Genomic DNA, 229,283 nt, shown 5'->3' with positions numbered 1-229,283 from the left:
ATATATAATATATATTCTAGTAGTCATGTTTTTATAGCTTATGTAGTAAAATGAAATGACAGTTGAAGCCTCTGCCTCCACATGCATGAGGTCAAAAAGACCAAGAGCAATAAAAACTAACTTTATACTTTTAAAATCGTGTCGGTGAATGAAATCGTTGGACATACAGCAGTTCATTTTATTATCAGCACCATACAAAAGATTTACAGCCACTTAATCTGCATCATGTCAACAAAACAAAGTCATCAACAGTCACTGAGTGAATGAAGCAGCAGAGTTTCATGTTTGGTGCTTCAGGTGTGAACAGCGACATCTACTGGCCGAAGACAAAACTGCTACAAGTACGTTAAAACTAAATCTCAAATGTCAAAATCATTTCTTGTCTATTTTTAAATCAACAACGAATCTATTGATTAGTCAATAAACTGTCAGAATATTTTAAGATGCTCATTGCAGTTTGTCACAGCTGACAGTGACTCTTGAAATGACTTGTTCGACCAACATAAAAAAAGAAATCAATTTACAATACAAAAAGAGAAAAGCTGCAAATCCTCACATTTTAGAAGCTGAAACAGCCGATGTTTGACACTGCTGCTTGATAAACAAACTTAAACAGATAAATCAATAATTAATATAATAATTAACTGGTGCCAGTTATCTAGCGGTCAACTGTGTCAGCTCTAATTTCTCGTGTACCTTTGAGATTAATGACACCACAACCAACACTTTTAATTTCACAACAAATAAAATTTATTCAATTATATATTACAAATATGTACAAGTCATGTAACAAGTAAATATTAAAATAGACATTTTTAGAACCATCGTTCAAAAAGGCATTATGTTGAAAAAATAGGTTTTGTTGTGATCTCACATTGAAACTGTAAAAGTATGTTTTTTTTTTCCTTGGAAGCCACAACAGACTTTAATGTGCGCGAGACACAATGGACAACACATGAGGAGTGAGGCCGCAAAAAGGACAGAACACAATGGCGCAAAAAAAGCTGGAACACTTCAGTAAACCTCACAATTAAGTCCACAGTACAGCTCTTTAGGAAAAAAGTACAAACAACGCAACGCATGCACAGCATTTAATTGCCAAAGTCAAAAAACACCAGCTGTGGCGTGGAACTCCAGATGAGGAAGGAAGAAAACGGTAAAAACAAAAAAACAAAAAAACAAAAAAAACACAACAAAAGCCAACACATGCTTAAGATTTTAAGCCAACAACAAGAACATCACGGACGAAGAGGACACTCGATATAAAAACCAACTTTGGTCCATTAAAACATGAGACAGAACAAGTTTACAATCAAAATATCTATCATTTTTTGTTTTTACAAGTTTAAAACAATAATTACATGACTATTTACAAATGCACAATTGTTTATGTATAAAATAAGTTAAAAAATTAAGAGCACAGTCTATACACAATGTATGAACACTCACTTTGAAAACAATTGAGATCTTTCTGTTGTGTGACCCTGCTTGATGAGGAGCAGTAGCAGGTGGTCGTCGTCCACACTTTGCTCCTTGCTGCAGCTCCTTGCTCCGCCCAGTCCAGCTTTTGATCACTGCTCCCTGGGCTTCATCTGCGGCCTGGGCCCCCTCAGACAGTCGGGGGGGGGGGGGGGGACAGTCGGTCCTCGTTCCCCATCCTCACGGTGGGCGCGCCAATTTGGACTCCAAGAGCTCAGGAGTAAAATCGTCTCTTTTCTAAGTGCTCTTTTGTGCTGCCGCCACATTCTAAGTGCTTCACATTTTTCTTCCCTCCTCCTCGAACGTGCCGGCTGCCTTTCGTGTCCGTGAACATGGCCGCCGCCGCCGCGGAGCACGTCCTGTCCTACGGCTCATATGGGGGTGAGGTCGAAGTCGTCGTTGACCTCCACGAGCGGGATGTAGAACTCGGGGATCTCAAAGATACTGGTGGACTTGTAGGTGGCCGGGTCCAGCTCCTGCAGTTTGAGCTGCCACTCCAGACGCTGCACAGCATTCAGGGCCGCCGCCTCGTGCTGCTGCCTCATCAGAAGACACGTCTGTGGAGGGAAAAAGGGAAGTTGGTTGGATCATAATGAATGATAAAATACACTAGACGTTCTTATTCACATCAAGTATGTCTTTATGAAAAGAGCACACAAATAAAACTGTGCAAAAGCAACAAAATCAAAAAAACCTAATTTTTCTCCCTGCTGAACAAGTCTAAAGATGCAGAAGTATAAAATTCCCTCTTTGTGTTTCCTTGCTGAGCTCCGGAGCGTCAGAGAAGTGGTGAGGTGGTCAGTTTTACAGTGAAAGTAGAAGGTAGGTTACAGTTTTCAGTGAGTTAAGACACAAAGCTGAACTCCTCCATTGTTCCTCTGTGTGTTTAAGATGAAGTCACAGCAGCTTCACACATGATGATCGGCGAAGACTCCCACCGACACGGAGTGGGTACTAGTAGAGTGGAGTCGTACAAGGAAGTGGAATCATGCTCTTTGTTGTCCCATTTCTTTTATACAATTATCCAAGCTATTACAATTAAGTGACAAAAAAGGGGTTGATTAAAAAAATTAAAAAAAGACATCATTTGCTGGCAAAAGTTCTAATGTTTCTGACTGCAGGAGAGATTAAAGGAGAAACCACAACAGACTCATCCACTGCTCTTTGTTTAACGTCTGAGATCATGGAAATGTCGACATTTCTGATCCTGCTAAAAGAAGCTACTAACTCCGGGAGGCAACCGTGACGTGATGAAAAAAAAAAAAAAAAACATTAAACATTAAAAAAAACACATAAGAGGACAACCCAATAATCTGTGGTATTTGAGCAGTGGTATGCAGTGTTTACATTTCATCCCTCTGCCTCTGACAGAAGTTCAGTTCACAGCCACAGAAAACAACGTCCACAGCACCGTTTGTTGTTGTTCAGGACATCTTGTTTTCAGTTTATATAGTTGTCAAAATAAGCCGGTTAGAATGACTGTGACAGACCCGGTTAAGATGTCCGCCTGTCCCCTTTACTTAATGAGCTGCTGCGGCATATAAACATGTGCTTTTGGTTGTTTCTGTCCGTAGTCCAAACCTTCCTCTGCCACCAGTCCTCACTTCAGACTTTTTAACCATAATTGTCGGGTGTTTGCTGCTGCCGAGTTCATTTACAAAGTCGACAAGAGCCTGGCGCCGCAGCCATCTCTGATCCCTTTTAGTAAGACACATCAAAATAACTCAAATCAGAGATATCAAGATGATCACTGCTGGAAATATTTATTTTCTGAGAATTCAAAAGTAACCCATTTTTACTCAGAAACCCCATGGCAGCAGTGAATGTCTCGTTACCAGAATTAAAAAAAGGATCAAATAACGGTTTGTTTTTTTGAGATCTCAGCTGGAGTGTATGTATTTTGTCACAGATCAACATCAAATGTTCAAAATACAGTCATCATATAGTCACACTTCTTCTTTACACTTTTAGATTAAATGCAGCCACTGGGACGCAGCCTTAGGAAAATGAAACAGGGAGATTTGAGGGTGCAAAAGGGAAAATAAATTGCTTCACCAGCTCATATGAAGTTGGCAGTCCTTCAAGGAAAAAATACAAAAATAACAACTCTTGATCTAGAAACATGTCTGGTATTCACTGGTAAACATTAACGGTCAATCCCTGCTTTACTTTACTACAAATGTACCGTTATATTAAATGGAGATGGGCGGTGAAAACAGTCAGACCAAACTAAACGATCACAGCGATCTCACCTTCAGTTTATCAAACTTGTCATCAACATCTTGTAACCAGGACATAAACTGCCTGGTGTTGAATCTGTCTCTCACTGAGGTTTTGCCATCTTCACTCTGTGAACCAAACACACAACAACATATCAAACTTGTGGCGTTTCTACACATTATCATTACAAGAAAACTCTGGTATTTCTAAACCTGAGCTCTATTTTTACATAGTTTGGGTTTGAAATGACTGGTAGATACAAAAAGATTTTGAATTGTTCCAGTAGATCGCTACGGCCCGAGACGTGAACAAGCTGTGAACTGACTTTAGGGAAATCCTCAAAGAGCATCAATTTAAAGTGAATAACAATCTGAATCTGTTCATGATCATGAAGTTCATGAAGTGTCTGACAGCAATACAGAAAGGATTCCTACAGAAATAGACCTGTAAGATCCCTTTTGTTTAACCAGAAACAGATGTTCTGTCACTCAGTTCAAATCCACCAGACTCCATTGACAAAATTTTTACCTCACAGAACAAAGTGGTTGCTGGTCTATTGCTGCCTTGATCGGTTAGTTTGTTTGTATTATTGTGTGACTTTGGTGTTTTAGAGTTACTTCAGGCCCAACACAATATTTATGTAGCACACAATAACACGAACAAAGTGACGAACCAAGGCATTGGTGTACCAGCAACTCCTGTGCTTTGCGAGGTAAAATCATTGTTTTTGTCTATGGAGCCTGGTGACTTTGAACTGAGCAAAGCACCGACTGTTCCTGGTTTAACAAAAAGGATCTTACATGTCTATCTCTGTAAGGATCCTTTCCATAATGTTGTCAGTCACTGCAGCACCCAGAGTTAAAAATATCAGTTATCCTTTAAGAAGCGATTGAAAACAAAACAAGACGTTTACAGGTGAACAGATTTTTCTCTATGCTGCTTACCTGGACATCTTGAGGCATGTTATACACTTCTGCATCCAACAAAACAGTGCAGGCACTGAAAGGCAGAGTCTGATTGGCCAGTGTTCTGGCTGCCCGGTAATGGACTCGTAAGACTTCCTGTTCATTCGAAACAATCAGCTTTTCCTGAGGGGAAAGAAGGAAATAAGTCCGATTAATACTGTAAATCCAACAATATACACTACTCACTAAAAGTTAGGGATATTCGGGTTTCAGGTGAAATCTCAGGATGACCCTAAAATGCATTCTAACCTTTCCAGGTGAACTTAATGTGACCTTCTCTAAACTTTTGAATGCACATGTCCAACTGTTCAGTGTTTCAGTACTTTCTGCACCAGCTGCTGTTCTCTAACAAGAAGCTTAACAGCAACATTCACAACAGGTTTGATCCATGAATCCACCAATACATTTCCTGCTTCAGGTAGAATTGGTATTTAAACAGTCCTCCTCATCCTGCTGTTCACATTCTGACATCATGAGACCAAGACGACACCTAACAGTTGATCAGCAGCACCTCAACACTGGAGGCTTCAAACAGGAAGTCCTCAGACGGAGGTGTTCACTGAGCTTAGAGGGTCACAGAGTGTCATCAGGAGGTTGGAACAGTGATACAGAGACTGGAAGAGTCACAGAAAGGAGAGGAGTGGACGTCCTTTGGCCACGTCCCAATTTATTGAGACACTGAACATGTTTTGTTGTGGTTTACCTACCACTGTTGGTAGATTTTCTTTCACTAAATTGTTTAAAATGAAGAAATGACCATTGCATGCTTCTACTTAAATGCCCTACTTTCATGATATAATATCACTGTAGCATTAACTTTTTACATTTTCCATAAATTTCACCTGAAAGTCGAATATCCCTAACTTTTTGTGAGTACTGTATGTGGTATCAAAATGGCTTTAGCACTGATATCCTGTTGAAGTCTTCAAGAGGGTAGAACAACAAACCACACAGCTTCAAAATGTTGAGAGGCTTTCCAAAAAAGGTACTTTTTACAAAATTGTTCCATTTCAGCTGCTACAAGCAGCACTAAACATGTCTAGAGGTACTCAACCCAACCAAAACAAAAAAGGTAACACGCACCCTTTCAATGCTGTGTTGTAGTCGTAGTTTCATACGGACGACCTCCTGTTGTTTGAACATCTCTTTCAGCTGCTCAGGTAACGATGGAGGAGGAGTTATCTGTTTAAAGAGAGAGGTTCAAAACACTTAACAGTCAGAGGAATATAATATAATACACATTACATTTGTGGTAAAGACAGCTCATCTACTATGACAAAACCCTTTGGTTGGTCTGCTTTGACAACTTTCACATCAGCCTGTACAAACTGAATCAAATGGGCAGCCACACCAGATACTGACTGAATTGCACCCAACAGGTGAGGCATGATGTGCAGGCAGAGAACCACAGCTGGTCAATATGTGTTCAAAAGTATGTCACAGGTACTATGCAAGGCTACCTTTGACAAAAATAGGACATTCATTGAAGTTGAAAATAGGAAAATTAACAGCACAGGGCCAAACAACAACAGTGTGTGCAAAATGAAGTTTAAAAAAGTGGTTTCCTAACATTAGAATAGGCACATTTTTACCATATTGTGAAAAGAAATGCAGAACTCACTGTTGGTATGCAGAGTTTGCTTAGTGGGTTCCCATCTAAGAGGTAGGATCCGTTGAAGGTCACATATTCATCATAATACTGTGGTGGCTGAGGGGTGACGCTGCACAACACTTTGCGCTTCTCCTCGATCTTCTTCCGGATGTGCAGGAACTCGTAGTAAGGGTTGGCCCTCTCCGTCTGGTAGGGTTCGATCTCCTCCAGCTTTACTGAGTCCACAATAGCAGCCAATGACTGCTGGCCTCTCTCCTTCTCCTGCTGAGTCGTGGAGCACGGCTGGGAGGTCGACACTTTGGGCATCTTTCTCTTGCGCGGATGGGGCACATGGATGTCCACGTCTTCCTCTGCAGAGCGAACCTTGACTTTAGCCCCTGAAGAATCAGAATCCCGGTCTCCAGATTGTGGAGAGGAGCTCCCCGAGGTGCTACTGCTGAAGTCGGTCTGAACTACCGATTGGATGCTGCACTGACTCTGTTCTTCTCCAGATGAAGACGACTCTGGTTTCTCATCGGTGGGGCTCACCTCCATCGGCTCTGAGCTGGCCTCAGCTTTAGATTCAGAGCCCTCTGTAGCCAGGCTGCCCTCCACAGACGAACTCTCCACTGCAACGGAGAAAGCAGCTCCGCTGTTGCTGTCGGAGCTCTGTGGGACGTCAATCGTCTCCTCAGCCTTGTGTTCAGGGCTCGCACTACAGGACGATGGCGGAGGCATGCTGTCCTTTTTCTCCACCTGAGCATCGAGACACGAGTCTGCAGGGTCACTGGAAGGTCTTGATTTCTTGCAGTCTTGATTATTTGCATCCATATCCTCTTGGAAATATTCAGACTCAGAGGCTGCTTTGCTAAAGCCTGGCAGGGACTCCCCTGGTGTGGAGCAGGGATTGTGCGAACTGGTGGACGGTACAGGACTTCCTATGCTCTCTGTTCTGAAGCTTTCTGAAACAGTTTCCAGACTCTCTTGTTCTGCTTTATCAACAGTCTCCAGAGGTTTGTCTTTATGGTCAGAAACCTGTGTGGTACCCGATTCTATCTGCTGCAAGCTCTCCATCCCTGACACAGTGAGTGGTTCCCTCTGCTGGAGGGTTGCTGTGTTTGTGAGCGCTGGCGGCTCGGCAGACAGACAAGCTGCAGGTATCGCTGATTGATCAGCATCCTTGTTACTACACTCTGCCTGTGAACTCTCCGTCAGACACTGGGCGTCCTTCGCTACAGGGGGATCAGAGGAGGAAAGAGTTTTCTGCTCTGTTGACCCTGTTTGAGAGCCATCACACTCTGGTACTGTCAGGTTTTGACTCTCAGGGTCTTTTAGTGGTAGTAGTCCAGCAGGAGTGCTCTCTTCTCTCTCTATGACTGAATCAGCAGCTGAATCTGTATATTGTTGACTACCGAGACTCTCCTCTGGTTCAGCTGAGGTCTCCCTTGTTCTCAACTCTTCAGTAGGTTGGCCGGGTTTTGGCAGATTTTCAACAGCTTTTCCGTCAGTCGATGAGTTGGCATCCTCATCCAGAATAGCCCTGAGGTATGGAGATTCATGTCTGCCGGACTGGAGCATCCGATTACTTTGTGGCACATCTGGAAGACTGTTGCAATCTTTGTCGTGAATAGATGGTGATCTGGTGGCGTGAATGACAAGGGAAGACTGGAGGAATGCAGGTTGAGAGTCAGAGGCTTCCAGGTTCATGTCAGAGTCATACTCAACATGTCTGGGTGTTAACGTTGTCGCCTGACAAGAATCCTCTGAGCTAGCGACAGAGACCAAGGACACAGACCTGGACATGAGGCCGCAGCGTTCACTCTCTGGTCTGGGTGATCTAGTCAGACAGTTTTCCACAACGGACATGACCTTTGCGCTGATAGACGGCAGACTCTTTCCATCAAGCGACATTGTTCTGGGGCTGGTGCCGTCCTTGAGGGATTTCTCTCGGCTGTGGACGTCAGAGGCTTCAGAGCTTTTTGAGCGTATCAGCTCTTTATTCAAGCATGGTTCACTCTTCGTTCTGTCCTTGGGCTTGGACTTCCCTGGATCCGCCAGAGGCCGCTGTTTAAGCCGTTCCCGCTCTTTTTGTTTGATTTTCTCCAGGTGTTTGCGATGCCACTGCTCAATCTCTTGGTCCTTCAGGCTGAGCATGCGCTCAAAGCTGGTCTGCATCAAGTCGTCATTCACAAGCCTTTTCTCTTTGGGCTTGGTTTCTCGTGTTCCCGGCGAGGCTTTTGATTTGGCCTTGTCTGCATCTGTTTCATTGGGTTTGGCCTTGCTCATTTTGGCCTGCTGGGAGCGGTCTTTGTGTCGGTCCTTATCTTTGTCCTTGTGTTTATCTGAGTCTCTGTCACGGTCTCTCCGGTCGCGATCCTTCTCTGGTGTCCTCACAACTTCCTCCTTTGATTTTGTAGATAAGGACTTGCTGCTCTCGGACAGATGACTCTTCTTCTCTTCCAAAAGTAACTTCAGGTTTGAGCTTGACGAAGTCCCATCTTTTATTTTATCTCTCTTTTTCCTATCACAATCCTTTTCTTTCGAACGATCAGTTTTACTATGATCTGCGGTCTTCTCCAGAGGTTTTCCTTTCTTATCAGAGTTTGTGCGTTCCTTTTCTCTGTGATCCCCAACAGCATATTCTCTGTCCTGCCTCTCCCTATCAGACCGTTTGTCGAACTTCTCTTTATTTTTTCTGCTGTCCTCATGCTTTTTGGTTGTGGATAAAGATTTCTGTTTCTCATTCTCTTTGTAGTTTTTGTCTCCAGGCGAATGGGAGGAAACGGCTCCTGTTCTTTCTTTTTCCTTCCAACGATCCACAGAATTCTGTGGTTCAGCTTTGTCAGAGTGCTCAGTTTTAACCTTTTTTTCCTTGTCAGGATGCCTTTTCTCCATTTTTTCAGAATCTTTCTCCTTTCCTGGGAGCCTCTTGTCAGTTTTCTCGCGTGAGCCTTTTTCAGAGGACTCCAGCTGTTCCTGATCAGCTGCGATCCCACTTACGGGTTTCTCCTCGGTCTCCTCTTTCATGCTGTTGCTCTGCAGCGTCTCCTCTGGAATCCGCCCTGATCCGTGGCAGTCCACTCTCTCGTCACGCTCACTCAGCTTTGAATCCTTTACCTTCTCCTCTTTACCAGCAGCCTCCTTCCGTTCTTTTTTCACGGCCTTGTCTTTTTCTCGCTCCTCTCTCGGCCTCTTTTCCTTGCTGCTGGAGTGTTTCTCCTTTGCGTTTCTTTCATCTTTGACAGGAGAGGAATCAGATGTCTTCTGAAGTGAGCTATTGTCTTCACCTTCCTTTTTCACTGGTGGAGCTTCATCTGTCTCATCACTTTTGAAAAAATTCTCTTTCCAGAACTCTCTGTCAAACTCTAAATTCCTGTGGCTGTCTTTCCTGGCCTCTTTCTGCCTGTGGCGGCTCCGCTCTGCCTCATATTCCCTCCTGTGTTTGTCTTTCTCCTTGTGTTTAAGTTTATGCTTCTTTACTACTTTGCCCTCTAAGTCGGTCTTCCGTAAGGCACCTTCAGTGCTGTCTATGCTGTTTCCTATGCTGCCGTCTTTGTAAGGACTCGAATGACCGTCTTCCCCCTCTACACTGGGGTCTTTCTGCTGGTGTTTGCTCTTTTCCTTGTGCTTACACCCTTTGGTGCTGGATCCTTCAGTGCAGTAGTCTGCGTCTGTGTAGTGGTTGTATTTGACACCATCCACCGGACATGAGCTGTCACTGATGGAAATGCACATCTTAGTATTTTCCTGTTTGAGTGGTGTTTGTTTGTCAGTCAGGCTGTGGTTCAGTTTTGGAGACTTTATGGATGACAAATGGAAGAGGTGGACGGATGAGTCATCCTTAGGACTGAAAGACATCTTGAAGGAATCTTCCTCCCGACCCTTTTCTGTGCTCTCGGAGACGGTTGCGAGAGACAGGACCAAAGTTTTGCTGTTCTCTTTCCCATCCTCTTGGTTTTCCTTATTTTTATTCTGGCTTTTGCTCTTCTTCTTGACTTTGCCCTTGTCCTTGTCCTTTTGCTCAACAGTCTCCTTTTTAGACCTTGTGTCCACCTTGAGGCTCTCTGAGCTCTGAGAGCAGGTGGGGGAGTTCCTTTTCTCTGAGAGGCTCTCCATTTCGTCACTGGAGGTGTCAGAGTTGCAGTGGACATGAGCGGTCTTCTGCTTTTTGGACTTGGAGGAGGAATCCCCTTTGCCACTCTGCTTCCCGGTCACATGATTCCTATCTTTGTCCTCCTTCTCCCGCTGCCGTAGTTCCCTCCGGAGGATATGCCTGTCGTTCAGGGCTTTACTGAGATCCTCCTCCTCTTCCTCGTCCTTGAACTCGTACTCATCCAGCCCCGGAACAGACGATGAAGCTTTTGTGGCCAGTTTGCCATCCGAGTCCTTTTCAGTATCTGAGTCTTCCATGTTGTCATCCACACTGGATGGATTGACAGACGGTGGGTCTTCAGACTCTGCAGAGAAGAGAAGATCAATTCTAAAATGATGCAATGAAGGTCAATAAAGAACTTTCTAATGTCTGACAAACAAAAACAGTTATTGAAGATTATATATTATAACCATCAAAGTAACTAATTTCTCTGTGGTGAGTTCTATTATACTATTGCATTTCCCTTGAAAAAAAGACTACATAAAGTTCAAGCCCTTCATACATTAATGGCATTCAATGATTAATATATAATGAAAACATTTATACATCATGCTGTGATGTGTCCAGTAATGTTACAGTTGGTATGTTAATGTGGCTAGAGCACTCTCTGCATACCTGATGAGCTGTCATCTTGGTCCGATAGTGGCACCTCTCCCTTTAATAGCTGTTCCAGCTCCTGAGAGTCTGCCACGTCCACGGGGCGCTCCCCGCGCTTGTTGGCCTGGAAGGCATTACCACCGTGGCGTAGCAGCAGTTTCACAATCTGTATAAAACATAACGAGAAGTGAGAATTAGGATCTCAAAACATCAAGGTTCCAAACAACCACACAGAACAGTAAAGACAACAAAATGCCTGAAATCTAATCAATAATGATAATATAATAAGATTTAAAATTGTGACAAATGCTGTCCTCAATTCAATTCAAACAAATGCTTTTAATAATGTGATCATCAACATTGTTTCTAACCACTACTGGAGATCACCAATTGGCTGCAGCAAGTTTTGTAATGTACTTTACAAGTAAGGTAGGAGATCGTCTGCTATAGTGGGAAATGCTTTGTACAGTGCTCACTGATGACCACACCACTGCAGTAAATGTCTACATATATATCTTTTTTCACATTTTTTTCTGTAAAGAGTCTTAAAGTGCGGCTCTTACATCTTTGTGCCCGCTGCTTGAGGCATCGTGGAGCGGCGTGTCATCATCCAGACCCTGAGTGTTCACCTCTGCTCCTGCTGCTATTAAGACCTTGGCCACATCGTAGTAACCTAGATTACAAGCTTCATGAAGAGGAGTCCAACCTATGAGGAAAGGAAACGGCAACACCCGAGAGTTTTAAAAGAATTCACAGGACTTTTGATTTATTTGACAGTTGCAATTAACTTCTAACTTTATCAGCCATTTTCTCAATTTTACACGAAAGGAATTTTTTTCATAGATCTCTGAGATCAGGCAGGTGGAGAGAATAAATGAAACAATAAAGAGTAAAAATCAAACAATAGAGAAAATGTGCACAGAAGGTAGTAACGAGCACACTGATCCGTTTTTGTTATCTCATAATGACAGGTCACCTTTGAACAAGCACCTGTTAGTCAGCTTCATGTTATTAATAACTGCACGATAACGGTTAGATGATCGACGCCCGGGGCATCGTACCTGCAAAGTCTTTGACATTGACATCGGCTCCCAGGCTAATGAGCTCTTTAACTTGCTTGGCATCTCCCCGGATGGCTGCCATGTGAAGAGGGGTCTCCCCTCGCTCGTTCCTCTTGTTGACCTTGTCCTTCTGTCGTGACGAGGCGCTGCTGGGGACTTTCTTCTGCACAGGGGTTGTTTGTGAAGGGTGACTGGGAGTAGAGTCTGGACGCAGGTGGAGAGAAAAGTACTTACTCAATGCTTGAAGCAAAAGTCTGACACAGGTTGAGATAATTACCTGCAGGCAAGGCAAGGCGCTGGACTGAGGAACCACTGAAACTGGTTTTACTGGAACGTGAAAGACTGTATTTATGTGTCTGTATGATTCTTTAGGTATGAATAGCTTAACATTTTTGGAAATTCGTCAGATGAGAAGACCAATCCCACATCTGTGTGGAAAACAAATAATAGCATAGCCCTGCCCAAATGCACTGTAACAGTCCCACAAATAATCCTCCATAAAACCAAACATTTATATTTTTACACTTCAGTTTTCTTATGGATTAAACATAAAAGATATAATGTTTTAATTGAGTGAGCTTTAGACAGGCCGGTCGGTGAATTGAACTGGCATACGTGCATAAATGCATGAGCTTTTCCCCAAAATGTCAAACTGAGAATTCAAGTGAGCAACCACAGCAACACTGGTTTTTCTGGAAACCTGAGAACCTGTCCTTACTTGTCTGTGTGTGCATTTTGTGCAAAATGTGCATACTAACTGACTTTGTCTTCCAACTACTCACAACCATTATTTACACGTAGGACCTCACTCAACTTTTGATAACATGTTTGATGACAACAGCACAATATCAAATATACAGAACAGCTTTCTTTCTAGTTGAGCAGCTACATTAAATATTGGTCATTGGCCTTTTCTTAAACAACCTTGAAATATCAGAGCATGTGTGTCAAAATGCATGACTCATCCTAGAGTAAATATACATCGAGCCATCTTGAGGATGTGGTTAAGGTGAGAGGGCAGGCACACAAACCTGGACTGTTGGCAGTCATCTGCATTAGAAGAGCCATCTGTTTGCGCTCTGACAGAGGATACCCAAACAAAAGGTTGGCCTGGGACTTCTTGCCCCCAGCCTCCTTTTTCACCTTCTTCTTGTCTGGTCCATCTTTATCTGCAACAAAACCAAAGAAAGATTTTAGAGAACAGTCCAAAAACAAAAAAGTCCCCTTTCATTTCAAGCAGCATTTTCATTGTCACAGTGACACCGTTTTCCTCCTTCCCTTGTATCTGTTGGACACGCAGAGAAACAGATGACAAGCTTGAGGTTAGAAAAAAGGGACAAAAAAAGACAGCATTCTCTTAAGCCAGCCAAGTGCAGACGCCACTCCTCGGACCCCCCGCTTCCATCGGTCGGCTGTTACTAAACACAGACATGCGTGAGCTGTAACAGGGGCAGATGCAGGGCGAAAACACACACACATGCATGTGTGTGTGTGTGTTTACAGCAGCATAGTGGCGCAAAGTGGGTGACGTGACTTGTAGAGGACACGGGGGCTGAGGATCGGGCTGCAGCGATTACCTGCGTATATCCTGCAGGGAGGCACTAATCTCTCTCCCCAGGTCTCACTCGACTGGCCTGGGTCTGAGTCATCTACAGTGCAAAGCAGAGAGGATGGGGAGGGGAGAGGGAGGGGAGAGCAAGGGGGAAGGGTGGGGGAGTGGAGGGGTGGAAAGCACTGCATTAACGCTCACTCTCTCTCTCACCCTCCTCCTCTCACATGTACTCAAATACAGACAGGCACAAAGGCAGACTCGCACTCCACGCACAGATTATGAGTCATGGCAACACAGGAGACAGGAGAGAAGATCCAATCCGAGGCGGTCAGCAGAGTCATTATTTCTCTTAGTCCTGCAGCTGCTCAACACAGGAGCTGAGAGGCAGTAGGGAAAGGCTGCTGGAGGGTACAGCCGCCCACCATGCTAGTTTAGCTTTATAACCTGTGTAACATAAATTATACTCAGTGAATTCAAAATTGATGGTTCTCATCTGTTAAAAGGACGAAGGACCACACAATGAAAATCATCACGTTGAGTTCGCTCTACAGAGGAGATGAAGGCAAATCTACCGCACCGTGAGCAGTCTGTGAAGCGCATTACTGTACTTTATTTACAGTAATTATGGCTTTGAGATACACTGAGCTGTTTTTAGTTCTCAACAATCTAAACACACTAGCTAAAACTAGCTAAATGAGAGAAGAAGAATAGAGAGACTTGACGTTCACAAAGTAAAGCACTTTATCTTTTGGTGCTGACAGTTAAACTCATATAGAACTGTTTTTATCACACATCTTCTTACAACTACATGAATAAGCTCTTAAAGGAGAAGTCTTCCATTGTATAGTTTTGATCGTATGTTTTATATTCATGTCAATAAATTCTATTAAAACACAAAAACAATGTGTTTGAACAATCTAATTATGTTACCGAAGGGTACAACATTTTATTTTCATAAGAAAGTTATCATTCAAACTTTCCATTTAGAATGATTTCACTCCATATTTGTGCTCCTATTTGTTTTTTTTTCCTCAGATCTTATAGTATGACTTCCTTTCTGTTTCCTTATTCAACACAACAGGCCACAGCTTCATCAGCATGGTCAGATCTGGATCCTGATGCCAAACAGGTCGAAACCCTTTGAACCACAGTCAGTCCCAAAGGAAATATTGAACAACAGGCCACCAGGGGGCAGTGTGAGGGCATGGCAGCCAGCCAGCAGCATGGCCGTTGAAAGAGGAGCAGGGAGGCGCAGCGACAGCTCTTACCAGTGTCTGAGTCTCGCTCCTCTGTCCGTGGTGGACTGGTAGTGAAGGAGAGCTTGCGCTTCATAGAAGACTTGGCCTTTCCTTCCTTCCCCAGCAGTTCACTCCGGTCCAGCTTCGGAGTTTTGGTGAAAGGGGACAATTTGTCTTTGCTCTGTTGGAGGTGAGAAATGGACATAAAAAATAAAACTCAGGTATGTCAAAATACAGCAGAGGTGTGCCCACATTTCTGACTAAAGTGTTGGTGTTTGTATGCACATCAACAGTAAATAAACTCAGGTCATCCCATTTATAAGGCTCTGTCAACTAGTTCGACAACAAAAGAGTTGAGCTTAGTGTGCAGGTAGTATTTCAGATGAGACTAAAGCTTGCTAAAACATGACACTAACCTAACAAAGTGCAGGTGGTTATATTACAGGCCATGTTGTGTCTCTGTAACACATTGTTTGGGTCATGCAGGCAGCAGGTTTGCCTGCATGACTCACTAAAATCTTATTCCCAAGGCAGGGTGTATGCCAAGTGAAGAGAAAAAGATCAGGAGTGGCTCATTTTTTTCTGTGTTTACACACAAATAAAAATACAGAAAAGAAAGAAGTCTATTCTAATGGTTGCAGTGTGAGAATTTTCACACTAGCGCTATTTGAACTCTCAGAATAGTGTCAAATACTAATAGACTTATTAGATTAATGGCTTCCCTTAAATCAGAATGACTGAAAACTAATACATGGACAAGCTGCCATTTCCGCTCCCCTTTTAATATTCCATGATGACACAAACGTTTCAAACATACCTTAAAATGTTATAATAAAAACTAGAAAATAAAACTAGTGACTTCTTGAGGAAATGAAAATTAAGTGTAAGAGAGACTTCACAGGTTTAACAATGTAATGTCAAGACTAATAGGTCTATAGGTCTAATTTTATGAAATACAGGACTCACAATAAGATAAACACAACCTTGTCTATACACAGAAGCACACTTAATGATAAACACAAGTACTGCCACACTGGGATTAGTTATATCTTCTTTGGTGAACAAAGTCTGGGTCATAACAAGCTAAAAACAACTCCCACTTCACAAGACAAAAAATGTTAAATTTGATCCCTCCCACTTGCAGCTGCTATTTGTTTTTATGGATAAAACTTTGCTTTTCACTGCATCAGTTGAACATTGCTTTGCATATGCATGGAGAAGTCGATTCTTCAGAAAATACTAACATTATGGAAGAAAATGAAGAAAAACGCTATAGTGCAGCATCACGTGCAACCAGTGATAGCACCCACTGAACCAGGCCTAAACGTTACACCACTAATATCTGCATTATTATCACAATAAGGCAACAATTACACTTATGGGGTTCTTGCACTCTGATCTGCAGACAAAGCTTTTTCAGTACCAGTACTTTAGTGAGCTGCACTTTGGTGCAGTAAAATACATTTCTGGCAGGAGGAAAAATGTCTGCAGTGTGGTGCTTCTTTGATCTCAGCTAAGCAATGTGCCAGCTGTGCAAAGCTGAAGTGTCTGGCAGCGTTAAAAGCAGAAGAGAGTACAAGCACTTTTGCCTTAAAAATAAAAGCAAACATTAAATCTCTCTCTCATTTATGGAGAAAATGATAAGTAAGTTATGTTAATATCACAATATGGGGGAATACGGTTTCTTACTCACTTACATGCTACATATTCCAATAGGTACCTTAAAACACACGTGCATCATGTGTTTTATGATAAGTGGTTCTGGTTCCACTGTGGCATTAGTGCACCTGGGGTCCACTCACATCCAAATTTACATTGTTAGTTCTGCTAATATTTTGATTTGGTTCAGATATGATTCAAATTAATTTCTGTCAACACGTACATGTATGGCTGTCGGAGTACACTGAACTTTACAGCGCAGACAGGTAGTAGAGACTAGTGCAGTTAGGAGGTCAGATGTCTCTGCTGGCACCTAGATGTGTGCATCTAAAACTCACATCTACAAGTAATGAGTGTGTTTAGTACATGTTGCAGAGACAATTATGCAAATGTCTTTTAACTCAAAAATCAATATGACAAAGCAAGAGGTGACCAGGTGCAAAAATGTGCCAAGATATAAAAATGTAGTCCTGCATGATAACAGTGATGAAGGCAAACTACTACAATTACAATCACTGCCTCAGGAAAGGTTATTATTAACTTAAACTAAAAACTAAATGTAGGTGTGAAAAAAACATCTTAAGTAACGGGAATAAAAAAAAAAAACTAGACAAAAAGAAATCTAACCAGAACTATATTATATATTTACAAAACTAACTTGAATAAAAATATACAGGAAATGTCTTTAGTTTTAGGCTTTTGGCGAATATGGTCAAATTTGTTGACACAACCAGCAAGAGGAAACATTGGTGCATATGCTGAGGTTGGAATTTGGGACTGAGATTGAGACTGAGATGTCTACATGACATGAGCCACTTGCCTTCACCAAGTGTTTGTCGTGTTTGTACGGTTATACAAATTCTGACCTTCATAAATCTGACCCCTGGCAAAAAATCCCCACATTATAATAAAAAAACTAAAACTGAAAATAATAAAAACTAAACATTTTTAAACAATAAAATCTAAACCGAAATGAGTAAACCCACTCTGGAAACTGAAATTAAACTTATTTTAAAATGAAAATTTTAAATGAAATAAAATTAAAAACGAAATAAGAATAAAAACTCTGGTCTCAGGTAAATAATAGAGGATGTACTTATTGGCATTGCTGATAAATCACAACTCTAGAACTGATATACTAAGTGGACCCTGAGGTAAGATTGCTTTGTCAACGTCCAGAATGAACTTTGAACCTCGATTCCACTGCCAACATGGACAAAAAGTCAATTAAGTGCTCAGAAAAATTTTAAATGAACATCTACAATTACATTACAAGTGGGCCAACAGCATCTGCTTTTGAAGATAATATTATACGAACTCTTCTAAATGGACTGTGAGGCAAGATTACTTTGGAAAACAGCTGGTTTCAAGATGAAGAATGAATTTTGAGCCTCAATTTGGAAACTAACATTGTGCTACCTATCTGTGTGATTAGGTCAGACTAGGACAGACAGGTCCAGGACAATAAGCAAAGACTTCATGGGACTCGACACAGTAAACATTCCTTATGCTTACTGTATACTTTAACACAGGGGGAGTGCAAAGTGAAAACAGAAATAAATTTCAGTGGTTGCAGTTCTGCGTCTGTGCTCACATACCTTCTTCCCCGCCTGCTTATCCACCATGGCTCCATCTCTGTCGCTCCCAGGTTTGGCCATGGTGCGGCACCTGACTAGCTGTGACAGCTATAGCACAGCAGGTTCATCATGCACCTGGAGACGGAAAACAACAGCGATGAGGAGGATTTCAACATCGTCACATTACAGTCTGAGTGCATGACGAGCTTGGTGGTTCTTTAGATTTGGTATAAACAGGAGGCGTTTGGCACCAGACAATGGCAAGAACAAGAGACGCGTCTAAACACAGGTACAATTAAATGACATTTCTTTACAGAGACTGTTTACAGGCTAGGCTTTCAGCAAACGTCTGCATCATCACAGAGGAAACAAGAGCTAAGTAAAGAAAGGTCACTTAACCCCAGAGAGGAGTGGAGTGGCAGCGTACAAAACAGCACTGCTACAAAGCCTAATTCAGCTGTGTTTCAGGACGTGGGTTGAGTGGATCAGCAATCTGGGATTTTTATTGAAATTTCCATTCTACGTCTTGCGACTGATCTTATAAACCAGGCAGGAAACAACTGCACTAAAGGCAGCATGAATCACAGCTTTAGGGACTATTAAGCTTCTGAGAGGAAACGTCCCCCCTGCATGTTGTCACTGTGGCCTACTCATCAGTACAGCCATGCTCGTCTCTGATGTGGTTTGTCTCAGTGTAGTAACACAGGCAGCGTAGTCAATGAGGGACACTGTGGGCGCCTACAGCGACCAGAGAAAGTGTGGCACTCAGCTGAGCATGCACATGAAGCCGAGGTGGCATGTGTCAGTTATCTTGTCACATGCTGCTTTTCGGTCACAAGACCTTCTTGTGGGCTTTTAACCAACTTTCACTGCTTCTTTTTTTAAAGTTCTCATCCGCATCTAATTTTGCATAAATAGCATCTTTTGACAAATCGTAAACTCTATATGAGGAAATGTGAGCGCAGCTGATAAGTTGTAGAGCAGCTTCCAAATCTAAAGGGACAGCCCCATCACTCAACAGCCATCCATACAACTTAAAGTTACAGAGTAAATATGCATTTACGAAGAAAAGAACTAGAATAATTGAATTAAATACAAATCTTTCCAACATTTCTGAGATTTTCTGCCTACCCGACACTAGTCCTCTCTATCAGGGCTGTTATGATCAAATAAATAAAGTAATAGATTGATCCTTTGTCACTTTTTCTATAATGTGAATTTTTGCCATTTTGCTGTCTTTCATGACAGTAATTTGTATATCTTTGGGTTCAGACCTGTGGGTTGTACAAAACAAGCACTTTGATGATGTCAGCTTGGACTGACTTTGTCAATTACTAAAAAAAGTGGTCGTCACTTTTTCCCAGAGATCAGGAAGCCGTGATGGGAAAACACACTAACTTTTTCAACAATTTCAACAACAGCAGAAAAGGCTCAAAGGACAGATGTTATGTTGGAAGAAGTCACTGGACTATAAACAGCATACACCACCATGGCTGTACAATTAATCCATGCCTGAGTATAAAATCAAAAACATGTAACCACTGTAGCAAACCAGATCACAACAGACTGTAGCCCCTCAATCATGAGATGCCATCATGATAACAAGCACGTCCTGGCATTTCATACACATCATCTTCACATGGGACAGCGTATCTTGGATTTATGTGAAAGCCCCAAGTCTTACAAGGTTAAGCAGCTAACACACTCCAACACAGAGGCATTAACAAAGCAACCGTCCTGCCACATACATACAGCCAGTATTTTCAGAATATAGAAGTGATGTTTGTCATATACAGGTTTTGGATATAGTGCATTTTTAGAGCTGAAATTATTTGTCCATTAATTGATTAGTCAAATCGACAGAAAATATTTAAAATATATATATATATTAAATGCCAAAAACAATATACTTTCAGTGTCTGAATTGTTAGTACTTGCTTTTCTCTGCGTTTTATAAGTCTAAACTAAATAGTTTGGGGTTTTTGGACCATTAGTTGGGTTAAGACGTCACCTTGGAGTACTGAATACTGATGGCCTTTTTTCCCCATTTTCTGATAATTTATTGACCAAACAATTAATCATGAAAAAAGCTAATTAAACTAGAATTAAAATAAGTTAGTGGAGCCCTTGTGTTTTTCATGTAATTTTATTATCACTAATCAAACTTTTCGGATTAAATATATAAACACTGCAACACCATTAAAATGTTTTTTTTTTTGGCTAGAAGGTCACATTTGAGTTACACAAGCCATTTCCAGACAGCATCCAGTTGTACCTATTTTTAGCACTAAATTATCATTAATAAGGAGGAATCCATCATTTTGTTTCTTCAGATACCTTTTAAAACCCTTGCTGATCCTGAGCAATAGCACAGTATTGACAGGTATTGTTTTTACAAAACGCAGCCCTGCTGCTCAGCCGAGGCCAGTGAGAGGTCCATCATTAGTCAGCAGATAGCCAGTATGCAGCAGCACAGTCATTCAGGCAGCTGAAAGGGAGAATTGAGCAGCCCACTGTGAACACGGTGGCGTAAAGAGGCTAATGTATCGGGGGTATTAAAGCGGTATGGACAGCCCGGGACCAGACCAGAAAACAAACGCTGACAGGACTCCAATCTGGCCCAGAGACGAGGCGAGGAGGGTGTGACTATAATTACAGAGGTATTTGGGCCCTCGCCAGTTTGGCATTCGCATTCACTGCGTTTCATGAGCAGCTCAGGGCTGCATAAGCCCCTGCAAGCTCTGCCATTAACCTTGGGCCGTTTCAAGTCTAGATCAAACCCTGCCTTGATGACTACTACAGCTAACAGAGACTAAAGCTGAGATTAATTTGACATTGGATCCCGTGCAGTGAAAACAGTGATAGCAACAATTACCTAACCCGCTTAATTCCAATGACACAGCCTATCAAGCTGCAGAATCACGACTGTAAAAGGATGAGAGATGTGACAGTGGAGATGCTCGGGATGGCCGCCTCCCTCAGCCTTAATTTTTGCTTTAAAAAAATCACTGAAATAATGAATCTATTATCATTAAGTTGTTTTGTTGGTTTCTGTGAAATGAAAAATCAATTAATAGTGGACTTACTTAATAGTAGAACAATCAGTCAATTAATAGATTTGTAGATCCATGGAAAATTAACTGCTGAACTATGATATTTGATTAAGTCATTTTTAATCAAAAATGCATAAAATTTCTTACTTCCAATTGTGAGGAATTCCTGCTCTTGTTTTTCTTATGTGGGGATGTCATGGTGAGAAAAGTTTTCCACCTGTTAATAAACTTGTGAATACACTGGTGTTACAGATTGGATACGGACATTTTAAGAGAAAAAGATATTCATCAACGACGTACTTGGCGCTAAATCTGAAAAATTGCCAAACAGTGGGGCGGTGCAATAGGAATTCTAGCAATTCTCATATCCCGATATAGGTCATGTCAAACCCAGGGATCAATACATGTAATTTACATTTTATGTAAATTCAAATATACAATATTTACAGAGTGGACGATGAAGTTGTTTGAGAGTAAAACTACAAATGATGGACTTTTTTGGCTCATTGACTGGGGTTGGCAAGCTAATGGCTCATGTCATCACTCTTAGGATGGACTGTGCCTCTTCCAGTCTCCAGTCAAGACATTTAATAAAGTCACACTGGGCTTATAGTTAAAGCAACTGGTAATATTTACTATTTTCTACACATTTATACTTTTTTTGTTTTGGAGACAAAATAATTTACAGAGTTATTGGGAAAATGATGGCCAATCCTTAGTTGTAGTACTAATTAATATCCTTCTGTCCACGTCACCGAAATCATGTGCTTGGCTCCGTTTAAGAGGATGACCCACACCTGGTGGCCATCAGTGCTAAAGGTCAATCTACCTTTCAGAATATGTTGATTAAAAATATAACTCTCTCTTTAAGTCTTTGTTACATTCTGAATATTCAGCAGCACTGACTGAACTAAAGCAGTGAAATCCTGAGTTAAGTGTGCTGGCAGCACTGCTGGTTCTTCTGAGAAGCAGATGTCTCTGTATTTATTTATAACCTGGTGTTCCTGCACTTTAACTCCACATGTTCCTGGCTAACAACAATAACAACCATTTCCCTGTAGTGCTGGAGCATGTTGGCCCTGACAGCAGAGCGGCTGCTTCAGTGCGTGTCCTTGCGTGAGTTTAGCAGTTTGGGGGTTTGAAGAGTGTGTGTTCTGGGAGGTGGAGAGGAGTGTGGTGGTGGTGGTGTGGCTGGGATAGATGGAGAGCACGCAGTAACCTGATCCACAGACTGCAGGATGGGACAGGGAGGGAAGAGGGCTAAGAATAGCTCTGAGCCTGACACACAGAGTGCAGGGTACGCCGCCGCCACCAGCAGCAGCAGCAATATTACTCCAATACAGCTTCCAGAGTACTGCCTGCTGTGAGCTCTCACACACACACACCATGTAGAAAATGCATGTGATTTTTCCCTGGTCTCCCATGTGGCTGCACACACAAAGGAACCTACTGGAAAACAAGCTCTGCATGTACCACTGTGCTCAAAATGTAATACATCGGTAGAAACAAAACCTTAGTACGAATATTTGAAATCTACATTAAAGCTAGACTCAGTTTTCGCCTACAATAGGAGGCAGGCAAATCCTATAACTCGCTCAAGGAGACGCACTACGCTTGCTGCGACAGTAAACAGCCGGTCACGTGGTCGTGGTCGTGGTCGTGTATGCCGTCAGGCTAAATGATGGGGGAGGTCTCTCACAGCTGAGCATCCACTCCCAGCCTTCGTCTCCTCCTCCTCCTCCTCCTCCTCCTCCCTAATGAGTAGCAGGACAAAGCCAGGCGCAAAGGCCCGATTAGACTACAGGAGAGGGGCATAAGAGGCAACAATACCCAGCAAAGAGCCAGCCATCTTCAACATGATCACACACATACAGACTAACAGCAAGCAAGCTTACATTACTGAATTATGTGCCTGCAATATGTAAATACCTCAGACTATGTACAGCAAAGTGGGTATGTGCCCTAGAAATGTCCAATCCAATTATTTTCCTGTTGACAAAACAAAAAGAAAATCCTATTCATCAACATGTCAGTAATCCGAATTATTGATAAAATTATGAAAATTTTAATGAATTCATCCTAAAAATGAAATTGATTAAATAGGTTGTCTCCAGTTTTTAATGATCAATTATATTTATTTATTATGCGAAAATATGAAATAGGCCATCTGCTATCAGCTAGGTGAGTTTATTCTTAATGTCTTTGTAAACTGAACATTGGTCTGACCATCAGTCACATTAAGTAAGCATTATTAAAACATGGAATTAAAAATCTGATAGTTTGTGTTTTTATTGATGTGGGCCATATTAATTTTTAATAGAGCAAAAGGTTTACTTGATAAAGAATACTGAATTAATACTAAATATATACGAAAATAATAGTTCCAGCAATAACCCTGTCGTAATATGTAAACCAGACCACATTTAGCCACATTCGTGCAATCCCTCTGCCATAACTATCTGCCAAATTCTAAAGCATTACATTTCATGCACAAAGTAAGTGCAGCTCTCCTCCTCCAGTCACTGAGTGTCCTGAACTGAAGGCACATTTCGACATGGACAAACAAATAGCGAGTGACACTGGATGCCTCAAGGCGTCTGTTCACCTCTCACTACCCTAATCCCAGACAGACGAAACACGCCTCCTACAACAACCAGAGTGTCTGGCCTTCGTTCCAGTAGTTGTTTGGTTGCATAAATGAGCCTGTCACGTTCCTGGGAAGGTTGAGAGCTTTGGTTCAAGCTCTCCAAAATGGGAAAAGCATGGCCCTCCTTTGCTAAAGGTGGTGAGTAAATATATGAGCAAACACCAGTCAGCTGCTGCCAAAACATCACAGAAGCTGGGGAATTTTATCAAGGTGCCAGCCACACTTACAGATTAAGATGGTGTCATTTGGTGGTGAAAATTAAACTGTCTGGTACAACAGTCAAATAGTCATTTTGGGGGGGATTCTGTTGGCTCACATGTGGACCAAATGGTTAATTTTCTACTCAAACTACAGTACATCAAGCATACACGTCCATTTAACTAAGGACAAATCATGTTAGTTTAGCAAAAATACTTTCAGGGCAACAAATTTTCTGGCTTAATTCATAATAATCCTAGCATTAAGCTGTTGTAAGGCCCAGACATAATGTACTTTATGTGTCCTAAATGTGTATTCTTATGTAAGACTGAGTGCTGAACTGTTTCACAGCCTTATCCATCACTTAAAAGCTTCCATAAAAACAGGAATAGCCCTAAATTTACAAGGGAGAGGCTCAGGGCATGGCTCGCACACAAATCAAAAGCCTCATAAAATAGCCTAATGTTTGTACATGAGGAGTAAATAGGGTTAACTTTACTGGCAGGAGAATATAGCTCAGCACACTGAAACACGCCCGTTAAATTGGTCCGAGGAAGTCTGAGAGCCTTAAGAAGCCTACCGCCACTGCTCTGAATGTAGGTTAATGATCAGATACCCAAGAAACGGACTAGAACAATGAAGCCTTCAGTGCCCATAATGGGTTAAAGGGGGGAGGGGGGAGGGATTAGAGCAAAGGTTAGGACCTAGGCGTGGGTCTTGTGCTCATTTCCACCACAGCATCAAGCTCACATGACTGAACCAAACACTGGGGAACTGTTGCTGTTAAACTTCAATGCCAACAGCTAAAATTCAACAGTAAAAATCTAATTTAAAATATATCAATGTCCATTTTTTAAATTGTATTTGCAGGGGGAAAGCATCTGTGTTAAACAATAAGCTTAATATTCTAAAAGACTGGTCACTTTAACACATGGGCTGTCACACAGGATGGATTAACTCAAACAGAGCACAGGCTGTGAGCACTGTTTAAAGCCCTGAGAGGCACAGAGGCCACCTATGTGACTATTAAACAAGACGCGTTGCTAACAAAGTGTCACAACCACAAGGAATCTCCATCTACTGGGTTCTGTACTACCCATCTAGCAGGCCTCAGTCTGAAAAACAGACCACGAGCAAAATGCTGTGTCAGTTTTCATTACGCCACTCAAGACATGACTCTATCTACACCTGCCACATCCTATTAGGCCCGATGAGATGTCGATCTGATCACAGGCCTGACGCCACATGGCTGCCCGAGCTGTGCCAAAACCACAGCTTTGTAGTGCCAGAGTGAGCATCGGCAAGGCCAGCGTGTAAAGGTTGACACAGCATCTCCATCTTCACACTGGGAGGAATATACAGACTAATGAGCAAACAAAGTCTTTGATCAACAGTCATGCAGCATGAAGATTAGTAGCAGTTTCATTTCAGCATATTCACTATTGGGCATTTAAGATGGTGCAGATAAACAGTCATAGCATTTGCAGAACACACCCAGCAGGTTCATAACTGCTTTATTATAAACTACAAGAATAAATTAAAATGTCAACGGTAGGTTGAACTTCTCTGTGTTCACGTTGTGGTACACTGACAAAAATGATTTGACAATTTAAGTGCAGTAGGGAAGAAAACAAAAGGAAAGTAACTCCATTTTAAGCTGATAAATACAGAATACCAAAAACCTCGAGTATAAAATCATATGAGCTTAGTTTGTCGCTGCTCTTATTTTGCCCAAGGTCTAATGTGTAAAATGCAGGTACTGTGAAATGGTGAAAGGAAGTTAAAGGTTTAAACTCATGATTCAGCACATATTCACAGCAGTTAGGTGTTCAATTGGCCTCTTTGACACACCAGTTCTTTGACATTAATATAGAGAGGTGCACAATGAGATCTGGTCATGTGAGAGACGTCAACCTTCCACCTTCCTGCAGGGAACAAAGGACAGTTGGGAACCCAGGGATACACGGAGGGCTGCCAGGGTGAGGCGTGGTGGCACCAGACACGACCACGGCACCCCTCCAGCTAGCAAACCCACACATAAAGTCTGCCAGGCCCTTGGAGCAGGCCACGGGGTGCTTACAACAAGCGGAGGGAGTAATAATGGGCAAAGGTGTCCAGTTGGGACAAGGCCCAGACTAAGAGCGGGTTAAGACTTGCAGGTTAACGGCAACCATTGACCTGCCAGCCTTGCCAACAGGAAGCCCAAGTAAAAATGGACACCAGGCATCGGGAAACCCGTCTGGAGAAGCAAGAGACAGCGAGAGCAAGGCAGAGGCTGACTGGGGCCAACAGACCAGATCACATGCTGCAACATGCCCTGAAGGCAACCCCAGCATGAAACCCTGAGCTAGTTCATTAAGAGCAAGACCAATGTAGCTGCTTTGGGGTCAATTCTTAATGTAACCATTAATATATTTAATAAGGTACACAGTTAGATGGCTCCTTGTTAAATATACGCGTTTCATATCCAAGCAAAATTGGTTTTGTGACTTAAGTATCCCAAATCAAAACGAACAAATCAAATGTGGACCTTGTGAAATGGTATCAAAATTATACAGGGAACCAGTGGTGATACCCAGCTCTACTGGTATGACACCTACCTTACATTTTAACATTTAAGTGCACTCAGTGTATGGACACACAATAAACACCGTCCCAGGTACTAAAGTAATTGTGATTTCAGATTATGTGTGCGTCTTTGTGTTGCTGAGGTGGCAAAAACCAATCTATCCCCAACCCTGGTCTAAATATATGGCCAAAAAACTACTTCTAATGGTTATTAGTCAGCAAATAAATACATGACGTATTAACCATTGCCAGCACTGGAGGGCTTGTATATGAGGCAGCTGCAGCAATGAGACATACATCAAATTGTTTAGTGAACAAAACAAACAATGCTGCTTTGGGCCAGCTCCGTTCTAGCTTAAGGTTGCTCTGATTCTACATTTTGATATTTTTCAATAGGCCATAAACAGAGGTATGGTGAGGTCAGTTAGGAAATTACTGCTACTAAATTATGCAACAGCTAGATTGGTCAATGCACAAAAACATACTATTAGCGTGGTGGTGAACATTTAGTATCCCTGAGTATTATCACACAAACACCACAGAAAGTGTTTTCATTGCGGTGCAAAAGAGACAACATTAACTACTTTTTAAAAGTATTTTAAACCTAGCTGAGATCTGTCAACATTATCCAAAAGACAGTCATTTCAACTCTTTTCTCTCAGATTTTTTTGTTAGGAAACTGTATTTTCAGTGTCGATGAGATCTGCTTTCATTATATTCAACATTAGTCATCATGTTGTGCACATCTGAAGCCAACACGAATAGTCTAATTGTAAACATATTTGCAGGGCCCTCCTTTGAATACTCTGTAAACAAGCACCCTCAACACATTGTGGTTTCATTTATTCAATATTTTAATGTTTGTTTTCAGTTCATAGTCTGTAAAGCAATTTGGCACTGCCTTGTGTATGAATTGTGAATTGTGTTATACAAGTAAATGTTCCTTGATTTACTGCATATGGGTTTTAATATCACACCAAACAAAAATAGAAAGTGATGGTAAGTCCACCTATTTTAAATCTATCAATTTCTCTTAAATTTCATAAAAGCAGTGATATTGTTACACTGTGTGTCACTTTTCTATGCAACTGATCTGAAAATGAACTATTCATGGATGTGGCCGTGCTGCTTCAAGCTTAGGTTTAAATCTATGCAAACCAAAACAGGCACAAATGTGTTGAAGCAGCATAAATACTAAATCATACTGCTGTCAATGATTGACCACATTTCTTATATTCATCAAATCCAATCTGTTAGACATACATGTAACTCACGTGAATGCAATTCTCATTAACCTATTTTGAAGCAGCAGGATCTTTGGCCCCCAGAAAGCATGGCCACTGTTTGAGCCAGAGGAAACAGGATATGACTTCTTTCTCAGGCATCAGTAAAGTGAAAACTGTCCTGCAATGAGGAATGCAAACCACACACACACATTGTCAAATTGTCTTTTTTCCCCCCCTTAAAACTGTCAACAGACGCTTGTATCCATCTCACTGCTCATTCATGAAAGGCAACTTTTAGGGCTCATGAATGATTAAAAACCTAGAACGTTGTAATATTACAACCCAGCTTTCCCTTCCTCCTCCTTTTGCACTGTCACGCTGTATTCTCCTGCAGGAAGGTCACAGGCTCTTGAATTGTTGGCCTTTCAAAGCACATGGTGGATTTATCGAGGCAGCATCTGCCGTTACACACTGAGATACTGCACTCAACGTACCAAACAAAAACAACGCTCTGCACATATTCAGCTGCTGGCAAAGGCTAGCACATGTTGTGTAATCAGAAGGCTCCACCCTCTCTCTCTCTAACACACACATGCACAGGGCCTCTCGAAGATGCAGATACTCAGGCTGACGAGCCAACTGCAGATAGGCTTGGGCCTGGCTACAGGCACTTCATATCATAAACAGCACCAGCGCTTTCACAGTCTTGTTTGAACTGCAACACAATAAATGTGGTCTACAGCTCGAAGCGAAAGCGATACAGAGCAGATCTTTAAGCTGTCTTGGATAGAGGAAACAGATGATTGCTGCCTTTAGCTCTCAGTTTCTGGGAGATTTTCATTTATTCTAATCTTTCCAAATGCTGCTCTACCTTCAGTATGAACAAGTTAGAGGGATTCCTCATCGAACTCCCGAATTATGAGCTACGTGGGCCACAGTAATCACTGACAGTAATTTGTTAACACAAAGGAAGAGTAAAACAAAAACTGTGACAGTTGTAGGGGGTTTTCCCTGAGCATGCAGCCCTGGTGTGATCACTCAAAACAAAAGAGAGGAACTGCATTCATGGGATTACATAAAAGGTCAATACTTTCATAGTTTTATTATAGCCAGAATTCATAATAATCTGTGCTGCTACAGAAACCCTGCAAGATGGCATGTGGATTAGACATGTCTAAACATTTCATACCTATCTAGGCTAAGACCCTCGTGAGAGAGGTTTTAAGCAGTCATGCTGACTCCTCTTATGGTTCACATGAAAAAACAGCCTGATCATTTAGTGACTTGATGCTCACACTGAAGGATATTTGTTTGTCCACCATCACAGACCAAAACTTGTGCCATTTCAATAGCATTTCTCACTTTTCAGTAAGAAAGATGATTGCTAAAAGGGATTGCTATTTTTCATTGCATTGATCTGCACTTATACCAACCCACCTCTACCTCACAGTGGAGGTCATTGTCCTTCACTGCCACCTCTTTAATTTTTTTTCTTAAATTATGTGCACAAAAATGCACAAACCCTCTGACATGGACGTATCAGTCTGTTATGGTACATAACAAATTATAAAGCTGGTGTCATGTTGGACACAAAAGGACATCATTAAAAATTAAAAATAAGCCAAGCATGTTGCATTAGTCCATCCATTCTAAAAAAAAAAAAAAAAAGAAATGTATTGCAATGAAAAATAAATCCATCCTGATGAAAAAGACACCTCCTCCTCTTAAAGCAGCACACTAGGGAATACTGTATGTCCTTACATAATTGTTCCTGCTGTACAGCACCTTGGTCAATACCCTATTCTCCAACTAAGAGGCTTAAAGTCTGTCTGGAGAGGCTGTAGTAGCCACGGTATGGTCTCCCAGTTACACATACAGTAGGTTCTTTCTGTGCCAGTGTGGAAAGCAAGATCTTGAAAAGGTTCAGAAATTAATTAGCAAATTTCTCATGTCAGTGTGACTGGATATCAGGTTGTAAAGTCTGAATCAATGGTACAATTGAACAACAATCAACATACTAAAATCAAGCATTCCATTACTCGACTCTCGTGGATCCGTTTCTTGACATGCATCTGCTTCGCTTTTTCACACTCTCTCCCTCTCTCTCCCCTTGTATGAACATTTGCCTGGTCGCCTGAGTGTAAAACTGACATGACTGCAGACCCTCCCTCTCATCTGATTTTCATGCTCTGAAAGAAATTAAGAAAAAAATCTGATTTTTGTGCAACCAATCCATCCTGTCACTCAATGCATGCAAGTGAGAGAAAACGATAAATGTTGGCTTTGAATGATGTCAAGACAGACAAAGTAATGTTTCAAACTGACTACATCTACTCCCACACTGTTGGTTAGTGCAACAGGGCTGCAACTAAAACGCACATTATTCAGTATTCACATTATGATTAAATATATCACATTTATTGTTGATATTATTACATGCATAACTGATTAGGTTAATGACTTTACTACTATACGATACACTATAAATGTTGAATACTCTCAAAATTACTTAGCCAAGCTAGCAACCACAGGACAATTGTGAATTGTGAATTTGTGAAGCTGTAACCTGCACACCTTAGTTTTTACTTTATTTTGTCAATCAACTAAAATATGAATTAAATATTGATATCCACACTGCACCACAGATTACACAACAGACCCAGTGGCTAACTAGAATTTGGAGGAGAATGCGCAATTGTGTAGCTACTTAAATTTCTATATGTAAGCTCCACCATGCTTATATGCAATCTCAGTCGTGCATGAAAATGTTAGTAGGAAGATCCTTCCAACAAATCAAATCGATCTCCAGGTTTCACCGACAAATGATAAGACTGTGGTAAGGCACTGGGTGGAAGCAATAAAAACAATCCAGCGTCTGAGAGAAAGATGGATGGATAATAGTGAAAGAAAAAGCTTTGGAGGAGCAACAACAACCAGATCGAAATGAATCTGTCTAGGAAACCCTGCTAAAAATGGAGAGGAGGAGGAAATTAAAATATCCAATACCGGTTCTGACAAAAAATACCTCTCGCAGTACAACAGGTCATATTCTGTTGTGAGAATCCGTTGGATGTCAAAGACAATATTTGGCAAGGGGCTTGTTAACAATCATTAGTCAAGGTCAACCAATATTTGGCTACTCGCTGTTCACCCAATTTGCCCTACACATAAGGTGTGCATGAAGATTTAATGATGGCATTTATCAGCTGGACGTGACAGTCAAAGGCACATACTTATAAAGCAATGTTTTGCACTTTAAAATACAACATGATTAAGTTATTAAGGCCGTTTTAACTGTCAGAGAAATCCATGCCGCTAACAGGGTCCTACCTGTTGGAGACCAGGGGCGAGAAAAAGCTGTCTGTGACGACAGACAGTGGCAGCCTCCCAAATTAACTGGACAGGGCTTCAATGTTTTGGGCACAGCCTCCATCTGGCTCTAGGTGAGCTGTGTATTATGTATAACTATGCAAAATGTTAAACCACACGTAGGGTTGTGACGGTATGGATTTTTCCTTACCACAATGAACAAGCAACGTATTCCAGCAGTTTGGCGGTTGCCCATCTACCCTCTCTAAAAATTGGTTGGACAATCACTGGTGTTACTTTCATAAGGAGAAATGCCTTCTGAATCCATTATTTCCATGCATTTATCATTCCGCGATACTGTAATTCAGCACTCATCAAGGACTGGCATGGGATTAAAGGGAGTGACTGGTACGAGACAGTGCTAGAAGAACCAGGAGTAGAACGTGTGTGTGTTGACAGTGCCGTGAATTAATTAGCGTAGCGATGAAATAATCGTGCGTCCGTCCGTCGGCGGGTTCCAGGCCTATTTTAGGCTAACCAAGGGACTATTTGATCTACTCCTCCAGAAGGTTGGCACTACCATCTCAAGAGAACAGACAACATTCAGGGAGACAATCAGCAACGCAAAGTATCCGCATCTTTCTACAGTACATGAAAAGAGGCTACAGTAACGACACTAGCGCTTTTCTATAAAGTGCAGAGAATTTCAATTAGAGCACCTCTGAGCAGTTGGAAAAGTCGGAGCGTTTTTTCTCTAAGCAGCCGCATATGATCTCACCTCAATGAGTACAATTTGGGGAGGGGGGAAGATGCTGCCTATCAGTATGAAATACTATATAGACACAGAACCTTGTGCTAATAAACACATGAACAAATAACACAGGGCTGTGAACAAAGCAATTCAACAAATGTGATTTAAAATTACAGCTATAATTATTCAATTTCAGCCTGATTTGGCTTTTTCAGTGAAATATAAAAAGGGAACATGTATAGATATATTGCAATGACAGTAATGAGCTCAACCATACAGTATACATCAAGTGACCTCGGTATTGTGGTTAACATGACAGCCCTAAACACACATACAGTACAACAACGTAATGCAATCCAGTACACTGGTCCTGTAATAAATACTGCCTCTGTCACAGAGGTATTAGTTAAACCATTAAGTAGAGCACACATACCACATTTTTGATGTTCATAGAAAACAGTGGATGGGCCATTCAGACAGAGGTACTAAAAGCACGGTAACCAGAATGTGCCGATCCACTGGGCAAATGTAATACATTTGCTCGTCGTCTGGAGCACCAAAAGGAAAGAGGACCGTGATGTATCCCGACGTGTTGGCATGCCACGCGTCTATGACTATACGCGTAACTGACAGTTTCGCACTGACAAAAGCTGGACGTTTTAATGTAGTCATTGTTGCAACGCTTTTGTATTTCACTAGAACACCTTCATTGAGGTATTAACCATAAAAGGAAATTAATATATGAAAAATAAATAACAAACCGCATTTCTACATAAAATACTTAATAGTTGTCAGTGCTGTTAAAGAGTGACCATGTAGCTGTGGTTCATTGTCTTTAGGTTCATCAATGACGCAGGATAAAAGCTGTCTATTTGGAAAGTGATAAAAACAAGATGCAGTAACCTTTAAGTTGTGTAAAGTCAATTAGATCACACATACAACACAATATTACGGAGTGTAAAATCTACCCTTTTAAAATGCAGAAGGCAGAGATATTTTTTACTACTCTCTCAAGAGCTTTTTGCTCCAGAGGGGTTTGTTTAGAGATTTAGAGATGCAGCCTTTTCTATACTCAAGGCAACATAAACACAGGTGCTGTCATTTCAGTGTCAGACACCCATAACCCTGCATATTGAACTGTCACAAAGCACAACATTTCAAGGATTCATGGCCTCGACGACACAACAAAAACGTACCGCAGTACCAATGCCAGAGTACGCATAACACATTACAAGAAAAGGTATGGTGATAGATTGCAATATCTGCCATTTGTCTTAACCCTATTCTCACTGAATAACCTTTAGCACTGTGGGACTTCTCTTAGTTCTCAGCCAAATCACCATCTGATGCATCCTCAGTTGGCAAGTATAATGCCAATATCTCTATCCATTCTCATGTCGTCTGAAGGTCTGGCCTTACGGTTGAGTATTGAGATATTAGCACTAACTCATCGTGGACACTAAAAGAACTCCAACAAAAAACATGTTTGGCAAAGTGGGTGAATCTGATTATACCAGCACATTAACGAAAAGCCTTGCTAATCCCACCACATACAATTAACTACAAACTGGCTGTACAGACCATCAACCCAGGCAGCAGACACCAGGCTTACACCTGATTCACCATTATGCTAATAGGAGAGGAAAAAATACGGTATATATTCATAAAACACAGGCTAGCCTTTGTGCTGCCAGGGATATGATTACCAACATTTTTGCTTATTGTAGAAACTACATAAAAATGTATTAAAACTGTCAAATGTTGTACCATATAAATTCAAGTCTGACAACTTATTATAAGAATGAAAACACAAATTGAAGCTTTGCTCTCAAATACCATAACTGCTGCTCATTTTGATAATCAATAAATGAATAGTAAATTAACACTATTTCTAAAGCACTGTGCATTCTCATCAAGGACTAAATCCACCAGGTTGTATGCCATGTGCTTTGTTAGTGATGGTAAAATATGATTTGTCATGTAGGACTGAAAGTCCCTTACCACAGGCAGCTTTAGCGATTTGTTCCTCCACTCTGGCTTAAGGTGTGACAATGAGTGAAATGAATAAGTGTGGGTTTCTAGTTTTAGCCAAAATGAAAAACATCTTCCATGGTACTTTGTTTGACAATCCTACCTCAAAAATAAGTTCAGGTAAAATCATGTGGGGATATGTGGTGACTAGACAAAAAAAGCACAGACCATCGCTACATGCATAAGGTGAATTTAACAATTGTAAATAGTCAAATTGGGTGGTTGACTCTCATAACTGTCAAACTCTTGAAGGGCTCTAGATGATCTGTTGTATTCAAACACCCACTGTGGCTGATAATGCCTTAAATGACTGGTCATATGTTATTTTCTTTATGTTAAATGTTTTTCTAGCATATGTAGTCTTTTTAATTTTTGCTTTTTTGTGGTTAGAAGAGAAATATTTTTGATGTCAATATAACTTTGTTCTTTTGAGATCAAGTTAATCATTCAGCAATCATTCTCCTATGTAGTGCTGACACGAGCCCTTTCTTTTTCTGCATAATTGTTTGTGATCTCAAGTAGCGCTGCGCAACAGAGAGCCCAACTGTTCTTTTGTGTTCACAAAAAAGAAAACAACCTTGTAATGTTGAGAACACAACATAAATGTTTTGTAAATAGAAGAAAACACTACAAACAGTTAAATCTGCCGTGGAGTTGTTACTATATGAGCGGGGTCTAACATTTTAGGTTCTCTTTGCCTTACACGAGACAAATATATGTATATACAAATATATTCAATATTTGATAGATTTAGAATTTAAGTCTTTATATTGATTTAAATAATATTCATTTCAATAAATATCATGTTCTTGTGTTCATATTAATGTTAGATGTATTAAAACACAAAATATTCACCTCCCTTAATAGTACACGAATATATTGTACATGTTTAAGACAAATACTGGCAATTTTAACCATGATTTGGCATCGCTTGTGTATGGGAGATTTTTAAAAGCTTCATTTAAGTGTCTGTAAATGCCGTCTCTACAAAGCAGCTCTTTAACTTAAGGTATTTTAAATTTAAGGTTGGCGTTTTGTTGGTTCACAGCGGTCGTTGAACAGCCAGCCATGTAAAAACAGGCAGCTTTTGTATCAGAGGCAACACACCCCCAAGATGTCACAGTCATTGGCTGGGAGGCGCAAGCTCCTGCTTATTCAAGCTATGCTAGTTCCTCGTATGAATTAGCAAATCTTAACTATATTTTACACTAGATCTCACAGCTAGCGTCCCTACAACTGTGCTGGGTGTAAATAAACGGTGGCGTTGGCTGGATCAGTGCAGACACCACCACCCACCTCACGGTAATGTCGCTCGTACTTGCCTTCAATGCACAGCCAGCAATATGTTGTTGAGCGCTAAAAAATGTTCAACTTGGCCATGGTTAGTAAACATAACGAGCTATCATTAACGCTACGCCCAGAAATGTGCTCCAGGAGTACATGCGTTTTGTAACGTCACTCTGTGTGCCAACATAAATATTCACGCTCATGTTTCACGTCTTTTAATGACAATATTCAACACGAGAGCAGAGCACAGCCTGAGACAAAAGCCCACTGCAGCCCCCTTCACTGCCCTCACAGTGTGCCCCCCTCCTCCTCCTCCTCCCCAGCGCTTAATCTAGCTAGCTAGCAAGCTCGTCTCCAGCCCTGCACAGGCTCGCTGACTGGCTGGCTGGCTGGCTGGCTAAACCCAGCTCGCTCCGTTTCGCCCCGACATTTTCCTATCGCCTTTCTGTAACCCTCGCTTCAAATAATAAAAAAAAAAAAACCCAACGTGTTGGTACCAAAACCAGTCACGGGTGAGACATTATCAGCTAGCGTGGGGGGGAAAAGTACTCAATGTGTGTAAGTTAACGCACGTGGCACACAACTATACCAAGCCCACGCAGACACATAACACTCAATTTTCGCACGCAGTATACTTCACGTTAGCATTACGTTAGCTTCTTCGCTGTAGAAGTTAGCCAGACGGCTAACGTTTACTACGATTTTTACCCCTCATGATCCGACGCAGCGAAACAACAAACCCTTGTTTTGCGCTTACCTTCACACTGGGTTACGCGCTCCCACCGACTCATTCAGGTTTAACTATAAAGTGAATATTGCGCAATATAAACAGTTATTACCTAAATATTGGACGTTAACCGTAGCCTACGGCTGTGTGACGTTCATCGCTGCTTTTGAAAACATCCCAGCCGTTCGTCGCCCGTCCTCGCGGAGAAAAGCCCAGCAAAACATGCAAGCGTCGTTCTCATTGGTCGAGAGGAGTCACGTGTCTCCCTGAGCCCCACCGAGCTTATAAGGTCTCCGTCTGCTGGATAGACAGAGGGTATGTGTCAAACGATTTAAATCTTACTCAGTCGAGGCTGTGAGTAAATCCGCACCTTTAATGTTAAGAGTGTCCGTCGTGCTTTTATATTTTGTTGGCTAGTGGCGTGTATAACGTCTGTTGAAGGCTTTTAGCAGTGATTTCAGAGCTGAAAGGAGAACAGTAACTGGCGCTTGACGTCATCTTTTCCGTTGCTGTGTTGCGGTCAGTGGGAAATTTCTCGAAGGGATCACGGCTGAGGTTAATGGCGGCTCCTCTCTTTTCCTGCGAGCTGCCTTTGCCAAAATTTTCATTGATAAACTCATCGCGTCAATTCGCCCCCTTTTCCAGCCCGCCAACTTCATTGTATCGGCCCGCTTTGAATTGGTGGCGCAGTGACATTTGCATCAATGGCGTATGTTCCGCGCATGCGCCGTGCTGCATAACATTGTGTGTTGCAGAGCAGGCTTGAACGTCGCAAGAGGAAACCGGGAGTGGGGGAGGGGCACCGGCTAGACATGAAAACGCCACCGGGGCGTGATGAAAATGACAGGAGCAGTTGTAGAAAAGGGGGCTGTGTGCTGAAGGCAAGAGGGGATTTATCATATATTCGCTTGACTGGATTAACTGGAATTCATCTTGTAGTCAAAATCTTAATTTAAGATGGCTACAGTTACATTTTGACACGTCAAAATGCTCATTTAAGATGCCTCTGATCACCAAGACTTAAGTTACACTTTGGATTAAGTGGTAGCTTCTAATTAATGATATCCATATTTTGGTTTTGAGTATATCTCCATTTAAATCAAGGTTAGATGTTAGTCTCCAATTTAGCTATTAGTAGCAATAATTTTTTTTTTTCATTTTTACAATTGCATATTTAATTTCTTTTGGAATATTTGAAACTAGGATGAAAATGTCAAAATGGCATTGGATATTGTGTTATAAATTCAGTTAAACTAAAAATCAAATAAATTTTTTTGACTCCAATACATTTCAAGTATGACAAGAAATATGGGGAACAGACCACTATGCAAACATGTTATGTGTCACAATTACACCTCAGCTTCAAAATTAAATATATATGTGTATATACTGTATGCTTGACAGTCATGTGCCTTTATAAGCTTGTCAGATAAGGCTGTCACTTAAGTAGCTTTGACAATGGAAACTGACATAAGCTTCTTTTGTTTTACAGCACAGCATCATGTGGTAAAGCTAGGTGATACTTAAAATGAAATAGTATTTTTAGTCACTATATATTCTACTATACTATATATTATATATCACTACATGTTGCAAAGCCTTAATGCAATAAACTGCAATCAGTCTTTAAGACCCAGAAAAGATACAGCAGACTAGTGATGAATGATTGCAGAAAACATTTACAAAGGTACCCAGTTTCATGCCTGTGTAATAATATTTTAAGCCCTATTGTCAAGTGTGCCTAAGATGGTGCAGTTGTCGTCGCTTAGGCTAAATTATAAACGTATAAACTGTACCTTTAGATCTGTTACCGTTCCTTTGTTAGAATCCTGTAAGTGATGCACTGACGCCTAGAGCGTGTAGGTACATGAACAATTTATTTACACAATATGTTTCAGTTAAACATAATATCATCTTCAGGGACAGGTTGCTTTTCAAAGACAACATCTACAGGTCCGCTCTTACGCCAAAGCCTGGTCCTGTAGGAGGCTCTGTCAGAGAAGTCAGTCCGCCAGCAGGCTCACAGGAGAAACGGCCATTCCTGCAGAAAAAGATTAAGACAATTTAGTTTAAAGTTTATATCAGATTGATCACATAGAGGCTGAGAACTGAGAACCAGAAAAATGTAATGATGGTATTTTGTATGTACCTGGGCCCAGGTGGCGGGACTCTGCCTGCTTTAAGCTCATCAATAATGTCCTCGATGTCTTTAGGTGCGAGGTCCTCCTGCAAACAAGATGAAAGGAGCACACATGAGAAGAGAGCAGAGTAGAGCACTGCTTTTTATTGTGAGTGGTCTCATGCTGGCTTCTCACTCCTATTAAATTCAATCATAAAAGGAGAGAGTGGGGAAGGTTAGGAGGCAATACTTGAAATACGACTTTTGGAGTATTACAAGGAGTTTATGATGATTATAGATAATTCTACTAAAAGCAATGAATTATCAGAGAGCGGGTTTTACACTGCCAGTCAAAATAATCAGACTTTCTATATAATAACCCATAATAAATTTAGAATAACTGTCTTGTCAGGGACAAAATGCTTTGCACAATAATTCTGCCCTGTGATGCTTTTTGCTCCCAAAACTGAATCACACAGATCAGAATAATCGGTTTGTTGCCCCTTTTTTTTTGTTGTGCCTGGAAAAGCGTATTATCCAGTATTAGTGGGCTAAATGTCAATGTGTTAAAAAAGATAATGAAACTCTCAGCTCAAATCCACTTCATTAAACAACATTATGGTTTCTCTTAAGTCGGTGCTAAACGGGTTAAAACTGTACCAAATAACTTAATGGCTTTTAATTTGTTAGTTACTAGATTATTTTGTATTTCATAATCAACTGTGTTAATGTGCAGAGTGAATCAGACATTTAAATTGCAAAACAAACTGGCAGGTTGTTAAACAGGCATATCTGTACTCTGCACTCATGTTGCCTCAGTGTTGCTCCTACAGCTTTGTTTATACTCGTGTGAGACACTGGCGTGCGAGCAACGAGCGCACACAGAGGCGTCCATCCTTAACGTGTTGTTCCATGCAGTCTTGTTTGCAACGTCAGAAGAAGAATAACAAAAAAACATTCTGTGGGGCAGGAAGAAGTCAGTTAGTGTTTACTAGAAGGCTGCAAACTGTGAGGGTCTTGTGTCCTGGCAGGACAGTCATTAGGTGCTGAACTAATGATGTTCCAGGATCTAAATTTGTTTATTGAACACAGCTGTATAGTGTTTGAAAAAGAGTGTGCAAATGTTCATTGTCTGTATGTGCAGAGATGAGCAACAGGGACAAACTTAATTACAACTTTAAGGACCCATATTCTTCAAGGTCCCATACTCTGCCCATTTTAAAGTTCATACTAGGAGTTCGAGGTCCCACTAGAACAGGTTTACATGGTTTCATGTTCGGAAAACATTATATTTCTCATACCAAGCATGGCTGCTGCAGCTGTTCTCAGCCTCAGTCTGAACGCTCTGTTTTAGAGGAAACAAACAACCTGCTGCTTCGATCTCGCCTCGACATCATTGTGTTAGTGAATAAAAAACAATGGCGGACAGCGAGGTGGGATTGAGGAGGTTTTCTATGACCGGGACAGTTGGCCTGCTGAAGGGCTGGAGGAGGTCACATGTTCAACAGATCCCATGATGATGTTGCGAGGGGAGCCAAATCTAAAAGGCGCTTTCACACATTTACTGAAAGGTGAAACATAATTTGGCGCACTCATGGTTTGGCGGTCTGTACACACATTGGGGACACATTTATGTTGAAGAGACTTTAAAAAGTGCAATTTGCATAATATGGGACCCTTTAATATTGGTGACGTTTTAAGTCATCAAAAAAAATACTATGTACAAAAGAGCAGCTGTCTCTGTGGTCTCTCTGTGAAGGGGCATATGAACAGGTCTGTAGAGGTGAACCTGTTCAGTCAGTCTACTTCAAAGACTTCCATCTTGAAATGAAAACGCTAGTGCGCGCCTAATTGCAAAAATGAGCCTTCCTGTAAGAGACGTGATGGCAGTGTGCGTGCCCTTGCGCCGGGGACACTGTGTGGTTAAGCTTCTGCCTTCTGGATATGGAAGCCCTAAACAACCTGACACACATGCTGGTTTATAAACTGCATCATCCTGAATACAACTTAATGTGTGTAATAGATGACTGAATTCATCCAATAGCCAAAGAGTGCATGGATTTTCTGCGTGCTAATTATTCACATAAAAATGCTAGACTCAGTACTATCTCACTCTTGATGTTAACAAGCCGTATCTTCTCTGCCTCTAATGATCACACCTCAGCAATTTGAGTTGTTGCAGAAAATTCCTCCTTTCTCAGTCGTATTTACTTTAATTGGGTCATTCACTTGTGCTCAGCTTGCCATAACTAAATCTCCCGTGGCAATTAAGTGCAGAATGAGTTTCAGATAACGTTAAAGCATAAATCCAAAAAGCAAGCTTTTCATAAAACATGTGTCTCATAAAGTTTCTCTGCCTCCAAACTGAGGTCACGGACAGGACGACGTCGTTATTTGAGCCATATCATTATCAATTTAAGATGGATTTTTTTTCTGTCAAGATTTCCATTTCCCCACTGTTCAAAGTGCAGAGTGTACTTGACCTGCATTGGTTTCCACAGAAAAAAAACGGTAGCCCTAAAATAGGGCTCAAAGATGTATTCTCTTCAGACATTCTTTGCAAAACTCATTCCAGGTTTTTAACCTAATTTGGTAAATTTAGTTATAATGTTCAGTAAGGAAGCCATCTGCACAGAGAAGTCGAGCACTCACATAATAGTTGTCATTGATCTGGACCATTGGAGCATTCACACAGGCACCCAGGCATTCCACCTCTATTAGCGTGAACATCTTGTCTGGTGTAGTCTCTCCAACTTTGATACCTGTGGAAAAACAAATGAAGACGTGCTTTCTATTCTGCCAATCTGCTCTGACAACCTGAAGATTATGTTACTGAAACAAGTATTTTTAAGTCACACAGTACTACCTGACATTACACAGCTGTAACACAATATGTTGAGTTGTAACAAAAAGTAGCGTCTCACTGTTTGATTACTTGAGACACTTTGACAGCTTTCAACCGGCTTTGTATCATTCCAGTGTAGGTGTTATACGCAATTGAACAATGTTTCCTTTATGTTGGCCCCCAGAGCACCCTGCTCTTGATGTCAGCTGCTGTACAAATGAATTTAACAGTCAAATAACACTAATAATTTTGTTGTTAAGTCAGTAAAACAACCACAGCCCTAGAGTCAGTGAATGCCCGCCAGGTGACGATAAATGTGTCATGTGGGAGACACGGAGAGCAGCCGACACAGAGGAAAGTTTAACATCGTTAATTTGCATATACTTACCAACACTGTAATGATACAAAGCCAGTTAAACCTGCAAAATATCCGTCTGAAGAACAAACCCATATGAGAGTCCTCTATTAAATGCCACACAGACTGAAGTAGGTTAGCAGTCATCTGGCTTGATTTCAGTCTTGTCTGTTTTGTTGTTTGCTGCTGCAGCTCACTGTTGTTTGAGTTGCAGAGACAAATGTATATTTACATGTTTGTCCCCAATCTCTGTTTACCTCAAATATACACACTAAAGAAAAAGATTGCTTCCATCTGCATTTTCATGTCTTCATTGGTGTCCCGCTCTGAAATGGCTCTCTCACCCAGTTTGTTTTGGATGGCCTCCAGGATGCTGTCTGAGTTGCAGAGCATGCAGGGTGTTGTTGTGCAGATCTGAATGAAGTATTTTCCCACGGGCTGACGCAGGAACATCGTGTAGAATGTCGCCACTTCATACACTCTCATTGGAGCGATTTCCAGCACCTCTGCGACCTGAATGAAAACAATTCCAAACATTTAATGAGCCTTTCTTACATGCTGTCGTGTGGTCTAAAAAAATGTTGTCCCACTCAAAATCCAGCTGGAAAATAAATTTCAGAAGAATCACTGTGCCTTGTTCATGGCGGAGATAGGAAGCCATCCGTGTTGCCTCTGGGCGATATCCAATACTGGTATGGTGGCTGCTTGCTTGTGTCCTATGGGGTACATTGAAATGACTGCCTCAATCCTCTACAGGAAAAAAAAAAAAAAAAAAAAAGAGATGATGAATCACTGCATCCCTCTTTTGTACTTCAACAGTTTGACCAACTATAAATGATGCTCACAAAAGCATTACCTGTACAGACATTTACTAGAGATGCACTAATACTCGATGTATGGTCTAGCTTTAAAAAGTATTAATAAGTTGAATATAGCAAAAAGAAAATCCTTGTTTTATCTTGGTGATGATGATCAGGTGCTCATATTTTACTGTTTTACTTTATAGTGGTAGATGCCAATTTAACAAGACAGACCTGCATTAGGTCTGTTTAAGCTTATTAGATAAAAAAACACAGATTAATATTTAAAATAGATCCTCTAAATTCTTGTATCAAAGGCTACAAAATGCATATCAGATGTCAGCCTTACCTTTTTGTTCTCCTCTGTGAACTCAAAAGGAGTATCGGGGTTGTTGTCTGGAGTATCTCTGTGCTGAAACACAAAGACCACAGTGTTAAAAGCACAATTAACATTGCTTACATCAAAAAGTAGCATTATCCTTTGCATATTAAAATAACATCTATCAGCCAATTACTATTAAATCCTATTTAGAAGCTATCAAAACTGTGATGTAGCCATTATGGACGAGTCTTTAACAGACAACTACCACTGTAATGCGAGTAAAAGGCTCACAAGCCGTTTCTAATAGTATCTGATAAAATATGAATAAGCTATCATGTAAGCCCAAAGGGGAAAACAGGTGCTGATATCAGACCACAGTTAAGACTCAACACAGATAACAATTATTTCTGCCTCTGCACACACTGCCCCCTTGTGAGCAGCAAATATCCTTTGCACAATTAAGAAAAAGGACAACTTTGATTGAAATGTCAAAAACAACATTCCTGAATGAAGAGGAGTGAGTGAACAACAATTTGTCCAAACAGCCTTTTCTCTGAACGCAGACCAAAAACATCTTTATTATCAAGGGACGATGAAACCATGGCCCGTTTCCATTACATGAGAATATCACCTGTGATGTTTTGCTGCACAGCCTGGCTCTAATAGGCTCTAAAGGCAGCTCCCAGGATAAATTAAGAGCTTTTGGAAAACCAAAGCCTTTGAGATTACTTCAGCAAAAGAGGCACAAACATATTGCTGAGTGATGCACTGATCACCTCTACAGATCTAGTTTTATTGGCTTATTAATTTTGAAACACGTTAACAATATGACCACCTCTAAATGACAGATAAATACAGTTATTAAAACTCAAATGACATAAGTCTGTGGTTGTGAAAGGTTTAAATTGGTAATGTGTGCAAACACTAGTAAAATAGGCCTATTTTCATAAATAGTAATAAAATCAGATGGAGACAGAATGAAGGAAAGAAAGACGATTTTGATTTACTCCTACTTCATGAGTTCCCAGCCACACATCTGTCTGCCTTACCCATTAAAAATGCATTAACCTGTAAATGATTTATTTTCAAAATAAGATAAAAGTACTGCAGCAAAGTAAATGAATATACCCCACACTATAAGGTCACAAAAATAATGCTTTAACATTATCATGTACGTAGCCTCTATTACAGCTGGGCTGACTGAAAGCAAAAAGAGGTCAGTTACAAGGACAATTATAGGACAGTGACACCAATATTGCATGTACATGTTTTGAGCATTACAAGGATAAATTTGACTATTTCAGAGGTCCCTCGGTGTTGATTTCTCTTCTAACTGGTATATTCCCATGTAAGGGCTAGCATGAAAATTGCCTCACTGAATAGAAAACCACTACCATTGTGGCACTATTTAGCAAATTATAGGACCATTTATCTCGCTGATTCCCACTGCAGCACACATAAATTCTTAGAATAATTCACATTTATCTCATTTTGCCAATTCACTATGCCCAGTTCAATGCTGAAAGTAAACTGTGAGATGGTCAAGAGACATAAAACAATCAAAAGTGACCGTAGAACTGGTGACTATCCAACTTCTTCTGCACATGTCTTGGCTTTGGCACCAACTTACCACGAAGATGCCTCCAGCTCCAGCACGTGCAGCAGACTGATGTAGACTCCTGACCTGCCTGGCCTGCAAGTACAAACAGACAGAAGATGGATAAAATACCTGCTAGTCTGAATTTACACTTAAACCTGCAGACAGAGAGAGAGAGACATTTGATGAGTATGTCTTGCTTCTTTAATTTAAGAGTCTGGTCTTCACTTGCTCTATATGAAAAGTTTCTTGTGATAAGTTTGTTATGAATTGGCGCAACATGAATAAAGATTGATGGATTGATCAGAGGAGAAACAATCCAAGACTATCTGATAAATAGAGAGGTCACATCACAGAAACAGTGTGTGAAGTGTGTAATTTCAGATCATTTATAGAGCTACATGGAGTTGACAGGATAATCAACATCCTCTAAATTTTGATGACAAATCATAACACTGATTATGTAAAAATCAGTTATTTATTATTTTTATTGTAGCTAATTGTAAGTACTGGAGTACTAACATGTATTGACGTCGAAGATGTCTAAATTAATTATTCAGACAATCAAACAAATATGCCAATTTTCATTATCATTTCCACATTTCAGGCGTAGAAATCCAGGTCATTGATCAGTAGTAGTTAAGCAGTGATTGCTTGTGATTAAATAGTGCTTTGACATGTTGTATACTGACATAATCAACTCTCTCTCTCTCTCTCTCTCTCTCTCTCTCTCTCTCTCACACACACACACACACACAGACAGACACGCGCGCGCACACACACACGCACGCACACACACACACGCACACACACACACACACGCACGCACACACACACACGCACGCACACACACACACACACACACACACACACACGGCTAACTACAACATCAAGTGAGTTAGCTACATGTTTTAAACGAACTCACACTTTTGGATCAAAAACCATAATGATAGTCAAGGACATATAAACGAGCATATTACACTTAATATACAATTGCTCGTGTCCTGAACTTTCCTTCCTTTTCTGTGTTGCTAATTTTGCCCAAACATCACCTTGTAAACGTTTGACAGCAGAAAGCTAACTCAACTAGCATGCTAACGTTACCCAACGTTGGTTAGCTAAGCGGCCTCCACTGCTTGCCCTTGTGAGGAGTCATAGCATCTTCTCTCCAAATAATCGCAGGGGGCATTCAAATTTGTACCCAGAACCATAAGGAACATAACAATCTTACCGTCTGCGTCACTGCAGAGCGAACAGCTGCAGCCAAAAACATCTTGGGGCTTTAAGTTTGGTCCCGGTGCGTTAGCAAATGGACGGGACAGCAGCGGCAGACATCAACACAAGCGTTTCCACGCTCGATTGAGAGGGTCTGACGTGAGACACTACGTCGCTACGTCGCAACGTCTCTACGTCGCAACGCATCTGAATCGATCCCAGATCGAGCTCGAAAACATGATGCCATTTGGACATTTTCCTCTGAGCTGTTATGTAACCTGGATGGTGGCGCACGTTGCATGTTCACCAGCGTTTACTGGGGGATAAAATATAAAGAGAACAAGTATTTTAATGACACAGCAATTACACACTAATGTAATAATAACTATAATATTTTCACAATGCTACAAAGTTCCTCTCCCTTAGGCAAGGATAAATCCAAATAGTAAAAGATAAAAATGAGAAGCTGATAAATATGAGCACAATATGCTCTCAGTTAGGAGTATATAGATAAATATTCATGTTCAGTTTATCATTTATTAAATTTCATGAAAATAAAACATTTTTGAAAGATTTAGGTATATATGTTGTAATCAGTCAAATGAGAAAAAAGTTTTAAATGGCACAACATGATAATAACTCAAAGGTTAAGCAAGGGTTATTATTTGATATGACATTAGTGAATTCTTACTAAACTACATTTTTAACATGCCATTCATCATGAAAGTTGAATAAATATGAATCTATGAAATACTTTAGCTACCATTCATAAGCATTTGGTGGCAATGCCTTGAGGAACAGGGATTTTGTTCACTGGCTGTCAGGGATGTCAAATCCAAACTTCCCTGTGCCTGCATGAATCCCAGGCATTCATCCTGCTGCACACCTCCTCCTCCTGCTCCTCCTCTTTCTCCTAGCTTGGAAAAATAATACCACCGACAGGCCAGGGAGGGCTCGTCCAATGAAAAAGTGGGAGTGCCGCACCCCGTGAGTCTATTGGCTGCCCTGGCCCTAAGCAGACTTGGAGAGAGCCTGCAGCTCAGGGATTAGAGGTGGGTCTTATACATGCTGAATTGTGTTGCTTCCGTACAGGAGGCCTTGTAGTGCTCTTAACCTTACACAGGAGGAGCGAGACAGATCAGCAGCGACTCCAGATTAACCCAATTTCTGACTCAACCTCAGATGATATAGGCCAGCCTGCATCTGTCCTTCCACAATGGTTGTTCCTGAAACTCAGGACAAAATGTACTACCCTCCTGATGACATGAAGAGGGATGCTCATGTGCCTGATTTGAACTCCTATCTGGCACTGTACAGGAAGTCTCTTGAGAATCCAGAAGGTAGGTCAAACACGTCTGTATTTTTAGTGCAGGATTTGCAGTGTTTCCCTGCATGTTATGCCCCTCTGAACCTGTCTACCTACAGTATCTCTCTGTGTTTATCTGCCCCGTTTGCAGCCTGTAACATTTACATTAAATATGACTGTGTTTCAGCTTTCTGGAAAGAGATCGCTGATGGGTTCTTTTGGAAGAAACCAGCAACAGGACCAATGATGCAGTACAACTTTGATGTGACAAAAGGCAACATTTATGTCAAATGCATGGAAGGGGCCAAAACCAACATTTGCTATAATGTCCTGGACAGGCTTGTGAGGGAGAGGAATCTTGGTGAAAAGATTGCCTATTACTGGTAAGACACAGCTTCTGTGGGATGAATGATGGCTTTAATGGGAAATACTGCCTGGAGTTATGTCAGGTGCACCCCAGTGCACCAAAGCAAACATCAGCTAATACAACAGTGTCAGTGTTTCAATGTTTCATTTCAACCCTGCGAATCAACAGAGAGAACATTTTACAATCTAGTATGACAGTATAGGTTCTAAGAGTCCTGTAACACTCAAAAAATACTTTTTTGTGTGTGTTTTATTACAAAAGCCGAGTTCTACTTCAGTCTTGTTTAATATTGCCAGAATTTTCTAATTCTTCTAATAGATGAATATTGTCAGAATTTCATTTGATATATTTTGAATATAAACTTATAAAATCTCTCCCTGAACTCTTTTAATCTTCTGACTTACACTAAATCCTTAAATTACTTTTCTCGCACCCTTGACAAGTCACCAAAAAGGTTCGATTTTGTTGTAGTTTGTTTATATTATGGCACATATTAGCTCTGTCAACTGAAGTGGCTCAGCAAACAGAAATAGTGGTGCAAGCTCAGCAGTGATAGGGGTTCAAAGGAACTGGGGACAGTGGAAACCAGGCATCACCCACACAAGTGTCTTAACACTGTTTGCACTACATCAAAGCACTTATGTAATATATCTGGTCGTGTGTTCAACACACCGGATTCAGTGCACGACATGAGGAGGATATAGTCAGCTGTGTTATTACTGTGTTTATATTCAAGGAGTGACCAGATGGTTTGTGTAAACACTCACATGACCACTCAAATGGTAGGACAATGCAAAAAATAATTAAAAGTATTTAAAAGTCAAATGTGGGTCCTTTCATTTGACTTTACTCATTACTGCATTGATTATTTGCAACTACTAGAGTCTACTACTGTAGATAACAGGCTGACACCACTGGTTTACATTTCAAAGAAGATGTCAACCATGAATAGAAATGTGGGGACTCACACTGAAGATAATCAATTGTTTCTCACAGATTTATCAGATCAAACCAACAATTAAAAGTCATCAGCATGAAAGTAATCCCACCCACAGTGTTTGTCTACACATGTTTGACTTGGTGGTTTTGCTTTTGAGAAGAGGGTCATTGCTCTATGATGGCAGGTGTCCCGTGGCTGAAGTGTCACCTTTTGGACAAACACTGATTATTTAACAAATATCGATTCCCATTCTCGATAAATTTCGTAACCCTTTCAAGCGCTTGTAAGAAATAGCTTTCAACTTCAAAAAAATCTCACCATCATATTCTGTGTCTCAGTGGGCAAGTGATGGCAGTAAAAAGAAAAACAATATTAAAGACAAATTAGAGCCTTAGAGGTAATACATCAGCTGTCTCAAAATGCCCTGTTGAATTGCTAAAGACAGTAGTAATAGTTGAGTTATGCATTAGCTGCTGCTGCTGTAAGTTGCAACTGTAAGTTGCAGACAAAACAAGAATTCTCTGTATCAGATGTATCTCAGTGTCATTTTCTTTTTTCCCTTTAAGACATGAAAACCTAGGCTACTTGATTTGTTTCAATGAATGTTTCAGTGTAGTACATAAGACACTGGCTAGAATAAATGATATAAAATGAATCAGACCGAGACAAAAACAGACAAAGATCAGAAAAAGCTCAAGGAAATATATAGGATATATATGATGCATGTACAAAACCAGTGCAAAGTCTAAAGGTTGTGATAAACACATAGTATTTCCCCAGCTTTGATTCAGAAGGATTAAATGTGTTCAAGATATCTGCAGTCCAGCTGCTACAAGCAGCTTCACCGTGTTTGGATTTTGTGGCAGACCACCTCAGAGGATTGGTGGGTTGATGCTGTGGCAGAAGTATTTTGCTCAGAAATCATTAGGTGATTTACAAATGAGTAGTGTTTGTTAAAATCATTTGACAGACAGTGCAGAGATTTGAGGACTGGAGTAATGTGCTCAGCTTTCATGGCCTTTATTAAATCTTAAGCATTCTGCAGTGTTCTGAATGAGCAGCAGCTGTCAAAGGGCATTTTTAGAAAGACCTGAGAAAATCCTATTACAGCAATCCGGACTACTAGAGATGAAGGCACGGATTAGGTTTCCTAAATCTTGTTTGTATATGAACTCTCTAAGTCATGCTATATTTTAAGGTGGTAATGGGCTGCTTTGTTATGACATGGCCATAGAAAGTTAGGTCTGATTCCCTGACTACAACAAGATGTCTCAAATGTGTTTAAATTTTTGAAGGAAAGGACGCTGAACATGTTGAACATCACGACCTGGCTTAAAGCAAGGACAAACAAAATGTTGAGACCACACCCGACTCAATAAAGGAAAGAATAAGTCTGCAGTCAGTTCAGCAGTAATGTATGTAGTGTATGAATGTGTGTACATATACAGATATAAGAAAACCAAAAAGTGAACCTATCAAAATCCAAAACAAAACCAAATTACCCAGGGAAAGAGGGTGATTGACTGCTCAGGGACCTACATATATATGTGAGCAGTCACACCAAGTCAGGTGTCACCCATCACTCCTGATGAGCCACTCACCAAATCCCAGCAACCACATAAACAGGAAATTGGTCTTGAGGCCAATGAAAAAAATAAAATTCATTTTTTGCCTTATTTAGATGGAGGGTTTTTTTGACACATCCAATCCTTGCTTAGATTAATGCACAAAAGCTAGTGGAAGCATTTAAAAGTTGAATTACAGAGTTCCCAGTATTGATCCATGCGGAACGCCACCTTTGATTTGTTTTGCTCTGATACATATTTGCTAATTGACACAAAGAAGGAGCTAAACATCTTTAATGACAATCAACCAAGCAGGCTCTTTCACATGCTGAGAAGGTCCAAAGTCATCCAGAAGAGAACAGAGTTCTTTGGCACTACTGTCACATTTATTTCACCATCGTCTGCATGGCACAAGTTTGCAGTGTCCTGGCTTATGTCCCTCATCAGAGGCCTGCCACCATGCTGTCTGTTGGCCTATGAAACATGTTGCCAAATAGTTTTACAAATACTGTCCTGACCAACATCCAAACCCAATATAGACCCAGAAGTTACAGGAAAAGGTTATCTCACCTGTGTCACAGTCACAGAGCTCACAGAAATGGTATTTCTGGAGGGTTTCGACGTATCAAAAAAACCTGACCTCATTTAGCCTTACATTATGACACATACAGATATAGCGTCATACACTTGGATCACAGTAACACATGTGTGTCTTTCCTCTTGTATGTCATCTTCTCAGGGAGGGGAACTCACCTGATCACCACATGACTATCACCTACCGCCAGCTGCTGAGCCAGGTCTGCCGCTGTGCTAATGTCCTCAAGCAAATGGGTGAGAAAATAAAGTCTTACATCAAAACAGTATTATCTAATTATTAATTGCCTTGTGGCTAAAAATACAGATGACTTTTTCTTTAGAAATTACCTGTAGCAGTGGAAAAAATATGAACACATCTTTAAAGTCACTGCTTAATTACAACATGAATTAGGGAAAAAAGACAAACTACCTCTCAACAATGAAGATAATCTCTTTTGCCAACATTAACATAGGAGTCTTACTTTTATGTGAGCAGAAGTCTATATATTGAGGATACATATAGAAGTATTTGGAATACACACTTTATGTTACATATCACACATGCAGTACAATATGTGGCCCATATCCTGCATGCTGAAAGTCACCCAAAAGCTACATTACCTCTATTGGTTTGAGTTGTGAAGTAGCTCCAATCGGGCCCAAATCAGGTCTAGATGTAATTTGTCTTATCCAAAACCTCAAGCCTGCTTGTTTCCTTGTTAAAGGTGTAAAAAAGGGAGACAGAGTGTCTATCTACCTTCCCATGATCCCAGAGTTGGTCTACACTATGTTGGCCTGTGCAAGGATAGGTGCTGTTCACTCCATTGTGGTGAGTATAATGATGAAACAGTATTTATGTAAATCGTGTTTAGTCTGGTGTCTCACCCATTTCGGGGAATCTGGGTTAATGTCAGCATTTTAACAAAGTATGTAAGATTTTATTTTTTAACTATTTGTCTCATGTTGTCACCTGTGAAACCTTCGCTTATGCTCCAAGCAGAAGTCAGTCAGCATTGAGGTGTGGTACTATTTAACCCATATCTGACCTGCAACCAATCTACGTGAATGAAATTCAAAAGTCATTTTGGCAGGTAGTCAACATGTAGGTTAGCAGTGCTTGCTGCTTCGACCCCATTTCCATGAGAAAACATCACTCCATCCGGAGCTCTTGCTTCTGTTAGTCCAAACAGGCCTGCTCCTGTAGCTATCAGCTGTTCTGGTGTGAACACAGCAGCGGCAGCACCTGCACTCAATATGTGGGTCAGACATTTACTGGCTGTATCCAGCTTGGGAAGGCATCAGACTCAGTGCAATTTTGCAAGTAAGCCAACACTATTTTAGCTTTTCAACCTTCCCCATCCACGCAAAGGTTAGTAGCCCTGTTAAAAATATCTCCAGGCTGCGGTAAGGTGGGCTTGTTTTATGACTTGCAAGGGCCTGTTTTTGGCAGATTGGAGTGTAAGTGACCTTGTCTGTGCTTGGTCATTGTTGTCAGTTTTCCAACTTTTCATATCACTTGGTAACATGAGGATCTTTTGGACAGCGCCAGCCTCTTGGATCCTCATTTGACTGTTAATGTTAATCATAGATTAACTTGGCGAGGAATCAGATCATAGATGGAGCCATGCAGGACAGCCAGTGCCATTCATGCAGTGACATTTTGCTGAGTCCAGAGTCATGAGTGACCTGATTTATAAAGCTGTCATCAACACTGAAACTTTACACTCTGTGAACTGCTAACCTTGGCTGAAGCACAAACGTCTGGCAGGGGATGCAGCGAATGACAATCATGTAAAGGATTAATTATAAAAGTCTTGTTCATTATATAAGATTGGACAAGGTGACTCCTCTATACATGGTAACAAGAGGGATCAGCATGCGTCAGAGTGTTTGCACTTTAAAGCGAGACAAAGTTACTTTTGCTGAAATTCAGCCATTGTAGCCACAGGCAACAATTAAGGAATGAAGCTGAAAGCTAAAATATTGTGTAACAATAACACAAGTAGAGAAGAGTCATAAAGTCAGACAGTGAACTGACTTTGTAATGTCAGTTACACAACAATATCTACCTGAAGTTTGCTATTATTTGCTAACATAAGCCACCACATGCATCTGGTCATACCAGACCAAACAGCATCAATTCTTTACTGTTTATGAATGAAACTTTCACTTCGCAAAACAAAGACTGTGTTATTTCTTCTCCCAGAATTTATATCTTTGCTTTAAATGGAAGTCAAATGTCATGCTTGAGACACCGAAGCTTGATATTTGACTTTTGAGGAATGGTGCACACTCTTACTCTGTACTGATGTTTGAAAAGTTCAGACTACATTTATGGGGTTGACACATTTCATTATCACAATTCCTGTTAATTACAACTTAGGTTTTTCTTCTTTTTCCTTTTTGTTATAATACAGCAATGTACTGACAGAGTTCATTGCAGAGATCCAACGCAGGAAAATTGCTAAAATGTCTCTGACAAGAAACATGAGAAGGTGGAGGGAGGGTTTTTTTTGGAAGCCAAATGTATTTAAGCCAGCAAATATATCAAAGTGTATCTACCATGGCTTTATGCCCTCATGTTTCCTGTGTTTTATATCAGTTTTGGTTAAACCTCCAAATGTGATGATCATGTTTTCTCCCTGTTGTTGCGTCGCCCATGTTGCCATGTTTCCAGATACTTTGATGAGTACAATGTTATCATAGCCAATAGGAATGATGGCCAAAACTATGACCTTAAGATCCAAGTTGTAATAAACCAGAATTGCCCTTTTAAAGGCTGAAAATGCTACAATAGCTCCAACTTTGATATTTTCTTTGTCTTTTTTGTCTTGTCTCCTTCGTGTGCAGTTTGCAGGTTTCTCCTCTGACTCTCTCTGTGAGAGGATTATGGACGCCCAGAGCAGCATCCTGGTGACAGCAGGTAGGTCCGGCAGCCTAGCCCGTCGGACCAGACTGATGGGAGACTTGTGTGCCAACAGCAGCAGCAGGATGTGATGTGTTAAGGTGTTCAGGGGGCTGTAAAGATGATTTACAAGTTGTAAAGTGACTCAATGTTTAAATCCCCTTTCCCTGCTGGTTCATGCACCTCATCATCTGTCTCACCATCTCTCCGTCCCTCACTCTCGCTCTCCCTCTGTCCCTTTGTAACATACAGATGGTGTTTACAGAGGAGAGAAGCTGATCAACCTTAAACAGATTGCGGACCAGGCTCTGGAGAAGTGCAGGGAAAAGTATGTTCTGCTTACAAGGCCAACAGTGTCTCTGTTCTCTGCAGCCGCCCTTATTTACACTAGCTGCTGGCAATGGGACTCAACCTCTGGCATATGAGTCACTGGACACACACACACTCACACACACACACACAGGCAAAACCCTATCAGCTGTTATCAGGGATGTTGAGAGACAAACTGCCCGGTTTTCACATTACGTCGTTGCCGGGCAACATGGGGCAGGGGGAGACGAGGGTAGCAGACGCATTTAGGGGTATTGTTTCAAAATAAAGTGTGGTGATATTGTCTATTAAACCAAAGCCTGAATTGAAAATTTGGAGTCAGAATCTCACATTTTATGTTCAACTCTAACCCTTGTCGTATTTACTATTAACTCAGTATTTTATTATGTACTTTTTAACTTAATGTACTGTCTCGAATGGTGAATGGTGCAGTTAAAAAATAAGCAAAAAAAGATGAGTTGAATGGAAAGAAACTGTCCTAAATTGAAATCTTTTACTGCTTCTCACAGTTTTTTTTTTTCATTTTTTGATTTTCACACAGAGCATCATCTAGTGTCACCAAATGCCTCGTCATCAAGCACCACGCGCTGAGGACAAAAAGTGGAGCTTCATGCAACAAACTACAAGTAAATGTGTAGTGTTTAAATGTGTTTAAAAATGAAAACCCAGTGTTTTAGTTTATAGCTGTATTCTTCAAGCTAAGCTCTGACATATAATATTGAGATAAAGATGTGAAAATTCAAAAGCCTACAGTAGCAACCAAAATCATGTCCCTATGTCCCTAAATCTCCAAAATGTTGTGATTTTGACTTGAAGAGAGTTGTCTTTGGCCTGCGCCAATTTGAAGATAAATGTTTTTCCATGATTGCAACAGAAATGTAAAATATATATGTACAATAAGGTGTGACATATAAAACCAATTTAATCTATTTATGTTAAATGCATCACTCTATCATGTCTGTATAAATCGATGTGTTTAAGAACAACAGCTGCTGTAATACCAGGGATTATAAATTGGATTTGGCATTTTATAGGGAGGCTCCTCTATATTCATTCATATCATTATTATCACAACATTATCTCTTACTTTTCTTTAACCAAGAGAAAATGCCATAATTTCTACGAGGGCCCCAGCATGGGGATCACCCTCAGTAAGTCTGGAATTAAACAACTGTTTTTATCTTAAATTTGACATCATTAGCATTATAACTGAACATCTGTGTTGGCTGCTTAAATGTTTGTCAGAGTATTCCTTGTATACAAAGCGATATTAGAGCTTCTCAGGGTCCCAAGCTGAAAGGTGCACATGGTTAAGTCCACTCCTGCAGTAAGACTGACAAAAATAGTCAAAAGTTCAAATGTTATACCGACGCTGATGCTGAAAACTGCAGGTGTACTTTGAAGCAATCATGTCATTAAGAAATCTGTAAGATTAAAGCTACCAGAGAACAGAGAGAAGAAGGAAAGCAACCAGAGGAGAAGCAGCTGAAGACAAAACCCTAGCAGTTTTTGGCAACCCAGTTAATATTACAATAGTTACTGTAGCTTGCTGACAATTGACAACAGCAGACAATGAACGTAAAACACCTACAATGTTCTAAAACTTCACAGTGAAAGATTTATAAAATAATTACAGTATGTGGAGAAAAGAACACTCAAACGTGCTGAGAATTCAGCATATTTCTTACTTACTGCTTGCATGTGTTATTTTTATTTGGTAAGGTGAGACAGTGGGTGAAACAGAAGGAAGCCCAGATTTTTATCCACACCCCACACAGGATCATGCCATCTTTAACTCCAGGCTAAAACAACTACAACAAAATATCACCAGTAAACATGTTCTCTTCCAATTTAGGATTGAGAACGTGCCTCCAGGGGGCACAGTAAATTACAGTCAGTTCGAAATTGATCTGGTAAGTCTCTGCCTGTGCTTTTGGCGCGCTATGTGAGTGGATGTAATGACTGGTTTTATGTGTTGCATTTGTTCCCTGTTGTTCCGGTGCGATCAGACCCCCTGGGACTCAGAGTGTGATGTGTGGTGGGATGAAGCGATGAGAGACTCTTCTGAGGAGTGTGAGCCCGAGTGGCTGGACGCCGAGGACCCACTGTTTATCCTCTACACCAGCGGCTCCACCGGCAAACCCAAGGTACAGTAGGACGCGGGTGGATGTAGGAGCTAGTTTAATAGTAGAAACACACAAGTAGCTGACACGCACTGCTTATTTTCTCAGTGAAACCACATCTTTTAAACTAATCACAGCATCTATTCTCAACTCTGATAAGTCTGTAATGGTGTTAACGCTGCTGGTTGCTGGCTTTTAATGTAATCTGCTGCCTCCACTGTGAAATTGTGAGAATTAGTGGTTTTCTAATGCTGAGAGGCATAAATGCAACCCTAGAAAGTTCCCACTGTTACATTTATGTTTCCTATTTTCTGTGTATTGTATGTTTTTATCACACAAAACATGGGGCTTGGAGCATCACATAGTATGAAATCATCTCTGCCTTTGTCTCACACACACACACACACACACACACACACACACACACACACACACACACACACACACACACACACCTGCAGATATGTCTCTTCCGCCAGCATCAACAGCCCCCTTATTTTTGCTGTCTTTGTGTCGGCCGATTACCTCCTCATTGGTGTTTCTGTCCCCGTACATGGTACAGGGTGTTCTCCACACCGTTGCCGGGTATCTGCTCTACACGTCACTTACCTTCAAGTACGTCTTTGACCATCACCATGACGACGTGTACTGGTGCACCGCCGACATCGGCTGGATCACCGGCCACTCCTACATCACCTATGGCCCCCTTGCGAACGGTGCCACAAGTGTTCTTGTGAGTCTGAAAGAGGTTTTATTTGATCAGAAAAATCACCAGAGTGCTAATAGAAGACACATTTTAGCAAACAGGCCCTGAAAAGGAGCTGAAAACCAGATTATAGCAGTGGTTGAAATCTTCTTTGAGATGCATGTCTGTGTGTTTTTTCTCCAGTTTGAAGGTATTCCAGTTCACCCTCATGTCGGCCGGTTCTGGGAAATTATTGAGAAGTACAAAGTGACCAAGTTCTACACAGCTCCTACAGCCATCCGCCTGCTGATGAAGTACGGACGGGAACCGCTGCAGAAGTAAGATACCTGCATCCTCTGACTGTCACAGCAGCTCACAACAATGTATTTTGTACATGTAAGAAGTATTTTCTAGAAGATACAGCAAGAGTTTGATTTTCAAGACACAACAGTTTTTTTTTTCTTTTTCGAACAGAGGTTCCCAGCTTTCATATGAAAATTTCCACCTTTAATTTTGAAAGAGCTCCTTCTCTGTTCTCACTTCTTATGTAACAGCCTCCTCGGCAGTGAGGCGAGGAAACCAAACTTTAAGAATAATGATGTGAGTGATGCTGTGTGAACGTGCCTTTCAATATTAAATTCACAAGAATCCTTAAACTCAATATAACAGCAGAAATAGTCTGTCAAAAAAGACAGGAACCTCAGCTTCTTTGTGTGTCAACAAAAGAAAAAGAAGAGGAGAAGCCACAGCTTCACACTGTAAGAAGGAGACTTTAACGCACCCTGAAAACATAAGCGCTTTATCCATCTTTTCTGAGCCTGTTAATTTGCTAACTGCTAATTCTGGTTTATTTATTATTGATAACTTAAATGAATAGTTTGGCATTTTAGGAAATATGCTCACTCTCTTTCTTGCTGGGCACATTTAGACCACACAAATGTCTACATATGAACCTGGAGCCAGTAGCCCAGGTGGTAGAGGTGCTGGTGGGCAGATTGTTCTTTACCTCAGGACAGAGCTAACATAACCAAAAGCTAAAGAAGGAAAATAGTTAAAAATAGTTAAAATAATTCCTAAAATATGATAAAATGTCAACACTTAACATGTAAAACATTGCAGGTGAAGAAGTGATGATAAACATCAGTTGTCAGAAACAGAAAGTCTCATGTGTACTCTGATTTGGATGACAGTAGATGTGGCAAAAGTGGAATTTATGGAATAAATTGAGCATCACAGATTAATATTTAATGTTATTCAGTCAGTGCGTCTCATTGAGATCGAGATCGAGATCTATTTTTCACCAGAGACCCCAGACTAAGAAACTGTAAGACAGCCTACACAAAATACAGATGAGTGATCACAGTGATCAGCACCACATAATGATGGAATATATCAGTTGTTCTCTCACTCACCTCTGTCAGATATGACCTCTCCAGCCTGAGAGTTCTGGGCACCGTTGGTGAGCCGATCAACCCAGAGGCATGGCACTGGTACCATGAAGCCGTTGGCCAAGGCAGGTGTCCCGTGGTCGACACTTTCTGGCAGACGGAGACCGTAAGTGCCGGCCACACAAACAATAACACACACACACAGCACACACACAGCTGGTATAAGTTATATTTCATCCTGCGTCCTGAGGATCAAAATAAAGCTATTTACTTGAGTCAGTGTAATGTTCCAGAGAACAGGAGTTAGAATCACTTACAGATTATCAGTAACCCAAATATTAACGCACAAACCCACTCAACAACCCCAAAAAGACAAAACAAGCCCTCCAACAGCTGCAACAGTAAAACACATATATACTGTGTACTACACAGTATGTACACCCTGCATCTAAACCAGCACATAAAGATTAGAACATTTAGCTGAAAAAACAACATATAAGTAATTTCCAGCAGTTTGTGACATTTCTAAGAGTTGGTTGCAAGATAAGATACACAAGCAATGCCACTTGCTACAATGCTACAAATGCACAATCCTAAGTTTTCTGCCGCTTTATTTCTCCTCAGGGAGGTCATGTTTTAACTCCTCTGCCCGCTGCCACGCCGCTGAAACCAGGCTCTGCTGTAAGTGACAACACCCCCTCCATCACCACTTCCCTCATGCTCTGATATTTTTATGTAAATCTGAAACACGCCCGTATCTCCGCCGATGAGTTTCATCAACACAAATCCTGCTGGTGAGGAAGGGTTGACCTTTTTCATGTGAGAGTAGATCCATCAGTGTTTCTAACTAAACCAAGTGGTCACCCTCTGTAGAGAGGATCAGGGGCAACAGCTGGAGCTGGAGGACTTCTGCTAAATGAATAAATAACTGAACCAGTGCAGGAGATGGATCACGTGTAGATCGTGATCCAGGTTGTGAGAGGAAATGTTTAATGAAAGAATACAGTTATCTCACGCTGAATCCATGTGTCATATTTCAGACCTTTCCTTTCTTCGGGGTAGAGCCCACAATCCTCAACGAGCACGGGGAGGAACTGGAGGGCGAGGCTGAGGGTTATCTGGTGAGTTTCAATGCAATTCTATTCTCTACAACTTCATCTATCTCTGGTAGGGCATTTGTATGCAGCAACATGCAGCACCTGTGTCCACAGATACACACACGGTGGATAGAAAAGACTTTTATATAAGCTTAAAAAACTGTGTGCTATGTGTGGAAATGATAACAAAAGCATTAAATGAATATAAAGGATAACTTCACCTTAATACCTCAGATTTAATTATCATTGGCTGGTCAACTAGTATTTTTGTTGCCAGATCATCTTTTCTATTTTATTCTTGTTTCTCCTTTATTTTTTTTTGTAATTTTTATCAGTCAATCTCCCCTTGGAAGCACTTTAAAAACAATGAAAATACATATTATTATACATATTACATTACGTTTAGTGTAATACTGATTATATATGTGATTGTACTAACACCAGTAGTAACTCTTATATGTTTTATTTGCTGATTTAACTCTTTTTTTTATGTTATTTTATTATGCTGTATTTTATTTAATTTCATTGACTGTATTTTGATTTGCCTGATTTGATCTAATTGTAGTTCTGAGTGGTTTTAAGCACCTTGTAACTTTGTCCTGAAAGCTGCTGTATAAACAAAATGTATTATTATCATTAATACCAATTGTAACAGTGACACCTCTGTTATTTTTTTATATCTGTGTTTTGGTATTCAGGTGTTCAGGAGGCCCTGGCCTGGAATAATGCGCACCGTGTACAGAAACCAAGAACGCTTCGAAAATACCTACTTCAAGAAATTCCCGGGCTTCTATGTAACTGGTGATGGTAAGCAACAGCAAAAAAAAAAAAGATATTACATCTGCTGTCTGGATACTCAAGTTCACCCTGATCAAGCAAGAGTCGAAATACCAAACGTGAACATCTTGTTTTCTCACTAAAATTCCAAAGAGCCTCTTGAGGGAGAGGAAGTGATGCTGTAGAAACCCATAGTGGGGTTATGCAACCTGTTTTCTCCTCTGTCAGGCTGCAGGCGGGATAAAGACGGCTATTACTGGATCACAGGAAGAATAGACGACATGCTCAATGTGTCAGGTACTGCGCTGCTACTGTCTGAATACACAGCTGCTACTCAAAACCTTCAAATAGGTTATTACAGTGGAGTTATTTATGGTCTGTCATGTAATAAAACAACAGTGACTTCAAATGGTCCGAGATAGAACATCTTACATACACTTCATTTTCCTTTTTCCAGATGGAAATGTGTGTATATTCATCTCTTATATGTTAATGTTGTGTCCTCCTGCATCTTTCAGGCCACCTGATGAGCACAGCGGAGGTGGAGGCGGCTCTGACGGGACACCCGGGCGTGGCGGAGGCTGCGGTGGTGAGCCGGCCTCACAAGGTGAAGGGCGAGTGTCTCTACTGCTTCGTCACGCTCAAAGACAGCAGGGAGTTCAACCACTCTCTGGTGGAGGAGCTCAAGAGACTGGGTGAGGCTCTGACACAGGGGGGTTTACTGGAGGGACAAAGGAAAAATCCACTCAAAATGAAATCAATTTTGGTTCGAAATATTTTTATTGTAAAGTTAAATGGTTAAAAACAAGCAGCTGCTGATGTAACTTTAATTACAGGGTTCCAATTATGCTAATTTAACACAGAAATGTAGATAATTAGGCGTTTATTGCTAAAACATTAGTGGATTAATCATTTAGTCGAAGTGGTTCGTGGCCTGGGGTCGGGACCACTGAGGGTGCTGCTTTTCTCTATTTTACATAATGGTAAATTATTGCTTGGACAAAACAAGCAATGTGATGAGATTGAGTTCTGAGACAATTTGGTTGGAAATCTTTATTATTTTCATACAATTTGTTGACTAAATCATTTCGATTTAACAGATAAATCAATAATGAAACACTCTCAATGTGGACAACAGGGCAGCTAAAACTGAAAACTAAGTCTTTCTGAGTAGAACAAGAGAAGATAAGATAAGATCATCAAAATCAACAAACCAGTTTATCGCATCCACAACCTACAATTTACAGTATAATGTCCAGAGCAAGTGTGAAACTTCACGCAACAATACACATTTAGTGTTAGTGTTTGATTAGGAAAAATGACATAAAGGCTTTTAAAAAAAGAGAAGCTTTATTAGACCAGCTTTATTATATCACTGCACTGACCGCTGCTCTGTATTCTTTTTTCAGTGAGAGAGAAAATCGGACCAATTGCCACACCAGACTTCATTCAAAATGCTCCAGCGCTCCCGAAGACTCGCTCAGGTAACAGCTCAGCACCTCCTTTAAACACCACCATCCTCCTCCTCCGCTGTCCTCCTCCTCCTCATCTGTCTCCTCTTCTTCTGAATCCACTTAGGGAAGATTATGAGGCGAATCCTCCGGCAGATCGCCCGCAACGAGAAGGACCTGGGCGACCTTTCGACCCTGGCCGACCCGAAGGTGGTGGAGGTGCTGTTTAGCCAGAGGTGTGAAGCTGCAGCATGAACAGACACAACGGTACAGATGAAGACAATCTCAAACTGCTGGTTCTGGGTCAGAGGGACTCTCTTTGGGACTGAATAAAGGGGCTGGGATCAGAAAATGACACCATTGATAATGACATGTTTTAAATTGTTGTTTTATTCTGGGGAAAAGAAAATAGAAAACAATTGAAAAAGTCAAATCAAACATCTGATGTAGGCGCACTGCTATGGGGCTGTTGATGCTTTGCATTTGGGCCAAGATGTCAAACAAACTATGCACAGAATTACCATCTTTTTTATTTTCTTACTGTTTTAGTTCCATGTCTCATATCATTGGAGGACTGTTGAATCGCAAAATAGAAAAGTCAGCTTTGCACAGCTTGTGTTTGACTGACGACTGATGTATATTTTCAATCTGTAATACATTTCTATGACCTGAGAGTAAAGTGTTAAATCTGTTTATTGCCTTTGTCCTTTTACCTTGGAGTGCAGCAGCTGATTGACGCCCTCATGTGGCAGAAATGGCCCCCTGCAGCCCCTACCTGAAGGTTTACTGTAAAAGCCTCTTCGCTCTCCTTTTCTTGTAATGATGCACAGAGCACACACGCAGCTTTGATGATATGAACTGCAGAAGGGAGCAGCAGTTATGTGGGCGAATGCAGAGGGCTGTTTTATCTTAGGTGCACTGGATCCTTTTGACATTACTAGCACCAGTGGTCTTAAAAACAGGGAAAAAAGGGACCAAAAATCTGTTATCTATTGTACAAGGTTAGATTGCAGCAGGTTGCTATGAAAGTAGCTCAGAGGGAGTGCTCCCTCATCTTACTGCTGTTGTCTCTGTCGTGCTCGCTGCACACAACTGCATGTCGCAAGCGCTGCGTGTGTGTAGGTGGGGAGGACGAGGAGAAAAGAGCCCAGAAACACAGCGATGGGCGATGTTACATCATCACCCCCAGCAGCAGAGGAGTGGTTACCATGACAACCTACTCATCCCCGAACCCCCCACCCCCCCACCCCCACCACTCCGTCAACTCCCCCGACTCTCCTCCTCCTCCTCCAGACAGTGGTCTGCAGATGTTTTGTAACCTGACGACTCTTGGTCTTGGTCACACACACACACACACACACACACACACACACACACACACACACACACACACACACACACACACACACACACACACACACACACACACACACACAATATAAAGCAAGGTTTCAACATTTTCTGCATCTCTTGACCTTCTTAATGTCATCGAAGCCAACAACAGCACAAATATTTTTTTGAAAAGGAGTCATGCAAACTTGTTTTTATGGTCACTTGGGACGCTGTATTTTATGATACTGATGATTTGATATCTCATTTATTCATTGACAAGTTAGAGTTCATCCTTAATGTATCAGAATCCTTAAAGAATTCAAATAATAACAATAAGAAAACATATCAAAATAACAAAAATGTACACACAAGGCTGCACCTTTCAACTCTGAAACACTAATATGCCTCCATACATCTAACAAAACTCTCAGCAATCGACAATTACACACGAAGAGTAAAACTAACAATAAGAATAAAAGAAACAAACTACTCTACTACTCTTTTACAAAATCTGGTCCACAGTGCAGCATTCCTTCCTGAGCTGGACATCCTCACTGCAAAATATCATTTTCTAAATATAAGTCAACTCTAAAACTCTAAATCTCAGTAAATCTCTACTGAGATTCTAATACTTTTAGATTAATGGATGAACTGATGGATGAATGGATGGATGGTCAGACACAGACAGATAGATAGATATTTACGATGCAGGAGCAGTTTATTAATAATTCACTTTGGGCCATAATGTCATTATCCTCTGTTGTGTCTGATGTGCTGCTGCTGGTCGATATCCAGCTGACTGTCACTTTGTCAGGACTGTTCTGTCACCAGTGCTTTAAAATCAGACTTCAATCTCCTTAATTCAGTGGCAGACACAAAAACCGCTGTGTGTGTTAGACTGATACCTGAGGCCGATATTTGATTGTAACAAAACCGAACAATGGGCATTGAATATCTGTTTCCACCTTGGATATGATAGATGTGATGTTTACCAACTAGTCCACCCCTTATTCTCATCTGGAGGCATCACTTTCGCTTTATGTGACACGTTTACATGTTTTTTGAAGATGCTATAGGATACTGACAAATGAAGTCCAACCCCAACTCTCCCAAAAAATGAGACTACTCTTCCCTCAGTTAAAAAAAATACACAACCCTCCACCTTTTCTGAACCATCCTCACCCCTCATAACTTTCAAACTGTCCCTAAAGTTTGGGGACAAAACAATGAACCTTACGTGCTTGGATGGAAATTGGAACACTCAAATCACAGTGTACTTGTATAGCAAACATTATGGGGACTTAAGTCTGAGTACATGTTGTGGGCACTCACCTCTCATTTGGTGACAAAAAGCTGAGCCCCACACAAGGTTAATCACTAAATTCAAATTGTAGGATTAAAGCACATGCTGTCCCACAGTCCCACACTACATACTAACTCCATACAGTATGTACAGTATACTAATGTTAATATTCCACTCTGCTTTTTTTGCAGGTGAAGAAAAGAACATAATTGACTTATTTATACCTTATATATATACTTATTTTTGGATTGATGTGCTGTCTGGCATCAATCCATTTTCAACTTCATGCTGCAGCTATTTATCTTTTAAAGATGTTTTTGTTCCAACATTTTATAACTCATAACTTTTTTGTTTTCCAGTTTGTTTTGGAGCTGTTTTACCACCATCCACAATGTCTCTGGTTCCTTCAAGATGGGAAAAGTCTCATGGTTTTTGGGTTTGGGTTTAAGGCTTATGCTTATGGCCATTGTTAGGTTTAGGGGTAGGCTATAGTTGGGGGAGGGTTACACTATGATAAACAACGTGCACAATGAGGAACACAACGCATACAAACTCCACAAGAGTCACAAATCTATAACCAAATCTATTTATTAACCATTGATTAAAACATTTGCAAGAAACGCTTTTTTAGTTTGCATACCAGCTGTGTAGGGTCATCACATACAAAGTCTACTCTACTAGACATTAAGATTTTTTTTTGAAATTACCATTTTAGCATAAAAGTGTTGCTACACATTCTGTACAATACATATGAAAAGGGAGAATTACTTCAGATGTGTTTTAACATTTCAAATTTACATGCAGAGCATTATTGTGTGTGAAGCATTGTAACTCCTCTCCAACCTTGAACCGAGAGCCACCGGAGGATTACGGTCCAAAATCCTCCATCATTGTGTTTTTGATGTGGTGTCACACCGGCCCAGAGGCTCAGACTCAGATGCTGTGGGACCCGGAGGTTTCACCACTATACGTGCCCGGGCTGTGCAGAGGCAGAGCCCCACTGTGAGTGGTACAAAGATGTGAGCTCTGTGTGTGTGTGTGTGTGTGTGTGCGTGTTTGTGAGAGACTAAGCACGTCCAAAGCAAATTACACAGACAAAAGAGGAATCAAGGAGGCACCAAATGAATGGCGTCTTTTTGTTTTTGCTCTTCAAAAGACAGACAGATGGTCTAACTGAACTTGAAGCCCGCTGCACATGTGTTAGTTTGAAATGGTACTGTATGTTCAAGGGGAGCCTTTCAGATAACCGAGAGCAGGTCAGTCACAGGTCGAAGATCAGCCAAAAAATTAAGCTTGTCCTGGTTGAAGTGGGCAACTTTTAATACTGAACAGAGTGAAACACTTCTCGTGTATGTTTTTGACCATTTACATTTATGAATACTTAATTTTATAACGGAAATACTGTACTTTTTATATTCATTTGGCAGCTATAGTTATGAGTTACTGTACAGATTTACACAAACATTTGTGTTTCTAAAATAGAATGCATTGTTGCCACAATCTCTTACAAATAAGTAATGCCAGGTTCCTATGAGGTGTTTGCACTTTCACCAAAGAGACATTTTTGCTTTAATGGGTACCTCCACCGATTTTAATCAAATCAAACCTAACTTTATTTATATAAGGTCTACTGTGAAAAAACACACACAACACAAGGTGCTTGCAATACCATAAAATATAACAATACAACAAAAATATAACAATACAGGGGCATATCAAAGTGTGTTAACAGGTCAAAGGGAGTGTACTACAGCATGTGTTTAAAAAGTTGCATTATGTTTTTATGACACACATACAGTAAATCAAATTTCACTTGTAATAGAGCATCTTTAGATTGTTGCATTTGGGATACAGCATTTCCTCCACCACTGATTTCCACAACTCACTTAGTTGATAATAAGTTTACTCTGCCATATTTCTCATCTCTTGGTCAGCTGGTATTACGATCGGAAAAAATGTTTTCCTTGCTGGACATATTGTTTGTGATTGGACGCCAGCCTGAGCGACAGTCCTGTTGGTTTGGTTCATGGTTCAAACGGTCATCACACTCTCCGGCACAATGGGGCCGTCTGTTTACTTGTACAATAGTGCATTTCTTGTGGACCTAAAATCCCCCAAAAACCTTGACACCCAGCCTCTGCCACGCTGTTCTCCCAGCTTGAACACAGTGGTAGCTGCCACGACTCTGGTCTGTGAGCATCGACAGGAGCTTTAGGAAGAGGTCCGGCCTTTTTTTTTTTTTTTCCCCTCACATGAATAATGATGTAACAGAAAGTGAGGAGAAGTGAAGGGCCTCCAGGCAAAGCTCTCACTCAATATGAATTCTCCTCGCAGCCAAACCTTTTGCCTGAGCGTGAGCCTTTTTGTATCGTTGGCATGGCAACCTCTCAGTTAATGGCAGGCCAGGCCCATTGTGTTGCTCATTGTCTGTTTGAGGCCTTTGCACACAGCTGCAGGCATGTGCAATTTGGGGTCCAATTTTTGACAGATTGCACGCTGAACGAGGCAGCGTGGAGCCTCAGAAGGGTTAATTCAGTCAGCGGGGCACATGGAGAATGAAAGTAGTTTGGTAAAATTGATTTAAATGCATCTTTATCCATGTCGGATTGTTCATGCTGTTATTTAATTGCCTGAACAACAGGTCACTTTATATTTTGATACATTCAAACACAAAACAAAGGCACAGTTTCATTTGCCAGTCAGATGATATTGCTGTATTCTTGATGCATTTTCTAATGAGATATATCTTTAATAGGGGAATACAAGTTGTTACCACGTGTTTATAAATGGTTAATCAATATATATCCATGTTTATAGCTCAACAATAAGCCATTAACTACGTTACCTTTGGGTTGCTAAGTAAGTAAGATATAATGAAAGAAAGTGTTCACAACCTGGCGACATCAAACTCCTACACACAGATATTGCTATCTAGTAAGATAATAATAGATAATCTACTAACATTAATAAAGATGTCATAACTCATAAGCCTACTTAAACATTTTACATGTACAGCTAGTTTTTGTTCTCAGAATTTAACCAAACTAATTGAAAGGGTGCAGTTTTATTTAAGAAGGTTTGAATTGTTAATGTCCACCAAGGCATTTTGTTTGGCTTTCCAATAAAGTTGCAGGTGGACAGCTGAACAATGACCTGAATCTCTCTATCTGCAACTTTATTGCGTTGGTGCACTCTCGCTGGTGTCACAGCATCATTTTCAGCCTCAGGTTGTTTTCACTGAAAAGGCTGAAACTCACTGTGGACTTCCTGCTCAGCACCAAGCAGCACAGAGACACACTTAGTGACTAGCTGGTGAACTTAATGGAGCATTTAGAATCAGATATTTTCACGTCATAATATTTTAGTGGTGACAAAATTTCAATTTGCAGTTCTGCATAAACAAATCTGCTCTCTTTTACCTCTAAACAAACAAATCTACCTGCAAAAGGAAACACGTGGCTATCTTTACAGTGACCACAGATTCACACTTCAGCCCTGCACGTTGATCCCCGGTGTTCAGATTTAACTGTCAGTTGAGTCCCCAGACAGCAGCTGCAAACTTCTCCAAACTAGGCAAAAGAGAAACTGAGAGGCTCGTCTCATCTGTTTAGTCAAACACAGAAAGATTTTGGAACACGAGGGGAAACTGCTCTAAACAATCTGACAGAGAAGCCCAGACAGTCACTGCTGCATTATTCATCACAGCCGGAGAGGAAAACATCGCTCTTTTTATCTTTTTCAATCACAGTCAAATGTCAGCGCAAATATTCAAAAGGAGCTTCATTTGTGAAGGTGGTTTAATAGTGATGGAAGTCAGGCACTCAGAATACTTCAAAAGCTCATCTGAACTGTTTGTCACCTCTGTTTGCCAGGAAAAAAACTGTTTGATATTGATCACCTATGAAAATGTATTTTGTTTGAAACAAGCATCCTGCAGGTTTGATTTATTTGATCAAAGCAGTAACGACAATATGCAGTGACCCGTCAGAAAGTTTTTCACAGGTCAGAAGCTTTTCTATGAGGCTATTTGACTTTCCTTGTTTAGATGGGTGGTGTGTCCTGTCAAACACACACTACTCACTTTGGATCAGCAGATATTTGTCATTAAATGTCCTGACAAACGCGACGCAGCCCTTCCGATGCATAATTTATTTTCTAATCATTTAATTGGATCAGTTTTAAGTGACTTTGTAAAGCAGTGTGCCTTTTCAGACATGGAAGTAACTGTGAGGTGATCACAAATATAATCCTATTTTATGGCACTTTGCAACATTGAGGGCAATCTGATGCATTTTCATGTTAGGAACATAATATATAATGAAAAGGAAGTCAGGGCGTTAAACTTAAAATCGTCTTATCACTTCAACAAAGACGGCGTCACGTTGTCAGAACTTCATTTTCCACTCAACCAGTTTATTGTTAGATATAAGCTTATATACACTGAACAGATATAAACACAACACTTGTTTTTGCTCCCATTTTTCATGAGCTGAAGTCAAAGATCTAAAACATTTTCTATATACAAAAAAAACCCCATTTCTCTCAAATCTGTTTAAACCTGTGTTAGTGAGCACTTCTCCTTTGCCGAGATAATCCATCCCACCTCACAGGTGTGGCATATCAAGGTGCTGATTAGACAGCGTGGTTATTGCACAGGTGTGCCTTAGGCTGGCCACAAGAAAAGGCCACTCTAAAATGTTCAGTTTTATCCCACAGCACAATGCCACAGATGTCGCAAGTTTTGAGGGAGCGTGCAACTGGCATGCTGACTGCAGGAATGTCCACCAGAGCTGTTGCCCGTGAATTGAATGTTCATTTCTCTACCATAAGCCGTCTCCAAAGGCGTTTCAGACAATTTGGCACTACATCCAACTGGCCTCACAACCGCAGACCACATGTAACCACACCAGCCCAGGACCTTCACATCCAGCATGTTCACCTCCAAGATGGTCTGAGTTTGTGGGTCTTTCTGCCTTAAGTTGTCTTGAGCAAGTGAAATGCATGCTCGATTGGGTTGAGATCTGGTGATTGACTCGGCCATTGCAGAATATTCCACTTCTTTGCTTTAAAAAACTCCTGGGTTGCTTTTGCAGTAGGTTTTGGATCATTGTCCATCTGTACTGTGAAGCGCCGTCCAATCAACTTTGCTGCATTTGGCTGAATCTGAGCAGAAAGCATATCCCTATACACTTCAGAATTCATCTGGCTGCTTCTGTCTTTTGTCACATCATCAATAAACACAAGTGACCCAGTGCCATTGGAAGCCATGCATGCCCATGCCATCACACTGCCTCCACATGTTTTACAGAAGATGTGGTGTGCTTTGGATCATGAGCTGTTCCAATTCTTCTCCAAACTTTCTTCTTCCCATCATTCTGGTACAGGTTGATCTTAGTCTCATCTGTCCAAAGAATGCTGTTCCAGAACTGGGCTGGCTTCTTCAGGTGGTTTTTGGCAAAGTCAATTCTGGCCTTTCTATTTTTGAGGCTGATTAATGGTTTGCACCTTGTGGTGAATCCTTTGTATTTACTCAGTCTTCTCTTTATGGTAGACTTACATACTGATACACCTACTTCCTGGAGAGTGTTCTTCACTTGAGTGGATGTTGTGAAGGGGTTTTTCTTCACCATGGAAAGGATTCTGCGATCATCCACCACTGTTGTCTTCCGTGGACGTCCAGGCCTTTTTGAGCTCCCAAGCTCACCAGTGCACTCTTTTTTTCTCAGAATGTACCAAACTGTTGATTTGGCCACTCCTAACATTTCTGCTATCTCTCTGATGGATTTCTTCTTTTTGTTCAGCCTCAGGATGGTCTGTTTCACCTCCATTGAGAGCTCCTTTGACCGCATGTTGTGTGTTCACAGCAACAGCTTCCAAATGCAAACGCCACACCTGGAATCAACTCCAGACCTTTTAACTGCTTAATTGATGACAGGTTAACGAGGGAAGAGCCCATGGAGCCTTGTTTTTTTTTTTGCAGCCTTCTGAGTCAATTGTCCAATTACTTTTGGTCCCTTGAAAAAGAGGCGGCTACGTATTAAAGAGCTGTAATTCCTAAACCCTTGCTCCAATTTAGATGTAAATTCTACTCTCAAATTACAGCTGAGAGTCTGCACTTTAAGCCTATATTGATTATATAATTGTATCCTGAATATGTTTTCGTAAACAGCTACAATAACAAAACTTGTGTCACTGTCCAAATATTTCTGGGCCTAACTGTACATCCCCAACACCTTGAAGTAATTTCTCCAAATTTGTCAAACATCCACTTGGATTCAAGGATAAACTGATTACATTTTGATGGTCAAAGTTCAAAGTTACTATGACCTCATACAACATGTTTGTGGCCATAACTCAAGACTTCATTTGCTAGCAACAATATTTCACACAAATATTTGATAGGATAAAATAATGAAGCGATTTCACTTTGTGTCCAAATGTTCAAAGGTCAGCTTCACTATGACGTCACAGTCTTCTTCAAAACCTGAGCGGTTAGCGGAGGCATACAACCAGGAGGTGGTAATTCTAGTTTAAAAAGGAAGTGAGCCAAAAAACAAAAAAAGACAAGCAAATGAAGGAAACATCTTCACCAATATGACACCACACACACATCACAAATTTCTTCAAATGATTTCACACCAGTATTTGCAGAAAGCACAACTAAATACTGGCATGCTGCTACTTGCTGCTGAAACAGAGTTAAGACACAGTAGGACCTTCCAGGAGACACTTAAAACTGGTGAGCATGTATTTTGATGGTGTTTGCATTGTTTGAGCTTTCTCAGGCCTCTATATTCACACATTTCACATTATTTCCGTGGGTGTCTGATAAATCTTTTCCAGGACAAAACTCCTGCTACATGAGTTACATGAAACAACCAGCCAACTAAAGTCAGGGGAGCATAACGAGGCAGAGCATCAGCTGGGACATCACAATAGGCAGGCTGGCTGAAGGAGTGGCGTTTATATGGGGAGCTGACGAGAGTATTGGGAGCAGCTGTGCAGGTGTGTGTGTGGAGATGGTAATGAGGAATGGGGGGAACACACTGAGGACCACTACTGGACAGGGAGGGGATGGCAGAATGTGAACTGACAGGAGGGGTAGTGACAATCACTGACAACAGAGCAGAAGATGCCAAAAATGTTGCCGTCATGACCTGTTAGTGCTGTTGGGTAGTTTAAAGATTAGAAAAGCAGAAACATGGGTCACAACTCCAGCAACATTTGTGGCATGAAGGACTTTAATGTGAGACTAAAGCATTCAAATGGTTGAAACACACTCAGTAAAACAACACAACACTAAAGCACACAAAAAGATAAAACACACAAAAATGTAAGCAGGCAAGTCTTCAGTCTAAATCAAGTCCTGAAGTTTGTGTTTCAAGGTCATTATGTAAGCGATAATGTACAGCGAGCCAGCCATTACTGCAAAACAAACTCTGACAGGATGATGCAGGATCCCAACGTCCTACTTCCATCTAAAGAAATCAATATATAGACTTAAAATATAGATTTAAAATGATTTTATTGAGTTAAAAATTATTTATTGCTTCAGATATCAGAACTGTGTCCAAACAAATGGTCTGTTATACAGAAATAACCGTAGACTGCTGTAATTGACCACTCAGAAAAGATTATTCAACAAAGTCTAGTGATAATAAATCAGGCCTCCCAGAAAGGATGGATAGCTAATAGAAAATGTTGATTGTTTATAAGAAATGCTGCTTATAAAACAAGTCGACTCTGAAGTGATTACATTTGAATGACCTGAGTCCACATCTCCGCACATGAAATTAACATTTGATGATCTAAAATGATCTGATAAAATACAAACAATGAAGACAACCAAGGGATACGTCTGGAGATGTTCTGTATTTTTCCGATTGTGAACAAATCTAATAAAAAACCAACAATAAATCAATCCAGCTTTTTGTCTGTGCAGCCATACATCCTGATCCTCTGTGCCATAGAGCTCCATTTAATTTCTCACATTAATGAGCCACACTGCTACTGATTCTTCATTCATTACAATGGAAATGGGCACTGTAGTTTAGTTGGAGCCAATCCCTCATACGCTATCCTGCTGCTAGATATATTCACTAGAGCACCAAATTCCTCAAGTGCCCAGCTGTTGTACAGATGTACACCTTCAGTAGGAATGAACCTGGAGCTGAGTGCTACAAACAAAGAAGTCTTTGGTCTTTTCATAGGATTTGTTAACAGACATCGAATAATTCCTTGTTTTTGAAACAAAGGAAAACCAACAAAAGAAATTTAATCTGAAAAACTACAGAAACTTTACTTTCTGAAAATGTCACACACCAATTTTAAAGTGGTCCTTGGACTTGTTCTTCATGTTTGCTTCAGGTCATTTACTGGACTCGGGAGTGACTTGTGTTTCACAGAGGTCACACCCTTCAGCAGCTGACATCAGACATTAAAGCAGAGTCCAGTGTTTGGAGAGAAGCACTGTGTTGTGTATGTATGTGTGTGTGTGTGTGTGTGTGTGTGTGTGTGTGTGTGTGTGTGTGTGTGGAGTTCAGAGCTGGTGTAAATTATTCAGAAGTGGTGGGTTTCTCTCAGGGCGGATGGAAGTAAAAGCAAAGTGTCTTCTTCTTCCTCCCTCTGCTGACCCGCTCGTTGCCGTCAGCAGCTCTCAGCGTGCAGCTGGGCCACATTAATTATTCATCCTTATAACTCTGTGAAAGGTATACGGAGGCCTTCAGCTCTCTGTCTTCCCCTCTTTATCACTCTCTCTTTCGCTCTCTCCTGCAATCAGCTTCTCTCCCACAGAGCCAATAAAAGCTTAGAGGTCTCCAGTAAAAGACAACAGCTTTACATTTACAGATTTAATTCTTGTGCTGTATTTTCTGCTCAGGTGCTGAAACTAAAGCAAGATATTTGCGATGTTTGTCTCTATTAGCCGGCAGTGACATCACACTTTTTTAAATAGTTAGTCTGCCTAAATTACAAGAAGACACATCTTTTTTCATTTAGCTCTCATGTTATTAAACCATGTTGTATTTGTCCAGCTGTTGAGGTATCTATTCTTTTGGCCTGAGCAACAGACTCTGTTCAAACAAATCAAAAACTACCCAAAAATAAACATGTCATGTTAACACACTGGGTGTATGCACAGTGATGACAGATGCATGAATGAAAATGACGTTTAGTTATGTTTTCCTCATGTTTTAATGTAGAACAACATGGGCAAAAGGGCAAAGATAAGATTAAAGGGTCAGTTCTCTCCACTTTATAATAGCATCTTACTTACGTCCAGTAATATATAGCCATGAAAATAATATTGGTGTTATTTACCCATTTTTTAGACATCTTTATCTGAGTGAATGGAGGAAAATACAATTTTGTTGGTGAGCCTCGCGTCTGAAAAGCTCGATAGCATCTTATCTTTCTCGTCCATGAGGTCTAATTTAACCTACAGCGATGCATCATGGTCTATAAAATCATCATGTTTGTAGCTTTGCTGTCCTGTGAGATCCACACATCTCTAAGAAGGTGAAGTTTCATAAGAGAAACAGCCTGTTTCCAGCTTTGTCACAATTCATTTTCCAGCTAATCCAGCAAGGTTTTTAAATTTGTTTAATTTGTAGAAGAAGTTGGAGAATTTTCTCAATCCATAAAGGAACACTTCATCCTTTAATTGATCAGAAAACGTGGTTTTCGCTGGAAAAGAACCGTATGAGAGATTGTAATCTGAAAACTAAGTAGACTAATGCAGTGCAGTGAAAAGAACAATATTTCTCTCTGAGATATGATGGATTAAAAGTATTAAAGTGGAAACACTCAAGTATAAGTACCTTGAATTTGTACCTACTTACAATCCACCACTGACATGATCTTTTCCCAACCTTAACCAAGTAGTTTCACCTGCCTAAACATAACCAAACCTTAACCCTCGGGGTGGCAGATTGGAAAACATCCATATAGGTTATTTTGGAATATAATAAAGCAAGAACTGATTTGTTTTTTAACTATTTTTATAGTACTGGACTTTATCTTGCGTGACAAGCTGAGTAACATGAGTAAGGTGACACATGTATGACCGTGATGCAAGAGGATTGGGCTTCTGAGAGGACGCAATCTTCTTATTCACATTTCCTCTGTGTGTATGTGTGTGTTTGTCTGTCCCCCCTGACCCACTGTAATCCTGTGGTCTGCAACTGTAATCCCCCCCCCCCCCCACACACACACACACACATATACACACATGCACACACTTACACACAGTTCAGGATCAGTCTGTACCAACAGCACAACCTCAGGTCTAATGAAAGAGCGTATAATCTATGGTGAACTGTATTTAACTTTTATCAGATGAAGTGATGAATATAAAACATGACAAACAGGGGAGGAGGTTTTGTAAATACACATTCATGTTTATTACCATTTACTATTTACATAAGACTATAGATCGTTAGACTTTTTGACATAGACTTTTCATTTAAAACATTCATATTTTTTTCCACAATACCCTTTTCCTGTCAAAAGAAAAGGGTAATTCATATCCAATAGTAACAACTGTACAAAGACAGCCTGGTAGGTACAATAATTTAGTTAAAAATTCTTCTTATTTTAGTCAATGCAAATCATGTGACAACAAAAACAACAGCTCAAGAGTTCCCATCACAACAATATGTTTCTTTTTCCCCACAGCGGAGCCGCGTGATCACAAATGACTAGAGCTCGTATGTACATGCACTAAAGTGCTAGTGTTCAAAAGGCATGCAAATATTTGACTGATATTTGTACAACTGCCTTCCAAATATGCATAAGGTTATTCAGTTTGTCGTCACCCTTCTTCTACATGTTTACAGAGCCAGAACATTCATCCCAACGTAAAAATAAATTACATCAGCATCAGAAATGACATCATGTGTCTCTGCTTCAGACCCGATGAAGCAGACGTTGGTTTTTTTTGTTTGTTTGTTTGTTTGCTTGTGTCGTCTTTTCTCTCCTTGAAACTGAAAAGAAAAGTCAAGCTTTAAAGGCTGGCAAAAAAAAAAAAAATAGTTTGAACTGGTGAAGGACAACGTAAAAATAAAAAAACATTTTATGTAAAAAAAAAAAGTGTAAACTGATGAGACAAAAATGGCATAAACTTCATACAAATGCAACAGCTGACCTACAGTTTTCACCTGAAAAAAGGTTTGGAATTGTGACTAAAATATACATATATGTATTAAATACATATATACACACATGTGGGGTGATGAGTAACTCAAGTGTGTGCAGGCACCTCTTATGGAAATGTAGTTTTTATGTCTTTTTTGATGATATTACAGTACATTCCAGGTTCTCCTAAGAAGAAGTTCTGGTTCCTCGATGGTCAGCTGGTGCTACTGGGTGGATCACGTCCCCCCCTTTCAGGCTCCGTCTCTTGGGAGTCTCTAGATTTGGGGGGTTTCTGAGGTACTGGGTCTTTTAGGCTGAGGTGGAGGAGGGTGAGAGGAGGTAGAGGACGGCCTCACGCTGGCTCCTCGCCCTCCAGGATGGTCTTCCGGTGTCCCGGCGGCGGGAAGGTGAACCTCCTCTTCGAGCCCTCGCTCCACTTGGGGGAGGAGGAGGGGGAGCGGGCGGCCCAGCGTGAGGGGGGTCGGCGATTGGCCGGGCGGGCCGGTCGCAGGAAGCAGGAGTCCAGCGGCGGGGCCACCGGAGAGCGAGGCAGGTCCTGCCAATGACAAGGAGCTGTCAGAGAGTGGGGGAGAGCAGCGAGGCAGCTGAGGCGCCAAACAGAAACAGGAAGTGAACAGATTCAAACAGAGAAACATAAATGAAAGACAGTGAGAAAAGAAGGGGGCAGATGGATAAATGATGTTTACAAAAGTGAATATTGTCCACTTTAAACAACAAAAAAGAACTGAGATGTGTCAAAAAGAATAATGCTGTCAAAGAGGAACTCTTATTCATTCAAATCTAATTTAGTAGATTATCCGTTTAGTTGGTCCACCTGTATAATCTAAGTGGATCATATGGCTGAAAGCTCCATGATAAAACAAGTAAGTGGACAATGAGTTGAAAATGTTTGTCAACTGCTGCTTCAAAAGGTCAAAAACGAAGTGACAGAATGAAATACAGTAATTTTGGTTGATAAATTAATGATTTTCAGACATCCAGATTACATGTATAACTACTGATTTAATAGAATTCCAGTGACTTTATATGTAAATATGGAACAAAAGATCAGATCAAACATATATAGTACTGATATATGTAGTGCTGATAGCTCAAACTGTATGAAGGGATGATGAGCAATGCAACAACTGAAAGAACCAGAACAAACCTAAGAGAATTCAACAAAACCAACTTAAAGCTGAAGTAAAATGAACCAGTGACACCTGCAGCCTCACAGCATCATTTCAACTTCCCAGCCTCATCTAACTGGAACTTACAGCACCAGCTGCTCTGGTACGCGTTGGGTCAGATAAACAGGTGCAGGCGCAGGTGCGATTACACACAAACAAAAGAGTCCTTTGGGACCACCTGGTCGCTGCTGACACTGACATTTACCTCTGGACTGGTTAGAGGAGCTGCTGATGCAGATGACTGGAAAATCATCGTAAAAATCCCACAACTCAAAGTCAAGAGGTATGACCCCATTTAACAGATCACAACCTAGTGTTTAACACAAATAAATCTTCAACAAGCTTGTGCTCTGTTATTTGTGTAATTTAACTGATAAATGAACTGATTAACTGGCAAAACACTGGAGTAAAAATAAATGACAGAGCACAATAATGATGGTGGGGAACATACTGGGTTCATTTCATACAGTTCATCTTACTTTATTAAAGTAATTACAGGCTGACTGGTGATCCCACTTGACGTTTAATAATGCAAAAGTGCCCGGAAACTAAACAAACATGGACACCTCAAGTCAGCCAAAGTCCCTCATTAAAAATAATAAAAGCCAAATTTAATGGATAGGATGTTATATTGTCAGCGCACAGTGTTTCTCACCCTCACACCAACTACAGCATCTAAAATCATTATACAGCTGAATCAACACCTGTCTGTCAGCACACACACGCTGCTTTAGTGCTGCTGAAGGATGCTGCTAGAATCAGGTGAAGGACAAAACTGTCCTGGTTTATGTCCAAACATGGATGTAGTGCGTTCATCTCCGTTTAAGTATAAATCTACACACGTAGGCATAACGCTGCCATGAGAATAATGAGCAGAATAATGCTAACACACAGGTTTATAAATCTGGTTCAAGACTGTGTGTGCATATTTCTGCTGTTGTACATGCACAGATTAATGGTGTTGGAATTACAGAGACTCTTATGCATCCGTCCCCTGGATGAAAAAGAGGAAGTGAGGAAAAAGAGGGCGATAGGAAGACAGAAAAGCGGCTGAATGATGTCAGAGTGTGATTGGGTGAATGATCACACCAGGACATCACACCACCGGCCTGATTTATAAATAGATCATCTCCAGGCATTAGGTTTCAGCTGAAGGATGGCGGGACATTGAGCCCACAAAGCAACAATCTAGTTCTGCTAAAAATACATGGCGGCGAGGCTGCGGTGGCGTGACAGGATGAACTGAAGGAAAAAATAAGTCAAACGGATGAGAAAAAAGATAGATCCACCAGAGAGTGATGCGTTACACAACCTGCAGGAAGTCACAGAGACGGATGGGCGGCGCCTGCGCCAAACGTTCGTCTCCATCAATTAATAATTTGCTAACGAGTACAACTGATGGATCATGTACACACCGGAAAACACAGACAAGTCGAGGTTTAATGGGCGGTTGTGGGTTAATACAACATTTCCTATGTGACGCTAATACATCAGATCATGCACCAGTAATGTGTACAAGAAGTCAGTGTACAGGAGTGGCTGCTGAGGACAGCAATCAATCAATCAACGCTTCAACCTTAAAGGATAAATCCACCTTAAATCACTTGGACACTGTTTAAAACAAATAAAGTGATTGTATTTTTCATATTTCATATTCAGCTAAATATGCTGACTTTTGTCCTGTTACACTATTTTCTTCTGTTGATCAATGAGCATAAGCCCTGATGCATAAATTAATACAACAAAATAAAATTCATGAAAATCTCCGTTGAATATCAGGTTTGGTGAGTCCAAAATAAAGAGCAAGAGTTTCCCTCTGGACTGACCAACTTGCATCATCAGGCAGAACAGGTCATATCTAAACTAGCAGCAATAATATTTTTGCTTTTATCTACAAATTTGAATCTGAGCTGCTTGTGTTTCCTCAGAAATTATCGCTACGCCTCCGCTCGAGGCCAATTAAGCACATAAAAGGTTGAAGGAGTATGTCACGTAAAGGCAGCAGCAGACCCGTCATGTTCACTTATACTAAGATCTTCTGGTATCTTCTGTCAACAGGGAACTGCTCAACTATATATAGGTTGATGGATATACCGTCTCTCCATGTGCACACAAATTACACACGGAAATAGGTGAACAGCGCCACCCGCCTCACGTGTGCCACCTATTAAAAGCAAGCGAGAGCATGTTTGTCTTCCAAGTTTGACTTCCTGACAGCTTTAACTAATCTACACGATGCTCTTTAGCAGCCGTCTCTCAAATCTCACAGCTTCTTCCAAGCGCTTGAACTCCTCATCGTGGAGAGTCATCAAAGCAGTCCAGGAAAACTATTTGCCCAAGCCACCCACCACTTCTAAATACCAAAAGTTCAGACGTTTCTTTTGCATATTTTGTTTTCAAAGATATTTGGTGTGATGCAAGAAATTGCTGACTGAATTACAAGGTTGAGAAAAAACTGGAAAACTAGCACAGCCTGAGAGGCCGATAGCTTACTGTACAACAGTGTAAGAGTATCTAATGGTGGATTTTTCCTTTATACATGCAAAGTGAACCAGAGTTACCAGTTAATAACCAAGAGGCATAACACACAAACCCGACAGGTGCTCGAGTATAGAAAGTGATGAGTGTTAGCAGCTGTCTTCTTCGGTTAGTCTTTAGAGTACTTTGTTAGTGTGAGAGGAAATGGCTAAGGGGGAAGAAGAAAGAAAACACTGTATGGACAAAAGGGTGAAAAAAGTAAAACATCACTAGAAAAACATCACAGTCCATCCAGTCGCACACATGGTGACACAAAGGGGAGGACCTGGTAAAAACACAGCGTTAGAGTGATCCCAATAAAGCCGTACAGGGTCCCAAAAGACAGTAAACAACCTGCGCTGAGGAATGTGTGAAGCATCCACAAGAGTCTTTTCGAGTGTACTGGTCCACACTTTGGTGCAAAATGTACCAAAGTTTGACAAGATCAGTAATCAAAACACAATCTGAAGACTCTCTGAGTCACATGAACTGAGGCTGTGAGTTTGCTTTAAAGGACCATACCAGTGGTTTTGCAGGATTTATCCCATTAATGTCAAATCACATATTTCACCTTACCGGCAAACTGGTTTGGTTTCTTATCTGTCTGGTATGAAAATCAACTTGCTGAAACTTCTTTTACATGCACTGACCCCATTACAGTTTACTTCTCTTTTGTCAAAGTACTTGATGAAAAAAATGTCCTATTTTATTATTACATATTAGTATTATTACGGAATTTCCCCTCTGGGATTAATAAAGTATTTTGATTGATTGATTTTATAATTGTTACATTATTATTACATATTATGTTTTTTTTTTTCTTTTTTGGACCCAATTGGTCGATGTTAGTTAGTGCTTAACATTTCCACGCCATGTCAGGTTGATTCTCGGTGGTTCATGTCAACAATAGTTATGTTTCTTTGAACCCACATTAATTTAGTTACCTGGAGCATTGTCTTACCTGACGTGACCAAGCATATGAGCAGCATTCGACAATAATTGGAGCAAGTGCTAATGCTATCTCACATTTTAATATTATTTAACATTATCTAATATCCTTATTTAATATTCTCTTAGAAATTCTTTTAAAAATGAGAAATGTCAGTGTCTGGGCTACCTTAACATCAGCTCACTAGAACTGAACTGGAATTCTTATTACAAACAGATAATAGCCGTATCTGAAATATAGCCAACTATAGCCTGTTCGATATTCTGTAGTGTGGATTAATGAAAAAAAAGAGGCGCACAGTCAAATGAAGGCACTTTGAAGACAAAAACTCATATCAGTGTCCACAATTAATGTTTGCTCATTATTGTCTTCCAAGCTAGTCTCTAAGGACTAGCCTTGGCTAATGTCAAAGTTAGCTACATTTTGCTAACTCGACTATGAAAAGTAAACGAGCTGGTGATGATTTCAGACACACCTAATATCCTCAACAACTTGTTGACATAGCTAATGAAGCTGCAAGAACATTTATAAAATACAGCTTATTAAATGTTCTCTGCAATAGATTATATATCTCATGTAAGTCTTCTAAAGTTGATTTTCATACCGTGCTGGCAGAAAATTTTTATTGAAATCTATCCATAAATGTATGGTATGGTATTGGAAAAACAGTACATGTGGTTCATGGTTAATGGACTAAAACATGCAAAAACACTGTTATGGTCCTTTAAAAAAACAAGATGATCTATATCAAAGAAACTGAGCGTGCATTAACACGAAGAAACAGATGGATGGCCGTCGCACAACTTTTGACACCACTCCGATGGCTTCACACACTGTCACTCTGCTGTCCTGTGAAGCATGCATTAATGAAGAGGGTGAGGAGGGGGGGGGAGGTCTGCAGGGCGTGAGGTGAGAGGTTTCCATGTGGCCGGTGAGCCCACCGCCAAAGGTTGTAGAGGAAGAGGAGGAGGAAGAGGAACTTACATCACGGAGACTAGCAGAGTTAGAGTCCCCAAGGAGTTGTTAGTATGACAGTGTGGTTCTGGATCAGAGCACAGCGGACAGGGAGGAGGAGGGAGAGATAAAACCCAGAGGGGAGGAGACAGGGGGGGAGAGGAGGAGGGAAGATAGAGCGGGAAATGTTAATCGGTATATTCGTGCAAAAAGGAAGAGGAGATACATGATAAGTCTGGCAGAGAGGTTAAACAGGAGAAATAAGGAGGCTGATTGCAGCCTGCAGACCACACAGACAGCACACACCCATTCACTGTAGACCTGCAATAAACACAAGGGGAACTGGGACGCTGAGTAGAGACACACAGGCCAGTCTGACTGGAGCTGTTTCTCCACCAGGAGAGATTTGCCAAAACTATTTCTACTGATGTCGCTAACGCTGTGCTAATATTGGTCCACTGCTTCATGCATGACGACAATGTTGGATTCAAGGATTTTTGTCCCTGAACGTGATGAAGTACTTTGATTTGACAGGCATCTCATTCACTGGATTGCTAAAATGTTTTGTCAATTTAACAACTGTCTGAAAATTAATCAACAACAACGACATTATTTGTCTTTTATCAAGCAATTGATGTTTTCTCACACAGCTTCTCACATTGTGAGAATACATTGTCTTTTATGCTGTATCATTGTGTATTGTTTAAATTTTAGTTTTGTCCTATTGGTCGAACACAGCAAATAATTTTGAGATATCACCTTCTGCCTCAGAGATGTTTTGATGAGCTGTTTTTGCTTTTTTTTTTTTTTTTAGACGATTAATTGAATAATGTAAAATAAGTGTTCAAATTCAACCGTGGTTGTTTCACTTCATAACGATCACCCCGATTGAATTTCTTGAAAATCTGCTGTATCACAAAACATATTCAGTAGAAATCTGAAATGGTCTGAACTTCCTTTACTGAATTTCAGCTAAAACTGATTAGCTGATTAACAATAAAATTGGTCGGCAAACAATTTTGATGATAAATGTGATTCCCGGATTGTCTCATTTTTCTATCACTGAAAACCCTCCACTTTTTGAATGTTTGTCTGATTAGACAGAACAATGTTGAGATCTATTGTGGCATTTCTGACATTTTCTGGTCTAAAATATTGAAAATTAGTTCTTAGTTGTAAACCTACTTTTCTATTTCATGATGTCTGCAGAAATCACGGCATCATTTAGCGAATGACAGCAGGAAACGCACCCAACTATCATCCATAAAATCACAAATCAGACTCTAATCTTAATCTATCTGTTCTGCAGATCAGTGAACAGCAGCTGGTGAAACCTTGATGTTAGTGGACATATTAATCAGCATATGTGGGATTATGTTGCTTACTGTTCGTGTAATGTTCTCAAATATACAGTATGTCTTTAATACATTGTTTTAATGTACAGCTGTAAAAACTTCTCTGAAGTTTTAATCTGTCTGTGGAGAGCCAAAGGAGAGGTGTGTAAACTGAGTGCATTTTACTTTCAGTGTCATCATTTAAACATGACCAGAAAGATGGTTTTCTTGTCTGTCATTTATTTTGCCCACAGGTCAGCTGAATGGGTGGTGAAAAGGGCCCGACCGACCTTTCAGAGCGCTGATTTCATTGAGTAAAATTAGCGCTTTTCCTAGTTTAGTTTGGCATAGGGGAGATTTAATCGCTTAAAAACTGGAATCACTTAAGATTCTGGTTGAGCATTTAATTTGAGAGTGCTGATAATGATGAATTATGTACTTTCACAATCAGGATCCCACCTAGATCGTCTCTGTGAGATCATTATTTCACTTAATTTCACAGACACATAAATCAGGCTTCGGTCGGGCCTAAATGATAGTTAAAGCACAGAAATAAAAGCACAAGAAAGTGACTACAGTGAAGAAGAAAAGTACAGAAGAAGAAGAAACCTTAAAGAGTGTCTACATACAGCAATGAAGGCAAGCTCAGTATCATTGAAGAGGGTCAAATATTTAGACATTACCATTGCATCAGTCAGTGCTTTCGATCTGGGAAAGAAGCAACATTTTAGTGATATCATAAATGTAGGTGATTAGCTTTTTCTCTAATTAACCACCTTAAAATTTGTCTTCAACCATTACAAGGAAAATCCAAGCCAAAGTCATAAATATCATTGCGTCATAAAACATGGGCCCCAGATCAAATTAATGATGAAGCGATGAATCCAGTGCGTCTGTATATTTACCTCCATACACCCAGACTGTCCTCTGTCTGAGTCGGCCTGCCGGCTGCTGTCTTTGCTGTGGCTGCTTTGTCCTCCAGCCTGCAGCCTTCTCTCCTCCCTAAAGCTCTGTTCCTGCAGCTTCTTATTAAGGATGCGGGCTGCGTTTTCAGCCAGTGTGTAGCCCGGCGGGGCCGACAGGTCCTGCCGTATGCTCACCACCTCTGGGTTTTTGTCCCCCTGCGTCTCCACTATCAGCTGCACGGGGCTGGGTGAGCGCCCACGAGCAGCCCGCAAGCACTCCTGCACGCTCCTGGGGTCCGTGCCAAGAGCCCCTTGACTAACACTGGGTTCAGTGTTGGAGGGTGGGGTGGGCCGAGAGCGACTGGGGGACTTGTTGAATTTCTGTATGCAGTCGTAGGCCACTGGGGTGTGGTCGATGATGTTGAAGAGGCTGGAGAGGCCGTCGTTGATAGTGGTATGGACGGGGCTGTCTCGAGTGGTGGTGGAGCGGGCCCACGCCGACTCGCTGTTGCCCTTCTGCGGGGTGGTGGGGGTGGGAGCGCGGCTGGTATTGGGTAGATCAGCCTTGTTGGATGTGGACAGTTTGCGCTGAAGCTTGGGTGAGCCGTACTTTGGTGAGCAGCAGGGTCGCTCAAACTTGCTCTGGATGACAGGAGAGTACTGCACCTTCCTCGTGCTGCGTGATGGGGAAGAGATAGGAGTGCTGCCACCTTTTGGGGTGAGGCAGCGGTGGGGGCTGCTGGTCAGGTTCCTCAGCAGGTCCGTTTGTAGACCCACGCTGATGGTCTGGGTGGTCTGAGTGCCTCGCGTGGTGAATCCGTTGGTCTGGCAGGCAGTGTCCCGTACGACAGGCCCTGGAGGAGAGCGGATGGCCTTCCGCACTGAGATGGCCACCTCCTTCATGTCGTCACTCATGTTTCTGGAGAGCTGAAGCTCCAGAGAGGAGGTGTAGCCCACTGTGGGGCAGATAGGAGACTGATTAGGAGAAGTCCTCAACCCCCCACCCTCCAGAAGCCCACATGGCCACCTCCCACTGCTGAACACCTCATCTGGCCCACTGGCCCCCACCCCAGCCTCTCCTCCGCCCCTGGCTTTGGTCCCTTTGGCGTACAGGAAATCTGGGTCTTGGGCAGTAGGACGCTCAGCTGCCCCAGGTCTGGTGGGGCTGTGGATGTGAACCCCACAGTGCTCCACTCCCACGCCTGCCGCCCCTGCTCCGTTGCCCCTCAGCGGGGACTTGTGGCAGTGCTCGGGGCTGCTAAGGGTGCTGGTGGTCAGGGTGGCGCTGGTGGTGAGGAACCAGGAGGCTGGCTGGAATGGATCATGAACGGGCTCCCCTCCTCGGGCCTCGGGCGGTTTGTCTGTCCACACTTCCCGGGCAGGACCCGGGCCAGAGGTGGATGACGGGAAGTCCCAGCCCTTATTGTTGAACTCCTCAATGTACTTGAGGTCGTCCGGGGACAGAGGCGGGGTGACGTCGTCTTGGCCTTGATCACCGTGGCGCGTCTTGTCGGGGAGGAACGGCGAGCTGTCCATTAACCGCTGGAAGTCGCTCATGGAGCACACTGACTTGGCTCTGGACAGGACACACACACACACACACACACACACACACACACACGTTATTAACACTGACCTCAGCTGGGACACTGACACCAAACACAATAAACATCCCTACCCTGTCATGATCTCATGTCCATTACTGCATATTCCCGCTGAAGAAATAAAATCCTAAACATGTGTACATGTTGTTTGAAAAGCAACTTTAAAAGCAACGTTTTAAAACTGCCTGAATTATTTAACAACACAGTGAGCTGGATCACTTCCTCGCCGTAAGAGAAACTTCACAGAAAAATCACCAGGGGGAAACTCGCTGTCACTTCAAGTAACAGTTAATGGAATCAACTGCATTTACATCTCCAGAGGGATCGATGTGTATGTATGAGCAACAAAAAGTGCAGCAGTCAGACCAGCTCTTGTTGATGTATTTCCTGTTGACATCTATGAAAATGCATCAGCTTTTAAAGAATAATTTGACTGCTAAAATACTCTTTCAACTTTGACTCCCAGCTTTCCCTTGAGGTTACCTGAGCAGACTCCCACCGCTCATCTCGTCATCTGGGTACTCAGGAGCATCTTCTCTCTCCGAAATCTCATTCAGAGCCTGAAACACAACAGATAAAACAATAGTAATAATCATGTGGAAAAAGGGTTTAGGGTGAGATGATTCGCAGACAGTAGCTAGTAGAGAAAAAGTGGCGGTAGTATATCTTAAAATGACATTCAAGAATAAGGAAATCTGCTGCTGTTCAAAGCTCTGCCTGATTTTTCCTGTTGTGCATTTATAAATCACCTTGATACAAACTAGTTCCATGTTAAAGCATCACATTAGTAAAGTCTTGACTTCTCTTGACGTGACTGATGTATGTGTTACCTCCTTCATGCAGGGGAACCTCTTTTCAGTCTCCAGTCTGCAGGGCGGTGGGACCTCCAGGCCGCTGAGGGGGTCCAGAGACAGCGCGTCCAGGAACAGGTTCTCCGTTGGGCCTTTCAGCCTCATCGCAGCCCCTTGCTGCTCCAGCATGGCCTCAGAGTCAGAGTGGGAGCGTGTGGGGGAGGCAGGGACGGGGGTGGACGTACAGGGGGAGCGTAGGGAGCGAGGTGACCGGGGGGCGTTGCAGGGACTCTCTTGAGGGGAGAACACACCTCTGTGGCCCGTGCTGCCATCTTTGACGTCAATGCCTTCTCCTCGCCGGGCGCTCAGCTCTCTCTGTAACTACACGTAGAATGACATACAAGTATGATGTGATCAGTCTGATGGTGCTTAAAGACTAATGTGTAGGTTTGTTATACTTAGAGGCAAAGAAAAACTATGATTTCTAAATTTATCAGTTATTGATATTGAAAGGTTGGATTTTTAAATAATTGCTGTCGATATTTTTTCACTTATTCCTCAGATGATGATAATTCAGATTTAGAATTTAAAAAAGCTATGCTAATCAGCTGCGGCTTTAGCTTCATATTTAGGGAAACAGTGGTATCAAGTGTACATCTAAAAATGGCAAACTGTACCTTTAAATCCAGAGTACCAGCATAAAATCTGTCGAATTACCCTGCAAGTTTGCATGACAAGTGTTTTTTAAGAACCGGATGGGAGTTTTGCAAGTTTTGGGGCATTAAATGCAAATAGTTCACATATATAAAAGTCAATAAATTGAAAAAAAGTTTTGTTTGATTATGATGTTCAAGACTTAAAAAAATCTGATAACACATAACATAAAGAAACATTTTTGAAAAGGATCCCTTTCATTTATTTCTGTTTCTAAAAGATAATTTTGGACATTTCTGCACAGTGAGCCAGTACAGATTTACCTGTAATAAAGAAATATCACTCAGTATATCATATTGGTCCTGGTGATTTTTAGGCACCTGCTCCTACGGTCCTCCACATTCACAGTATGTTTTAATTATACAGGACAGAGTCTGGTCACATTGCTTTCCTTTTATATTGCTAGTTCCTCTATGACTGTGAGCCACTGAGTGATTCCACCTGCAGCATTCGTGGGTTAAGTGCCTTGATTCAGGCTCAGGGTTAAAGGAGAACAGCCACATCAGTCATCCTCTTTCACGCTGCCAATCTGAGCAGTTCAGTCGGTGACCTGTGCTTCATTGTTTGCTGCAACATCGCTGAATAATGCATCTCAACTTCCTGTTCTGTGTCTCCATTTAGCGGTGCATCAGCAGTTTTGAGCTGAATAAAGCGAGCCGTATTCAGAGTGTGTTCCTGTTGTTATTATACCACTCCCTCCTTTGTATGTTAATACTATTACACTCACATTACATTAACTAGTTCACTTTCCCTCCTCCTGCACTGAACATCACAAACAAGCGAGGTGAGACGCTGCAGTTCGTCTAATTAAATCTCACAAAGGACATCAATTATGCAGTAATTTCCAGTATTTTTTATATCTAGCCTTGACTCTTCTTAAGCACCAAACAACAGAGAAGATTCCCTCTGGAGCTTTGTCACTGTTTCTTTCTCATATCTCCAAACACACACATACATCACTTAACAAGCAAAGGCTGTTGATTATTTTTAGATGAATAACTTCAATAAAAATAAAAATGTGAAAATAGTGAAAAATAATTAATAAGCCCCTTAACATGTCCTAGAACTTGAGTGGATGTCTTTAACTGTTTAATTGTTAAGATACACATTTAATTTGATAGTCAATTAATCATTGACTTTGAGTGTCATCAAACAAAAAAGCCAAAATTAGCCGGTTTCAGCTTCTTGAATATGAATATTTGATGTTTTTCTCTGATGTAAACAACTGTAAAATGAATATTTTTGGTCTTCAGGCTGCTAATCAGACATGAGCTCTGAGCAAGTGTAATGATATAATGTTTTTATTATCCTCTGACATTTTCATAGACTAAACAATTAATCTACGCTGGTTTAAAGGTGGAAATTTAAAGTTCAATGTTAACCTTGAAAACAGAAGTGTGATACGATCGAAAACTGCAGAACAGTTACTTTTGTAAACTACTGTATTCAATGTGAAAAATTACATTTTAATCTCACCTTTTGAGCTAACGTGGACGGAAAGTTCTTAAAGATGCTCTGAAAACTGGAAATCTGAACCTTTACAACTCCACCTGTCGAGGAAGATCGTGTGATACTGTCGAAAGCTCAAGAACAGCTAGTAAATGGACGCTCTGGTCGGACTGTGTTGTAAAAACTCTTCCTCTGCCTCTTTATCTTCTCCCCTCCACTTAACCCTGCCCTTCTATCTCTCTTTCTTCTTCTACAGCTCTTCTTTCCCCTGCCTCTTTCTCTCTCCCCCCCCGTCTCTCACCCTCTCCATCTTGCGGTGGAGCTCCCTCATGTTGCCGTCCCACTCCTGCCGCTCCTGGTCGAAGTGCTCCAGCAGTTCGGTCCTCTCGCGGCCCCACCTCTTCTCCCCATGCTGCAGCTTCCAGCGGAGGTCCAGGGAGGTGCTGTGGCTCTCGGCCAGCAGACGCAGGTGCTCCTCCCGCTCCTGCTTCAGGGTCCACTCGGGGTCTCGGGCCGGTTCCCCTTCACCTCCCTGAGCTTCGCCTCTCACTTTGCCCTGCGTCCCCTCCAACTGGTCAAAGAGCAAAGACACGGTGATGGTGACTTGATTAGTAATTACTTAATCATTATTATGCTTTATATCATACACACAAAACATACTGAAGACAGAGACCAAGAAAAAGCTGGTTATGTGTGCAAAAAGATTCTACTTAAAGGGTTTATTCACTGCTTCCAACCAAAGAAATAGTCCCTGTGAGAACTTTTTGCAGTAAGGTTTGTTGATTATAATCCGTAATTAGGACACTGTTTCTGCTGTTGAATAGTTTAGATGCAACTTTTTGATTTTCACACCCACTATTAGTATGCAGGTATTATTCTGAAGACCTAAGCAAATGAAACCAAAAGTATCTACATAATGCTGGAGGTATGTGAGAAAATATGTTTTCTGGATGAAAGCTGACAATTTGAGGGCAGAAAAATGTTCCTTGGCAGACGTTACAAAGAGCCTCTACCAAACATGTTTTCATCTGTTTTTAATCCCCCACCCAGTGGATCAATACATTTTTACAGTGGTGAGATGAATCACTTTTCATGGTTTTGTAAAACAGTAGTGTCTGAGATATTTTACACGGCATCGCACCAACAATGTTTTGATCTTTGCTTTTTCATTGTTTAATCTGGGTTGTTTTTTTTTTTTTGGTCTTTGAGAATTAAATAATGATAAAAGACTGAAAACAGAAGTGAGGTCAAGTGCTCTCACAACTTCAGAATAATAAACGAGTGTCAAAGCAGATTAAAGCAATGACCGAAAATGTGTAGCCATTTATGTGTCACCTTCTCATGATGCCAAAGTAACACAAATAATGAACAAGATAATGATGAAACGGTTCCCTGGGATGGTTTATTTGGACAAAGCCTGAATAACCATAAAGAGAACAGATGGAAATGTTACCCTGTGTGAAAAAACACAGCCCCTTTTAGAGCATCGCCATGAACGTAAAGCTCTGCCTTGTTTTAACACAGGGCTGTTTTCAGTCTAAATTTTTCCAGTTCAAAAAAAAAAGAAAAAAGAAGAGGGTTATGAGAAGGTATCACAAAGCACCAATATTTGCTTTGAGGCCGACGGGGAACACAGTTCAAATTTGAGCCCTCCCAAAATTTATATTTCAAACCACTCCCCGGTGGGGGGACATGAACCGAGGATGCAGATGTACTGCGGAAACCTTCAAAGCTGCAGAACGGCAGAGCAAAGCCAATGTGAAAGTTTCTCTTTTCTGAGCAGAACAGGGCTTTTGTAATCTTCAGACGGGCTTTGATCCCTCAGCATAATGGTACACGCCAGAGTCGGCAGCACTGCAGCTGTGTGAGGAGCCCGTCAAGGCTGCCTTCAAACGTCAGCTTACATAACTCCCATTCACAAATGTTTGTCTTGTATACTTTCATACAAGGTTTTCAAACTGTCTGATTACATACTGAAGGGGATAACATGTACAGTAATGGGCTGCTGACTGAATGCTAAGAGCCAAGATGTAAGACATTATAAAAATAGACGGTTATTTAAGAGGCCTCGCAATGTTTCCGGTGACCAAACCAGAGTATGAAACATTACCCAGCCTGAGCAACGATATTAATACTTTATATCCACATATAAATACACAGGTGAGCATAATTTTTCTATTCTGCTCTGCTCTGCTGGGCTGTGTAATAATTATGAATAAAAAAACAGCAGTTTAGGGGCATATTTCTGAAGTCTTTATCAGAGTGAAGCACTACACAGCTAGAAAAGAACTCAACATGAAGTTATCAGAAAAAAAACTCCGTAAATTAGTTTCTGTTCTGCTCTGTGGAAGGATATGAACCATGTTAAAGCTGTGCAGATTAAGAGAATGAGAGTTAAATAGATAATCTTCCTCCTATAACTCAACTTAATTGGCTCTTAATGCCGCAGTTTTCTTCTCATCAGATAAAGATATTGCACTGACACTGTGAGTTTCGGTTTTTATTTTCTGACACGGTGGTCAAGAAACGACAGTGTTCAATGTCTGCAAATTGATTGTGAGCTTTGTCTTCGCCACATTGCCGGCTGCCCGTCCTGATCGTGCTCTGCCCCTCAGAGGGAGGAAGAATCTTGAGTTTAGATCAGACACAGCAGACAATGAGGCTCCGACCGCGATGCCCATCTGTACCGCAAAAACACACTCAGGATTCAGCATCCCTCTGTGCCACACTGCTGTAACGCTCCTACAAATGCAGGTCCTCTCACTGCAAACTGATCTTTTCAGCTATCACGACATTCAAATGCAACCCAAACAGCATATGTTAGGTAGAATCAGGGTGTCAGGAGTTTAACAGCAGATATTGTCCGCTGCCAATAAATAAGGTTGGCCCTGACCACAACTACAAAAGTCTATACCTGCAGTGACATTTTAACCTAAAGCCACAATGTGTAGAATTTGAAAAATGCCCTCTGTGTTGGCCCCAAGAGTTCAGCTGGGTACCCAGTTTCAGAACTGTTATGGCACTGACCAAATTGCTTCAATACTGGAAAAATGCCTTGACACCAGTTGCCAATACCTACAGAGTCAATCTCATCTGCGTCAGTGGGTGAATAAGCATGCAGGATGCTTCCACCAAGATCTTATAATGCTGGTGACTGACTGTCTATTGTTACACATCAAAGCATGTGGGAAAAGCACAGGTTAATCATGATGCCACCGCTCTGCACTACGCATTACCCGGGCTGGCGAGCACTGGCCAGCGATGCCACTCATTTGGCGGCTACTGCTGGTTGTTCCTCTATGGTTGCCCTGGTCAGTACCCCCATTAGCTCTGTTAGCACTGTTAGCACTGTTAGCTCTGTGGCAAAATGTGGTTCTATTAATTAGTTTGCACAATGACAGAATATATCCATTACATGGTGCCAAGCAAGTGATCCATCATTTTTCGTCTTACTGGAAGCTGTCCCTCATCTTTTAATTTAATTGTTGAGGGGTGATTAGAAATTGGATTTTGTCCATCTGTTTGTCACTTGTGATATGGATTAAGATATAAGTTCATCCCACTGATTGACCCAAGGGATGTGGCTAAAATGTTTTTGACTTGTTACTGCGTTGCCCTAAGTGGGATATCATCCGTGGAAAAGGCAACATGTTTACTGTCGCCTTGCTGCTTATTGAATGCACCAACAGCTTGTGTCCTGTCCCTTTAAGGTTGGGTGCTGAGACGCCATCTGTACCTGGGCGACCTGGCACTTCATCTCAGCCCACTTGACCTCCCAGGCGGCTTTGTCATTGGCGTAGGACTGCAGCAGTTGGCATCGCTGCGCCTCCTCCTCCTGCAGCTCCTCTCGAAACTCCTCCAGCAGCGTCCGCAGGGCTTGCAGCACTTGCCGGTTCTCCCCAAACTGCACAGACAATATTCAGACAAAAAACCCACAAATTTAGGAAAGGACACTCAGACACACATGAACATGAAAAGCTAAGCAAAGTGAGAGAAGTGTCTGCTCAGAGAGGTGCGTGGGGGGGCTGTTTGCCTCTAGTGGTCGTGCCGTGCAGGGTCTTCAGGACCTGGCAGGAGGCAGTGAAGCACAAAGGAGTCTGTGAGTAAAACATCACCTCCAGGTATCCAGACAGCACCGCTGGCTCTGCCAGCCACCGCTGACAGCACGATATGGGCTAAAAGGCTAGTGTGCTTTAATACAGTGTGAGTATAACCAGGAAAAAAGGGGCACTCACATGAATCGGGATCAAATCGGGATTCGAACCTGAAACGTTCTTGCTGTGAGGCAACAGTGCTGACCACCGCACCACCATGCTGCCAGATACAAGCACAGTATTTTCATAAATAAAGAAATTATTATTCTTATTGTGATAAAAATTTATTTGAAGAAAAGAACTAAGAAATTCCCAAAGTTAGACGCACGTAACTTTTAAAAGGAATATAACTAAAAGTCCTGTCAGCCACCGGCTTGTTACCAGTAGTTTAGTTAAAGGTACTCTGTGGATATTTATTGTAAATAATTAGTTTACATTCTACATTTCTCACCAATATGCACTTGAGTGGATCAGCAACACTTTTCAAAATCTCTGAAAATCTGCTCTGCAAATCATTTATGAGGAAGGAAACACATTCAACATGCTTGTGAACAGTTTACGTCTATGTTTGCTAGCCAGCAGTAGAAGGGCATTTATCATTTATTTGACTGTGGACAACAGAGAGGTGACTGAAAATGAGGAGAGAGAGTGCTCTCTTAACACCCATCTAAAAAACATCCTGCCCAATCCTGGACTAAAAGCAAAACATAGACTGCACTAATTTTCATCATATTTTCCGACAAACAAAAACTAATACTATCAGAAGCAGCAATAATCACAAATCAACTATACACTCATAGGCTTTAAGCTATTATTTAGTCTTTCTTCATGGGGAAATTTATCCCCTGCAGCTATTTAGGAACAGTGGTCAGTAGCCAGGAGCTTTAGTAAAACACGGTGACATGAGTATTTTTAATCTGTCCGCTCATTTGGAGGGAAACCAGATCACAAGAAGGACACACACCATGTGTTAGCTTTGACACAGAAAGAGCCTGTTAGGTTCACACTCAGGTCCTGCAGGGAGGTGAGAGTGCTAACCAGCACGACACCAAGCTAAAATAAACCTCTGATCATTAAAAACATTGTTCCAGATAGTTAAAGCTGACTTGAGAACTGTCATCCGTCATCGTGAACATGTGGAGTAACACTAGTTTTACATATATTCTAATACTCTGAGTATATCTCCTACTCTACATGTGGGGAAACATGTGTTTACAGCATTTATATAGACTTAAGCACTTCAACAGTATCACGCATTAGCAGTGTCCGGGGGAAAGATGATGACTGATTTTTCCGTTGCCAAACTGCCAAACTGCCTACATTTTGTCCAAGTCCTCACTGAAAACTTTCAATGACCTCTTTACAGCTTTACTTACTATTATTTCACTCCGGCTGCAGGAATCATCATCTATGCTTGCTCTGCTGTAGTAGCCATGTGTGCAAATGCTTACTAAAGCAAGTCTGCATTTCTGCTCTCATGCATAAAGCTTAATATAGTCTACTGGGCACGCTTGTTAAAACTGCTCACAGAGTAAAGCAACAATATCAGATCACGGCACAAACCATTTTTATGATGTTGTGGAAGAAAATCAAAACAGAGGACAAAGTAGAGCACTTAGGGCTGCTTAATAATGCATCCAATCCAAAATGCTTACGGGCTTTCTTTACTTTTACAGAGGGACAAAGTGTCGACAGACAGAGCGGATCTCAGCACAGGCTTATACGTCTGGGTGAAATTTCCTCCTGTGAAACGTTCGGCAGCCCGAAGAACACAGCTCCTTTTGTCCCCTTTGCATGTAACCGAGAGACCATGTTTTTGTCTGAGCAGTGAGCCTAAAACTGGGTGTACTCAAAATAATTACTGCCTCTAACTTGTTATCTAGGCCAAAATTCTCATCTGCATACCATGCCAAACAGCTCTAGTGAACTGCTGCCAAACGTTCATTAGAACACAATGAAAGTGAATGAGAATACCCCAAAGAGAAGAGAAAATATGAATTCCTACTAGTTTATTTCTTTGCACTAGAACTTTACAGTCACATTGTTCATTATGTGTGTGTATAAATATAGCATAGTATTCTTCCTTGTTACCACTACTGAGGTGTTTCTATTGCATTTTGCTTATTTGTTTGTATTTTGCGTGTGGCATGGAGGCTCTACAACTGCATTAAACTGTGTAATCCTGTAATGTGAACTAGACACTGAACCGTGAATATCGTTAGCTACCATAACATTGCTGTTAGAGAGAAATACTTTAAGTCTGATTAGATTGATTAGATGTTAAACATTGTGATCTTGGGACGACTGAGACTCTGCTGCTCCTCATTCAGATTTTAAAAAAAAATCAATTTCTACATTCTCCAACTTCAACCAGACAGTCAATGGAGTTTTAGAATCCAGTCAAGTCTGGGAATCTTCCCTCCAGGGACACAAGCGTAAACTGTGGTGTAAAAGTATTCTGGCTTAGACTGATGCACATGCCTATCCAGGGGCACTGGATTATTTAAATCTAAAGATTTTTTAAATAAAGTGTTGCGGGGGAATGCCTCCCTGCAGTTGTGCCACAATTTAGGGATCAATTCTTATACAATTCTTATGTAAGCAAAGCAATGAGGCGATTTCAAGATGCTGGAATGCTGTGTGCCAGTTTATCGAAGTTATATAGAGCCTCACATCTCTTATTTTTCACAACAGGTTCAGGTTAATATGTGTTGGCGATGTTAATATGTGTTCATTGTGGCAGATTAACATTCAATTTAACTGAATAATGTTAAAATATGTTTTAAAAAGTAGACGGTAGAGTCACTGGAGCAGGATTTTTTCCTAATTCTTTCATAATCAAATAGCTAAAAACCACTTGAGTTGTAAATATGTGAGTACCTGTCTTTGATGCTGCAGGTGTCGCTCCGGTGACGGCAGAGGGATGATGGGCACGGTGTCGGGGACGTCCCCCGGAATTCGTGGTAAACACAGTCTGTCGTCTCGATCCGGCTCCCCCTCCGCCTGCTCCATTATCATTCCCAACTCTGGGATGCCCTCCAACTTCTCAAACTGGAACAGATGACGTAGCCACAAAAACGGCCTGTGTTTTTATTCATGCACTCATTTTTCCGTACCAACACCTTCTGCTTCATGCTCACATTCTCTAAACCTTTCCCTGCATGCAATGCGGTAGGAGGCAGAGAAACAAGCTGAGTGATGAGTCTCTGGTCTTTTACTAAGTCATCACAGGGCTAAAACATGCAAACAACCTGACACACTCACATTGGTGGACATTTACAGTCACATGTGTATTTAGTTTTGGTTTCTTTGGAATTAATGAATCCCCTGTTAAGTCTTAGCACAAAAAATTGTTTATGTTCTACTAACTGGTCGCTCTGCTGCCGGTAAACCTCATTTGTCTTTGGAGAGATACTGGTAAGCCACAATTATTTGACAAGGTAAAGATCTACAGAGTAGGGAATTATGGGAAAAGTCTGTCAGAGGAGTAGAGCGAAATCACTGCTCTTCCTAAACTCAAAGCGCTGAACCGTAACATTCAGTTATTACTGAAACTGTTTTAGGTAGATGTTGATTCAACTGCACAGTCCTTTAGGAGGATTTAGGTTGTGTTATACTGGCAGTGGTTTCTGTTATTTTGTCCACCACATTTATATCAATGAGGGTTGGCTGAATAGCAGAAACACCTCTCTGTGTAATGCAGTACAGTCCAAATGACCATACAGTTCAATCTACAACAGTATCAACAAAAACTGAACATCGCAGCCTTCATGAAGGGAGGGTTTACTGCAGAGCTGCTGTAGCTTGGTGTACCTAATTAAGTGTCTGGAGTGTACTTAAGGCGATGGCTTTCGGACTCATCGCTGTGATGTGTAAGTTGGGAGAGTTAGAGGAGATCTGCACTCCCTTGTATAGATTTGTTCTCACTGATTTACCAGCTCAAAGGAGTGTCTCATTCTGGAGTTTCAGAAAACAAAGCTCCCTGGAAAGCCTTTTAAATGTTTGTCTTCGCTCTAATAGAATAAACTGCAGCAGGACTTGAAGTTGGACCACCACCAATTTTTTTGGCTGATTTTATTTATTTAATGCTAATTTGAAGCTCTTTCTTTTTATACATTTTTATCCGTGCCTTTTATTTGCAGCTGTGTGAGTCCCAATGGCATCTCATATTTGGATTTTTTCTTTAATCTTCCAGTGTACACAGAGCTCCATACAAAAAAGAGTGAACTGCTCTCATTAGAGCACGTTTCATAAATAAAGGTTGAGTGAATGAGCGTAACTTTGTTTTTGGCAGCTTTCCCCTTCTTTGCATGTGTTTTCATGATTATGGATTTCCTATGCCATCCTTTAATATCAGACTATTATGGTAATTCCTCTAAGAAAGTCAGCATAATTGCAGACTTAACCGCAAGTGTGCAGAAAGGTTTCAAAAAGTCAGCAAGAGCGTCCATTAGACGGTGAGACGGCCCTGAACCTGAAGACTGTGAGTTCATGAGGGAGGACACTGGAACTGAGCTGATCTCTCTGGTTTTCACCTAGTTTATAACATTGAGTATCGTTTTATGTCAGTGTTTCTAAATATGAGCACTGTGAAACTACAACTGTGATTAAGGGCTTTAAAAATAAACTTGACTTGAGAAAATGTTCCCTTGGGATTCAATGTCAAGTCACGGACGTGTGGTGAACATTCAGCAGGGTTCACGTGGGCTCCTCACTGCTTCACCATCTGCAGGCGCAAATTAGGTCTCACGACAAGGTACTGTGTGGAGACACTGACGAGTCGAGAGAAATCACATCATTTAAAACTACTAATATATGAAGTAATATACAATTCTGTGTTTTATGTTCATGACAACAGCAAAAGTAATTTGTTTCATATACACAGAAGAAACTGGGTGGACGGTGTGAGCCGTAAAGTATAAAATCATTAATTACAGGAACTCAATTTCCTGGACCTCTGGGGAGCAGCAGTGCAGAGCCACCAATACTAATCACCTGGAAATTTAATAAAAAAAACAAAAAAAACCCCAAGACAAAACCAGCAAAACATGACTTTCACAAATCATGAATTAATTCAACCAAGAGCTGGAGAGGATAACAAGAAGAAGTGAAACATCGACCGCTGCACCAACAGGCTGAGCAACAAATGGAATCGCTCGATCAGCCGGGCAACCAATTAACCAGACTGTCAATCAGTTCTGCAGAAGCGGCCCAAGTATCCTGGTGGGAAGCACACAGCTCAAAATGGTGCAGAGCTCAAAGTGATTCAGCATGAGTCACCTGCCTGTCGCCTTTTTTTGCAGTCTCATTCCTAATGATCGACTCAACCCACAACCTGATGCGCTCTGTGGATTCAGAGCTGTGCTTTACCCAATCCAACCTATCAAACCTCAGGCTCACCTCCAGGTGCACCGTCTCCTCTCCGGGGGTGTCCTTGCGGCTGAGCCTCCAGTGCGTGAGGATCCACCTGAGTTTCATGTAGAAGATGATGGTGTTGCGTCTGAAGAGGCGGATCTCTTGCTGCAGCATGGCTCGCTCCTGAGTCCAGGGCACCTCGTGACTCTGGAGTCCCTGCAGCTCCAGACCTCCACGCTGGGCCTCCAGACGCAAACGCTCGTCCTCCTGCTGAACACGGGATCAGGGAACAGATTCACATAGTCAACAGGGGGTTTAATTCAAAACTGTCATATTGAAATAATTAGTTAAGCGAGGTCACTTAATAAAGTGATAATTTAGTAAGTGAGGTCAGTAATGTATCCAGTCACCTCTCTTCATTATTTGAGATATGCTGCCTCATACAATATACATATCTTTATAATAATAATAATTTTTGGTCCAAAAATTTCAGGAAATAGTGGAAATATGCCCTTCACAATTTCCCAAAGCTCAAGATGAGATATTCAAATAGCTTTTTTTGTTCAAGCAACTGTAACCGTACAACCCTAAAGGTATTAAGACAGCTAGGAGAACCAGAAAAATGTTGGCATTTGGCTGCATTATTGTACCTGCGGCAGAGAAACGACAGCCTCCCGTTCCTCCGTCACTGCTCTCAGCCTTCGTTCATGATCCAGACGAAACTGGATGTCAGAAGCAGGCGTGTCCCGGAGCTGAACCCACAACAAACGCACAGTTACTTTACCAACACTTTGGATGAATGACATACTGATATCTCACTATTACTCTCTTTGTCTCCCCGTAAAGCTGTATTTGATTGTCAAACAAAATCGCAAAGGATTTGTGTATGAGATGATTATATTTGTTCTCTTCAATTTCCACTGCAAAACAAGAATTCACTGAGCAGAGCTGAAAACCCCTCAAATAAGATCTGACTTTCACTCACATACAAGCCAGTCATCTGGCTTCTTCTCTGACTTCTTCTGCAACGTCTCGGGTAATGATTACTATTTAATGCTGCACATGTTGAGCTTGACTACGTGTTTCTTCATCTAGCAACATCAAAGCTTTTAGATTAAACTTCAAACGAAAGCATATAAATATTAAAGGAATAGTCAGACATTGTGGGAAATACTGCTCATTCATTTTCTTGCTGAGTTAGATGTTTCAGATTGATTGCAGATTGATCATGTCAGTCTGTTGAATATGAAAATGGAGCCATAAGCCAGTTAGCTTCCCTCTGTTTCTGGACTTTATTAAACTAAGCTAAGCTATGTGGCTGCTGGCTGTAGTTTCATGTTTACCATAGAGACATGACTGGTGTCAGTCTTCTCACCTACAGTGGGGCAAAAAAGTATTTAGTCAGCCACCAATTGTGCAAGTTCTCCCACTTAAAAAGATGAGAGAGGCCTGTAATTTTCATCATAGGTACACTTCAACTATGAGAGACAAAATGAGAAAAAAAAAATCCAGAAAATCACACTGTCTGATTTTTAAAGAATTTATTTGCAAATTATGGTGGAAAATAAGTATTTGGTCAATAACAAAAGTTCATCTCAATACTTTGTTATATACCCTTTGTTGGCAATGACAGAGGTCAAACGTTTTCTGTAAGTCTTCACAAGGTTTTCACACACTGTTGCTGGTATTTTGGCCCATTCCTCCATGCAGATCTCCTCTAGAGCAGTGATGTGTTGGGGCTGTTGCTGGGCAACACGGACTTTCAACTCCCTCCAAAGATTTTCTATGGGGTTGAGATCTGGAGACTGGCTAGGCCACTCCAGGACCTTGAAATGCTTCTTACGAAGCCACTCCTTCGTTGCCCGGGTGGTGTGTTTGGGATCATTGTCAAGCTGAAAGACCCAGCCACGTTTCATCTTCAATGCCCTTGCTGATGGAAGGAGGTTTTCACTCAAAATCTCACGATACATGGCCCCATTCATTCTTTCCTTTACACGGATCAGTCGTCCTGGTCCCTTTGCAGAAAAACAGCCCCAAAGCATGATGTTTCCACCCCCATGCTTCACAGTAGGTATGGTGTTCTTTGGATGCAACTCAGCATTCTTTCTCCTCCAAACACGACAAGTTGAGTTTTTACCAAAAAGTTCTATTTTGGTTTCATCTGACCATATGACATTCTCCCAATCCTCTTCTGGATCATCCAAATGCTCTCTAGCAAACTTCAGACGGGCCTGGACATGTACTGGTTTAAGCAGGGGGACACGTCTGGCACTGCAGGATTTGAGTCCCTGGCGGCGTAGTGTGTTACTGATGGTAGCCTTTGTTACTTTGGTCCCAGCTCTCTGCAGGTCATTCACTAGGTCCCCCCGTGTGGTTCTGCGATTTTTGCTCACCGTTCTTGTGATCATTTTGACCCCACGGGGTGAGATCTTGCGTGGAGCCCCAGATCGAGGGAGATTATCAGTGGTCTTGTATGTCTTCCATTTTCTAATAATTGCTCCCACAGTTGATTTCTTCACACCAAGCTGTTTACCTATTGCAGATTCAGTCTTCCCAGCCTGGTGCAGGTCTACAATTTTGTTTCTGGTGTCCTTTGACAGCTCTTTGGTCTTGGCCATAGTGGAGTTTGGAGTGTGACTGTTTGAGGTTGTGGACAGGTGTCTTTTATACTGATAACGAGTTCAAACAGGTGCCATTAATACAGGTAACGAGTGGAGGACAGAGGAGCCTCTTAAAGAAGAAGTTACAGGTCTGTGAGAGCCAGAAATCTTGCTTGTTTGTAGGTGACCAAATACTTATTTTACAGAGGAATTTACCAATTAATTCATTAAAAATCCTACAATGTGATTTCCTGGATTCTTTCCCCCCATTCTGTCTCTCATAGTTGAAGTGTACCTATGATGAAAATTACAGGCCTCTCTCATCTTTTTAAGTGGGAGAACTTGCACAATTGGTGGCTGACTAAATACTTTTTTTGCCCCACTGTAACTCTCAGCAAGAAAGCGAATAAGTGTATTTCCCCATCATCAAACAATTTCTAACTCATTGGCTACTTACTGTCTGTGCATAAATACTGTTAGGATGGTGAATGTGCTCTGCAGGAGCTGCATGATGCTGACAAAATAGCTTCATCTAAATAATAAATAAAATTGTATATGCCAAATACAGCATTGCAATTGAATGTACGAGTTTTTTAACTACAGGTGAAAAATGCTTACAAGGAAATGAGATGCTTATGTTTATGGTTTTGAATGTAATGATTCGGTTTCAAGGCATCCCTGTCTGTCCTACTAAAAAACTCAAAGTGCAGACCGACAATTTTGGAAATTGCGGCGGTTTATAATGCGATTTCTTTCCTCTATCCTGTACACTGGGCGTTCACTGTACCCTCCAACAGTAAGTTGAGCTGCTCCATATGTGCTGACCCTGGATCACCTCCCTGTCAGCCCAATGTCAAATGCAAATCACACAGGCCTACAGTGCAGCGCTAATCCTGCCATATCCAAGCTGCTTTCCCATTCATTCATTTCACCTCACAGATTACACTGTGGCAGAGAGCACAGGGGCATAAAGAAATCCACACGAATGTGCCATAACTGTAACTGTAATAGTAATGTGTCACATCACTGCTGCCAGTACTCTGCATTACATAAAAGCAAGCGATTTCTCTATGAACACAAGCATGAGACAGCGATTATGAATCACAGTGTCCTGCGGTTATACAGCCGGTTTATTGGATTTAGCAGATCTGAGCTGATGTGCGCTGCAGCAACGTTGCCACTCGTCTCTCTGATTGCGCTCTTTGATTGCCTCAGTGTGTGTGTCTAAGTGTATTATGGCACTTCTGTGTAAGCTGCACTTTTATATATGTTTCATTTGCTGAGTCGAGTCATGACGGTGCAGCTGGTAGGCAGGGATGAACCGGAGCCAGAGGGCATCACTACATAGTGCACCGTGTGCACGCTCAGCCGTGATATATAGAATGCATACATACGCCTACTGAGCCATGTCAATATGCTGCAGCAGTACACCGCTGCTGTCTCATACTGTTTTAGAGGGCAACAAACTATCTACCAGCAGATATGTATTTTTAACACACAAGTGGCAAATTCTGTGCGATAAATGAGTTAAAATTACTATGACATCTGCTTTCTACTTTTCCTTCTAAGGGGTGTATCAACTGCAAAATGTCCACGGGCACATGGTACGAATTTCAAAAACGATAAGAAGAATGCTGAACCAAAAGAGTGGGAAAAAAAAAAAAGAATCAGTGACTGTAGGCGTGGATATTTAGTGTGAAAGTAGAGTGAGTGAATGAGGTGAAATCGTGTTCAGCATCAAAAAGTGACCGTGGCTGGAGTGTCACTAGAAATGCTGGACTGAGTGGCCTTCTAATCATAGCAAACCCTTTGTGAAGATTTGATTGCCTGAAATTTGAAATCAGCCAAACTTATAGTGCATTGTGCTCAGAAACACTTGAGATGTGAGAACATAATGCAATTCAATTTAATACACTTAAGCACTTAAACTTGTTATCTTCATTCATTTTTTCTTTGTCTCTTAATAAATAAACTTTGAAGTCACTAAGAATGAACCCGTAACTGTAATTTTTTTCAATTGCTTCACTATAGGGCAGCTTTAGTCTTTCTTAACAAGGTGCACTGCTTCTCAGGCTACCACACACTCCAAAACAAACATGTCTATTTCACTTCACCCTTTTCACTTTCAGTTTGATCATAAAGTGACAACATTCAAATGCATTTTGCAAAAGCTTGACTTATGTAGTATTATTTTCATTCATATATTTTCCAGAACATGCTTTGGGTCGTTTTGGAGTGTCTGCAGGCCCTGCAGAGCTGAAGCTCACCATGGTAAAGAAAGAACCAATCAGTCTACAGAGAAGACGCCAAACCAGATTTGTCTTTGAATTAGTTTAAATGATTAGAAAATAGAGTGCAGGAGGACAGAAGGCCCGTGTGCGGGGCTCATGGTAGAGCCAGTGTCAACTCAGTCCCACAGGTGGAAGGGAGATGGAGGAGGGAGGAGGCACTGACCTCTGCTCTTAAAGCCAGGGGCCTGTGGTACCTAGTGAGTCCTGTGGCTCCCCTGCTCTGGGCCTGGCCCCCACCCTGGCTCTGGCTCTGGGGCTCCACGCCTCGCTCCTGTCTTAGACGCCACTCCAGCTCATCCCTCTGACCGGACTGTGAGTGACGTGGAAGGGGGGGGGGGGAGGGGGAGGGGAGGGGAGGGAAGGGAGGCGGGAGGGTGTGGACGGTGGGTGTAAGGGGTTGAGGGGATGGGTGACAGGTGCAGGATACAGGGGTGCAGGTCGTGGTGGTGGTGGTATTGGGGGGGATGTGTGAGGTGAATCGTGGACAAAACAGACAGAAGACAAACAGGGTGAGGGGACAAGGAAAGAAAGCGAGTGGGGAAAACAAACAAAAAAAAAAAAAACAGAAGATGGGTAAAGAATATAAGCAGAGGGGGAAATTAACTAAGAGACTACAAGGTGTGAACAAACGGACTAGAGTACGAAGAAAAGCGCAAAGAGAAAGACCAACTTAAAGATGACGGCGTATGAGAGAGATGAGAAGAGTACGAGAATGAGGATGAACAAAATCATGGGCTGAAACATCTGGCGGGAACACAAAGAGGAACAAAGAGAGGGAATCGAGGGGGGGGGGAAAGAATGCAAAACACTTGTTATGAAGCGCATGCAATGAGGGATACATGAGTCCAAACCAACAGCTGAGAGATACCACGGCAAACTGCAGAGCGAGAGCTAGCACGCTTAAGGTTTCCAGCACATGCCGGCGCACAGCTGAGTGTGTCGTAGAAGAAGTCAACTAAGGGAAGCTGCCTCTCGAGCCTGTATGATGCACATTGTTTTCAGACATTACAGCATTGTAAATACACTGGAGGTATTTGAGGCTTCAGTCGAGCTTTAAGACAGCGCCATGCTAGTTGCCCCCTTCTGTAGCGGAGCCCACATTTTCTGTAAGTGAGGATTCTTCCTAGCCAGCAGGAACGTCATGCTATCGTGCCAAATGGGGTCTACAGAAGTGTGCAGCATTCACCAGAGCAAACAACTGGAGATGTGTTCTCATAATTATGACCTCCATGTCTTGTAATTATGGCTTAGTATCTTGAAATTAATTAGAAGCTATTATCTGGTATTTACCTGCTATTATGATAGCAAAATAATGAAAATACAATGAGAACAAGTTGACGAGTCGATGTTTTGAGATACAGCAGGGATTATTGCAAAATCCCTACATGATAATTGCAAGACGAATATCTCATGATTACAAGATACAGAAATCATTATTACAAGATTAACATCTTGTACTAGAAGAAACTTATGTCATACTTGTACTTTTGTTATCTCATAATTATTTTGTAAAGACCTCATAAATACCAGATCTGAATTTTACTTGATGATTTGAAGGTCCAGGTACTGAAATATAAAGTGACTACATGTGATCAGCAGAGCGCAGAGCTGCTACTTCAGTTATCTTCGGTTACAAGAAAACATTTCCAAGACACTACGAGATAATTATGAGAGCAAGATATCATGAAATAAATAGAATAAAATCATGGGACTCTGAGGTAATAATGGTGAGAAAACATCCACATGTTTTTCTCTGGTGAATGCACTCCTGTACATATTTTACATGAATTTTTTTACAAGTCTATTATATATATACATTCGCTGTATACTCGACTCTTTGCTGCTGCAGTGACAATTTTTGCTCTGTAGTCTATTGTGTTTAAAACTCCACGAATGGACGAAGGCCTTATTGCTTTGAACACAGTGTGAGGTGTTAGTACAGTGGTTAGCTTTGACTAAACCACCCAGCTTCACCCAGACTAACCAGCAAGTCCTACAGGCAGAGGAGCAAAGCAGAAACAAGTCATTGGATAGAATGAGAATGGAGGCATCTTCACTCTATTATCTCTACAAAGCAGAGTGGGTTCTTCAAGTGAGAAATGTTTGAAGAGCTGTTCGTTTTATTCCGTACGACAGTCTGGCTGATTAGAAAAGGCATCCAAGATGTCTGCCTGATCTTGCAGCACAGAGATAATGAACGTGCTGTGGAGGAGTACACAGTATGTTGACATGTTGACTGAGCTGCAGTAAAACAAGAACAGAAAGCAGGATGGCAGCCAGCGAGGTTCTTCCACAGGCAACTCACACAGCGCCATGCAACTCTGGTTTAGACTCTTTTTTTATTTAACTGGGGTTATTTTAGACGGTGCACACATTCCCACGGTTCGTCTCCTTGGCAACGCCATGGGGTAATCAATCCCATGTGTGTCTGAGTGTGTGCATGGTGATATATTGTGCAAACATAACAGCTACACCATTTATGTGTTTATAATGAGGCATACAAATGATAGCATGGTGTAGCAAAGCTGTCAAGAGAAAAATATTTACAAAACTTCATCATGCAGCAATTCACTATGTCAAGAAAAGCTTTGAATCGAGCCAAATGGAGGAAGCTGCCATAACTACTTTAGTACTTACTCCATTCACACCAAGCACCCTTTCAAGCACCCTCCTAAGCACCCTCCCTTGGCCCTGGCTTACTGGAAGCAGGGCTGCTGCAGACAGTGAGTGCAGGGAGAAGGAGGCAGGCAGGGCTGCTGGCTATGAGGATGTGCATGGAGATGCAGATGTGAATGTGGCGGCAGCAGGAAGCGATGGTACAGGCGGTGGGGTCAGGGGAGGGGTGGCGGTGGTGCCAGTGCGGTAGAGCTGGGTGGCTCCTGCTGGAGCGGGGGGGGCCTGTTATGTCATCCTGTGGTGGCACTGGAGGTCAGGACTGTCTAAAGAGTCTCTCAACGTCTATTTCCTCCTGAGGCTTTGAATGACAGAGTGAGCAGAAGGCAACACGCACACCACATGCTCAGTGTCTTTTGTGGCGCAGAGAATCTATTCCCCCCCGATGAACCGGTTCCAAAGTTAAAGAAGTCACTTCCAGCACACACTTGTCACCTCTGCAGTGAGACAGATCCTTGTGTCTGAAATGTCGACTCTTAAATACATCAACGCAGAGGCGATAAGTAAGAGCCGGAACTGACTTTGCTTTCTTTTTTTTTCTCGAAATGATAGATTCCGATTTTTTCAAGTCTATCCAACCTGTCTAAGGGAGGTTTAATCCCTGCTTACTTTCCCTATTTGTGAGTGACAAATCTAGCGTTTGGTGAACTACTTCATAATAATAAGAAAAGGCAACACTGAAGGATCAAAAAGCAGCATTGCTATGAATGCTTGTCCACCACAAGCCAGTTATCCTAGTGGAAACTCTCTATCACGCCCTGCACAAAAGTCAGAAGGATCATGAGACCACACTTTCATGATCTGTATTGATACTGAAAATCAAGCAAGCTCTCTGGGATGCCAGTGCTACCATTGGACCTGCTATACTCCAACTGTAAGACTCGGGAGACAAAATCCACAGACGTCACTTGACACAAGCATGCATTCTTAAGTTAATAGACAAATAGATGTTTGAAAAGACAAAATGAATGTGTGGCTCCAGCTGTCTGAGTAAGCTGAATTAAGTCGGTAAGTTTGTCCTGGTAGGATATATCTCTCCAACGCATCTTAGCAAGGAAACACTGTCCTGGAGAAGTCAAACAGGGAATCTTGTACAAAGAGACTTTAACTTTTAGAAGGTACCCATTCAATGCGGTGTCTTCACAGTCTTATATGCGTTTCGGACTGACTTTAAACAACTACTCCACCAAATAACATCACTAGACTAAAAACAGGTATTATCCTTTTATTCACTCATTTTTATGCCTACATTACCCACAATGCAAACCAACCTCTGAGAGTTTGGTCAGAAATGTAGGTCTATTATAGGTGTTGTTCGTATATTCCCTAGCCTCAAGCAGAGATGAGCAGCGGACTGGAAAGCTCACTTCTTTCCACACTTCCAGTTTTTCATTCCCAGACTCGTAGTCTTCAGCTCCGAGTGACGCTGCCTCACTTGAGGCGGTTTGTCCGACTTCAAGCAGCTCCCTCTGGAGCCACAAAAAGCTTTATACAACTCTTTAACATATGCAGTAGTACTGCACAAGATGTGTAAGATCAGCACACTTCTCCTTAAAGTGTACATGTTTGCATTGACAGTGTACTGTGGATTTTCTCCCCTATTTCTTACAGTGGAATTGCACTACTGCCACCACAGAGACAAGGAATGATTACAGAGACCCATAACTCTTCCAACATACATATGGGCATGTGAATACTGTATTAAGATAGACTTGAAAAAATCGGAACCGAAAGCTACGTTTGCCAACAACGTAATGAGATTTGCACTGACAGGCATGGCTGTGGACTGTACATGTACAGTCTTGCTACTGTCTTTAATTAGAGTTGATTTTTTTGCACACAGCGCTGACTTAGTTTATTTTGGTCTTAATTGGTCTACTAATGACTGCACGCTTAGGGCCATTACAATCAAACCTAAATGAATTCTCACATTTACAAATACACCAATGGACGTTGTCGTGGCTGTCTATTTATCTGGATTCTGCCTGCTACTTAACATGATATTGCAGCCTAAGTATTTTTGTTTACTGCTGTTTTAAAGCAATGAAGCCATCTGGTGTGATACTGTCTTGTCTTCAGCCTTTCGTTACTGTGACATGATATCATCTGCATAAACCAGGTGCGATGCTTTTGAGGTTGAATGCTAATCAGTGCTTGTATGCAAGATTTTAAAAGAACAACTTGTTTGCAATGGTCTTCAGGAAATCTAAAATATTGACTTTTTCTGCATCATGGCTAACTGCCATACTGACTGACAGGCTCTCTCCCTTATTATTGATATTTTTCTTGTTGCAAAAGAACAAAGCAGCCACAGAAAGAAAGCATCTAAATGTGCTGAGGCATTTCGCCGTGAAAACATCAGAAAAGGTCACAGGATGTCTGACCATTGAACTTACCTGGAAGTCTGTCACCAGGTCTCTTCCAAAGGTGCCAATAGGAGAGTCACGGGACATGGAGGTGACTGTGGACAGGAAGCTGCTGGATTCTGTCAGGTTTGGCATGGGCGACAGATCATCTGTCCTTTCTCTCAGCCCCTCCCCTATGTGGTCCAGCTTCTCCATGAAGATGTGTAGCTCAGTGCGGAAAGCCTTCATGCGAGTGTTGATGGTGTCCAGGACTTGGGTGTCTGGTTTGTTTCCAGACGGCGCTCCTCCTTCCAGGCTCTCCCCTGTCGTCACCAGCAGCCTGCCTTCAAAGATCAGACTGTCCGTGTCTGTGATCAGGCGGTCGACTGTCTTCCCGAGCCTGTCCGCCTCACGTTTCACGTTGCCGAATGACTCCCGTTCCTCCCTCCTGCGGTTGGCCAGTTCAGTGGCACTGAGCTCACTGCCATCTGAGGGTTTGATGCTTCCGAACCCGGAAGTGTTTGTCGTTTTCTCAAACAGGTCTTCAGAGTCACTCTCACCGCCGATAGGGCCCTCCCTCTTGGGTTGGAGGAGAAGAAGCCGCCCTGCTTCCTCGTCCTCAGCGGCTTCTCGCCGGCCTGCATCACTCTCTGCATCGCTTTCTCGAGGGCTGCCAGTGCGCAGGCCAAGGTGTGCAGCCAGGTCGCAGCGCTGCACGTTGGACATGAGGACTCGGTTCTCGTACTGCAGCTTCATCACTTTCCCACTCAGCTCATTGATCTGCATCCTGGCTGATTTGAGCTCCTCCATCATCATCCCACTGCTGGATCCATTACCATTCCCCCCATTACCAGGTTTAAACAATCCCCCCTCACTACCCTCCTCGCCAACAGGCCCAGAGCTGTTGCTGGGGCCGAACTTGAAGCGATTGAGTTCAGATGTCAGCTGCCTGTTGTGGTCCTCAATCTCTGAGATGGAGCGGCGCAGCAGCTCAGCCTCCTCCTCCACAAATTGTAGATGGCGACGGAGCTCACTCGCTGACTCCAGCGCATCGCCACCGTAAGGCGACGAGGGCATGCTGGAGAAGGGCTCCCGCCCAAAGCAGTCTCTTTCGTACTGACAGCGGATGTCTTCATTTTCCGCCCGCAGGCTGCGGTTCTCCACTTCCAGCTCCACAATCTTTCTGCCCAGGATGTTAGCCTCCTCCTCCACCAGCTTGAGTCGTAATCGCAGCTCAGCCTCTCGAGTTGTGTGAGGGCCACCACCAGAGCACTCGGCCAAGGGAAGGGGACTGTCCACGTCCCCGTAAACTGACTTGTACTTTTGCAGCTCCTGCTCCAGTTCATCCTTCTCCCGGCCCAGCTTCGCCATCTTTTTTCTCATCAGGCTGGACTCCTCCTTGGCAAACTGCAGCTGACACCTGAGGTCTGCACTGTCCTCCTAGCAGGGTGATACGGATGAAGAGACTTTATACATATACAGCATATATATCTATTTTATACTTTTGTTATTGTAAACAAATTCCCTGAAAAAAACTAAACGAAGTCTCTTAGTCTCTTAAACTTTCCAGCTTGCTCTCCCTGTCTGTGGGACTATTCATTCTTACAAAAGATCTTCAGGTCACAACTATATAGTTTTATTTTTTTTTTAATTGCTAAATAATTTCCAAAAACAGCTGGGCACTCTAGTTCTAGATCTAGGAAGATCCAAACAGGAGTCACTAGGGCATTTGTTGGGGACTATTTTCAGCAGAGGAGTAATCCAGTGAATGCCAGCAGGACAGTGTACATAAAACTGCCTCAAGATAAAATACAGCATGGGTGATGCTGAGTAAGGAAAGTGTAGAAAATCACCAAACGAATCTTTTTATGTATTAACTGTATTAACATACACTATTCTATCATTTTGAATTCAGGAGGATAATAAAAAGACAGGATAATATTCGTAGAATGTTTTACCTGACTTGTGGACTTTTTGTCTTTGAATGTTTCCCTGCTCCCTCGTCTCCTCAGCGCAGTCTGTAACAGAACAGGGAAAAAGGATGTAGAACGTTTAATTGTATACGATGTTAAAATATTCCTCCAACTTTCAGTGGTGCTGCAAGAGGGAAACAGAATGATATATAAACATGCAGCACACAGATGAAAGCAATAAAAAGGGCTTTGTGAACTCTATAGTGAGGACCGCTGCAGTTTCAAGATGCTATTGATATTTCCATATATCATAATGCCAGTGTTTATATAGAAAAGCACAATAACTGACAATCATAGTAACGACAGTACCATATAACAACAATGCGGTGGCACAAATGTGCGTGCTAATATGTATGCCAACTCCCATAATGCGAAGTAAACTCTGCAAAAGGCCAGAGGAACATTAATCTGTGTGGTTATCTTACATAACATCTCCATCATGAGGTCACAACCAAGTCTAATAAGGACGTATTTACTCTAGTGCAGATTGTAGATCACATGATGTAATTACTGTCTGATTCATGCACACAGTAGCGGTAATAGCATGTATGAAAGGCCAACATCCGGTTAGCATCCGGTCAGTCTCAGTGTGACAGAGTGAATGGGCAGCCACTATATGTGATGTATATATTCCAAAGTAAATTGTCACTTCAGATGATTCTACACAGAGTTACAATCAGTAAAACCTCAGAGTACAGATGATGAGGATGAGGATGTTCAGTCATGTCTTTTGGTGTATGATGCACCAGGGTGCTTTAGATCCCTTTCAGAGCTCAGTGTGACAGACGTCTTATCCCGGCTCAGATTCAGTGACACATGGCGCTTCCACAATACTCTGGGGGGAAGCATCTGCCTGTCCAGTGGTAAAATCTGTCCTGTAGCTAATACTAGGCATCGCACGCAAAGCCCGGATAAAACGGGGACTTCTGCACGCCAGCTTAGTCTTACCGACTAATAAAATCATTCATTTTTATCAAGTCTGTACACTTTCTTTCACTGGGCTACATATGACAGGGACAAGATCAACAAGTGCTGAGAGAAAGGAAATGAAGACAAGGAAATGAAGTCAAGAGGAGGGAGAGGGAGAGGGAGAGGGAGAGGGAGAGGGAGAGGGAGAGGGAGAGGGAGAGGGAGAGGGAGAGGGAGAGGGAGAGGGAGAGGGAGAGGGAGAGGGAGAGGGAGAGGGAGAGGGAGAGGGAGAGATCCCCCTCCATACATACAGAGTGCAGAGCTTTCAAGTGTGAACCTTGTTTCCAGGAAGAGATTGCTGCCGTGGCAGAGTTATTTAAAGGTTCTGATGATCAGTCAAGCTGGGCTCCTTTCTAGGAGGCATAACTTGATATTAATATTTCCGATCTCAGGGTCACATTCATTGTACTCTTGTGTCAATTTGCAATGGTATAACACAGAGAAAATCCCATTGTCAGTAAATGTTTGCCTTTTTGGTTGATAAATGACTTTGAAAACTTAATGGTTATCAAAATTGTTGTTTCTCTCCACAAAAAACAGGAGAATATTGCTATTTATACATGTATTATTTCAACTTTTTTGTCAAAAGGAAAATAAGTGATTGTGAGGTTTTGTTTGTTAACCTCTCTAAAAAAACTCACAGATCACAGAAGTACCTAAAACAGATTATCACTGAGTCCCCAAAAAGGTACATATGACCGTCATAATATCGTGAATGTTTTGCACACTTGACATGAAAACATCCTACATGCCTAACTGTTCACTGTTCAGTTCAGGCTGCTTGCTTTGTTTAAAATGTTATGGAAATGTTACGTGGTCATCATGACTTTTACAGAAAAGTGACTCAGACATGAGAATACCATGTTAAATTGCCATCCGAGTACCACAAAGGGGTTTGGTTTGGTTTTACTCCAGAGGACACATGAACAGTTGTAGTACAACACCTGGTCCATTTCCTTGTGTTGAGACTTTTAAATTCTTCTTCTTCTTTTGACATAATGTGTCTTTGTGGTGTTGGTGCTGACTGACTGCTGACTGTCACATCATTTTTAGATCTGATTTTGACAGTTATTGTACGTGAGAGCGAATTGTTTGTATTTTTCTGTTTGTGAGCCCTCTTGCCTCAGGTTGCCGCTTGAAGCATGGATGAGGTACTTTGGAAAAAAATTCCATTTTTCCTCACTAAGACCGTAGAAAAAGTCGGTAAACAGAATATCATCAGTGAATGGTCTGCTTCTCTCTCATTTTTTGCTTTGTATAAAGCAAACTCTTCACTGTACAAGCTCTGCTGCCAGCCAAAATGGACCAGTAGGACAGTGTGAATCATTCATGGCCAGACGGACGGAAAGTGTGAGGGTGAACCTGTTTTGCCCGGAGCGGGGACAGACCTTGACTCAGTCGCTGGCTCTGTGACAGGAAGGCAGTGCCCACATAGACACAGCATCAAAACAAGAACGTAACCATACTGTGCGCTACAGAAAGAGACTTGTGCCTCCTATTATGTTTCTTGAACTAAACAGCTTGTCATATTTTACCCTGTGTGTTTTGTAATTTAGACGTGCTGAAGACTTTCTTTTGCTGCTCAAAAGACTACACAGTTCTCTGCTGCGGTGTGTTTCACCATCAATGTTTTCTAATTTGTCTTTCATCAACATGCTACTGAAGAAAACACTGACTTTCTGACACACAGAAGAGTCTCAAGCTTCTCTGTCTGCCCTTTTGTTGCCTTCACAGTCTCTGTTGAAGTTTCTGTGTCTGACAGAACTCATTCTCAACCAATCCACTAGGAGCTGATAGTACATGGATATTGCCGGGACAACCTTTTCCTAGCATCAATTACATGCTGTTTTGGATATTTTGTTTGATCTCGTCACAGCACAAACTGTCGGGTTTTCCGTTCAAAGGAAAGTAAACTGTTTTGTTTATTCTCGTATTTTACTTGTCGGATTCAATTTTCTAGTTGCAGGTCAAAATAGCTGAGAGTGGTGACACACTGACATGGTTTACCTCGTGGCAAACTGCACCTCTACTCTTCTTTTTCCTATAATCCCCATCCCCCATCCAGATTGGTTCATAGAGCCCACCTCAGCCTCAGGAATCCTCTCCAAGAGTGTAACTGTTCTTATTTGATAATGACACACTGTAATTCAAAGTTTACATGGTTTACTTATTTATCAGATACATCCGTCCCAGCTCGCTCCCTTCCACCACCCCCATCCCCCTCTCCAGTCTCAGCTTTGTGTCTGTATCTACTCTGTATCTCCAACACCAGACGTGGTTTAATTCCCAGACCTGGTGACAGAGCACATCTCTCTGGGGAGACAACGGATTAGCCGGCATCTTGTGCAAAGCTCCTCAGCACCCTAGCCCGGCTCGACCAGGGATCACGCTTTACTGTACACACAAGTCATTTTGAGGCTCACTGCGATCAGAGTAAGAACACTGTTAAAAATAGTTAGTCTGAGCTAATTACTTACAATAGCAATTTAGCTCATTGGAGTACACCTAAAAACTTTGATTGGACAAGTTGTTCCTTTATCAGTTGTTGAAAGCAAGCTGCTAAAATTATCAGTAATGCTACTGGGATCATATTTCCCAGGGTCCTTCAGTGGAGTTGCTAAATGTAAACACACACACACATGAGAGGGAGAGTAGACTTGAGTTTTAGTAGAGTATCCTAGTAGTAATCCTAATCACTCTGTACAGGATCAATGAGATTAGCATTTGACAAAGTGGGGTCACACAAACAGCATTAAGAGACACTTAAGTGCCACAGAGAGGTCCTAACTGCAGGGTTACAGGTCTGAACCCTGAAACAGATGGTGGACCTCTCCGTACTGAAGTACCTCAGACATTAAACCTCCTCTTGGGTCACCACTACGCTCTGACGTGGGCCTTCGACACCTGCTATGAGGTGGGGTGCAAACTGTGCGTGAAGCCACAGAAGGCTTCATACAACTTTTAACAACATTTTTCTAATATCTTTATACAGTTTGTCACAATGGAGTAAATGTATGCAATTAAATGCAAAATAATCAATGCAATAAACTGTGTTCCACTGGTGTGCAATGTGCCAGACATTATGATTTACACACAGGCAATAAAAAACTAATTAGGTTTTCATTTTTAATTTTACAATGCACTAATTTATCATCAATAGTGCTGCATCTATTTATCAATTTGCATTTTTTTTTTTTTTTATTGATTTGGCTTCAGGAGTCAATTATGTGATGGTATTTTTTTCTATTTTCTGATATTGTATGGACCAAATGATGAGGCTCTTGGTGTGTGTGTGCATTTCTTCCACTTTAACACACCAAAAGAGCACACAGGCACAAACACACAGACATGCCCCCTCATCATCATCATCATCTGAATGCACTGCTCTCACAGGCCTGTTAGCACGGGTTAGTGGCAGTCAGTCATGCAGTCGTGCAGGCTGGCAGGCAGCTCCAGCTGGTGTGGTAGCTTGCTGTAGTACTGGTGTGGCTGGTTTTACTCCCCTGGGTCTCTGCCAGCCTGCAGGATTAGCAGATTGTAGTTACACAGTCGTTACCCTGCTGGGGCTGAATGAACCAGGTGCTGTGACTGACTGACTGACTGACTGACTGACTGACTGACTGACTGACTCTGTGTGTGTGTGTGTGTGTGTGTGTGTGTGTGAGTGAGAGAGAGAGAAAGACAGAGACAGAGAGAGAGAGTTTAAGTATTCAATGGTGAAAATTTAAGTTAGCGGTTTAGTTGTTGGACCAAAATGCATTGCATTAAAAAAGAAACATGCTTCCTGTCATCTCTCTACTGTCAACTAATAAAAATGCAACAGGCTGCATGTGGAGGCTTGTTGCTACTGGAGGAGTTCAAATATAATCCTGGATGCCCAGTTTGAATAATACATCCATGAGTTTAAAGGTTTATTGATGCAGAAACGCTGGACAGTCGAGCTCTTATCATTTCTCCTCCATCTTAAACCTTGCAAAGTAAAAAAAAAAAATGCTGCATAACGTTGTCTAGTGATGCGACAATAGAGGTGCAAGGTTCAGCTTAGACTGGACGACATCCTCCTCCGTACCAATGCTGTAACCTCATTAAAAGTGAATAATGACAGTTCTAAAGTCAGTGTAAATGAAGCATGAAGATTAAAGTTCAGGGTTAAATCTGAATTGGGAATCTGGGTTTTGTTTGGGTTAAAGCAGGGTTGAATTTAAGGTAAATTCAGGGAAAAGACTTGGCTTTTGAATTGAAGATTAGAAGCAGGGTTCTGTTAAAGATGAGGTAAGGATTTAGTTTAGGCATTTCAGGAAGAGGGTTCAGGTTTGAATTTGGAGTTTAAGCTTAATTATAAGTTGAAGATACCTACAAAGCAAGTTAAACAAATGCATGTGTGTGTGTGTGTGCCTGAATGCGTCCAAGTTAGGGTGTGTCTGTAGACGTAAAGCGCTCAGATGATGCCCTTGGGAATGTGCATGTGTGTGACAGTGTGTTTCTGTTCAACAGTTACTTCCAGCGTCTCTCCACTCTGCACTACAATTAGTGAAGTGTCACAAGTCTCCATTACAGTGTGTGTTTGTAGGTGTGGGGCTGAATGTGGAATCCATTATTGTCAGTCCAGTCCAGAGTAAAAGCACATCGTTCAATGGGTAACATTTACTGAGTGATGCTCTGCTAAGGAAAAACATGCTGCTGCAATAATCTCACTACATAATCTTGGAAAAAACGGTGTGTTCACAGGGGAAAAAGAGGCTGTAGTGTACTCTGACACGCCTGTTTGCGTAAGACACTGAGGCATTTTAGGAACAAGAGCTGGATGCAATCGCACAGTGACATCACCAAAAAAAAATGTGGGGAGGAAAACACATTTTGGGGGTAGAGGATGAGTAAGAATGGGAACACAGCGAGTGTATTTTCGGCAGCATCTGTACTCAACAGCTTGGCCTATTTATGTTTTTGCTCGAAGACGAAGAAGTAGCACAGTTCAGGGAGCGTCGTCTGGCTCGGGTAATGGGATTTAACAGGAAGTGTGATGTGACCAGCGAAATGGGGCGGGATGAAGGGCTAGCGGGGGGGATGGGGGGGTGTCGAGCACAAAAGGAGCTGCGGCGGCCGCTGGATGCAGATAAACCCCTTCTCAGCCCTGACAGAGGAGCCTAAATCTCCAGCACAACAGAATAAATATTGCTCACCCAGTGGGAGAGCTCAGAGAGATAAGTCGCTATGAAATGTTTAGAGGCAGATTATATTAGTGAGATCTGAATGAGCGCTCAATCTGGACTGTAATCCGTTTCAATAAATTAATTAATACAGCGCACACTTGAATGAATGCATTTAAGTGTCACATGCTCTCGTTTCATCGTTTAATTTAATTTCATTTTTCTCCTTCCGAGGACACAAGTGTTTCCTTTTAAAGCTCCTGCTACACCATGATTTACGGTGCTGTGTTATTTTTATAAGCACGATCAATCTTTGGCATGCAGCACCTGCAGCAGGCCTACAGTCTACGCTCCATCAGCCAAATATGAACCGTGCAACCCATTGGAATTCACTGGGCTGCTGAAAACGGTGCACAAACCCCCATGCTGGCTACGGTGAGGCTACTGGGGATAGCTGTGGCAGTGATATTTCAAAAAGCCCTAAACCAATCAAAGCTAACTGAATTAAAGTAATCCAGTAGAGTGCGCTGCTCAGCCAGTGTGCACATGTGTATTAGTGTGTGTATGCGTGTGTATCTGCAGTCATCGGTCACCCACATGTGTCGGAGAACGTGTGGGTGCACGTTTTTGTGCTTTTATCAGTGTGTGCCTGCTTTATTGTCCTGCTGCATTGTTGCACAAGGCAGAGCGGGCTTGTGAGTTTACAGTATGTATATGTGCCTGCCTGTGTGTGTGTGTGTGTGTGTATATTTCTGGCAGTGAGACAGGCTGAATGCAGCACTCTCTGAGGTCACTCCAATGTCAGGCCATCCCCAGCGGATGTGAGCATCTTGTAAACAGACTCCGGCCTCTCCATCGTCCCTGCATCTTGACATCAATAGCTGTCAAGAGATTGTTCTCCACCTCTGTGGTGAATGTGAAATCCTTATTGTTAGAACTAAGAGAATTACACTTCTGAATGCAGGAGCACAGCTTTGGAGACGATGCCAGGCAAAGGACTGTGCACCAAACCTCCCACACATTAAATTTAAGGACATTACAAAACGAGAAATTGAAAATGGGCATGTTTTGGCATACTGCACACCACTGGTCAGAAATAGACATCATATAGGTGCTTTACATACCATCTTAAAGCTGCACTGATCAATGTTTTTGCATTAACAATGGATGAAATGACAACATGTAATGTATACGGGGCACTTGTTGTGATGAGATTACCTTTAGTTCCCCTCAGCTCTGTGTAGCTTTCTAGTATTTTTCAGCTCATTGTTTTGGCTCTCCGACCCGCAAATTTGTTGTTTTGGTTCACTTTCACCGCTCTCATCAGCCTCATTTTTTGCCGCATATTTTTTCTGCAAAAAATCTCTGATGAACCCGCTGGACTCTGTCTAAGTAAACACATCATAGCTATATTTCAACTGCTGCCATAGACAGACAAATATCCATCACAGTACACTTGCAGTGTCTGAAAAACAGCAGGAAGTTGAACCATACTGGCGTCTTTGGTTGCTGGAGATATCCTGACTGTTTTATTATTGAATTATTAGATTTTCCTAGGGAACACTGACGAACATCTCTGTCACTCAGTAGGTAGACCATGAAACCAACTCTGCCTGCATTTAATCTTCATAGAGTGGTTTGTGTGTTTTAAAATACTGCACCACGTAAAGTTTTATACATTCAGAGACCTTAATCTATCCTTAATGCTCAAACCTGCAATATTGAACAATTTGCATTCGTTATCAAAGCTTATTTTTTTCATAAAAAGAAATAGTTTGGGAATTAAATGATGTTTAGTCACTTTTTGAGGTCCTAGTTGTCAGATTCTTCTGCCAGTCCTTGAATGCAGCATAATATTGATGACTGAAATGTGATAATCGCATAACACAGGAAATCTGTGATCCATATCATTGCAAAAATCTAATTACCTGATTATTGGACTGAGAACGGGGTGAAAAAATAACTACCTAATCTTGTTGACAGACATAAAACCAGTAAAAAAAAAAAAAAGACCTGCTGAAAGAAGCCCATTTGCATTGCCATATACATAAAAGCTTGTTGCTGCTTTTGCAATAAGCTTGTGTTAATAAAGGCTGTAAATTAATAGGTGTGTTGTTAAGGTGTCAACAGTGCAGCGATTCTTGGTTGCCCACCAGAGACGTGCTGCTCCTGCAGCAGATTGAGAAAACATTGATTCTCTTAGGAATCGACCCCGGTAGCTATAGTGACCCATGCTGACATCCACAGGTTATATATCACAGAGTGCTGCAATATGAGCATAATATGTCTGAGTGTGTGTGTGTGTGTGTGTGTGTGTGTGTGTATTGTAATGTGTGTATATGTGTGCATCTGCAGGAGGTCGCGTGAGCAGCGGAGGGTCACTCCCATACTGTTCCTCCTCACTAAGCTGGGCCCTGACCTCAGTCTGAGACCCGACATGCATTAAAGAGCAGCACAATAGAGCCTTTATGGGGCGTGTCACTCCGCTTTCACTCACGCTTTACAAATCTCCCTGAACAACCAGACAGCCTGGCATGCTGCTCGCAGAAAACATGATGCCAACTGGCGAGAACCAAAGACACAAGGTTGAGGCATCTTTTAGGTGAAATGAGTTGAAGGAAATTCACCAAGAGGTTTTCTACTAATCTCTTGTACAGAACAGAGCAGTGTTGTTGTCTCGTGCTGATTTTGAAATGAAACAAGAGGATACGGTAATTAGCTGCTAATAATAATTAGCCATTTTCTTGATTACAGGATAAGAACGAAACGATTTAGCAAACATGATTACTAGTGTGTTAAAGTAGCTGCAAAGTGTTCTCCTCCACAGTGAATCAGATTTAACAACGTAACACAAGAACAGCTTTGTGATTAGTCATTGTGGGAGTGTGTGTTGCTTGCATGATACATTAACTTGCAGGAAAACTGGTTCTCAAACGCCTTCGAGTGTGTAGTGCTGAATCGGCAGATCCCACGGTAAGGCGGGAGCAGGAGAGAGGACAGGCTACACTTCAGTGAGCGCTCCCATTAGCAGGTTTAGCTTCTCTGAAACGTATAATTACACGTCCCTTCATGACACACAGACTGGCCAGATTCATTTATATTCTGTCATTTTAGCCATTTAAAATGAGGCTCCACTCAGTGTGTGTTACAGTGAAGCAATCTGCATATTCTGCATATAAGCATAAGTGATGAATAAGAGCAACAATCTGTATCATTTTAATGACGAGCATAAAAGGAAAAAAGGGATTAAATAAAGCAAAGAGAGAGGCAGTGAGGGTTCTGTGTTATCTTTGTGTAGATAAGAGCATATTAGACCAGGTGGAGACAGATAAGAGTGAGGGCATGTAGAGCCATCTTATGTCAGCCTTTTGGAGTGTGGGACCTGTACACATCACTAAGCCTGCAGCAATAAGGGAAAGAAATGTGCAACAAGCATCTGTTTTTACTTTATAGTCAAATATCAACGAATAATTTAATCTCAAAAATCATAGTCATCTTGTAATCCTCAGGCTTTTATTTCTTCAGGTTTTTCTAAACATTTTTTGATGATCATTATCTAGATAAGTGTCCAAATTCCTTAAAAATCAACATAATCTACATGCAACCCCCTCACATGGTGCATATGTTAATGAGTTTGCCACCAAAGCACCATCACAAAGTGATTTCTCCTCCTCCAGGTTTCATTTGAATCCCGTTTTCCAAAAAAAAAAACACTAAAAGATTAGATAAAACACAGAAAAATACAGTATTTTGTGCATCAGAGGCCTGTTTTGTTTAACCTGTGATCTCAATGAGCTGACATGCACCTCTCACCATCATTAACTTGTTTCTTCTGCTAATACACAAATGTTCAGTCTTACTAGATGACATGTGTACTGTAATACAAAGTACGTACACCACTGAAAAACCTGTATTAATTAAATACAAATGCTTTTGAACTCCTTGGCCTCTAATAATGAATGGTAATGGATGTCTAAGCTGGCTCCCAGGCAGATGCTACACTGGTTGGTTGCCTTGTGCATAGTATAGTGAAGCCAGGAAATCTTCTCACAGTGCTAAATGAGCCGTCGCCTGGCTGTCCATCACTGGCTGCCGGGGTAATGGATGGTTGGAAGGAGGCAAAATGAGAAATCTGACCTGGAAACAGAAGGACTAAGACGACGAGCGCGGCCCTCTTAAACACAGAGAATTGAGAAACTGATTCAGTATAATGGATACAGTCGAATTTTAGGCTTTACAGTGGCATTAACATTCGCTGCTCTTGAGACCCAGCGACAGGCAGGTATTTTTCAGGGAAAATAATATTTTGGTGGCTGAAAGTGATCTGTTGCTGGCTTCAGTGAACAGAAGGACCATGTGTGGCGCATCAGCCAAAAAAACTCAATCACAACTTAAATCCAAGGAAGCAAGGTACAGCAGTACTGATCTAGGTACTGTACAAGAAATCTCTAATAATGTACCGTAAGATCTGACATATTTTGTTCTGACATCGTTCGTCTGCTCAGCCTACGTACTTTGTTTGTGTTTCATTTTTAACGTGACAAGACAAAAAGCTTTTAGCATGAAGTCGAACTGATGTGTCTGTCAAACATGAGTCTATCTTCAGTCATGGTTGCTGCGGTTGCTGGAGCGTTAACTTCTCCGAACACAATGAGTAGAACAGGGTTGCTAATGTTAAGCCTCAACGATGACAACACATTTGTGCTGGTAATTTTTACCTCACAAACCTAAAGCAGTAGTTAATGATGTGGTAACCTTGGAGGTAATTCTTAGTTTCTAGTGTATCTAACTAATTAGCTGGACATGCTAAAGACTGAAGCTTGTATTCGAACAGATATATATGTAGTTTAATCTTTTCTTCATGCTTTTGCATAAAAAAGTGAACTGCCTATCATAGGGTGTCGTCAGCTTACGGCTGAAAGGAGACATCTTCTCTAGGGGAAAGGACAATTTTCCCTCACACAAACCACTCCAATCAATCTCTGCTTGTGCTGTTATTAATATTTTTTTAACTGTATGCAATATATTATCCCATAAAATCAGATCTTTACTTGACTGTGGTCTTTAGCCCTTAAAGAACAAACTGATGGACTAGATGCAGTCGTGATACACAGTGAGGTGTGGTGGGCCTCGTTTAGTCCTCTCCCTGATGTGGAGGGTTGACAAATGCAGAACTGGCAGCCTCCCCCCGTGGCTCTCTGAGGGAGCTGGTGGTGGAGTCGCACGGGGAGACGGGTCCCCGACTGCAAGAGGCCAGAGGAGGGAAGTGGTGATTGATATTTCTGTTGTAAGAGGGGCATGAAGAGACGGTCGATGAACCAACATTAGTCAACAAGCACATTTTGAGCAGATTTCCAGCCCTGAGACAAAAAGTGTTTCCAAACAGCTCTTATTATCTTTGTATGAAGTTTTTGTTGTATTGCATAGATTTGGTTTCCTGTATCATGACTGCGTGTCAGTTGTCGGACAGGAAATCTGACTAAATGGATTTGTAAATCCATTTACAACCAGTAGTGAAAAATACAACTAATAGTGCAAAATACATTTTCAATAGTGGCTGTATAAACTGATTTCTGTGAGTATTTAAAGCCTAATAAATATTGCAATATGTTACACTTTAAACAGTTAAACTGCTGAAAATGTTTTACGAATATTAAAGATTTCAATGTAACTATTTTCTTGGCAAAAATAATCTAAACCACACTTAAATTAAATAAATTAATTAATCAGTGTCCCCCACAATGGCAATATGAAGAAGAGTTAGATTTAAAGATGGATACTACTGCCACAGCTAGCAAAGAAGACTTGAGGTGTTTGCTGGCAGACTTGTGAACTTAATTTCCTCCTGTTTCCAGTCATTGTGCTGAGCTAACCTACAGCCTCCTGACCATCTGTGTTATTGCACAGATATGAGAATGGTATTGATCTCCTTATCTGATGTAACACTCCTTCTTCTTACTGTATTATCATGGTCAGAAAACCCTGTGTGGCTCTCAAATATTGTAAAAAAACTAAAACAAGAAACCCCATTAGACAAAAGTGTATAGTTTTACTTTTTAGATGCCAATAAGAGCAAAATGTAGGTGGAAGCAAGAGCCTACAGGTAAGAGAAGGATAAAATCAACTCTGAAGCCAATAAAAATGAATGGACGGCCCAGTGCCCCCTTGACAGTTATTACATAGCCCTTAGTGAAGCCACAGGGCTGCGGTGGGCAGCTCCCAGGTGGGAATGTGCGTAACTTTGAATGAGCTGCAGGACGGCGCTTTTCTAAGAGCATGCAGACTCAGCAAAACCCTTCCTGAGGGGGACACAGGTGACAAGAAGAAACCAATTAATCTGAAACGCCTATGCTCTGTCTGGAGGTCATCTGAAGCACATCTAGTCTAAGAGGACTGCGCTCTCAACGACAGCTCACAATCGGGACTTTCAGTGGAGAATAAAAGTGGAAAATAAAAAAATTCGATGTGTCACAAGAGTCGTCCCTTTTGCGGAGCAACGCTAACAGCTATAAATGACACTGTGGCTCAGACAGGCCAGGAGGAGGGAAGAGCTGCCATGTCATCTGCCTGCAAACTCCTCAGCAGGTCCGCCGAGTATTCTGGGACGGCGGACTGGCAGCGTGCCAGTGGTGTGTAATATGCAGAGATAGAGAGAGAGAGCCATGTGTAGAGGGCAGGGGAGGCGAATGTCGCTCTGCTCTCATCATGATGTACAGAGGAGACTGATAAGATAGGAGAGTTACTCTTGACTGGAGCCCCCAGGCCGAATAATGCTGACGAATCACAAGCGGAAAGAGATACTACATTTCCCGTGCTGTTCCTGCCATAACAAATATCACTGGCTCAGACATGTAGAGAACTGGGATCAAGTCGTTTTTCTTTTTAATGTAACCCGTGTTGAGCCAGTTGGTTCGGCTGAGATTAAGAATTTGTATTTCAAAGGAGACTTAAAGGCTAAAGCTGGTGTTACTCTATCGTCAAATTTATTCATTTGACGCCTTTGTCCAAACAAATCCCACAAAAAACCAACAATGACTTTATTCTACTGATAAACACTCTGTGTTAGATCTGTCGCATGAATTCAAAATTCTAATTATCACTCCAACGGGGAAAAGAAATGTAATATTTGAATAGTATGATAGAATCAAAGTGATGTTGCAGCACCTTTCTCAGCTGATCCACACCACCGCCGATTGTACCAGATTGATGGTTAACCGTTACCTATATTCTGACGAGTAACTCTCCACTCAGATTGCCTGAAGGACGGCGGTCTGCCCCGTCTGTGCCAACAGGTGTGTGGATGCTGTTCGCAAGTGAGCATCATTAGCATCTTCATTTGATTCTTTACGTGTAAATGTAAAAAGATGACGTACATGATCCAGACGTGCAAGGCTCTAAATTCACTTTCGGCCTCAACACAAGCTTAGCAGAGAGGAAGTTCATCATTGGGGCATTCGTACAATGCACCGTCACTCTGCTCTATCACATGCTATATTAGTAAACTAGGCTATTGAGCTCTTCCAGGAAGAGTGTGAAACTAGTGGGTCATGCAGAATAGACAATCGCAACACTTGTGAAAAGTAACCTGTGGAAACATTTTGGATTCAAAACCAACATTTTGAAAAGTCAAGGCTGTTTTAGAACTTTTCAACTTCAACATAACCATGACAACGGGTCGCAGTTAACATAACAGAAAAGGCTGATGATATGATGTATTTTTCATTTTGTCAAAAAATCCTATCAAATGGACCAAAAACAACAATGAACTGATCCCACTACAAGTATTGTGAGTGCATCCATAATTTGATATAGACTGTTCCTCAACAATGTTGGACCTTTAGACATCTCATATGAGAAACAGAGGTAAAAATAGTGAAAGTAGATAACGTAGAATCACAAAGATCAGACAATTGAATTCACTGGATCAAATCTCATTCCAGTGTAACGGTGGAAAACATAGTAAGCCTTTTTAGCCTGTGCTATATCTGATTGTTTCTGTAAACAGCCTCCTCAAAATGGCCGCTGGGCCTCAATTAAGCCTTTATCTGCAGCTTATTATCCTTCAGCCCATGATTATCATCTAGCTAGGGACTGCAGCCATTTCTAAGATCATCTACTGTTCATAATTAGCGTGAGCCAAGATGTTTTTCAAGAGTCTGGCTCTTCATTCTGTGATAATTAAGTGTGTGTGTGTATGGTAATAAGACACAGATAAATTAAAGCTTACAACGGTGTGGTCACAAACTTCTATCAGTCTGTCTGTGATGCTGCAGAGGTAGCCTTGATGTCTCCCTCTGGGCTCCAGTCATGTTTCTCCTGCTCACTAATGGGAACCAGACAACAGAGCCTTATTCTCATCTGAGGCAGGAGCTTGGATGGGTGGAGGGTTGGAGGAGGGAGTAGGATGAGGGACGCGGGTTGAATGGGGGAGTGTGGGTGGGTGGGTGGGAGGGGGCAGACGAGTGGACGGCAGGGCTGTCCAGCTGGCTGATAATGAGGTCGTCCTCACCCCTGCGCCACTTTCCGCCACCCACTTCTTCACTGTCCCCCTTGTGTGTGTCAAAAGGTTCACAATAGGTTGGTAATAAGAGGGAGGGGCCTTCGCCTCTGCACACATGCCGTCTTTGTGGCCTGGAAGTGGTAGGAGGGGAGCCAATAAAGGAGGAAAGTGAGATTTGAAATACTGTGTTATTGCCAAAGCCCAGTGGACCGCCGATCGGCCACAGAACATTATAAAAGATAACGAAGTGTGAGCTCAGGTGGCAACAGAGGCCCGCAGTAATCTAGAGAGGCGCCAACGGACTTGTTATCAGCCCAGATGGAGGTTCACATCATGGGGCTTGTGTCCGTGGGTGCGACAGCTACCAGCTAAAGTAGAGCTTTACATGTTTCTGAAGCTGTGGAGGTTTCTTCTCTGTCTTTTCTCGTGTTTATTGAGAGGAATCACATGCTAAACGGAGACTGCAGCCACTGTCCACCCTCTTGGTGCAGAACTGATTACTGCTATAAAAAAATAAGGAAGTATCCAGAGTCCAAAAAGTGGCTCACAGAGTTTCTCAGTTCGATGGAAGCAGAGAAGAGAAGAAGACGCCTTTAGAATAATTAGGTCAAAATGTTTTTACCAAAGCTCTGTTGGATTAGATTTATTCTGCTCTTGGAATTTAAATTCGTGCTAATGCTTTATGCTAATGTAGGATCTTCAGATGAGTAGCTTGTTCTGTTTTGTAATATCGTCTTTTTTGTGCTGTGCACTTCGCTGTTCAAACTATTGTTTGTTTTTATATCAGAATCAGAATCAGCTTTATTGGCCAAGTATGTGAACACATACAAGGAATTTGACTTCAGTTTTTCCACGGCTCTCGTAAAGTAAACACACATTTAACCTAAGTACGATGTACAATGTGAATATGTGAACATATATAAATATACATAAAAGCATAGGTTAAAAAATATAAATAATAAATAAAATATATAAAAAACTATGACAAAGAGTATAAACATGAGGTGGTGTTCAATAGTGCCTATTATATTTGATACATATAAAAGATAACACGTTTTATTCATACAATAAAAAGTGTTTCAAAAGAAAATAACTAATCATTTATAAATCAGTGTCAGGGTTTGGTTCTCTCAGGGTCGTACTTCGAGTACTATTGAATATTTGGGCTAAAATATTTTCCATAAAATCATTTTAGAGGGCAAAACATGATATTCATGACTGAAAATACCACATAATATTTTTTGCTTTGCACAAATCCTGTTGGACGTTGCAGGAATTCCACATTACTGAAAAACTGGTGATGATAACAAAGACAAATCAGGACACGGTGCATGTATGCAAAAAAATGTAACACTATGAAGTTCAAATATTAATTTCATGTCTGCATAATGCAAAATGAGTAAACAGAGCAGTGTTTGCATTTTTGTTCTACAACTTTGCAATTTAGATGATGCTCTACTCCTTAGTGTCATCATCAGCTAAACAAAAAATCAGCAACAACAAAGGAGGAAGGTCAAAAGCTACACTGAAAATTCCTGTGTGACCCATAAATGATGAAGTGGTAGGAGTAAGACTTTTAAAAATTGTATAATGGTATAGCAGACAGACAGCAAGAGGGGATTACTTTTCAAAGGAAGAGCTACTGAGAGCAAGCAGAAGAGATGGAGTAGGGATAAGATTCACTTAGATGTCACAGCTTTTGATGAAGTCTTGCTTTGGAGTGCATCGAGCTGTGTAGGCAGGTCTCTGTCTGTATTGCTGAAGTCATCAATTAATCATGACTGCATGCAACATATAACCTCAGAGATCTGGGAGTGCCATCGTCTGTCTGCTTCTTCAGTCTTACTCTCATCTTCTATGACGCGCACATTTCCTTTCAAAGGACAGCAGGGGTCTATAGGCCCCTACAGTGCACAAATACATGCTACTGCATGTGCTTCTATGGAGATAAATGCTCCGGGGATTTTGTCCATGCATCTACCATACTACTTAAAATAGAACACTTTGAATATGATAGAGGACTCACAGAGATACTGCAAGCTTGAGCAATCACAGCTCTGAAGTTTTTCAAGAAGCCTATGTGCTCTTGGATTGTTAAGAAGTTAAAAGGATGATGAGTGTTGCCCATCTCACAGGGACTTCTGCTTGGTTTACACAGACTCAGATTTGCATCAACTAATTTTTCAAAAATACTTGCATGTCTATTGAAAATGTTGTTGTGTGTTAAGCATTTTATCACTTGACATAATAACAGCGTGACACAGCCACTTTGAATGTGAAGAGCAAAAACAAGCCGCTGCAACATAACGTGTAATTGGCTTTACTACTCTGCTGGCTAAACGTGACATCCTTCTAAAGAGGAAACACACCTCCCCTCCCACACGTGACAGGTGGATTCAGGAAATCTCAGGATGTATTAAGCTTGAGAAAATCAGATATTCATTAAAAGGATCCCTTACAGCCTTTTACGAGACTTGGAATCCTCTTCTAAATTACATTGAAAGTCTTACCGTAACTCCTGAGAACATCTGTGCTACTGCCTGACTCCCTTCTTCCTACCTTTATTCTACTTTCCTTTCAACTATCATGATTAATTTAACACTACCGTCTACTGCTTTGTGTTACCTTGGTTGATGGTGTCTCCTGCAGACATATTAGCATTTTCATTATATGTACAAATTGCCTTAAAATGTTGAAAAAAACCTTAAAAAAGAGATTTGAAAAGAGAAAAACAAGCTCTCCAAACTTGTTAACATTGCATGGAGGGGGATTGGCAGGTCACAAAAGCGGCTTTGCCTTATATTCGACAGCACTGTGCACACAAAGGATAAACATATAAGTGCAGATACCTCACTCAGAGTTTAGGCTGCTCTCGTCTGGCCGTCCATTTAGGGTCCCGAGGGCCAGCCGGAGCATATACAAGAAGTCTTCCATTCCCTTATGCCATACAGGCACTGAACACAGAACGACTGCATCAGAGAACGCTTGTTATTTTACATTTGATCTCTTGTATTATTTACATAACTGACTTGCTTCTACCTGCCCATTGCACTTTGTACTGGGAGAAGCCAAAGACACATTTCCACTGACGTCAATAAAAAGTACATTTAATCTAAATCTGTTGTTGTAACCAGAACCTGGACGTGTGAGTGCCTACTGATTATTGGCAGCTTTCAGTGCCGTTTTAAATACTTGGTGCTACAGACACATTACGGTCAGTACCAAAAAGGTTTTGAAGATTTAATCCCACAGTAACTGTGTGTCTGATGTGCTATTTCCTTGCCTTTTTTTGATGTCAAAGTTTGTGATACTCTTCTGAACTAGACAGCCTGTAAAATCCATCTTTAGTTTTTGTTGACGCGGTCCTTGTATCACCCTGCTGCTGTTGGCCAGAACATGGTGACAGCCCCCTGTGACTCAGACTGTCTCTGACCCCTGCCTCATCAAATGAACTCTTTTAGTCCATCAGATCACAGTGGACCTCACTGACTCCACACACGCGCCCTGTAGTCTCATCTATGAACAGGGGGTTTGACTCAGAGAACTGCGGGCTGACACCAAGCATGTGACCTGGTGAGAACCGGTGTGTACATCATTATAGTTTGGATTTAAAGGAGCCCCCCTATTAGCTCTGAGGCCTCCTGACAAGATGAAACACTCCAAGGCTTTTAACACACAATACTTACAAAACGTTGTAGTTTCCAGCCTCTCAAATGCAAATAGTCCCTGCTCTACTTTGTCTATTATGGTAAACTGAATTTCTTCTTACTTTTCTAACATTTTCCAATCAAATCCAACTTCATTAGTAGCACAGCATATAAAACAGCGGTTAACCCGACGTGCTGTACAATCTGAACAGCAAACACAATAAGACAACACAATAGAAACACAATAAGTTAGACAGTTTAAAAGACAAAAGGGCAAAACGATAATAAAAGCAACACCACATTAAGAAAAAGAAAGGCTCTCATGCTGAGTTAAAAGCCCAGGGATAAAAAAAAAATGTTTTTAGGTGGGATTTGAAAACAGGTAATGTAGGAGGCAGCCTAACATGCAGAGGCAACTCATTCCAGGGTTTGGGGGCGACAGCTGCAGAAGCACAAACTCCCCAGAGCTTCAGCCTCGATTGTGGGACAACCAGGAGCAGCATGTCAGTGGATCTGAGAGACCCTGATGGGAGGTGTCGTTGTGAAAAATGTAAAGAATAAGAATAATCACTGTACTCAATGAATCACTAAACTTTTTAGCTGATTATTTGATACAGAAATGATTTGTTAATTCCAGCCTCACTTGCAGTATTACTCACCTCTCTATTGGAAACATAAAGCAGCGTTTGTAGATTATTTGGTCACATGGGGCAGGAGACGCTCCTCATAAGGTAGTCACAGCTGACACATTAGACTATTTAGAGTCAGGTTTCTGTCCACCTGATGGATATGATACCAATATTCACTCTCCTGAGACAAACATCTGCCACTTTAGCTGCTGAATGTTCTACTTTATTCATCAGCTAGTTGCTGAAGTTGCATTTGAAACAGTTGGGTGATAATTGTCTGTAGATTGACCCCTTTCACATTATACATATGATCATTTGGCCCACTGTGAAAACTAAAAATATCAATAATAGTAGGACCCCTTTTCCCCCAACTGGAAGAAATCCCTCTTGGACTCCTGCAGTATATAACGCAGCTGCATAACTCACATCAAAACCGACATCTTCACTCTCTCTCTAAAAAAAAAAAACCTGGTTTGTTGCAGACTATATTTCACTCTAGGCGATGGTCCCCAACATGCTACTGGGAGCTCTATTTTTCTGATGGTTGTCTGTTCGCTGTGTTTGGAGGAGAGGTGAGAAACACAATGACTCAGTCTGAGTTACAGCCTGCCAAGCTGCTGTCAACCTCCCTAAATATAACTGCTAATACCATTTGCTACAGTGGAAAAGAGAAGTATCCAAGAAACCTAAACTGAGACGGCGAACATTATGTCTGCTTACCACCCCCATGTTAGCATTGTCCTTATGCTGATGTTAGCATTTAGTTCAAAGCACCACTCTGTGAAATTCTCATGTTCTGCTTGAAGAAATAATAAATAAAACTTTTCTTGTCAAATGTTTCCACTTCATTCATCAGATTAAATATACAAACCCCTGCCTTGTCATACTTTAAACCATCAATTATAGCAGTTCTGAACCAGAGAAGCAGTCATGGAGCAAAAGCTGGAGAGAGAAATGTTTTCGGATCCCACAGGATCCACAGGAAGCAGCTCCAATGTGCTGCTTGCTTCCATAAACCATGACTGGCTCTCAAAATTTGTAGTCGTTGAATGAAGTCAGAATAGATTTGCTGTAATTTAGCATGTTACCATATTTTCCACCACTTACAAACATCCTGACTGGTTTTCTAAAAAAAGCTCGAATGGACGTAGAATTTCGCTGCAGCCTTGATGCTTTAAGTGGTGTTTTAAATCAAAATTAGATTCACGAAATACAAGTCAAGTCTCAATATTTCTGACGATTGTATTTAACATGATTTCAAATGTGTTTTTGAAATACCACTTGATGTGTCAGAGAGATTTAGAAGACACTTTCAGGAAGCTTCAGGATGCTTTATGATTATAAAGTGGCAGCTTTGATTCTTCTGTAAATTAAAACGTTCGTATTTAGGAGGAATTTCATTTTTCAAGGGTTTTAAACTTCAAAGGGCAGTCCTACACAATTATAACATATCACTTAAGGGTTTCATGCAGACTTAACAGTTTCCCTATTTGCTTTGTGTTGGTGATGCTTTGCCTTTAGAGTAATAATGCCATTACTTCTAAAATGCTTTGCAACACGCCATACGGTCATTAAGTTTAAACCTTTATCAGGAATCAAGAACAGCCTTTTTTTATAACCTCTTTTTTCACAGCACAGGTCTGACCTTTTAAACTTTTCAATTTAGTGATCTCTGCCTGAATAAAAGTAATATTTTATAATTTAACACCTTCTTCGGTCAATTATGGAGATGGAGAAATCAAGCAATCTGCACAGCTGCTGTGTGACGATAAGCTTTATATGGACGCGTGTCACTGCAGCAGATTTCGACTTACAGCAGAGTCCTTACTCTACTCCTCTCCTCATGCCTGCTCTTCTTCCCATTGGTGGAGTCAGGCACAAGATATTAACTAGGTCAATGAGATTCCTTCACACTCCTCCAACAGGGGAAGCACAGCAGAGGAGAGGAGAGGAGAGGGAAAGAGATGAGGAAGAAGTGAGAAACAGAGATGAGAAGATGAGAATCAGGAGATTCTTCAAAGCCAGCATGTCTTCTGCTGACGTCTCGTGAGAAAGAAGTGAGAGAGAATCGCAAGGCGGCGGCTCTGACATGAAACAAACTGCAGTGTCTGCAGTAACTTTCACTCAGGCATTGTTGACGTGACTTATTAAGAATGCAGGCATTCCTGTGTTGCACCTTTGTAGTGGTGAAACACAGCAACAAAATACTTGAGGTAAGAGCAACTCCTGGAGAAACCCTTGATTACTATTTTTACATTCTACCAATACTCTGATTAGGACACAAGTGTTAGTTAAGGTTTCAGATGTTTAGAGGATGACAACATCCCAGGTGGACAAACTGTGTTACCTTTGGACAGAGCCTGTCTGGCTGGTTCCCTCCACTCATGATGCTAAGCTAGGCTAACTAGCTGCTAGAGATAGGGCAGCAACAAACTCAATCTATTGCAAAACATCACATTGGGCTCTTTGAAAGAAAATGAATCAAAGGAAAAATACATTAATAATGAAATAATCATTAGCTGCAACCCTACTGTCCATGCAAATGTGAGTTTTGGTTTATTTTTCAAGGGTTTCTGCCTCCACTCCAATACAATGGAGGTGAATAGAATTGTATTTGTGGCAACTACACAAAAAATGGCATTGAAAACCATCAATAATAATGTGAATTTCCAGAAACAAAGTCCTAGTTACTGAAAAATCCTCAGACCTAGTACTTTTTATTCTACTTTATACTACAGAAATAGTCCCTGTGAAAGCTGTCTGAACAGGTAGATATGATGAGAAGTCGATGAGAAAATATTTTATGTAGTTTCTAGTCTAGTCTAGTCTCCTCAAAGGAAATACAGAATATATACTGCATATGTTGTGAGCGCTGGAAAAATGAAGGTACTCCATCCAAATTAATGAAATTACACCTACACTAGAGAGGAGTGTGGTGTTTATATGGGTTAGCACAGTGAAATACTCCTACGCCTCCAATGCAGGGGGGGGGGGGCTCCAAAATGTGTCATAAAATACAGTATCTGGAATTTGTCTTTTTTTTTTGTTGTGTGCTGTCGTCTGCTGATCTGGTGTCAAGTCAATCTGTATGTCAACAAATCTGACAAGAGACATAAGTGATGAGGAGCAGCTCAGCACAAAGGATTATCATTTTGCCATAATGAAAAATGAACTTATCACAGGAGACAGAGAGCACCTAATAAATCACCTGATGCTCCTGTTATGCACGTTGACATTTCATTAGTTCCATTTCATTACACAGTGGGCCTTTCTTCAAATGTCATAGGAATGAAAAATCTCTCAACCAATCGCTGCTCTCCTTCACGCTGACCACACGGAAGCAGCAGCGGTTATTTGCTCCTCCGGCCAATACTGTAACAACAGAGGGTCCTGTCAGGCAGCCCTCCTAAATTGTTTAATATCAGGTCTGGAAGCTGCGGTCGTATCGCAGGCAGACAGAGGCCTACAGCCATCTGATTACAGCCATTCTCTGCCACTCTGCCTCTTTGTCTTTTTCTCTCCCCCTCTCCCCTCCCATCAGAGTGAACTGAGGCTGTTTTATAACAGGCCTTCTTGTTGGATTAATCCATGCAGGGGTGCCAATCTCTGGGCCAGAGTCACACTGTGTATCCTCTGATAGCAGAGAACGGGCACAGGGACAGGAGGAGATGAGCTTTAAAGGCCAGAGACGACAACAGGGAACTGAGGTCAGCTGCCCTTTTACAACTGTGGTGAGAGAGTTTGACGGGAAAAGTAGCTGATGAAGCATGTTTTTACTCTAAAACTATGTTTCCTCTTAAATTTAGTGACAAAACAACTGCAAAAGACCACTTCAAACACAACATGGAAAAAGACAGGTGCATAAGTAAAACTAGTGAAAAACTAGTGTGGAGGATATTCTGCTTTTCAGAAAATGTGTTACATTACACCTGGGTCATAATTTACACGGTCTAATTAAAGTAGAGCAGCAGAGGAACATCCATTCAATCCAGCTGAACAACATTCTTATCAGTAAAGCTTGCTCCTCCTCTTTCCTCCGTCACTGAGATTTATCTCTGACTGAGCATCCCCACAGCAGAGGGCACATCCTTATATCAATTCATTTAAATTCATCCCTTAACAAAATGTTTGTAAACTCTCTTATCTCCCCATGCTATCAACAATAAAAAGAATAAGTGGGCTACCCACTGTGCTTTATGAATTTCATGGGAATTTAATACTTTCAAAATGTGTACATGGTGATTAACTACAGGAGAAATCCCAGACAAAAAACTGCGGATGCAAGACGCAACAACATGAAAATATCGGGGTGCTGCATTATAAACGCACGTCTCTGGTACAAGGATGGGGGGGCGGGGGAGACGTGCCGTCACGTGATGTCGAAGTGCAGATCCAGAGACGGCTTGTGTTTTTCTGGGACAAACCTCAGGGGAGCACAAAAAAAAAAAAAATCTGCAATCATTTGAAGCAGCCTCTCTCCCACTCCCTCGCCTGCTTCTCTGTGTGCAAGAGAGTCTGTGTCATCCTGTCTTCCTGTGTACCGCCGTGCTGCTCGGAATTAAGGGTCTGGAGCCACCACCAATGCTACAACTGGTGTGCAAAATGAAAAAAAATTGGAGTTTGCATTTGCTGCATAAGCACATCCAGACTAGACATGGATTTTCTGTCTTGGCCCGAGCACATGCGGCTCAGTCAGGTGCTAAGTTGCCTTTTAAAACAACAATGGTGCAAACACAGATAGTTAAGGTCATAAACTGCTTCAGAATATAGATTTGCAGCCTATTTGAAGAGCAGGCTGAGGTCTGTGCACTGTGGCGCAAGCTGGGAATCAAACCAGCAGCACACGTGACGACAGCAGAAGATAAACAGTGTCATGCAGTTGTCAAAAGAAAACCACGTCTCCTTACTGACTGGTCTGGTATTAGCCTACTTTCTCTTTGTTGCCAGGCGCAATGCTGTTGTCAAAATCGATTAGTCTAAGCAGCTGAACGCAAGCAGCACTGAGAATAGCCTCCGCTCATCTTGTTACCTGTGAGAAGGCCTTACTTCACTGCTGCCAAAACAAATACTCTCCCCACTGAGCAACCTCAGAGTAACAATGACACAAACGTTCATAGACAAAAGTCTGAATTCTAGAGCTGCAGTGGTAAAATGGGGGGCAAATACCATCAGTACCTCATGATAAATGTATTCAGGATTATCATGCTAGCTGAATTAATGTCAAATGTTCACATTGTTGTGTTGAGAATTACATGCATGTAGATTAAAATTGCTCAGATAGGCTGCGCATCATCGCACATAGCAATAATTTTGAATGGGCTGTCAAGGAGCTGTTCAGTGACTGATGAAATGAATTCACTGCAGTGACTGTGCTGATCAGGCCGGTGATCTGAAATAGCATCACATTAACTGAGATTTCAGGAGGTTAAGAGACCACGACACTGACTAGCATCTCCTAGTTGGCTGGAGATTCATTCACCACTGAACCCAAGCAGATTTCAAAGCTTATGTTATGTCAATGTATATCTGAGGGTAATGTTTGTTTCTGCAGGTGTAATAAAACAATTCACATCTGGTGAGATTAAAAAAAAAAAAAACAGCTTTGTGTGCATGAAAGCAAATGTTTTCCCATGACCTGCACCATATCAAAAAGCATCTCCGTTATTATCCTCTCACCTCTTTGCTCCTCTCCAGCTCGTTGTGCAGCGCCTGTTTGGAAATCTCCACCTCGATGATCTTTTGCCTGAGCAGCTCGTTCTCATCCTCTGCTCTGCTGCGCTTGTCCTCCACACTCTCCAGCTCGTTGTGCAAACGCACCGACACGTCTTTGGCCACCTGTCATCACAGAGACGGATATGTTCAAGAACAAACGTACACTGTTTAGTTCCAAAAGATAACGCAAACTGATCCCATGAATATTTTAGAGTAGGTGCCTTTAACGCACACAATTCACCATTTACATATTCATAGATGGGCTCACATCTAAACACACATATATACAGGCCAAGGTTAGGTCAGTGTATCAAGCAGATATCTATGTTAAAAAAATCACTAAAACAAACATCCATAGCTGATTTGACGCTTACGTTAAAACAGCGTAGTACTGAAATGATTAGTCAAGAAGTGTAAATTGAATATTTGGGCTCTGGGCTCTAGGGATAAATAAAAAAAATTTAAAAACCTTAAACAGATTAATTGATAATGATAATAATTACTAGTTGCACCCCTAAAACAGAATAAAAAAGTATGTCCACACTTTATTTATTGATTACATTTTCCTGTTGGAATTACTGCAAATCCATTATTCCCTTAATGGAGTCCAGCTGTTTCCCATGGTTTTCCCAGCAGTGACAGTTCTGTGGGTCACTACTTTACTTCATTAGTGTGGGTTCAGTGGAGAGTTTTGATGTATTTAATATCCTCATAACCTAATAAACACTGAATAAAAGAACAAATAACTTGGCAGTGGGGACTGGTCAAACCCCGAAACAAAGACACACACAACCATACAGACAGTGACGCCAACAGACCTTCAAGTCCTGCTCCAGACCACGGAGCAGCTCTCCGTCCACGTGGCCCGTCTGGGCGACCCGCAGGCTCTTCTGCTCGGCCTTTCGCAGGCGATATTGCAGGATGCGACAGTTCTTGTTGGATCGGTCCAGTTCCCTCCGCAGCTCCTGCAGCTGGTAGACCTCCTCCTCCAGGTAGCTGTCTCGCATCTCCTCCATCTCGGCCCGCAGCTCGTCCACTTCATCCTGACAGAAGCACAGAGGAACACATCGACTGAGCCAGTAATTTCTTTATTTTACACACCAATGAAAAGCCAAGGGTGGGGTGGGGTGTTGCAGCTCCAAAATCTTTGTATTTGTGAAGCATCTTTAGTATAAAAAGGTTTTGTGCACCTTTGTGGCCCAATAGGCTATGTTTATGAAGTTGTGACACACAAACAACAGGCTGATGATATTGATATTTATAGAGTTTAACCAGATACGAGTTGAAAGGAGTAAAGGTTTTCCTGAGGGTGGCATTAGAGAAAAGGATCAACGTCAAAAGGGATCAAAGGATAGAAAGTAATCTGAGTGTTGTGCTAAATTACGATATTTTAGTGCTCTCTGTCCATTCCTGTGTATGTCTGTGTGTCTTTATACTTGTTTATTCATCATGCATGTTATTATGAGGTTGGCTGCAGAGGAATACTAATGGAGTGTTCAAACTGTTCAGGTTCATTAGATTTAAGTATTTCCTCTGTACAAGCAGAAAGTTCAGCTTGAGGTTTGCCCTGAGAAGAAAGGTCAGGGGGTCGGCCATTTTTTGGCCTTTATTGACTTTACAGCTCCACAGAAAACAGGAGTGAACAGATTCGGATGGCTATACCAGGTGTGTGTGAACCACTCCGCCACTGACATAACTTTTATTTCTCTTTATGTTTATTAAATCTAAAGTTGCTCAAACACTGATAAACTGCATCAATAATAGCAGAGTGACTATGAACAGTGTTAACATTTTCGGTGTTTTTGGACATAAGCGTATTTTACAAAGAAGATGTAATATAATATACCTCTGTAGATTATACTAATACTTTTATATGATTACATATGAGTTCCACCAATGCAAGTACTCTTACTGCTGATTATGTAACATTACTAGCTGGCTCTAAGCATCTTATCTCTTTGGATGCATTCATATTACACATCTCCTACTGAAATGAACCAACTCGGCCCTGAATAGAGGGGAAAGGAGGAGGGTTTATCTGTATGTTAGTTTGTTTAGTAACCTCGGGGGTAAAAGTTTGCCTCCATCCTGAGGCAGCAGTTGGCTCAGTAGATTTCCCCTGGGATGGATAATCCAACGGTTTGACTGACACCTGATGTGAAGACAATGGGATGCTGAAGGGGGTGTGGGGAAGAGAGTGTCAATTAATGAAAACTAAATCTATCCTCATTTGGAAAAGCACAGGGCCCATTGTTATCTGAGGAGGGCCCTGGAGGAAGGAGCTAATGACCTCGCACAGGGTTCGGCCCGATCGATGGCCAGGTTAAAAGCTGAGCCAGAGGCAGAACAGCATGCTGGGAGGACGTGGGGGATATTTAAAGACAGCATTTACTGAGCCATCACCAGTACTTTGTCGTGTCTTTAAGGGTGTGAGATGTGGATATCTTTAGTGAGCAGCTGTTGTAATTAATTAGAAAATGAATATTTGTGCTCCTGGAGTCCTAGTTCATTTATAGCAGGACGTAGGCAGGACCGCAACCGACGATTATTCTCTCAATTAATTGATCCTTTAGTCGAGGACATTGTGGGAAAATGTGCTCGTCACAATTTCTTACGAGCCAACAGACGTCCTCGTGTAGGTTGTTTCTACAGTCCGACAGCCCAAATCTCAAAGATAATCAGTTTGCTGATAATCAAAAGTAGCAAATCCTCATATTCGAGAAGCTGCACTGAAACGTTTGATTAATCGTATCGGAATATATGTTATAAAACCAGTTAAAATGCCACAATCACAGGCTCCCAGTTCTGAGTGTGACATATTAAAATGTTTTGTTTCGTTCAACCAACACACCAAAACCCAAAGTAATTCAATTTACAATGACATTAAATAAAGTGAAGCTTAAAATCTTTTCATTTGAGAAGCTGGCGGCAAATGTTCCACATTTTTGCTTGAACAGGCGTAAGTTTTCTGTAAATGTGAGTTGCAGCACCAAAAATCAGTGTCTTGATGTTTTTGTGCTGTTGGCGCCACTATTCAGACCCAATGACACAGAGTGACATTCCCTTCATGACGTTTTCACAGATTACCCCCATTTCTACCTCCATTAAAAAATGAGGGGCTTCAAAAATGAACATGGTAAACATGTTCTTCCCATGAGCCATAGCGGTGATGGGGATTCCCAGTCATTTTGGAGCATGGGGGAGGGGGGGAGGTAGAGTAGTTCACCCCAAAGTCCCAGCTGGCAGACTGACAGCCGGGCTGAGGGCGTTTGAACCCAACACACATGGGACATCTGACTGTTATCAAGTCCTGTGGGATAAAGCCATTACAGCCAGAGCCAGTAAAGCTGATTAACTCTCTTGTGTTTCAAGCGAGCCAGAGGGAGAGACACAGACATGCGTGATCAAGTTTGAAATAATACTCAGAGTAACATGCAAATAAACCTACCTAAAAAAAAAAAAACTGCAAGAGTGTTTGCCGCATTATCTGTTTGCCTCCCCTCCCCAACTTATGGGGATAGCCTACTTAAAGAAGGGGGGAGGGGGATCCTGCTTGATGTCTCCCAGCACAACCATCATCATCATCATCATGCAAAAGGTAAAACACGAGGATGAAATGTTGGCAAACAAAACACTGATTAAAAGACTCATTTCATCCAAGAGTACAATCTGTTCACATCATAGCATGATGTGACTCTCTGATCCCCAGATGCAACAGCAGGGGGAACAACATTTTGAGTTTTTCTGTCAAAATAGACTCAGGTGACTTGACAGCGACAATATAGAAAACAACTGAAAGTCTAAGGACGCAGCAGGGTGAAGCCACTATCTATAAAACTCCCATCAATAAAGGTCAAATCCGCAGGGAAGCCCAGGAAGGTTAAAAAAGACAACATGATGGATGGAGAGCTGACAGCAGGACTTCACAGGGTGACAGCTGGGCTCACAGGAAAATCCTTTTCATTATAATAATTTATACATTCAAATGATGCTTTCAATTAGTGAGCAGGTGGAAGCTGCTCAAGGACACTTAAAAACAAGTGATGCTGAGGTTTGGACCCTAGACGGTCCTGTGCAGAGGGTCCTCTTTGGGAATCAGCTGCTTCTCGACCAGAGAATAAAAAAAGAGCCTGCAAAAAATTGTGCTTTTTTTTTTTTTTTTTTTTTAAATGTAAACTTTGATGTGATGTGTTTGTTCAGATCTTATGAAGAGTAGCCACGTTTGTCTGCGCTGTAACTTGTTGGGATCACATACCTTGAGGTAGTCATTTTCAGATCTCAGGTCTTCAACCTCCCGCAGCAGGTCCTCCTCGCTTACATCCTTGGTGCCTGGCAGTCTGAATTGTGCGCTTGTTGAGGGTTTCTCCTGCTTGTGTTTCTCTCCGTGCGCCCCCGGAGCGAGCTGAGCCTGAGACATGCTTCCCTTGGTGGCGGAAGCCTCGGTTGTGCGCAACGGAGCAGCAGCAGCCGCAGCCGGATTATCGCCTACCAGCTGATCCCGGTCACTGGAGCCGGTACCGGACTCAGCGTCGCTACTAGCGGCCGCTGCCAGCCGCTGCTCGTCCGACAGCGGCTCGGACGGACAGTCTGACAGGTCTGAGCTGCTGTCGGTCTGGCTGACCCGGCCGAGAGGCGCTCCGGTCGGCACCCGGATCGGGGACCCATGGCTGAGAGGGCCAGGGGACCCCGGGGCTAGTTTCCCCTTCTTGCCTTTGGCAAAGACCGGGCTGCCGGTGCTGTCCGGTTTGACGCTGGCTGCTGCATGCTGGGGCACCTTTGTGGGCTTTTTCGCAGCAGAGGACCTGGTGTTACTTTTTGCCGTGGCTGGTTTCTCTTTCGCACCGGGTGTGTTGCGCCTGGAGCTGCGGTTCGGATGAGCCAAGGGCAGTGAGGCAGGCTGCTGCTGCTTGGTGAGTTTGGGGGATTTTGGTACGATGGCAGGTGGTTTTGTGGAGCGGGAGTGCACATCCTTGAGGAAAGGTCTGGCCGGGGAAGGCGCTCGGTTCAGTCTCTTCTTCTCCAACTGGTGGTTCTGCGGTTTGGTGTCGCTGCCAGAGCCATTGGAGCTCTCCATTATACACCGACACCGGCAGCAGGAGGGCGATGAAGGAAACGATCAATCCACAACACCGCGGAAAATCTCTGACATGCGACAGCAGAAAAGCAGCCAGGTTTCTCTACCTTCTTCCTTGTCGGGCTGGGGATGCGCATCCTGCGTTGTGCTGGATCTTTTACTCCATCTCGTCTGCATTCACCAGGTTGTCATTGTAGTCCCCTCTGCCTGTAGCCCCTTTGGAGGAAACGCCGCAATAAAAAAAGGGATTACTGGGACGGGTGGGATGACAGACAGGTTGCATCTGCAGAAAAGGCTCGTAAGGGCTCAAGTTGGGAGGAAAAGGAGTCAGTCGGAGTCGCATCAGCCCTCTTCTCCTTCTGCAGACCGGGTCTCCATCCCTCTGTCACAACGGGCTGTGAGAGTTGGGGCCCCCGTGTCTCGTACCCCTTCCCACTCCTTCCTATCTGACATGTAAGATCTGCAATCGCTGCGGTGTGAGGCTCGACGCCCGTGATTTTCTGCGGGGCGCATGCGCTGCTGCCTCACAAGCGCCCAAGCACACCCCTTGTTTTCTCTGGGACCAGGTCTGACACGCTTTGGTGCGCATGCCCTAATGACACACACACACACACACACACACGCACACACACAATTGGCTGCTGAACACCTTCTTACGAGGTGCAGCTATGGCTCCAGTTCACACCAATACTCACCAGAGGAAAATCTCATCCCTCTAGATCAGATCCTCAAATGGTTTTAACCCCAAGACAACAATTTGAAATGACTGATGTGTTCTATGAAGTAAAAACATCACTTCAACAGCATATTGAGCCTCCGAAGAGAAAGAAATGTCATTGAATCTGAGCAAATAGTCATTCTGGTGGTCCTGGAGTCACACTGTAAAGTCAAGAACACAATCTGGTAATAAATATAGATATCTTTAATTGCATTTCATTAGTTCAAGAATGCCACAAGTTATAAATACCACAAATCTGCTTTAAACATGCCAAAACTTTTCAAAGACTTATGACAGGTTTAATACAAAGTACAGTCTTCCATCTTAAAGGATACACATTTTCAAATAAAAGCATTCTTTAAATGTAAATTTAAAATACTGCGTATACTAAGGCTTGGATATTAAAACAAAGACCACAGGGTTAGTGCCAAATATGATAAGTCAGCGGGGGGGGCAACAAATGAAAGATTGATTTAAAAAAAAAAAAAAAAAACATTATTGAAAGAAGTGTAGTGATAAAATTGCAAGTTGCAGATAATTCGTAAGCCCACATTGCTTGCTGGCAGATGATCTTATGTGCTTAGATGTCAGTGGCTTGTTTTGTTGGCCAAGGTCTCACATTTTCAACATTTTTTCATTTGGAAAAAAAAAATTAAACTATTAATTTGTTAGAATGCATAATGTGCCATTTAAGCCCATAAAAGCTTGACTTTAACATAAAACATCATCAAAAATAACATTAACAAACAGCGTGTCAGTTTCAGTAATTTTAAATCAGGTCCTTTGAACGGGCTTGTCCTTCCTCATGCTCAGACTTTAACTTTATTTGTCATGTAAAAACAAAACGGAAACACTCACAGTGCTACATCGCTAATATTGCATCAATTTAACAAAAAAGACGGAAGAATTGAGTGATTATTGATGTCTATGAACACAGGAGGGCTTAACATGCAAAGCCTAGTATTTTTGAAAATGTGCAAGTAATGTGATATCGCTAAATTGCCAAATCAAAAATTCAAAACTGCTGCCTTCCTCTAGAAAACCACAAACATCTCCTCAAGCAGGATTTTTATGTAGCCGTTTCTTTCTTTCTTTGTTATTAAACTCTAAGCAAATCAAATCTGCAATAAAAGCCTGTCAAAATTAGCAGTTACGAGCTGATCAGAGTTTCCTGAGTCATCCAAATACTAAACAAACCTTCCTGCACTTTCCCCCCAAAAAGGGAAACTCAAACATTCTTCACTACGCTGTATCTGAATTCAGAGGAAAAAAACATCAAAACAAAACACTTTGTAATATTAGTAACACAACCAAAACAAAGGCTAAAACCATGTGTGTGTGCAGTAGCTACTTAATGTCACTATTCCCTCTAAAAAGCCAGCAACACATATGGAGAATGCCCCTGCGAAAACACCAATCCCTCAAAGACTACATTACCCATCTCTCCTTGCATCTCCGTCCCACTTCAGCGAGGTGCGGAAGAGTTCAGAGCGGCCACTGCCGAGGCACCTTTGCTCTTCACGAGCGCTAAGCTACAAGTCGTTATGTTTCAAAGATGGATTGTAGTGCAAAAACATTACAGTTTATACAAATGTGAACTGAGCTGTTCCAGCTACTTTAATACCTTAAGGCAAAGGAATACAAACGGTTATGATCACCACCACGCAGCCACCTACTGCTGGCCATAAAAATCTGCACCTTGTCCAGTCATTACAGCAACACACCTTATGTACATCATGTGCTTTTGTTTACCTCAAGTCAACTCGTCGCTTGGTAATAATACCTATTAATAAGAATATAAAACTACTGTACCTGGACCCAGAGTTTAAACTAAGCTGAAAAGATGAGATATTGTTATCCCTTTTCTGTAAGCTAGATGATACGGAGATAACAGACAGTCGGGGCAACTCAGACAAAGTCAAACTTAGTGTACAGTGTGTGTGATTACTATTTTTTTTTTTTTTAAGAAAACAGGAAGAAACCAAGCTGTAAGGCCCTCAATAACCCCCTCCTTGTAAATGTGCAACTGCTACCAGAGGGCTCTCTACCTCGAAGGCACCTGCGGGCCACAGCTAGCCTAACAGTCCGAGGAATGAGGTAGTCTGGGTCAAGTGTAGACAGAAGGGTGGTAGAAGTGGGTGATTCACAAGGCCTAAGTGTTAGTGTAGTACATGTCATAGTGTACAGTTACAAAAATGGAGGAAAGAAACATGGGAAGATAATACTGGTTGTTAAAGGAGTCCATGCATCTTACATCAGCAGCCAATTCCAAACTGCTGCTGTTTGCTGCCCCTTGGTGGCCAGATTGGTACTCTGCATGTGTGAACTACAAGTGTGTGTGTATGTGTGTGTGTGTGTGTGTGTGTGCGACGGGGGACCACTCTGCCTCTCAGCAACAGCGCATGCGGGGAGGCGGCAACTCCGGAGGCACTTCCGGTTCAGGCTGCAGGGACAGGACACTGTTGGAAAGCTCCTTGTTAGGAACCTCCAGGGGCATCTGTTGCATCAGGAAGGAAGGGCAGGGGAGAAAACGCAGGGTTACTGCACTGAATCTTTAGGCAGGGTGCCTTAATTTAGCATCCACGTGACTTGTTGAGTGCAACAGCAAAATAATCCTCGATTAGTTGTCTTGAACCCAAGCTTTAAGGCGCAAAATAATCACAGCACCTGAATATATGACCAAAAATACTTGTACAAAGTGTTGAATTTAGTGGGGTTAAGTCAGTATCGCATCAACTTGTCACTTGGATATAATAACACAACTGCACTTTAGACAGTCTTGGTTTTCCCTTCCCATTCATTTCAATGAAACACATTCACTTCCAGCCCTGTCCTGCCAGTTTTTAACCCCATCATGACTCAATTTTACTGCACCTCCACAGACAAAATACCAGGAAGGTGCCGCTGTTCACAAAACCCCAGTCAATAAACCAGTCAGCCAAGATTATCATACATGTATCAGTATCAGCACAAGTGACAAGAAGCTGCAGCACAGAAATGCCAAAGGTATGTTTACGTTCACACCATTACAAAGTTTGTAAACCAGGAAGTACTTAAACGTTTTAGCGTTAGAGGCTCTACAAATAACACACCAACCTTGCTGAGGATGTCATCCACAAGCTTCAGGAAGATCTCGTCAACATTGAAATTATCCTTGGCACTAGCTTCGCAGAAACGCATTCCACTTATTCGAGAGGCAAACTACAACACAAACAGGATAAAATTAGCTCAGTGTCAACAAAAACAACTGAATCTTTCCATAGGAGCAGAAATTAAGCTGAACAACACATCACAGACACCCTCCCCTCTGGGTTTAATGGAATATTTGAATAAGCATGAGGCTACTCTACACATAATGTCAGTTTCTGGAGGAAGGTACCAGTGTTATCAGTGTGTCTTTGAAGCACACAAAGTCCATGTTCAAATCCAGCGCTATATTGAAATGAGAGAAAAGTTAGTTTTTACTATTAAGTATCTCTTTTACATTTCCCTGCTACAGTTTGTGACTGAACTTTCAAGATATTCTGTTCACAAAACAAACTTTTCTATATTTCAATGTCGTTTCAATGTTTAGAAACCAAAGACGTGGTTTTGTGATGTGATGGTGAATGGGAACATTGTTCAGTGAACGCACCCTCTCTCCTTGCTGTCTGGAGATGATGCGATCAGTCTCACAGTCCAGCTTGTTCCCGACCAGGAGAAGCTCTGCTTCCTCTGAGGCGTACTGACACAAAACAGACAGCAAAGAGGATACACATCAGGACATCATCAGCCTCCCATTTCATACAAATTAAACCAGATTACAGTAATGAAATCTGCTCAGCGTACTGTCCCCATGAAAAGTGGTGCAACTTCACAAGAAAAACTAGACATTTTCTTACATACGAGTTTGTTTTATGCTGTGTGGCACGTTACAACGAATTATTTTGGGAACTTAAAAGTTAAATTCTGGTTTCTGCCTATAGAGCTAGAGTGAAAAGACTATGAGGACACCATTTGCTTCACTCTTTTAATCAAATTCTGCACAGTGCAATGAAATCTTTTTTGCCTCAGAACTCCTGCTTACCTTGTCTATCATTTTCATCCATTTGGGCAGGTCGTCAAAGGTCTCCTGCTTTGTGATGTCGTACACGAGCACTATTCCCTTGGCACTTCTGTAGTAGGCTGATGTGATGCTGTTGAACCTCTCCTGGCCAGCAGTGTCCCTGGATGAAATAAATGAAACGCAATATAATTAAATGCCTGTGCAGCCACAGAGGGATCACCAGGACTTCTTGGAATAACACACAGCTCATTGACTGATTTGATAAAATATTTGGATTGATTTTCATTCATTAGATATGACTGAGACTAACCAGCCAATGTTTAAAAAACTTAAACTAAAACAGGCAGAGGAGGAAGAATCAGTGACACGTTATGATCAATTCAATGTCATAAATCAATGATATGATTACATTTGTTAGTTAGTATAAAAAAACTGAATCGCTCTGTGTGGGCTAAATCTGGTATCAAAATTGTCTTCTGGTATCTCGCTAAAAATAAACATCTGAAGAGCTTTGTTCCACAGTGGCAAATCTGCAATCTGAGGAAAGATAAAATCCCCTTACATTTCTGAAATTATTGTTAACTCTACAACCTGTTTCGCATTCACAAGCAGCATATAAACAACTACAATAGGAGTCCTTCATAAGTGGAGGCAGCTTTAGGTAATGGCAAACATTACAATAAAATACAGTTGTGATGATGTAAAATACGTCTTCAGATGAGAAGTTATAATTTCTAAAAATACTGCCCATTAATAAGCACTTTAAAATGTCCTTATAGCCTCTTAAAACTTGCTACAGTGCTGTAACTGCAATTCATTTACTTAATTTTAGGTATTCAATTTCATTTTGTCTGAATTTTAATTTAATCTGTTTTGTTGAGTTTTATTGCTTATAGTTTTCAATGTTATTCTGTTCTTCTTTGACTATGTAAGGCACTTTGAACTGCCTTTGTGTTTGAAATGTGTCATAAAAAAAGCTGCCTTTACCTATAACCACAACATTTTAAGTTACAAACCAATTGTTGAATGTTTTTATGCTGCTAAAAGGTTAAGTGTTAGTGCTAACTAAAAATGAAAGTTTTAGCCTTTTCTAAAGCATCAATAAGGAGTTCAGACACTTGAAATTAGATTTAGTCAACCTAAATATATCGCATTTCGAAAATATACTCTTCATTCTAAAAGCATAAAAGATATTTTAAAATGGATGTGTGCATTAATTTTAGATCATGTTGTGATTCAGCTGAGTCTGGGTTAGCAGCATGATCAGCAGTTTGAGCTCCATTCACAGTGCAGTGTTACTGTACCTTCAGCCAGTTAGTCTCTCCCTGTTCCCCATGTGAGTCACAGTCAGGCTTATGAGCAGAAGAGCGGACAGAGACACAGCAGCACAATGGCAGGGTTAGGTAAGGTCAGCGTGGCAATGATGGAGCTTGATGTGAGCAGTTCGACATGAGAGACGAGACACGGCGAGGACTGTCAGCCTGAACAGACGGGTCGAGGACGGGCAGAGGAATGAGGGCAAAACTGGGTCGCGGTAAAGGGTGGATGTGTTGTAAAGATGGTAGGGTGGATGGGGTGTTAGTGAACAGGACAAATGCGTTACTGAAATAAACAATAGGTTTCCCACATTTTAGCCCAGCAATGTCACACACAATCAGCGCAGTCATATACTTTCCTGTAAACTGTAATTCGTGGCATGTTACTCACTTTGTCAATGGTTGGACAGAAACACTAGATGTTTTCAAAATGTAATTAAGGCCTAGTTAAAGTCACAAGACACAAGTAGAAGCATGACAAAATCAAACCACTTAAACAACATCCTCCCTGTCACTGGTGGTCAATTTGAGCAATTACACTGGTGGTTCAAGACTTCTGAATCACTGCCCACATCTCTGATTTTTACAAAAAATCAAATAGTGTAATAGAATAATAAAGAGAAACAAAAACGTAAGTTCAGTCTGAATATCAAGCTACAGTAACAGTGTAGGTCTCCTGTGGCCTGCTGCCATAAAACTGACTATTCATCAACATCTATCAAAGTATCAAAGGTATAACTAAACTGGATGGTGGGGGATATGTACCTTCTAGTACTATAGTGAGACGATTTTCAGAGAAATCAAATCACTACTACTTATTAATACTTTAAAAAGAACCTGTGAATGGTGCTAATCTTGGACTAAAACAATTAATTCTGCTGGTGTGCCAGAGATTAGTGCAGAGGGAGAAAAAGCAGAGAAGAGATTTCCAGAGACTTCGGAAAAGAGTGGTTGCCTTTAGTGTACAGTGCGGATCCCAGCAAATATTCAAATTTGGGTATGGACACATATGCTCATGGTTATGCTGACCTTTAATTTCTCCTGTAACTGCCAGCATGGAGCTTCGTCAGGAGGCCTATAGAGAAGTTTGCGCTGCCTTAGCTAACCTCAAGCAGATACTGGTGCATCAACAAGGATGTAACCCCTCAGTGAATTCCCACTCACAAACAAGTTCCACTGCTGGGGTTTGAACAAGGTCACTGCAATGCTTGGCTTAACTTTAAAACATTTAACTGTATTTGACTCAAAGAACAGTTAAACCTTAAAAGCAGGGGAGGGATCAGGAGTGGGATTTGACGATCTGTGTAAAAGTATTCATTTTTAATTACTTGTAAGTCATTACAACAAAGACAAAGATACTGATGTGACCTAGAATAAAGTCATTGCCAACTGTAGACATCAACATGGTGAGTATCATCATGTATGATCTGCAGGTCATGTATGACTTTTGGCAATCCGAAAAATACAATGCCAACATTTTTAGACAATCTTATTTGCACATGCATTAACTGCTGTACAAACCTGAGCTGTGCCCAGTGGGCCACCAGTAGTTTTGTCAGAGCAGCCTACGGGGTGATGTTTGCAGGGTGATAGGACAAACACAGGAAATGCACCATGCAGAGGAAAAAAGGAACTGGAGACCTCTGTCCAGTTACTCACCATATCTGTAGTCTGATCTTCTTCCCCCTCAGCTCCACTGTCTTGATTTTGAAGTCAACTCCTGTGAGGGGAATAAGAAAAGCATGTGAGGACAAGTACAAGTAACAGCATTTCCCCATGTTGCTTAGGCTTTACATGGGTATGATAGCACTCCCCTTCTTTGCCATAAAGGGTTATGTTTGTTTAAATAATATTCTAATTTAATAGGAGGTTTCCTTTAATGACAACTGCAACATGATGAATACAGCAGTCATATCAGTGTCGTATTTTTAAAATATGTGCACAAGCATAGTGATCTTCAGTGATAACAATGCAATAAAGAGCTTAGAAAACATTTCCAGTCAGCCTTAAGAAACTATCAAACTATCTCCACCGTGGTCTCTGTGATCAAATCAACACAATATTAGTGACGAGCTGTATCACAGGAATGACAGGGGCCAAAATGGAGCTATGCCACAGCAGCTGCTTGTGTTTGTGACTATTTTGGGATTGGACTACGCACCGTGGCTCACTGTTGTGCGGATCACAGGACTGTTTACCCAATTACACACACAGATGGTTTCATGTATTTCGTGCTGGCAGCCATGGCGCCATTTGGCACAGGGTACTCTTATTGTCAATAAAATACCACTGACCACTCAGTTAAAGACATTATGTGATTTTATCGAGAAATATATAAAGTGTCAGGTTAAGCAGAAATATGGAAACTTGCTGTTCGTGGCTGGCACTCGATGGGACAAGACTATACCCTGATGTAAATAAACACAAGGTCACCATTAGTAAATTGAGTAAATTAATTAGTGGATTGCAGCAGATTTTTAGTGGATTGCAGCAGATCCATGCTATTCAGGTAGTGAGTTACAAGTTAAAATCTCTCCTTCAGACAGCCTAAAAATTATACAACCACTAAAAACACAATTCCAAGCCTCACACGTGTTTTGTCTTTTACTAGATTGTGACACAGTCTAATAGCTGAGACAGTTTTGTTAGCTAGAACAGTGTTGTTGCTGCCGTTAGCTTAAGTTAGCCAGCTACAGCCAGTAGTATGACATCCGTTCAGTCCCACTACACAATAAAACAAGAGACAATAGGTGTAAAACGTCCAGGCTGTGGTAGTTTGGGTCTCTGTCCTCCAGTAAGTAGACAGAGCCCGGCTACATGCTGTCAATAAAAAGTTGACAAAAACAAGTCCGTGAACGCCTCCTGTCCTCACCTACGGTCGACTTGCAAGCTTCGCAGAAAGTGTCGTCGGTAAATCTCTCCATGAGGCTGGTTTTACCAACACCGCGGGAGCCAATGATGATAATCTGAAGTTTAAAATCAGCGGGTCTCGGGGGCATCTTCCTGCGGCGCGACTGGGCACCCAGAGCGGGGGATGAGTTCGCGGAGCCCCCGCTGCCACCGGCGGCCCTCCGCGGTATGTCATACCTCGGATCCATCAGTAACTCCACATTTGTAATTGCAACACAAAACAGACAAAGGCGCCTAAAGAGTTATACAACCGAAATAGTGCGCTATTTCCAACTTTCTTTTGTCTCTGTGGAAGTTTGTGAAAGTTTATGACTCGCCGACAGTTGTTGTTGTTCAGCCATTAGAGACCGGAGCCGTCATGACGTCAGTAACCACATTACAGCGCACTTCCGCTTCCGGTGCTCTCTGTAATTGTCTCCTTATATATATCTTTTAAAGATATAGATTAGTAGTTTTCAATTAATTTAAAATTAATGAGCAAAGATGAGCCATTAAGGACAACACAACCCAGACAATACATCAGATTCAGATTCATACAATTATTTATTCATACTATTCATACTATACTTTATTTGTCTCCAAGGGGCAATTGATTCGTAGCTCTCCCAGTGCACACAACAGACAACCAATATATTACTAATGAAGACAAGGAAAGCTTATTAAGGACAATGGACAACAGGAGGGACAAGTCACAATAAGTTACAATAAAAACCTAAAAAATACATTCTAAATAAATTCTAATCTTGGCGCACACTTTGACTTCATTATTCAGACTGTTTGGTAGACTACTACAAGTCTTACTCTGAAGTCCCACTACTTCTGTATAATGAGTGTAGATGGTAGATGAAGAGGTTTGCTGTGTGGTAGTTTCTGGTCATTTATTTAAGAATTATGCAACATGTGAGCACTAACAGAAAAAAAAGAAGGTTTGAAATTAGATTTTGATACATGAGCCCCCTTCAAGACAGGGCTTCGAGATCGGCTCACAAAGGAGGACCAACATAACTTAAGGTTCAAGATTAATTTATTGGTCATTTTACAACACAGGGCTGCACAAACCAAATACAAGTTGTAATCCCTTTATGCTACACAAGAAAACCAAGTCACATATTCATGGCAGTTGCTATTGTGTGATTTAGTGTTACATGTTCCTAAAATATTATCAATTCAATTATTTCACACTACTTGGAGGTTTTAGGTCCCCTCTAGCAGTTGCCCACTTTGTCTTGAACCCGTGTAAAAATTCTGTCACATAGTGAATAAACAAAATGGGTCAGTAAGTTTTATTTATATAGCCTAAAATCACACATCACAGTTATTATCTATTCTAAATGTATAGTTCGTGACTTGGAGTAATTCCTTTATCTTTCTCCATATTTTCTATTTTTATGTATTTCTTTATTTTCTACCTATTATATTTACTGATGCACCAATAAAGTCAAATTCCTTGTGTGTGAAACTTGATTCTCCTTTTTCTATCAAAAAGGCTCAGATTCCCGCTGCTCTTGTGTGTGTATATATAATCATAACATGACTGTACAACCTGTTTACATCATATGTATACACTCAAGCCCATCACAGTTGTATTATATGTTATGTTATATATTACATAATATATATGATATTCCTATATATATATTTTTTTTATATAGCCTGTCTTTTAGTGCACACTTGGAGGGCGCCTGAGTTCAGAAATGTCATTGCCACTACATTGTAGTTGTTGAATACAAATTAATTAGATAGAAAAAGACTTGAAATCGCAGTTTTTCGCTGCTTCGCATTCGGGCTGTGTTTTGTCCTCCGCAGCACCCGTAGCCTGCGACATTGGAGGAGGAGTTCCTGTTAATCCAAACCGATCCAAACATCGACGAAGCAACATCCACAGCAATTTACCAACAACTACTAGGTGACACCTCGTCGAATTAATTAACAGTATGGCAGCCCAGAAGATAAATGAAGCTCATGAGCACATAGCTAAAGCTGAAAAATGGTGAGTTACGATAAAATGTGTCGTTTATTTCCTGCTCAGGTAGCAGCAGTTTGCTTGTTGGCTAGCTAACCTGTAAAGGCCACTGTGGCATTTTTTTTTTAGTTGTGCGACATGATTTGACACTATGTTTTGTATCGTCACTTCATTAGCGGTGGATTTAATGGGCAATAAATGATCCACAGTGTTGTCTTTTTTATCTTTGTTATTGTTAATTCATTAATCGTGAAGCTGGTTTTGCTTGTTTCAGCCTTTCATAATTGCAATAATGTGCAATATCATGGCTTTTTTTTCAGTTTAAAGACAAGTCTGACAAAGTGGAAGCCTGATTATGACAGTGCTGCGTCAGAATATGCCAAAGCAGGTGATCTAAATCAATATTATACCTGTAATATGAAGTAATACTTAACAGAATTCCCACATTTTTACTGCAGACTAACTGTTTATGTCCTGCTTTCAGCTGTGTGCTTCAAGAATGCGAAGCAGTATGAGCAAGCAAAAGATGCTTACCTGAAGGAAGCTGAGTATCACACAGAAAACAAGGCGTATCCTCTCTGTTCTCTGTCCAGACTGGCATGACATGACACTGCTGTTGTTTGACTCTGTTTTGTAATTTCCTTAACTTGTCCTACAGGCTTTTTCATGCTGCAAAGTAAGTATATCGTATTATAAACCCACTATTAAGTCAGAAGCAAACAGAATAAAAACCCTTGTTTTATTTCAACTCTCTTCCTTTTCCTCAGGGCTATTGAACAAGCAGGTATGATGATGAAGGTGAGTACACCCACCGTTTAAATGCTGAACTCATTAACAGGTAGATGTGGGAAATATGTCTGCAGCAGATGCACGACTTTGCTGTGTTTGCATTGCAACAGGAGCAAAAGAAGATGCCAGAGGCCATTCAGTACATAGAGAAAGCCTGCATGATGTACATGGAGAATGGGACACCTGACACTGCTGCCATGGCTCTGGACCGGGCTGGAAAGTAAGAATTTCACCTCATTTTTTCTACTCATTAACTCATTAACTCAGTAACTATTAGTTCCAATGAAAATCCCTCCTGTACTTATGCAATGTCAAATTTGCTCAGGGACCCAAAAGGATGACATTTCTATAATCTAAAACCTTTTTCCTCTATTACTCTCAGACTGATTGAGCCTATAAACCTAGAGAAAGCTGTGGACCTGTATCAGAAGGCAGCTGGTGTGTTTGAGGTGAAATTGAGCTTCCAACAAAAACTGAAAGAATGAATTATTTAACTGATAGTGATTGTGCATTTTATTTCTTTTCACTTGAACACATACATGTTCTCTGTCTGTAGAACGAGGACCGCCTGCGCCAGGCAGTTGAACTGCTGGGAAAAGCCTCCAGACTTTTGGTCAGGTTAAAAAGGTAGGGGACATTGACACTAAACTATGGTTGAAGCTGCTTAAGCAAATGCTGCTATAGGAAGCTAAGAAGCAAATTAAAATAGCAGATCAGAAAACTCAATTATATCTTTCCCATAGATAAAGGCATTCAAGCATATGTTTTGATGCATTTGCCACTTGACTCGAAGATTTTTCTACTCCAGTCAGTAATAACACATTCACATATTTAAATTAAAATCACTCGTCATTGTAACAACAACCCCAAAGCTGTTCTTTGTATCTCTATAAATAATGTTAAACTACAGTACCTGCTCTTCACCATTCCTCACTCTGTTCTTGTCTTTTTAAACCAGGTTGGATGAAGCAGCAGTCGCTCTGCAGAAAGAGAAGAACATGTACAAAGAGATCGAGAACTTCCCCATGTGTTTCAAGGTGGGTGACTCTGTTGTTTTTATGTCATTACATTTTTTATCAGAATCAGAATTACTTTAATGATCCCCAGGGGGAAATTGCTTTTTGTTACACACAGCTCCAAAAGAATAAGAATACACTTCAAACACAAAGTAAAATATAAATATATATATATATATATATATATATATATATATATATAAATATAATCACAAATAAACAGCTCATCAGTATACTACAGCACAGAACTGTTGTTTCTAACTAAAGCAAATTGTTTCTAAACTAAACAAATTGAATATATTTCAGAATCAGAAATACTTTCCCTGGGGGGGAAATTTGGATATTTGTTGGTATATGTTACTTTTATGGAGCTCTGTTGCTTGTAATTCATTATTGGTTTAATCTCTTCAAGGGGAATCATTAAAATAGTAAAAACAAAAAATGAGCAGCAGGTTGGAGTATTGAAGAGGCACATGGGTCCAAATCGTTTTGTTTCAAGTGTCATTGAGCAAGACACAGAGTCCCTACCACATGTTAAAGGACTGTTGTGTCGCTACCCTCGACCTTCTTTGAATAAAAACTCATCGAAATAGAGTAAAACATTATTTCTTCTGTGCATATTAATAACATGTTGGTCTCTGCTTTTCATTCTTTAGAAAACAACTGCTCAAGTGCTGATTCATCTTCACAGAGGGGACTACGTAGCAGCTGATAAATGTGTCAGAGAAAGCTACAGGTATGTTTTATCTCATTCTGTCATTTCTGTGATCTGTGGCCGACTGGAACTACACGGGCACCACTTTGACTTGACCTCACGTTCACGGTGCAACACTGGTGCCACTTAAACTGAGGATCATTACATGAAGTGCTGCTTGATCTCCACCAGCCTGCCCGGCTACAGTGGAAGCGAAGATTGTGTTGCCATGGAGACGCTACTGCAGGGCTACGACGAGCAGGACGAGGACCAGGTCTACCGCGTGTGCAACTCACCTCTACTAAAGTACATGGACAATGATGTGAGTAGGACTTAACAAACTGTGTTTTACTCTTTTGGCTTCACATTGATGATGCACTAAAGTTTAATATGCTGTATGACTTTATGCATTTTATTTAAAGCCGTTATAATATTATACTATTTTTTGTGGAGTGCAAAAGTAACCTCAAGTTAATGCCATTAACAATATTTTATTAGGTTTCATTCTGTATTTGTTTTTCAGCTCCAAGCACCATCCCGGCACAATTACCATTACAGAGGGACGTGTGATATGAAATATTCAATGCGTTCTGTAATTTAGGTCATCATTCCGGACAGCATTTTAACTGTGGTGAAATTACAGGAAAAAGCCAAAAAGTGAATACCATCCTAACAACAGCACATTTGATGAGCTCTTATGGGGTTTTGCTCCCCTGATGGCTTGATTTCTTTTCCATTGTTGCATTGTTTCCCAAATAGGCTTGTATGTGTTGCTGTGAGCATATTTTCTACTATTAGATTAGCATAAGACTTTTTGACTTACTTAAACAAAAAGGAAGAGGAAGAGATTGAGACAGAACAACCCCATCACGTTTTGATTCAAATCTTTACAATCTGAGATCTGATGATGGATTTTATTCCCCGGTGTTTCACAGTACGCCAAGCTGGCCATTTCCCTGAGGGTACCTGGAGGGGGAGGAAAGAAGAAGAAGGCTGCTGCTGCTCCACAAGGAGGCGCTAGCGGGGCACCAGCTGGCGCAGAGGAGGAGGATGACTACGAGGGAGGGCTGTGTTAGCCCTCAGCCTGCTTAGTGCCGACTCTACCCACCTGCTGCTCCACTACAACACCTTCCATGAACGAGTTAAAAACCTTAACAAACCCTTTTTGCTCTGAAGCCCAGATGTGTGGCTGTTTGATATCTATTGTGCAAAAAAATAAGAATTAAGCCAATTTAAAAAAAAAAAACCAGCAGTTACAGTTGGTGTTGCAGAAGAGTCGGCCTGAGTTTAAGCAGCCTTTTAATTTGTGTTTCTTTGAGGTGGATCCTCAGTGTAATGAAAAATCAGTGGTCAATAATGTATGAAAGCCTGTTGTATGTAAATGTTGCATTATTTCTGGTCTCTGTGAAGCTGTACATTTTGCTGTTATTGTTTGTGATTAAAGATTGATAGAGGTATATTAAAATCAGCAACACTCTGAATATAGCTAATGGGTTGATCAGTATATAGCTGTTTATTTGTACAGAGGTATTTATTCAGTATTCATGGCTCTGGCCAGTTGAAAATATTACTGGAACAATATGCAATCAGTTTGTTAATGCATGTTTGGAATGATGCAATAGTAAATCAAAATAATCCAAGCTATGAATTTATGATTATTTGTGATTCAAAATTGATTGGCACTATTGTCTTCAGAATCAGCTCTTATTAAAGTTATTCATGAAAAGGACAGAGAAATACCTGGTGGCGCAGCTCGTGTCCAATTGTAGGCTTATTTTACCTCAAGGTGTGTATAATCTTCCGCCTTAAACTAAAGAAAGTCACGGCTGTGTCTTTACCACTAATTTCCACAGTACAATTAAAATGACTAAAACATGAAAAAGGGACAATGCAGTGATGTTTTCAGTGCATTTTCCACATTGATTTCCTTTGTAATGCAGAATTTGTGTATTTGTGATTTAGCTTATTACTCCTACGTTAAATGTGAGAAGTCTACCGTTAGGAAAAGATCCTTTACATGCCAATTACTCTGATACCATGTAACTAAAAGTGATAAAGGGATTGTTTACATTTTTTTTTTTTATTTGTGCTGTTGCCCACTTCTTGCATACTCCTCAAAAGCATATCTCCAAAGGTTGCACATGCATCAATAAACATTTCCATTGTGTGGCATTTTATGGTCTCTGTACATTTTCTTAAATGAGTTAGCAGACAGATTTTCCACATCAGTGAGACTAACAGCGGCTGCAGTTGTCTGCACCAAAATGGCCCCTGACAGACATGTAATGACTGTAGCTTCCTAAGACCTATTTATCTTTGATGAGGCTAATGCTCTCTCCCTGTTAAGTGATATTTAATGCACACACACAATACTTTAGTGATGCTCTCCCATTCTGACTGTGATGCATCTTTGCATTAGAAGGATCAAAACTAGGCATAAATAATGAAATTGTTGAAAATGCTAAAATGTGGGTAATGTGGGTCACTTGAATACTTAATTAGTGCAGGCAGTGTGTGAGCAGACATTGCATTAGTTATTAGTTGTATCACAATTGGGTGGTTGAAAGCTGAAAGCAAGAGAACCTCATGAGATGGAGTAAAAATACATGCAAAGGTTCCAAAAGCCCAAATGTTCAGACATGGATTCCTGTATTTGTCCCGTCTCTGCAATGCACTCTAAGCTCTCTTCAGTCACATAAATGACATACATCTTCTAATAGCTGACGTTTCTTTTGTCCTCATTATCAAACACCTACACACCTACATTTTTGGGTCAGGGGTCAGCAGGGGGACGGTGGATTAACCAGACGATCGGGAGGGTTGTGGACCTTTTTCACAGCAGACATTTTGACTTATCAGTCGATTTTCATGTTATCATTATAGTTGCACTTTTCCCTGCGATGACAAACCCAAATGTCTGCTGTGAAAAGGTCTCTTGGCCAATTATGGTAAATGGTTTGTATAGCGACTTTCTAGTCATTTCTACTACTCAGAGCGCTTTTACATTACATCCCCATTCACCCATTCATACAGGAGGAGTCTAAGTTGGAATTGGAAGTTGATAGATGGATGACCTACTCTACCTTTGTGCCGCTCCACAAGGGAGTCATTATTTGCAGCCTTAATGCTGTATCTTCACATGTATGTATGTATGTTACTGCATATGGCCGGCCACAATGATTTGATCTACTAAATATTTATGTGATTAGACGACTGAGTTTTATTACTTAAATTCCCTTTTCTTGTATCAATATTTTTATGTGCTTACTTATATTCCTACCTTTTTACTAAACATCTGCACCATGTATCAAGAGCATTGTAACATTGCATGACATGCAATGAAAAAAGAGAAAACTGGCCTATAAAAATTGTTTATGTATGATGCTAAAGTCAAAATAAACTACAAGTTTAGACAGTAGGGTTGTTGCAGTGGCTTTGGTTAGTGATGGAGGCCATCTTCAAACCACCAGCTCCCTGGTTCAGTCAGCAGCAGCTGTTTTCTGTTGAAACACTCTTGACCAACTCATAGATTCTGCGCCTGCTCACTCATTGTCTTTTGCCACAAGCAAACAGCAGCCGAATTCAAATCCGGATACCTTTCCAGACGTTTTATTTGCCGATCTCTGGACCTCATACCACATTGCCTAAACATACAGGTACAATTTCACATTTCCTCCCACCGTGACCTGTCCTCTTAAACTTGTGTGTACATGTAATGAAAATTTGTCATGACAATAATGAAGTTTTTCTATCATGCTACAATGTCCTCATAGATAGATTAGTCCAATGCATAGTTTGGACCAAAGGGCTTCGTGTCTCAGCCCTTCATGTGAGGAATCTATTTTTTGTGTTTGCTCGTTTCTTCCTTGATGACTGAATGCACAGCAGTGGGCACCACAGTGTTCATGAGTATGAATGTTAAAAACAGCGAGAGGTTCACAAGTGATGTGCAAGAGTCTACCACCTGGTGCATGTTACCCTGATTCAGAAACAGCCCTCTGCTGGTCTCAGCCAACCTGTAGATGATTCGAACATAGATGATTGGCAATTAATCTCATTTTCTGTGAGGAAAACCGTCCACAGTGACACATTTACTTTCTTATACAGCCTCAAACTGTACAGTAAACATACTCTGTATCAATCCACCTGATCAATGTCCACGTTAAATTTCATGCCATTTAAATAGTTTTACATCTTTTCTCATATTCTTTTACACCCATCAAAGCCTACATATTGTAACATATAACTCATACAATGAATTTCTGTGAAAACAGCTCTTCCTGAGAAAGATATGTAGTTGGTAAGAGTTTCAGTTCTTCGCATACAAACAAAATAAGGCAAGTAAAGACTGTCTGATATTTTTTTTCTGTGTTGTCTTTGGAGAGGCTCCTGTGTGGCCTCTGACATAAAAAAAGGTGGTCTTCATGTTCATGTTCATTTGTCAGATCCAGCCTTTCCCCTTGGCCCACATCATTCAAAAACTTGGAGGAGCGACAGCTCAGTATTGCACAGTCCCACGATCCAAGCTTTCCAGTTGGAGAAAATATGAGATTGTGCTCATGTGGTCGTTATTGTGCACTTATTTGTCGGTGGGAAGCCCTTAAAGATTAATGTTGCATTCAGTCTGAGCTTCTCTCTGCCTGCTGTGCGGTTGTGAAAATGTTAGAGGCAGGCGTGAACAGCAGTGAGGGTTCTGGGCATTTGTGTTTAAAAACCCACCTTGATATAAGCGATATGACTTTTTATAACTTAGGAAACTTGCCCTAAAAGATTTCTCTGTCTTCAGCTGGACTCCAGCTGCTTATTTTGTCTACTGGATGCCAAACTGAGCCAGGCTTCACAAGATAAATACAGCACCAGCAAATTTGTCCTCAATTGTTAATATGGCTGCAAATGTTGTTTTTCCATCAGTGAGTTGTAGAAAATACCAGTTTGTAACTCAAAAAAGTGTTTTTGTGTGAAGCTAACTCTTTGTCAGAGCCCAGATGAAGAGAACACAGGTGGTCCTCAGCTGTTTTGCGCTCCCTCAGCAGTTGAATGGGCTGAAATAGCTGCTCACACCAACAGAGCCAAAACACAGTTCCTCTGAATGAGTGGTTCTTCTTGTCCCACTCGCCTTCAATGGTTCCCCTTGCTGAGCGCGTTTTCACTGAGTTTTCTCTCGGGTCCACTTGATCATAGTCTCTGGTGAGCGGTAGAGGAAGATGAGTTTGGAGTACATGTCCTCCTCCAGGTCCAGCTCCCCCGTCTCTCGGACCAGGAAGATGTCCGTGCAGAGCTTGAGGATGCGGTCCACGTTGGGCAGCTCCTCGAACATGATGGTGTGGGAAATGCCGCTAAAAAACTCGCGCACGAACTTGCCGATGACCAGAACCACAGATGCATACAAGCCCATGATCCTACACAGGAGAGAAGAAATTAGACAATGTAGGCTCTATTTGTTCTTTGTTTCCAAGTTCCCTTTTGTTCTTTCATAGTTCCCTGCAGGTTAATATTTTGTAACTTCCCTAAATATACCTCATCTTCTTCCAGTTTATTTAATACGCAGTTTACAATGTCCAAATGATCAACTTCATGTTTCTGTCTATATTCACACACATAAACAGGATGCTTAAGACACTGACACCGTCCATGTATGACTTTCATGCTTACCCTGCTTTTTACATTGTCATCTGACCCTAAACGCTAAAGCACAAGGCTCAGTGTTCATTATCTACCAAAGATATTTGGGAGCTAAATCACTCCAATGGAGTTTACGCAGTTGTTCAGTCATTATCACAACACCTATTTTACTCTACGGGAAAACTTTGGTGTGGTAGGGTTGGCAGACTGAGGGAAAACTCCACAGTTTAAAAAGTGAATGAAAAGTGTTGCAAAGGCCATCACTCCTCATCCAACACTATTTTTCAACTCTCCTTACCATCAACAGCTCAACTGCTTAGAGCCTACAGTCATGTTGGGATGTCACTACATGTTTCAAGCCGGTTTTGTTACTATAATTCACAAGTGGTGGAAGAACAACAAGTAGGATAGTAAGTGTACGAGAGCAAGAGGTTGACAATTATGTACACACCAATATTTAAGATGAGTGAGCTAAACCCCCTAAAGCTTGAAGCTAAAGTGAAGATTTGTCTACTTGTGATAGTTGTCATGTCAAGAAAAGATGGTTAAAAGTCCAAAAAAAAGGATGTAAAACATAATGTTTTTTTTGCTGCTTTCCTGTCCTGTTAGTCACCGTGGTAATAAGGTGAACAGCCACCAAACCCCCTGCATGCTCACTGATTTCAGCATCAGATAATGAATAAAATGTAAAACATTTCCTAATTCTAAACAAAGACATTTTCACTGAAACACCAATTTTTAATCCACACAAGTCACCACGTACCCATATCCAGCCAGAAAGCCCAAACTGGGCGGGCTGACTTGGTCACTGAATACGAAGACATCCAGACCAGTTTCATCCTTGTTGAGTTTTTGAGTCCTGTTTATCGGACTGGCCTCCAGCTGGTTGACGACCCACCACTCCTGGGTCTGATTCGAGGCACCCTGAGATCGCATCAAGGTCAAGCTCATGCTCAACAATTCCTTACCTATAAAGATGAAGAATGTAATTACGTAATTTAATATTAATAAAACTGATATTTTGGTTCATTTTGAAAAAACAGAACACTTACCCAAAAAACATTTACAAAAATCATCTTCCATCCCAGTAACAAAACATTACTGTGACTAGTACTGACTAATGACTAATGTATATGAATGAAAAATTTCAAAAAGAAAATAAATCAGTAGTCAGACTCTTACTTTATTATGACATCCTATATTTCCATTTCGGAAAAATCACAATACTCCAATATACATAACTCAACATTTTAAAACCAATTACTTCTTTAAAGCCATAACATGTAGAATTGTATTGTGTATTAACATTATTTTGACATATTGTATACAGCAGAGTCAGAAATGGCTTTGAAAACATGTACAAATACGACTCAAAGCTTCATATTCCTACAAGCACCTTAATAGTAAGTGTTTCATTTTAAATAGAGGCTCTGAAGTTTTCTTTGCTGTCACCAAATCAAGCAAATACTACACGAAAAAAAGAATCAGTTTGCCTGGTCTATATAGTGACAAAGATGGTGACGTTCACCTTTATAAAGCTGCTCAACGGGCTTGGAATCTGAGTCACTGGGGGCTCGAATAAAACGGGGGAAGATTTTCGTTAGGTTCCTGCAAAGGAGGAGAGGCTGTTACTGCAGCAAAACACAGTTTGGGCAACTTACTTTCTCAATATTGTGGAGGATAACTGAAAATGATGAACAGTTTGTACATTTGTGTTAAAAGGCAGACTTGGGGTCTTATTTCATGGTATTATGTAGTTCTTCTCATATTAATTGCTGCACTGTTTAATGGTGTGGAAAATACACCTTACCCTAACAAAGTACAGGTTGTATATTCACTGTATTTTGTTCAAAAAGTAGTTCCTTCAGGTGGACGTGAGATGAGAGATGACTGGATAGATACCAATCATGTCTATGCTTTAAGAACGGAGCTAGAGGAGGCAATTAACTTAGCTTAGCATTAAGACTGGAAGCAGGAAACAGCATAATTTGTGCATAATCAAATTAATAACAATAAAATGGTTAGTGTGATTATAATTAATCTACAAACCATACATTTTGGCAAAATTGTGTGTGTTCAAATTGTGAATATTTTTAACTTGAGTATAAACATCTATACACACCATATGTTCTTTCATCATCATATATAAAAATAAAATAAAAACTTTATCAACATGTCAAAGAACTTTAAGTTGAACACAACACAGTGGAAAAGTGCAAAGAAGAAAGTAAGCACATGATATACTCACACTTGTGAGGTGCTTCCCGTCCCACTTAGGATCGCTATGAGCTGCTTCTTCGTTTGTGAGTCAAGATGCTCCATTAGTTTTCCAGATGCTGTTTCAGCCTTGGCACCAAGACTGAGGTTTCTGAGAAAAACAAATGGGAAAACTTACATATATTAATTCTAAGGACTTTTTAACCGCATTTTCAATTCATAACTGAAACATATTCCCGCAGGACTTCCAATTGTAAAAGCATTGTAGCATTCCATTTCGTTCTTCTTTTGCTCAGTGCAAAATACACACTATGTGAAATCTTTCCAGATAAACACAGTAGATAACTATATAGGTAACTATAGAGTGAACAGCGAACTACACTATAAGTGTCATCAGTAATTTTGTGATAATATATTGAGTGGGAGAGACGTGAATAAATGTTTCAGTTTTTTGTTGTACATCATAATGATCACTGACGTCAGATCATTATCTGTCACATATTTAGATACAAGCGTACATGGTGAATGGACGACGTGACGGAGGGATATTTGATAACGTTTTCTCATTGCGGACCTTTGCACAGACCAGGACACAGTGATGGGGAATTCCTCCTTGCTGCCCAACATCTCTATCAGGTTAGTTCTGCTGGGTGGACTGATGGTCCACAGTGAGTTGGAGCTGCCTTTCAGTTCTGCGATGATCAGGTCTACTGACGTGTAGCCCTCGAGCCACTGCAAGGCATCCTAACCATGGCACAAAACCACATTGTTGGAACAGAATGTGACAGAAATTCACTGAACCATTTTGTATTAATTAGTGTGTAAAATGCCTGCATTATTTAAAGACATCTGGGTTAAAGCCACTATGTGTGGAGAGGTTTGGCTCTAAGGAAGGCAACGTTGGTCAGTAACATCCTTTAGTTCAGAGTAAAATATCTCAACAACTGCTGGGTGGATGGACATACATATTTTGCATAATACATTCATGGTCCCCAGATGCATTTTACTGGCTTTGGTGATCCCATTACTTTTCTTTTGGCTCCACCATCTTTTGGCCTCATGTTCCCCAGAAGATGAACTGTAATACCCCAACTATTCATCTAGAGGCAGCATCAGGTCAAACTTTTAAATGTCCTTTTTCTTTCATTTTGCTCACTTTGAACACACACACTCAATTAACTGAGTGGATGACTGACAGAAAAATAGAGCGGCAACTATTTTAATAAATCAGCTTTTTTCTTGATAGTAAATGTAAAACATAAAATTGTGAATGTTGTTTTTATAACATAAAAATAGACATCATGTCTATTTTGTGTTGTTGTACTTACATGGTCTCCAAAATATTTTCCCAGAAACCCTGTAAACTCATTTGCAGACACATTCCTTAGTTGTTTTTGCTGAGCGCTCATGGTGAAGATGGGCTGTGAGAAGAGGACATTATGTTTTTAAACAAACAAAGATCTTATTAAGGCTGAAAACACTCATATGTTTGTGACTTAGGTGCTTGTTTCTTCAGTTGTGTGGCTGAAGTCGTGTATGTCTGTTTTGTGTTTCAGTAATTGCATTGAATCTTTACCAGGTATGCAATCAAACCTGCTGCCAAAATACTCACACAACCTAGAAAATATGATCACAATCTGCTATACTCACGGTGCCACTTCAAGACAAATAAAGACCTGGCTTTACCTTAGAATGAATCACAGCTTTATTTACTTCATCGAGATGAACTTGAACTCTGTTCAAAAAAGGCTGGATTTCATTTCATTTCCAAAGGATTTGGCTTCGTGAAGAACACCTCTTTGGTCTCTTGTTTTGTCCTTGGACTTTATTTCTTGGTAAAGCACTTGGCAAGCTTGTTTAGGCTCAAATGACTTAACAAAAGAAATTGTGTCCACACCTGAAAGCCAGCCAGGGTTATTTCAAATGAAACATCCAGCGGTGGGTTGACGACTCCAGCTACAGACTTCACGAGGGACATGAAGAGCAGCGGGAACCAGACGATACAGATCAGCAGCATTACAATCATCCCTCCCATTCCGTACTTCACCACCTTCTTCTTCTTCTGGCCTCGTGGCTGGGGATACCTCTGCGAGATGATGAGAGAGTGAGATGTATTATTTGACCGGGATGCAGGGCAAAACAGCTGTTGTTTTCAAATTAAAGTGTTTTCCATGTCAGGCAGTCTGCATGAAACTTTGTTTTCTCCAGGGGTGGTACTGATGATGCAGTGGTTATAGCTACATGTTTTCTATGCCTGGACATTTTTTTTACAAAAAATTACATAAATTAATTGGGCCAGGGAAATAAAAGTAAATATGGAACATAAACTTTCAGGACAGGAGGTACTTGCAGACTAGAAGTATGCATCATCTAGTATCATGATGCATAGAAAAAAAAAAAAAAAGATATTTTCTGTGAATATTGGGCACCACAGACACAATATGTATTATACAGTACAGTTCACTGCAGAAAGCCCAGTCATCACCCAGCCAATCCAGAGCAGATGAATATCTACTCTACTTCAACAAATCACGTAAATTTCAGAATGAATTCCAACATGACAGACGTTTGGCTCTGAAAGTGAGATTCTCCTCACACTAGACTGATGCCACAATGATAAACACCTTCTCAGACTCTCTCCAGCATTTAAGGATGAAGATGTGAGCGTAGATGTCCTCCACACAGATCCAGCTGGACAGAGACAGCGAGGTATCAGTCCAAACCCAGTCCATCACGGCTCGCAGCTCCGTCAGGAACGGCACCAGGCGGAAACTAGAAACAACAAACGAAACTCCGTCATTCTGGGAAAATATGAGACCGAAATAAAATCAGATTCAATGTCTTTAATTGGAGAATCATTCTCCTGAACATGTTAATTTTGTCCAAGAGGCAAAATAAGCTATGGCTTTGTAGCTTTTGGTCATTGCTATATGTGTAGTGACATGATTTCTAATAGAAAAAAAAATAAATACATTTAGTGGGCTTGCAACACTTATATAATATTATATACACTCATTTTGTTTTCAGGGACCAAAACACAGTTACACACAATATTCAAATTATGATTATTTAAGAGCTGACAGATGATATAAAGATACGACTGAACAACAGCTATTGGTGACACACAATTTACAGTTTGATTGATATCAGTCAAACAGCCCAAACATACTCCAGCCAGACCTGTAGTGCACAAAGCTGGTGAAAATGACTAAAAAAAACACAATGGACTTTGGTATTCCTCAAATCAAAAAAAAAAAAAAGCCCATCAGAAGAGTTTGAAGTGTTTAGAAATTGCTTGTTTTATCTGACTAACAGACCAAACCTAAAAATAGACCAAAGATAAACAGATAAATAAACAGAAAAAAGTAGCAAATCATCACATTGGGGAAGCTGGAAACAGGAAATGTTCAATATTTTAGCTTGACAAGTTATTTGTGAGTTTAACTGTCTGATGATTCCAGCAGTGGGAAGGTCATATCAACGATGAATGCTGACGTATACAAATGGATCAAGATCAATACCATCTTGTTGTGAACCCCGGCTGGAAGTAATTTTTTTCCCAGCCCAACTCACCCTTGAAACAGGAAGAGGTTGACATAATTGTAGCTCTTGGTGAGAAAGTTTCCCAGAACACGAGTGGGGTAACCACAGCGGATCTGATAGGCTGACAGCCCGAAGTAGATGCACTTGACAAAGTACCACATCTGAGCCACCTTGTTCTCGTTGAAACGCCTACGAGGGGAAGAAGAACAAGACAGTTTGCAAAGTTTAATTGTTTTTTCATTCAAGTTTCAGATTTTCTAAGCTTTGCAGACAAAATAACTTGATTGCAGGACTAAACAAATTCCTTTCAGCTGTAAAACATTCATAATCCAACTTGGTATTTATGCAGAATGTCTTTTAAACATGTTTTTTTATTTGAATGGTAGTCGACAGAAGAGAGGGGTGAATGAACTGCACCAAAGCTGTATTTTAAACCCAGTGTATTACGACATACTGTACATATTTTCTTTTTAATCAGTGTAATCTGGACTCTTAATGACTGTAGATTAAATACAGAATTTATCTAATGTGAAGTAAAATTGAGCTCTTACTTATCTGTGACTCCTGGCAGGATGAAGAACATCCAGAAATGGATGCCAAACAGCAGGATGACCTGGAAGATGACTTTGCCCACGACAGACTTTCTGAGGTAGAGGGCCCGGTCCACCACCATGGTCCCAAACTGGATCAGGACCATGACCAGGAAAGGTCCCGGCACCTGATCCTCTGACAGAGACGACGTGATGTCTGCTGATGCGTGTTTCTATTACAGATATGAACACATTTTAACTTTGTCAGACAGGGTTTTGTTTGTGGATTCAGGTGAAAAAAAAATCATTTAAATCTAAATCTTATTTTAAAACCTACACCAAAGGCCCAGAACCCAAACACAATGATGATGAAGTCAACTGTGTCAGCGAGGAACATCATCACGTAGACATCTGTGACTGCGCTGTACTCTGGATGGATCAAGTTATAGAAGAACTGCCTCATAGGAAGGTAGATCTCCATGAACCTACAGAGAAATAAAAGGAAACATGTGAAAATGGCCCACAAGGGTCTTGTTTATGAGAATAAATGTTTTGGGGGATTTTAAGATCTCAGTCTCATCAAGTTATTGTTTTGCATTGGTTATTTTTATGGTTTACAACAGGTTGTTTGAAGGCACCATCAAGGTTATTTTTAAGATTGAAGTCTTTGTACTCAAAATATCATACCAGTGTCTTACAATTTAATTTCTGCTTGATTATGATTTTATTGGAAGTTTTGTGTTTGTCTGTCTTACACTGTCCAAGAGTGTAGTTCACTGGTGGCTCTGGAGCTCAGTTACAGAACGATATAAAACGATATAAAATATATAAAACCATATAAAATAAAGACAAATAAAGGTCTACTATAACTATAACAAATAAATATAGAAAACTGAATATGATGCATTGTAATACGATATGACAGCAACAGCACGGTACATGGTACATTAAAAAAGCTAATTGTTATTCAAATGAATGCTGGTTTTATTTTGAGAAAATGTAAAAGATTGAAGTGTCTCCTACATGGATCTCAGTTACTATTCTAGATGTAATCAGAAAGCACTTGTTCCACTGAGATTAAATTTAGAACAATAACAATAACAGCACTTACAAAAATTACAGTGACTGGCCTAACGGGAATGCTGTAATTAAAGGTCTAAACTTAGACCTCTGAAAGGTTTTAGCTGCTGTATCACTGATATGATTTTCGACAGTGTCTTCCATAATTCGTCTACAATACTTGCTGAGCACAGTTCTCATCATTGCCCTCATACAGTCAGACGCTTCCTCATATAATTATAGTCACCACAGTTGGCCCGTAAGCAGCCGTGGGTGGAGATCACCAGACAAAAAAAACAGCTGCCTCAACTTTTATGAACCAGCTGTCGTGATTCATTGTACCGCTTTGTGATGAAAGCTTTTCCTTTGAGGAGCTGCTCCCTCAGCTTCTCCACGATCATCTGTTTGCGGGTCTTCTGATGGACGCTGGCCTCGCTGCCATCTTTGCGGCTGCTGTTGTGGGAAGCGGTACTTCCTGTGGAAACAATTAACATTTCGAGTTGTAAATGAACCGTGACAAGGCATTGAGTCACAGATACAGCCTGAGATCCACAAACACAGACCGCCCTAATCCAAGAGTCAGTGTTTTTATAATGGAAGTACAAAAGGATGCCTCCTATCTGTTATTGTTAAAAGAATAATGGACTGGAATAATGAACTATGCTTTTTTAAGATTCTAATATCATTCAAAATGCTCGTTTCATTGTCTTTTCAACATAAATATACTGCCAAACAATGAGTAAAGACCGTCCTCTCTCTATTTCTCCTGCTCCATCTTTCAGTAAAAGTGTTTTTTTTTTTAACCTATTTTAGGAGAACCTCCACATACAAGAATGAACTTGAAAATCTGCAGAATAAGGAACATTTAAGTAAAGTCTCATGCTCTGGACCAGTTGTCTGGTAGTCAGTGAAGGGAAACAGACAATAGACAAGGATCTTCACCTCTCTTGGACCTTGCAGAGGAGTGGAGAGATCGGTGAGAAATGTGGGAGCCGCCGCTGGAGCTCATGCGTCGCTGGTAGGTCTGCTGTTGTGGGAAGTGCACTTGGACATGGTCTGAATCAATAGAGGTCCCAAAGTTTAAGGATCTCAAGGTGTGATTGGAGCCTCTCCTCTCGCTGAACAGTGAGGATGTGGGTTCAGACTTCTCACTCTCCTCTTTGTCTTTTCCCTCGTCCTCTGACGAGCGCTCTTTCTTTTCTTTGGGGTCGTCATCGTCCCACAGACCATGGCACTGGAAGTGGAGGAGGAGGAGGAGGAGGAGGAAGAATGCTTTGTCTGACTTTGTTCAACCAGCCTGTGTGCTAAAAGCTTATTTAACAGGGGTTCCTCCCTGACCACAGATTCATAATCAATCAGAAAAATGTTATTTTCTTTGGAAAATGTATATATTTTCATTTTAGTTTCATGTTTATAAATGGATTCCTCATTAATCCTTAAGGCCTACAGTTAAACACTATAGATGCAGCCAGTTAAAGACCCACAAGCATTTCATTGGATGATGTTTTTATCTCATGGTGTTTCGGAGGCTTTTACTAACTCTTAAGAATACATTTCATGTTCAGACAGAATTATTGTAATTTTGTGGTATAATCACACATACATTTGAAGATACTAAATATCAGCAAGTGTTTTATTAAGAGTATTATCACCTTGCATTTTAAAATATTTGTATCAGCCTTGAAGAGATGGGTTCATGATTTATTACGTCCATCTTAAAACATTTGTTAGGTGTCCATGTGAACACTGAAACAGGTTTTGCTTGCTGTGGTAAAGCATCTTGTGCAAATGATCCCTTAGTGCAGTGAATTTTGTATTAAAGCTAACTTAAAAGAAACTTTATATTTTTAAACTATTTTCTTTTACATATTTTGGGTTCAACATGTTTTTGAATTGGTCCAGTAAATTTGGAACAGGTAGCAGCAAATTAGCTAAATAGCTGTAATATATTCCTTTGGGACAACTCAAATAATCAAAGTACATACAATAAGTTTATTTTCGTCATTGACAGGTTCAGATTCTTCTAAGTGTTTGACAGCATTATAAAAAGGATCCCTACTGAGATAGAGATAACATTGTCCAAATATTCTGTGTTTGCAGGTACCTTCAGAATGGATCTGTGGAAGAAGAGAGCCAGTAACTGGACCAGGTCGTAGTGGACATAACCTTCCTTCTTCTCCACACCAATGATGTTGGGAGGGTAATATGGTTTTTTATTTAATAACTTCACTTGGCTCAGCTGGTTAAAGGGGAAGAAGCCAAACTGAAAGAAGTACTTTATGACGATGGTGACCTGGAGATAAAACAAAATGAATGTCAGTGAAGCCGTCAAGACTGTCAGTTTTCAAATGAAACATAAGAGACCAGACGTTGTATAAAAGTCAGTAATAAGAGATGTCTCATTCTACCCTTAGACCCTTAAAAATTTGTGATCAGTGTCTCAATGCAACAAATCTCTGTATCTGACTGCACCTCTGTATAGACGATGGCAGTCATCCAGTAGCGCTTGCTGGGCCTGGGCACTGACAGCATGGCCCAGAGGAAGATGGTGATGGGAAGGACCAGTGTGGCGCAGGAGGCCGACACCATGTGGTTTATGATGATGACCAGGTAGCACACCATCTCTGAGTGGGCCACCAGCATGTTGTAGAGGGCGTAGCACAGCTGCAGGATCAGAGGCTGCTTTTGGTAGAATCTTTCTGACTCCTCCAGCTCCTCATCATAAAACATCCTGGACAGACAGAGATTTGATATTTGATTGTTCTCCTTACCCTTAACCATTACAGAAGCATGCAAACACTGGTTTATAATTTCCGTTACTTCAAAATTATGTGACATGCTCAGTCACTTCACATTACTCTAAACTTGCAGATTATTCTTGATTCACATAAATAATTGTAAGCATGGATGGAAAACTGAATGGGCCTACAGGTACAGGCCCAGGGGTTAAAGGGTCAGGGGGGCAAAAAACAACCACGAACAGACCAAAAATGACCACAGAGAAACCCAGAACAACCAAAAAGAGGTGCAAAATGACCCCAAAGAGATATGAAATGACCACAATGAGGCATTTGTTTCATTTGAGGCATTGTTTTAGTAAAATACACCAAACTTACCATACTTACACCTTACAGTTTTAAGGATAAACTAGATGCTATTTTTTTAAATTATCCAAGAAAATCTGCTGCATCTGAGACAAGTAACTGTTGATTCCGATTCCTGTGAGGCTTCATCGTAAACAGGCTTTAGTGTTTTTTGAACTTACTTGTTGAGCAGCAGTTCGCTGGCGGTGAGCTCAGTGGTCATAGAGGGCAGCACGATATCTGACCTGCTATCTGAGTGGCTGTCAGAGGTCATGATCATACGCCTTTTCCTATCATTGTCACTCTCATCATCGCTCACTTCCAGACGGTCAAAGCTGACCGCCTTGCTATAGCTGGGAGGCACATCGGCGTCAGATGTTCTGGAAGCATCTGTATCAGGGGTGTAGATGAGCCCTGCTCTCCCCTCTGTCTGTATGAAGTCATGCTGTCTCTCTCTCTCTTCCTCACTCTCAGTGGTCTCAGAGTCTTTCCCACAGGCAGAAGGGGCAGAGCCTCCAGTCTCCAGCCTAAGGGACGGGCCCTCATCTGGGCCAAAGGAATCCCAGGGAGCCTCTGGTCTTTCTTCGCTCCCCTGGTCCTTTAATGTCGCTTCTCTCTCCGCACCCTCCAGTCCTTCCTGGCCCTCACCCTCCTCATCCTCTCTCTCCCCGTGTTCCCCATCACTCCAGGGACCACCCATGGCCCCCTGAGTCTGGTCTAGCTGCTGGGATTCCCAGGGAACCTGCGGCATGTCTTCCCCTTGATCCTGCTCATCCTCCACTTCTTCTATGGTGTCTGTAGTGCCCTGTCTGGAGTATAGCATGATGCACTGCGTCGCTTCGCTGCAGGGGACAAAGATAGCACTTATTTTATGTCAATCTATTGCAATTCATACAGAATAATTAAAAACAAAATTTATTATTATTTTATTTTCAATCATTCAGACATGGATTTATTTATACAGTATATAAAATAAAATAATGATATATAATAAATACTTATGACACTATAATGTAGTTCTAAGCAAATATAATAACAGTTTAAAGTGTTTTTTAATGTGTTGTATTGCTCAACAAGTATAACTTCTATTAGGACCTATTTCATATCATTATAGTACAATATTGTGATTCAATATCTGTGTTACAGTTGTTGACATACATTCCTACACTTACATCTGTTAATAACTCCACTATGGTGTGTTGTAAACCATTTATTAAATGGTTAAAGTGTTACAGGATAAACTTAAGTGTGCATGGTGAACACTCAATGAACACTGAACCAAGAAAAGTGTTGTTTATTTCAACCCTAAATAACAGAAAGTTAATTGCTCATATGCTTTAAAATTACTTTTCATGTCACTGTTATTGAATTGAATTAAAATTTAAACTGTATGTCAAAATGAAAAAAGGAAATGCATCTTTGGGATGATATGATGTAATAAACAAAACATAGAAAACACATGCAATTATTCAGCAGAAAATCAACATGGAAAAAAAAAATGGATCTGGAGACATCTTTTGGCAAAGACGCACATGTCATGCACATGCAATGTTGTCGTTCATGTCAGTGAAAATGATGAAGTAACACAGGTGTGTATGAAGCCAGGCACCTGGACATGAAGCTGCTGCAACTGTCCATTGATGAATTGGACACGTCCAGGCCGTGCATCTTACGCAGTTTGGGCCTGGGGCGCTCGCTGGTTTTCAGAACGTTCTCATCGAGGTCTTCCAGGGTGGATTGGCGAGAAAAGAGTGTGGTTGCTTCGGTGAATGCACTGAGAGATGGTGAGAGAGTGACGGTGAAATGAAATGAGATGATAAGAAGGATGAGATGAGATCTATGTCAGATTACACAGACAGGGTATTCTCCTTGTACTGTGAAATAAAAACAAAAGTTAACATTAATAATGACCAGGGAAATGATCTTGTTTCAATGTTATGACCTTAAAAAGCATGAGATGCAGCAAAGAATCAGGATGAAATGGCTCAATGTGATCATAACCACAAGATATTATTGAACAACCTCGCTGCTACCAAAATAGTTTCAGTTATCTGTCTCTGATATTTTTGCATCCACACCAATACAATGGAAGTAAATGGAATATAGTTTGTGGTTCTCACCCCAGATAACACATAAAACACGCTATAGAGACTATTTCCAATTAAACTATTATTGAAATGTTGTTGATAATGTTGGAAATCTCAAAAATGTGTCCACATTAAGATCAAGGGATCATTACAAGGCATGTATTATTAATAGTAACAAAGTTGATATCATGTTTTTTTCATGGAGGAACTACTTATTGTTGTAGGTGTAAGTGATGAAAACATGAGTTTGAATTGTGATGCAGGTAAACTGTAAAAAAAAAAAAAAACAACCTTTGTATTAATATTTAAAGAATTTGTGATACTGTTCTTGCATTAAAGCACTAAAATACATTTCAGTTGCTTAATTCACATTTGCTTAACCTTAAGACCTGAAACAACCCAAACAAATGTCTCAATCCTGTTTTCTTCTTTACTAACTAAGATGAAAAAAGAGGCAGAGAGATCCAGGAGGAAGAATCTGATTCTTTTGTTGTCCCTGGTAAACGCTCTCTAAAACATTTCGTGATGGCTCGTTCAGTCTCCCTTGTTCTATTGTCGAGGCTCTGTGTACCTGGATATGCTGTCTCTGGAGGCTGTGGAGTCCTGGCTCTCCATGCAGTAGCCTCTACGTCTTCTTCGGACCCTGGTGGAGCCCGAGGCGGACTCATCCTCACTTAGCTGATCCATACTGGCCTGCCTGGACATGTTGAGCCGCATGGCCTTCTGGTAGAGGACGTGGATGCTCTCTCTGGATGGAACGTTACCCTGGTGGGAGGAGGATTAATTGTGCTAGAATAAGCTTATAAAATAAAAAAAAAACAACACAAAACTGCTTTTAAAAAAATAACTCTTCTGCATTTCAAAATGTTGGTACCTTTTTGACCTCTCTGGTCAGCATGCAGCGCTCTATACGCAGCACAGTGGAGATGTCGATGTACTCCCTGCACATGTCATTCATCCACTTGGTGAAGCTGTCCACCGTCGTCTGGAAGAGCACCCAGGTGAACTTTATGATGTTGAACACTCGCTTGATGATGTTGTCTGACGGAGGGCATTTGACACAAACAGTGTTACAGTACATTACACTTTCAGAGCCACAGTCGCATAAATCAACTTTTTAGGCTGCACTACACAATTTGCAAATTAAACAGCAGTGAGAAAAGGGCAGATTTGTTTGTTAATATTACTAAAAATCAAGGACACACTGATAATTACTGTCCTAACCTGTCTGCAGAAGGAGTAACCACCAAAGGCTATCAGAGGGGAAAAGATGTAATGTTGAGTCCTATTTTCACCAAACTCTTCCTGTATAGATCTGCCCTTATCCATAACATCGAAATTGAATTTAAAGACAGTTCTCATTTATTTATTTTTTACATTCTAAAGCTTCATAATGAGATGCTTAAATCATGAAAGTATCACCCCTCAAGCCTCCTTTTCACAGTCAAAGAAGAAGGATGAAAATAAACAGAAAATAGTGATCAATCCTGTTAATTCCCAATTTAGTATCTCCATCTTTTTTCTCTTGTCTTTTCTGTCAAGCTTAAAACAATTCTCTTGAGGAGAAACCAACCTGGACCACCAGACTTCTTGCCCTCCTGTCCTTTTTCTTGCCCGTCTGAGAGCTCATCAACCTCTATGGACACATTACCTGCTGAAGTGCAGTAAAGACACCTCACTAAGTTTGGAAGAATGTGAAATTCATTCCCACTCATTAACGTTTAAGTCTGATTTGATGTGAGTTTTCTGTCTTGCTTACCGTCTTTCTTGCTTTTTTTGGGTCTTACTCCCCGGGTGTATTTTTTCCAAAATTTGCGTTTCTGTTTGCCTCGCGCCCTTAGGGCAGCTTTGGGGTCTGTGATCCAGGCATGATAGAGAAACTGGAGAACAGAGAGGGTGAAACGATGTGAAAAAGAGGAGTCACTGCATTATACATCATAGAGAAAATAGTCAGCAGAATTGTCAAGAACACTTTTTCTGTTAATTAACTGAAACATGCACAACCACTAGAATGTCAAACAGAGTCTGTATTCACAGAAAAGGCCCAAATACCACCTGCTAAAACTGTTGCTGCTTCACTGATCATGATGACTAGCACATGCTCTGAGGTCAAAGCAACAGACCACACGAAAAGGCCAAAACAGACAGGAAACATTTAACCTAACCAATACCATTTCACAATAAAGCTCCAGTTCATGCAACCCTCATCAAGCCAATTAGCCCGACAGCAACATGCAAAAGAGCTAAATTAATGCTTTTCCAGAGGGGCAGTTCAAGCAGAAAGCAAGCTGTGTTAGTTCTGGTGGTGAGTACCTTTCCTGCCTTGACTACATACTGCAGTACAGTTTTAGGCAGCTTAATGATAGACCTGGGCAAAGCCAGAACAGCAGAGACAAACTTTCCAATAGCTCGCTACAGAGAGACAACAGAGTGGAATAGGATTAGTAGAAAATCATTTCATATCATTGGAAACAACAGATGTTAACTGTGTTAGGAGAGGCTGAGATTGTAGTCCAGGATACTGTGCAGGTGAATATACATTGTTCATCACATTCTCCTGAATTTTAGTATTCAAAACCTTTAGTCCTTTATAAAAACAGCAGTAAACCTAATCAAGTAATAGTCTCAACCTGCTACAACAGAAAAAAATAAGATCTTACACACTGATGCATCTGTGTTAATATAGCAATAACTGCAGAGTTGTTTACGTACATTTAGCTGATAATACTTTAAAACGTACTTACTTTAAATGCAGGACTTAAATGCAGGAGTAAAAAGTACCAAATTTCCATCTAAAATGTAGCCCACTGGTACAAAGCCAAGTATAAAGTAATATAAAATTGAAATATTGATGCAAATGCAAGCAACTGCACTATACCTGAGTAAATCATCAAAGTTACTCTTTACCTCAGCTGAATGCATCTTCCTCAATAATAAAAATATGTAATTGATGGATTAAACACCTGACAAAACTGAAACCAATGGAAGAAATAGCCGTCCCTGGACAGTCACCTGAAACGCTGACTTCTTTGGCGGTTCCACTTCTTTTTCCTCCTCCTCCTCTTCTTCCTCCTCACTGTCAGTTTCAAACAGGTAATAGTCCCCACTTCTAACCACTGAGCAACAGAAGGTGAAGTGTAGTTACATTCAGTCAAACAGAGGCCGAAGTTGTTCATCATTCTCACAACATTAAAATAAGGCTCAGAGAAGGTTCCCGGAAAATCAAACCACTTACCTTTAAATTCTATGTACTCCACTTCGCATCAAATATTCAACAATTCAAATAGTCTACAGTAAGTCATGATATCAACACACTTTTAAAAACATGAGACATGAGAGGATGAAACAGAAATTGCAGAAAAACACACCAAAAACGTTAGTACGACTGATAGAACTACTAGTACTACATGAAAGACTCCTGTTCCAGTAAACACAGTCGCCTTTTCAGCTACTTGACAGAGAAAGTGACTCCTGTCTGCAGTAATCAAGTGCTAGAAGCAATGGGATAGACAAGGCTGACTTATGTCCTTGAGCAGAACCACAGTGGGCGGGAGGTGAGGGAGGATGCTGGGATATGGAGATGAAACTTTAAATGACATGAATGATAAAATGGAGAAATGATTTGAAAATGTCATGTGGGGGTGGAGTATAATATGAGACATGAGTTCAAACCAAACAGGTGACCACTGTGTTGACTCAGAAAGATGCTGGTATTTTTCATTTACCGCAAAGAGACGGTAAAGTTGGTCTTTTCATATATTTGGTCGTTGGTTGTTGCTGTTATATTTTCTCCTGGGTAACACCTGTTCAGTGATCATGTCTACGGGCAAAGAATGAACAAACCCTTCATCCTTTATTCCAGAGCTGAGAATAAAGGCGAGTTGACTTCATATCTTTGCGTGAAAGTGTTTTATAACAGAGGGATTCTCTACTGTGGGCTCTTTAGGTGAGAGCGATGATATTTGTTTTAAACAATGTCAAGTACAATCATCCAACCATTAGTCATTTTCTTTGTCTTCATTGTCTCATTGTGTCTATTTAAGGTAACCCTGCTCTGCACCAATACTGACACAGTTTCATAGATCATCTTGACACTGAAGTGCCTCCCCACACACAGTGTGCAGGTACATGGGAGCTACAGCTTATAATGGCCCTTAAATAGAGACAGAAAAGGACTTAAGTCTGGATGGAGTATGGCTGATTTGTGTTGGTGCCTTCAGAGCCCTGGGGCAGTATGGGAATCCTCAGCATTCTGGTCAAGGACACAAGGGCCAATCAGAGTGGAGGAAGAGATAAAAGGATTGGGGGGTCAACCTACTGGAAGCATGGTCAACCCACGGCCTCCACCACTGCTTTTTTTTGGTCTTGGCTTTCGTTCGCTGTGCTCCTAAAATTTCACAAATACAGCAATGAAACATTTCATAAGAAAATGAGTTGCTCTGCAAACTTCAAGGTATATTCTTATTGCATTGAGCTTCATTTTTAGATCAAATACTAATAAAAATGCATCATTACAAAAAATATGTTCAGAAATTAGGTTGATTAGGAACCAATGCGCTCCCACTCATCTTCCTTGAGCACTACTAGCAATCACATAACCTCAACACCAACTTTTCTAACACTGACTGCACAGAGAGAGGCCCCGGCAGCCCTTGCCATACCATCATCATCATCCTCCTCCTCCTCCTCAGGCGGGACGAGGGTCTGTCCTTCTCCCGACTGCTGCGCCATGGTCAGCATCTTCTCCTTGCCCCTCTTAAACTTTTGCTGCCTCACCTTAATGCGCTCCATCCTGATTAGATCAGAGACAATGAAGAGACACGAAGTATCGACACAGAGGAACATCACTGACGGCCGAAGAGGCTGACCATAAACATCTCCTGGCTTCATATGGAAATTAGTAAAGTAACTGTGGAGTGCTCATTAGAGCAGGTGGGTGGATATCATCAGAGCTTATGAGCAACTCCTGAGATGAGAAGCGGTGGAAAGACATTGACGAGAAGAGATAGCTTCCTGGAAACAGTAACGACAGAGCTTGCTTTTAATCCAGAACAGGTCTTAATGGCTTTATGAATCATGTTTATGTCTAATCTAGAGGAAGACTACTGCAGGATTTTTTTGTGTATTAAATGTGCTAATTTTAAAAAGGTAATTCTTGGACAAGATCTTACAAAATTTAAATTTCAAACCTTCCCCTAGTACTAAATGTTGTACACAGTATTTCACCATGTGGAGTAAGTCAAATATTTGGAGTCTCACTGTCTCTTCAGCTGCTCCACAGATTTGCGCTCCTCCTCCAGTCTGGCTCTCACCGCCTTCACGATAGTGGCCTGGAAAAGCTCCGCCCCTCTGAAACACACAGACACACATTAGTGACAAATCAAATGTTCAAAACATCCAGTGACAGTGTGCGAAGGTTTGACCCTTTACTTGTTTTTAAGGATATTTAAAACGTTAAAAACAAAACAGACTTTGAGAGTTCTTACACAGAAAATACAAAAAGCTGTGACACTGAACTCCAGAGCATATTTTAGATTCGGCTGATGTGTTTGCCAGGTTAAAGTCTCTTAATCTTTACATGTTTGCTTACTGAATTTATCTTGAAAACCTGAATCAAATGAGCCTTATAGCATTGGAGTGCTCTTGGGTCTTTATTAGTCTCATATAAATCAGATTTATTTACCTTTTTCACAGCAGACTTTTTAAACATGTCATGCCCTGCCATGATTGATACAGTAAGTAAATACTGTATAGGTTAATTAGGGGCTTTTTTCACATAACCCTCAAAGAGATGCGTCTGTGGAAGCAGCACCCCTGGGCCTCAGCTCAGCCTCAGCTCAGCCTCAGGCTCAGCTGTGTACCTGGATGCGAGGATCTGTGATGCTCTGATGTCAGCCACCACGTGGAGGAAGTAGTAGCTCATGAAGACTCGTCTCTGCAGCAGCAGGAAGGCGAAGCAGATGCTGTCCCAGATGATCCCGGCCTCGTTGCTGGGCAGATCACAGCGCTGAACAGCAGCTGGAATATACACAACACATAACATGGTCGTACACAATCCAATTTACTCAGATTCATTTAATAAAACTGAGCCATTGACATGTTCACACCGCAATAATCAATTAGCAGAATGAGACTTAATCTGCAGTGAAGTTGAATACAGAATTACATCATTGCATTGAGAGTGAGGACATCGTTATCATTATACATATAATAATAATGCATTTTACTTATAATGCACTTTACATATGAGTGTAATTGCATTCAAAGCAATTATTGTAGTAGATTGTTACCTGTATTTTCTGCTTTGTATTCACTGTAAATTAGTTGCATAGTGGATTAAGATACAGGCTGCCCTGAACTAAACTGGCCTGAAAAATAAAGTAGGGTCTAATTTCAGCTCCTTGGGAAACACACTTTTGGATACACAATCTGATGCAGCAATGTGCACATGCTAAGTATGACTAATAGTTGAAGGGATATCTCACGATCTTATAAAATGTATTTCTCCAAAATAAACAATGTAGATCATTAGATGCACAAATAGGCAAAATGTTGGGGCCACTCACAAAGGTTTTCTTGGTCATTGTTGATGTTGTAGTCCTTAATGGTGCAGGCCAGACTGAGCAACTGGATCAACCAGCACTGATTCTCAATCAGAGTGTTGATGTAGCCACAAGCCAGAATCTATGAAAAAGAAACCTTTATTAAATACCTGAATGTGATTAATAACTTTATGTATTTGATTATATCTTTAAACATCTGTTAAGATCTTTGATAACCAAGAAGTTGTGTAACATGCTGTTCCTCTATGCACATTCAAAGAGACACGTTTTAAAATCTGAATATCATATGATGCCATATGTACAGTTAAGTGGGATTTGTCAGTCATGTATTTAACCAATTGATCTTGATATACAATTTGAGATGGAACAACTCACAGACAAAATGTTTTTCATGGTGATCACAAAGATGTTGTAGGCGATCAGAAAATCCCAGTAATGGAGGATCTTTTTGATTGGCTTGAGCAACAGATCCCCACCAAAGAGCAGGAAGTAGAAGCAGGCCACCAGGTAGCCCATACAGAAGACGCTGATACGTGTGGTCCCCGTGATGAAGATGATGGTGAGCACAAACCAGAACAGGTAACTAAACATGATGACCTTCAGCATATCCAGGTAGGACCTAGAGGACAGAGAAACCAGGAAATTAACACTATGTTTCTAAAAGAATTTCTAATTCAGTATACTTACTACAGCTACAGCAATCAGTTGTCAGCTATTAAATTAATCAGCAGCTATTTAGATAAATGATTAATTAATTGGTTTAAGTCATTTGTTTGAGGGGAAAAAAAATCTGATTCCAGCTTCTTAAATATGAATATTTTCTGGTTTCTTTGAGTTGTGGACAAAACAAAATGTTTGAGGACGTCACATTGGACTTTGGGAAACACTGATCGACATTTTTATGATATTTTATAGACCAAACAACTGATCGCCTAATCAGGAAAATAATCAACAAATGAATCGACAATGAAAATAATCGTTCGTTGCAGCCTATATATTTGCAAAAGCATCTTAATTGTTTATATTTAGAGACATTTCTTCTTTAATTTACTTTGAAGTGGAGTGACAGAAAGGATTTAAGGTGGGACAAAGGGCATTAGCTGGTCTCAGTCACACGCAGCTGGAAGGAAACAGCATTGGGCCCCGTCCAGCTGAGCTGAGCTGCTAATAAGGATACATGTTTACCACATAATAAAAGTCAAAACAGCATTTCAGTTCATTCTCTTGCTGTGTGCATAATCCGCCCATCAGTCACATTTAGTGGATCACTTAGGAGTCGGGTTTCAGCCCTGGTTCATGTTCATTGATCAGACTCTTACCGGTGTCCTGACACTGTCACTCAGCACAGGCGCATGTCTGCATGTCTAACATGCTAAAAGCATGCGAATGGATCATTCATATGATGTGTGGAGTGAAAACATAGGAAGCAATGTGCATTCATTTAATGGAAAACACGGGACCACCACAACAGCTGCACTGTTTAGGAAGCAGCTCTGATGAAGTGGGTTTGGATCGGGCACAGCGTTGATGGGCCGGAATAGCTGAGTGAGTGTCCTTCTTCATCAGGGGGAGAAAATACCTTTTCCATACTTAAAAGCTATTTATTGAGTTAGAGTACAGGGCAAAAGCGTCTGAGTCGCGGAGTGACGGACAGAGTGTTTTTGTGGATTATGGATTTCTCCCCCACCCCGTATCCGTAATTCGATCCTGGAGGGAAACGATGGAATAAGTGCAGAGCTGCTGTGGCGTGGACAGACAGGCTGTACAGCTCTCTTTCTCTCTACTAGGGCTTGTTGATGGACACAGAGTGCGTTAATAAAAGACTTGTCCACTTTGCGCATCAAAACAGTGGAATGTGAAGAGCACATAATCAATGGCCACGGCCAGGTCAGGATGGTCTCGCTGTCTTTCTGACTCGCTCTCTAATTCCCTGCTTCTCGAAACCCTCTCCTCACTCTTTCTTTATGTGCGAGTCAGTACCTAGCCTGAGATCCAAATATCAGATGACAGCCAAAATTCTGAATTATGTATACTGTGGGTATTCAATAACAGCTCTCACTGAGCTACTGACATGAGCTACTGTCATCTGTCAGTTTTTTTCTACCTGTATTTATCTGGAATAAGGGATTTGCTGAGTGAGTATGTTCTGATTCAGCACCACTCCACTTAAGATTTCTACAGTTTCACAGTTAGCAGCCAAGTTCAACAACAGTTTTCAACTGAGTTGGCCTCTGAGCAGCTCGACCTGAGGGGCTGGAGTACACAGGAAGCATCTTACTCAACTGGACCGCAGTGGTTGTTGCTGGAATTGAGGAGAATAATTCTTTATTTTCAATTTTTAATCCAAATGTACCCACCTAGTCAGGACACCAGCCCTTTGTTACCGGCTTGCTTCTCTACCTTTTGGCCATCAGTGAGTTTTAAGTGAGTCTGAGACTCCTGTTGCACCTTTTCTTTCAAGTACGCATTAACAGATTTTTTGAACACTTAAAGGCTGGTAGATACAACTGTGAACACAACATTAACATATTTTCATATTTTACCTGTTGACATTGTTAGCAAACAGCTACCAAAAGAGTCCAATACAGTGTTCCCTCTCTTTTAGCTCAGTTTTTGGAAAAATATCAGACTCTTTAGCTTCTATATGCTACACTATGTTCACTAGCTGGGCCCTAATGCTTCTGACTGTTGTTTGTTTCTGGGCAGGCAGTGCACAGTGGGTTTTTAGATAAAAAATAGCTGCCTACTGCCTCCGAGGATGATGCTATGAAAGCCAAAACAGTAAAGTTGTGGGCCGCACAGTTAAACAATGAGATGAAACGTGTGATAAAACTGCATAATGCTGAGGAGAGCGGCAGATTCAGGCGATAATTCTCCCTATAACAATGTTGATTATAGCTGCTTTAAACATTTTATTTATATCCTCATGTAATTTTGACAGAACACCATTTACAAAAGTAAAATTTAACAGGGCAAAAAACATGGTAAGTTCTCCTGTTGATGATGTGAAAATTATTTGACTGGTGCTTTCAGATCACAGTGGAGCTAGAAACATTTGTGGGACTATATTACAATGATGGTTAAACTGTACAGTTAACATTCTACTTTTAAAATGTATTTGAAAAAATTTATTCCACAAAGACACAGGTTTTCATTCCTAAATCCAAATCTTACCTGATTCCTTTGGATGACTATATGATGCAAATACGAGCTGTTTTTAACAGTGCTGCTCGTCTCAAACGCATTTCTCTTTTGACTTAATTTTAGCCATTAAGCATCATCAAGCATCAATTGAGCCGGCTACTTCACTTCCTTCCCATTTATGTGTCTTGGTGTCCTGCCGGTTCAGTCGAGCTCCAATGGCAACAAAATGATGCCGACTGTTTCAAATGAATCTAATGTAAAATCTAATTTAAGTGCTGGAATACAAGTATGGGCTCCACGGGCCACATCCTCCTGCAGCGTGAACCAACATTATTACAGTTAACTACAACCAAAGTAAAAACTAAAACAAAAAGTGTGAAAAACATTTTAGTTAACTGAAATAAAAAAAGAAAACAGTTGTGTTGCAATACTAAGTCTAAACTTCTTATATCTTGCAACTGACAAATGCCAGCAGATTAAGATTAAAAAAAAACAACAAAACTAATAAAAACATTTCCAAACAATAAAAGCTGCAGTGAAATGAGTTAACCCACTCTGGAAACTAAAGCTAAACTGAATTGAAAACTAAAATTAAAATCAAAATAAAACAAAAAAATAATGCAAAACTATAATAACTCTGATGTGAATGTAGCATGATGTAAGCTGCTATAACCTGCAGTGGATGAAGTCAGGGACGGGGTTGTGGACGCTGAACGAGGCTGCGTCCAGGTCTCTGCAGATCTCCACGTTGTCTCCAGCCATGATGCGGACTGCCGCTTTGTTCTCATCATCAAAGACCTGCCTCTGGAAAGAGGCGCACAGCAGCAGCAAGAAGTCATCTAAAAAAGACGAGAGCGGAGGAAAAATCTCAATTCTGATGAACAAAATCCAATATATAAACACTAATATTAGAAACTATCACGACAATCGCCAATAAGAAGACCGCCACATATCTACAAATTAGAAAAGACATTCCGAAGCTACACTGATGCACATACAGACGAGGAAGGTTGAACTGGGAGTGGTGTGGAAATCTGGAACATAGAGCCACTTGACCACATTGGAGTCTGTAGTAGAGCTGGGAAACCTCCAGGGATAGTCTGAAACCAAAACATGCACCAATATCATCGGAGATACAACATAACCATGTCAGATCACAGAGACAGAGGAGCAACAGCTTTTATATCTACTTTTATTTCACTTATTTTTGTAGCTATGTGAAAGGATTCAAGTCCTCACTGTTCTTCTGGACCACGGCTTTTACACAGAAACGTGTGTTGGGAATGAACACATTTTGATTCTATAACACTATTTGCAGGTAATATCATCAAGTTCGATGAGGAGTAAATACAATCTGGTCCGAGTCGATTGCACAAACCTTTACAGGCTGCTGGTGGGATCCCAATGCAGACAAAGTACTGGAAGGTCAGCATGCAGGCCAGGAAGCAGCAGTATTTTGGCCAGATCTCAGCAATGGCTTTCCTCCTGCGTTTATACATGACTGCTATCAAGGCGAAGGCATGAAGCATTGCATAGAAGTCCATACGCTGCCCGATCACATTGACCACCAACAGCAAGCATGTCTGAGGGAAACACAAGGGGAAAATACAGATGAAGTGGCACAGCTGACAGTTTTCAGATAAAATCTATATTTTTTGCTCTTTTCAGCTGTCTCTACCTCAAGTCCAAACTTGTAGAAGAAGTAATTGATGAAGTATTTGATGAAGCAGACGATGCCGATGTCCAGATGCTGCCGTGTGATATCATGGAAGATAATCCGGGCAGCGGGAGGCAACAGTTTGTTCCTCAGTCTGAAGTATTCCTGATGGCGGTAGATGGTCACCTCGAATGCTAAAATAGCCAGCATCAAGAGGTTGTTCTGCACAGACACAATAGTAATAATATGAATAATATGTTTTTGGTGAAAATGCATCTGGTCCTGTTAAAGTATGTAACCATTTTAACCCCTTGCTTAAATTTCTAACTTCTGATGGTGCTTTTCTGCTTTTATATTGTAAGATTTTCCATTTTTTAGCATCATAGTGGAGGCCCTTCTGATGAAGAAAATATTGTTTTTGCTGATGTTAAAGGACCAAAAATGTCCACCACAGGACAGCGGGGTTATGTGAGGGATGATGTCCGAGCCTGGAGTGTCTTCCTGGAGTCATAACCATTTTCATTTTTTGAGGATATTAAACAAACTAGATATAATGTGTTTATTAGTGAGCTTTGGAGTTGCTGGTAGGCAGATTTTGTTGTCTTTGGGCAGAGCAAGGCTAGCTGTTTGTCCCCATCGCTCTCTTTGTGCTAAGCTAAGCTAACCAGCTGCTGGCTCCAGCTTCACACTGAATGATCAAATGTGAGCAGTATGGATGTATTTATTGTCCAATTTATTTATTAATTAATTGATCTATTTATTTATGTATTTATTTACCTTACTTTCCTTTTTATTTTGATATAATTCATATTTCTTAAATTGTTCCTCCCCAGTTATGATGGTATCCTGTTTATACTGCAAGCTCCCACTTGATGAATGGCTCCAATCCTCACCCTGAGATAGCCCAGCAGGTCATCGTCCTTCTTCAGGCCCACCCACTGTGCTGGTTCCACGGGTCCCACATACAGCAGAGACGACTTCATCTCTATCTTCTGTTCCTCGGAGTAGCTGTCTGGCTGTGAACAGAAAATATAAGTGTTGTTGGCTCTGATGAAATGCAAACTTGCTTCGAATGTTTTCACTGTGCTGTGTCCTCCCAGCTGTAATATTTACCAGGAAATAAAATCATCTAAATCTAGATGTAGTCAAGAGTGTGTTTTAAATTTGAGTGTATGTATGTGTTGTGCAATAAACACTCTATGCATGTTTTAAAGCATGTAGACATTAATTGTTAGTGTAATTAAGGACAGTATGAGTGATGTTAAGCAGCATGCAGTATAATCATGGTCTGATTCTACTCACCATCGAACAGTTCTTGGGATTTGGGTTTATAGACTTCAGCTGGTACAACATTTTGCATACAATGATGACACACGTCCACACAGTGCAAACACTGGAAGCAAGGGGCCGATACTGGCTGTAGGGCAGCGCAAAGGCCCAGGACGCCACGAACACAAAGTTGAACAAAGACACCTGTGCAAGAGACAAAACAGAAGATGAGGAGACAAAAAAATAAATAAAACAGCTCACATAAATCCATTTTCCACTGACAGTCTCCTTCTCCTCATCTCTAACCATTAGTATAAATAACTGTTTTATATTACTGAACATGTTTACACAGCACTTTATAAAAAGCCCATAATGTGAGAAGTATTAATATCCTCAGACCGGCCGGCCTGCAGTGTCCTAGACTGTCCTGGTTCATTTCAAAGTGGTTCAAGTTGGCTCAGTGTAGCAACAAACCAACTTATTAAAAAAAAGAAAAATCAGCCAAGAAAATCTGAGCATTGCCAAATGTAACTGTAGGTAATTGTGATTAATAATGATACCTCTTTTACTCCGAACTGCATGAACTGAGTGTAATGGAAGATGTAATTATTATAGTCATTTGTGTACAAAGTAATAAATGGTCTCAGGATGCCACTGAGTCCAACTACAGCTTACTAAAAACAACGAAAATCATGTCTGGTTTGCAACAGATACAATAGAGACGATTCATTGAGCGGACGTGACTACCTGCTGGGTTTAGTCACATCTCTGTCTTTCATTGCACCTCAGCCTTTCATACCTCCGTGACAGAGACCAGGACAATATAGCAAGACACGATCTTGATGATGTGGATCTCCAGCAGCCACCAGATGAACAGCTGCAGTTTGTGGAAATACTCCAGGAACTTGAGGAAGAGCACAGTCAGACGATCGACCACCAGGTGCCATTTGTTCTTCAGATCTGAGGAAGAGGAGATAAAAACCAGATACACTTAAAACACAAAAACAACAAGACTGAAGAGGTGCAAATGGAAAGTGTTTCCAGGTTGCACCTCTTAATTACAGCAGTGTGTCCTCTGTTTAAACACTTTTGTCCCTCTGCTGGCATTTTCCTAACGTGACTGGAACAAACTGATAAAATGATTCTGTCTTTACACTTCAGGAATAAGTCTGGTGATATTCTTTATTTTAGATTGTACTTCAGATATTCATAAAAAAATACACTAAAGGTTTTACCAAGCTATATCTAGAGCTTCTCCATTGATTCATCCATAGTGAAAATAATTAATTTGTGAAAAAAATAGGATTTCTTTTCCTGGTACAGTAAATTGAACACCATTATTGGGTATTCAATTTGCAAATGTCAGCTTCAGATGTCAAATCACTGAAGAATTCATTTGCAAATGATTCAATAATGGATATAATCATAATGTGAAGCCTTACAAATCATCTTCACTTCATTTTCATGTACCTACAGTACATGAAAATGAATTTGAACTAGCAAACATTTCAAAACCAGTTAAGAAGTTTTGTGTTTATCGTGTGTGTTAAAGGGTTGTATGACAATATGCATTTCAGTGAGGTAAAGTAGGGAACTTTCAATATGTATTCAGTTTTAATGCCGTTGAAAGCTGTAATTGGGGGTCAACAGCTAAACATTTTTTATAAGCATTCTGAAACTGTAAAATGTTGTGTATTTTTTTTCCCCCATATGCAGAAAATGGAAACATGCTGACAATCTATATCAACAAGCAAATTCCAAAATGTTGCTTTAATTACCCGTGAATGAAGACTTAATATTTGGTTTTATATCCTCACAAAGGATATTAAAACTCCAGCTTCAGTTCGCTTTCGGGTGTATGTTTTTCCAAATGCCACATAATCTCAGGTTTTAATAGAGGCCTCATTGTTTGGATGAGAAACTCTGTGAGAGCATATAGCTCATATAGCTTGCAGCACATTATAAACTAAGGGGCCCTGCAGGGTTGTGTTTTATCACCTATTCTATTTTCTGTATATAAACAACATTTTAATTTAAGACCAGTGTTAGTGTCTGTGTAAATATGCTAATGGTGCAGTGGTAGTTGGCTCTAGCAGGAAGATGTAATGGGTGAAAGTGAGCACTTGAGCTACGCGCCGTGTCAGAACAGAAAAGTGGAGGTAAATCTTACTGAACCCAAAAATCTGCAATACAACAGATTTTTACAGCTTCGCTTGGGATGATTAATGAGTGGCTGGTGAGAGTGCAGGCAGCAGATACTTGGACAGCAGACTGAGCGCCTCCAAGAGAGCTTTGGCCTCTAAAGATTATGTGCAACATGCAGTTTGTCTTAGAGCACTGCGACATAACAGCACACGAGCCTCAGCTATAAACACAGTGAGAAGGGTAAACATGGCCCGCAGTGTGGGGAAGCTTTAATATACTTTGGAGGACAACAACAGCCTGAGCAACACACACAAAAGCTCACATGAAGTGCTGGAGTGTTTAAATACAACTCTGCAGTGTGTTCAGCCACACAGCCCAGACAGATGAACAGTTCAAATATAACTATTATTTACAATAACATGAATTTGTTCTCTCTGGAACAATTTAGAAAAACTGGGAGAGAGAGTAACGATGGTGGCGTGATGTACATGTCAAGCTAACCATCAGGGGACCTCAATGATGCATCATGGTATCAAGAGTAATGCACATTCTTCAGAATGACATTGTGATGTTTTGATGATTATAACACAACTGGCCTGTAACATTTTATTCAAAGGTGCCCTAATTAGCGTAGTGCCACACTGGAGGGAATAGTTTGGTGTTTTTTCATTCTTGGGTGCTCAGTCGCTGCGGTCAAAAACAAGGTCAGCAAAGCAAACACACAGCAGATTCCCATTTGCAGACACAAAGTGTTGTTTTTGTTTTTCCAGACTGGTTGTGTTCACCATCTGCTTTAGGTGTTGGGCATGAGTCCATCTCAGCTGAAGTTTCTTAAGTAGAGGAACATTGTAACTTTAAATTCCACAATTTGCCGTAAATTAAAGCTTTGCACAACCATTAGAATCACAAAGTTTTCTTCTTCCTCGTATCATAGATCTGTAACATTAGAAGGTTTTAATAGATGGTCTGACTGAGTTAACGGAACAGTTGTAGTTACTGAGGTGTCTCACACTGCTGTTTGGAAAAAAAATCTCTGGAAACAAAAATTCTAATTTGTTGGGATTGTTTGGTTTGGATTTGGTTTGCTGAAGTAAATACCATTAGGTTTTGGCCCGTCGGGGATATCGTGATTAACATTTTATCAGATAAATCATCAACTGATTAATAAAGAAAATATTCAACACATTGATAATGAGAATAATAGTTCATTTAAGCCCTGATGTGATTAACTGTCTGTTCAGGGTACTGTCAGAGTTTGCGGACCTGCTGTGTCGCAGCTGCTCAGTACCTGAACTCTGCTCTGTGCTCGGCTCAGGCTCGGTCTTGGCGCTGCAGTGGTGGCTCTCCTCTGTGCTGGACAGCCGCGGGTCAGAGAAGCTCCTGGGCTTCTCTCCAGACATGTTGGACATCACCACCACCAGGGCCTGGTCGTTCTCCTTCTCCTCCGTCCCCCACTCCCCCTGCGGCTCCTGTTGCTCTCTGGGCAGCGCCGCGTCCACCGAGCTGGCGCTGAGCATGGTGAGGTCTTCCAGGCTGCCGTCTTGGTGCACCAGTCTGAAGACGTGTGAGAAGTTATCGCATACAAAGACAAATGCACTATATCTATATTTCTATACTTATGAGGACCTTTATTGACTTTCAGACCCACTTGATGTTATTCTGATGGCTTTTCTGTCTTTTTTTTACTACACTACAGTGTGGAAACGACAGATAAAATCAGAACTGGTGAAATGATTAGTGTTCCTCTACATTATTTGCATTTAACTTGGTAAATGGTAAATTTTGTATAGCACCTTTCTAGATATTTCGACTGCTCAAAGCTTTTTTACATTCATCCTCATTCACACATCATTCATTCAGGAGGAATCTGAGTTGGAGGAGATTATTCTTTCACACACTGAAGCTATGCTTCTAAGCTAACTTTAACATGTGAAAGCATGACCTTCTCCTTTATTGATGTGATTTAAAAAGCATGTCCTTGCAATAAATTAACCATGACTTTAACTTGAAACCAGAAAACAATTTCAATCTGATTTTAGTACTAAACCTGAAAACAGTAATATTAAGAAATCAGAGCAGGGGAAAAAATCTTCATATTTAAGAGATTTCCTCACAGTCTGTCCTCATAAGTATATCAATATAACACACTCATACTCATGGTCCAGGTGATTCTCAAAAGGCTCCGATGCAAATGTTTGAATGGGAATCATCAACTCTGCATCTGCTAACTGAACAGCAGAGCAGCGTTTTTCAGGCATTGTAATAGATAAGCAGTGCACATTCCTTCTGCATTCTTTAAAACAATCTTTGTTGTTTTTGTGTGTGTGTGTTGGAGGCATTTTCTTCTTGCAGCAGATAAATGGTAGCAGCTAAGGGGACGCATTAACCCTTTAAATTCCTCTCAGGCAATGGGAGCGGGGTCATAGGTCGGGTTTGGCTTGCATGAACCGCGCACATATCAAGGCAAGCATTTCCTTATCCAGTGGTCACACTTACTTGCTCTGTTGGGTGGGAATTTTTTGCTTGATGCTGCTCAAAACAATGAAGTTGAACAGAAGTCAAGATGAACAGTGAGGAGAGAAACCAACAAAAGCAGGCTGAAACTGACACTTGAAATCATTTAAATATATCCACATAGTTTTATGAAATGCATGAAAACTGGCCAAAGGGATCCTGTGGTTTGGGATAGGCGAGCTTTTTCAGGAAGGGGGTCATTTTTGGAGGTTCACTGCAGAAAAGGGGGGTGTGGATCATTTGGCAAGACACTGGAGGGGAAGAACAGTTCTTTCAGATTCAAACATGCTTGTTTGACAGTTTGTGAAGCCATTAGAGAGAAGGGTTTTATTGGGGGAAGAGCTGGAAGGGGCTTGAAGGGGGACTTAAAAATCCAGGAAGACAGAGGACCCAAAAAGAGAAGGTTACAGGCAAAATAATAAAACATAAAACCTGAAAACAAACACTATTCACATCAGTAAAATGCTTAAACACCAGAAGTGAGATATGTCAGAAGATCATCAAAGTATCATCATCGGCAGTAACAGGGACAAGTCAGTCTGGGGAGGAAGGACGAGACTCAGAGGTGAAATGGGATGGCGATGGATGCCACAGAAAGCGAGCAGATACCCACCTATTCATGATCAGATAGACACGCCCATTGACTTTAGTGTGGCTGTGAGAAAAGGGTGGCAGAGGAGAGATGGCAGCAGGTCACAGAGAGAGGCAGAGACCAGCTAAGCAAGCGACAGCGAAACAACGGAAAATCCACAACAACACGACAATAAAGTCCAGCTCACCACACCACAGACTGTGGAAAGGTTATAACGCAGAGCGCACGACACTGACAGATGAGAACAGTGGTTATAGTGGGCGTGTGACAGGGTGTGAAAGTGTGATTATCCAGAACAGTGAGAGATGAAAAGGGATGAATGTTTTCACATCACGCTCAACTATGATCGTCGGGTTTAACATGCTTACATTGTCATTTACTATTCTTGAGTCACGGGAAATACTTCAGCATTACTCTTCATCAGCTGTCAGTGGAGCCATGTGGACCTGAGGCCCCAGTTTGTCCCTGTATTATTACACTCAAGTCACAGAGGGACACAGATGTTTTTCTGAAAGATGCTCATGTTGCAAACTTTAATGTGTTGTACATGATGAGAGATTGCGTTATTCAATCTTTGAAATATTTACTGCTATTTTAAAGGTTATCTACAGAATCACCAGAGACTCGTCTAACAGTCTAGATGAGGAGTAGTTTGTCTGATACACAATAAAAAAAGGTTGTGTTGTATTTCGTATTTCATTGTTTAACAACCTGGGTTTTTCAGAGATTACCAGAAGTTTCTCTCTCAGAGGAAACAAAAATACTTTGTTCTTTGGCTCCACTGTAATAATTCTCATCATGATTATTATGTGTTATTTTACACATTTCTGAAAAATTACAGGTAAGTTGTAATTAAAAACTACCAAAATTAGTAACTGAACTTTTCATTTTAAACAGAACTTGGTCTGATGTATTGTAACATTGCACTGAACATCATTTCATTATTTTATGTGATTTTGCAACCATTTGCCATATTGTGAAATATAAGAATATCTCATTTTTATTTGATAATTTGATATAAAGGATGGGATTTTTCAAAAAATGTTATGAGTTTATTCATTGAACTGTGAACCCACAGGTGATTAGCTATAAGTTCAAATGCCAATTTCTTGGGATCTTTAACACCAAAGGGTCATTTTAGTTTTGTTTGTTTGTAATTTGCAATGAACTCATACAAGCCAAATAAAAAAAAAAACACTAAGTCAAACAAACAGAGCCTGACTCACCTGTAGATAGTGCTCTCCTCTTTGGCCACCACAGCCTGGAGGTCGGTGAGCTGGAGGAAGCGGTCATGGAAATAGTGCAGGTGGAGAATACACACCAGCAGGAAGGAGGTGGGAATGAAAACCCTGGTGAACAGCATGGAGACATTGAACCTCTCCAGGCCCAGGTCCTTCAAACTGCAAAGATGGAAAAAAAAATAAACGAATCAGGAAAACATGAGACTCAAGCTTACATTTGGTGTTACCTGAATTACCTGAAGAGCCAGGACACCAACAGCCAGCATTTACTTGAGAAAACACGAGAGGCTGAAACATTATCAGCAAACTTTGCGTGTTGAAGCATCTAGCTGTATTCTACCTATATATTCATCACCACTGTAACTACGCTTTTCCGTTATCCTGAGCCCCATTTATACATATTTTGGCTTCAAAAAACAGGTACAGAAACTTTTGGAATTGGTCCAGTAACTGGCAGCAAACAGGACAGATTGATTGCAACTTAATTCTTGGGGGAAATTGTGGCTGATAACATTTCTAAAATTTCTTGTTTTTGCCAGTAACAGGCACAGATTGTTATTCAAAGTGTCTGACAACTTTGCAGAAAGGATCCCAACAGAGATAGACCTGTAAGATCCTTTTGGTTTAACAAGAAACAGCCGTTATATCACAATGGTCATACACTCCAGACTGCACTGATAAAAACAGCAATTCTACCTTGCAGAGTACGGGAGTTGCTGGTCTACTGGTGCCTGGATTGGTTAGTTTGTTTGTGTTAGTGTTAGTTTTTGTTGTTGTATGATTTTGGATTTTACACTAACTGATCAAGACATCTGTAGACCAGCAACTCACATACAAAATTACTGTTTTTGAGAAATAAAGCCAAAGTTTAGGGGAAAGCTTAAAATCTAATTGTCCCTGTTGCCAGTCTGGAAATTGAGACCAGCAGTGAACCAGAAATGTGCTCCTCAGACCTGTGGACCTCACCTATTTTCGTCCATGTTCAACAGGTTGGACCAGAAGCCCAACGAGCTTTTAAACTGGAAGGTGTAGACCAGGATGAGGACCAGCATGGTGTACACCACCACCGACATCCAGAAGTACTTCAGGATCCTTCGCCACCACTCAAAGTGCACCTAGAGAAGAAGAACTGTCATGATTGTGTTGCAGGGATTATGAATTCTCTGACAGGAGAGAGACAGGAGCTAAACTGGAGGATGTAAAGAACAGTATTCACTGTGCACATTATGAGAAAATAAACTTCTTGAACATTGAAAACATATTCTAGCAGGACCCTCAAATAAATATATGTCTGAAAATTAGCATATTTCTCCTTTAAAGAACGTGGGAAGTGATTAACATAACAATAGACGATAGGAAAACAACACCAAACATCTAAAAGTGTTGGTCTGTGTGTGTGTGCTCACATACATCTGATGTGCAATCATGACCAAGGCACTCACAATCACCAGTGTGTTTAGGTACCTGATAGAGCGCCACACAGGAGAGGAACATCATCATGTAGATGATTTTGTACATGACGATTGTTCCCTCGAAGCTGACGAAGAAGAACATGCCTCCACAGATGTAGATCCAGTATTTAATCAGCAGAGCCATGACCATGTTGCCCAGAACCTGCATGATGTCCTGCTCCCCTCCCTCCTCAGAGTCCTCCTCCTCTATAAAACACAGCAGTGAATCAAAAAACTCTGCATTAACTCACTACGACTTGCAACTAAAGCACTGTATGGGTGAGGACCATAGATGATGAAGGCTTTTACAAAGATCTTTCCTAAAAACTCAAAGCAAGATGAACAAATTACATTAATTTTAACTAACAACAGATAGGAATATAGTTACTTCATTTTAAAAGCTACTTTCCTTTTAAATTGTCAGTACATTTTGGCATTTGCAAGGAGCATATAAACATTTAATAGATTGTTTGTGTGTGTAATATAGTTGTAAGAAGATAGAGTATGAATGAATACAGTAACTGAATTTGTTTGAAAGAAAATCTAAAAAAACCTCATCAGATTTTGGGGGTAACTTCCAAAATAACTTGTACTGTAACGTTGTACAGTATTTCCACAATAATCTAAACAGAGTAAGAGCTTACCTTTCTTCTTCTGATCCTCCACATGAACGTCTAAGAGATCAGCACTGTCTTCTTTTTGTTTTTCCCGTCTCTCTGTAAGCGTTTGTCTCAGCAGCAGCCAGAAACTCAGCAGACACAGGATCTGCATATAATAAATAAAATGTTTAGACAAACTTAAGACCTGCGAGAGAAGAAGAAAATGAACTAATGAATCATTCGCATTTACTTTAAGTTGCTGAGAGCATGTTACGGGTGGTTAAAACAACATGAGGAGACGTATAGTATACATGTGTGTGTGTGTGTGTATATATATATATATATAGTTTCTAAACTCAAATTGGATTGTCTAAACATTCAGGCACATGTTGCTTTCATCTGGCACTTAAAATACATTCTTAAAGTACAGTTTAACCTAGGTGTGTAATATAAATGCATCTCACATGCACTGTTTAATAAAACAGTAGTATGGACTGCCCTCTCTTATCTAATTAATTGACTATAAGGGACTCACAGCTTGACAGTATAATCCATTCGCTGAATATACAAAACATCTGTTGCATTAGAAGTTGAATCACACATTGAATCGCATTTTGCGTTTTCAGATCACATGTTGTAACTCAATCTAAAGGTCAGTTTTATTGCTTGCATGAGTTTATACGAGATAGAAATTAATGACAATCGTCAAAATCAAAATCAAAACTTTGGCTGTTAGTTTTAACTCCCAAACCTTGGATGAAAGTGAGTGGAAAGGGTTGTCCTTCTTGAGAAAGAGCCCTGAGACTTCTGACAAGTTCTCAAAACTCCAGATGTACTGCAGAACTATCAGCAGGTTACCGTAGGCCACCATGAAGGGAGAGGACAGCATGGCGTAACGCCTCCGGTCCCTCACCATCCACAGCATGCAGGACCAGATGAGGAAGACAAACGTCAGCCAGCTGACGTATGTGATGCTCCACGCCTGAAGAGAGCAAACCACAGGAAATATTTAACAAATGAAATAAAGTTTTATATATTTGTTTGAGTTTCTCCAATGTGTCTCCAATGCACAGTAAATATTTATATATGAATGGACAGAGTTGTCTAAAACAAGGCTGAATTTCACGAATGTATTCAATGCTATTAATTGCTTTTTTCCTATATTCTTTTGGGATGTATGTACAGTTCCCACACCCTTAGGTGGGTGACACCAATGTGTATTACTGTCATGCTACATATTACTGGCAACCAAGTACAACTATCTAGACAACTATCACCTGGATTACTTTTGATACAGGGGAAAAATATTGATTATGTTGTTATTTTGCACTGAAGTCGTGAGGAGCGGTGCTGTAGTCTGGATTTTAGAGATACTGAGACCATGACTTTCCACAACCTCGACCTAAGAGCTTCTTAGAAAGTCTTTAATAATGTGACATTTAAGAAAAAGTTTTACTGAAATTAAGCAGTTCTGTTAATGAAATTCTCCTGAAAATCAACTGCTCGTGAGGAAAACTAATTAAACTGTAACTAAAATAGCTTTCTCACTACTTTGTCTCTACGTTTTCTATAATTACTACCACATTTATCAGGTCTTTTCAAAAAGCTGCTTTGGAAACTATATTGGAATTACAGCCACCTGTTTTGTCAAAATAAAGGTTTAAACGTCTGAATCCTCTCCACGGTGCCAGGAGTAAAATTCAGTTGTAGGAATGAGGTTAGGGTTTGAATCCTGGTGGAAAAATACTGGAACCATCCTCAAAATGTTTTGACTGAATAACCCCTGTAAAGTTGCTTAAACTCTGACTTTTTGGTATTTTTTCTTCTTTTAGATGATTTCCAAACAGATTTATGGACATTTGTCCTCAATATAGGTGCTGTTGATGACTCTGAGCAGAAGGGATGTAATATTCAAAGTAAAAAGTTTTGCGTAACTATGGACAAATCCAAACACTGTTACTTAAACTCTTTCTCAGACTTTAATTTGTCGTAATTTAATAAATAGCAGAGTTTGTGTGTTACAAAGTCATCATCGAAGTCAAACTAACTGTTATTTAAATCTACCAACCTATGCTTCAGCCAGGGATGTTGAAACTATGAATAGATGCAGAACAGATTTTATATTTTAGATATCTTGCCACACACTCAGCCGTAGAAGATGCCCAGTACAACCACAGTTTCCTCCCGCTGGTCATCCAGCAGTTCCACTGCAGCAGAGACGGGTTCGGTGTGTTTTTCAACAGTATCTTAATCGAAGCCGACCAATGAGTGTTTGACATTCACTAACCACACCAGCATGTTTCCAGCAGGTCTGTAGTTTTAAACGTGTTACTCTGGTTTTAATGCTGCATTCATGTCATGACAAATTAAGCTGCTGCGCTCTGGAAAACAACAGTCACACCATCATCGCAGTGGTTTTAAGAATCTGAGAATTACACTGACGCCAATATTGCCAACTCTGCTTGAAGAGAGTCATTTTTTTTCTCGTCTGTTTTTCAGTTAATTTTTAATTCACAAATAAAACTGGTGTTTTCCTTTCTAACATCCAAACAATAAAGGCAGCATGAGCCAGCTTCTGTAACACCATCTGCTCACCATCATGGCTATGAGAGCACAGATGTAGCTCTGTTTCATGATGAAGTTGAAGATTTTGACCAGCGCACCGACTCCTTTTTCCTTTATCCCGTCCTCTCCTTCCTCAGACTTCTCCTCTCCTCCCTCCAACACCGAATCCTCTGGGGGCAAACACACTTCATACACACACTCATCCTTCTTCTCTGGATGGAAACAGAAACACAACTCACTGTTACTGAGAGTTATTGTCCATAGTAATAGACAATTATCATCCTGTACAAAATGTCATGATGATTCATCTCATGGTTGTGGACATATTTCAGCCTAGTGGACTGACCAAACAACCAAGAGACCATTGTTAGCATCCTGAGAGCCACGATGCTAGCATGTCTAAAAATCTGTGGTCTCTCCAAACCACAAACAAGATCAATACAGTTCTGTTTTCTAAGACTTTGCAAAGCTGTTGCAGAGACGCACAAGACACTGAAAACACTGCTGCATTCACAGGCTGAAATTCACTGTGACATGTAAAATGAGTGAAGAGTCCGTTAAAGTGCAAAGTAAAAGCACAAAGACGTACGTTTTGTACAATCAAAGGATTTGTCTCAGCGTCTGTTGCAGACAAATTCAATGATTTCTGGTGCAGTTAATACCAAATTAACTGTAAATATGGCAAAATACAAGAAAAAGGTAAGAGGAGGTTTATAAAACTTCAAAAGGTGCATCTTTATACTCTGTATAATATTCTATGAAGTTTAAAGTAACCCTTTCAGAAACTACAGTAGGAAAAACAAACCAAAGAGAGCTTAAAGTGAACTTTAGATCAAAATTTTCACAATTGTTTCTTTCATTTTGAAGTCGTTTATTGAGGTAGTCTTTCTACAGTAGCTCCACTCTGGTTTCAACTCATCCAGTTTTGATTTTTTCAGTGAAACTCAGAAGGTAGCTCGGTAGAGGGTAAACAGCTTACCTGTGTCATCCCTGGGCTGGTCCATTTTGTAATGAGGGGTGGAGTACAAGTCCAGACACACTGGTCCGTTCTCAGTTGTGACGAAGTCAAAGGACGTCCCGTTTAAGGTGGGCACCGCCTGCAGATCAATGTCATAAATTAAAAATGGATTTCTGGAACTGAGGGACAGCTTTGTCACTGGGATCACACTACTGTACAGCATTCTGCCCCACAATGGCAAACATTGGGTAGCTTTTCAGTTTTACCTTTTACCAGCTGGATATTGTGCTTTTTACCTAGAAAAGTAGATCATAGAAGCAGCTTTTTGTTCATTTCAGATAGTTTGTCTGGCACTTAGTTACCACACTTTGACTTTGTAGGGCAGAAGAGGGATTTTTCTACTTTTCACACTGCACATTCTCCAATTTATCCCGACATAACCTGTCTCATAAACCAGAGTTAACGAGCATCTCATAAAATAAAAATCCAAATGGGAGTTTCTTTATATTTCCAAGAGCCCAGAAAAGTAGAGAAAATATCAAACTTTCATCTTGCCAACATAATCCGTGTTTCCACATGAGAGACACTCGGGCACAGGGGCTTCATTTGAGCTTGACAGGGATAACCTAGCTCTGTGAGGGTGCAGTGTGAAAAGCAATTTTCAGTGATTCCCTTTTCTTGCAGCAAGACTGAGGGGTGAAGGGAGGTAAGATGCACAGATTTGATCCAGAGCAGCCCCCACCTCAGTTGTACTGATGCCATCCTGGGTGGAGAGGAGCTAGGAGGAGAAAAGAGCATACAAGGCAAGGTGTGTTATCGATGAGCTGCTGAAGTCAAAGGCCTCCTTGTTCTTTATAGTCACTGATAAGCAGGAACAAAGTCGAGCAGCACCACTCTGTAAATCGAGCTCATCACTCATCTGTGTCTGCACACCCTAAAAGCTTTTAAGCCTCAGGAGGTGGCCGGTGGAGACAGACTACGGACCTTGATATGGGAACAAGGTCAGAGTGTGTGTGTGTACGGCGAAGGTGAATGTTCGGGTGAAACTAGATGTGAGTTTGTGAAAACAATCAGTAACTACTACTGTTACTGAGCTAGCATATTACAGGATTTTTCCATTGCACTTTATTATTGTTTAAAAGTCAAACTGCATCAAATTGTTCTAGTTGTCAGTTAAAACAATGCAACAAGGAAATGAGTAATACGGGATTTCAGCAGCCAAGCTTGTTGAGTTAAGCTCTTCTGAAGTTGAAGAAAACTATTACAAACAGATCATCATGATATCTCCAAAGCCATTTGTTTGAATTCTCCACATTTTCTCCTCCATGTCCAAGAAAACACAGTTTCTTAATAGCAGTGTATTCATGCAGTCTTACTTTGGGATCCTTAACACAGTGCCTGTTGGTATGCTGACCAAAGGATTGGTTACTTAATGACTGTTTAATAATCAATACTGTTAGTCATGTGTGTGTAACCTGTGGGTGTAACCCACACATACGTTTTTCTCATCCGTCCCCTGCCGTAATTTCCACCACATCTGCCTCTTCCTGTTGGCTGAGTTATTTGATCTGTTTCCGTCCAGATCTTCCTCCTCACACATATCACTGTCCTTGTCATCCTGAAAAAACATAGATATAGTCATGATTTAACCAGCTTCTACCGAACACTGTTTTACAGGGTATGAGTGCGGTGTCTGAGGAGGAGTTGGGTAACCTTTTAAAAGAGGAAATGATGTAGTTTTACTTTATTATTATCAGCATTTTATCACTTACCAGTGATTTTTTTGTATCTTATTCTCAACAAACACAGTGGTGAACATTGGTACAGGGTCCAGCTGACTCAAATACCACAAAATACTGAAAAATACTGCCTTTAAGACACATTTCATTTAAGACTGGTGAGAGAATTCCACCTCAGTGCACTTTTCTGTGTTTCAGGAATTTTGTCAGTGTCAGTATGTTCGAACAAGACAGAGGAATGCTGTTCTAGAAAAGGAGAATAAAACATTATTGAAACAGGTTAATATTGAGGCTCGACAACAGATAAACGCTCTTGTTAAGTTTATGATTTTCTGCATTAAACATCAAAATTTTTCAGTAAAATCAGAACTTGACCTTAAATTCAATTCAAGTTTTAGTGGCATCAATGACTGATGAAAAAATCCAGTTTCCATTGTTGGTGTCTAGTGCTGGTTATGGTCATAAAATGGTTTAAAAAATGTCATCAACACAAGCATTTCTTAATAAAGCCAACATGAAGCTCAGACTACACACCAAAATGGTTGCTAAATAACTAAATCATTGCATTGATGGCATATTTTGCTTTTCTTTGTTTTCAGTCTGCATTCCTTTGAATAGTTTTAGCAAAATTCAATTGACTTACTCAGTTTCACAGTTTTTACTGCTGAATAGATACAGGTGATGAACTACAAATAATTTATTAAATTATTTGTGAAAAGGTAAATCCATCAAGATTTTCATCATAATGTGGCATCTCTGCTATCGAACAAACCTGTCAGCTGCTGATTCATGTCATAATCATGTTTTATTATTAGTGTCGTCGAAAGTGTAAGGGTAGGTGAAAACAGACACACACACACACACACCATTGTGGGGAGATCAATAATGCATACAGCCCCAAAGGTTTACAAGGAAGTATTGACCTCTCTATAAAAACACTGATCTATAACTCCATTACAGGACAGAAGAGCTGAGCGACAAGGTCTGAGGTGACGGCAGATGGGTTACGGTCCTCATGACGTTAAAGTCCACCTCTTCCCACATTGCACACCATTTCATTGAAACATTAAAACATGACATTTCATTAAAAGTCATCCTGATAAAGGTCTGAGGATCGAAAAATAGATTATAAACTCTGACCCTCACATGTGGTCAGTTCATTAACAACCTGTCAATAAGAGTTCTAGTGTAAAACTTTATAGTAACTAAGCCCAGCTTTAAAGGTCCCATATTCTGCTTATTTCCAAGTTACTACTGTATTTGGAGGTCTGACTAGAACAGGTTTACATGGTTTAATGTTCAAAAAACACATTATTTTTCTCCTATCAGGCTGCTGCAGATGTTTTCAGTCTCTGTCTGCACGCTCGCTTTTAGAAAAACTTTGTTGGGAGCTGGTTTTAGTGATGGAAAAACAATGACGGACAGCGAGATGGATTCAGGAGGTTTTTAGCAGACGCGGCCAGTCGGCCTGCAGAGGGCTGGAAGATGTCACATGATCAACAGATCCCCTTATGACATCATAAAAGGAGCCAAATCTAACCTGCATGTTTTCACTCACATTTACTGAAAGATGGAGCAGGATGATCTTTTCCCAGAGTCGGTGGGTCTCTAAGCAAACCAGGGACTCGCAGTTATGTTGAAAAGACATTAAAAAGCATATTTTGCTGTTTTTTTTTATTTTATTCGCTCTCTATCTGTCTATGGCAATAAGAAATAATTGCAAGTGTGTTTTAGGACCTCACCTGTCAGAGGTCCTAACAGCACCCTCACTGACAGTTTTGAATGTTTGTCTTCACCTGAAAGTCACATATATGTATTGTTTCTTTGGATTTTTAATGGTCCTGACCGACAGGTAGTGACTTAACAGACGTTCACTTAACTGAAAATCTCCAAGATTATGACTTTAATAAAAATTGTAAACTTTAAATACAGAGGGCATCCTCTACACCAGTGAGGCTAATTTGTCATCAAATTTGGACCAGTGATGTCTGAGTTATTACGTAACAGGTTTTTTCTGTTACCCCTGTAGAGCACTATAACACTGGAAAATGGAGCCCTGATTCGTCCTCCCTTCACACTTTGTCAAAATTAGACCAACAGTGTCTCAGATAACACCTGAGCTACGGCGAACAGATGCAGCCAGCAATCGATCACCCTGGAATCTTCCATCAATACAGTTTCTCTGATCACGAGGCCACCTGGCTGCCCATTTAATTCAATCTGCTTCTATTTCAGTTCACTGTCTGGAATTTACTCTGGAGCCGTATGGAGGTGTTGTGTGCCGAAATCAACTACTTCTACGTCAACATCTTTGACGCCCACTCGACTGCTCACATCCAAACCAATTTTACCTTAACTGCAAATCCAGCTTTCTCTGAGCCAGAGCTCATTCAATTCTTCCAGCATAAATAACAGTTCAATCACACACTGTATGTGGGAAGGCAGGTTATTTATCCCATTTCGGTTTCTTTAGGGTTGCAATTAAAGAAAGAAATCCACCCTCGGATGCCCAGTCATTATTCATTCTAGCTGAGATTTTCGGGGTTTTGTTACACACATTAGCCCTCTTCTTGTTTTGTATTTTGTTATCGGGTGACTTCATTTCTTCACTGCATGTCAAAGAATCCGTGTGCATAAAGTCCACAAAGCAGGTGAGAACTTGTCGCGAAGTGTTGAAGAGAGCGATTGTAAAAATCAAATGACGAAACATGTCGGATGTCTTGAAGCTGCACTGCATACTTGTCTAAGGAGGTGTTCTGCCTCCGCTACTTCTATATTTCTTCCTCTATGGCTGATCATAGATTTCCCTGCAAAATCGAAGAAGCTTGAGCTCTATGACTGAAGCTCTGACTAAATGTTGTAGTTACACAAACAATCATAGACATAGACATATTCCACAGTAAATGTCACAATGCTGTGATCTAAAAGCAGCTACTCTCATGTGTTTTCACCACATTTCTGTCAGCTGTACTCACCGTGAGCTGGTCGATGGGCTCCTGCAGCCAGAGGCGGATGAGTGTGGCCAGGGTGTAGTAGAGAATCAGCAGCATGATGGGATTGACAAAGTGGTACCACTGACGCTCCGGGTGCACAATGAGCTTCCATGTGTTTGAGCAGTTGCTCTGAACAATGTGGGAGATGCCAAATACACTGCAGAGATAGACAGACAAGTATATGAGGACAGGAATAGAGACTTTTGCCTGGATTTGAGCTGTAAAATCAGGAACTTTTAGTATAAATAAGCAGGAGGTGACATTATATAAACATATATACAAAAATACTGACCATAAACAAAGCTTGAAACATAGAGGTCGAGATAAACTGGAGTATATTATACAACTTTATTCCCAGAAAATATGTCTCTGTAAATGAGCTGCAGCTATTAAGTCGATTAATCAATTGCCTGAAAATCAGGTTTTGCTAATTTGATAATAAATCAATCATTAAAATAATTTATCATACAAAAAGACTGAATACTTGGCGGTTGGAGGTTCTCAGTGTAGTTGATGCTCATAAATTATGTCCCCCTTCAACAGCAATGAGAAGAAGCATGAATACTGATGGTAAAATCTTCTGTGAACTGTGGCTGTTCCCACTGAGATAAGAGTAGTGTTCAATTCATTACATTCTGTTCAGGGTGGGAGGCCTTGGGTTCCTCATGTTTAAAACTAACTATCGATCTCAGAAACGAAGCCAGCATGGATGAGGTGATGTAAATGTTGCAAAGAGATTGTAGGAACTGCAGAGTCATTCTGTCTGTGCCGGGCAATCTACAGTGTCTACTATACATCAGTGGCTCAGTCTCTACAGAGGTCCCAAGAAAAACCAGAGAGGAGCCAAGAGGATTAAAGGGATAAGAAATCAATACATTGATTCTGTTTTATTTTTATTTATTTTATTTTATAGTTTTTTCTTTTTCTTGATAACTGCCGAACATTTTCTCCTCTTCAAGTCAAACAATCTGAACAATCAATTCTACACTCATTAGCAGTGATGGTAGTAAAGTTAGTTTACGGTAAACTAAGTATGCATTTCAGACCCATCTACACATTGAATGTTTACCTTTGCTTATAACAATTATAAGCTGTTCTGAATAATATTACTTAGTGGCTAGAGTCCCGTCTTCAGCTCAAATTGGTTAATTAAACAACCGCTCATCACATTGAGAGGTAATCACGGTCTCTGCGGACAGTTTTTTTGCTGTTCAAAAAGGATCCTGTTGCGTCCTGGGCGCCTCCCTTTGAAGGTTCTCTGGGCTCGTCCTAACTGGTGAGAGAATCCGGGATAGACCCAGAATACTCTGGAGAGATTATTAGAGATTATCTTATCTGGCTTGGGAACTCTTCTGGATCCCACAGGAGGACGTGGAGATTTAGAGGGATGTCTGGACTACCGTCTTTAGCCTGCTGTCACCACGACAGGACTCCTGGATATGTGGCTGAAAATGAATGAATGGACCACCTCTAATGTTTTTAGTAGGTGATATATTACAGTGAACAAACTACCTTCACTGTACAGTGGAAATACCAGTGAGGAAAATACACTGACAAGCAACTAAAGAATAAAGGCAAGTGATGTCAATAACAACTATTTTAAAGTATCTGAGAGTTGCCCTCTAATAAACAGCTTTAGAAATTGTGTAAGTGTAATCTCTGACTTTGAGTTTTTGTTTGATAACATTCCTGCGAAGAAAATCTCCCTCTACGCCCCGACTTTGGAATCTGAAAAATGCAGTGAGGCTAAAAGTCTGTTTGTACCACAAAGGATGCCGTGTGATTCACTCCTTTCCTCCGAGAGCAGAATAAAGGTCATCTGCTCAACAGGAACTGCACTGACGTATTCCAGTGACAACCACACAGATTTAGATGCCTCCTGAGTCTCTTTCTATGCCATGTGGAGGAGTGAGCACCCCCCCATCTCACCCCATCACACTTCCTGTGCAGTTTCTTGTTGCAGCTGGGGAAGGCCCGCTGGTCACATGACTGGGGACTTCCATTGTAAGTAAGGGAGGCAGGAAGTGGCGTGGAAGCCAGGTCTCTCAACAGTCTCACTCAACACCCGGCCGACAGCAAGGCCAAGTCACTGTCAACAAGCACAATTAGGGCAGGCACTGAGGTGGCCTATTGTCCGAGGGGGGGTGCACATATTTACGTCTGTAAGAGTTTCCCTCTGGCCGCCTGCTCAGAGAACGTGTTACTTTTATCATCACGTTGGGCCTCAGTCTTCACGCAGTGGTGGACAGAAATACCTCAGCGCTGTGGAAAGTCAACACGAACGCATGAGGACACGGCAGATGATGAAATAATTGGCCTGTTCATGTAAAGAGCGATCAAAGAACAATCCGTGCCCTCACAAATTTCCAAATTTAGGACTTAAAATACACAAATGAAGAGCTTCTCTCCAAAATGAAAAGTCCGGTGTTTAAAGACATTACACCCACTCACCCATGTTAGAAGTGAAATTAAGAGTGTGAATCTTACTATTTCAATATTTTATAGGCCCAAAGAGATAAAAATATCCAGTATTTTATTGACTTTAAGAATTTTAGAGGCAGGGAAAGGTGAATCTATCCAGAACTTTACTACTTTTAAGATTATCCCTTTAATTATTCGCAAATCTCTCAGATTCAACTTGAAACCCTCTGGGGGATCTTGAACCTAAGGCTGAGATGGTAGTGTATAGTTACTACAGCTTGTTTAAACAGGCTCTTCCTGACTGTGCAGATGGTGTGAGGGGGTCCATTCATTCTAATGAGTTTGTTTTGTAACGAGAAGCCTGTCAATGCAGCAGCGTAATCACACCTTATCTGCCATCTGACCCAGGAGAAGGATGGGGAGGACACAAGGTTTGTCCAAGGCAGTTTCAGCTATACATAGCTGTAAATAGCCTCGGTCCTGACACACAGCAGCACAGCTTTCAAATAAGAAACCCTGAGATCAATAAAACCCTGCAACACCAAGGGCACTGAGACAACAGCTACAGTAAAGACTGAGTCAGGTTTAAAAGAGGATTCAGATGAGGTGCTTCAAGTTAAAGGGTCTAATGAGCAGCAGCATGATGTGAAGCACTTTTTAGGCTGCTCTCTAATTTATATTCATGAGTTTTAGCTGTTTGCATCTGACTGTATCTTTATTTGGATTCTCAGTTAAGTAAACCTGCTTGTAGCTAAACTTGTAATGCTGATACAAAAGAACGTTTTGTGATTTTTACACATTGTATTTACTGCTTGTTATATTTTACCTATTTGACAGCTGACTGTGAATAAACAAGTCTTACTGTTGTTGCCTCCGCCAAAGCAGTTTGGTTTTTAGTCCCTCTCTGTTGCCTGATAATTAGCAGGATTTCTCAAAACTGGTGTCAGGAGATTTCACTGAACTTTGTTGGAAAGGGAGGCCACTGTGGAATATATTGTAGAATGGATCCAGATGTTTTACAAGATATTTAATAATGGTCATTCTTCCAATGTAACCGATTTGATTCACACATTATTGTGAACGCTCTGTACCATCTTCCTCTCAAAATAAAAGCAAAAATTAGATTTTTATAATTCAAATCATGTAATATTACAATTCCCTTATGAACATACTGTACATGTATCCCATCATTGCTTATCGTGTTAAAATAAAGGTAAAAAAATATGCATTTATTTGGATCAATATCAAACTCAGAACCTTGTAGTATCTCAAATAGCTGAATGTTGCTTCTTTCCTGCTGCAGCAGAAAATCACTTTTCTCAAACATCTAGGCTGGTAGCCTTGATGTAATTTCTAGTAATTAGTAAATAAACCACATTCTTTGCATTCCAGGTTGTCAAACACAGTGAGCTTGTGGAACTTTCTGCTACGGAGTCTGTATTCATTACAGCTGTGGCTAACACATGTTGGCAAGATGTGCAACAATGTGGCTTTACTTCAACCACAATGTTTCACCGCGGCAGCCACAGACAGCTGATTGTCTTCTGTCTCATGCATAATAAAACATCACTGGTTGTAGTGAAGAGCCTAAAAGCTCTGCTTCTGATATCGATGTGCTGTGAGGAGGAGTTTGATACATCTCCCCTCCAGCTAGGTTTGCCTCCCCCCCTTTGCCTTCTTGTTTGTAACAATAGTAAATATTTATTATCATTTAAACAAACTTGCCTTGGGTGCAATAAATTTCATGGAGGAGCTCTGGCTGCTGAGCTCAGTCATCACGTCATGTATTTTCATATTATTAAGGAGCCAGACAGCGTTAGTATGGGCTTGTGAAATACCATTTCAACAATTCATCAAAGAGACTGGAGATCTTATGCTGGTAAGTTCAATGTTCTCTAGACTGAGCCATCGTTCACTACTGTTATCAGTTATGTTGCAAATTAAAAGACTGACGAAAAAATAATATATCCAATTCTCTGAAGCTGGCATGTTTCTGACCTGATGTAGCTGTCCCCTGGTGGGATGGACTCCTGGAAGAACTGGAACTGGTAGAGGTAGAGGACAACGAGGTGTCCAGCACTAAAGATCGCCATCAGGACGCACATGCAGCTGAAGAGGAGTGTGTCGAACGTCCGGCAGAGGGACCACCAGGTGCAAAGGAACAGGAAAATAAAGAAGTAGACCGCCGAGGTCAGCGAAGGCAGCATGATGCCTGCAAGCACAAACAGACCGGGAATTAAAAATGGTGCTAGACTTTTTGCCCGGCTGACCGAAACCCCCCCCAAGCCATATTCCACCACCCACAGAAACCATCACCACACTTTACCAATTACTGAAGAATATTTATAACAATAACTTTAGTAAAACAGATGTAAAATGTTACAAAGGGAACATGCTGCTCTTAGGAGGAGACTGGCTAGAAGGAGCCATAGTGGGACACAAGTGTCTGGTTGGATAAACCACCGATATGTTCAGAAGCTGCTCACCTGTGATGCCCAACAAGATGGTGACCACCACCTGCCCCGCAGTGGTGATCAAGTTCCCGATGATCTCCTTCACTTTGGATGCAACCTCCGCCACATGTCGCAGGATCTTCATCTTGGTGCTCTCTTTTGCCTCCTCCTCCTCCTCATCCTCCTCCTCTTCCTCCCCGTCCAGGTCTTCGTCCTCGTCATCCTCCCCGGCCTCATACCCCGCTTCAAAGTCCTCCTCTATTAGGACGTTGTCGTCCAGGCTGAGCTTCTCCTCTTCTTCCTTGGTGGTGGATTGCAGTGACACATTAGATTTCAGTGAATGAATGATGAATGGTGCAGTTTGGAGGTCAGAGCTCTCCATGGTGCTGAAAACAGTTTCCTACAGGTAGCACTTGCTTAATAAACCCTGCGTATACTCCAGCTGGGAGTGTGTATGAGTTATGATTAGCATGTAGCAAACAGTACTTAAACATATATGTGGTCTGCGTGGCTGCTTGAGACATTTTTAGTGAACCTTGGGAGACGTTTTCCTCTGGAACCACATGTTGGCTTGAAAACTATATGTCAACTATATGCCCCCCTTCCCTACATACTGTTGTGGAAAATCACTATATGGAATAAAACCAAGCTCAGTGCAATGTGAAGCAAACTGAATTCTTTATTATCAAATTATCTTGCAAGAGATTCAAGTCACACACACTCCAGGAGAGTGAAGGAGTTGACTGGCACAAAGAGGTAACAGAGGTTTTTAAAGCAGTTGGGGGTATCAGCAGCACAAACAGTTTCCTTCCTCATTTAGCTCAAGGAACTGGTTCTACCCCCAATTCCAAGAAACTGGGTGCATAGGTATAATCATGATCTTTATCCTTAAAAGGTAAAAGAAACTCAGTCAAACATAGCACATATATATATATTTATATCATAGACATGAAGCGAGATAACCGTTAGGTGAACTTCCTGTTTTCTAGCCGTTCGACCTCACACTCCTGCTAAGACGACTTTCCTGTCCGGGTCATGATCTTTTTCTTAGAATAAGTCAAAGGGCTGTTGCAGGGCAGATGTGCATAACCTCTGCATTCAAAGGTCATCAACAACTAACTGTCTTTTCAGCATTTTTCCATTACAATACTCAATAAGATAGAGACATAACAACAAGTGAGCCACTCAGAGTGATTTATATAGAGCACATGAGGCACCAGACAAAGAAAGTAGCAGGTGGTACGAACCACAGTCGAACCACAGTTTCAGCTCAGATGGCTCACTGACGGAAACAAAAGCCTGAACATAACGCAGGTCCTATAGATGAATTCCTGGTGTTTCTCAGTAATGGGAAGCGATTCCATATGCACCAGTGTGAGCAGCACAGTCAAAGTGAAAGTGAATGTGGATTTAATTAACACAGAGTCATAAAGAGAAGGGAGGACCTGCCAGGGGATGGGGGCTGTGGTCCAAGTCATCAACACTCAAAGGGAACTCTCTATTCAAACTCCTGCTACCAGCTTATGAAGCTCAGTGTGGACATGATGTATAGAGCAGGAGAAAAGACTGTCCACTCTATTGGCCACTTCAGCAAATAATGTGGGGCTAATAAAAAAAAAAAGGGTTCCTTACATCTAGATCTATGCGCTGTATCACTTTATTTCTGAGGATTCGGTCTATCAGAGCTACATCAGAGTGTGAGCATCATCATCAGCGGTATGCTCTGATGAGGGTCTTATAGACCGAAAGCTCAGAAATAATGTGATATGCTGCATAGATCTGAGAGTGCAGAAAACTTTTTTATTAGTTTGCATTTTCAATGCTTCTAGCACCATGGCAAAGATCTGGCCAGATGGAACGGTGGTCATCCTGCATTAACCATTGTGGGGCTGAAAATTAAATCTGAGCAGTTATACAGCAGTTACCTTTTGTTTGCATACATTAAATGTTAGCGGGCACATAAATGTTACCCATTACCAACGTAAATTGTCTGGAATTGTTAACAAGTTCATATTCTGAGGAAGAATTGGTCCTTTTCGTAGTCCAGAAATCTAAAATCTAATCTAGATATAAATCATGTCATTAATTTACCAAAAATAAAAAAAACTACACTTGGATTTTCCCGCTTCTAAAAATGTGACTATTTACATCTTGTCTGTGATGTACATCATTAAATAAATGTAATATCCTTGGGTTTCTGACTGTAGCTCAGACAAAACCTATATGAAGTCGTCACCTTGAGCTATGAGTAACCATAAAGGCCATTTTTCACTTTTTTTACACGATTTTGAAACAATTAATTGCAAAACGGATTAATGGATAATAAAAATAACCGTTACAGCAGTACTTTAAATACAGCTTATTGTGCTATACAGCTAAAATATAAATCATACTGTGTTCAGGACACTGCGTGTCACCACAAATGAAACCCACTTGTTCCTCTCCTTCAAAGTCGGCATTGTACTGGGCCATGTCCTCAGACGGCCTCTTCTGGACCAGACTGCGACACAGAAGCCAGATGGCCAAGCCGGCCACGAACATGCCGATGTCAGGGATGAACACTCGGATGCCGTTGCCTGCATCTGCGCCAATCACACTAGGGACAAACAGAAAACAGAGGATACACACTGACAGAAAGCAGACGCTCATTCCCTGAAAGTCAAGAATCCCAATATGTCTCAAAATTGTGATTTGGAGCAATCTCGCAGGCTAGGATCTCAACCGAATGACGGAAACTGGGACAGAGTACATGGACAATCACTTCTAATATGAAACAGCTATTCTGAGAAATCCAGGGAGTTGTGGTTCACTCGGACGAGTGTCGGAATCTGGATATTCGTCATGTATCACCTCTGTCTGTCTGTTCCAATCTTTCATATCTCTCTGAATATTAAAAAAAGTCAAAAATGGTTCAACAATCTTTAAACCGATCATTTTTCTATATAATCTGTGTTCGTGTCCATGCAGGCTGGAGCTGCACTTTAACTCATGAGAACAGATATTTTTTGCAGCAATTATACCTCACAGAAAACCTACCTGTTCTCATGAATGCATGGGAACCTGGATTTTTTTTTCCCATGACTCAACTATTCCTTTAATAAGTGTTGTGTTGAATGCTTCGGCTTTTATATGGAGTACCACCCACTTTAATGAAATCAGGCTTGCCGGCTTTCAAAGTATTGCTGTTAACAAGTGAGTGAAATTCCATTCAAACAAAACGGCCATGAGAGAGTGTGGTATTTTTCTTGAAGTGAACTGTGAAAAACATGTTTACTCCCTTGAAAATTGCTTCCTTTGTTCATAATAAGGTAGGGTGAACAATAAGGCCTCATTTTCCTTATTAAACTGCATAAAGTAATACTTTAAACTACTTTAGATTTTTTTAATTTAATGCATTACTTAAGGTGTGATGATGCCTACTGACATCTTGCCTCACATCGAACGCTGTGTGCAGATTATAAATCATAAACAAATGATATTTATCCCAGTTTTAGGCTAAACCATGTGTATTCTTTATTAATCGACTAAAACATGACATTGACATCGCTGAAAGCAAACAAAGCTTTTGTAACATTTGTTATTTGATTCGTCTGCGCACCTCTATCTAAATACCAAAAGGGTTGTTCAAGCATGAGGCTAAACAGCAGCTGTCGACTGTTGCCATGACAGCTCCAGTAACGTCAGGCTTCAAATGATGCAGTGAGATGCATTTGTACTGCCTGAGGACGTGTTTTACGAGGTGTCATGATTGCATGTACAATTAAAGCAAATAAAAATTGTCCTTGAAATGCTTAACAGGTTTCAAAACCTTTAAAACTCGCTTTTATCATCCAGGCCAATTTCTATTTCAGTTTTACGACAATAACTCGGCATCCTGTGTTTGGCCACCAAAGTGTTTTCTTTACATTTCATGCTGAGCTCAAAGTTTAATTAAATTGTTTACAATCAACAAAACATACTGGTGACTTCGTGGTGGACGCTGCAGAGAAAAAGTTGACCAAATGTTTGGATTGAGTTATAAGGCAACTGGTCACTTTACATCTCATTTTGTCCTTGAATAGATACAAAGCTTGTAAAAGTTAACAAGTTGACAACAGAGTGCTAATCAAACTGATGGAAAACGCACACTCCGATAAATAGTTGGGCCTTTGGCTGCTGTTGGCAAGTGTAATCTAATCAAGAACGTCTGTTTCCATGTGCTTTATTGTTGTGAATCTTTGTGCATCTTCACATGGATGAAAGAGATGGAAACCGTCAGAGCCAGCAGCTGTGGTGACTCCTACTTTCCCCCGCTTATCATGTGGAAGAATTACAACAACATTAGCAGTGCTGAGACCTGTCTTCACTGCCTTAGGCCCCAGTGGTTATTACTCGAGGCATTAGCGAAAAACTACAAATACAGAGGCCACAAAACCCGTTCTATACTTTATAAATATTTGGTATTTATAAGGGATTTGAGAAGGTCAAACTTGAGGAAACAGTGAGATCTTTCTGGGTGAAAAGCGCTCAACAGCTGTGACCTATACTGACTCAAGCGCTGCATTTTCCTCCACGCAGGCAGTAAAAGGGAGAAAGCATTCGCCTGTGCAGCAGATACAGCTGTAAATATTGTATATACTGTATATGATCCTCAACACAAACAGGTAAATGCAGGCAGGATAAAATGTTTATGGCTCTTCTTCCGCCACTTACAGTATACTATCCACCAAGGGCTGTTGAGTACTGGAAAAAGGATGTGGCTGAGTTTGGACATTCCCGTACTTAGGAAACCACATCTAACACGATCATGGGGGTGCGCGGAGACAGACACAGCTTTGAAAAATAGGCCTGTCAACAGATTGTCAGAGGTAACTGGGTTTAACATTCATCAAGAATCCACACAGGAGCAGGTTAGGAGCATTTATAAAACCTGATGATGATGAGCCAGCATGGCTAAATGCAAAAAGTGGTGTTTAATTTTATTGTGAGGTTGCTATATTTAGGACACTTTGCACAGACAATGTAAGCTTTTGCTTGTAAATACAAGCAAGAGAAACGCTTGTCTGATCTTTGACAAATGAAACAAAAAATAACAATTTTAAAGGTTTTTGTTATTAATTCTGAATTAAAAAAAACACATTTTCTTTTAAAAAATAAAACAAGCATTATATTCTTATATATTCTTATTACATATATTTCACAATATGAATGTCGTCATGTGGCTGACCGTCCCATTCATCAGCAAACCGACTCAGAGTCCGATCACTTCCTAAAAAACATCTTGATTGCCTAACTGGGAGTAATATTCATGCTCTTTTAAACAAATCCACACTTCTATAGTTTATGCTGCCAATGATCATCAGGGGAAAATGTGATTTTGAAACGGTATTTGTGTCAGTTTCTTGAAGGAATTTTTATTCTAGACCTCATTGATCTTGTCATATGAATTATAAAATACAAGAAAAGAAAAGAAATACATATTGTCAAAGTAAAACAGTATCATTACTAGCTGTATATGCTACTTAAGCTAATGCATATGTTGTGAAAGTGTTGAATTCTTCATTGTCTTACCTCTCGAAGCCAATTTGTCTTATGGATTTCTCCCACGTGGAACCTGGACAAAAACATGAAGTCAGAGTTGGTAAATATTGATGTTTGGCAACAAAAACTTTAATAATGCTTTAATAATAGTAGATTGTAGTCATTTAAAACAAATGGTGGTGTTACAGGTGGCCAAGCAGCTGTTATACAAGACTTTCACACAAGAAAAGATGATTTCCATTACTGTATCCAGTGCATGTACAGCCAATAACAGCTGTTAATTATTCACCATTACTACAATATAAAGAATGCAGGTCTGCTCTGTAAAAGACTCACTTTGGGGGTTTTCATGACCCTTCCACTCACATGCATCTCTAAGTTATTGACCTGGTGTGTGACCTCTTGGCCAGTGAGATCTGCAGATGGAGCCGTGCTGGATACTCCAAGGTCACGGCTGGTGGCTCTGGAGCGTTTTTGCTATTAGAGCTCAAAAACTCTCTGCTCGCTGAACTCGGACGCATTAAATCACCAGCTTACATCTTCTGAAAGCTGAAATGTTTATTACATGCTTTCATTTACTTAATCCTATTCATTTAATTGTCTTTACTTAATCATTATTTATCTTTATAATTAAAAGAGCCACTGCTGTTTTTCAGCCTCTCTGATAAATCTGCCTTAAATCATTTTTCACAATTTAATTTTCAAGTGATGAAAAATAATCAGTATTTCTCTGCTCACTGTTGAGATAACCTACATGTGAAAACAAGAAAATAAAAACATCTCATGTGAGCTTTGTTTCCACAGCTTGGACTGGTTGAAGTGTTCCTGAACGTCACTTCAATAGTCAGACACAGATTTCCAGGTATTCAACACACTGAGGAGAAATTCAACTGGCCTTTGTTCCACTGCCAGGAAAAGCATAGCCCAATGACATAGATACATCCGACTGTGTTGACAGTGTATTAGGCAACTAATTAGGTGCCGAACTGCTGCGGTGCTGAAGTTTCTGGTTTATGGAGCGCGGTGAGGAGGGCGAAGATGTTAAACACACTTCAGCTGCAACACTCGACTCAGACAGGTGTAACTCAAAACAGACAGCAGACAAAGCACTTCAGCAGAATGATTTTATCTGCCTGTGTGCAAAATACTTCTACTTTCAGGAGGCTGTTAAGCAGTTCTTGTTAAAACAGTGTGTTAAATGTTAAATTCCAAAGTGTTATATATAAAGAAAGAAAAGATGGCAAAAAGAAAGAAAAGTAAAGCATTACTTTGGGATGATAGTTCAATAGCTCTAAAATATACAGGATTCATGGTTAGAATAAATATTCTTATATAACCTGCTCATTACAGTGTTAAGCAACAAAAACTACCACCGATCTGCAAAAATTACACAATTGTGGGTGTAACTTTGAATTGAAAAGCTTGATTTGAAAATGAAGGAAAATAGATACAGTGGAAAACAGAAAACAGCTGCAACAAGAAAGGTTTTCTCCCAAATGACAAACACAGCAAGTATCCAGTAAAGAAATGAGTCACGCTATTATTATTAGGCGCTTTGTCAGAAACAGGAAACAGACTCTGAATCACCCTCAAGGTGAATAAAAACAGTAATGGACTGCCAGTACAAAGCCTGGTGCTTCTTCATTACTCATCAGTGATAACAATAGCTGCAGGAGTAGCTTCACCATCACAGATGTTATGTACGTTATGTGGCTGGGGTAGATGTAGAGGAGGAGAGTGTGGAGGTCAGTCGGTACATCTGTGATGGGAGGAGGCTACGTGACTAAACCCTGACATAACCTGTGACATCAAACCCCTCAGATGTTCAGACACTAGAAGAATCTGTCACACAGCTTCTCCCACTTCAAAACTGCTTACATCACATATGTAGAAGCTAAAGAGTTAAAACACCAAATACAAATAAATTACTATTCTGATATTCTAATCATTATCACAACCATCTAAACTCTATATACACTAAAAGATCCGTTTGGGAGACTAGTAAATAGAATATTAATATGGTTGGATTTCAGGTTCAATCAATCATTTTTCATAATAATTTTCCTCTTCATCATTTTTTACTTGATGAAGAGGATACACAATGAAGATGAACAAGCATGTGCTCTTCTTCTTTAGGGTTAATGGCTAAGATGGCTACTGTGGAGGATTGGTGGGTTGGTGGAGGGAGAACACACACAGGCTGGAGTAATCTTCACCAGCCTGTGTTTTTATGTGCATTTATACACAAATATCAATTAAAACGTCTCAAAAGGTCGTATGGAAATTCATCACTGAACTAAAGGAAAACCAAGGATCAAGGCTATAGGCTCAAAAGCCGTTCTTTTTCTTTCAATAAAGAAATACTCTCCAGTTCAGATAGAACAGATGCTTTAGCAGCATATGCAGCAACCTCTTTAGGAGCTGCCATTGCTGTTGTTAAAACCTAAACTCTGCCCGTAGCTTACACCGATTAGTCCAAGTCTGACGAGATGGAGACACGTGATTGTGATCTTGTAAATCCAGCTGCCTCATAAAGTAAGCAGGTAACATTTTAACTGAAATTAAATATAACTATAATAAATTAATCTAAATCAAAAGTATCAATGAATTAATTAAATTGTTGTTTCATTAACGGTGTGAATGATGACAGTACACAGAATGCACAGCACTGAAATGATCCAAAATTACTTTTCTTAGCAGGTTGTCATGCTATACCCCACTGAGCTAACATAACTCAGCCACAGAGGTGTGGGCTACACAACTAGGACAACAGACCTATTGTTCCAGCAGGACGCAATAAATGATAAAAAACAACAGGAACTTGAATGTGCATGTCCTTGTGTTTGGTACAACTCTTAAGCCAAAGAAGGAGTGATTTTCAGTGAACTTTGTAAAGCACTATGAGACACTCTGGTGTGATATTGGGCTATACAAATAAACTGAATTGAATTGAAATTGAATTTTAACAAAAAAAACAAGTCCTACTCCCTCTACACAATTTTCTACAAATTTTCTCTGGTGCTTTGAGCTCATTATTTTGATTTTACAGCTTGCACATAAGATACATCATTGGGTGTTGCTAACATTCAACCCTGAATTAAACCTCAGGCAGTAAACAATATCGAATAAGCAAAAAAATACTACGTACTGGCGCCTGATGGTCATGACAACAATTTGCTGCCAAGCTAATATTTATCTTAGGAGCTGGTGGATGTTAAACCACATATTTGCTAGAAATGACTCCAACAGAAAGGTCATATTGCTCTTAGTGTGCTGGGTGTTTCACTACTTAGTTGTTTGCTAACATGTAAGTAATATGACTTGATAACCAAATGTTATATTAGGCTGTTGGTTTTGGAATCAGTCTGCCCTCTGCAGGCCAAAAACGGCACAATGCAGCTTTAATTATCTCCCAGGCATAATTAAAAAGTCTAAAATCTAAACCAAAACACATTCACATAAGCAACAAAGTGTCACTGTCAGGAAATCTAAAGCCATTAACTCTTCCTTAGACATTGTGGGCCTCTAGCCTAATTTGTTAACTACCTAACCGTATGTGCCATTCTCCAGCTGTAATTGAACATGGTGCAGGACTTGCCAGATGCCCAAACAGGAGGATATAAGGTCCACTGATGTTGCTGTTATCCCTAATAATCACCCAGAGATTTATACAGGTCGTAGATTAGCATTTAAATCTTCAAATAGAAACTCTTCATCTTGAGGTGTCAGCCCAGTGACTACAGAAAAAACAGAGTCTGTCCAAGTCCAAACATCTGCAACACCTAACTTCATCCAGCCCAAACTGAGCTTACAGGTGTAAGAGGAAACCCTTCCTGTGTGTGATATCACAAACGAGAAACACCAGAGGTAAAGTCAGGCCAGTCTGATCCATAGGATGAGGAGAGGACTGTTGTGTAATGCCGTCTGAACTCAGCATGGACTCTTCTGGAAAAGAGTGTGAGACTTTCTGCCTGCCGAGGCGAGGCCGCTTTCCACCCCAGCTGAGTACCAAAAATACCTGTCCTAAGACTTTATGTGAACATCATAAAACACCCTTTGTACTTGCTGGGCCATTAACCTCTCAGCACAGCATTTCTTTACACTCTCTCTTCCATCTCTGGGGCCTAATGCCAGTTCCCCTTTTCCGCAGAGACTGGTGATATGCAGAGTCGACTTTTCAGCACGTCATAACTAGAATCGGACAATCAGTAAGCAGGAGGGACTTAATGAAGACTATCCCTGGAGAACTGCCCACAAAACAGCCATTCAACAGGCCGTTTGCTCTTTAGGAGCTGGTGAAATATCCATGGCCATCTTCAAACTTGCAAACCCTTTTTTTTTTAAATCTACTTAGTCGCCAGATGGGTGGAGGTTGCCACTAAGAACAATGGCTGGCAAAAACTTAAGACAATCACAGGAAAGTATTTTGAAAGTCGGCGTAGTGTACTTTATCTGTCACTATGTGAAAATTTAGTTGACATTATCTGTAATGAAGTGAGTTCCACCCATCTGGTGCTCTCCGACGGTTAACACAAACACTCTCGACTGTTTGTAAATGCAGCTCCCACACTGTCGAGTCAGCACTGAGGAATGACAGATGACTCCAAAGGAAGCCGGCCCCAGCTCATCTGGTGACCAGTCACTGACCTGCTCTAACAGATGGAGGTGTTAGCTTTTTCTGGAAAGGTTTTCATGCTCAACTCAGTTTACTCCTCTAATGGCGTATTTGGCTACGGCGAATAGCGGAAATTATATGGAGTTATCTTGAGGGAGGAAAACTCCTTGTTTATACTTGGCTGCCAAAAGGAAAAGGGTGTCAAGGGGCTACATGCCAGATATAGAAACCTGAGATAAGGCAATCACACAGAATGTAGGCGGCGGATCAAGGGGACAAAGAGTAATGTGTGACTTCCTGTTGCATATGTATCCAAAAATAAAAATAGGATGACATTAACTTCAGGAAGGAGAAATCCCAAAAACATGTCTACAAATCATCACAATGGGGTAAAATCACAAGTCCACAAATATGTATGTATGCAAAATATTGTGCAATATCCTGTCAGCAACATGCTTTTGAGTCTCTTTGGCTCTATGTGAAATGTTTCACCATGAGCTTGTGATGTTATATTTCTCCACCATTCGCCTCATTAATTGTTAAATGACAGCAAGGATCTGCCAGCTGTTCACTATGAGGTCATTCCTGAGCAGCCCAGTGCTCGTGCAGGGACTTTACTGCTAAATGATGCAAATAAATACACAAAATTTCTTTTTCACTCAAGTGACAGTGGAGTTTTATCATATAAAGTCTGAGACAAAACCTTGAATACTTTGCCTTATAGATAACCATCATCCTTCCAGCGACCTAAAATCCAGAGAGCTGATCACCGATTATCGTTGTTAATGTAACAGAGATTCTTTGAGTTGAGAACACAATGCTTGTTACTGTTAATAGGGTAACTATGGGTATTAATTTGAAGCAACAGTCTGGATTGACTTAAGGCTAGTGGTATTTCTTTTTACTGATTTTGTTACTGTCAAAGGTATCCTTGAATAAGCCAAAACCAATAATGCGTTATATTAATATACAGTATACTTACCTTAACAGCTGGGCACTGTAGCACTTATCAAACATTACCTCAACAGGCCAAGGATTAATACAGATTTTGTGCTCTGTTCAGTATTTATAGTAACAAGAGGGTGTATGTGGGCTTGATATGAATAAACTACAGTGTGTGTGTTCATGGTAATGAAGGAACGTATCACCCAGAGCAACACTCACATTTATGTGTTTTTAATAGTATTTGGACAACAGTGGAGCTCTACACCACAGTATTGGCTACAGACAATACTTGTTAATATGATCAGCTCTTCATTATATAGGAAAAAATAACAGGAGGAAGATAAATCGTCAACAGACGTTTCCTTATCCACACTTAACACTGTTTATTGTGCTTCTCTCCAGAATTTCTATACGTTTTGTTTTTTTGCCTTGCTTGTTTTAATTATCTTTGAACCATTCAATAAGTTGCTTGAACGGCTAGTTTGAGGGGAAAAAAGCATTTCAAAGTACAAATTATGTTGCAAGTATTCGCAAGATATGTTAACGCAGGTAACTATCATTTAAAAAAAAGAAAGAATCAATGGACAGATAGATAATTCATAGATATATGCAGTATATGGATAGGATTTATGGGCTCCTCACATCAGGGTTTGATCTGCCAAAAACTGCAGCCCTCGAGGCCTCAGTAATAAAGATCTCCTTGAGTGAATATTTAGTCTACCGTCTCTGAACAGCTCTGTGTTTCTGCCTCTGGCGATAAGGTCCGTTCTGCTCTCTCAGCAAAGTTGGCTGTACTTGGAGGGTGGAAAGCCACCTTACATCCATTAGAAAGAACAAGTCATTAGTACACAAGGTCAGCGTCTGTCCCGTCTAGACGCATTCAAATTTTACAGTTTGATACAGAGTTTCATGAGAAGCCCAAGGCCAACTATTAACACCTTCCCAACACTGAGTCAGTAGCTTACAGTGTTTGCTTTACTGGCAGCAAGAACCTCTGCATCGCCATATGGCACAAGGAAGCTAATTACATTGAGGAATGTGTTAGATTCATAAATCTTCATGATGTGACAAAATGCAATAAGAGTGAGGATATTTCTAGAAATGGTGAATCATTATTAGAGAGCATTTTACCTAAGCCTGCAAATGGGGCATGTCATCGCTAATTTTTTCTGGATGGAAACTTTCCCTTGGGCTGCGAAAAAACTACACCTTCTCTGGTGATATACAACTGTGTGACAGTGCATCAATAGCTCAGGTCAGAGTTTAAACACAAAACGGCCAGTGTGATGGATGGGACACACGTGTGCACACAGTTTGTCACAAACATGTGGCCCAACAAGTACAGATCTCGCCTTTGTAGTCTCAGGTGAGCGCTCAGAGTGGGTAAATTGATCTGCAAAAAGTGCCAACACTGCCACAGTTAGGGGGTTTGATTCCTAATACTGCATGTACTCATGGCGCTTTATGTCAACTGTCCAACCCTGTCTCCCTCCAGAAATGATGTTGATATATTTCTAATTTAAAATATCAGATATAGTTTTTTATTGACATAATGAGGAAAGTTTCTTTAACTTTACTTTGTATTTGCAAATCTACATGCAATATATCTATAAAACATTGACTTGCAGTGATTTTAATTTATTTTCCCTTAAATATCCTTTTTATGGTTGTGTTTAAGCTTTATTTATACTGAAGTGCACCTCCTAATACACTGAACAACACTCTGGGGATAAGGCAGCTACATGTGGAACCGTAAGAACTGTGATTGGTCAGTTTGGGCTGCTTGTGTTTCTAATGCAAGTAGAGATAAAAGAGTGACGTCAACATGACCTTAACCAAAGTGACTTAGTCTTAATTCAGTCGCATACAGGACTCAGGAAACTCTTCCAGTGTCAGTCTTTGCACGCCCACATCCATCCCGCCCACCTTTGTACCGACAGAAATTCAAGCATAAACTAACATGAAGCGTGGATTTATTGGAGGGATGAACATGATTCCACCAAAAGATATTCCCTTATTTATACACACAACCTTTATTTAATCGGATAATCTCACTTTTGCAAGAGAGACCTGAGTGCAGCAGATAAAAAGAAGAACAAAGACAGCCAGACATAACGAAAGGACATCTAGCACCAGGGACAATCAGACAATCAAAGATGAAAATTTGAATTATATTCTTTGGTCTTATATGAGATGCTGGTGGAGAGATTTGTCTTCCATGTTGGTCCAAACTTTTCCACAGGTGTTCACCTGGGTTGAGATGTGGTGACTGTGAAGGCCCTGGCATTTTATTCACATAATTTTCATACTAAAGCCATTTGGTGAGTTCTGGTGCAAGGGAGCATCTGGATTTGACATATTCCTTCACTCTTTTACACTGATTTTTCCTTTAATTTGTTCCTGTCTGTATCTAACTCTACGGGACTGGAAAAAAGTGTTACCGATGAATAAAATCAAGGCAACAATTACTTTTCCTCTAACCGTATTTGGCTAAATAATTTTGTACTACAGAGACAAATATTAAAAATTCACTTATGAGTTGCTTTGATTGCAACATACACAACAAGCCTCAGTACCTTTAGAGCCTGGAACATTACGGCTGCAGTGTACTTACAGTTGAAGTCGGAAGTGATGGAGTCCCCTGCCAGGAGGCTGTGGATGGTAATCTGATAGATGATGTGGAGCAGCAGGAAGGACATACTGGCGAAGCAGAGGGACTGCAGCAGACGCCCTGTGTGGCCTGGAGGAAGAGAGCAGCTACAGTGAGTTCACCACCACCACCACTCACTTTAAGGACTTCCACATGTTATTTCTGCCGTTCATGCACTGAAACCCAGAAAAAGTCTCTTTTGGGGTAGTTTTTTTTTCTAGAAACAGAACTTTGTGTAACACAGGGATGAAACTTCAATCCTTTTTGAGGTGTGCAATATTTAAAAAGCGCCTGTATTTCTGCATTCCTGTACTGCTGAGAGAACAGTGATTCATATTCATGTGATAAGCTGTGAAGTCTAGAGCTGTTTTGAATGAATTAGTAAAAAAAAAAAAAAAAAAAAGGGGTGAAGGTGACTGGGAGAGCACCCAAGGGGGATTTTCTGTGGATCATGATACATATCCTGAGTAAGAACTGGCAACACTACCGTAGAGCTGAGCTTATTTATGCTGAAAAGTCAAATAAACATTCTGGTGGACCACAAGGCCTCTAATTCTCTCTCTAAGTCTCTAATTCATCGTTGAAGGCAGAAAAACAGCCTTTATACCCGATTTGATTCTTTGGTTTCTGGCTTTAGTGGCTGTTCACGTTCGCAGAAAACTCCAGCAGCCCGAGACCAATAAGAGAAACACAGATTGGAGGTGCTGACTGACCCGGAGTCCTTCTTTAATGTCGGTGAAGAATACAGCTGTCAGTGGACGTTACTGATCCTGGGTGGGGAGGATGAGAGCCGTCTGAGGAGCTGCCACAGCTGCTCCGCACATGGCTATTTTATAGTGCACCTACAGGTATTTGGGATAATTTCAGGAGTTGTTATGGTGATACCTCTACAGCAGGATTGGTTTTTTTTCAGTCCCCTCTCATTGCAATTGCATTTCAAAAAATGAAAATGTTCGTCCTCAGGGATGAGCAAGCTTGATGGGACTCACTTCTTTGAGGACAAAATGGCAATAATAATAGCCTGAATGATTAAATTGCCCCACATATCTGCGAGGTTTGGTCCACCAGTTTCTCACAGAGCCACATCTCCACCTAATTAAATTTACTGCATCCTTGCAGGGGGAACACATAACAGTTTTATATCATTGTATGGCACAGTATCCTTGCTGAGGTGAACCGCTACTGCGGAGCCTCAGGCCATGGAGGGTTTACCTTTTCAAATGTGTGCAACAACAGACCACGGCAGGCAAATTAAATATTGAAGTGAAAACAATTTGTGCTAATTTCCCATTGCAATTCCCTGGGCTTTCACAAAGAGGGAGAAGAATGCTTGTAAATATGAGGTATGAGGTCTGTTAGCAAGCTCCTGCATCCAAATTGGTCCTAAGGTTCTGGACAACACAACTGCTTTGGCTCGTTCCCGCTTTTTTCCTATTTGTAAAAGAGCATTTTTGTTGTGTGACGGCCATCTGTCTTGGTTTGCCTGACGCTCATCTTGAATTAGTACTTCGCTTTGCTTCACTATTCAGTCTCAAAGCACCGTCCCAGGAGCACCTTTTAAAGGCTTTCAAAACAGAGGGCATTGTTTAGTTTTAACAGTTGCTGCTCCCCCCCCCCCCAATCAATCAGACAATCGTATCCATTTGACAGCATTAAGACCCGATTTAACCACATGATACGGCCAAATCATAGCGTCAGAGAGGGCCAATGAAGTGGTTTGAACCTTAGTGCAATCATCTGGTCTCTGCCAGACAATACAAGGGAGAAAGTTACCTCAGCTCTTACATAAAGGTATGATAAAGATCGATTTAAAAAATAAATATAGGAAAACTAGGGGCTGTGTCAAAGCCAGACACCTCATTGGATGTCTACCAGCTAAAACATAAACCTCATAAATCATCCATAACATCAAATATTTATACAAATTCATGCAACAGCACTAAAACACTCCCCAAAGGGGAAACTGTCGTGTCGGTTCCCATTCAACAAGGCATACAGCGACCAATGTAAAGGCTCTTCAGACAGTTCAGACTGTGTTCACCTCCGCTGAGAATTGAAGGGGATGCGGAGCCAAATACTGCAATTACGACATTAGAGAGTAAATCACAAAACAACAACAACAACAGGTTGCATAAGATATTGTTTATCTCCAGCTAGGACTGGAGTCTGGTATACTGGCATATCTTTCGGCATGCCGCGCTGCTGTGGCTTTTTAAAGCAAATTACAGCTAATGAATTATTCACGGCTAACATTTGGTTTAAATTAACTTAACCGATTAAACTGCCGCATGTCCTTTAAGATTCAACAGACAAAATGAAGCAGACCATCAAAACAAAGCACTGAATTTAGCTCAATCCTCTCCTAATTCCCCTCAGACAATTCAAAAATGTGCTGCGACTCTTTTTGGCACTAGGAGGTGTGTATTTATTTAATTTGGTACTGTCAGTGTGTATTTGGGATTCTACAGTAGGCTTTGCATTAATTAAATGAACTATTTAAATGTGACACACTCCTGCCGGGAGGGATGAGACAACAAGTTGTAACTCTACAGATTATGATCATCTGCTCAAGATTATAATCACAATGTGATTAACTACTTTTCCTACTTGAATACAATCTAAGTTAAGTGGACAACTCACAGTACAAACAAATGTTGGCCTCAACCACAGTGAACTGGGATTCAAAAATGTCTGGCACCCAAACTGAATACATTTTCCTTCAATGATCAGACAAATATTTACCTAAAACAACCTGCAATTATCATAGTTTCCAATCATTTTATAATCAGTTTAAATAATCCTGAAATGCTAACTGACTCTTCCTCTTTCAGCCCGCTGTGCGCCTCCCTGATGACAGACAGGTGAAGCAGACAGATGGGACGCTGTGTGTTCTGGCAGGTGTTTCACTAGAAGAACATAGACTATCTGCGCCTGTGGCTATTTACCTGTCTGATACTCACTTCTTTTGTGTTTACTTCTGTTCATGAACAGCTACAGTCAACACAACAGTGTCTGTTTAAATACACGCAGGTTACACATAAGCTGGTAGAAATTCACACTGACAACTTAATTTCACAAACGGCTTCTTCTGGAGCAAAAAACAGCTTAAATGCTACAATGAGATCTAATTGTAAAGAATAGATGAGCTTAAGATTTAGTGCATTTAAGAGGCTGTTCTACTATTTTGATTACCTTTAGATCATCATTTACTCCAAACCTTCAGATATTCTGACATTTGAAAGCTTTTTTGGATTGGCTGTTTTATTTTGTAAGTTTGAAAAATACTACTGTCAAATACGAAGCATACATATCATACTTCAAATATGCTTAAAAGCTGTGAACTATTTTTAACTATACAACAGCTTCTTCTTAATAATAATAATAATAATAATAATAATAATAATAATAATAATAATAATAATATAGCATACAGGGTTTGCTTCCTTTCTGCTGATTTCATTTTCAAACTTGTGCCAACGTTTCTGCAGAGGCAAATGTCTTTTGGGTGAAAACCCCAGCTTGCTGCTCAGGAGGCAGCTGCTCAGTGTTGATGATGAATTCATTAATTCATGCACGCTCAACTCGTGCAGAAAAGGAGTTATGGCGGCCCCAAGAGAACAGGCTGCTTTCAGCTGTTCACTAGAGAGATAATGTGGACGATGAAAAAGACAAGCAGCTGTTCTAAAGAGTGCTGTAACATTTTTTACATTATTGATAACATCTGCAACTGTACTGTTGGCAACACCAGGAGTCCAAAGTTACTGGAAGGTGTAAAAGTCCGATTAGAGTTTAACCACAATGATGAACAGTGCTTCCTGTTAGGTGACAATCACAATGTGTTCAAATGTCACAACTCAAGTTCAGTGATTAATATGAGAAATAATTATTATTCAAACTGTTCATCAATGTTCAAGATAATCCTGCTGATACCGTGACCTGGCCCCAGATAAGCAGCGGAAAATGTGTGTATGAATGGGCAGTCAGATAAACCAGAACTGAAGGAAAGCAGGAGCATCCTTAAAGTAAAAGTAAAACTAATTTCTTCCTTTTTCACATCGTTCCTGCTGGGAGCCATTGTTTTGTTTTTGAAAACCCTCATGGCGGAGCTGCCTTCCAATGGGAAAATAAATGAGGTAAATTCTGTAAATGGAACAGAATTAATAACACAACTGACTTTTAGGTGAAAAATCAGGTCTCATAACTCAGAAAAAAAACTTGATTCTTGAGGCTATAAACGTTTAGGAGACCTTAGTTTCACTGGAGATTCAATTTGTTATTTCTTGTTAATGTTCGAATGTATATTTAGGCACCATTGCATAATCTAAATTAGGGGCACAGGACATTTTGGCTATATGCCCACTTCATGTTTTAGGATAATAAGACAGGAAAGGTTTCGTATTTAAAAAGAAAAAAAAGACCACAAATTCTTCCATGCATTGAACTACGTTTGAAGTCAGCAGCCATCAGATACATGAACGCTGAGCTTTACTAGAAGACTTTGCTCTTTAACTATTGATGAAAGTGTAAGTGGTCCACTTTCTCTGCTCCTTCCTCTCTCTCTCTCTTCCTCCTTTACTTCCTGATTGTTATTTCAGCTGGAGACGAGCATAGACGGCTCTCCGACTGGATGTTGTTCGCTCCACCAATATGGGTTTATGTATTATTAAACACTGCATGTGGTCTCCTGCAGAGAACCGTACAACGCTTAGTATTTTTGCGGTGAGGGCCGTGCATAAAGGCACGGCTGAAGTTGCAGACCGCAATCCCACATTCATCACCCGTAAGGAGAACAGTCACCTCAGTCACTTCTCATAAACCTCAGCCTCAGAGGTGCACTGTGATTTATATTTCTTCGGCAGATGAGTGCATCGAAGCTGTCGAAGGACTGTGTGAGAGCTAGTTCACTGGCATTAGGAGTGGTTTTCATTTACTGAAGCCTTTTCTAAATCAAAATACCACAGAGCTTAAATACCTCAACCTCCTCTTTGGCCGATTTAACTAATAACACTTGTCAAATGCGTGCAGATCATGAGATTACCAAATGAAACCCATCTAAAGACTCAGTGGAGCCTTAGGAGTAACTTATGCCCCCCTCCATGGTTGAAGTGGTTAGCTGTTATCAAAAACAGCCCTCATCTCTACTTTTTTTTTTTTCTCTAAAGGGTATTTTACAGCCTCTTTTAGGTTTATTTCCAAATCTGTAAAGCTTGTGTGTCAAGTTTTAAATTTTTTACATGGGTGTTATCTGTGCAAATAAACCAAACCAAAGCCTAAAATGTTAATTTTAACAAAGTGGATATTTGATTCGGTCCAGATGGATCACATCTTTCTATCTCAGATCTGGCTGGCCTTGGATCATTTTTATTATTACAGATGGGCTCATGCCGGCACTAGCCGATATTACCTTTCATGGACTGAACAATGTGCCGAATCCATCTTCATCTCAAGGAAATCAAGTCCCCTGGAGAAGTGCTGGTTTACATTACAGAGAACAATATTGCAATTCAAACTGGAGAATTTTGGGAAGCGGTCAAGACTCTCCAGGCGATGGACAAAGCCAAAGCCATCGAACGTGTAAAAGCCTTCAAAGTTGCAAGACAGTTGCAGTGTAGATGTGCTTATGATCTTACCCTGCATTGTTGTGCTTGTGGGCTCTGCGAAGAGTGGAATAAGCAGGAGATAGATGAGGTAGACGAAGGACAGGGCATTGTACCTGAACAGGCAAGCTGTAGGGAAAAAAGACAAAAATTTAGATTGAGCAGCAAATCCTCCTTTTTTTATATCCTAAAAAACAATAACAAAACTCAATTCAAGTGTCTTTATTGCTGTGTGTGCATTACAAAACATTTAACAGGGCAAGTGCAATTAAGTACAGGAGCTGGCAATGGTAACAAGCTGCCTGGTCAGGAGTCGTCGCTGAGATAAAGTAAACACAGATTTGAGAGAAACATGTGGTGAAACTCATTAAAATGTTCCTGGTGTAAAAAAGCTGCTGGTAGTAATAAAAAGCCAGAACATTCCTCGACCAAACTTTTCACTCTCAAGCCTCATTATCTGTTTATCTGGCCTGCATCACAAAAAGAGCCTGAGCTTCATTCAGTCATTCAGGGAACGGACGTTTGTTAACAAGTACAGTAATCACCTGATTGTCCTTGGGTGTCAAGAGAGACAATTAGCTGACTGAGCAGCCAGCAGTTAGCTCCGCTCCTCTGATATTTAATGCCCCACAAAGTACAGCTTTAGATCAAAAGTGAAGATTTGATTATGCGAGAATCCCAAAGCCTTTTGTGGATTGTGAGCATTATTGAAGCTGGATCATGATTTTCATGATAAAACTCCACCAAACAAAATCCCAAAAATTTTTGTAACGGCGTGCCCAGATGCCCCTGACATGCCTGATGTACCTCTGAAATCTTAAAAAAGGAAAGTTGCTTTATTCTGCCACAACTTTACATGAAACGCAGCCACATGGAGCGTGAAATGTCGTGACTGGCGTCTAAAAAGAATCCAGTATTTGGTTTTGGTCTTTGATCATACTATGATTTGATGGCTTCTATTCATTAATGTTAAGTTTAAGTATAATATCATCACTATATTTTTTGTATTTCCTTCATTTATTAATTTTGTTTGTTCAAAAGTCAAATGAAAGAGGTATTTTGATTTTTGTATAAATAAAATAAGTTCTGAAACAGATTAATTGTTTAAGATAAACATTCTTCGGTTCAAGCCTCTCATATGTGAGGATTAGCCAAGTATCTCGGAGTTATGTAATTGTAAAATTATAAACAATTAACCAGTAAAATCATCATTAGTTTAATCAATAATGAAAACAAATGTTAGTCGCAGCCCTGCTCTACTTTTCAGTCAGTCCAGCACACACACACACAAGTCATATGGAGGAAGTCTTTTGAGCTCATGATGAAAGTTAAAAGTCTTAAGTGCAAACATGACTTCCAAAAACCATTAATTGATGTATTGACCCGTAACGCACCTCATTTCCCCGAGTGAGAGTGACCATCTGCCCAGATCGGGGCTTTTACCAGTTAAACAGCTCACATCACCTGCTGACTGAACATCAATTAACGCGGCCAAAATGAACCACACAGTAGCAAACACTTGTCCGTTTCACCACTGACGCCCATGCATGTAGCACATTTTGAGCCTTTTTAACAACCTGAATACTTTTTACAGCTGTAAAAATCAGCCCAAATAATATTTCACATAATCAAGGGCAGATATTTTTTTATTTCTCTGTTGAAATAAATCAACAGTGAAATATCAACAACAAAATATAACAAAAATGCCTTAAGAGCAATTCTTGAAGGGGACACTGAAGGTGATGCAACTATTATCATTATAATATAGCAGTAAAAAGGTGTTTTCTACTCATTCAAGCACACACTGCACATCCCCCTGTTTCAAATATGTGATAAGCTCCATCCTGCCTTAACTTTCTTTGAACATTTTTAGGTCAGGGGGTAGTACGTCAGGGAGGGAAGTACACAGCAACCTTGTACAAAATGTGGACACACAGTCTGACCTCCCAAATTTCTCTCCACGGTTAAATCAACAAGCGCAAAGTTTACAACCTGGTCGGCTGCATGAGTTACCGTCTCAGGCAGAGAGATTGGCCCGTCTGGGCAGCTACTGGTCTTGAAGTACTGAAAAATTACACTTAACTACTGAAAATGGTGCTTTTATTTATCTTTGCACACTCAATGGACCTATTCATTGACATTTGACTTGGCTCTGACTTTTCCCTTGCTGGAGCCCTACAGTGAGTGAGCCTCCCTGTTTTCTCTGTGCTCAGAGACAGACCAGTGAAAACTAACAAACGTTAATAAATGCTACGGGGTCTGTCATCTTTGACAGAACCCCCAACATCTGTAGATCATCCATGCCATTTGGTTTCAAGCATGCATGTATGCTTGATGTGCCAAACACTCCACAACTAATACAGCGATATAAAAAAATGCTTACTCATAACATTTCTTCTTGTTTCAAACTTTTCAGCAAGTGAGATATTTCTTCATCCTAAACCTCTAGAGTGAATTAGGAGGGAATGACTCACAATCTCAAATTCTTGGTCTCACATCTTGCATCATTTCTATCCCCACCCACTTCACTTTATCTTCGTTAAATGTGGCATTAAACAAGTTCTAAACATGCCTGTTTTGCACAAGTTGGTTGTGTGTAACCTGCTGCCCCTATTATTCCTCTGCTCTGGGTTATAAATCTAAAGAAATCCTTTTGTATCTACACTGTGAGGAGATGGAGATAATCACATATCTGCATGGCTCTGCTCCTGCTGACACTTGACCGCAGCTTTCCTGACCATTTGCCTTCACTGTATGACTCACCATCTGAGGATTTTTACACAGGGAATGAAAATAAACTGCCATTGTTTTCAGACATCAAATTACTGTAAAAAATCCCCATTCATGTCTGAATCAGGCTTTTGTCTCTCCCAGTAAAAGCTGTTATCACAGCCACACAAAGCCTGAACACAGGAGACGCAAACCAGCTCTTATTGTGAAATCAAGGCCATCTGACTTCAGAGTTTGAGCCCAAAAAACATAAATGTCCTGGTAGAAAATAAGGTGGTGCGGTGCCTGGCAACACCGAGCACTGGGAGATAACTGAGGAATTTAAATCCCTCTGAAGAAAATAATAAAGAGCATACCACATCAAGTTCACTGTTTTCAGCAGAGCATGAAAGTAAAAACTAAAAGGTTGATGGAGGTAAAAAAAAAAAAAAAAAAAAAGCGTATAAGGTGTAGACCTAGTAAGCAGTTTGTTAATAATCAGTGTTTGGGTTTAAGAATTATCCTTTCAGATGACATAACATCTTCTGGGAACAGCCAATTTGATCCAGGGCTGCAGATGGCTACATAGCTAGTAGCTAGATAGAAATGAAGCACTTGTCGATAATTTTAAGTCTGAGTGTGATAAAATTCTGGCCAATTATGGCTTTTCTTACAAACAGAAAACATTTATTTGTCTGAGTTTTTAGCACTGTGATGGCAAATGTTCATTTCAACTAATCAGAGGCACTTTTGACAGCTTTTCTGTAATTATGTTGAAGTTAAACAACAGAAAAATGATAAGTAAAGTCAAGAAAGCTTTGTTCCTACGTGTTCAGATATTAGAAAAGACAACACAAGTATGATTTCAGTGGGTTAAAAGCATTATTTTTACATCTGAACCACGATGATCATGACTGCGTCTGCCTGACTCCACTGATGCTCCCTCCTCCTCTGTTTGCTTCAGTGTTGTGCTCTGCTGCAACCTGCCCGACGCAGCACAGCTGACCCGTCGCACCGTCTGTGTGTTCACACCACAAGTCTGATATCAGATGAGTCATTTGATAACGTGCGTGCTCATAATCATGTTCACACTCCAAACTCTGCCAGTAAACACATAAACAGCAGCCTGTTTGATCAGCAAAAACTGTTGCTGTGTGTAAATCTGCAGGGACTGTGTACACATGAGCCCAGCAGTTTTCTGCTTTTCAATAGAGGTGCTGTCAGATGACCAACAGGAAACACAGACTATGTAACGTCAGCACACGAGTCTTTCACTGGGACATGAGGGAAGCGTCGAGCTGCAACATATGTTATCTAAGTGAACATATACAGTGAGGATAATGTTTGGAGCCACATAACATCTGCTGTGCTGCAGTGCACATCAGATGTTATAGAGTTTCAAATCATATTTGGCTCCAAAAACACTTAGAACAAAAGCCAAAAATCTGTAAATGTGGACAGAAAAGAAATAAAAACCTAAAATTATCTTCAAGCCACAAGCGTTGCAAATTATAAAGACAAATATAGTAATCTGATGAGTATTCTGACTGAAATAAAGTAAAATTAGGTGATGCTCATGACAGAAGTAACTCCTCTCATCCTCAACGTCGTCTCCTCCTGTGCACCTTCATTTCTTTCCACTTTACATTTCCTTCATCCTGTCAGTTACTGTGTGCAGCTGCAGTAAATGACAAGTTCTCATCTGCACTTTGAAAAAACATAAAATATTAAAAGGTATGTTTACGATAAAAGGGAAGGCAAATCGTCTCCCCCTCACAACCGCATTATTAATTCATACTGTTAAAACGACTTTCCACGAATTAATGGAGACAATACATGGTCTCCCAATTGCTTTTGGAAATAAAGGGGGCGTCGGGCTGTCAAGCGATGCATTATGGTGATACAGAGTGGGTTTTATCTATAGAAAGCTTTAAAACAACCCCAGCCCCATAAGTCTTACACAGGTCGCAGTTAGACGCTAATGATTTTTCACTTGTGGCCTGCCACAGAATTACAGCTTAAAACACAAAGTAAAGTGCATTTAATAGAGTCTGATCCGAGGTGTCATCGTACCTCCAGATTCATCTCCACAAACTCTAATCAGCGTTTAACTGAGTGCCTTAGTGAAATTAATAATACTCGACTTTTCCAGACTGTTTAAAAGTAACACCTGAGTCTAAATAAGCTGCCAGAGGTTTGACTGTGAGTCATCATCTTCTGAATCTGCATGGTGAATCAAACGAAACACTTGCTCACACTGCAACATTAACTTCATCTGCGCTTTGCTTAACAAAGTCACAAATGCTGCAAACACACACACACGCCGCAGACCAAAACTCTGAGGGATGTGAAGCAACACAAGACACGCAGCTCTAACACTGTCGCAGCAATAGAAATGTCAGTTAACAATATTAACACTGCAGGCATGCACTGAGCATCCAGTCAGCAGCTAAACAATCAATAACAACAGTGATGATTCATTAATAGGCAGTAGGCAAAACTCAGAAACCACACGAGAAACTAATTTCTAATGCTACAAAGAGATACATGATGCAGTTTAAGTCTTACAGTAAGGAAGAGTTTTTACTCTGAGAATAAATTAAACCTGTCAACTGGTTTATGATTTGATTGTTCTAGCTGGAAAGAGAAAAAGATGCACTTGATATTTGCCTGTTTCACGATATAAGACATTTGCAGAGAGACAAAGTGAGACTTTAACACTGCAGAGTGCACAGACTCCAAAAGGTTGGTGCAGTGACTGGACGCTCTGCTGCCAGCTGGGCTTCCTTCACCAAATCCAATAAAAGGTGACAGGCAGGTGAAGAACAGTGCTGGTACACCGCTGCTCTGGTTTGTAATTTATATATAATGGCTAGTGTATGACTCTGAAGTCTGTTTAGCCCCAGTTTCAGAGCAGTGATGAGGAATGAAATGAACTGTGACCTCCAGCATCAGGTCAGTCATAAATTATCAGGAAAATCAATGTAATGTTCACACAGTTCTGTAATTGTAAAATGAAAACAAACACTGAGTCACAAATTTAAGGAGCTGCAGCCTTCCATAAATGTTACTTTTAAGTGTAATTTAAAGGATAATATCAGATAAGCTCTGAGATAAACTCTTCACTGATAAATCATCCAACAACCCCCTGCGCACATATAGAGGAATAAGCCAATTAAGATGCGTAGAAAGTGGATTAAAGAGAAAAAAACTCACCAGCTGCAAGACACAGTGGCAGCAGCAACCTAAAGGCCAGCCCGCACGCCACCTCAGAGGCCATGGCTCCGGGCAGCCCGTGTTGAATCCAGGTGAAAGCAGCCGAGGATCGTCTCTCTAAGCTTTCTCTGGCATCCCAAACTCCGGCGCTCTGTCAAATCTCGGCTGACATCAAACTGGTGCGCTCCTCCAAACGGCCACATCAGCTCTCCCTGATGACACCTGGACTCCGGTGGTTATTTCACAGGGGAAAATTGCGCATTTACGGTTCACCACAGCAGGCATGACACCGGTAAGTA

General features: G+C 40.9%; 7 protein-coding genes across 10 annotated transcripts; 2 read left to right on the top strand and 5 right to left on the bottom strand.

The window, feature by feature from the left end:
* Positions 1–726: 726 nt before the first annotated feature.
* Positions 727–36,090, bottom strand: ankrd12 (ankyrin repeat domain 12). Of its 3 annotated transcripts, none has more exons than XM_070844517.1 (13): positions 36,002–36,090; positions 18,114–18,227; positions 14,887–15,037; positions 13,644–13,715; positions 13,098–13,235; positions 12,067–12,270; positions 11,569–11,711; positions 11,024–11,171; positions 6,286–10,712; positions 5,748–5,846; positions 4,644–4,787; positions 3,732–3,827; positions 727–2,036 (listed from the first exon to the last, which is right to left on the bottom strand). In XM_070844517.1, exons 2-13 carry the CDS (start codon positions 18,171–18,173, stop codon positions 1,851–1,853), a joined length of 5,868 nt encoding a protein of 1,955 aa, XP_070700618.1. In that variant the 5' UTR covers positions 18,174–18,227; positions 36,002–36,090; the 3' UTR covers positions 727–1,850. The 3 variants fall into 3 exon arrangements, with proteins under 3 accessions (XP_070700618.1, XP_070700619.1, XP_070700620.1); XM_070844518.1 differs by lacking the exon at positions 36,002–36,090 and adding an exon at positions 35,920–36,000; XM_070844519.1 differs by lacking the exon at positions 13,644–13,715.
* A 1,657-nt stretch (positions 36,091–37,747) lies between these two features.
* ndufv2 (NADH:ubiquinone oxidoreductase core subunit V2) lies at positions 37,748–45,274 on the bottom strand. Its single transcript, XM_070845702.1, has 8 exons — positions 45,159–45,274; positions 43,961–44,023; positions 42,358–42,420; positions 41,842–41,958; positions 41,553–41,721; positions 40,661–40,770; positions 38,039–38,115; positions 37,748–37,930 (listed from the first exon to the last, which is right to left on the bottom strand). Exons 1-8 carry the CDS (start codon positions 45,198–45,200, stop codon positions 37,837–37,839), a joined length of 735 nt encoding a protein of 244 aa, XP_070701803.1. The 5' UTR covers positions 45,201–45,274; the 3' UTR covers positions 37,748–37,836.
* Positions 45,275–46,119: 845 nt separating this feature from the next.
* acss2l (acyl-CoA synthetase short chain family member 2 like) lies at positions 46,120–61,291 on the top strand. Of its 2 annotated transcripts, XM_070844757.1 has the most exons (19): positions 46,120–46,194; positions 46,325–46,482; positions 46,636–46,831; positions 50,060–50,151; positions 50,622–50,725; positions 52,747–52,819; positions 53,054–53,129; positions 53,673–53,757; positions 55,141–55,278; positions 55,817–55,987; positions 56,144–56,277; positions 57,361–57,493; positions 57,952–58,008; positions 58,368–58,448; positions 59,123–59,231; positions 59,430–59,498; positions 59,720–59,896; positions 60,611–60,685; positions 60,780–61,291. In XM_070844757.1, exons 2-19 carry the CDS (start codon positions 46,359–46,361, stop codon positions 60,905–60,907), a joined length of 2,022 nt encoding a protein of 673 aa, XP_070700858.1. In that variant the 5' UTR covers positions 46,120–46,194; positions 46,325–46,358; the 3' UTR covers positions 60,908–61,291. The 2 variants fall into 2 exon arrangements, with proteins under 2 accessions (XP_070700858.1, XP_070700857.1); XM_070844756.1 differs by lacking the exon at positions 46,120–46,194 and having other exon boundaries at positions 46,273–46,482.
* A 13,414-nt stretch (positions 61,292–74,705) lies between these two features.
* LOC139214872 (microtubule cross-linking factor 1) lies at positions 74,706–137,836 on the bottom strand. Its single transcript, XM_070845811.1, has 15 exons — positions 137,018–137,836; positions 133,581–133,805; positions 132,727–132,885; positions 108,137–108,203; positions 106,237–107,627; positions 101,331–101,477; positions 96,927–97,028; positions 96,322–96,546; positions 93,802–93,972; positions 90,564–90,731; positions 87,129–87,398; positions 84,704–85,045; positions 84,357–84,433; positions 82,270–83,845; positions 74,706–74,976 (listed from the first exon to the last, which is right to left on the bottom strand). Exons 1-15 carry the CDS (start codon positions 137,834–137,836, stop codon positions 74,773–74,775), a joined length of 5,943 nt encoding a protein of 1,980 aa, XP_070701912.1. The 3' UTR covers positions 74,706–74,772.
* A 992-nt stretch (positions 137,837–138,828) lies between these two features.
* On the bottom strand, positions 138,829–147,173 carry rab12 (RAB12, member RAS oncogene family). The gene is made up of 6 exons (XM_070845388.1): positions 146,788–147,173; positions 145,575–145,635; positions 142,621–142,759; positions 142,189–142,278; positions 141,651–141,755; positions 138,829–141,051 (listed from the first exon to the last, which is right to left on the bottom strand). The coding sequence occupies exons 1-6, from the start codon at positions 147,011–147,013 to the stop codon at positions 140,944–140,946; spliced, it is 729 nt and encodes a 242-aa protein (XP_070701489.1). The 5' UTR covers positions 147,014–147,173; the 3' UTR covers positions 138,829–140,943.
* A 1,493-nt stretch (positions 147,174–148,666) lies between these two features.
* napgb (N-ethylmaleimide-sensitive factor attachment protein, gamma b) lies at positions 148,667–152,768 on the top strand. Its single transcript, XM_070844774.1, has 12 exons — positions 148,667–148,815; positions 149,109–149,176; positions 149,273–149,357; positions 149,447–149,464; positions 149,556–149,586; positions 149,688–149,797; positions 149,960–150,026; positions 150,134–150,204; positions 150,536–150,614; positions 151,250–151,329; positions 151,480–151,609; positions 152,223–152,768. Exons 1-12 carry the CDS (start codon positions 148,760–148,762, stop codon positions 152,361–152,363), a joined length of 936 nt encoding a protein of 311 aa, XP_070700875.1. The 5' UTR covers positions 148,667–148,759; the 3' UTR covers positions 152,364–152,768.
* Positions 152,769–154,880: 2,112 nt separating this feature from the next.
* LOC139213996 (piezo-type mechanosensitive ion channel component 2) lies at positions 154,881–229,052 on the bottom strand. The gene is made up of 53 exons (XM_070844727.1): positions 228,985–229,052; positions 223,093–223,188; positions 217,427–217,552; positions 209,283–209,325; positions 206,166–206,328; positions 203,766–204,033; positions 203,278–203,491; positions 198,841–199,015; positions 195,625–195,744; positions 194,148–194,265; positions 193,199–193,380; positions 191,355–191,585; positions 190,649–190,769; positions 190,018–190,211; positions 189,520–189,668; positions 188,539–188,712; positions 185,495–185,760; positions 182,861–183,021; positions 182,095–182,265; positions 181,686–181,808; positions 180,814–181,014; positions 180,514–180,718; positions 180,134–180,235; positions 179,809–179,974; positions 176,367–176,610; positions 175,995–176,112; positions 175,290–175,446; positions 174,688–174,777; positions 174,090–174,220; positions 173,747–173,815; positions 172,441–172,544; positions 171,742–171,840; positions 171,188–171,308; positions 171,002–171,082; positions 170,303–170,469; positions 170,000–170,193; positions 168,951–169,115; positions 167,524–168,183; positions 166,731–166,989; positions 166,363–166,551; positions 165,201–165,492; positions 164,601–164,733; positions 163,537–163,684; positions 163,221–163,432; positions 162,700–162,858; positions 161,751–161,898; positions 161,024–161,212; positions 160,455–160,547; positions 159,701–159,870; positions 159,158–159,277; positions 158,438–158,517; positions 157,673–157,877; positions 154,881–156,686 (listed from the first exon to the last, which is right to left on the bottom strand). Exons 1-53 carry the CDS (start codon positions 229,046–229,048, stop codon positions 156,434–156,436), a joined length of 8,883 nt encoding a protein of 2,960 aa, XP_070700828.1. The 5' UTR covers positions 229,049–229,052; the 3' UTR covers positions 154,881–156,433.
* Between the last annotated feature and the right edge of the window lie 231 nt (positions 229,053–229,283).

The sequence above is a fragment of the Pempheris klunzingeri genome, chromosome 15, assembly GCF_042242105.1.
Source record: "Pempheris klunzingeri isolate RE-2024b chromosome 15, fPemKlu1.hap1, whole genome shotgun sequence".
Classification (NCBI taxonomy): domain Eukaryota; kingdom Metazoa; phylum Chordata; class Actinopteri; order Acropomatiformes; family Pempheridae; genus Pempheris; species Pempheris klunzingeri.
Note: the sequence above shows the minus strand (reverse complement) of the source record. Positions and strands in the feature narration are given on the sequence as shown.

Bases quoted from the DNA above. Each gene is read 5' to 3' on its own strand.
- ankrd12 (XM_070844517.1), bottom strand. From the start codon at position 18,173: ATGGCCAAACCTGGGAGCGACAGAGATGGAGCCATGGTGGATAAGCAG. The intron at 11,172-11,568 runs GTAAGAGCCGCA...TGTTTTATACAG, and splicing joins CAAGCAGCGGGCACAAAGAT to ATTGTGAAACTGCTGCTACG. The intron at 10,713-11,023 runs GTATGCAGAGAG...TCTTCTCTGCAG, and splicing joins CCAAGATGACAGCTCATCAG to AGTCTGAAGACCCACCGTCT.
- rab12 (XM_070845388.1), bottom strand. From the start codon at position 147,013: ATGGATCCGAGGTATGACATACCGCGGAGGGCCGCCGGTGGCAGCGGG. The intron at 145,636-146,787 runs GTGAGGACAGGA...TTCCCCTCACAG, and splicing joins AGCTTGCAAGTCGACCGTAG to GAGTTGACTTCAAAATCAAG. The intron at 142,279-142,620 runs GTAAGCAGGAGT...GTTTTGTGTCAG, and splicing joins GGATGAAAATGATAGACAAG to TACGCCTCAGAGGAAGCAGA.
- ndufv2 (XM_070845702.1), bottom strand. From the start codon at position 45,200: ATGTTTTTGGCTGCAGCTGTTCGCTCTGCAGTGACGCAGACG. The intron at 41,959-42,357 runs GTAAGGCTGACA...TTTTTCCTGTAG, and splicing joins TCACAGAGGAGAACAAAAAG to AGGATTGAGGCAGTCATTTC. The intron at 41,722-41,841 runs GCACAGTGATTC...GTTTTCATTCAG, and splicing joins CTATCTCCGCCATGAACAAG to GTCGCAGAGGTGCTGGAAAT.
- LOC139213996 (XM_070844727.1), bottom strand. From the start codon at position 229,048: ATGGCCTCTGAGGTGGCGTGCGGGCTGGCCTTTAGGTTGCTGCTGCCA. The intron at 183,022-185,494 runs GTACTGAGCAGC...CCTCTTCCTCAG, and splicing joins GAGCACAGAGCAGAGTTCAG to ATCTGAAGAACAAATGGCAC. The intron at 171,083-171,187 runs GTAAGCAAGACA...ACTGCACTTCAG, and splicing joins CAAAAAAAGCAAGAAAGACG to CAGGTAATGTGTCCATAGAG.
- LOC139214872 (XM_070845811.1), bottom strand. From the start codon at position 137,836: ATGGAGAGCTCCAATGGCTCTGGCAGCGACACCAAACCGCAGAACCAC. The intron at 97,029-101,330 runs GTCAGTGCCTCC...TTGTGGGTTCAG, and splicing joins CCCTGGCTTTAAGAGCAGAG to CTCCGGGACACGCCTGCTTC. The intron at 90,732-93,801 runs GTACTCACATAT...TTGTCTGTGCAG, and splicing joins ACCTGCAGCATCAAAGACAG to TTTGGGGAGAACCGGCAAGT.
- napgb (XM_070844774.1), top strand. From the start codon at position 148,760: ATGGCAGCCCAGAAGATAAATGAAGCTCATGAGCACATAGCTAAAGCT. The intron at 149,587-149,687 runs GTGAGTACACCC...GCATTGCAACAG, and splicing joins AAGCAGGTATGATGATGAAG to GAGCAAAAGAAGATGCCAGA. The intron at 150,615-151,249 runs GTGGGTGACTCT...TTCATTCTTTAG, and splicing joins ACTTCCCCATGTGTTTCAAG to AAAACAACTGCTCAAGTGCT.
- acss2l (XM_070844757.1), top strand. From the start codon at position 46,359: ATGGTTGTTCCTGAAACTCAGGACAAAATGTACTACCCTCCTGATGAC. The intron at 50,726-52,746 runs GTGAGTATAATG...CTTCGTGTGCAG, and splicing joins GTGCTGTTCACTCCATTGTG to TTTGCAGGTTTCTCCTCTGA. The intron at 59,232-59,429 runs GTAAGCAACAGC...CTCCTCTGTCAG, and splicing joins CTTCTATGTAACTGGTGATG to GCTGCAGGCGGGATAAAGAC.